At 38.1% G+C, this 214800-nt stretch overlaps 11 protein-coding genes, 2 long non-coding RNA genes and 1 pseudogene across 24 annotated transcripts; 4 read left to right on the forward strand and 10 right to left on the reverse strand.

The window, feature by feature from the left end:
* Positions 1–2848: 2848 nt before the first annotated feature.
* Positions 2849–4196, reverse strand: LOC143723604 (uncharacterized). Of its 2 annotated transcripts, none has more exons than XM_077216269.1 (4): positions 3876–4196; positions 3532–3679; positions 3274–3382; positions 2849–3078 (listed from the first exon to the last, which is right to left on the reverse strand). In XM_077216269.1, the coding sequence occupies exons 1-4, from the start codon at positions 3952–3954 to the stop codon at positions 2953–2955; spliced, it is 462 nt and encodes a 153-aa protein (XP_077072384.1). In that variant the 5' UTR covers positions 3955–4196; the 3' UTR covers positions 2849–2952. The 2 variants fall into 2 exon arrangements, with proteins under 2 accessions (XP_077072384.1, XP_077072375.1); XM_077216260.1 differs by having other exon boundaries at positions 3262–3382; positions 3876–4034.
* A 7390-nt stretch (positions 4197–11586) lies between these two features.
* LOC143723529 (uncharacterized) lies at positions 11587–13670 on the reverse strand. The gene is made up of 2 exons (XR_013197142.1): positions 12646–13670; positions 11587–12568 (listed from the first exon to the last, which is right to left on the reverse strand). It is a non-coding gene; the product is annotated as an uncharacterized LOC143723529 (long non-coding RNA).
* A 328-nt stretch (positions 13671–13998) lies between these two features.
* LOC143723522 (uncharacterized) lies at positions 13999–14777 on the forward strand. The gene is made up of 2 exons (XR_013197140.1): positions 13999–14138; positions 14257–14777. It is a non-coding gene; the product is annotated as an uncharacterized LOC143723522 (long non-coding RNA).
* A 4013-nt stretch (positions 14778–18790) lies between these two features.
* On the reverse strand, positions 18791–30632 carry LOC143723535 (gamma-aminobutyric acid type B receptor subunit 2). 2 transcript variants are annotated; one of them, XM_077216070.1, is made up of 19 exons: positions 30249–30632; positions 28991–29128; positions 28692–28862; positions 28505–28606; positions 28230–28295; positions 26376–26564; positions 26006–26248; positions 25858–25918; positions 25694–25771; positions 25390–25540; positions 25140–25272; positions 24887–24994; positions 24619–24750; positions 23973–24083; positions 23655–23879; positions 23309–23542; positions 20693–20789; positions 19512–19590; positions 18791–19364 (listed from the first exon to the last, which is right to left on the reverse strand). In XM_077216070.1, exons 1-19 carry the CDS (start codon positions 30507–30509, stop codon positions 19208–19210), a joined length of 2736 nt encoding a protein of 911 aa, XP_077072185.1. In that variant the 5' UTR covers positions 30510–30632; the 3' UTR covers positions 18791–19207. The 2 variants fall into 2 exon arrangements, with proteins under 2 accessions (XP_077072185.1, XP_077072194.1); XM_077216079.1 differs by having other exon boundaries at positions 28692–28786; positions 30249–30370.
* A 15260-nt stretch (positions 30633–45892) lies between these two features.
* On the reverse strand, positions 45893–54537 carry LOC143723558 (complement C1r-A subcomponent-like). The gene is made up of 11 exons (XM_077216174.1): positions 54424–54537; positions 54019–54220; positions 53621–53795; positions 48960–49094; positions 48057–48259; positions 47839–47983; positions 47594–47712; positions 47364–47442; positions 47149–47283; positions 46982–47056; positions 45893–46836 (listed from the first exon to the last, which is right to left on the reverse strand). Exons 1-11 carry the CDS (start codon positions 54447–54449, stop codon positions 46070–46072), a joined length of 2061 nt encoding a protein of 686 aa, XP_077072289.1. The 5' UTR covers positions 54450–54537; the 3' UTR covers positions 45893–46069.
* Positions 54538–55449: 912 nt separating this feature from the next.
* On the reverse strand, positions 55450–76207 carry LOC143723580 (complement C1s subcomponent-like; annotated as a pseudogene). Its single transcript, XR_013197146.1, has 7 exons — positions 76088–76207; positions 75696–75897; positions 75304–75465; positions 62941–63066; positions 62765–62848; positions 62349–62665; positions 55450–55970 (listed from the first exon to the last, which is right to left on the reverse strand). The product of XR_013197146.1 is annotated as a complement C1s subcomponent-like (transcript).
* Positions 76208–85234: 9027 nt separating this feature from the next.
* LOC143723540 (complement C1s subcomponent-like) lies at positions 85235–111459 on the reverse strand. Of its 3 annotated transcripts, none has more exons than XM_077216115.1 (13): positions 111327–111459; positions 109921–109952; positions 96812–96920; positions 96258–96456; positions 95881–96058; positions 95641–95763; positions 93772–93965; positions 93534–93681; positions 93224–93345; positions 92873–92948; positions 86425–86550; positions 86247–86330; positions 85235–86124 (listed from the first exon to the last, which is right to left on the reverse strand). In XM_077216115.1, the coding sequence occupies exons 3-13, from the start codon at positions 96880–96882 to the stop codon at positions 85376–85378; spliced, it is 2070 nt and encodes a 689-aa protein (XP_077072230.1). In that variant the 5' UTR covers positions 96883–96920; positions 109921–109952; positions 111327–111459; the 3' UTR covers positions 85235–85375. The 3 variants fall into 3 exon arrangements, with proteins under 3 accessions (XP_077072230.1, XP_077072210.1, XP_077072220.1); XM_077216095.1 differs by having other exon boundaries at positions 96258–96474; positions 96800–96920; XM_077216105.1 differs by lacking the exons at positions 109921–109952; positions 111327–111459 and having other exon boundaries at positions 96258–96474; positions 96800–96970.
* LOC143723565 (tumor necrosis factor receptor superfamily member 5) lies at positions 107448–123465 on the forward strand. The gene is made up of 8 exons (XM_077216186.1): positions 107448–107906; positions 110284–110409; positions 110499–110654; positions 111423–111516; positions 112655–112740; positions 112886–113002; positions 121559–121660; positions 122760–123465. The coding sequence occupies exons 1-8, from the start codon at positions 107882–107884 to the stop codon at positions 122918–122920; spliced, it is 867 nt and encodes a 288-aa protein (XP_077072301.1). The 5' UTR covers positions 107448–107881; the 3' UTR covers positions 122921–123465.
* Positions 123466–124186: 721 nt separating this feature from the next.
* Positions 124187–127546, reverse strand: rbp5 (retinol binding protein 1a, cellular). The gene is made up of 4 exons (XM_077216198.1): positions 127033–127546; positions 126057–126241; positions 125789–125890; positions 124187–124752 (listed from the first exon to the last, which is right to left on the reverse strand). Exons 1-4 carry the CDS (start codon positions 127106–127108, stop codon positions 124699–124701), a joined length of 417 nt encoding a protein of 138 aa, XP_077072313.1. The 5' UTR covers positions 127109–127546; the 3' UTR covers positions 124187–124698.
* A 1103-nt stretch (positions 127547–128649) lies between these two features.
* On the reverse strand, positions 128650–148786 carry ptpn6 (protein tyrosine phosphatase non-receptor type 6). Of its 4 annotated transcripts, XM_077216141.1 has the most exons (18): positions 148541–148728; positions 147043–147171; positions 146716–146869; positions 146457–146485; positions 145632–145754; positions 143593–143787; positions 138062–138242; positions 136334–136450; positions 135694–135825; positions 134004–134100; positions 133756–133835; positions 133488–133634; positions 133075–133209; positions 132063–132217; positions 131126–131193; positions 129896–130047; positions 129566–129639; positions 128650–128957 (listed from the first exon to the last, which is right to left on the reverse strand). In XM_077216141.1, exons 4-18 carry the CDS (start codon positions 146462–146464, stop codon positions 128855–128857), a joined length of 1767 nt encoding a protein of 588 aa, XP_077072256.1. In that variant the 5' UTR covers positions 146465–146485; positions 146716–146869; positions 147043–147171; positions 148541–148728; the 3' UTR covers positions 128650–128854. The 4 variants fall into 4 exon arrangements, with proteins under 4 accessions (XP_077072256.1, XP_077072277.1, XP_077072267.1 ...); XM_077216162.1 differs by lacking the exon at positions 146716–146869 and having other exon boundaries at positions 148541–148786; XM_077216152.1 differs by lacking the exons at positions 147043–147171; positions 148541–148728 and having other exon boundaries at positions 146716–146882.
* Positions 148787–152952: 4166 nt separating this feature from the next.
* On the reverse strand, positions 152953–177012 carry chd4b (chromodomain helicase DNA binding protein 4b). Of its 4 annotated transcripts, none has more exons than XM_077216223.1 (40): positions 176627–177012; positions 175938–176001; positions 174977–175089; positions 174241–174510; positions 173606–173721; positions 173175–173470; positions 172942–173060; positions 172121–172241; positions 171827–171996; positions 171408–171656; positions 171013–171216; positions 170315–170526; positions 170099–170230; positions 169895–169991; positions 169367–169558; positions 168708–168908; positions 168381–168518; positions 167785–167906; positions 167505–167678; positions 167075–167216; positions 166834–166965; positions 166627–166744; positions 166412–166536; positions 166206–166298; positions 165940–166081; positions 161671–161840; positions 161396–161585; positions 160582–160668; positions 160395–160486; positions 160179–160312; positions 159954–160098; positions 159693–159849; positions 157100–157194; positions 156716–156944; positions 156505–156567; positions 156259–156423; positions 156074–156182; positions 155536–155668; positions 155232–155427; positions 152953–154411 (listed from the first exon to the last, which is right to left on the reverse strand). In XM_077216223.1, the coding sequence occupies exons 2-40, from the start codon at positions 175984–175986 to the stop codon at positions 154236–154238; spliced, it is 5868 nt and encodes a 1955-aa protein (XP_077072338.1). In that variant the 5' UTR covers positions 175987–176001; positions 176627–177012; the 3' UTR covers positions 152953–154235. The 4 variants fall into 4 exon arrangements, with proteins under 4 accessions (XP_077072338.1, XP_077072345.1, XP_077072356.1 ...); XM_077216230.1 differs by having other exon boundaries at positions 161408–161585; positions 176627–176990; XM_077216241.1 differs by lacking the exon at positions 175938–176001 and having other exon boundaries at positions 176627–176827.
* Positions 177013–185009: 7997 nt separating this feature from the next.
* On the forward strand, positions 185010–192299 carry wnt4b (wingless-type MMTV integration site family, member 4b). Its single transcript, XM_077216279.1, has 8 exons — positions 185010–185098; positions 185367–185520; positions 187420–187504; positions 189562–189693; positions 189774–189916; positions 190005–190145; positions 191250–191412; positions 191552–192299. The coding sequence occupies exons 1-8, from the start codon at positions 185010–185012 to the stop codon at positions 191719–191721; spliced, it is 1077 nt and encodes a 358-aa protein (XP_077072394.1). The 3' UTR covers positions 191722–192299.
* Positions 192300–192913: 614 nt separating this feature from the next.
* On the reverse strand, positions 192914–204142 carry cdc42l (cell division cycle 42, like). Its single transcript, XM_077216301.1, has 6 exons — positions 203998–204142; positions 202993–203097; positions 202666–202738; positions 201547–201656; positions 194757–194954; positions 192914–194648 (listed from the first exon to the last, which is right to left on the reverse strand). Exons 2-6 carry the CDS (start codon positions 203095–203097, stop codon positions 194559–194561), a joined length of 576 nt encoding a protein of 191 aa, XP_077072416.1. The 5' UTR covers positions 203998–204142; the 3' UTR covers positions 192914–194558.
* A 1261-nt stretch (positions 204143–205403) lies between these two features.
* On the forward strand, positions 205404–211075 carry mlf2 (myeloid leukemia factor 2). Its single transcript, XM_077216290.1, has 8 exons — positions 205404–206195; positions 206308–206416; positions 206621–206662; positions 206888–206941; positions 207234–207362; positions 209959–210118; positions 210250–210464; positions 210560–211075. The coding sequence occupies exons 1-7, from the start codon at positions 206152–206154 to the stop codon at positions 210459–210461; spliced, it is 750 nt and encodes a 249-aa protein (XP_077072405.1). The 5' UTR covers positions 205404–206151; the 3' UTR covers positions 210462–210464; positions 210560–211075.
* Positions 211076–214800: the final 3725 nt, after the last annotated feature.

Consider the following 214800-nt stretch of genomic DNA (forward strand, 5'->3'; position numbering starts at 1 on the left):
GTGATAATAAATTATAGGGTAAGATGGGATAAGATTAACACCCATCCCCCACCTTATTTTTTTCTCTCTTGACCATGGATATTAAAGGTTGTATCAGTGATTTCTGGCCCAAAAATAAATGTCTAATCTTTCCTAACGATCCGCTAGCTGCCCGCCCCATAAGCATGCCGTCCAAAAACCGCGTCTCTGTAGGCAACGTAGGCTCTGAGATCTGGACACAAAAACAAATGTGTACAACCACCACTCAAAACCAAAATAAACAGTGTTCCAACCAATCACTGACAGGGGCGGGTGTTGCTCCTATTTCGCGTCCAGCCGTGCACGAGCGCAAAACCTCACAACACCCGCCCCTGTCAGTGATTGGTTGGAACACTTTATTTTGGTTTTGAGTGGTGGTTGTACACATTTGTTTTTGTGTGCAGATCTCAGAGCCTACGCTGCCTACAGAGACGCGGTTTTTGGACGGCATGCTTATGGGGCGGGCAGCTAGCGGATCGTTAGGAAAGATTAGACATTTATTTTTGGGCCTGAAATCACTGATACAACCTTTAATGAATGGTGCTCTTCTTAATTTTGCAATTTAATCTAAATATCAACATGAGATTTAGTCAGTCGAAACAGTTGTGAGGTTAAATTATTTTTGTGTGTCTGGAAAATAGTGACCTATGACATAGCTATTTGTAACATCAAAGGTTTTTGAGTCTATTTTCTATCTATAAACCCTATCAATAAGGGTTTTGTGGACACGTTAAGATTTTTAGATTTGTGGAGTAAAAAATATATTGTTTTTATTTTTAGTTAAAAAGAATGATTGATGTTATTTATTTTAAACCTTTAAAAGATATTACATTCATTGTGTCATTTATTATATTATAAAGTTAAAAAAGACTATAGGCTAGTGGCTACAATATTGAAACAAAATAAAACATTAAAAATGATTTAACATGACAGTATGTGTCACAATATTCAGCAACAGCTTTAATCAAATTGATAACAATAAAATGAAGCACATGCAACAGATTTACATTTTAGTTCACATTCCCTGAATGTGAACCATAAATTAAAACAATTTGAGGCTTAATTAAATTACATTTTTAATAAGAGAAGATGCAGACAATGTAGTAAGAGATTACTTGTATAAGCAAAAATGAACAAGATTTGTAAATGTGTTCTGTAAATTTGCCCCATGAGGATTCAGCCATGCTCAACTTGGCCAGGAGAAGGAGCCCCAGTGCAGTCTTTAAGGAAATACTGTTTAACAGCAAACGGAAGCTTCAGAGAATCTGATGAGATTTTGTAACAAGAGCATTTTATACATTCCTGTGGTGGATCCTTCCCTTTACCAAAAGCTTAATTCATCTAAACAAACATGACTTGCAGAGGCAGTGTTTTTTGGCCGAAAGCAGGACTGCACAATTAAATGATTGTGTTAATAGCAAATAAATTTGCCAAAGAGGTTGGCAATTTGGAAATACAAAATAGCCATTGCTTAATAATTATTCTGACTGTATCTCATTTGTTATGCCATGCCTTATCCAAGATCAGACATTGTTTAATAGAAATATCTTAAAGGGGTTGGATTTAAAAAAAAAAAACACACACACAATAGAACTAATGTAAAGGTTCTGCCATTTTTCTCTTTATCTTATTAGTATTGTAATTTATCGATGCCTTTTGATGGTCTAAAGCAAACATGTTAATGAGAGTGAGTGCAGTCTTGCAAAAAATGCAGGTGAACTATTTTCTTAAGACATAATTTGGTTAAGAAGTTTAAATTCTCTGGCAGTTTGAGAATTGTTTTATAACTTTATTTGCTCAATGTCCGAATCTCCACATTCATGTTGTTCTGCGGACAAATGGAAAATAAGAAAAGAAAAAATTGCTTGCCCTAACTAAACTAATTGAGGGGAAAGTGAACAAAACACAGTATTTTAAGTTCAGGTGACCAAGAACACATTAAATAGTTTGAGTAAAACTTTATCCAAAACAATGAACTTATTTCTGTGCTTGCATGTGCACCGCACACTGCGATTAATAATCAACCACTTTGTGTTTTGTTTGTTTGCTTGTAAAGAGAAAGAACCATTTTACTTCAACTCATAACCTCTGTTATAATGTGAAATGTCGTTCAAGTGACAATTAGTTTTTTTTTTCACATGAGGCTCTAGATTTAATTTGAATAATACTAACATTTAGTTACTGATACAAATTCCTTTACACAGAACACATGAGGTATTTTTTAAAGAAATATGATGTAATATTAATCCAAGTTTAAAATGACAACTATAGAAATTTGTATTAAATAGCCTATATACTTCACTATATTTAATACATTTAATTTAATTTTTTGCAACTATTATGGTAAATCTCCCATAATGCTCTAATTTACCAAAACTCTTCAAAATAGAGATTAAATCAATAGATAAAAAGTTTGGTGTTAATATTTTTAATTAACATATTTCAAAGTTATTAGAAAACAATGTGGTGAATATTTTATTTAAGTTTTAATGGACAACTTGCGGTGCTTTCCTCTGTTGTGTCTTCCTTCAATTTCTTTGATTTGGTTTGGCTAAATGTAACAGAAACTCAAGCACAATCGTATTATTTTTAAAAGCAAAAGGCAATCAGCACAGCAATTGACATAACCAATGAAATCTGTATATAACTTCTGGAAAACCTGAAGAACTGAAAAACCTCTGTCGCCATCTGCAGCTCTGATGAAATATTCACGATTAGCATTAGCCTCGATTTCAACCTGTTTGAGATTTGAATCGTTTTGATATTGTCTGTAAACTTTTACATTCCAAAAGATTACTAATAATCAATACATTGAAACAAAATTATAGCCTACATTTAAATTTTATTTATTTAAGAAACACAAGAATGTCAAGAATGCATTTTCAAATGAATCATAAAAAAGTAGGCTATGAAAGTGATGCCGTAGTAGTGAATTTAACCATCCATCATCCGGTCGGCTGCATCATGGCAGTTATCAAACAAAAGTTTGTAGTCTGTTCCTCCAGCCTTCACAAAAGCAGAAACTGTCTTGCTCCCACGAAAATCTTTTGTCTCAACAATCTGTCCATTAAAATAAAGAAACAAGATTAGCGCAGACCAAAATAATCTTCTACAGTTAAATTAAATTGCTAAGGTAGGCTATTAAATAAGTCTAATACTAAAAATAAGTCTAAAAATACAGACTATACAAAGATAAAATACAGTCTTTTATATACAAGTAAGTTGTACTTATATCAGAGTTACAGAATGACTTGCTTTCCAGTTATTGCTCATATGACGGGCAGCCACAACAACAGTCTGAGTTGAGATGCCATAGCCATCTCCTTTATGGACCAGCCATTTAGTGCCGTCTTCTAGAGTCACTCTAAAAGCAGAACCAGCAGAAGACATGCCTAATATTCAACACATTTTTTCCTCTCAGTTTACAAGTGTGATGTATTCCCCATGTATTCAACACAATGCATGTGCTAATACAAAATAAAATTACAAAACTGTTCATTGTATCTTGATTACCTGACTCCAGAGTGGCTGAGTTTGCCTGCTTGGAAAGACATCCCCTCCAAAGGTCTGGTCATCCTCTCTGCCTTGAAAACTTTGGAGTTGTATAGTTTCCTTAGATCAGACATTTTGGAAAGGTCGTAACTGTAAGAGTTTCCGCCCCCTGAAAATTAAATGTGACAGAAAATATATCATTCATATGAAGGCACTATTGTTAACTTTAAAAGTAAAAGGCGGAAAAACCTTAGTCCACCCTCTTGTTGGTTATTAAAATTATATCAAATTAAACTATAGAGAAGGTGCAGTGTAGTGAATGTATTGCTAAGCAAAGTAAAAATGAACAAAATTTGTAAATATACCATTGCCCCATGAGGATTCAGCCATCATGGCCACCATGGCCAGGAAAAGCAGACCCAGTGTAGTCTTGAAGGACATCATGGTTCATAGCAAACTGAAGCTTGGTAGAAAACCAGAGCAATTTTTATACTTTTTTTGACCCTGTGATCCTCCTTTTACCAAAATCTTGCTTCACTGCTGATGTCATCTGAACAAACATGGCTTGTGATTTGGGAAAGAGCAGGATTGCACAATTTTAGCTTGAAAGGTTATTGTTAGAGCTGTGCTGTTCAAGTTCTGATTTTCCTCCAGAGGTCTTGTTGTTCTTCTGGCAAATAGAAAGCGGGAAAAGCCAGAATTGCACAACTAAACTAGAAGAGAAAAAAACATGCAGCTGCTAAATTGAAAAAGAGCAAGGAAACAGTAAGTTTTGGGGGAAAATAATTTCTTATTTAGTAGACAATGATATTCAACTTTACATTGTTATCCCTCTTAATTTTTCTTTTATTGAATTTTAGTTTTATTGAATTTACTTTTGGAAAAGAAAGTCATGTCTATGAACAGCTACCAAAATTAAGATATAAATTGAGATGTAAACTATAGTAAAGTATTTTTAGTTGTTATGTAGTATAATTGTGGAATTTTTCAATACTCTACAAATGCTTACCACCAATGTTAGTCACCCTCACAAATGTCTGATTTAGTACCGGTTTGCAGAAGAAAATTTTCCATTCCCATTCCCATTCCCATTCCCAAACAGGGATAGTTCACCCAAAATGAAAATTCTGTCATCATTTACTTTCCCTCAAGTTGTTCCAAACCTGTATGAATATCTTTTTTCTGCTGAACACAAAAGAAGATCATTTTAAGAATATGGGTAACCAAACATTTGATGGACCCATTGACTTCCATAATATGGAAGGCAATGGGGTCCCAATTGAGGGTTGAGTAAATTGAGTAAATGATGACACAAAGTTTTTTGGTTGAACTATCCCTTTAAGCTTTGAACCAACCCAATGTTTCCTAGATGAATAACATTGCAACATAGCAATAGCAACAACTGGCAAATGATAACTAATGCCAGATGGTGTGGTTTGAGTTTTTCATGAAATGGCTTAACACAGATTTTAAAAATAGTGTCTAGAAGTTCAAAAACAAAAACCATTCTGTTTTTCTGTGGATGAAAATGCCTTGATTTGACAAGGTTTAGAGGAGAAGGCCCAGACCGATTTGTCCGTATATGATCCATATGCTTCCATTAGATCCACAGTCAAACCCATTCTCTAAAGATTCATGGCTTTTTATAATCCAACACTCTGTATGTTGCAGCATAACTCAGTCAGGAGTCACTTTTATATTTAAGAGCTGCACATTAAACTGCCATTAAAGTGACTAGTGTGCCACATAACCACAGAATAAATGTCAGTGTCACACAGAAAAGTTCGATGGAGGCTTGTCTCCCTATATGACACCCTGAAAGAGGTGTATATCAAAAGCATATCCATACACTCAGCATAAAAACAGTCAGTGACCAATTTACACATCAATTGTACAAATTGCTCCCCCTTTCGACGCTTAAAATGAGCAAGTTGGAATGGATAGGACGCTTGAAAAACATGGTGAAGAAGAGTCCTTTATATTCAAATTTCGTTATCGGCTTTGTGATGGTTGGACTTGAGCAACTTGTGGAGATAGACTTTGCATGCCCTTGTAATCCAAAGCTGAATCTGCTGTTCTCAATGGCGTATTTTGTAGTTCCCGCTCTCTTCTCCTTCGCACTTTTGTTTTATATTCAAAGCTCACAAATCATCAATTATTCAAGCTGTTTGCACTGCGCTTTAGTTTGTCTTACTCCGGCCATTCTCTGGATCATGCTTCTGTTCTTTGATGGACAATATTTTGCCTGTGCAAAGACTTCATGGGAAGGACTTACGGTTCACACGGATATAACTGCTTCAACAACATGGTGTCAGCCTTTAATCGAACGTGACAACACCACAGAAAAGCAAATGACATTTTTTAACTATCGAAATAACTCTCAGGTGAGCATGATGATGAAATCAAGATGCTGTTACAAATATGTTGTGTTTGATTAATTTGTATATTTTTCTATGAGTTGATTATTACCTGGTCCCAAGTTTTCATACTCATTTAAACATGAATGTACTTCTTCAGCTAGTGGGACTGTGCATACTGCTCCTGATTTCACTGCCTCTGATCTGGATGGGCATTAGGAGGTGGTACTACACACCAACAAGAACCAAAGAACTTGAAAATGAACAAATAGAAATGGTGGATTTGAGCCCATCACCCCCTCCTGACACTGTCTCTACAATTGGTGATCCCAGTAGAGATGAATTTTAACCGCTTTAAATAAAACAGTACTGGACAGAAATTACTTCTTTTTTTCACAAACCTCATGTTTAAAATTCATAGTCTTTTTGGTATGCATTAAATATAACGGAATAAATAAAGTTCGTATTTTTCAATTAACTTGTAAAAGTTTGTATTTTTTAATTAACTTGTAAAAGTTTGTATTTTTAAAATATATATACTGTAATTTGGTGTTGTTGCAATGGAAATAATTCCTTCTGAAGAAGTAAACTATATTTTGCCTTTTTCTAATGAAACTGTGTCATATTGCATCTTTTACCTTTAGCTGCCATGTAGAGTAACAAACCACTTCCTGTCATTTACAGCAAGGACATGTTTACTTTGTTTTTGAATCGCATTCACTTTGGATGACATACTCAGATATTAAATCATTAGATTTGAGAAACAATCTCTAGTCTAAGAACGTTTTTCCATTTCGAAGAAAGGGCAAAATAAAAAAAAATAAAAAAAAACATGTTTCTAAATTATATCCACTGAGATACAGGGCAAAAATAGAGCAATTCTTGAACATGTGACTTCTCGAACTTAAAGCAAAACACATCCAACACTATACTACAGTTTTACAATTAATGAATAAATAACTGCTTTAAATATGTGACGTGAAGTAGTAAAGCCCACAATGACAAAGGAGATAACACGAAAACTCTTTCGATGAAAAGAAAACGAAAACGATGCAAAATACTCAGGAAATCATAGGAACAACATTTGAGAAACGCATAAATCATAAACAAGAACGGACAAGGGATTGATAACAGGGAGTATAAATACAAGGCAAACATAATGAAAGACAGGTGCAAATCATAAGTAACCAATAACATAACTATTTTTCAGCTCCTTTATATTCAAATGCAATTATTAGCTTTTTAATGGTGGGACTTGAGAAACTCGTGGAGATGGATTTTGCATGTCCTTGTGATCCAAAGATGAACCTGCTGTTTTCTGTTGCGTATTTTGTGATTCCTGCTCTGTTTTCGAGCGCACTCATGTTTTATATTCAAAGCCCTCAATGCAACACAAAGCGTCTGCTCTCTATTGGGACCTGCATCATTCCAGCTGCTGTTTGGATCATGCTGCTGTTTTTTGATGGACAATACTTTGCCTGTGCAAAAACCTCATGGGAAGGACTTACGGTTCACACGGATATATCCGCTTCAACAACGTGGTGTCAGCCTTTCATCAATCCTAACAACATCACTGAAAAGCAAATAAAATTTTTTCGCTTTCGAAATACTTCTCAGGTGAGTGAATCATTGGGTGCTTCAATTCTGTTTGATGTGGATGAAGATGAAATTCATTAAATAAATTCAAAGATTTTGTCATATGCTTCAAATTCTATAATACAAATTTTCACTTCAGATAGTGGCACTGGTCATGCTGGGTCTGAGCTCTCTGTCTTTGTTTTTATTTGGATGTAAGAGGTGCCGCCACCAAGCTGGAACCAAAGAACCTAAAGCTGAACAAGTGGAAATGGTGGATCCTAGTCAACGTTCAACACCCCCTCCTGAACGATCTTCATTAATAGAGGATGAAGTCAGAGGTGCATCAGAACAGCTATAAATATAGACACTTTTTTTCAGATCTTGCACAAAAAATTTTTTGTTTAATGTTGACATTTCACAAACCTCACATTTAAAACGTAACAAAGACAATAACAAAATGGAAAAAACTGTTTGCAGCACATCCAACCGCACCACAAATTACATTTGTTTTTCAGAAGTCTTGACGTAATGAGAAACCACATCCTGTCATTCAGTGCACTGCCTTATGTAACATGGTACAATATGCTGCTCACATCCACTGATTGTTATTTTTCATGTTTTTGGCTTTTGGACTGTCTTGTATGTTTGGTAAATAAAAAAAATACACATTGTGACTGATTTCTGTCACTTATTGCTAAATTTGAAGGTATGTGATGTTATATGGTGAAACTTAAGCATTAAAGGACAAGTTCGGTATTTAACACTTTAAGCCCTGTTTTAAGATCGTTTCTGATGAAATAGAACGGTTAAGATTGAAATTTGGACAAATGCTGCTGTCCCGAGAATTTTCGGTTTCTGTATTAGCACCCCCCCACCTCGACAATGGTTTCATAGGGGCACTGGAAGAATCATTCATAAAACTCATTAAACTTTAGTTTACAAAGACATGAAACTCACCAAGTGGTGTGTGGTGTTCACTGATATGCTCATGCAAAAATCGCTGCAAAAGATGCTTTCCAACAGGTGTTTTACCATTCGTTGTAAAACTGTGGACCTATTTTTCCAAAAGCCTCACAACCGGACATTCTTCCATTGAGAGCTTGAATATTAGACACTCCAGCCCAGTTGGTGGCGATAATGCACCTTTGCCAATGTTTGGATAGCGTAGCCTACGATACCGCGTGTATACTGCTAATCATCATTTAAGTGTAAAATACCGAACTTGTCCTTTGAGTGCACATTGACCAACAGGGTTCTGCCCTGACAGCCTTGCCTGTGTTGTCTTTGTTTCATGTCTCTATGTTTGTTTTGTGTGTCAGCACATGGCTTTGTCTTTGTTTGTGTTTGCCATGTCCTTCTCTTGTTCCGCCTCCTTGTTTCCTGTTACCACACCCCCTTGTCTAATCCTCGTTTGCTTGATTGTTTTCACCTGACCCTCATGTGTTGTTCCCTTTATATTGTGCCTCTTTCCCTCATGTCTTTGCTGGTTTGTTATGTGCATTCTTTGTGTGTGTTATCACTCAGCTTGTTACCAAGTGCTACAGTTAGTGTTTCTGTCAGTTCTAGCTTTGTATTTATTTTCAGTACTTTGTTCCTGATTTTTAGTCTAGTCAAGTCTTAAGTCTTTTTTTTCTCTCTAGTTCTCTCAAGCTTTATTTTTGGTTCATCTTTTGTTAACTAAGATTTTATTTAGTTTCTCTCTAGCTTGCCTTCAATGTTGGAGTCTTGTTTTATTTCTTTGTTTACTAGTTCCAGTTATTCATTTATAGAATTTATTTTATTTCTCCTCTGTTCTGGCTCTAGTTATATTAAGTTTCTTATTGGTTTCCAGTTTTCTATTTTTTTCCCAGTTTTCATTTTTGCTCTTGTTTTTGTTATCTCTTGTCTTGAGTCTTGTGTTGGTTCCTGTCTAGTCCCCGAGATTTCCTGCCTGCTGGTTCTGCCTGGCCGTTGGACTGGTCCAGGGTCTTTGTGCAGCAAGTGCCAGATCTCTGCTTTATGATGGGCTTGGACTGGTTTGTGAACACTCATGTATCGCTCTATCAGAGCTGCTGTTGAAGCAATGACTATCTGTCGTGGCGCACGCTTCACAGCGGGCGCGCTGACTGCAGTGATATTGTGCGGTATCAGTGGCGCGTGCTTTGTAACGGGCTTGGTTACTGGTTTGAGAACATTCCCAGCCAGCCGTGAGCTGGGGACTGTAGGGGAAACATTTATTTCTCGCTCTGTTTGAGCTGCCGTGAGAATGGCGTTTGTCTCTAGCGGTGCGCGCTTTACAGCGGGCCCATTGACTGCAGCTATAGTTCGCTCTGTTTGTTTGGTTTAACGGTTCTCTGATAAAGCAGCGTTAGTCTGCAGGGGGTGCGTGCTTATAACAGGCCCGTGCTGCAGTTAAAGCATCACAGATACCTGACCTAAGAGGGAACTGTGAGGGATGAGCAAGCTCTCTTTGAAGGTGTTGAATAACACCGGAGAAAATACTTTCTCTGAAGAAAGTGAGTCATGCGGGAGGCGGGGCCGGCGTGGGCTCACTCATTTCTGACAATCATTGTGTGGCAGCTTGCGATCAGGAGTTTACTACAAGGCCAGTTATGGCACTAAACCGACTACGCCACCCCGGAAATTGGCCGGGGACCCACAGATAATTTGCAAAGACACACAGATTCGTAGTGGCTGAGTCAGATATCAGACAAGGATAATCGCTTCACAGATTTTATTCTTCAATACATACAATAAAATGCAACTGGTATCTTTTAATATGCAAACAGCAAAAGGAACGCATCAATCATAAAACACGTTACACAGACAGACAGACACACACACACACAAACACTACCACTTCAGAACTGGGGGATTCATCTTGCCTGTCCAATAAACACAGCAACTACTCGTGCTCTCACCACAGAACACCAAATCACCCGCTGTGAACACTGCAGACCGATAGCCGAACCACCACCACACACAGAGGACTCTGGCTAATACTGGAATCCCAATTCTGAGTAGAAGAGAAAGCAGTATGAGATACAACCAAACAAATAGACATTCCACGTAATGGTCTGTCAATTAAACACTCATCACATTTTGCCAGAAGGAATCAGTTTGTCACAATATTCACTGGCTGACACTGGTGAACTCTTGTCAGCACAACACAATACTCAAAACACATTTACAAGCAACATCCACAAGCAACATCCACAGTGGCATAATCTTCACAATGAAACACAGTAGTAGCGACAAAACTGGTAGCTTCTCGCCACTGTACTCAGGTCTGAATGTCAATTATATTAAAAACTAAATTTAGAAGCGTCACCAAAGGCTGTGAACGCACTATCGATCCGGTCGTCAAGGAGACCCTCGTTCGCTAAAAATGAGACAAAATCAAACAATTAGAAATAAATATACAGTACAGATTGGCAACAAATGCGTCGTCACGGTCGTCAAGGAGACCCTCGTGCGCTGGAATGAGATCGTCAAACAGTTAGAATAAATATACAGTACAGATCGGCAACAAATGCGTTGTTATGGTTGTCAAAGAGACCCTCGTTCGCTGGAATGAGATCGTCCAACAGTTAGAGTGAAAGGTACAGATCGACGATCGATGCCTCGTTCCAATAAAAGGCAGAGGAATGGTCGAAGACAGCTTGCAGAGGAGAATACAACTCAGTTCGGAAGCGCTCCAGTTCGAATGACTACCGGATGCAGGTAATCCTCACAGGACCATCCAATATTATCTGTCTGCAGTCCCGGAGGCTGCATTTTCAGGACCCCACTTCTAGGACCGCATTTCTAGGACCTTAGTTTTTTGTGACAGCGCCACCTACCGAGTCGGAGAACCGCAGTCCCAGGAACGCATTTCCAGGACCCTAGTTTTGGAGGACCGGAAAAAGTGCCACCAAGGCAGTATTTCCACCCAGTTTTAACTACATTAGAGTTTTTTTTCTCCAAGTTTTATTACACCCAAATACTACTTTCTTTATTGCAATTAAACCAGGTTCCTAGGAATGTTGAGAAATTATTGGGTCTAAGTAGCATACTATAATAACTCAAGTAAAATAAACAAGGAATCATGTTATAGTCTTTTCAGTCACTAGATGGACCACATTTTCAAGTACAGAGGGAAGACAAGGATGACTCTGGGGGAAGATTTAAGATTGTGTATTTCACAAAATAATATATAACACCTGAACTTGAACACACAAAATATTTTACAAAATAATATATAACAACTGAAATTGAACACACAAAATATTTTACAAAATAATATATAACAACTGAACTTGAAAACACACACAAAAACAAATTTGATCATGACGTGAACCACATAGACAAACTACAATGGATGGACAAACACATGGACAACATCATCACTGACTCCTAAGAGAGAGAAAGAGAAGTGAATTAAATAAGGAACATTTAGTTGAACATGTTCTACTCTCTAATTTTAAATTTCATATTTAAAAGATCTTAGTTACCACAGAGTAATGATAATGATAAAAATAATGATATCAATCTTCATACCAATTAATGTTCATAACACAATTATTGCATACTGTTCAAAGAATTGGGAAAAAAAATGATTTTGATGTTGTGGGAACAAAGGTTCTAGAAACACTCATGTCAATAAAGCCCCTCTGAACTGAGAAAAAAAAATAATAGAGAGAGAGAAAATGGAAAAACAATGAGTTATTAACAAGCTTTCAGAACGAACATGCTACAGTTTATTGTGCTGTAAATAAGTCAACACAGGCTTATCATGCAACAGTTCCGTTAAATAAACGTGCTAACTATTCAGCATTCAAGACTGTTTAGCAAATCACCAGCACATTAGCAACGTTAACTTTCCAATGAAATGCATCACAATTGTTTTTAAAGTTAAACAAATAAAAATGGATTCGCATTTGATACTCACACTCTGAATGTCATCCATCTTCGCTGGTCCTCTAATTCGGTAGGTGGCGTTGTCACTAAAAACCTAGGGTCCTAGAAATGCGGTCCTAGAAGTGGGGTCCTGAAAATGCAGCCTCCGTTTTTGCAGGCAGTTGCTACTCGGACCATCAAATGGGTCGCATAAAGCCTAACAGCGCCCACAAAGCCTGCTGCAACACCTCCTGGCCCCCGTGTCACTGTAAAAATATAATACACATTTCAATTTAAGAACTCACCGTCTCGTGAACCTAACGTTAAAATAAGCTTAACATACCTGCGTATGGTAACTCGCCCCGCCCAGTGCACTTGATGGCGTGCCAATTATGGCCTCACATTAATAAATACTAGTTCGACGGGTCTAAAGTACTCCTCAGCCACACACTGTAAATCACATGAGTGTCAAATTGCCCTTCCACACCAAACATTCATAATGAGACTTGCCACCAGTAGCTCTTACCTCCTGGACATAAACACGGCGCACAAGAAATGACGTCACTCCCAGGACCCAGAAAGACGCGCTTAATGATGTCAACCTCATCTCCTTTTATGTCCCTTGAACGTGCCGTATCCGCCCCTAATCACTATTTAAGGATTGATCGCATCACCACAATCGTTTGTCAGATTCATGCGGAGGACGCACGAGACGAAGGGTGTATGCAAAGGAGGGGCAATCGCAACCGGGTGCGGGGGCAGGGTAGCTCACTGAAATACAATTAATGAATAAATAACTGCTTTAAATATGTGACGTGAAGTAGTAAAGCCCACAATGACAAAGGAGATAACACACATACTCTTTCGATGAAAAGAAAACGAAAACGATGCAAAATACTCAGGAGATCATAGGAACAACATTTGAGAAACGCATAGATTATAAACAAGAACGGACAAGGGATTGATAACAGGGAGTATAAATACAAGGCAAACATAATGAAAGACAGGTGCAAATCATAAGTAACCAACATAACTATTTTTGTGCTATGTTTAGGCTATTTGATATTTTTAACAAGGCCTTTTATATGTTTACATATAATGTGCCATGTCACATTAATCATTCAAATTGTAGTATTATGGCACTAATTTATCTATTCAGTCCTTTTATTTATATTCATAATTTTTATAAGTGCCATAAAAAGTGACTAGTGCACAGTCTCTTACAGAGGTTTAAACCTCTCAATCGCAACCACAGATCTGAGTCTTATGCTGAGACACATGAAGATGTGAAAGGTGTGAATTTCAGTTGCATTAATGTTCAAAAGTCAGCCAGCATTCACTTTCAGTTTTAGTCTGTACACCTGCCGACTAACAACACGGACAATGAGCAAACAATGGGTAGCAGAGCTGAAAAAACAGCTAGAGAAGAGTCCTTTTTATTCAAATGCAATTATTAGCTTTTTAATGGTGGGACTTGAGAAACTCGTGGAGATGGATTTTGCATGTCCTTGTGATCCAAAGATGAACCTGCTGTTTTCTGTTGCGTATTTTGTGATTCCTGCTCTGTTTTCGAGTGCACTCATGTTTTATATTCAAAGCCCACAATGCAACACAAAGCGCCTGCTCTCTATTGGGACCTGCATCATTCCAGCTGCTGTTTGGATCATGCTGCTGTTTTTTGATGGACAATACTTTGCCTGTGCAAAAACCTCATGGGAAGGACTTACGGTTCACACGGATATATCCGCTTCAACAACGTGGTGTCAGCCTTTCATCAATCCTAACAACATCACTGAAAAGCAAATTAAATTTTTTCGCTTTCGAAATACTTCTCAGGTGAGTGAATCATTGGGTGCTTCAATTCTGTTTGATGTGGATGAAGATGAAATTCATTAAATAAATTCAAAGATTTTGTCATATGCTTCAAATTCTATAACACAAATTTTCACTTCAGATAGTGGCACTGGTCATGCTGGGTCTGAGCTCTCTGCCTTTGTTTTTATTTGGATGTAAGAGGTGCCGCCACCAAGCTGCAACCAAAGAACCTAAAGCTGAACAAGTGGAAATGGTGGATCCTAGTCAACGTTCAACACCCCCTCCTGAACGATCTTCATTAATAGAGGATGAAATCAGAGGTGCATCAGAACAGCTATAAATAGACACTTTTTTTCAGATCTTGCCCCCCAAAAAAAATTGTTTAATGTTCACAATTAATAATTTCATAAACCTCACATTTAAAATGTAACAAAGACAATAACAAAATGGAAAAAACTGTTTGCAGCACATCCAACCGCACCACAAATTACATTTGTTTTTCAGAAGTCTTGACGTAATGAGAAACCACATCCTGTCATTCAGTGCACTGCCTTATGTAACATGGTACAATATGCTGCTCACATCCACTGATTGTTATTTTTCATGTTTTTGGCTTTTGGACTGTCTTGTAAGTTTGGTCAATAAAAATAATACACATTGTGACTGATTTCTGTCACTTATTGCTAAATTTTAAGGCATGTGAGGTTATATGTTGAAACTTAAGCATCAAAGGACAAGTTCGGTACTTTACACTTAAAGCCCTGTTTTAAGATCGTTTCTGATGAAATAGAACGGTTAAGATTGAAATTTGGACAAATGCTGCTGTCCTGAGAATTTTCGGTTTCTGTATTAGCACCCCCCCCACCTCGACAATGGTTTCATAGGGGCACTGGAAGAATCATTCATAAAACGCTTTAAACTTTAGTTTACAAAGACGTGAAACTCACCGAGTGGTCTGGGGTGTTCACTGGTATGCTCATGCAAAAATCGCTGCAAAAGATGCTTTCCAACAGGTGTTTTACCATTCGTTGTAAAACTGTGGACCCATTTTTCCAAAAGCCTCACAACCGGACATTCTTCCATTGAGAGCTTGAATATTAGACACTCCAGCCCAGTTGGTGGCGATAATGCACCTTTGCCAATGTTTGGATAGCGTAATATTGTCCTAATACAGAAACCGAAAATTCTCGGGACAGCAGCATTTGTCAAAATTTCAATCTTAACCGTTCTATTCTTCAGAAAGAAACTATCTTAAAACAGGGCTTTAAGTGTAAAATACCGAACTTGTCCTTTGAGTGCACATTGACCAACTGGTTTTGGTTGCAGTCAATCTTAAAGGGATAGTGTCAGGGTTCTGCCCTGACAGCCTTGTCTGTGTTGTCTTTTTTTCATGTTCAAAGTTTCTTATTGTTTTCCAGTTTTTTAATTTTTTCCAGTTTTCAGTTTTGCTCTTGTTTTTGTTATCTCTTGTCTTGAGTCTTGTGTTGGTTCCTGTCTGCTCCCCGAGATTCCCTGCCTGCTGGTTCTGCCTGGCCGTTGGACTGGTCCAGGGTCTTTGTGCAGCAAGTGCCAGATTTCTGCTTTATGATGGGCCTGGACTGGTTTGTGAACACTCATGAATCGCTCTATCAGAGCTGCTGTTGAAGCAATGACTATCTGTCGTGGCGCACGCTTCACAGCGAGCGCGCTGACTGCAGTGATATTGTGCGGTATCATTGGTACGTGCTTTGTAACGGGCTTGGTAACTGGTTTGAGAACATTCCCAGCCAGCCGTGAGCAGGGAACTGTAGGGGAAACATTTATTTCTCGCTCTGTTTGAGCTGCCGTGAGAACAGCGTTTGTCTACAGCGGTGCCGGCGCTTTACAGCGGGCCCATTGACTGCAGCTATAGTTTGCTCTGTTTGTTTGGTTTAGCGGTTCTCTGATTAAAGCAGCGTTAGTCTGCAGGGGCTGCGTGCTTATAACAGGCCCGTGCTGCAGTTAAAGCATCACAGATACCTGAGCTAAGAGGGAACTGTGAGGGATGAGCAAGCTCTCTTTGAAGGTGTTGAATAACACCGGAGAAAATACTTTCTCTGAAGAAAGTGAGTCACGCGGGAGGCGGGGCCGGCGTGGGCTCACTCATTTCTGACACCCGTTGTTTGTCTGAATCATGCGGAGGACGCACGAGACGAAGGGTGTGTGCAAAGGAGGGGCAATCGCAACCGGGTGCGAGGGCAGGGTAGCTAACTGACGTACAGGAAGCTCTGCTGTGTTCACTCTGCAGCTGCACTGCGTTTTAAATTATTGCTTCAATATTTCGAGGAAAGGGAGTTTCCCCTACAGCGTATTAGCTAAGCAATACGAAGTGACCATTCTCGAAAGGGAATAACAAACTTCCCTCAACTACCTTGCTATACAAAAACAGGGAGAAAACCAGTATTAAAAGAAAAAGGCACTCACCCCCTTCAGCTTCCCTCACAAGAGTAACTACTAAACAGGTTAACAAGAAAACAACACCTTCTGCTTAATTTTTAGTTGATGTGAGATCAAGATCACTTAACACAGGTCACTGTTAAACTCAGTTAGCCACTGCTAAACTCAGTTAGCTACTGCTAACTCACAACTACTGTCTCTGAATGTCAGAAGCAAATATGTTACACAATAGAGTTCAATCTGGAGCAGGGGAGAAGTGTGACTCACTACTGCAAACACTGGACTGCCCCATTATACTCTCCGTCTCAGGCACACTCACATACAAGTTACAGGTGCTGATGATTAGGCCTGAGAATGAGTAGAGAGTGAGAGAGAGAGGGGGCAAGCAACCAAAAACACAGGGCACACAACCACACCCACCCTTTCAAAAGTAAAGTAAATCAAAGAAGTTCAGAAGAAAATAATCATAATAATAAAAAATAAATAAATGAATACGTCCTTGGACGTAACAATATATATATATATTATTTTTATTATATTGCGTCTGCTACAGTTTATTTGTGAATAACTTTATTGTGAATAACTTGTGAATTACTATACAACATCCATAGGGGTTTCAAGTGTGCACACACCAAAACTAAATGATGGGATCTGAGTGAGTATGATGTAACTTCAGAAGTTCTTAGCGCTGCCTGTCTTCTGTGATTTATGACTATGAATCACAGGCAGATGATTCGCTGCAGATACATCACTCAAATTATGTGATCATATCCACACCTCCTGATTTTGCCGAGTTAAATGCATCCCTGGAACAACACTTCTGTCCAAAAAATTTATATTAACCATATATCTACGTCTAAACCTATCTACCCATAAATTATCCCTTAAATCAGAGGGAAATGATAGCACTGTACAGTGTGTATAACACTGATTATGGGACAGCACGCCAAAAAACGCATACTCTTTACTCAATCTGATTATTTGTGAGTTTGAACTTGTGAACGCCCATATTTGTTGGCAATTGTAGTGGCTATAATGCACCTATCAAAGACTCACCAGGCTCCACCCTTACTCCAGTGTCCAACATCTCTCGAATACTAATCACATGCACCTGTCCCTCATCAGCACTGCTATCATTGTCTGGTCCCATTATGGACCAAGGACCCTCTACCTGATATACCTTAAAGAGACTGATTAATCCATTTGATATAACCATTCAACCAGACGGATTTCAGGAGATCATTCATGCACTAAGAAGAGCACTCGCCAAGCACCACCACACCGTTGCTGCTTCCACCTACGCTTCTTCACCGATGGACGTCGCCAGTCCCATGGTCAATCCTGCTTTTCGAACCTACCTCTTAACATGTCAAGTCCATTCCTTTGAATTCCACTTCCATTGAAAGCCCGGTTGAACAGCAGTATGTAGACATTCCTGAGTGTTACACCCCAGTTACCACCACAGAGACCTGGCATGGGACTGCGCCATTGACATCATACTGGGTGAGCCAGTGATCAGAAGGCCATGGAGGAGTACATTCAGGAGGCCCTCGATCAAGGATACATCTTACCATCTACTTCTGCTGCCTCAAGTTTCTTTTTTTGTGGCTAAAGGACAGGGGCTAGAGGCCTTGCATTGACTACCAGGCCCTTAACAAGATCACAGCAAAATTCTGTTATCCACTCCCCTCGTCCCAGCAGATCTGGAATAACTCTGTGGTGCCTTTATTTTCAATAATCTGGACCTCCGGAGTGCTTATAACCTCATCCTGATACGTGAAAGTACGAGTGGAAGACCGGTTTTGTGACCCCTACTAGCCACTATGAGTGCTGCGCGATGCTGTATGGCCTGGTCATCATCCCCTCCGTATTCCTGGATGTCCCACGATATGTTTCCGGGAGTACCTCCACACTGTTTGTACTCGTCTACATCCATGACCTCATGATGTTTCGGACAATAGCCGAATTTCGATCCTCCAACGCTTAAATGAATTTCACCTGTTTCTGAAGGCAGAACAGTGTCTCTTCCATCAATCTTCTGTCAAGTTACTCGGTTATGAGATTAGCAAGAACAGCATCAAGATGGACGATGGGTAGGTATCTGCTATCCTTAGCCGGCAGAGGTTGGCCAATAGTGGATGCCATCTTCATGGCATACCATGTTATATTTAAGCTATGTGAGGATACAATGTGATATTTAATCTTTGTCCATATGTCTTTTGTTGTTTTGTTTACAGAAATACACACACAAGAAGAGCTAAGGTTTCATATATTTATTCAAAACATTTGTTTGTTAATTTTTTGTGGAACATTTTTTAAACTTTAGTTGTAGAAACAATGGCAACTCCTGTAGTTGCTAATTATGATCATTGTTTTCTTTTAAATAGCATGCAATATCATATCTTCTCTGAACCAATAACTTCGTCTATTCTGTTCTTAAAATATAATAGTCATTTAGAAGCAGCTTTATTTGTAAACTTAAAAATAATCCACTGTTTAAAATATTTAACATTTAAATTTGAGTTTGAAATTTGAGTCACAGGTAGATGTACTACATATATACAATATAAATAAGTAATTTTGAAATATGCTTACATTATCAATGCATGCATTTTTGTCTCCATGTCTGTGTACAAAATATGAACCTACTGTTTGTGCAAGTGTATGTGGGTAAATCACAGTCCTGTCACCAACACTCCATATGTCCTCGGCATCAGTGTATGCTGAGGGCTGTCAGAAGGGCTATTTAGAGGACTGGAGTCCACTCCTCCAATTGAGGGCAGGTAGGCAAGGTGCAGAATGGGTAACTGCAGAGAGAGCCTGCGCTGAATGCTGTGGAAGCAACACATCCATTAAATGAAGTGATCTGGAATTTTCAGGACATTTTTTTTTCTTCAAAAAAAAACTTAAGGATATTGCAGAACATTGCATTCAAATTCCAGTTTACTTTTAAAGGATTGATAGAGACATGAAACCCACTGTTCAGGGGAGTTGATGTCTTCCAGCAGAAACCTGTTGCATTTGGAGCTTTCGGGGAGAGTCAGACATTTCTCCTTGACTAAAAAGACATAACATTGAGATTTTTCATAAAAAGTAAACTTTTATAAAAAAAAATGTAATCCCTTTACAGAACCACTGGGTATCAACTATCAGCTGGAGTTCAAAGCAATTCGAAGAATGATGCTAAATCCCTAAGAATTCACAAAATGGAAACGAAAGTACAACATTTTTTAAATTATAACCTAGGTAAATTGTTAAGTTTGATTATGTGAACACAGATAGTAGAAGATATTTTATGTGATTTAAGTCAACCTCATTTCACGCAGGTTAATTTTGTGTTAGATAATAGTTAATAACTTCTTAATACTTTTTAAAAATCATGGGACACCAAAGTGTTCTGCATTTGTGTGCCTTAAGTGCCTTTCATGTTGTCATGTGTTGTGTGAACACGTGGCTTAGGAGTGTTCTCATTGGCTGCGTGTTCATGTCTCGTTTTGTGTGACCACATGGCTTGTGATTTGTTTTCATTGTGCCATGTGCTCTTCTGTCATTGTCTAACCCCGCCCACCTTGTTACCTGATTATTGATTAATTTGCCCCACCTGTCCTCCCTCGTTACCTGCTTTGTTTGCTCTCCCTATTTATTCTCCCTGTGTTTGCAGTCCTGTGTTGGTTCGTTGTCATTTGTGCATGGTATGTTATCTTTGTGTTTTCTTCCTGTGATCTAGTCAAGTCATGTTTCCCACTCTGGGTAGTTTTTTTTTTAGTTTTTTTTATTAATAAAAACCTTATTCTTCTGCGTTTGAGTCCTCGCCTCATCTCCTCAACCCCAAACTGTGACATGCTGTATGAATTTCTTTCTTCTGCTGAACACAAACGAAGATATTTTGACGAATGTCGGTAACCAAACAAATGATGGGCCCCATTGAATTCCATAGCACTTTTTATTTCATACTATAAAAGTCAATGGGGTTATTTTGTGTTCAGCAGAATGAAGAAATTCAAACAGGTTTGGAACAGCTTGTATTTGGTTCAACTTAAATGATAAGAAAATCAGAATTGTCCTTTTTGGTTGAACTATCCCTTTAAACCATCAATCCATAAAGACTGAGTTTGCTGCATCTGCACACAGGTGCACTCGCTCAATACATTATTTTATACCTGCTTTGTGCACAAAACTTCTGATGACGACATTCTCCATAACGCAAGGACTCAGTTCATTTAGTTGCCTGGTCAAATTCTCCAGCTCAGCATCCAGCTATAAGAAATCACAAAAAATTAATACAACAACATACAAATGATTCTAAAGGCACTTCATCCATCCCAAAACAACTGACTGAACATGTTTTAACACGTCCTCTACATAGTTGTACTTGTGAACCTCCTGGGTTTGACATCCCTTCTTGATTGTGTTATTGCTTTCTGGAGAAAAACTGTAACAATGCACTGTATGCGAGTTCTTGTAAGTCGCTGTGACCACCAGAGGTAAAACTGTGAGTAATTCTAATTATTTTGATTATTATTAGTAGTAGATTATTGTCTGTTTTGTCTAATTTTACCACTTTTGGATACTTATTCAAGTTGTTTGGTTGTGTAAGACTGGAAAACTAGTTTTCTCATGAAATTAACATATTGAACTCCCCCCTGTGCACTATCGAGATGAAGGCCTCACCTCCCTCATCCTAATCTACATTTCTCCCCTTCATTCTTCAGAGATTACCCAAACTCACCCAAGAATCTAAATGGTTTAATGTGAATGATTATCATTGAGTATTATACATGTTTAGTATCATTCGAAATGTCTCAGTGCGACTGGTACAAACGTCTCATTTCCAAAGAAGTAAAACAAAAGGTAATAAGGTTTTTAAGAGTTTAGAGATAACATGCACACAAAGGAGGGTGGGATGGTTAAGCCCTCCTGTTCTCAAAAGGTGTTACCTCTAAATGCAAAAATACATTGTCTATCTATATAATGGAATGTAGCAAGGGGCTCGGGGCCTTTTCTGTATCTCAGATCAGCCCGTGAAACTGAGAGCCGAATTGATTCTAATACATGTAAATGGATTAAATCTTATCTTACGAATAGGTGTCAAATGGTTGATATAAATGGAGTGCGTTCAGACTCTTTGCTGATTTATTGTGGAGTAAAACAAGGAAGTGTATTAGGGCCCTTACTTTTTTAAATTTATATAAATTATTGAAAGATGGCCTGTTCTAGCAACGTATCATTATATACGGATGATGCCATAATAATAGTTACTGATGAAAATAAAGAAACAATAGAAAACAAGTTAAGAAGAGAAATTGTAGAAGTATCCAATTGGTGTTTTCATAATAAGTTATTTTTGCACTTAGGGAAAACTGAGGCTATTTTATTTGGTTCTGCAGCGAAATTGAAGAAATGTCCCAATTCAGAAATAAGGGTGGGAGATGAGAATTTTACTTTTAAGCAAGAAGTGAAATATTTGGGATGTATTCTAGATAACAAAATGACAAGGGATAGCATGGCAGTTGTAGCTCTATCGAAAATAAGTAATAGAATACAATTTTTAGCAAGACAGGCTGCTTATTTAGATAAACACATCTTGATAATCTTAGCTGGTGCATTAGTGCAACCACATTTTGACTATGCAGTAACTGTCTGGTATAGTGGCTCTAAGAAACAAGTTAAAAATAAATTAAAGACTGCTCAGAACAGGTTGTGTAGAATCGTTCTGGGGTTACATCCTCATACGCAACTGAATAATAATCATTTTAGGGAATTGGGTTTTTTAAAAGTGGATAAAAGGGTAATTTTTATGAAATTGAGGATGGTGTACAAAATAATACAGAGAACTGTTCCTAAATACTTGTATGACTACTATTTTTTTGTGAGAGATGTTCATGGTATTTCTACAAGGGCAAGGATAAATAATATATATATTTGTACTGGTTTTAAAGTGAAATTTGGAAGAATTCGTTTTTGTACTCTAGTGCAGTTGCTTGGAATGAATTGCCAGATTATTTAAAACAATTACAAGAGGCATGGTCCTTTAGAAGAGAAGTAAAAAAATGTCTTTCCAATTAAGATCCCATATGAATTTATTAAGGTGTGAGATGTTTGTTTTTGATTTTATTCCCACTGGAACTGTTTGTCCATTTTATGCATATAGAGGACCACAATGGAAATAAGCCTGAGGTTTTTTTTTGTATTTTATCCTTGACAATTTGTCTTGAAATGTGTATTAATTGCCTTTGGCATGATTGTATTTGTTTAAGATCATTGTTGAATAAATCAAATCAAATCAAAGCCGAGCCTCTCAGCCTCATGTATTTCTAATGTCGGGTAAACAATTTTCCTCTTTGTTCTAGTGCATTTGATGTTTTGCATTGATTATCTTTGAATTGATTATGAAATTGCAATGATACATTTACCTGACATAATAAATTGTGATTATTCTAATTGACTTTGACATTGTTTTCATTCAAGAGTTTAAAAAGAATAGTAAAACATTCACTCACACTTAATGATGCACAGATATCATTAAAACCTTTTTCATTTATGGAGTCAGATGAAATAACGAGTTAATACATATGAAAAAATTTATTGAATTTAACCAAAAATACTTTGCCGCGAGAAAAGACCTTCAGTGCTGGTTGGATGCCGGACTTTGGGCCGATCGAGCACGAACCTTACAGTTGGGTTGACATTTAATACTCACTGATTTTGCCTTCTCTTCGTAGTAATAAAGCAAGCGTCTGAAAAGTAAATAAATGTAAATACAAAAAGCTTCTCACTTCATTTATGTGCCGTCTGAGGTTTAGGTTTTCTGACAGTAGAATGTCCAGGCTTAGCGAGATGTTCTGTGTCACGTCAGTCCCAAAGTCAGATGCTCCTGTGTCGTCCTGCTCCAAAATATTTTTCACATCATTGTCCTGTCCACTCTCCTTTTGTAATTCACTATGGCACTGTGTGAGGTGGAACCGCCTTGACAAGAATGCAGGATCAGGACCCATCCTTATGATGATAATCTGTAAAATATATATGGGTATCGGCTGGAGTTCAAAACACTGTGACAAATGACAATTGATAAAATAAAAGATTTGAAAAAAATGAGAATTGCAGCTAATATGCATATCATACCTTTGGAAGAAACACCATACACAGAGTGCAGCAGCAGCATGTGATGATCACAAGGGATACAATGCAGAACTGCACATTTGGCTGATCCTGCCATAGCATGGATGCACATGTACCAATCAGAATCACTGGGACTGACACAAAGACACTGAATCGGATACCCCTGCTGTCATTTATGGCAGGGATGTTCATGTGTCGTGTGGTCCAGGCCAGGAAACAGGTACTCAGCTGTATAGGAGACAGAGACGTACTTTTGTCATCGGTTTCATTATTGCCATCTAATGAATCACTGTATGACATGTTTTTAATCTAATCTCATACCAGGAGTATCCCCTCATAAACATAGAATGCAGCCATCCAGAAGCCCATGTATGTGTTTTCACATCGCTCTGAAAAGGGCTGAATGAAAAAATCTTGCCCGTGCGGGTCAGCCTAAAACAAAAAGAGAAAAAGACTGATAAGCATGAAAATTTAAAGGTAAAAAAAAACATGATAACAGATGCAGTCTCTTCCCATTTTGTGTTCCAAAAAAAGAAAGATGTCATATGGATTTGGATTAAATGACGATAGATTTTCATTGTTGGGTGAATTATTTCTTTGAGAAAGCTTGTATTGTGACAATGAATTAATATTTTACAGAATATTGCAATATTTATTATAAATTATTCATCCGTGCACATCATTATTTTTTAGAACTTTAATCAAAACAACTTCTCCACCTCTTGGTGGGACAAACAGTCACTCAAATGAGGTCACAGCAATAGCAAACCACAACCATCCAATAAATTCCTGATGGATGAAATCAAGTCCCGCCCTACATTTTTTTCTTGTTCAAGAAGCCGTTTCACTCAGCTATAGGTCACAATAGGGAAGAAAACACTACCGCAACTTCCAAATTAATGCCAGCTTTAAGTGTGTCCAAATGTTCTTGGCAGGTTTGGAAAATTAGGTTCTGCATAGTGCTCACCTCTATACGATACTCCTTCACTGTTCTCCTCAAAGGATCCAAAATTTGTAGACAAATTAATAAACTCAGGTCAATCAACAAAAGAAACATAACCAGGAGCCCTAGCCCATAGTCCTTTGTGGTCTGGGGTAGCTAAAAAAAAAAAAAAAACAATTTAAAGACCGACAGGAATAACACTCTGTAACCCTCATTAATTTAATAAATTATTTTCAAACAATATATAGCCATTATTTTTATATAGCAAGCACAAACAGTAAATCTTTCTTACCTTTTTTTGCATGCTGTGTTTTTTGAAGAATGAATACATTTTCCACGTTTTTACAAACATGGCCCCAAACGATGCTGTACATCCAATAGATAGACATGACATTTGTACCTGTGAATAATGCCACATATCATTATTATGTAGAATATTTTGTATTTAGACAAATAAACCCACAGCAGATTTCATTATTATGCCTTCATAAAAAGTGCTAACCAAAAAACAACTGTAACAATATTCTGATGGCATAAGGACTTACAGAGCAAGCAACTTCAAATACTCTTTCAGAAAGATAAGACCCATCCAATCCTATGAAGAAGATGGAGGAATAAGACAACACAGCGCCAAGAATAATTAAAGTATTCATAAAAGGTCTTGACATGCTAATGGCCCTGTGAAATACAAAAGAATAGAATACAGACGTATAACCATAGTTTCAAAGAAATGCTTTTAGTACTGTTGAATTAATGAATACACATTCATGATCATTAACCTAGCACATGACTTACCAATGATTGTGGTGTTTCACACTGAAGACTAGGAGACTGCAAGCTGTAAAAATTCCTAAGAAAGTTAGAAACGCCACAACACCATAAAGTAATACACTGATGCGTTTTCTCTGAGGGTATACATGGGTTCGATCCTTTGTGGGTTTATCCCCTGTAGAAGACAAATGCATGTGCTTTATTTCAGGACAGTTATTTATAATATCACTGAAATTTCATCAACAAACGTTTCAGCATGTAAGTGAGATATATAAAAATATCTGTATACACAACATCAAACTCTATATTTTCTTTGTCATAGTCTTACTTTGAAATTGGATTGGACTGATGAACTCTAGTTCGTCTGTAATGGCACTATATTTTTCAATATCGACAGTTTTTCCATCTATGGAGTAAGAAAAATCTGCTGTCAAGAATAATAAAAAGACAATGTGAAGAAAGCTATGAATCCTCAAACAAATTGATCTGTACCTTGATACTGTGCAAACTTCACACTGGCCATTCTTTCACCTTTTTGGAACATAATGTGACCCTGAATAACAATAACATAAAAATGCAACTTTAGATGGATGGATGAATGGATGGATGTATAGAAAGAATTTTGAAAGGTTGTACACACGGTTACACCAAAGAAGTTGATCTTGTCCATGGCCTCCAGAATCATTTGTCCCACTTCTTGGTCAGTGACAGTAAAGTTGCGATCGATGCTGTATTTCTCTCTGTACCTCACAGTCTCCATGACTCTTGTTAAAACTTTGGCAATTACCCATGTACCATCATAAGCAAAGCCATGAAACTTGCTTGCACCCAGACCCTTCAGCCGTCGTCTTTCATCATACTCCTTCTCGTACTCCTGAGGTGTCTGATTAGAATCAGTATAGATATGGAAAACAAAAAAAACAATCCTTATAAAACAATGTCATATTGTTTACAACAACTGCTCATTGCCCTAAAACAAAAATGATGATAGCAGTTAAATGCAAACATACCCTGCCAGAGATCCCTCTGATGTGTCTGGAGCTAAGAGTCTCGATATCTGCACTGATGGATCCCTCTATTGCAGTCAGTATGTTTTTAGCTGAGCAGTTGGTGGAGTCAGTGTTAGTCAACAAGCTGCCTTGGGTCCAGTCTGGCAGAATCCATTGGTACTTTTTGCCATACATGCTGAGATTATAAACCTGTGACACAATGGTATGTTTATGTATAAATCTAATTCTGACTGGTCAATCGTGGAATTCAGCAGTGAGAGATTTCCTATTATTTGGCATCATTCATGGAAACACTGTATCTGCTCATATACAGTAACCAACTTCTACTGTTACTTTCAGTTCACAGAGAGATGTAATATTGATGACATTAGTGAATCCAGGGGATGGGTCTCTGATGACATTCGCAAATTGGCTGTTGAGTTGTAGGGGGCATAACTTGTGGTAGTGCGCGTAATGAGAAGCGTGGTTTGTAGTTCTCCAGGACACAGTCGGATACATTGCTAGTGTTGGTATTTTGCACTCGCTTCATACAAGCGCAACTTTGCATCTTGCTTCTCACTTACCTATCAAGTGTAATGAAAATTACCTCAGAGGACTGCAGTATTAATTTTACAGTTGTTTTGTTTGTCTTGTTTATGTAGGCTGATTCATTGGAAATTATGATGGACTATTTTTTCATAACAGAAACATTATTTTCTTTGCCAGTTAATTACTTGCTTTAAATTTTGACGGACTAATGTGTAGATGAGTTTCCCTTTTCGGCATGATTATGTTTAATGTCCCCATCAACCTCTGTAGTCCCATTTAGCCACTTGTCAGCAGTCGCCTTTTTACATTTTAAGATAAAATAAAAGCTTTTAAAAAAATCACAAGGGGTATAACTGATGTATTTTATGCTGTAGAATTAAATGTGAAAATATTTTGAGCTTGTGTTACCACAGTCTTTATTTATGAGTACAGGACGATGAAAATCAGGAGTCATTTCTGGGTTTGGCCTACATAAAATATGTAATCCCTGCAGCACTCTATAATTTAAAAACCTGGAGGTGCATTACAGAAAGATCCTAACTTTCGAATCCTATCTTAACTGTTTAGTAACCATGGCAATTAAAAAATGACATTTCTTAAGTGCATAATATTTTAACTACAGATAGGAAAAGGGTATTACAGAAGCATCCTAACTCCACAAAAAATCCTAAAAACTGTCTTAACTTTAGGACAACCCCAATGGTGTCCTAACTTCAAAATTATTTGAAAGCCAACTGTAAAAATCACATAATAATAGCCCTGTCTGAGAATGGCATCACATTTATTAATGATACAAGATGAAGAACAGCAATGTTTGATGGCAAATAATTACAGACTCCTATGAAATAAAAGGATTAGGCTTTGCCTTTTCTACCAAGCTTATCAAAACTTCACTTAATGAAAATCACCACTTATATAGTTTTCACCATTCTTGTGCACCATTTTCCAGTTTTTCCATTTTACTACACAGCAGCTGTTTGGGTGTCGTTGGTTGCTTGGTAACAGGCCTGAGAGTTGATTACCGAATTCGATGGAGGGGTTTAAGATTTCCCAACTACAGATAAGGTGAGATTTTGTAAGATAGGATAAGAATCCTAAATCAACTTAAGATTTGCTTCTGTAATACGAATTTGTGAAAAATCCTAAATTAACTTGTTAGATCTTAACTTAAGACTTAAGATAGAAATATTCTGTAATACGCTCCCTGGACTATAAAGAAGCTTTTTTGTGATTGAAACGTTCCATGGATGTTAAAGGTTCTTCATGGAACCATCAATGCCAATAAAGAATTCTTTTTTCAAGAATGTATGGCTGGGATATACTTACACAGCAGAAGACTTTAGCAGCTAAGTTCACATCAAAATGAGCGATCACTATTCTCACATCATTTTCCTGTAAACAAAAAGCTTTATAAATGTCTACAGATAAATATGCATTATGGAATGTGATTTTTGGATGTGTATTATAAAAAACATATACATAACCTCTTTTTAGCTTTCGTGCAACTCTGTAGTGATGTACCCAATACAGATAAGTCTTGAGTAAAGTTCATAGTTGATTTACAGAATGTGTGTGAGGAAACCAGACCCTCAAATACACACCTTTAGTTTTTTCACACAATCGCAGGGGAGTTCAGAGAAGCTCTCCGCCTCAGCTAGCTGGATGTTAGCCACTTCCAGATGCCTGCTTAAGTCTCTCTGTACCTTTTCGAGAGAATACAAGTTTTCACTTCACCTTCTATCAAGCCCAATATGTTTCAAATTTTCCCAGATTAGTAAGTAGTATTACCTCTGTGAATTTCTGCTCACGTTGGGTCAATGTACCAACTCTACTCCATCCATACTGCCTGAGAAACCTCACCAGCGCCACATTAACTGCGCTGTCTGATGGCACAGTACGGAAGAAATTTGCAAATCTTCTTTTGTTGGTCAGTGAAGGTGCAGTTACCGCAAATGACAGCTGGGAAAAAAAGAAATAAATGGACAAATTTAAATGAAACACCAACGTCTCTCAAGTATTTGAGTTTAGCATTAAAAATTCCATGGAAGTGGGGATAATCAGTCAGATAATCAGATTTGATTCAGTACCTGCACAAGGTTGAAACCCTCCAGTGATTGGGCTAGGATGGACGACACTGACGGACACACCCCTCCAAAGATCATGATAGGTTTGGGGCCATTGCATATGGTGTGAAAAAATGCTTTGAGTGCTTTGCCATTATCACACTAAAAGCAGAAATAGTGCAAGTGTAATACAGACACAGTCAAGATGATAAGCAAAATGTAGTGTATGTTTATTTTTTTTATACGTTTGAACCAGGCTGATTTACAGTACTGAGCGGTCAGGGGAAAGACTAGTGGTATCATGTGATTACCATGTACAATGGGTTTTAACAACACTACAAATTTGGATGTCTTTTACCTTGCTTATCCCATTATTAAAAAGCAACAATATTATCAGTATACATGTCATTGGAGAAAGGTTTTTTTGTTGTTGCTGGGAATGCAGCAGAAAATGGACTGATAAACATATTTGGCTTGTAATATATTTGGTTCTTTCTACGGTTTAACCAGCTAACACAGCTTGTACAAAATGCAACGGCAGTCATCTGGTAATCTATGGTAAGGATCATGGCAGATTAGTAGTGTATGTGATTTTCACTGTACCTTATCTTAGAAGCAAGGATAATTAACAAAAATAAAAAATAAAATAAAAATACGGAGAGACTTTTAATTTAAGTCAAGTAATTTCTTACATTTTCAAAGTTTATTCTTATTAACAGTGGCATTAGCTTTAGCAACTCAGGCTGTTTGAAGGATAATAAAAATAATTTAAAGACAGACTCCCAACTCTAATTGTAGCAGAAATTAATAATGTCTATATTTATTTTTAAATCAACTGATGAATGAAATGAAATGCTATCAGAGAGAATTCATGCCCAAGCATGAACATTCTGTCATCATTTACCCACCCTCATGTAATTCCAAATCTATAAGACTTCCTTTCTTCTGTGAAACACAAAAGAAGATATTGTGAAGATGATATTTTGCATGCAATAAAAGTTGGTGGGCTACTTTGGACCCCATTGAATTTAATTGTATAACAAAAACAAAAACATTTTCCAAAATATATCTGTTAGATATTTATAAATTTAAAAGATATAGACTTTATAGATAGAAATTCAGTTTTGGTTTGGAACGACAATAGGCCTAGCTAATGATTTCAGAATTGTAATTTTTGAGTCAACTATCCCTTTAACATTTGAGAGTTCATTAGTAGTTTCTGAGCTTCTTTTGGCTAACCATCAAAATCAAATGAGAAAAAGAAGCGGGTATGTTGTATTACCTCCGAGTCTGTGAGGTGAAACTGAAGCTCATAGTTGCCAAGAGGTGACGGCTGCTCACTCAAATGACTCAATGCTAGTTCAACAGCAGGAAGAACCTCTGCTGTAATGTTGCCCCTCGCTGGATCTCCACTGACTGGCATAATCCATAAAACTGGTAGCTTGTGTCGCACCAGGCAATAGCACAATGGCACCTGAGTCAGTTCCCAGAAAGTGAGAACATTCAACAAGTTCCACCAGTATTCCATCCTCTCAGTAAACATGAACTCACTCAGCTTCTTAGCATTTTCTAAAGCCTTGTCTGTTGTCTCTCTCTAGCTCTCAACCATCCACAGGGATAAAGGGATAAGGACTGACTTTGGACATCTGTTGCTACACTAAATCCTCAGAAAGAGGAGGAAACGCAACCACACAAGTCTCAGGATTCACAGGTTTCTCCTAATGCCCACTACACAGACTTTTTGGACCTTTTTATGTGAAACATAGTTTTCACTATTTTCTAAAGTTTTAGTAATTTTGTTGTGTGTTTTTATGATTTTTATTAGTTTTTCATTTTTATCATTTATCATTTCTATATAGTTTTTACTTAGACCTTATGCGCCAGAGAAACGATGGCGCCGCCATCTTTAGAATATTGTCTTTGAACTTCTGTTTTTGCGGTCGCTCTGTATATTTCTATGGGATTGCTGTCTAGGAGTAATTAGCTTTTAAAAGTGGATTTACTTGATGTAAAGTTAACAAAAGTTATCATGAGGATTGTAATGTTTAAAGCATATGTCTTAACAAATGTCAGTATGCCGGGAAGATTTTAAAATGAGCCGTTCATTTATAAATAGGCAATATCGCTGTGAAAATACAGACCGAAAGACAAAAGACAATGAGCGCAGCGCTGAAAGCAATAGAAAAATAAGTCTGCATATGCGCATAACCAGTAAGTAGCACATCTCGATGGGTAGCATGAATCGTAAGAACACCGGCCTGTCACAGTTCGAACAGAGGACCCAAAAGCAGAGGTAATGCAAATAACAGAGTTTATTTCTTTGTAACTGGAAATAAGGAGACTGCCGTCAATGGACGCAGATCTGACAAAAACAAAAACAATAATGCTGTCCTAGTAAATAGTTGGTTCAGCGCCGGCAAGGAGGCGAGCAGCAACTAAGAACTCCTCCCGTGTCCAATGAATGAAACTCACGGATGGCAGGCAAGCTGGTGATCCACAGACAGCAGATGAACTGGGTAGAGAACAATGGTTAATCTCCAAACAACTCTCACACACCTCGACAGGATAGGACAGGACAGGACAGGACGGGTAGGTATCCGAATAACGGGTTTGATGCACGACACATGAAACACTGGATGGATGTGACGGAGCTTATGAGGAAGCTTTAGCCTGACAGTAACAGGGTTAAGAACCTTATTAATGGAAAAAGGTCCAACAAACCGAGGCGAGAGCTTACGAGAGCTGGACTGTAGAGGTAGGTTAAGAGTGGACAGCCAAACTCGCTGTCCACAAACGTACCTGGGAGCTCTTACGCGACGGCGGTTAGCGGCTAAGCGGGTGCGTGTTTTAGTACGACAAAGAGCAGTTCTCACTCTCCTTCAGGTGCGACGGCACCTCTGAATAAACGCCTCAACAGACAGAACAGAAACCTCGAGTTCCTGTGAGGGAAAAAGCGGAGGTTGGTAGCCGAGGCAACAATTAAACGGGGAAAGACCAGTGCTGATGACGGAATAGAATTGTGTGCATACTCCGCCCATGGCAACTGATCGCACCAGGACGAAGGGTTTTGGAACGCAAGGCTGCGGAGCATTCTACCCAAAATCTGATTAGTCAGTCTGAGGATGGAATCCTGACGACAAACTGGCAGTGGCTCCAATCTGTCGACAGAACTCCCTCCAAAACGGAGAGGCAAACTGTGGGCCCCTATCTGAAACAACATCAGTAGGAAGGCCATGAAGCTTGAAGACATGATTAACCACCGACTGGGCCGTTTCCTTGGCCGAAGGTAATTTGGGAAGAGGAACGAAGTGAACGGCTTTAGAAAATCGATCCACTACCGTCAGGACAACGGTGTTCCCCATGGATGGAGGAAGACCCGTAACAAAGTCTAAGGCTATGTGTGACCATGGGCGCGACGGAGTCGAAAGAGGTCAGAGTAACCCGGCAGGAGGCGAGTTACCCGACTTAGTTTGGGCGCAGATAGGACACAAAGACACGAAACGGCGGATATCACGTTCTCTAAGAGGCCACCAAAACCTTTGACGAATGACGGCCAGAGTACCCCTGACACCAGGGTGAACGGCTATTCTGAAAGAATGACCCCAACGAAGAACCGCTGGACGAACGGATACAGGAACGAATAGTAAATGTTTTGGACACTGTCGAGGAGTGACAGCACGGTTCAGGGCCTGTTTAACCACCCGTTCGACCCCCCAAACAGTAACCCCAACCATACACCTAGGGGGAAGGATGTTCTCCTTGGTTGAGGCGTTCTCTGAGGAGTCGAAAAGGCGGGACAGGGCATCAGGCTTTAAGTTCTTAGAGCCGGGTCTATAAGAAATAGTGAAATCGAAACGGCAGAAAAAAAGAGCCCAACGAGCCTGACGAGCATTAAGTCTCTTAGCGGACCGAATGTACTCAAGATTTCGATGATCAGTCCAGACTATGAACGGATGCGACGCTCCCTCCAACCAATGTCGCCACTCTCCCAACGCCAACCGAATGGCCAACAACTCACGATTACCCACGTCGTAGTTGCGCTCAGTAGACGAGAGACGATGCGAAAAGAACGCGCACGGGTGAACCTTATTGTCCAGGGGCGAGCGCTGCGAAAGCACCGCGCCCACCCCCACGTCAGAAGCGTCGACCTCGACGATGAACTGTCTCTCGACCTCAGGTTTAATAAGGATGGGGGCGGTGGTAAATAGGGTCTTCAAGCGGTCAAACGCAGCCTGGGTCGCCTCGGTCCAAGCAAAACGGGACTTGACCGAGGTGAGCGCAGTAAGAGGAGCGGCAACCTGACTAAAGTTCAGAATAAACCGTCGGTAAAAATTAGCGAAGCCTAAGAAGCGTTGGAGAGCGATGCGGGAATCGGGCACGGGCCAATCAGTGACGGCTCGGACTTTAGAAGAATCCATACTTATTCCATCGGCGGAAACGACAGACCCCAGAAAAGTAACGGACCGAGAATGGAAAGTGCATTTCTCGGCCTTAACGAAGAGGCGGTTCTCTAAGAGACGCTGCAGGACACGACGAACATGCATGACGTGCACCTGGAGAGAGGGTGAGAAGATGAGTATGTCGTCAATGTAAACAAACACGAAGACGTTAAGCATATCTCTCAGAATATAATTTACCAGAGCCTGAAAAACGGCTGGGGCGTTGACCAACCCGAACGGAAGGACTCGATATTCAAAGTGCCCGAGGGGCGTGTTAAACGCGTTCTTCCATTCATCTCCCTCTTTAATACGTACTAAATGGTAAGCATTACGCAGATCTAGTTTTGTGAAAACCTTCGCCCCCTGCAAGATCTCGAAAGAAGAAGACATGAGGGGCAAGGGGTACCGGTTCTTTACTGTGATGTCATTCAACCCCCGATAATCAAAGCAGGGGCGTAAGGACCCGTCCTTTCTCTTCACACAAAAAATTCCAGCGCTAGCAGGAGAGGAGGAAGAAACGACGGTACCAGCCGCGATAGACTCGGAAAGATACTTATCTAATGCCATACGCTCGGGGGCTGATAAAGAGTACAATCGTCCACGAGGAGGAGTGGTACCAGGAAGGAGATCGATAGAGCAATCATAAGGTCGATGGGGAGGGAGAGAAGTGGCCCAGGACCGACTGAACACCGCCCGCAGATCGAGGTACTCACCCGGCACTCCAGACACATCCCCAGCCTCCTCCTGAAACACAGAAACAGAAGAAACAGGAGAAACAGCAGACACTAAGCACTCAACATGACAAGACAAGCTCCAAGAAAGAACAGAACTGTTAGTCCAATTAATATGGGGATTGTGTTTAGCTAGCCAAGGATGGCCTAAAACTATGGGTGTAAAAGGAGAATGAAAAATAAAAAAAGAAATTGTCTCTTGATGGTTTCCTGATATGGTGAGACTCACCGGCTGAGTGATACGACGAACCTTAGAAATGATGCTACCATCCAGAGCGAGCACAGGGGTAGAGTCTTTAAGGTCAGAAAAATTAATACCCTGTCTTTGGGCCCACTCCTCGTCGATAAAACTAGTCTCAGAACCAGAGTCTATAAGGGCCAAACAATATGCCGAAAAGGATGACCAGCGGAGAGTGACCGGAAAGGTTGTGCGTGTCCCGGTCTTGGATGTGGGGAAGAAAGTAGTTGCGCTCGCCAGTACTCCTCTGATTACTGACGAGCTCTGGCTTTTACTGAGCAGGACGACACAAAGTGACTACCCGAGCCACAGTAGAGGCAGAGACGATTAAGTATCCGTCGTTGACGTTCAGCTGTTGAAATGCGGATTCCTCCCAGCTGCATAGGCTCAGTATCTGACTCACCGCGAGTAGCAATGGAAAGAGTAGGCGGGGTTATAGGTCGCTCAGACCTCGAGCCCCGAGCGTGGCGACGCATCTGGAAGCGCTGGTCTAGGCGAATAGCCAACTCCACCAGCTGATCAAACTGGTCAGGAATCTCTCGGGCATAAATCTCGCCTTTAAGTCTGGGGTTAAGTCCTTCTAGAAAGTGAGCAACAAGAGCTGGTTCGTTCCAGCCAAACGAGGTGGCCAGGGTGCGAAACTCTATGGCATAATCTGCAGCGGAACGACCTCCCTGTAACAACACAGCAAGCACACGAGAAGCCTCTTGTCCATGTACAGAGCGATCGAACACCTTGATCATCTCCCGTTTGAACAGCTCAAAATCCTCAGTGAGATCCGAAGCCATCTCCCAGACGGCAGTCCCCCACTCACGTGCTCTTCCTGTGAGGAGCGAGATCACGTAGGCGATGCGCGCACGGTCCCGTGCATAGGTTGTTGATTGTAGGGAAAACACCACCTCACATTGAGTGAGAAAAGAGCGGCATGCAGTGGGCTCACCGGCATAGCATGGAGGGTTTTTGACCCTCCGCTCAACTGGGATGTCACGGGAAACAGGTGCCTCAAGATGATGGCGATGAAGACGCATAGACAATTCGGTAACCTGAGCAGCCAAACCCTCCACGGCACGACGGGTCCCGGAGATCTCCTCGTCGTGTCTCCCCAGCATAGCTCCCTGGGGCTCGATAGCCGCACGAAAAGGTGCCTCCACCGCTGGGTCCATCCTGGTCAGTTTATTCTGTCACAGTTCGAACAGAGGACCCAAAAGCAGAGGTTATGCAAATAACAGAGTTTATTTCTTCGTAACTGGAAATAAGGAGACTGCCGTCAATGGACGCAGATCTGACAAAAACAAAAACAATAATGCTGTCCTAGTAAATAGTTGGTTCAGCGCCGGCAAGGAGGCGAGCAGCAACTGAGAACTCCTCCCGTGTCCAATGTATGAAACTCACGGATGGCAGGCAAGCTGGTGATCTACAGACAGCAGATGAACTGGGTAGAGAACAATGGTGAATCTCCAAACAACTCTCACACACCTCGACAGGATAGGACAGGACAGGACAGGAAACAGAAACTCGTGAGAGAATATATTGGTAGGTATGTAAACGAAGAGACAAAGCGAAAGCTCAACGTATAACAATAAACTGACAAGGAAGCAGAGAAAACAGTGACTAGAAGTAGTCGAGTAAATTAGAGAGGAAGCGAGCACAGGTGAGACAGGATCAGTGTAAGTGTTAATTGCTATGGGAAACAGCTGCGAGAAGAGAGATAGGGGAAAACCATGAATGGGAGCAACTAAGTGTGTGCATAGCGCGAAGGCTGAGATAATGATGAACAGCTGGGCGTGTGTGCGTGTGTAACACTACGGAAATAGAGAGAAAAGAAGCTGATTCATGACACGGCCGGCTACACTATTACCTTATTCCAAACCGGCCTTTGCATTACCTCTAAAATGGTCGCCCTTACCCACAATGCACCGTTTCATAACGTCTACGCCTGAGCTATAGGCTTATGTTGAACTTTATTATTGTTCAAACGAACGCTGTATGAGCAGTACATAAAGTATTGAATGAAAATGTGACTGAAACATCTGTGTATTTGGCAAATATTGCATTTATTTCACTTCAGCTGTGGTAAAGTATGCAAACACCACGAGAGCGGTCATATGGGAACCAGAGAGTGTCCGACTTCACGTCTCCATTTGCAGCTCTTCCCCGCCTGTACGCGGCAACTCTCGACGATCGGTTACATCCAGCCGCAGCCGATGTCGAACACACCTCAGAGCTTGTGCAGCCGCTCTTGAGAAGCTGCGCTTGCGCTTTGTGAGTTCTCCGCAACTCACGAATCGCTCTCACGGTACTTTGATGGCATACGTCACAGTCACGTGGCGTCAGCGCTGTATCAAGTCGGACAAAAAATTTTAACCAGCATGCACTGCTTCAAGTCAGCCGCTGACCGGTCTGCACAGAGCTGCATGAAGTCGAACAAGCCTTAGGTCTCTGCAGGAGGAGTTACCAGATCAGTGGGCAACGCCATAAACAGTGGGACGTTTTCGACTGTTACCTGATTTGCCCAAGTCACAGTGAGGGTAGGGTTTAGGGGTGGGGTAGGGTTTAGGAGTTGAGTCGGGTCGGGTCGGGCGAAGGGCATACTTTTCATTGCATCATTTATAAACACCCACCAGTTTGAAAACACCCACAAATTTAGAAACGCCCACTTTTGTTCGCAGAGACCCCTAGGCGTATGATTAATTCAAAAACAATAACACTGATCAACTAAATAACACTGATAGAAAACAATGCTGTTCTGTTGTGGGTTCTTTTTCACATGTGGATTTTCATTTTGGCAGAACAAAATTAGACAAAGTAGAGTTATATTTTGTGTAAAAAGTAACATTTGTTTTTTTTTGGAATACTTTATTTTCAGTTTTTCAGTATACAAAAACAAAAACAGAAGAACAAGTAAAATAAGAAAAAGAAAAAGAAAAACAATCCCCCTCCCCCTCCCCAAAAGGGTGCTCCAATATTCTACAGTAGAAATGTAATGTAACAATGTCTTCGAGGTCAGTCACATTCTAATATCACATTATCCACATGATCTAGATAGGGTCGCCAGATTTTAATAAAAGTATTGTATCCCTTTCTAAGGCTATACTGTATGTTATTTTTTCTAATGGCACACATCTATTCATTTCTAAATACCACCTAGTTATAGATAGAGGGGAATCAGACTTCCATGAGACAGCAATGCATTTTCTAGCCACTGCCAGAGCTATCTCCAGAAAATGTTTCTGGAACCTGTTTAATATTTTATCAATTTTCATGAAGTTCCCCAGCAAACAAAACTCTGGGTCAACCGGTAATGAAATTTGTGTAATCTTAGTCAAGACACTACAAAAGTCAATCCAGAAATCTCTTACTTTTACACACGACCAAGTACAGTGTAGGAAGGTGCCCACCTCTATTGTACAGCGGAAGCATGCATCAGATAGCTCAGGTTTGAACTTATGAATCTTCTCCGGAGTTAAATACAACTGATGGAGGAAATTATAGTGGATAAGTCTATACCGTGCATTAATAGTGGCAGATAAACTGTCTTTACACAACTCTGACCAAACTTGGTCTTCAATTGTGGTAATTAAGTCTGATTCCCACTTCCCCTTAGACTTATACAGATCAGGTTTAGGACATTCCGATATCAGCAAAGAGTACACTTTGGAAATAAGCTTACATTGTCCACTTTCTTGCATCAATTTCTCCATTTCCGTGAGCTTGGGCAGAGTCATGCTGTCGTTCAGAGTGCTCCTCAAAAAGGATCGCAATTGAAGGTAACAAAAAAAAGTATTGCTGGGCAGGTTATATTTCCTCCTTAATTGTTCAAAGGACATGAAAAGTCCATCCTCATAACAATCCTCCAACGTATTAATTCCACTGTGATGCCATGCCTCCAGGATCTTGTTATTTACAGTCATCGGGATAAGCTCGTTTTGTTTTAAAGGTGACTTTGGCGACAGTCTTATATCCTTGCCGATGGTCTTATGTACATCATACCAAAGTTTAATAAGGTGTAACAGAATTGGGTTATCAGTTTTCCTTGATAAAATTCGGTAGTTGTATTTGTACACAAATTCGCTAAAGGAGTTATCTTTCAAGGAGTGAAATGCAATATGAACCCAGGATGGAATTGTGTCTTTCTCAGACATAGACCAAAGAAACCTCATTTGGGCAGCAAAATAATATTTCCTAAAATTGGGTAATTGTAGTCCCCCTGACTGATAGTCCCACGTTAATTTCTCCAAAGATATCCTTGGTACCTTGTTGCTCCAAATGAACTGTCTTACATTTTTATTAAGAGTTTTGAAAAAGTTTTGGGGTAATGGAATAGGCAATGATTGGAAAAGATACTGCAATCTTGGTAGAATGTTCATTTTAATGCAATTGATTCTCCCGATCAAAGTAATGGGGAGACTAGTCCATCTGCGTAAATCTTCCTCAATTTTTAGTAGTGGACAATAATTCAACCTATAAAGATTTTTTAAGTTATTATCCACAACTATACCAAGATATTTTATTCCAGTTAGGGCCCATTTGAATGCGGATGCACCTTGATACCCATGATAATTAAATGTTGTTAAGGGGATTATTTCACTTTTATCATAGTTTATTTTGTATCCTGAAACAATACTATAGGTGTCTAATAAATCTTGTAATCGAGTGAGAGAGTGAGAAGGGTCTTTTAAATATAAAAGAACATCATCAGCTAATAAATTCATTTTATGGGTTGTCTGTCCGACCTTGAAGCCCTTTATTTCAGGGTCCCTTCTAATTGCTTCCGCCAAAGGTTCAATGGCTAAGGCAAACAGACTCGGAGACAGCGGGCATCCCTGTCTACTGGATCTATGTAATGAAAATGGGGATGAAATTTGTCCATTAGTAGTAATTTTTGCTTTGGGGTTATAATATAGGGTTCTCACCCAGTTGATGAATGTATCTCCAAAACCAAATTGAGCTAATACCTTAAATAAGTAGGGCCATTCCAGCCTATCAAAGGCTTTTTCCGCGTCTAACGCCACAGCCACTGTGTGGTCCGGCCTTGATTTTGCAAAATGAATTATATTGAAGAACCTACTTAAGTTATTGGCAGATAGTCGTTTTTGGATGAAGCCGCTCTGATCTGGATTAATTATTTTTGGTAATACTAGGCTAAGCCTGTTTGCTAACACTTTAGAGATCAATTTATAATCTGAGTTCAGTAATGAAATAGGCCTGTAAGAGGCGCATTTTAGTGGATCTTTATCTTTTTTTAATATAACTGTGATTATAGCAGTCGTAGATGATTCTGGAAGCCTATGCGTCTTAGATGAAAGATTTATTACATCCATAATCAGTGGTGTGAGTAAATCTTTGAATTGCTTATAGAATTCAGGTGGGAAACCATCCTCTCCTGGGGATTTATTAGACTGAAGTGAATTGAGAGCTTTTATTATTTCTGCCTGCGTGAAGGGGAGGTCCAAATTTTTTTTATCTTCTTCACTAATTTTTTGTAATTCGATTCTAGATAGAAAATTGTCTATATGGGTCAAATCTTTAGGCAGCTCTGATTTGTACAAATTTGAATAAAAGTGTTTAAATGTATCATTAATTTCTGTTGGACTATATGAGATCGAGCCTGTTTCAGTTTGAATAGCATTAAAACCCCTTAACTGTCACTTGCCCGTATAGGGGCAACCGAAATTTACTTCAAAATATTACTATTAAATCCTAATTTAATCATGACAAACTATATATCGTTGGAATGGTCTAAGACTCCTGAATAGATATTTTAGCGCTGTTTTTTTCTTACAAATTTTGTATGAACAGTAATATATGAATTTATGACAAGAGTGCACCTCAAAAAATTGACGTCATTACAGGAGTTTCTGACCTTTGTCACAAAAAGTCGACACACACACTTTTAATAATTGAAACATTGGTTTTTAATGCTAAAAGTTCATAATAAAACATAATCTAGTATTCGTCAATAAAAAAGATAAAATTATATTTTAAAAAGTAAAGTAAAAAGTCCTCTAAAAAGTATAATATATATTATATATATATGTATATATATATATATATATATATATATATATATATAATTTTTTATTATTATTATATCACATATTTTAGTAGTTATCATAAATTAGGTATCATTTGAAAGCTTACGAACTCAGAATTCATCCTGTAAAAACCGTTTTGAAATTGAACGTTGCGTTACCATAGAAACGGTATTTTTTTATTAGGCCCCTCCCCTTTTGGGAATCATCTTTCATAATTTATCATCAAAAATGTTCTAATCTTGACAAAACACATATTGTCAGAAAGGTCTGAGTCTCAAGGTTCCATATTTAGTGACAGAAGTTATAGTTGGATAGAAATGTATTAATTTGTTATGGCAGAATGCATACAATTAAATTCAATGGAATGCAATGGCACCCGGTGGCTATTTTTGGTATAACGCCTAAACAAAATCTCATGGGAACTTCAATTTTTGTGATATCAACTTTAAATTTGGAACACAACTTGGAAGTGACAAAGTCACTTCAGTAATAATCTGCTGATTGTTTCCTTTAAAACAAGACCAAACTTAGGTCTATATTCCAAAGCATTCTTGAATTACAACCATTTAGGTTTGTATACTGCATTTTAATGTCAATTATCAAAAGGGGGATGACAGCTAAGGGGTTAATAATTCTATTGTTTTCCTCTGTCTTCAGTTGCCAGGATAATATTTTATGTGCTTTCTCTCCCAATTCATAATACCTCTGTCTAGTTCTTAAAATGGCTCTTTCAATTTTGTAAGTGTCTAATGTATTGTATTGGAGTTTTTTCTGAACTAAGGATTGATATGTGTCAGAAGAACCATTTCTTTGATAATCTTTTTCTAGGGATAATATTTCTTTTTCTAATTTGTCAATATCTTCTGTATATTGCCTTTTCAGGCCTTTTGTATAGGAGATTATTTGCCCTCTCAAATAGGCTTTCAGCGTATCCCATAAGATAAAGCTATCGGGGGAGGAAGCACAGTTTGTTTCACAAAAGAACTTAATCTGGTCTCTTATAAATTTGCAAAATTCAGTTCTTTGTAGAAGAGTGGGATTAAGGCGCCACCTATATGCTGTTTTAGGTTTATCTGGAAACAAGATGGACAAAGTCAGTGGCGAATGATCCGATAACGTTCTAGATAAATAATCAGAGTCTAATACTCTATGGAATAATTGGGTGGATAATAGGAATAAATCAATTCTAGTATGGGATGTATGAGGGCATGAATAAAAGGAATAATCCCGAGTCTGAGGGTGCATCCGCCTCCAGATATCTATTAAATTTAGATCTTTCATATATGTTTGAGTGGTCTTGGCTGCTTTTGAATTTGAAATGGTCTTTGTCGATTTGTCCATTATAGGATCTAAGCAAAAGTTAAAGTCCCCTCCTATAAGTAAATTTTGTTGAATGTTGTTAAATTGAATGAGGATGACACTACCTGCCCCACCCATTCTCTCTTTAATTTTTTGTGTTCCTGCGCAGTGAGGTGAGTTTCTTGTAGGAAAACTAAATCTACTTTTAACTTTTTAAGATATGCCAAAACCCTTTTCCTTTTAATCGGCCCATTCAATCCATTAACATTAAAACTGACAAATTTCAATACTCTATCCACTAAGTTCTTTCTTATTTATGAGCTTCATTCGACCTCTCACGATATTACCATAAACAGAGCATATGTAAACATGTAAGCAACAAATAAATGGAGCACCCAAACAAAAAAGGAAATTACCCCAAAAAACACATAAAGAACCCCCTAGCGCCATCTTCAAAAAGTGTGGCACACTTCCCTTCCTCTAGAAAGGTCTTGTATTCGTGAACAACTATTCTAACTTAAACTTAAAGATATTCTGCCCCCCAGGGGCTCTCCGCTATATAATATAGAATATTATATGAAACACTCTAAAATAGAACTGACTGTAATAAGATAACCACTCAAGTAGGTGAACAATATCGTAAAATTGTGGTGTCTTAATGTGAGAGACCGTGTGCGTCTGCGGCTGGTTATGGATTGCTCGTCAACTGAGTCTTCCTCTGTCAGAAGGAATAGGCAAATCCAATGGTGCAGTTTGATTATTTATTGAGAAGGAGTCAGGTACATGAAGGTGATGATGGTTCACAGGTATTAATATGACAAAATAGGTGTGTTTGTGAGGGTGTGTGTATATGGGTGTGGTTATCTGAAACAGAAATACAATAAAATGTATATTAATAAACATGTAGGCTATGGTTACATATTGCATAAAGAAATAACCCGCAGTACAACCAAAAATCCACTAGTGGGAGCTCTAACACCATAAATAAACTTGCATAGATACCATAAATCTCCAAACTGTGAAAAGTACCAAAATAGGCTAACTATACATTAAATATATTATTTACGGTTGTTTGCAAGGCAATAACTAAAGTATATACAGTAGATGGCTACTTTATGAGCGCATATGGAGCACCGTAGCGGCAACAGCAGTATAACAGTAGTGAATTAACACGAGTATAACAACTTCGCCATCTGGAAAACAAACGCGCCATTCATACAAAAGCCGTACTTATATTTTAAGGACGCACACAGCACTCATACACACAAGATTAGCGCAGGATTAACAAAGGATGGCAATTCTCTGCATCGTGAATACTGCTCTCATGGCACTGGACTACACCAACAGCGAAAGCGCCCAGCACAGCCACGAGCGGTCGGAACTACAAAACGAACACATGCATTATGGGTAACGTAGTCTATGTCAGGGAACGGACTTTTAACACTTAACGTTACAGTTTGCACAATGGTTGAGATTAAGAAGGTGCGTCAGGTCATTTGTTTACACTTCTCTTCCATTTTCAAGTGTTCTCTCTCACAAATGCTGCTGCTGCTTCTCTTGGCGTTTTAAATGTTTTCTTTTTCCCATCTGAGAGCGTTACCCTCAACGTAGCGGGATAAAGTAAAGCAAACTGGATACCTTTGGACTTCAGCTCTTTCTTTACCCGATCATATTCCTTTCGGCGCTTCACCAAGTTGGCACTCAGGTCAGGAAAAAACATAACCGGCGCATTCTCGTACAATATGGGACCGTTGCTTTCCCTGGACAATTTTGCTGCCGTACGAAGTATCTTCTCCCGGTCCTGATATTTCAGCAGACGTATCAACACAGCCCTCGGCCTTTCCTCCGCGGATGGTCTTGGCGCGGGCGTCCGATGTGCTCGCTCTATTATCAGCGGCTCGGGAAAGTGCTCTTGACCCAATACAGTCGGAGGCCAATCGGCGAAAAAAGTGACCGGGTCACTCCCCTCACACCCTTCACGCACGTTGAGAATGCGGATATTATTGCGTCTGCTGTAGTTCTCAAGTGACTCAACTTTCTCCATCAAATATTCATTGTCCTTAGTCAACTTGATCACCCGCGAATCCAACTCGGTGACATGATCCTCCGCCGCCCTGATGCGATCCTCCGCTTCAGTGACAGGGGATGTCAGATTGTCAAGCATGGACTTTAAACCCGATATGGATTCGTTAATCTCTGCCGTTTTGGTATCCAATTTATTGGAAAGGGCTAGGCTCCCATTTCGTATCTTTTGAAGAATAAGAGCGTTGTCCCCGGTAGGTTGTGCCTGTCCGTGCGCCATCTTGCTAATGCTTGCTTCTTGTTGCTGGTCTTCCTTTTCACTCGATGAAGTATGTACACTCGTCGAGTTAGTTTGCTTATTTCTAGATCTTAGATCCATTACGCGGCAGATGAATCAGAATAAAAGAGTAGTTTTCCTCTTTTGAAGGGATAAGAGTGTTTTTAATAATACATTTTCGGAGAGCATCCAGGAACGCGTCCCTCTAGCTCAGCTGCATCACGTGACCCGTAAAAAGTAACATTTGTAACTACAACACTGATGTTGATTTATTATAACTCACCATCATCAACAGCCTGGTATGATGCATTAAATCCCATGTGTGATTTGGGGTTTGAATCATCAGTTAGAAAAAAGAGCTGGAGACGGTTAGCAGACACCACGATGGCCTTGTTACCAGGGTGAAACCTGTCTGTGGAATTCTGGCCACAAAACTTCCACAGAACCTTATCAGACACAACCTGGATCCAAAATAATCACTTAAAATGGCATCAAACTGTATCTTACTGCTGTTCAAATGATTGTGCAATCTCAAATGAGCCTAAAGTTAAAAAAATCTTTACTGTGATTATATTTTATTATTTTGAAGTGATGTAACAGTTACTTTGAGAGAATCGTGGTAACAGTTTGGAGAGGGCTCAATGTCCTGGTATTTGAACGTTAGCTGGATCTGGTAGCCTTGAGGCACTGCTGGATACGGCTGAGGGTACTGTGGAGAAGACACTTCTCCAAACATGGCCAGCTCACATTCACACACATTCACACATGCCCACAGCAGGCTGGATCGGTGTTTGGTAGGTCAGTGATACAGACAGAGATTCAAGTAGTTTAATCTTTAAACAATTCTATAAACTTCTTCTGAGATGGTTAAAAACATGACTCTCCATTGATGATTAAAAAAATAATGGGAATGAACGATGATTTAGATGAAACGTAAAAAATAAAGAACTTACCAGATTATTAGGACTTTTCCAGACATTCAGATGGCAATAGCATAATGTTTCTCAATGATTTATTAATGAAGCGCTTGCCTTACACATTGTAACATTTTTAGATTTTCTTCAAAAAAGTGCTTGATCATGGATTGAGTTTAATGAAATTTGTGAGCATTTAATGTCATGATTCTGCCTTCTTGTCCTTGATTTTCGCTAGTCTTGAGGCTGGATCATGACAGACGCATGTTTTGTGTGCAAGCACCATGGCCTTTTGTTTGGGCCATGTGCTTGTGTTGTCTCGTTACTTAACCCCGCCCTTAATAACCTCTTGTTATCCTCGTCTTGCCAGGACAGGGCTGGGAACTACTGGTCTAGAGAGAGTACTTATTCTATATTTGCTGTTTGTTTATCATCTAGTTATTTGTCAGGTCATAGTCTAGCTCAGTCACTCCTTACCCTGTTCATGTTTTGCCCCCTCGTGGGTTTTGTTTTTCCTGTTTTTGTCCATAAACTGTGTGTCATCCTGTCTGCGCTTGGGTTCATCCTCAAGATCATAACATTTAAATTTACATTAAATAATGATCTGCTAATCATTATGTAACATTTAGTAAGTTCATTAATAAACATTAACAAGCACATTATCTCATATTTCTAGCTGTGAATATATATTAACTAATGATCTGTGTTAAGCATTAATGTTTGTTAATGATTTATTAATGAAAGTTATAGTGTAACCTACAGAAATCATTAATTAATGGTTTAGTTCTTCATGAGTCATATATTTACATTATGCATTAGTTAAGCATGAATTAATGCATATAAGTGCACCCGTATTGTAAAGTGTTACCAACGCTACTTTATTTTTACCCAGCAGAGGGAAATCAAGTTATAAAATAATCAGCTTTGTTAGTTTATTTTGAACCATTTTGACAAATTAGAACAGACAAAAATAGGCACCAATTTTTTTTATTAACTTATTGCCTGCTGAAATCAATTTTAAACTTCTTGGTTTTTTTCTCATTATTAAACCAGTTCATTCTAAATATTCTTGACTGTTATGCACATAATTGAACCTGATCTCAGGCTAATACTAAACACTGATATAGTCTCGACTTGCACAGCCGATGCTAATTATTTGCCATTGTTTCTTCTATCCAGTCCAGGTAGTTCTGCACTTTAGTGTAGAAGCCTTTAGAGCCTGCATTGCCACATCTTTCAGGACCCCATGACACAATGCCCCTCACCTCATAGGGCTGCTCTTTAGTTCCATAGCCCAACATGGGGAAGAACAGAGGACCCCCACTGTCACCTTTACAACTGTCAACACTTTTAACATCGTCTCCAGCACAGAACATGTTATCAGTGACAGGCATATCCCCTGATACACACTCATCAAGAGTATATTCCTGAACAAGCCCATAACGTAAAGTTTTACTTATTAAGCCCCGCTCAAACCCTCCAAAACCTGATATAGTACCCATCGTGCCCTCCATTACAAGTTCGTGCGTTTTGTTTGGCAGACACACTGGCCTGATGTTTGGACCGAGTGGCACCTGGGCAGACATTTTGATCAGAGCAATGTCATGGTCAAAGTTTGTTGGATAACCACCTAGACCAACCCTATGATAATTTGGGTGAATTATGATCTTCTTTGACTCCATAGTGACTGGGTTTTTGTCCTCATTATTAATTATTCCTCCAAGCCAAGTCATGTTGTCATTTTCATATCCATCCACTACATGAGCAGCTGTTAGAGCCCAGAAATCACTGATCAGAGACGCACCACCTCTGGTATATGTCTTATGGAAGAGCTGCCAGGGAATCTGCCCCATTCTGGCTGGTGTCCCACCAAAGACTCTGCCACCAGAAGAGACTTCTGAATTCATTCCACACACTAAAACATAAAAATAAAAAAATAAAAAATATATCAAAATATGCGTAATGTAAAATAAAGTTAAATAACAATAGTGCAAACGCACAAGTACAAAATAATATAAAATCTCTTTTTATCTGTCTGCCTGTCAAGCCACTATTATTACCAGGATAACAAGGAGGAATGACATCAATGTTGTTGTCTTCTGTCCATTTCCGGTCATTTGCACACTTGTATCTTACTGCACAGGAGAAGGAAAGAAAGGTCATTAGCCTTAATAGTCAAGGATTTGTCAGTCACAAAAATAAAATTGGATTTTGTAGAGTATCCGACCTTTAGGAGTATCCTTAAATCTGTAGTAAGGCTCATTGCAGCGATACTCTATGACAGAGAGATATTCATTGTGCTTTCCACTGATAAACTGAAATTCTCCATTAGGCAGCATCTTTGGTTCTCCACAGTCAATAACTGCAATGGCACATAGAAACAAAATGATGAATGGATGAAATGCTGCAAAATGTGAAATCAGGTGATGTGCATTTACTCACTCTTGCACTCTGGAAGTGTCAAGTGCCATTGTCCATTACTCTGACACATGGACTTAAAACTTGCAATCTCTTTCTCTCCCTTACAGAATGCACAGGAAGAGAAAAGCACAATATTAAGGGGGGGAAAAATAAATTAATTCAAGTCACATGTTGCTTAGGCCATCATCACCAAATTTCCTAGTTGACTCTTTTTGTTTTAGTTTTACCATCAGCATGATTTTTAATCTCACCATCATGAGCTTGTATCCTGAGTCACAGCGCACATGAATGTAGTCTCTGTACAAGTACTGGGCAAAAACTGGTGTGACTTTTCCATGGCTGATACTGCCCGGCTGCGGACACTTCACCCCTTTAAAAGAGATGTGAGCACATCAGACTAATAAACATTAGCAGAGATATTTGAAGATTTATAGTGTTCTGGCATCCACATGGAAAAACAGTAAATAAAGATCCAGCATATTTTTCCCTCTCTCACTCCGTGTGGTGTAATGTAAGCTCCATCCCTGGCTCTGTCCGTATCTGTCAGTGTGATACTCCAGCTGGACAGAGTGAGTGCCAGTGTCAAGGACGCCAGGGCTTTTTCCTCCGCAGTACTTCTGATCTTTTCCTAAGACAGACACCTGAGAAAAAATGAGAAATAAACCTAAAAATGTATCCATCTAAAGATAGACATACGTATATAGCAAAACATACTTGCAGCCAGTGGTAGAGGCAGGTTGGTCCTTGATTGTACACCTGCTCTATGTGGAAGTTCTGGCTAAAGTTGAGAGTGATAATGAAGCCTGGCTGCACAGAGATGCTGTAGACACAGTCCAGATCTTGTGGGGACATGTCTGGGTAACCAGGACTGGAGATGGTCCCCTCTAGTTCACTGTGCACCCCACCTCCACAGTCCACTAGCACAGGCGGGAAACACACACCACTTGCTATAGATCTTATGCACCAGAGAAACAAGCGCCCGGCTATCTTTAGAATATTGTCTTTGAACTTCCATTTCTGCGGTAGCTCTGTATATTTCTATGGCATTGCTATTGTAGAGTAATTAGCTGGTGAAGTGGATTTACTTACTGTAGAGTTAACAAAAGTTATCATGAGCATTGTAATGTTTGAAGTGGACGTCATAACACATGTCAGTAGACCAGGATGTTATTAAAACGAGTGATCCGTTCATAAATCAGTAAGATTTAAACACAACTGAAGCGCTGAAAAGGTTTTTTTTTTTCATTTATTTAAATTTTTAGTAATTTTATTATGTGTTTTTGTCACTTATTATTTAAAATAATGTTTTATGTCAATTTATATATTTCTAAATACCTCTCTATATATAAATATATATAAATTATCATAACTATATTTGACTATATAACTATATTGATGACTATACATTCAAATACGATGATTAAATGCAGAAAGCTATATTCAAATTGTAGATCAGAAATTGGAAATAAACCATTTAAAGTCATGACAGAAAAAATGTGTAGCATTTAAAAAAAAAAAACTTAGAAAAAAACAATCACCAACCTCCACAATCAATAAACAGCATGCTGAAAATGTAAATATCATGGCGTCTAGGCTGTTATTAATGAACACACTCACAGGCACAGGTGCGTTGATCAGACCTCAGTGTGTAACCATGGTGACATGCACACAGGTAGGACCCAAGAGTGTTGAGGCATATCTGTGAACATGGTGGATCTTTTACCACACTGGAAGACGAACACTCATCTATGTCTAAGGGAAAAAGTAAGGATATCAACCATTAAAAGATTGTACACAAAAGATTATGGTGTTAATACTGACGTTTATAAAACTGTGTACAAAACTGACGTTTGCATACAGAACCACGGGCTCTGCTCCCTTTTACCAAAACTCATTACTTCAGACTTATGTGCTATCCAGAAACTTGCGCTATGCAAGCGAACGTCATCTTGTTCTACCATCTCAAAGAGGCACAAAATCTCTTTCTATGACCTTTACCATGACTGTTCCCTGCTGGTGGAATGATCTAACTAACTGTAGCCACTTTCAAGAAATGGCTGAAGATGCATCTTTTTCGTCAGCCTCGATCCAGTAATACTAGTACTTTCTCTTCTATTCTATTTTTTATTATAAAAACAATTAAATTTACTGCGTTACATTAAAAAGGAACACTCCACCGTTTTTTTTAAATAGGGCTTGTGCATTCTGGGTTTAGGGTTAGGGTTAGGGTTAGTTTTCTAACCCTAACCCTAACCCATACTTGACCTAACCCTCGTGACATCATGACACCGTCTTTCTTGCATTTAGATAGGTGGGCAAACGCATTTTTGTCTCAGTGCATGCATTGTTTTAGTTTGGCAGCGCCGCCGCTAGCTTAGCTAAGCATAATAATGGAATCCTTTGTTGCCAGATAGCATGTTGTGAGTAAAAGTGATAAAAAAATATATAAAAAAACCTAATTACTTCTTGTGGACTGAGTATTCACAACAAGTACAAATAGCAATGCTGATTAAGACTAGGTGATTTCCTAGGCTGATATTCACTTGGGACTATATGGGTGAAGCACAGGCAAAGCACTGCTACTTGGGCGCAGAGATATCACGCAACACCTGAAATCCGTCAACATACCGGCGTGACCGGCTTCATCCTCACGTCCTCAGTTTGTTGAGTGATCGCAAACCTCCTCCTGTCGTTCTCCTGTCCAAAGCACGCAGCTCCTCTTCTGAAAACTCTGGTTCATAGAGGTATAATTCTGGATCCTGACTGTCTGAGAAGTCACCCTCTTCGTCTCTCACAAAATTCGCCATGGTCATCGCCATTCACTATGTCTACTGTAGTAAAAATAGCCAGCTCCTATTCACGCCGGTATGTTGATGGAAGTTATGGGATTTCAGGTGTTGCGAGATATCCCTGCGCCCAAGTTGCAGTGCTTCGCCTGTGCTTCCCCTCAATATAGTCACAAGTCAATATCTGCCTAGGAAATCGCCTAGTCTTAATCTGCATTGCTATTTGTACTCGTTGTGAATACGCAGGCCACAAGAAGTAATTAGTTTTTATTTATTTATTTTTTTATCACTTGTACTCATGTAGGGTATGGACCACTCAGACACACACTAATTATTCATTATATACAAAGGTTTATGAAACTCCAAAACTAACAGCCCAAATGAACGAACACAAGGGTAGAAACAGTGTCATGTTACAGGGCATGATAAGGAGATTTTACGACATCCGAGGAATGGCCACATGCACAAGAGAGAGATACAATGGGAACACAGAAACCCTCTTTAAAACAGACTTTGCTGCATTAATCATAGACTAACTGATCTATAAATGAACATGCATAAAACTGTGATGACTATTGTGACTATTATGGGACTGTGTGACTATTATGTATGGTATGTACCCTGATATACCACCAACTAACGATCAATGTAACCTCACCTGTATCATGCCTCCTACCTAATTAATCCTCATTTAATGACTCACACTTTGATCTACATCACCTTCTTCTAGAATACAGTGTGGATGTGTTATAGCTATATGTGCATTAATGAAGGTATAACCATGCTTCGGACAAAGACTCGTAAATCAACTAAGAGCCATTTTCCCTCTCAGACATGTCACCGTACTTATTGGTCGAGTTCAACCCTTGGGGGTGGATCCTTTCCAGCCTTTATTAGAGACAGTCCCTTTCATCCAGGCGCAACACTGTTCTGGTGATACTGGGGAACCCTCTCCCCCTCCACGGCGGCCCCAGGGCCCAGCAGGCCTCAATCCAACCAGACATGGGCTTAGGCAGGAGAGAGAAGACTCTCTCACAAAGAACCAAGGACAATCTCAGGAGTTTTGGAACAAAGACTCCAACCAACAACGACCCCAATCACCCACTCTTCCAACTTCCTCACTTCTCCTGGGTGCTCGGCGTGGCCTCAACAGGGCCTCAGGCCTTGAACAAACCAGCCATGCGTTCCTGAAGAAAGAGAACTCTCAACCAACTTCCAGTTGACACTGCCGGAACCATCAACGACTTAAATTTTCAACAACTTCAAGAATTGTTCCCACTACAAATGCAAGTATTCAATTCAATGAAATGTGAAAATGAAATTCTGATGGTTCTTCTCATAGTCCCTTTTTCCGGTTTCCAATTTAATCCTATCACCAACCTATTTCTGTATTTCTGTATATATGTGTGTTTAGTTTATTTATGTTTATGATTTAGTTAATAAAACGTATGTACTTTATGTATTTGGTTCTGATTCGCTTGCAATACGAAGTCCCTTTACAGTTTTTGTTCTTGCTACATGCTCAAAACGCTGTACATGCTAAGAAATTATTATTATTCTGTGGCCAGGGAAGATACCCTTTTCTTAGAATAAATTAATAATCAAAAGAGTTTGTTGGATGAACTGATTAATTGATTGTAATATTAATTTAGCCATGTCAAGTTAATCCAATTAACTGACCCAAATATTCATAATTAATCATAACAAGTTATTATTGATTATTAATATTTCATATAGCTGGGTTCCTTACACTCACGACATGCTATCTGGCAACAAAGGATGCCATTCATTATGCTAAGCTAAGCTAGCGGCGGCGCTGCCATACTAAAACAATGCATGCACTGAGATAAAAATCCGTTTGCCCACCTATCTAAATGTAGGAAAGACGGTGAATAAGCCCTATTTCAAAAAACGGTGGAGTGTTCCTTCAAACTGAGAAGGGTCATAGCACTTGCATATTGTTGTCCTACTGTTAGTTTAACTGCTTCTATTGTTCACATTTGTAAGTCGCTTTGGAAAAAAGCGTCTCCTAAATGAATAAATGTAAATGTTAATACAGCAGCGAAATTGTAGCATATTTAATTAAATAACCTCACATGACACTAGCAACAGTGCTCTTGTACCATTATTCAGCATACTGCTTTTATACAAAAATTTAATGAACAAGAAATACATATTCAGCAACTTACATTTTAGACACATAATTGCCAGCTACTGTGTCTATTTTTGTTTGCGTTAATAGTTCTAAAATGAGGCCACAGTCCCCGAGCAACACACCTTAGTAGTGTTTTGATACTGAATGAATCAGTGATTTTGAACGAATCAGTTTAGCGAATTATTCGTTGACTCTGACTTGTCATGATTCCTGTCTTGTGTTTCCCTTGACTTGTGTGGACTTTCATGTTATTTCCTGTTCTGTGCCATGTTTCGTAATCTTTTGTAGGTTTTTTTGTTGTTGATTAGTTCCTGATTGTTCCCAGGTGTGTCTTGTTTGCCAATCTCCCCTTGAGTGTATATATACCCAAGTGTTTCTCATGTTCTTTGTCTGGTGTTGTCCTTTTTAGGATGATTATTTTGTTCTCTACCTGGATTTACTTTCTGACTGTTTTGTTAATAATAAATGTCAAACTGCACCTGGATCCAATGCCCTGCCTTAACTGAAACAGCCACCGTTACAGAACACCAGTCGGCTCCAGCCCCTGACCGGAGTCCAGTCTCGGTTACAGCCCCTGACTAGAGCTCTGCACTGTGGCCATTCATTCCCCTGAGTTGACTCCAGCCCATGAGCCCGTCCCAGAGTCGGTGGTTCCCTAGCCCCCTGACCTGCCGGGTCCACCCTGCACAGCCTGATTCTCCCTGGACACCTTCAGAGTTAGTTCCTGATTGTTCCCAGGTGTGTCTTTTTTGCCAATCTCCCTTTGAGTGTATATATATATATATATATATATATATATATATATATATATATGTGTATATGTGTGTGTATATACCCAAGTATTTCTCATGTTCTTTGTCTGGTGTTGTCCTTTGTTGGATGTTTTGTGAGTCGTTTCAGATTCTGGATTTTCCTGTGTTTGAATTATTTTTTTCTCTACCTGGATTTACTTTCTGACTGTTTTGTTAATAATAAATGTCAAACTGCACCTGGATCCAATGCCCTGTCTTTACTGAAACTGCCACTGTTACAAAGACACTTGTCTGCACCTACTGGTGTATTGATGCAATTGTAGACAGTAGCTATAGGTTGCCATCAGAAGTAGTGAATTTAACTCTTGTGAATAATACAAAAAAGTTGCAGCAACTGGTTAAGCTGTGTAGTTCTTTTTTTTCCATAATTTCTGTTATCAAATTCGAGGACCGAACTGTTGAATCAATTGAAAATCTAAAAGCAGAACGTTCTACATCCTGATAGAACATGTTTAGGGGAAAACATATGTACACAAAACTAAAATGTTTGTAATATGCTTGAAATGTGTAAATAGCCTAACTCACCAACAGCCTGGTAGAATGCAGTGAATCCCAAGTGTGAATCATGATTTGAGTCGTCCGTCAGAAAAACCAGCTTGAGACGGTTACCTGGAGCCAAGATCGGCTTTTCACCTGGGTGAAACCTGTCGGTGGAATTCTGACCACAGAACTTCCCCAGAACCTTCTCATCAGACACAACCTGAATATAACAGAACCACATGTGCTGAAGTATTAGAAACTATATGTCCTTCTAGATAAATGACTTACTAAAGCCAAAGTGACAGTAGTCCCTCACATCATTACATTTTCAATCGTAATTCACAGTGCAGACTTTCTTTGGAGACATTCCCCCACAACACAGTAAGGTATGAATTGTGCAACATATCCACAATACTGAAAATCTAAGTTGAAGCATCACTAACCGAGACAGAATCGTAGTAACAGTTTGGAGACGGCTCAATGTCCAAGTGATTGAATGTTAGCTGGATCTGGTAGCCTTGAGGCACTTCCAGGTCCCACTGTTCTTGGAGATTCTCTGGATACGGCTGAGGGTACTGTGGAGAAGACACTTCTCCAAACATAGCCAGCTCACATTCACACACATTCACACATGCCCACAGCAGGCTGAATCAGCGTTTGAGTAAAAAACAGAAAAAGATCATAGTGTCATGCTGGAAGAATTCAGTAATTAGACACATGATGTTCTGAGATGGCTAAGAAATATCAATGTCCACCAATGATTATTATTAAATGAACAATACAATTGAATATACAGTATGTGTTGTTATGCATGCAAATGTTAAGAATTAAATCTAAAAACAACTTACCAAATTATTAGATGTATTTCATCCATAACAGATATGCAGATGTCAATAACTACACTGATAATGCAGTCATGAGGTTTTCTTGTGATAAAGTGTATGTGGTTAACAATCACATATGAGAGAACAAGAGTCTAAAAGTCATCAAAAAAGGTAAACTTGTTTGATTTGGCTTTGGCAGAAAAGAGAGAGAGAGAGAGATGACTACTTTTCCCGTAAACCTTGCTGCATTTTTAACCTGTTTACTCAAACATTAAGGGTTAAAGTCTACACAGATCATTTTCATGCATCTTTTCCTTACAGATTATATGTTTCTATCCAGGTCAGTTACAAAGAAGGTGTTTGTCTATTAAGCAGTTTTGAGTAAATAAATCACAATTCTGTTTAGGCACTGCAGGTGGGCAATGAGTTTAAAAGTCACAATAAAATGTTGTATTTATAAAAAGGTTTATTTGATTTGGCTGAAGAGGAAGACAAATGTAGAAAGGCAAACGTACGAGGCATGGACATGCCATTGTACAAAAGAGACTGAATGGCTTTTTATGTGAAAATGATTTTATTGGGGCATATAAAACTTGAATCATTTATATATGTGACCCTAGATGACAAAACCAGTCTTATAGGTCATTTTTTTGAAATTGAGATTTATACATCACATGAAAGCTGGATAAATAAGCTTTCCATTGATGTATGGTTTGTTTGGATAGGACAATATTTGGGTGAGATACAACTATTTGAAAATATGGAATCTGCGGGTGCAGAAAAATCGAAACATTGAGAAAATCGCCTGTAAAGTTGTCCATTTATGTTTGCGATTGTGCTGCATTCACTCACAAAAATAAATGTTTTATACATTTACGGTAGGAAATTTACAAAATATCTTCATGGAAATTGATCTTTACTTAATATCCTAATTATTTTTGAATCAAAAGAAAAATTGATAATTTTGACCCATACAATGTATTGTTGGCTATTCCCACAAATATACCCGTTCTACTTAAGACTGGTTTTGTGATCCAGGGTCACATATAGCAGATTAGATAAAGTAGACAGAAACTTTTATGATGTGCATTATAATAACAACTGGTGTAGGTGAATATAATTTTAGTACGCTGATGTTAGTTTTTTTCCATGGTTTCTTTGATCCAATCCAGGTAGTTTTGGACTTTAGTATAGTAGCCCTTGAAGCTTTTATTTCCACATCCAGGAGGACCCCATGATACAATGCCTGCAAGACGATAAGGGTTGTCTGGAGACCCATAGCCCAGAACAGGGGAAAACAAAGGACCTCCAGCGTCACCTTGACAACTGTCTATATTATCTCCTCCAGCACAGAACATGTTATGAGTGACAGGTAAACCGCTTGAAACACATTTATCAAGTGAATATATCTCAACAAGTCCATGAAGCAGATATCGACTCATTGATTTTTCTTCCATTCTACCAAAACCTGAGATTGTGCCCTCCGCCACAAGTTCATCTGTTTTGTTTGGCAGACACACTGGTCTGATGTTTGGACCAAGTGTCACCCTGGCAGACATTTTGATGAGTGCAATGTGTTACGTCCAAGGACGTATTCATTGTGTGTCTGTAACATACTAGGAGTGTTATGTGCATGTGTATTCTCTTTCTCTTTTCTTGTGCCTTTGATAGGATTAAGGGCTACCACCTGTGCTCGTTAAACTGTGAGTGTTGTCCGCGCACTGATTGGTGCGTGTCCTGAGGAGTCTAATAAAGCAGCAGAGAGAGTGCTGAGGAAAGGGAGAGACATCGCGGCGCTTGAGGTTGTTCCGCTCTCCAAGCCCAGACAAGTGAGCGCTGGTCGCGCTCTTTGATGTGTGTGGTCACAATGTGTGTCCTAACGTGACTCTTGAAATTATTTTTCAGATATGATTAGTTAAGAGTTTGTGGGTAATGTAGGGTGGAGGATACCCAGAACTTTTCTCTTGTTTAATGGTTAGTTAGGGAGTGAGGGAAGTTATCTGTTTTGTTTTGTTTTCTGTTTTGTATAGGTAAGGTAATGTTATTCCCCTTTTAGGTAGAGGTTATTTTTGTTTTCTTTTGAATTGGGCCCTCCTCCCGAGGTAACACTTTTTGTTTTGGATTTATTTGTAATGTGTTTTGTTTACTTGATGTTATTAATTTTTTTGTTTAGCTTTGTCAAAGGGTACAGAAATAAAAGGCAGACATGCCATTTCAAAGTGAACTTTGTTTGATTATTTGGTGAATCTGGGACTGGAGAGCTGGAGATCCTCAAAGTCTCTTCACTATTTGTTCGTCGTTCCCTATTATCCCCTGGACAAAGAGGGGAGACGTAACAATTGGGGGCTCGTCCGTACGGCGTAGTTGAAAGCCTTTCTAGTGAAGGAAACAACGTGGTGAGTTTACTCTCTTCTCTCTTTTTCTTGTCTGATATGTCTTCGTAGTAGGGGAGGGGAAAGAGACCTCTTGTGGTAGGAGAAATGGAATTCGATTTGACAGCTTTCACTCTTTCTCCTACCACAGAAGTTTTTGAGCGATGCAGAAAGAAAGATTTATTATTGATCGCAGATTTTTTTAATATTCGAGTGACGAGAGAGACTACTAAGCAGGTTATAAAAGAAGAATTATATGACAAGCTAGTAGAGGATGGTATTTTGGCAGAGGGTTCGGATAGGGAGAAATATCACAATGTTACACCTATGGCTTTGTCAGATACTGAGCAAGTGCGATATGATCCCAGGTTGCAGATTAGACTAAGAGAATTAGAGTTAGAAATAAAAAAACAAGAATGTGAGTCTCAAATTATTAGGCTGCGTGTTATAGAGGCGGAGAAGGAGCGTGATATTCAACTCCGTTAAAGAGATCTAGAAGCGTCAAAAAACCCGGTGCCTGTACCTCGTTCACGAACACCCTCTATGGCGTCCCAAATGTCGCCAGATAGATCTGTTGCGGCGTCTAATGTTTCTCCGTTTGACTTCAGCAGAAATGTTAAACTCGTGCCTCCTTTCAGAGAAGCCGAAGTAGATGCTTATTTTGTAGCTTTTGAGCGAATAGCTGGTAAGCTTAACTGGCCAAAAGACATGTGGGCTTTGTTACTTCAATGTAGTCTCGTGGGTAAAGCACAAGAAGTTATCTCAGCGTTAAGCCTAGATGATTCGCTTGATTATGATGTGGTAAAGTCTACAGTGCTCCGCTTATACGAGTTAGTTCCCGAAGCGTATCGCCAGAGGTTTCGATCTCATACGAAGACATCCAGGCAAACATATGTTGAGTTTGGAAGAGAGAAGAGAACGTTGTTTGAAAAATGGTGCCTGTCTAGTAAAACTGACACTTTTGAACAACTTTGTGAATTAGTTTTACTAGAGGATTTTAAAAAGAGTATTCCAGAAAAAGTCGTGCAGCATTTAAATGAGCAGAAGATAACCACGCTGGCCGAAGCCGCTGTATCCGCGGATGAATTTGTGCTTACGCATCGTAAGTTTTTTATGCAAGAGTTACCAACTTCTAGTTTTTCTTCATCCGCTGATAAATTTGTGAGAGAAGATGTCCCTTCTCATAGTTTTTCTCGTTCGTGGAAAAACGATGCTCGTCCAAAAATGACTGGTCGAAATTCGGCGCGTCAAGGAGACATGCGGGCTTGTTTTTACTGCCTGGATCCTGGACATTTAATTTCTGAGTGTAGGGAGTGGAATAAGAAGAATGTGAAAACAAAAGGTGTTGCGCTCACGCAGACGCTGCCAGGGGTGCGAGAGGTCGAAGTGTCTGGTTATGAACCATTTATTTTAGATGGTCAGGTGTCAATCTCTGATTCCCAGTTTACGCAGGTGTCGATCTTGCGAGATACGGGTTCTTTTCAGTCTTTTATATTAGAGAGTGTTTTGCCTTTCTCGGAAAAATCGTATACCGGTACTGATGTGTTAGTACAAGGTATAGAAATGGGCTGTGTACAGGTGCCTTTACATGAAGTGGACTTAAAATCGGATCTTGTCTCTGGCATTGTTAAGTTAGGTGTTCGCAAACAATTGCCTGTTGCTGGAGTACATATTATTCTGGGAAATGACCTTGCAGGGGGCAAAGTTTTTTCTAGTCCAGTCGTGATGCATAAACCCATGGTTAAGGAGCAGCCTGACCTAGGTGTTCAGTTCCCTTCTGTTTTTCCGGCATGTGCTGTGACAAGGGCTCAAGTTCAAAGGTTTCGAGATGTTGTTAATCTCTCTGATTTGTTTTTAAAAACAGAATCCAAGACGGAAGAGTCAGAGTTATGTGAGGTAAGCAAAGTGACAGATACTTCATTAATTCTTGAAGCTTCCTTTAATGTTGGAAAGGAGAAATTGTCAGCTGAGCAAAAATCAGATGTTTCCTTAGCAGAATGTGTTAAAGCAGCGGTCAACGTGGAAGACAGAGCGGATGCTAAAATAGGTTATTTTTGGGAGAATGATTTGTTAATGCGTAAAAGGAAACCGCTTTATGATGAAAAAGGTGTGCAGGAGACGTTTCAGATTGTTTTGCCTGCTAGCTATCGTGTTCCAGTTTTAAAATTGGAACATGAAAATCTCATGGCAGGTCATTTAGGAGTGACAAAAACTGTTCGCCGCATTTCTAAATATTTCTTTTGGCCTGGTCTTCGATCCTCTGTTGTTAACTTTTGTCGCTCTTGTGATGTGTGTCAACGTATTGGAAAGCCTAATCAGAAGGTACCCGTTGCCCCTCTGTATCCCTATACCGGTAATAGAAGAACCATTTGAACGACTTATTGTTGATTGTGTGGGTCCGCTGCCAAAGTCCAAATCGGGACACCAGTATGTGCTAACGATCACGTGTGCAGCCACTAGATTCCCTGAAGCCATTCCCTTGCGTTCGTTGAAAGCACAGACGGTGGTAAAGGACTTGGTTAAGTTTTTTACCATGTTTGGTCTACCGCGAGTAATACAGAGCGATCAAGGAACAAATTTCACTTCTAAAATATTCACACAAATTTTGAAGGAATTGGGAATTGAGCACAGAGTATCTAGTCCTTATCACCCCGAGTCACAAGGGGCCTTAGAAAGGTTCCATCAAACCCTAAAAACTATGATCCGCGCATATTGTTTGCAGACGGGAAAAGACTGGGTGGAGGGGTTGCCTTTTTTGTTATTCGCTGCTAGAGAAGCAGTTCAGGAGTCCTTGGGATTTAGTCCCGCCGAACTAGTGTTCGGACACACCGTGAGGGGTCCGTTAAAATTGCTGTATGAACATTTGTTGATGAAAAATCCTTCTTCGGTCTCTCTCTTGGATTATGTGAGTTCATTCAGAGAGAGACTTCATAAGGCGTGTGATGTAGCTAAGGCTCATCTATCTGTCACACAGTCGAAAATGAAGCAGCAGTTTGATAAAAAGAGTGTCAGGAGGAATTTGCAGGTTGGTGACTCTGTTCTTGTGCTTTTGCCAGTGCCTGGTGATGCTTTGCAAGCAAAGTTTTCAGGACCATATGTCATAGAGAAAAAGCTCAGTGAAACTGATTACGTTATTCAAACTCCTGATCGTCGACGAAAAACTAGAGTTTGCCATGTGAATATGCTTAAAGCGTATGTGGAGAGGGAACCGAAAAATGCTCTGTCTGTAGACGTTCCATTGGTTTCTTCCGCGGTCACCATAATTGCCTCTTGTGCTGTAGAAGATGATGGTGTTGCTCCAACTTCTACTCCTCATCTGAAGAATTCTAACATTTTGGGTGATTTAGGAGGTTACCTGGTGCATTTATCTGAAAAACAGTATGAGGATGTGTGTAATTTGATCCAGTCTTTTCCCTCACTTTTTTCAGACGTGCCTAGCAGAACATCTGTATTATGTCATGACATTGAAGTGGGAAGTGCAACCCCGGTGAAACAGCATCCGTATAGGGTGAATCCAAAAAAACGTGAAATTATGAAGGGCGAGGTAGAATATCTGTTAAAACATGGGTTAGCCGTACCAAGTCAGAGTCCATGGAGCTCCCCATGCTTGCTAGTACCCAAACCAGACTCCACATATCGCTTTTGTACGGACTATAGAAAAGTTAATAACCTTTCAAAACCTGATTCATTTCCACTGCCTCGCATTGAAGATTGTATCGATCGGGTGGGAGCAGCAAGATATGTAACAAAGTTGGATCTGTTGAAAGGTTACTGGCAGGTGCCTCTTACGCCACGGGCTTCAGAAATTTCCGCTTTTGCTACACCCGACAACTTTCTTCAATACACTGTCCTTGCGTTCGGGATGCGAAATGCTCCTGCGACATTTCAAAGGCTTATGCAGAGGGTTTTATCTAATGTACCGAAGTGTGATGCATATATAGATGATGTGGTACTGTATTCAGACAGTTGGACCGAACATATGACTAATCTTGAGTTATTGTTTACTCGATTGTCAGACTCTTCTCTGACTGTAAATCTCGCAAAGTGTGAATTTGCGAAAGCAGAGGTGACCTACTTGGGAAAGAAGGTGGATCAAGGAAGTGTGAGACCTGTAGAAGCGAAGGTTTCTGCGATAATAGCCTATCCATCTCCATCTAATAAACGTGAGCTAAGACGGTTTCTTGGAATGTGTGGGTATTATAGAAATTTCTGCAAAAATTTCTCCAGCGTTGTGACCCCACTTACGGATCTACTTAGTGATAAAAGGAAATTTGTATGGTCTAATGAGTGCGAGCATGCTTTTTTATCTGCTAAAGATCTTCTGTGTTACGCCCCTGTTCTAAAGGCTCCGGATTTCCATCGCCCTTTTAAGCTGCACGTAGATGCGAGTTCATCTGGGGCAGGAGCAGTATTATTACAAGAGGACCATATGGAAATTGATCATCCTGTGTGCTATTTTTCCAAAAAGTTTTCGAGGTGCCAAAGTAACTACAGCACAATTGAAAAGGAAGCTCTTGCTTTAGTGCTGGCACTCCAACACTTTGAGGTTTATTTGGGAGGTAGTAGTGTGCCCATTATTGTATTCACCGACCATAACCCTCTGACGTTTCTTTCCCGTATGTGTAATGCCAACCAGCGTTTGATGCGATGGGCATTAATTGTACAGGAATATAACCTAGATATTAAACATCTGAAAGGCACTGAAAATGTCGTAGCGGATGCGCTGTCCAGGGTATAGTGTCCTGAACCATAAGAAAGGTTGTTTTTGTTGTTCCTATAATTGAGGGAATATAGGAAAAATTTATTGGTGGGGGTGTTACGTCCAAGGACGTATTCATTGTGTGTCTGTAACATACTAGGAGTGTTATGTGCATGTGTATTCTCTTTCTCTTTTCTTGTGCCTTTGATAGGATTAAGGGCTACCACCTGTGCTCGTTAAACTGTGAGTGTTGTCCGCGCACTGATTGGTGCGTGTCCTGAGGAGTCTAATAAAGCAGCAGAGAGAGTGCTGAGGAAAGGGAGAGACATCGCGGCGTTTGAGGTTGTTCCGCTCTCCAAGCCCAGACAAGTGAGCGCTGGTCGCGCTCTTTGATGTGTGTGGTCACAATGTGTGTCCTAACGTGACTCTTGAAATTATTTTTCAGATATGATTAGTTAAGAGTTTGTGGGTAATGTAGGGTGGAGGATACCCAGAACTTTTCTCTTGTTTAATGGTTAGTTAGGGAGTGAGGGAAGTTATCTGTTTTGTTTTGTTTTCTGTTTTGTATAGGTAAGGTAATGTTATTCCCCTTTTAGGTAGAGGTTATTTTTGTTTTCTTTTGAATTGGGCCCTCCTCCCGAGGTAACACTTTTTGTTTTGGATTTATTTGTAATGTGTTTTGTTTACTTGATGTTATTAATTTTTTTGTTTAGCTTTGTCAAAGGGTACAGAAATAAAAGGCAGACATGCCATTTCAAAGTGAACTTTGTTTGATTATTTGGTGAATCTGGGACTGGAGAGCTGGAGATCCTCAAAGTCTCTTCACTATTTGTTCGTCGTTCCCTATTATCCCCTGGACAAAGAGGGGAGACGTAACAAATGTCATTATCAAATTTGTTTGGTTTTACATTTTTACCAACCTTTTGATAATTTGGGTGAATTATGATCTTCTCTGTCTCCATAATGACTGCGTTTTTGCCCTGACCATCAATTAGGCCTCCTAACCAATTCATGGTATTTTCTTCATATCCATCTACCACTTGAGCAGCTGTTAGAGCCCAGTAATCACTGATCAGAGACGCACCACCTCTGGGAGATGACCTATGGAAGATCTGCCAGGGAATCTGCCCCATTCTGGCTGGCTTCCCACCAAAGACTCTGCCACCAAAAGAGACATCTGAATTCATTCCACACACTAAAAGAAAGAGAGAGAAATATGAAATATATGAAAATGAGAAATGAAAGATAACCAAGAATATTTGGGGTTATAATCATATTTAGGATGACTGAGTACCTGGTTCACATTTAGGCAAATCTTCTGTTAATTTTTGACCACTCTCAGACACCCATTTACCATCAGCATTACAGGTAAAATTACCTGAGATAAGGGAAGACAGACAAAGATGTGGAACTAATTACTTTTATCAAGAATTAAGACAATGATGTTCACATAAACCATACACATCTCACCAGTTTTATCCAGTGTATAATACTGAGATTTGCACTTGAAACTGATTTGTTTCAGATAAGTTGTTGGAGGATCCTTTTCTGATAGCTCCACTAATTCAGGAAGCTCTGGATTGCCACAATCCACGGCTGAGGAGGAAAAAGAAGAAACGTTTTTTTTTTTATAACACTAACCATTTTCAACTTAATGCAAAAAAACTCTTTTGGATGTGTCTCCAAACATAATAAGCTGCCTAGATGTGCTGATATAAAGTAATCCGATAACCCCAACGCGGATAAGAAGCATGGAGGAACGAGTGAAGGAGACACATTGAATTAAAATGCACTTTTACTCCCTGACAGTAGATGGCGCTTTTGGAACAACATAAATGCAGACATTAAAGGGATTGTTCACCCAAAAATGAAAATTCTGTCAGTATTTTCTCACCCTCATGTTGTTTCCAACCCCGCAAGACCTTCGTTCATCTTCGGAACACGAATTAAGATATTTTCAATGAAATCTGAGAGCTGGCTCACTCATCCATAGGCTTCTTCAGGGATTGAAACTGGCCAGCCCCGAAAAGTTATTAAAGAAATCGTTAAAATATCCAAGTGACTACAGTGGCTCAATCTTGAGTTTATCGAACGACGAGAATACTTTTTGTGCGCAAAAACAAACAAAAATAACGACTTTATTTCAACTATTCATTTCCTTCTCTGTGGGCCTCTAGTCAGTTAACGTAGTATGATTGCGTAGAGCTACGTAACACGTAGACTCACTATTGGCCGACGTTGGTCATGTGTGTGAGGGGTGTGACATACAACAACAGAAGCGTACGCTGTTAAACTAGTGAACTGACTCGAGGCCCAGAGAGAAGGAAATGAATAGTTGAAATAAAGTTGCGCCTTCAGTGCTTTATTCTATTTTGTAATAACAAATGATGGAATATGCATGTTATGTTTATTACTATATCTTCCATTTAATTACCCATACATTTTTGTTTTGTTCTACTCTGTAGTAAAAACAAAGATGTCTTTGTGTTTTTTATTTTTGTCTTTCAGAGGAGGGGATTGATGAGGAGAGTTTTTATTCTTTGGATGAGGCTACCATCAACCAGTTGATCAAGAGCTGGCTCTAGGCTGAAGTTTATCCAACAATTTAGAGGGCTTGTAAGATCAATGTAGACATCAGACACCAGTTCTGCTATATTGTTGATATTAATTAATGTAATATAATAAAAATTTTCACAGATTCCATTATGTTGTTTTGTTTTTGTATTGTTTAAGTGTTTATTGCATAATATATGCATACATCTAGCATGTATTCTATTCTAGGTTTGAAGTTTAACAGTTTTATAGCTATGGGTAGTCTATTGCAATTTATTTTCTTAAATTGTACTATAATGTGTTAGAATTAATCTGGCATATGGGTAAATTTTACCCAGCATTTGGGTACAGTATATAACAAATGTAGTTGAATCAACCCAGAATTGTAATTAATTTGACCCAGCATTTGGGTACACTATATAACAAATATGTAGTTGAATCAACCCAGAATTGTATTTAATTTGACCCAGCATTTGGGTACACTATATAACAAATATGTAGTTGAATCAACCCAGAATTCTATTTAATTTGACCCAGCATTTGGGTACACTATATAACAAATATGTAGTTGAATCAACCCAGAATTGTATTTAATTTGACCCAGCATTTGGGTAGAATATTTAACTCATCTGTTGGGTTAAAAATTACCAACCCATCTTGCTGGGTCAAATTAACTACTGTTGGACTGGTGCAATAGTGATCCAGCGGTTGGGTTATAAAACAAACCAATTTGGGTTATTTTTAACCCATCATTTTTTAGTGTGTATAGAATTATATTCACTTTATTTAATTGTCCATGATCACGTGTATGGTGGTTTAGGAGGAACATCTGAGCTCATCTTTGAGGATGATTGCTTAACCAGTATAGACTTCACATCAAAATGCTATACGGGTCCACTAATAATATGCATTAATTCAATGCACAGATAATCATATGTATGTCTCATGAAGAACTAATTAATGATGACTGCATCAGCAAATAATAAAGAGTCTATATGAGTAAAAGATTAAGTAGTATTTGAATTGCTATTAATTAAATGTCATCATGAATTAATTCCAGCATCTGTCAAAATCATTTGTAGATTTAAAAAAAACAAATGCTTTATCATATGGATTGAGTTTAATGACATTTGTAAGAATTTCAATTTACATTAAATAATGATATCCTAATCATTATGTAACTTTTTATAAGTTCATTAGTAAACATTAACAAGCACATTATCTCATTTTTCTAGCTGTAAATATTAATTAATGATTTGTTAAGCATTAATGTTTGTTAATGATTTATTAATGAAAGTTATTATGTTACCGTTGCTGGTGCAGTAATCATTAATGGTTTAGATCTTCAATTTTATTTAATTAACTTATTGCCTGATGAAATATAAAAGTTTTTTGTTGTTTTTGCAGGTTTTTGTTGTTGTTTTTATATAAATCTTCTTGACTGTTATGCACATAATTGAACCTGATCTTGCAGGTTAACACTAAATACTGATATAGTCTCGACTTGCACAGCAGATGCTAATTATTTGCCATTGTTTCTTCTATCCAGTCCAGCTAGTTCTGCACTTGAGTGTAGAAGCCTTTAGAGACTGCATTGCCACATCTTTCAGGACCCCATGACACAATGCCCCTCACCTCATAGGGCTGCTCTTTAGTTCCATAGCGCAACATGGGGAAGAACAGAGGACCCCCACTGTCACCTTTACAACTGTCAACACTTTTAACATCGTCTCCAGCACAGAACATGTTATCAGTGACAGGCAGATCCCCCAACGCTATCTCACGACCAATTCGTACGAATTTGTACGAGTGATTCAAAAGTGGCTAAATCGTATGAATTCGTACGACCTCACTCGAACGAATTTGTACGATTTGTCTGAACGTGATGAGTAGCTTTAGGGCCGGGGTCAGGGGTAGGTCATTCGTACAAATTCACTCGAATTGGGCAACTCGTAAAATATGTACGATTTAGCAAAAATCGTACTAATTTGTACGAGTGAGGTTGTATGAATTCGTACAAATTAGCCACCTCGTAAAATTTGTACGATTGCCGTGAGATCGGGCTGGATCCCCTGATTCACACTTATCAAGAGTATATTCCTGAACAAGCCCATAATGTAAAGTTTTACTTATAAAGCCCCGCTCAAACCCTCCAAAACCCGATATAGTACCCATCGTGCCCTCCATTACAAGTTCATGCGTTTTGTTTGGCAGACACACTGGCCTGATGTTTGGACCGAGTGGCACCTGGGCAGACATTTTGATCAGAGCAATGTCATTGTCAAAGTTTGTTGGAAAACCACCCAGACCAACCCTATGATAATTTGGGTGAATTATGATCTTCTTTGACTCCATAGTAACTGGGTTTTTGTCCTTGTTGTGGCAAAAATTCTGTTAAACATCATCTCTGCGTAAGACGTGCGACACTCAGAGTCAAATTAATAAAAAAGAAAAGTATTTATTCTTGCAAGAATAGGTTCAGTCTAGTACACAGAAGTTACGCTGTGCAAGAGAGTGACACACAACAGGAAGATATGAGACAGCCTTTATACTCTTTTCAAGGTTCCGCCTCACCCGCTGTACCTTTCACCCACCCAGATAAGGTCCTTACTGCTGTTCAGTTTCTACTTAAAGACACAAACTGGTACTGAAATAAACTGGCCAAAACTGACCATCCCTAAGGTCAGGGATCCTGTCCCATATGTTCCTGAAACGTCACACACAAGCACGTACACACATATATTTTTATACATTGAATAGGTTCTCTCTCTTATGATATCTGTTTGGGATCAATGACTATTAAAATTTCTACTACAATTCCCCGCTTTTTATCATTCAGATTACTCAATCATAATAATAAAAATAATAGAACAAATTTTAAGTCATTTCATCCCACTACTCTTCATGTCTGGTTTTCGCATAACTGATCACTCTCTTAAACATTTGTGACATAACATTTGGAAAAGTAAAAAGCTTAGGCTGTTTTTGTGGGGATAGTTCCTTAATTATTAGCAAGCAAGTAAAGATTTTATCTGAAGCCGGGCTGAATGAATAATCGGTTATATCAGTACACATCTTGAAACCCACATGGCATTTCAACAGGCTAAGAAATAAAAAGAAATAAAAGTAGAATAAAATCCATCATTTCGACCCCTCTCCTTGTATGTCATATCATAGCGGATAACCATAGTTTTTAACCTTCTTTTCACATCAAAAAACATTCATAGGAAGAAAGAAAAGAATTCTATAAACTTGGAAAAAAAGAAAAGAAAAGGAAACCATACATTTCAACACGTCACAGTAGCTCTCACTACTTGTATCATCATATTTTGTTCATCCTATTGAACAGACATCCCAGCTTTAACCAGTCTCTGTACTGAGCTGGAGACACACATTATAATACATGGTAAACATAACAATATTGATAATCCTATCACTGAAATTGGTAGTACAGTTCGCAATCAGTACCCCCCAAAGATTAACCAATCTTATCCATTTACCATCAATACACGCCCATTTCCATATATCACCTCCATTTTCCTAACCATAATTTCCTAACTTTTAATTCAATCAGCCAATGGTTTTACTTAGTAATCTCTATTTAACACCGTATTTAATAAAATCTATCCAGAAAAGGTTTTTATTTATTTTTTTATCCATTCTTTTAACCAATGTGGTTGTTCAAAACTAACTCTTAGCTCTTAGTAACTTTTAGCTTATTACCATACAGATTTTTCCATGATCTGCCTTTCTTACCCTAAATGGAAAGCCTAATCATCAAGTTTCTTCAATAATAATCCCTATAATTTACCTGAAATATTTTCTAATGAATCCTTAACCAATCAAATCATTTGATCTAAGACCTATTTTGATTCAATCAAATAAAATCATCAAAATCATCACAAAAAAGGATTCCTTTGCTAAACTCAAACCATTAGTTGGTGCATCTTCCTCCAGGTGTGTTGGTCATCTCATTCGCCCGATGGACATCCCGTCTTCACCAGGGGGACTCATTGCGAGTCGTTGCCGTGGTCTTTCCCTCGTCGGCAAGGGAGGCTGTTTCTAGCACAAGCCTTTGACCCCTCACTTTGTGCTCTATATGATGGTTGAGGCCTGTCGATGTAGTCTAAGGTGAGAGGCTTGGACCCAGGTGTCCCACTCTCCAACCATTTTCTGATCATTACCAGATTTTCTTCTTAGATCACGACGCACCCCCACTAGAGTGAACCATTTCCTGCCTGCTTTGACCTGTGAATGGAGACCTTTAGGTTTTCTCGGTGACCGCTTGTCTGGCCGGTGGTCCCTTTTAGTGTGACCTGTGGAAATTTCACCATTTGTTTACCTTACTGATTATATGCATAAATAATTTCAAGTTAATTCTCAACACTTGTCCAATTCAACTCTGTTTCTTCTCATTTTACAAATCATCTTATCACTAAATCATTTCTTGCTCACTTAATAGCACTCAGGGTCCTTTTCCCTTGAAAAACATTCAACCCACTTGCTTATGTTAACAAGACAACATTTATACATTTGGAACAGAATCAGTTCTGTTTGATTCAATCCATCCTGACATCCTGCAAAAGGAAAATTTTAAGTTATACGCTGTGCAGATGTGGTCCTGTTTCTTTCTGCCACAATAATAACCCAGGCCAGGATAGTTAGTCAAATTCATCCATAGCCATTATTTTATTGGGCACAGTCTGCCCTGTATGCTCTGTATGCGTCTGCATGCTCTGTAAAGAAAAACAAATGTTGAAGTTATTTTCAGGTAGTAAGTTACACATAGTTTATTTTGTCTGCTGTGCTGCCGCAGCCTTCGCTGTCGAATCTGCCCTGGCGTTCCCTGTTGAAACAGTCCTGCAAATACACTTACAGACAGCAATTTTGTTGCGTCCTCCCAACATATATTGTCCCTTAGTAAACCATATTTTGGCCATATTTGTCAATTGTTATCAAAATTGTTACCAATTGTTACCATTCCCCCTTTTGATGCATGAATCAACTCGTGCATCAATGTAACATAATGGTGTTTGGATAAAGTTTGCCATCATCACTAACCCAAACATTGTCCTAAAGCCAAATTTCCTCCAGACATCTTTCTCTGCCTCTGAAACAAAATATTACTTAAAGCCAAAATCACATCTTCTTATCAGAGTATTTGAAGGGCAACGGCCCTCAGTCTTACAGTGTATCCTGCTTTTCAGGCCTGTTGTTTGGTCTCTTAAGCCAGTCATCTACAAACATTTGCAGACATCAATTGTTTCTGTCAGGTCATGTCGTGCTGTACAGACTTGGTCAATGTCAGTCAAAAACATTTTCCCCCTTTGTTCACAATAATCATAAATGTGAAGGACTCTCTGGATAATTTGATATTGACTTAGCCAATATGTCACTTCGTTGTTGCCGTCAAATCTATCACATTTTAGTTTATCTCAACCCATTGTGGATGGCAATCTACAACTTAACAAATCCAATTTACATAAATTCTTTTAATCCATAGATTAATTCATAATTACCAGTAGCAGACAGAGATGGATAACTAATCCATTTAAAGCTCGTCCCATGTTCTGTATTGTCTTTTCATCAGATCGACCTAACAGAATTAATTAATTTTAGAAAAGTCAGCTGGGTTTTTTTGGTTCATTATCACTATTTTGCTTCAGCTTGCTCTAGCAGGCCGATAACAGAAAGACAGACACAGTTACCATACCTTATAAACTTTCTCAATATAAAATACTATTGTATTGGAAATCTAAATTAAACATTTAAATAAAATTTGTAATCCTACATTTCCCCCTTTGAGAGTTCTAAATAACTCTCACAAAATACAAATTTAAACACTTAAACAAACATGCAATTTTAGGGTCTGTGACGTCCCTACGGGTAATAATCTTCAGTCATCTGGTGTAATTTTGCTGAAAGATCAAGAATGTCTTGTTGGACCACCATGTTTGTGCACAAGTGAGTCCTGGAATGCAGTCATCTTCGGATGTGACATGCACACTTTCTTTCCAGCAAACAAGGCATTTGTGACATATTCATCAGCTCTAAGAATATGTTGTTTCTGGAGTCCGGACTTTGTGCGATCTTCATGATGTGTAGTAGTAGGACAATCTTGATCATGTCGATGGATGACTGAAGGTTTCGTTGTCTCTGCGTTGTGTATTTTTTTTTCTTTATCCTTTTGTGATAGTTGGTTCGGCAGTGGGTCTAGTTGTTTTCTGGAGGTTGTGGCTTCATTCGCAGGTGAGGAGGTTGGTGCGTATGGGTCCCGGACTGTCATCAAGTGGTGTCTGCACAGAGTAAGAAAGAAAAATAAAAGACAGTAGAGCAGTATTTGTTCAAACACTAGGATTGTGAACTTTTTCTGAGTCTGCTAGACAGTGGAGCAGTATTTGTTCAAACACCAGGGTTGTAAACTTTTCTGAGTCTGCTATTGTTGTTCCCTCTTTCCCTATTTCTTAAACCTTTGACACCTAAGGAACAGTGAGGTAAGGATGGACTAGGATAGGGCCTATGAGGGAATCTTCACCGCAGAGTTTGACCCCGAAGCCTGTTGCATTCGGTTCTTCTCTGGGCTCCTCACTGGTTCCGTGTCCTAACCTATCCCTGTAGGTGGGGGAAACAACTCTACAGTGTGTACATTAGTCCAGGTTTCTCCTTCCCTGACACAATACTGCAGCTGCTGCAATTAACATCACTTAATGTGGTCCATGCCACATAGGAATTACTTTCAATTACTTGAGCTGAACCGTCAACAAACAACTCAAATTCTGAATTCTCTGTGGGAGTTTCTTTTACTTCCCTCGAAGGTGTGTATGTAAGCGTAACACAATCGTGAGTCATTTCTCCTTCATCCTCTAACAAATCCTAAAAATCTCATAATCTTAATGATGAGACCAGGAAATCTCTGCAAATGGTAGGGGTTCCCAGCAGGATATTCCTGACTGTCCCATCTCAGTACGAGAAGGCTAGGCTTTTCCTGTTCTCATTGTTTTACCGGGTGAAGAGTCATGCTGAGCAAGTTTGAACACCTGCTATTTTATTACTGAGACCATTTGTCTTGGAGTTCTTATCTCAGTGCGAGAAGTCCTGCACCTTTCTGTTCTTATGTTTCAGCTCATTTACATGCTTTGTTCCTCACAATGTAATCCCTCCCCCTTGAAATGTATATAAACTACAATGTAAAGTTCCCTTAGTTAGACGATGTTGGAATGACTGCAGCTACCGACAAGCAATAAAGAACTTCTGCTTGGGAAACTTCCACCGTCTCCTGGTCTGAGCTTCTAACTTTTCTACAAAGAAAAAGATCACTACAGACTTAAGTAAAAGTACTGAAGTACTTGTTTTTAAAAGTACTTGAGTATCAAGAGTACAAGAGTAGATTTTCTAAATATTACATTACTAGTCTACTGCCACAGTGCTTACATTTATACACGAAACGTCCTACATGGAGTTATGAAAAATGTTAATGTTAATACCTTGGAGAATGTAAAAGGATTTGAAAGTAAAATCAAGTCAATTCATCTTTTTACCATGTTGCTTTATTTAATTTTTTGGGGGTCCCGTCTTTAAATTCGAGGACAACACACACACACACACACACACACACCAGAATTTTATATATACAGGCCTATTCTGGTGGGTGCGGTGATGCGGTGGCGACTCATGTAACATGTAAGGGTGGCGCTGCCAATAAAGCACCTAAAAGCTGTCACAAAGAACCGGTAAAAGTAATGATTATGAATATGTAAAATATAGCAAGGAGATATTTTAATTGTTTATTAATAAACAAGTGTTTTCTTTCGTTTTGAATTGTTCTATTTAAACGTAGGCATGTCTGTGAGGCAAGTAGGCTGCCTTATACGCTGAGTTTCGGTTCATTTATGAGACAAGCTCCAGTTCATGCACCGGCGCCTCCATTTCTTATCTATCGTCTGCTACATTTACTTCTTATTTATTAAATCCAGGTAATTGGTTGATGAAACATTGATTAAAATTAAGATACAATTAATGCAAAACGAAATTCAGGTTAAAGAAAGGTTTTGTGTTTTCTGTATGATGTCTCTGTGAAAGTTTTAAAGCATATTTTATGCCGCTTTCAGAGCGCTCACGTCCGTAACGGAGAACACTTCCATAACATTGTTTATTCCTCATAAATGCAAACCCGAAAAATAAAATAAAACAAATATTTTATGTACTGTGGAGACTGAGCGCCAACCCTTCTTCACCCGCTGGGTAGTAGCCTACTTTGGTTTGCGCAGTGTAATTCACATAATCAGTGAAAAAATATTTTGCTTTATGACCCCAGAATGCATTTCAGTTTACAGCAATATGCTGTCTCATTATAAAACAGCCAGCTGCTGTAAAATAATGCTGTAATTTTTTTACAGCATTTCATTACAGTAAGATCTTACCTTCATGCGGTGGAAATACAAACCGGAAGACACAATACAACAACCGCAGCACTAAAAATGGGCGGGGCTACATAAGGTCTATAAGTTATTGGCCCAGTCCCAATTTGCATACTATCCATCCTAAATAGTATCCGAAAATAGAATTAGTAAGTCCCAAATCGTAGTATGTTGAAATGAGTGTTCCAAAGACACCCGGATGGTCTACTATATCCGGTCAGAATCTGAAGTGCAGATCGATGTGCACGCTAAGGGTTAAAATTGCCCACAACCCATCGCGCGTTGGACGAGGATTCGGTTAGAACTACAAACACGAGTGAAAAGTGTTAAAAAAACTACAGCCATGGATGACGGCGGTTATGTAGAGAGGTTTAGATAAAGGGGTTTGAGTGATTAATTATCAGTATCTAACCTGACGAAAATGTATTTATTCAATGTTGTCTACATTATATTGCATCTGCATCAACATTGTGAACTTCTGTAAAGATATGTTTAGCCATTACCTTTTAAATGCATAATATTATATTCAAATTGCAAACACATGAGATCTCCACCCCCGACTGGCAGATGAACGTGCTCTCTGAAACGGTAGGAAATCAAATTCGATTGAATGGAGGATTTTAACTGTGACAAGATGATTGACAGGGCAGTTTGCGGTGACAAGATGATTGACAGGGCAGTTTACGGTGACAAGATGATTGACAGGGCAGTTTACGGTGACAAGATGATTGACAGGGCAGTTTACGGTGACAGGATGCACGCAACAGATCTCTCATTAAAGATGACGTGATAGTATGTCCCAAAGCTTGCCTACTCTTTTGCTACACACTCAAAAGTATGTACTTTTTCTTCACAAAAAGAGTACATACTTTTAGGTCGAATAAGTAGGCGAAATGGGACTGGGCCATTATTTATTTCAGTTGGATGTAAAGTTAGACCAGTTATTTTAGTGTTATTTATATACTATGACAGTTTTTATTAATATAGATTTTTTTTTTTCAGTTTTCATTTTCATTTAAGTTTAATTTGTAGTCATTTTGTTATGTGCTTTTGTGACTTTTATTATTTTAAATCATATTAGAAAGAACAGAAATTAGAAATAAACTATTTAAAATCATGACTGAAAAAATGCGTAGCATTTAAAAAAATGTAACACCTTAGAAAACTAAAAACAATCACCAAGCTCCATAATCAACTTAAACAGCATGATAAAAATTTAAATATCATGGCACCTGCTGTTATTAAAGGATTAGTTCACTTTAAAATGAAAAATAACCCATGATTTACTCACCCTCAAGCCATTCTATGTGTATATGACTTTCTTCTTTTAGACAAATACAATCGGAGTTATAAAAAAAAAATATCCTGGCTCTTCCATAATGGCAATGAATTGCAACCAACAGTTTGAAGCTCAAAAAAAAGAATCTATCCATCATAAAATAACTCCACATGGCTCCGGGGGGTTAATAAAGGCCTTCTGAAGCGATGAGTTTGTGTAAGAAAAATATTAATATTTAACATGTTACAAAGTAAAATTCTAGCTTCCAGCCAAACGCAGTCTACTTGCGCCTAAAGCACAACTTACGCAACTTATGACGTCGGAAGTAGCGTAGTGCGTCTCATGGCGTGGCGTAAATATCAGCAGTACGTTGCATTACTCACATAAGTTGCGCTTAGACTTAAGTCGAATCCTTATGTTCGTTTGGCCGGAAGCTAGTTAGTTTACTTCACAAAGTTTAAAAATGTATGTTTTTCTTACACAAACTCATCGCTTCGCTTCAGAAGGCCTTTATTAACCCCCCGGAGCTGTGTGGAGTTCGTTTATGATGGATGGATGCACGTTTTTGATCTTCAATCTGTTGGTTGCAATTCACTGCCATTATAAAGCTTGGAAGAGCCAGGATAATTTTTTATATAACTCCGATTGTATTCGTCTGAAAGAAGAAAGTCATATACACCTAAGATGGCTTGAGGGTGTGTAAATCACGGGGTAATTTTCATTTTAAAGTGAACTACTCCTTTTATTAACACATTCACAGCCGCAGGTGTGTTGATCAGGCCTTTGCGCGTAACCATGGTGAAATGCACAAAGGTAGGACTGGAGCCAAGAGTGTTGAGGCATATCTGTGAACATGGTGGATCTTTTACCACACTGGAAGACGAACACTCATCTATGTCTAAGGGAACATGTATATAAGGATATCAACCTTTAAAGATGTAAATAAAAGGTTATGGCTGTAATACAGCACTAAAATTGTAGCATATTTAATTAAATAACATAACGCGACAGTAGCAACAGTGCTCTTGTACCATTATTCAGCATACTGCTTTTTCAGCAACTTACATTTTAGACACATTATTGCCAGTTACTGTGTCTATTTCTGTTGCGTTAATAGTTCCAAATGAGGCCACAGTCCCAGAGCAAGACACCATAGTAGTTCTGAACGAATCAGTGATTTTGAACAAATCAGTTGAGTGGATTATTCGATGACTCGCTCATAAAGACACTTATTTGCACCTACTGGTGTATTGATGCAATTGCTGGCAGTAGCGATGTTATCATCCAAAGTAGTGAATTAAACTCATACAAAGCTTGTGAATAAAACAAAAGTTTCCATCCCATGTGTTTAAACTTCCTGTGAAACTGGTACAATAATAAAAATGGAAGTTGCTGCAACTGGTAAAGCAAATGTGGTAATTTTTTCCATAATGATCAAATTCAAAGACCAAACTGTTGAATGAATTGAATTAAAAATCTAAAAGCAGAATGTTCTACATCCTGATAGAACATGTTTAGGGGAAAACATTTTATGTATACAACACTAAATTGTTTGTAATATGTTTGAAACGTGTATATACTCACCAACATAGAATGCAGTGAATCCCAAGTGTGACTCAAGATTTGAGTCGTCTGTTACAAAAAACAGCTTGAGACGGGAGCCAAGATCGGCTTTTCACCTGGGTGAAACCTGCCGGTGGAATTCTGACCACAGAACTTCCCCTGAACCTTCTCATCAGACACAACCTGAATATAACAGAACCACATGTGCTGAAGTATTAGAAACTATATGTCCTTCTAGATAAATGACTTACTAAAGCCAAAGTGACAGTAGTCACTCACATCATGACATTTTCAATCCTAAATCACAGTGCAGAGTATGACTTTCTTTGGAGACATTCCCCCAGAACACAGTAAGGTAGAATCATGTAACATATCCACATGATACTGAAAATCTAAGTTGAAGCATCACTAACCGAGACAGAATCGTAGTAACAGTTTGGAGACGGCTCCATATCCAAGTGATTGAATGTTAGCTGGATCTGGTAGCCTTGAGGCACTTCCAGGTCCCACTGTTCTTGGAGATTCTCTGGATACGGCTGAGGGTACTGTGGAGAAGACACTTCTCCAAACATAGCCAGCTCACATTCACACACATTCACACATGCCCACAGCAGGCTGAATCAGCGTTTGAGTAAAAAACTGAAAAAGATCATAGTGTCATGCTGGAAGAATTCAGTAAATAAACACATGATGTTCTGAGATGGCTAAAAAATGACTATTATTATTAAATGAACAACACAATTGAATATACGGTATATGTTGTAATACATGCAAATGTTAAGAATTAAATCTAAAAACAACTTACCAAATTATTAGATGTATTCCATCCATAACAGATATGCAGATGTAAATAACTGTTTCACTACACTGATAATGCAGTCATGAGGTTTTATTGTGATAAATTGACGTGGTTAACAATCAAATATGAGAGAACATGAGTCTAAAAGTTATCAAAAAAAGGTAAACTTTTTTGATTTGGCTATGGCAGAAAAGAGAGAGAGAGAGAGAGAAAGAGAGAGAAAGAGAGAAAGAGAGAGAAAGAGAGAGAGAGAGAGAGAGAGAGAGAGAGAGAGAGAGAGAGAGAGAGAGAGAGAGAGAGAGAGGAGAGATGACTACTGTTGTGGAAATTTTAATAGTCATTGATCCCAAACAGGTATCATAAGAGAAAGAACCTATTCAATGTATAAAAGTATATGTGTGTACGTGCTTGTGCGTGACTTTTCAGGAACATATGGGACAGGACCTCTGACCTTAGGGACGGTCAGATTTGGCCAGTTTACTTCAGTACCAGTTTGTGTCTTTAAGTAGAAACTGAACAGCAGTAAGGACCTTATCTGAGTGGGTGAAAGGTACAGCGGGTGAGGAGGAACCTTGAAAACAGTATAAAGGCTGTCTCATATCTTCCTGTTGTGTGTCAGTCTCTTGCACAGCGTAACTTCTGTGTACTAGACTGGACCTATTCTTGCAAGAATAAATACTTATCATTTTATTAATTTGACTCTGAGTGTTTCTTACGCAGTGATGATGTTTAACAGAATTTTTGCGACAACAATTTTGGTGTCAGAAGTGGGATTCCTTGGAAGTGCCTTCTGGACCTGAGAGCGGACGGTGTTTGGCCACCTGGACTCTGAGCAGTTCCAGCTCTACCTCGTAAGCTTGAGAGAGAGGGGCCGACCGCTATCGGGTCCGGGAGGGGCTCCACTGGAATCAAAAGAAAGCGAACCCGTGGCAGCCAACATATCTCTGGTAAGAGACGTCTAAAATATTTTCTTTTGGGGAAAAGTATTTTGTTTCGGGTATGAAATGTGAGTGAACCATATTAGCTGAGGGCTGTTTCTGTGGTACGTAATCTGAGATTAATTGAGATCTATATATAGATCAAGAGGTTTCAAACAGATACGAGAGGAAATTTTCTGAGATTAATTGAGGTCTGTAACAGATCAAGAGATTTTAAACAGATAGGTAACCTGAAAATGAATTGTTCCGCCACGGAGCAAATTGTTTTTAGGTACTGAGGCTAATTAGGGGGAACCAGAACAGGGCACTAATAGTACAACCCAACCGATTTGGGTTAAAAGAAAAAATCGGGTCTGTTGGGGACGCCTAACAGATCAGGAAAACGCGCATTGAAGAGAAATCCACAGAGAACAGAGAAGCAGCCAATATGGGGAAGTCCCAAGGTAAGCATGCAAATTTGATACACCGGTTTTTCTATCAAATGAGAAAATTATGGGGGAAAATTTATGTTTTAGATATTGAAAAAACTGAGAAAATATCATTATTTCCCAAGGGAGGGAACACTGAGCACAACTAGACTGAAAGTAGTGCTAGAATCAGTTGAACAGGGCAGTGAGAAACAAAAAGGTTGTTATGGCTGCATTCAACATGTGTGATTAGGCAGATAAAAAAGTCGAACTGCCAGGAGAAATAAAGTTTTTACTTCTTCATCCAGTAAATGGATGCATGACATTAGATATCTGAGAACTTAAATTTACATGATAAGGATTGAAGTAGCAAGCAGCAATAAGGCTGTCTGTGTGAAATAGAGGGAACTGTAAGTGAGAGACTTGATGGAAGAGGGAAGTGAAAAACAAAAAGGTTGGTGTGTGAGATATGTGTGTGGGGATTGTTAGCAAACAATCATGTACTGGTTAGATAATGAAGGAACTGGCACGTAGAGAAAAGAAAGAATTAGCATGTAGAACAGAGGATGCAGAAGGAACTGGCATGTAGGGAACGATGGAAGGAATATAGTAGAAAACTATATGTGATGAAAATAAAATGTCTGACAGAATTTATGGAAGTCAAATTAACTGTTTAAATGGTATGAAAAATGAGTTTCAGAATAAAAATAAGGCATTGAGTATGATTAACCGGGACTAATGTGATATAAAGATAAGGAATGTTTCATTAAGCAAAATGGGGAAAAATTCTATATTTTAATGGTAAAATAATGATTGAAATTAGGTTTAGTTTTAGTTTGATAACCATTGTGTTTTGAACCTAGGGTCCAGCTATGCTGGGGGTACAGCAACAGGGTTTGATTATTCAGCCCGGTTCCCGGATGTTAGATATGTACTTGTTCTGTAATTAGGGTTGTTGATGATAATACCAAATTAGTAAAATGTAAAGACAACTTTGACCAAAAATTCTGGAAATCAATAATGTATAATGTTGGATATTTGTTGATATTAAGTAATTGAAGCAAAAGATATTGTCTGTTTTATAAATGAAATTATGGGTCGGGGATAATTTCCCTGGACAAGTATGACTAAAGTTAAACGAAAACTTTGTGAAAACAACTTAGAATATTTTGAGCATTTCGATGCAGCTTATTAAAATTAATGTGCGGCCAATGATAATGAAGAAGATTATGATTTGGCTATTGTGATTAAATCCGCCACTGGTGGACTGTAAAAGAATACAGAGAACTGCTTAATCAGTGGCTCTGTTTACATTCCTGAATGGGACACACACTGCTTCAAGGGTGTGCAGTAAGTTGGAGCCGTTTGCAAGCTCACAGTGATCAAACTATAGTAAAGGACAGGTGTCTGATGCTGTAGTTGAGGCTGACACATGACCCACTAGATGACAGAGAGTGTCTTGATTGTGGTCAGCAGGACAATTTAACACGTAACTGTAAATGCCCACCGAGAAGGTGTAATAAACAAAGTGTAATTAAGTGATATAAATTTCTGGTGTTAATGTGGGCTTGAAAGTAGATCAGTGTTTAATATGATGATATTAACATTTTCGTCTGAGAAGGAACAAGAGATAAAAACAAGGTCAAAGGATTGAACTCTTAAAGTGAATCCTTTTGAAGAAAAGATCTATAATAGTAATTTTTATAAGTGAATTGATGAATAAAGGTTGAGGTAAAATTACAGATAATGACTCCAACAAATGTGAGTAGCAAAATATATCAAAGTAACTAACAGGATGATTGTGTTGTAATTAAACATTTAAAAAAGGATTTTAGAGTATATAGAGAGACTAATCTCACAGATGATTTACAATAACTGCAAAAGTATCACAAGCAGAGAGTGCTTGCCTCGTCAAAAAAGTAAATCCTAATTGGAGATTGAGAAATGTGAAACGTTATTGAGAACTAGAATAATTATTTTTATGTAAGAACAAATAAGCAGAAGTAGTAGGCTACTGAATTAACAGTTGCTAAATGTAAAATGTGTTGAAAGGCATCTGATTAAACAAACAGCTTGAAAAGTTGACCATGAAAGAGCTAGAAGCTGATGCTTTGCTTTTAAAAGATAAGCTTGTGATTTGGCTGAAACAGTTCGCTTATCTGAATCTGGTGTGTGCTGTGGCTGAAAGTGCCAGGGCGACAGAGACTCAATCTGAGTGAAAATTTGTAATGTCTAAATTCCCTGTATGGGCAAAAGACAACTGTAAAACTATGTTCATTTGAAAATGTTTGTAGTTTCTGGCAAAGATGCCTTAAGCTGGGCTAGAGTTAAAAGATGGTAGATAAAGTCTGATGTTAAAAGTTTTATGAAAATGCAGTGTACCAGTCCTGAATGCCTCAGAGTCTCTCTCTCATTCAATGTCAGCTAAAAGCTGTTATCTGAGCCTGTGTCATAAGTGAAAATAAGTTATTGATAGTAAAGCACAGTGTTTCAGTTGAAAATCATAGACATGGAGAGGTTAAAAGAAATCATTGCCGTTCAGAGGGCAATTTGTATTTGTAAATGGATTTAAGTAAAACTGAATGACTTTAAAGAAGTTTTTAAAATAATAATACAGACCTTAAACGATAGAGGTGACATTTTGATTAGCGTATTTTAGGACCAGTAACAACTTTGTCTCATTTAGTCTCCACCATTCAGGACCGATGGCTCCGGCTACAGATGAAGTACACTGAATGTACGGTTGTGATCTAAATTCACTGAGTATAGTCTAAGTATAGACTATAAATTCACTGAGTATAGTCTTAATGGATTTAAGTGATTAAATACTGTTGTTATTAACCTGTCTCCCTGTGAACACTATTAGGCAATCGGAATGGCTCTGGTGACTCTTGAACGTGCCTTTCCTAAGCTCCAGAAAACAGCTGAGTTCTGTTGAAGGAAACTGATTGTATTGGGAATGAGCGGTCACCAGTGTGTACGTGTGTACGAGTGGCTACTCAATGACGGGATGATCTTCCTGGCCAGGGGACAGCCCAACGCAGGGGGTCACGAAACAGGTGTTATTTGTGAGAAAGGTATGAGAGTTGAGCGCTGATTACTGGAGGCCACCGGGGTCAGCAGAGCATTGAGAGGTGAGATGGGCTGTGAGAAGTTACGGCAGTCTGACCCAGAAATGTGAGTTCCTCTATACCACTCACCAGAAACCGCATTGATTGTATGGCTTGTTTTTCTTTGTGACAAGTGTCTGCAACTATGCCAGGGGACGACACCCTGAAGAGAAGAAAATTAAAGTTAAATGATTAACGGGAGTGGACTTTCAAAAGCCAGCGGATTCCATGAGGTGATTGCCATTATTTGCTGCGGAGACAGTAACAAAACTTAATTATATGAGGGACATGATGTTGATTGCCATATGGGCAAGTAAAATGTATAGAAGATTTAATGTTGAGCTAATATGTCTATAACATAGTTTTAACTCCTGAAGGTCTTTAGGCATGGTGGTGGCTAAAGATGAAGACAGGGTTTTGTAGATTTGATAAGAGTCTGGATAACAAAGGTGAATGGTAAAAGGTTAATGTAATAAATTTAATATTACAATTTGTCTAAATTACAGTCTTAGGAGGCTGTTGAAAAAGATTATTTGTTTATAGTGAGAGAGACTGCTTGAGTGGAGGAAGGGATGGTAACTGTGTCTGTCTTTCTGTTATCGGCCTGCTAAAGAACAAAATAGTGATAATGAACCAAAACAACCCAGCTGACTTTGCTAAGATGAAATGAATAATGAACAGACATGCTTTGTAACTGGTTAAGAGACCATGTAAAATTAGGTAAAAACTACAGTAAAATGTGAAGTTTAAAATCTTACTTAAAATTTAAATCTTTTTAGAGATGATATAATGAAAAGCGAACATTGAAGATGAACAGTTAAAATATGTGTCTAATATGAGTGTGTGTGATGGTGACTGCACTCTATGTCTTGTATGTGTTAGTTTGGGGTACTAGTACTCCGCCTGGATAGTGTGTATATTGTGTCATTAACCTCTGGAATGAGGGTTTTATCATTACAGATGGGTTAAGGCAAATGACAAGTTTTAAGGAAGCTAATAGTTTTGAGTCAATCTAATGACAAGATGATGCAGAAAATGGGACGAGCTTTAAATGGATTAGTTATCCAGCTCTGTCTGCTACTGGTAATTATGAATCAATCTATGGATTAAAAGCATTTATGTAAATTGGATTTGTGAAGTTGTAGAGCTCTGTCCATCATGGGTTGAGATAAACTAAAATGTTATAGATTTGCAGGCAATAACAAAGTGACATATTGGCTAAGTCAATATCAAATTATCCAGAGAGTCCTTCACATTTATGAATATTGTGAACAAAAGGGGGAAAATGTTGTTTGACTGACATTGACCAAGTCTGTACAGCACGACCTGACCTGACAGAAACAATTGAAACAGAATTTTCAGAAACAAAGTTTGTAGATGACGGGATTAAGAGACCAAACAACAGGCCTGAAAAGCAGGATACACTGTAAGACTGAGGGCCGTTGCCCTCCAAATACTCTGATAAGAAGATGTGTTTGTGGCTTTAAGTAATATTTTTGTTTCAGAGGCAGAGAAAGATGTCTGGAGGAATTTTGGCTTTGGGACAACGTTTGGGTTAGTGTTGATGGCAAACTTTATCCAAACACCATTATGTTAGATTGATGCACGAGATGATTCATGCATCAAAAGGGGGGATGGTAACAATTTGGATAACAATTGACAAAATTTGGTTTATTAAGGGACGGTATATGTTGGGAGGACAAGGGGCTTAATAGGGTAAAAGCCTGGCAAGAAGCCATTCTTCTCCCTAACAAAATTGCTGTCTGTAAGTGTGCCGCACACGCTGATAACAAAATTGCAGGACTGTTTCAACAGGAGACGCCAGGGCAGATGCAGCAGCGAAGGCCGTGGCAGCACAGCAGACAAAAGAAACTACGTGTACTTTACTATCTGAAAATAACCTCGACATTTGTTTTTCTTTACAGAGCATGCAGACTTTGATGCAGGGCAGAATGTGCCTAATAAAATAATGGTTATGGATGAATTTGACTAACTATCCTGGCCTGGATTGTTATTGTGGCAGAAAGAAACAAGGCCACACCTGCGCAGCGCATAACTTAAGATTTTCCTTTTGCAGAATGTCAGGAAGGATTGCAGAAAACAGAACTAATTCTGTTCCAAATGTATAAATAGTGTGTTGTGGACATGAGCAAAGTGGGTTGAGTGTTTTTCAGGGTAAAAGGACCCCGAGTGCTATTAAGTGAGCAAGAAATTATCCGGAGATAATGTTTCAGGTTGTTGATTCCACAGGTCACACCAAAGGGGACGAGCGGCAAGACAAGCGGTCACTAACAAAATACTTAAGGTCTCCATTCACAGGTGAAAGCAGGCAGGAAATGGTTCACTCCAGTGGGGGTGTGGTCGTGATTTAAGGGAAAACCTTATAATGATCAGAAAATGGTTGGAGAGTGGGACACCTGGGTCGAAGCCTCTCACCTTAGACTACACCGACAGGCCTCAACAATCAAATAGGAGGACAACGTGAGGGGTCAAAGGCTCGTGCTAGTAACAGCCTCCCTCACCAGCGATGGAAGACCATTGCTACGGCACGCAAAGTGTCACCCTGGTGAAGACGGAATGTCCATGGGGCAAACGAGATGACCAACACACCTGGAGGAAGATGCACCAACTAATGGTTTGAGTTTAGCAAAAGAATGTGTTTTTGTGTTGATTTTGATGAGTTTATTTGATTGAATCAAAATAGGGCTTAGATCAAATGATTTGATTGGTTAAGGATTCATTAGAAAATATTTCAGGTAAATTATAGGGATTATTATTGAAGAAACTTGATGATTAGGCTGTCCATTAAGGGTAAGAAAGGCCGATCATGGGAGAATATGTATGGTAATAAGCTAAAAGATGGTCCGTATTTGAAATATTAGAGTTCATTTTGAACAACTACATTGGTTAAAAGAATGGATAAAAAATATAAAACCTTTTCTGGATAGATTTTATTAAATATGGTGTTAAATAGAGCTTACTAAGTAAAACCATTGGCTGAATCGAGTTAAAAGTTAAGAAAATATGGTTAGGAAAATGGAGGCGATGTATGGAAATGGGCGTGGACTGATGGTAAATGGATAAGATTGGTTAATCTTTGGGGGGTTGGGGGTACTGTACTACCAATTTCAGCGATAGGATTATCAATATTGTTATGTTTACCATGCATTATAATGTGTCTCCAGCTCAGTACAGAGACTGGTTAAAGCTGGGAGTCTGTTCAATTGGATGAACAAAATATGATGATGCAAGTAGTGGGAGCTACTGTGACATGTGTTAAATTGTATGGTTTCCTTTTCTTTTTCTTTCTTTCTATGAATGTTTTTGATATGAACAGAAGGTTAAAAGCTGTGGTTATCCGCTATGTGATGACGTACAAGGAGAGGGGTCGAAATGAGGGATTTTATTCTACTTTTATTTCTTCGTATTTCTTAGCCTGTTGAAATGCCATGTGGGTTTCAAGATGTGTAATGATAACCAGGGTGTTAAATTGATGTGTTTCCTACTTAAACTATACACTATTTCTTGTTTATACTTAGGTGACTGAGGGTCCGACCTAGGTCGGGAGTGCAATAACAGTGCTTATTCATTCAGACCGGCTGCAGATAAAGTCTTTACTTGCTTGCTAATACTTAAGGGACTATCCCCACAAAAACAGCCTAAGCTTTTTACTTTTCCAAATGTTATTTCACAAATGTTTAAGAGAGTGGTCAGTTATGTGAAAACCAGAGATGAAGAGTATAAGTGTGATGAAATGACTTAAAATTTGTTCTATTATTTTAATTATTATGATTGGGTAATCTGAATGATAAAAAGGGGGGAATTGTTGTGGAAATTTTAATAGTCATTGATCCCAAACAGGTATCATAAGAGAAAGAACCTATTCAATGTATAAAAGTATATGTGTGTACGTGCTTGTGCGTGACTTTTCAGGAACATATGGGACAGGACCTCTGACCTTAGGGACGGTCAGATTTGGCCAGTTTATTTCAGTACCAGTTTGTGTCTTTAAGTAGAAACTGAACAGCAGTAAGGACCTTATCTGAGTGGGTGAAAGGTACAGCGGGTGAGGAGGAACCTTGAAAACAATATAAAGGCTGTCTCATATCTTCCTGTTGTGTGTCACTCTCTTGCACAGCGTAACTTCTGTGTACTAGACTGGACCTATTCTTGCAAGAATAAATACTTATCATTTTATTAATTTGACTCTGAGTGTCTCTTACGCAGTGATGATGTTTAACAGAATTTTTGCCACAACACTACTTTTCCCATGAACCTTGCTGCATTTTTAACCTGTTTACTCAAACATTAAGGGTTAAAGTCTACACAGATCATTTTCGTGCATCTTTTCTTTACAGATTATTAGATGTTTCCATCCTTGTCAGTTACAAATAACGTGTTTGTCAATAAAGCAATTTTAAGGGAAATAAATAATTAATATATATATTTGCTGTTTAGGCATCGCAGATGGGCAATGAGTTTAAAAGTCACAATAAAAATCAGGTTTATTTGATTTAGCTGAAGAGGATTTAGGTGATTTGATCCTGAAGAGGATTTAGCTCTAGAAAGGCAAGAGTACAAGACATAGAAAAGCCATAGAAGAGAAAAAAAGAAATGGCGCAGACTGAGGAAACCCATAAGCACTTAACAAGCTGGATTACTCGTGGAAAAACATTTTTACAAAAGACACTGAATGTCTTTACGTGTGAAAATAATTTTATTAGGAGTATAAAACTTGAATCATTTATGATAATAACAGATTAGATATGTTAATAAGACACTATGATGTGCATTATAATAACAACTGGTGAAGGTGAATATAATTTTAGTACGCTGATGTTAGTTTTTTTCCATGGTTTCTTTGATCCAATCCAGGTAGTTTTGGACTTTAGTATAGTAGCCCTTGAAGCTTTTATTTCCACATCCAGGAGGACCCCATGATACAATGCCTGCAAGACGATAAGGCTTGTCTGGAGACCCATAGCCCAGAACAGGGGAAAACAAAGGACCTCCACTGTCACCTTGACAACTGTCTATATTATCTCCTCCAGCACAGAACATGTTATGAGTGACAGGTAAACCGTTTGAATCACATTTATCAAGTGAATATATCTGAACAAGTCCATGAAGCAGATATTGACTGAATTTTTCTGCCACTCTACCAAAACCTGAGATTGTGCCCTCCGCCACAAGTTCATCTGTTTTGTTTGGCAGACACACTGGTCTGATGTTTGGACCAAGTGTCACCCTGGCAGACATTTTGATGAGTGCAATGTCATTATCAAAGTTGTTTGGTTTTACATTTTTACCAACTTTTTGATAATTTGGGTGAATTATGATCTTCTCTGTTTCCATAATGACTGCGTTTTTGTCCTGACCATCAATTAGGCCTCCTAACCAATTCATGGTGTTTCCTTCATATCCATCTACCACATGAGCAGCTGTTAGAGCCCAGTAATCACTGATCAGAGACGCACCACCTCTGGGAGATGACCTATGGAAGATCTGCCAGGGAATCTGCCCCATTCTGGCTGGCTTCCCACCAAAGACTCTGCCACCAAAAGAGACATCTGAATTCATTCCACACACTAAAAGAAAGAGAGAGAAATATGATTTTATATATATATATATATATATATATATATATATATATAATGAAACCGAACAAGGCATATTTGGGGTTATAATCATATTCAGGATGACTGAGTACCTGGTTCACATTTAGGCAAATCTTCTGTTAATTTTTGACCACTCTCAGACACCCAATTACCATCAGCATTACAGGTAAAACTACCTGAGAAAAGGGAAGACAGACAAAAATTTGCAACTAACTATACTTTTATCAAGAAATTCGACAGTGATGTTCACATAAACCATACACATCTCACCAGTTTTATCCAGTTGATAATACTGAGATTTGCACTTGAAACTGATTTGTTTCAGATAAGTTGTTGGAGGATCTTTTTCTGATAGCTCCACTAATTCAGGAAGCTCTGGATTGCCACAATCCACGGCTGAGGAGGAAACAAGAAGAGGTTTTTTTTAAATGACACTAACAATTTTCAGTTTAATACAAAAAAGCATTTTTGAATGTGTACAGTAATACGATATAAACAACACCAACAGGGCTTCCAGTAAGAAGCATGGCGGAACCAGTAAAGGAGACATGCTGAATGAAAATGCACTTTCACTCTCTAACAGTAGATGGCACTTTAGGAACAAGAGAAATGCAACCGACAATGAACTACAATGAACAGTTTTTTTTAACTAATGTTAACAAAGAATACTAACATTTGTAACAAATGTAGTTATTGCTCATTGTTAACATTAGTTAATGCATAAACTAATGCTAACTAATGAGACCTTATTGTCAGGATACAGGCACAGAGGCGAAGGTAAGTGAAAGCAAACGTGAGTTTATTTACAGTGATATATGTGCAGAGACAAAGTTCATGTGCAGGTGCGTTGACGATCACGTCGTGCAGAGGATCCCAGGTGAGCAGACTCTTCTTCAGAGAGTTGGACGTGGGTAGACAATGTCCAGTGATACGAATACTTTTCTGTTTCAGATCCAGGGAGGAACAGGGAGATCTCGGTGGACACGTGGAGCACTTGGATTCAAATGGCAGGACTCGGGAAACAGGGAACCAGACTGGAATACTGGAGACAGCAAGACAGGGATACAAAGGTGAGTATATTCAGGGGTGAGTATAGTTACGTGATGGATCTTCGTTGGCAGACTTGGAAACTTCGGGAAATCGTGGGTAACGGTCTTCTCCTGTTGGAGGCTTGACAATGACTGGGGTGTGCGTGAGTGTTTTATAGGGCTGGGTAACGAGGTGACTGATTGTGAACAGGTGTGACTGGTTAATATTCCGGGGAGAGTGACCTTTGAGTGGTGGATGGGAATGAATCTGATTGATTCCTGACACTACCCCCTCCTCCAGCGTCCGCGCCAGCGGACCTAGGACCCCGACGTCGTGGGGGTCTACCTCGAGGTCGAGGAGCAGGTTTGTCAGGGTATTGTTCGTGGAAGGCAGTGAGTAGCATGGGATCAAGGATGTCCTTACGAGGTATCCAACACCTCTCTTCCGGTCCATAATTTTCCCAGTCAACCAGATACTCGAGTAGACCACCCCGACGTCGGGAGTCCAGGATCTCTCTTACAGCAAAGATGGATTCTGTTTCAATGGGGAGTACCGGAGGATTTTCATCTTGTGCTAGATCTGTAGAGGGGACTGGAACAGGTGAGTGATGGGGCTTCAGGAGGGAAACATGGAATGAGGGGTGGATGCGGTAGTGACTTGGCAGACGGAGCTGGTAGGTAACTGGATTGATTTGTCTTGTTATGGGAAACGGACCGATGTATCTTGGACTTAACTTGCGACAGGGTAGTCTCAACCGGATATCTTTTGTTGAGAGCCAAACCTATTTTCCAGGTTGGTATTCGGGGTTGTTGCTTCGGTGAGCGTCTGCAAAGTGACTGTGGCGGTTTATGGCTTGTTGGAGGTGATGGTGAGCTTGGTTCCATATTCTGTCACTGTCCCGGAACCAGGCGTTAACTGCTGGGACTTCTGAGGGTTCCCCGGACCACGGGAACAGTGGAGGTTGGTAACCCAGAATGCATTGGAACGGAGTCAGGTTGGTGGAGGTTTGTCTAAGGGAATTTTGGGCATACTCTGCCCACACGAGGTAACGACTCCAGAGGTGCTGATTGGCATGGCAGAAAGTTCGGAGGAAACGGCTGACGTCCTGGATTTTTCGTTCTGCCTGACCATTAGCCTGTGGGTGATACCCTGAAGTGAGACTTACGGTGACATTCATCAGTGCAAAGAAGGCTCGCCAAACTTTTGAAATGAATTGAGGCCCCCTATCTGATACAATGTCCTCTGGGAGGCCGAAATTCCGGAAGACATGTTCCATTAAAAGTTCTGCGGTTGCAAATGCTGTGGGTAAGTTTCTCTGGGGAATCAGCTTACACGCTTTCGAAAAGCGGTCGACGGCCACCAGGATGCAGGTGTTCTCTTCGGAGGGTGGAAGATCAGTCACAAAATCCACCCCAATATGCGACCAGGGTCTTTGGGGAACGGGTAGAGGCATGAGTTTTCCTGCGGGCAAATGACGAGGGTTTTTGTTCATTGCACATAGGATGCACCCCTGGATGAATGATTTGACGTCTCGGAGCATGTTGGGCCACCAGTAGCAGTTTTGGAGAGTGGAGCAGGTTTTGGTGACTCCTGGGTGACCCGTACCAACGGAGGAGTGCGCTGAGGAGATAAGTGATATACGGAATTCATCGGGTACGTAGATTTTCCCAGCTGGGCATTCCGTAGGACTGGGTTGGTTTCGAGACAATTCCATCAGTTGTTCGTTTAAGTCCCACTGAATGGGATTGACAAAGATTTTCTCTGGCAAGATGTTCTCAGGTTCTTCATGGTGAGTTTCAGGAGCATGGAGACGAGACAGAGCATCCGCTCGGACGTTCTTGGAGCCTGGACGATAGGAGATCTGGAAGTGAAATCGAGTGAAGAAAAGCGCCCATCTAGCCTGGCGTGGATTGAGTCGCTTTGCTTCTTTCAGATACTGGAGGTTCTTATGGTCAGTGAGAACCAGGAACGGGTGTTTGGCGCCCTCCAACCAGTGTCGCCATTCTTCAAGCGCAAGTTTTACCGCCAGGAGTTCCCGATTGCCGATATCATAGTTTACTTCGGCGGGTGATAACTTGTGGGAGAAGAACGCACATGGCATAGGTTTGGGTGACAAATTGGAATACTGAGACAACACTGCTCCTAATCCAGTGGTGGAGGCATCGACTTCTACGATGAACATCTCTTCGGGATTAGGATGTCGGAGTAGAGGGGCAGTGGTGAAGGCGGTTTTCAAAGACTGGAATGCGTGGTCGGCTTCCTCAGTCCAGAGCAGCGTTTTTGGCTTTCCCTTTAGGAGTGACGTTAGAGGAGCTGTTAGCAGGCTGTACTGGTGAACGAACCTCCGATAAAAGTTGGCAAAGCCAAGGAATCTTTGCAATTCTTTTACCGTCTGTGGGGTTGGCCAGGAAGTGATCGCCTTGGTCTTGCGATCGTCCATCTGTACTCCTCTTTCACTGAGTTGATAGCCTAGGAATTCGACTGAAGTTTGGTGAAATGAGCATTTTTCTGCTTTTAGGAACAAAGAGAACTCACGTAGCCGTTTGAGGACTAAGGAGACGTGTCGTTGGTGTTCCACTGGATCCTTGGAATAGATTAAAATGTCATCGATGTAGATTATTACGAATCGGTTCAGATAATCTCGGAATACCTCGTCCATAAAGCTTTGAAAGATGGAAGGAGCGTTGACCAGTCCATACGGCATAACCAAATATTCGTAGTGGCCAGCAGGGGTGATGAACGCGGTTTTCCATTCGTCGCCTTCTCGAATTCGGATGAGGTTATATGCGCTCCTCAAGTCCAGTTTAGTGAACATCTTGGCCTCACGCAGTTGCTCCAGTGAGGAAGGAACCAACGGTAGTGGATAGCTGAACTTCACAGTTATTCTGTTCAGGGTTCGATAGTCGATACAAGGACGTAGTCCGCCATCCTTCTTAGGAACAAAGAAAAAGCTGGCAGCAGCAGGTGACGTGGAGGAACGGATATACCCCTGTTTCAGAGCCTCTTCAATGTACTGTTTCATGGCTTTCTGTTCGGGAATAGACAGGGAGTAGATTCGTCCCTTAGGAATGGGTTCTCCTGGAACAAGGTCGATCGCACAATCCCAAGCTCGATGAGGGGGTAATTTAGCAGCCTCGACAGGATTGAACACATCTGCAAACGAGGAATAACAGGTAGGTATGGAAACGGACAGACTCTCAGTGGGGCTTTCGATGGAGGTTGAGTTTACTGGGACAATGTTAGGTGCATCAACGATGGATGTGGTCGCCAACTCGGCAGTTCTGGATGCACACTTACACCCCCAGTTCAGGATCTTACCAGATGACCAGTTGATATTGGGTTGATGTCGAATAAGCCATGGGCGACCCAGAATTAGATCAGTCTGACTGTTCTCTAATATGAAAGGTTCAAAAAGTTCGTGATGTGTATTTTCGACACCCAGGATGATGGGTTTAATCTGAGCTGTGACATACCCCTTATTTATGGTTTCACCCGTCACTGCATGGATGGAGTATGGTCTGGCGGTGGCTGATTTCTCGAGCTGGAGTTTTTGGCAGAGCCGTCCGGAAATGAAGTTTCCTGCCGACCCGGAGTCCACTATGGCTGTGGCAGAAACATGGAAAGTCGTGGATTTTAAGATCACTGAAATAGTTAGTGGGGCTGATACCGAATCGGCCGTAAAGACAGAACTCACAAGCATTCTGGGGGGTCGAGTCGGACATGACTGACGAAAGTGTCCTCCCATTCCACAATACAAACATAACCTGAGTTCACGGCGCCGGGCACGTTCCGCTGGGGACAGTCGGTAAGTATCCAATTGCATCTTTTCTCCATCTGCTTCGGGCGGAGCTTCCGTGGGATACTGAGAATTACTAGTGGGTCGGCGATTTTCTAGATAACAGCCCCGAGATCGTTGATGCACACGGAGAGCTTGTTGGATAAATTTTTCAACACCCAGACTGTCATCATATATCGCCATTTGCAGACGGAGAGCAGGATTCAGACCACGTCGGTAAACAGAAATGAGCGCCTTCTCGTTCCACCCACTTGCAGAGGCTAAAGTGCGAAATTCCAACGAATACTCAGAAACCGAACTTCGACCTTGGTATAGTTGCAGTAGTTTGTCACTGGTGGAAGAATCATCAACTGGTCGTCCGAAAACTTCTTTAAAATGGTCTACAAACCCTTGTACCGATGAGGTTGTAGTGGACTCCTGTAACCACATGGTTTCAGCCCATCTCAAAGCAGCCCCGGATAACTGTTGGATGATAAAAGCGATTTTCGATCTTTCTGTGGGATATAAATGAGTTTGCTGTTCCAGAGCGAGCGAACACTGAAGCAGGAACCCGTTGCAATCCTCCGCCCGTCCGGAGAATGGCGCTGGACGTGATGCTTGGTTAGCGAAGCATATCATCGAAGAAGTGGAGTCTGCGGAAGTGCTGAGCGTAGACTGACCGGAATTTTGAACAGCGGCTGTAGACTGTACAGGGTTATCACCATGGCGGGTAGCTTCCATCGCGCTGTTTCACTTTTCTGTTCTGGTCAAGCCTTCTGTCAGGATACAGGCACAGAGGCGAAGGTAAGTGAAAGCAAACGTGAGTTTATTTACAGTGATATATGTCCAGAGACAAAGTTCATGTGCAGGTGCGTTGACGATCACGTCGTGCAGAGGATCCCAGGTGAGCAGACCCTTCTTCAGAGAGTTGGACGTGGGTAGACAATGTCCAGTGATACGAATACTTTTCTGTTTCAGATCCAGGGAGGAACAGGGAGATCTCGGTGGACACGTGGAGCACTTGGATTCAAATGGCAGGACTCGGGAAACAGGGAACCAGACTGGAATACTGGAGACAGCAAGACAGGGAGACAAAGGTGAGTATATTCAGGGGTGAGTATAGTTACGTGATGGATCTTCGTTGGCAGACTTGGAAACTTCGGGAAATCGTGGGTAACGGTCTTCTCCTGTTGGAGGCTTGACAATGACTGGGGTGTGCGTGAGTGTTTTATAGGGCTGGGTAACGAGGTGACTGATTGTGAACAGGTGTGACTGGTTAATATTCCGGGGAGAGTGACCTTTGAGTGGTGGATGGGAATGAATCTGATTGATTCCTGACACTTATTATAAAAGTATTACCTATTTATTTATAATTCTTTTCCACTTAAATCTGTTTGAAACATTTGTTGTGTATTCTTTTGTGTATTTTGATTTATCGTATTTAAATGTTCAGAGGTCTTTTTGTTATAAGAAAAAAAGAAAAAGTTATTAAACCTGTTATACGTAGTATGACAACACCTTTATAACCAACTTATTTAAATATTTTGATAATACTGTATACTGTAATAAAAGCTTCAGCAATTATCGTGACATGAAAATTTTAAATCGTCACATGCCTAGAGCTGCTAAAAATGTTTTGGGCATTGTACTGTTGGTGTTCCCACCACAAAAAAAGCTGTTTCAAATGGATCCTTAGCAAGTTGTGCTAAGTAGCAGTTTTGTGAGCTCGTAACATCACATCACATCATTAACTGTAGCCTATATAGGGAAAACGGTAGTGAAGACAGCCCATTCAATTCTAAGTATCAAAGAGAGGGTGGAAAATTATCCGGTTAAAATATAAGATGTGTATATCTTAAAAACAACTTGTTCAGTAATCAAGAAAGGAGATGTTGTGAGAAGATATTTTCTCACGTTCACAGGGGATAACAGGACTCCATTTTCCATTCTTCTGGCATGTGGATTCATACTCAACCTCAGCTGATACATTCTGTGGAACAGAAAGTGACTTTTTACCATATATTGATAATATTATAAATTATAAATAACCATATAAAGTACATACTGACTGCTATCCAAATTTAAAGTAATTCAATTATATTTGTTAATTATTCAATTTATAGATTTTTTAAAAATAAATAATTTATTTACAATTTTTTTTAAATTATCTAATTCATCTTCATTTTTAACATATATTTCTTAAAATAATTCTCAACAAACCCATAACTTCAGCCTGGGCAGGAAAAACCAGCCTGAAATACTTACTGATTGTAATACATGTCCTTTGTCACACTTCACTTTAACCTTGGAGCCCGTGAGATATTCGAAATCAGAATGCTGTGAAATCATACTAGATGTTGGCGTCACAGGTCCAACACAATTCATCTCTGAGAGAAAGTAAATAAACAACAACGCAACATGTAAATAAACACAGCACTTTTCAATCGACAATCAATATTCATATTAGTGGTGGGTTTTTCAATAGCAGATTGTTACATTTGGTTCCACCAATCATGAACATATCCTATATCTTAATCAGTATATCCTTGGTTAGTTTTAAAGACAACAGCCACACCTTTCACTCTGTAAATGAGGTTAAATCCTCGGTTTGCTCCTTTATGGTCTGTCCTGAAGATAATCTCAACATGTTGAGACCTTGTGAGGAAGAACGGAGGGAGATCCCTTCCGCAAAGTGTCTTAACATCTCCAGAGAGAGGTTTTATCTAAGAGGAATGGGTATAGAAAGACAGAAAAGGTCAATGAGGAGAAATACAAACAAAAAGAGACAATGTTGTATAAAACATGTTGCATACAGTTAATGAGTCGATACACTGTCCATTCTCTTGCATTTCAACATCAAACACGCCTGTAAACGTCAGCTCAAACCGCAGACCTTCCTCCACAGCCAGAGTGTAAGAACACACAGCGTTTTCAGGGTACGGCTCGGGCCAGCCAGGTGACATCAGCACACCTTCTTGAGAGCCTGTGCGATCTTCAGTACAGCTAACTAACAGACAGAAAGAAAACAACATGTGTCTCTATAGGGATTAAGCATAATTTAGGGCTGTCAACTGAATAAGCAATTAATCAAATTAATTAAATTATATGCTGACTAATTAATCCCAACTAATCACAAAGCCTATATAAATAATTGTTGAAAAAATTATCACCATTACCACAGGCTATTATGATAGACAAGTAAATTGTTGAATAGACATTAGATAAGTGGTTTTAGAAATCAATATAATGTTTTATTTGTATATCATTGGTTGTTGTTTGGATTTTGAGATGAAAACACCTCTTTACCATCTTCACCAACACCAATTCTAAATTTGGCCTTCAAATTTTTTGTCATGACAAATCTTGGAGTGTTTGGCATGGTAATGGATATGACAATGTTGATATGTTTGGTCTTGGCGGAATAGATCTGCTACACTGCTGATGCAAATAATTAGTCATTCCTTCTGAAGGATTTGGTAATACTTGAGTCATTAGTAGTGGGTTACCATGATCTTCACTCAAGAACTAATTATACATTATGTATTATTCATGTTAATTATTTTCTTAGTAGTTCTCTTGGAAGTATAAAAAAAATAGTAGTTATTGATTAGCTAATAGTGAACTACCACATTCGTCTAAGCACTATCACTAAAATATACAAACAAAGCTCTTTTGCACAAATTACCATCTTATATTAATTCTCCTTTAGCTGTTAGAAGGTCTGGTTATCAGACTAGAGCTCATGGATGGCTTTTACTTCAGATCCCAAAGATCTCCTCTGAATTGGGTAGATCTGCTTTTAATTTTTCTGCCCCTCACACTTAGAATGAATTACAATGCACTTTTAGACTGAATGATCTGATTCCTTTATGGGATTTTAAACGTCTGCTCAAGGATCATTTTTATTACTGATTGTGTTTGTTTTTTGTGATTGTTTTTGCTTTCTTTTATTGTTTTATTTTTAATTTTTTGTTTTGCTGTATATTGTACTTTTGGCTGTATTTCTTTCTTTTTTGTGTGACCTACACAGGTCGTTGCTGTAAATGAGAACTCGTTCTCAGTCAACTTACCTGTATAAATAAATATGAAAAAAATTAATAATACTAATTCATTAATCAGAGCTTCTTTTTATTTAATAGTAGTTACTAGAGTGTGTAGTTATTCATTAATTGCAGAACAGTTTTCTAAAGTGTTACCGAACTTTGCATTAATCATTCATCAGCTGGAAAAAAAAAAAACAATTCTGAAAGGGATTCCAAAGATATTCTGTTTTGTTATAGCAGTGGTGTGTACTTCCCTATTCTATTAGAGAATTATAACAATTATTAAAACTATATACAGTACTTATATTGTATGGTGTAAACAACCCTGTATTCTTGTTGATATTCTGATTGTTTAGCACATTTTATAATTTTTTCGTAGTGGAAGCTTTAAGATAATATCTTAAATAATAACTAGGAAAGCATATACATTTTTTCAAATTAAAATCAATATTTCATGTCCTTGTATTTGTTTATGCTAAATAGCAGAGTAATCTACAGGATAATAAAAATAATTTATTTTGCAATAATTACTGGCTGACTGACATTAATCCTTCCATAATCAATTGTAAATTAAAATGTTAAATTGACAGCCCGAGTAAAAATGTCTTAAAATCTCATTCGACCACAACCATTCATTACCTTGGCAGGTGTGCTTATCGGGGTCAAGGATGTAACCTGGTCTGCAGAAACAGCGATAACCTCCAATGTAGTTATTGCAGAGTTGGGTGCACTCATTATCAGCGTCCTTACACTCATCAACATCTAAAAGTCAGCAAGATTTGATGTTAAAGCATTGGCTAAGATAACATTCTCAATGACTCACAATCTCATGTCCTTTCTGCCCTGCAGGCAGTGCATTACACATCATCTGTTACTCACCCTGAATGGTGTAAAAGCCTCGAAATCCAGTGTGCCTCTCAGGGTTTGAGTAGTCTGCGAGAAATGAAACAGAGAGACAACCTCCAGAGGAGGAGTGGAGCAAAGGGTTGATAGACGACTGCAGCTCCTTCAAGGACTTGCGTCCACACAGAGTGAAAAGCTCATTATCTACAAATACCTGGACAAAAATTGTTGTCACTTACAAAGACACAAAATATAAATAATTTATGTAAAATATTTTTTTCACACACTCCCCTTAACATAAAACTGCACTTCTAAGTGTGCACAGATACAGTATGTTTAAAAAAAAAATAATAATAATCTTTCAAACACACACATACACACACACACACACACACACACACACACACACACACCTTCAAGGAATCGTCCTCACACCCTAAGCTTTCTTCCAGGTCCAAATGTATGAGAGTGAGTGTGATTCTGTGTCCGGTTGGAGCACACTCTTTCCAAGTCAGGCTGGAATTGGGGTCATACCCTCGTGGGTGTCCAGGAGACTCCAACCATCCAGTCAACGACACTGACCCACAAACGGGAAGGAGGAGGACAACAATACTGGACAAGGAGGGGAAAGTCAGAAAAAACGAATTCATAATGGAGAAAATAGTAGGGTATAAATTAATAAAGCAGAAAAGACAACATAAACAACAAACCCGTAGATAGATAGATAGATAGATAGATAGATAGATAGATAGATAGATAGATAGATAGATAGATAGATAGATAGATAGATAGATAGATAGATAGATAGATAGATAGATAGATAGGTAGATAGATAGATAGATAGATAGATAGATAGATAGATAGATAGATAGATAGATAGATAGATAGATAGATAGATAGATAGATAGATAGATAGATGGATGTAATATTTGGTTAGCTGAAAAATTACAACAAGAAAAATACATACCAGAAAACAATCATGATGAGAAGTGTTAAAACATAACTCGCTCTCTCTTGTTTCGGGACTTTCACTTTCATGCGCTGCTTGCATCATTATGTCCCAGCCCCCTTTTCCCCTAAAAACAGTCAACATACTTGAGAGTATGAGTGTTTCTCAACATCTGCCAGTGGGCGTTCACCCTGAACTGACGTGAACTGTTGCAGAGATGTAGTGGCTGTTCCAGACATAACTGTTGGGGGCAGATACAAGCCTCATTTACATTCTTTATTCATTCATTTAAAGTTTAAAAGTTATTCAAACATATAAGATTTGTATGTAGGTTAGGTTATATGGACACTTTTGAACACTTACCAATATATCAATCCAGGTAAACAGGACGAAGAGCCTTTAAAAATATCCTTTACATCAGGTTTTAGGTTATGTTACAGCCATACATGATGATTAGTTATTTGCTAATCATCACTACCTTTTATATACTGAATAAATACTGTCAAGCAATAGGCCTATATTGAACAATGAAAAGATTTATATTAATTTTTTCAACGCAATTTTTTTGCATTCATTTTATGTAAAAAAAAAAAAAGCATTTATTTTTCTTAATGTGTATTTTTAGTGTTAATTGAGTTCACAAAAATGAATGAACTATTTTCAATGTAAATGCAACGTCTTTGCTAATATAAACAGTTTTTCAATTAACTTACAACTTGTGCTTGTGCGCAGTTATACAACTGAGATGTGCAGCCAGAAATACATGGGCTACAGTGAAATGCTGAAACCCATGATTGTTATTCGACCTGAGTGTAAGTACGCCATCTGGTGTCAGAAAGGAGCAAGAGAGGAAAGTGAGGGTGGTGACGCACAAAGAGGAAGAGGCAGGACAGATAAATGGGAAATGGAGAGAAAGAGAGGGAGAGAGGAGGGACGGTATAGAGGGGAAAGACAGATATGGGGGCATAGAGGAAGAAGAGGTTATCTGCACTCTATTGTTTGTATTTTTTTCCAACAACCATTTACTGTAACACCACACAAAAAAGGTCAAATGGTGTCATTGAACATGTTAATCGAATTCTGATATGTTGTTTAATAGAGGTGTACTACTGTACTATGTGAAATGTAACATGTAAGTTAATTTTGTTTTTAGGTTGTGTAGTTTTTAAAATTGTGAAGATGTACTTATGGGTTGCACTTGATCTTTATTCAATGTAACAGAACATTTAACAATTACCTTACATGGCCAATGCTAACTACCCAAATTATGCTAAATTACCAATTACTCTGTCTCACATAGCTTGAATGAGGTAAGCAAGCTTTATAAGATACCAACCAAAGGAAGTAAAACAGAAATTGTGACTAGCTTTATTCAACAAAATCAAGGAAGTAAAATAGTTCACTATTACAGAGAGAAGTCTCTACTGCAAGCTATGAATCCCACTTATGTTGTTGTTGTAGAGATCCTCGAGTTTGGCTTCTTCTTTATTAAAAAAAAAACTATAATAAAAAAAACAGGGGAGCACATAGTGTGCTAGGGGTCTGAGTCTGACGAAAAGATTGTATGACAAAATTATAGAAAATTTGTTTACAAAAGTAATAAAGTTTCGGAACCCTTTCATTTCTCATTTTATTCGTCTACTTTCAAAAGGTTGGTTAAAAATCACATAAAATCACAATTATTTTATTCTTTTGACAGCCATAGTTTTATGTGTGTAACAGTACTCTAAAAAAATATACAATGTTGGTATTGGCATGAAACGGAAGTTGCAATAGTCTTTTCTTCCCTATTGTGATACAGTGAAACAGCTTCTCGATTTTTTTTAAATATTTATTTATAATAAATACAGCAATATTCCAAAAAAGAAAAAAAAACAAGAATTGTCCATTTTGATTTCATTGTGACATTATTTGAATGTAAATATTGTCTAGATTCATATTTGTTTCTGAAAAAATTGGACTATGTACATTAAAACATAGCTATAAAAATCTATTGTTTTCGGAAGTGGTTGATTATATTTTGGGGACCACGGCATCAAAAAGTAAAAAAAAACTGATCTACATTATGCAATATATCTCAGATACAGTAACACCATCTTACCATTCAAATAATGTATCTTTATGACGCCAACAGTTCTTGTGAATATATGCTATAAAAATCTGATTAGATGAGTTTGTTCACATCACATGGGCCTAAACCTAAACATATACATACATATATATATATATATATGTGTGTGTGTGTGTGTGTGTGTGTGTGTGTGTGTGTGTGTGTGTGTGTGTGTGTGTGTGTGTATATATATATATATACACTCTAAAAAACGTTAGGTTATTTTGTGTACCCAATAGCTGGGTTAAAAATAGTGGGTCGTTCTGTTGGGTTATTCGGAACATTTATTGGGTTGTTTCTATAACAACGCAGCCGGTTAGTTTGAATTTCAAATTTCAACGGTTGACCACCACAGCTGACAGAAGATAACGTTACACGGGTCAGTTAATATTACACTACACAGTATGCATATTGTAGCCTATGTTATTATTTATTTTTTTCGTTATAACATGACTTTAAGCTCTTACATAGTATTATTGCCGTTTTTCGTTCTAAATGTTCGGCCAATTATTTTTATGTTTATATCTCCCCTGTATGACTGCTTTTTTGTCCGCTATCTGCGACTAACGACACCAATATGGCCATATAGCCAGCCAATTTCTTAGTAGCCTACTCGGTTGTGATACTCTTCCTAACTTTCTTTGTCCTTTCCAATACTTTTTGGGAAGTTATTAATATTTTCAGATATTAACCGGCGCGCTCGGCTTCAAGAGGCAGCGGAAGCCTGGTCCATCCATCCAGTATCGCAGTCACTTACAGGAAGAAGGTATGCTGTGTTATATAAAGGCCTACATTGTAGCGCAAATGTTTACTTGGGCTATCCCATAGATATAAACACTATGGGGCTACCCCAACTACAGTGTGAATTTAAAATACTACAAAGTGTTAAACTAGGGTGACCACACGTCCTCTTTTTCCCGGACATGTCCTTTTTTTCGGACCTAAAGAAAATGCGACCGGACGGGACGCCACTCATTGTGTGCCTTTTTTTCATTGCTTTAGATCCCTCCTTAAAAAAAAAAAAACGTTTTATCTAGACAACTCTATAAAGATTAAAAGTTAAAAAAGATAACTACTCAATAAGATAGTAAGTTATTACAATAGTCAGTTCAGTTACATAACACTTTTCAGATCGCCACATGCCCATTAAATAAAATGACGGTTGGTTGAAACTTTATTCCTTTATGATAAACTTTAACTTATTACTTTTTAAATGACACATAGTAGTAAAAGGACATTTTAAATGGAGGTCAGTTACCACAATACATGGCAATTGCAGAAGCTCTATATTATAATAATAACAGGGATTAAAGTTCTCCGTCGCTACGACGGATTTCCGTTAATTGCAGCGAGTCTATGACGGATTTCCGTCAATTGCAGGGTTCCCGTCTGTCCTTAATGTCTTAAATTCACTTTTCATAATGTTAAGGCCGTAAATAGGCTTTCATTTCTCAAATAGTGTGATAAATGTCTTAATTTTAGTTTGAATAGGTCTTAAATTAAGGAAAGACGAGGTGTATTCACCCTGCTGAGGGGGATGTGATAAAGCCTTGATCGGAGCGAAAGCACGTTCCTCTCTCCACTCTAACATTCTGTAATCACTTCGCTTATGGTCCAGTCCGGGTTTTCAATTCCCGCTCACGGAAAAACTGCTCCGTGTTCACTCAATTAATCTTAGTTTTGGAGAAGTGCATGTCAGGCTACAGCTGGTTTGCTGCGGTCCGAATCCGAGCGAGTTTGTTCCCTGCGCCCCCCGCAGCGTTGGTCTGGTTTCACGTTCAACTTAATTCTATCGAACCCTGGTGCGTTTGCGTGCATATTACGTCAACGCAAACGTGCACGGCGCATGATAGAAAACAGAACGCGGGTCAATATTGGCCGTTTCTCAATACCAATAGGCTACGCAAACCTCGGACTTGCGTCCTTGATAGTTCGGACTTGGCAAGTTCGACTCGGGAGAACGAACTCCCGAGGACGCGAGTCCGGTTATTCTGCAAACGGATCCGCGCCGATCTTGGTTTCGTCACTCATCTCGCTCTGGCTACTCCGGTTATCTCTTTATGTATATTTTAGTCAACAATAAAATGAAATATGGTATAAAATACAACTCTGCCTCTTTTCATCAACAATATAACGAAATATATACAAAACACCTCTTTTCATTTATAAATGAACATATTATCAAAAACATATTAGGCCTATATGGCCACACAAATGTGGTTCAGATAACGCACATTGATTATCTTCACTCCATATATTAATAACAACACGCAATATAAAACACAACCCTGCTTCTTTTTGTTTTCATTTTAAAAATATGAAACATTATTGATCATTAAAACTGACAAACTTAACAAACAGAGACAGGATTGTATCATTTTATTTTATTATGCATGTACACATACAAGAGAATGCATAGTAAAATATATAAAGAATATTTTATATATTTTAGAATATATAACATTACACAACCCTGTTGCTTTTTGTTAAATGTCAGTTTTAATTATCAATAATATCCATAAAAGTATAAGTAGCCTAATATGTAGGCTATAAGAAGCTATACAATGAGAAATAAAGCAAAAAATTCAGTCAAACATTAGTCAGCTCTCTAATAGGCTACACAGTTAAAGTTAAATAGCCTAAATATATAAAGTTATGAAACTTCACTTTGCCCTCAGCCAAAACGATTTGCCATTAAACAAACTATATATTAATATAATTTAGCATTGTTTGGTCTTATAAGATAAATAAAAACATGCACTGAAAAGTTATGTAGATGGTTGATTATTTGTCAAGCTAAGTAATTTTTTTTCATAGATTAAAATAGCTTTTAAAATATGCAAACTGGCAATATGAAAGCGGTTTAAAACATCTCCCCTTAAAACGATATTGGTCTCGACTATTTAAATAAAGTTAAAGGAATATGACTTGGCCTGAAAAAAATTTTCAGTCAGAAGAATTTTTTTCACTTTAATCCCTGTAATAATAATATAAATAATAAAAAATATAATAATATATATTTATATTGATAAACAGATGTCCATACTTTCATTGTTACTGCACCTTATTACATGGCTTGGTTGAATTCTAATATAGAATGTGGTGTGTTATTTCTTGATAACAGACCGCTGCTAAGTATAACACACCGTTGCCATGAAAAACAGAGCGTTGCCATGGACGCAGGATTCTAACCGTAGATACGGATCAGACTATTTTCTTTAGCGGAAGCAATACAATCGTTTTTAAATCAATAAACTCCTTTTTAAATCAATATTTTGTGTCAAATTATTGATTTATTTGGTAGGTAGCCATGTAATAAGCAGGATATTGCGAGGCGATTGTTATAGCGAATACAACCCCTTCAGGCTGATTCAAGCTCCGCTTCACGTCGGGGTCATAATCAGCCTGTCAGGGTTGTATTCACTATAACAACCGCCTCGCTCTACATTATCCCTTACATATGAGGTGTTGGTGTGATTTTAACTTTTCTTTTTCTTTATTAATTTTTAGATTGCTCAGGACATTGGTATTTTATACCCACATGCCAAAGATAAACTTTTTGAAATTTGGGGACATGCATCTCAGCGAATCCTTTCATATTGCAGGACTGATAAGAGAGCCTTGGATCTTCTTCCTGTTCAGACTAACATTTCTTCTGGTGAGAAAATCCTGCACAACAGCTCTGTACTTTCATGTCAAGTTATAATATTTTGTCTATAATATACTGTAATGCACTTGTTTAAAGATTAATCCATTGTTCTTTCTGTTTTATGTAAAGACACTCTTGGAGATGTTGCTTTAAAAACCCTGCCAGCTATCTTTCCTCCATAGAGCGCCAAAGTTATGACGTCACTTTGTAGGCCAAAACGCGTAAGTGAGTTTGCATTTTTGCACTTCCGGTTCTCTCACCCTAAAGTCTATGGGTTTTTTGAATGGGTTTTTGCTAAATCGCCTGAAATAAGGTCTGTGGTTAACAAAGCCTCTAAATATTTTCACGTTTTGATCTATGACATAAAACCAGTGGTGGTAAGTAACGAAGTAGAAATACTTCGTTACTTTACTTAAGTATTTTTTTCGGGGATCTGTACTTTACTTGAGTATGTTTTATTTGCATCTACTTTTACTCTTACTCCACTACAATATTAAAGACAAAGTTTACTTTTTACTCCGTTACATTTCCCCCATGCCTGCTCCAAGTATTTATTACACTGGCTTTCCAAACCAATGAAAAACTTGGTTTTATTTTGAAAAAAAGAATGCGCAAGCTCTTTGCCAGCATAAGCTCACATAGCAGTCGGTTCGCCATTGTGGAAGATGACCGCAGAAACAGGTGAAGGTAAAGCAATGATCCCGAGATTCCCGCTTACCTTGTATCTTTCACATCTTCTGTTTGATGCAATTAATGTTATGGAACATGTCTATTGCAGAGCTGCCAACTCTCACTCATTCACCGTGAGACTCACGCAATTGACACTTTCCACACGCTCTCACGACACATCCATTTTCTCAAAAATCACGAAGCAAAGAGGACATTGACACCGACAGACAAGACGGATTAGGTTACTTTTGATATGAAACAAATTCTCAGCTCTCAGATTCTGTCAATTTTATTACGAAATTTAAACAATAAATACCGTTTTGGAGCTTTTAAATGTGACGTGACAGATAGCTAGCGCCTGCTATGGGGTGCCGTTAATCTTTTTACTACTAGTTAATTGTAAATAAACACAAATGAACAATAATAGGTAGCCTATGTTGAAAGATACAGTACAACTTACCGAAATGTATAAACCTTATACATAATATCAATAAATCAGTGTTTTTCAACCGCGGAAAGAGGTCAATAAAACAGCTGGAGAACAATGTCACATAACGTTACATTTACCTCAGGAAAAACAACAACATTTAATGACCATAGCATGTTAGTTGGCTAGAAAAATTAGTATTTTATAATATATGTAATATTAGTATAAATTAGTATTTTGTTAAATGTGCACTATATATTTATTATATTTTTACTTATATCCTTAAAATATTATAAAGTTGTTATTATAATAAAAATCACATGTATTTTTAACATGTAATAATACCAGCTGACAGGGCTCTCTGTAGCCTATGTTTACAGAATTAGGTAAGATTTTCTTAATTTAAAAATTAACATGCATCTACTGTAACAAATATTAATCAAAATGAATCTATATTGAATCAAGATCGGAATCAAACCACAATAATTGAATTGAAATTGTAAAATTTGTATCAAAGAATGGCCTACCAGTCATTGCACCATAATATGCTGTCACCAAACTTAATGAAATTGTTTAGAATTGATGCAAGGTGCTTCATTGTCTCTTATGATTGCAAATCTAACAAATTCTTAATTGCATTATCTAATAATTTGTTCAATTAAAACATTGCATATCACTCCCAAAACAATAGATCTGTTTAATTATTGATATTTACAGTTTGAATATTTACTTTTTACTTTCGGTACTTAAGTACGTTTTAAATCGGATATTTTTGTACTTTTACTCAAGTGATGTTTGAATGGAGGACTTTCTACTTTTACTGGAGTCATTTTTTATTCAGGTATATATACTTTTACTCGAGTATAATTTTTGAGTACTTTTACCACCCCTGCATAAAACCCCCCAGTTATAGCCTGCTTGTGGTTTTTTAAACTTGATTGTGTTTGCTTGTGGTTTTTAAAACTTTATATAGGCTTCAGAATGTATAAATTTTGGATTAACTTGTAAAGATTATCTTGATAGACAAAACGTGTAAAGGTCACAACCCTTTGTTGAACACAGATCTTATTTTTTGCGATTTTCCAAAAGTCTATGGGGAAAATGCATAGCTTTTCGATCGAGGGAACCCATGCGCCGCTAACTTCCGAGTTGTCCTACAAATTGACGTCATAACTATCGGCACTCTATCGGTCAAAAGTTCAGTATGTCGTACCACAAGGCTCAGTACTAGGACCGCTGCTGTTCACTCTGTACTTTCTACCATTAGTAGATATCATTAGGAAACATGGAATTAGTTTTTACTGTTATGCTGATGATACTCAGCTCTATATTTCCTCAAAACCTAACGAAACTTACCAATTCACAAAATTAACCGAATGCATAGCTGATATAAAAAATTGGATGACTAGTAATTTCCTACTACTAAATTCTGAAAAAACACAGATTCTAATTATTGGACAAAAAACTTCCACACACCATATCCAATAATACTGTTTAAAGCTTGATGGCTGCTCTGTTAAGTCTTCGTAGTCAGTTAGGAACCTGGGTGTGCACTTTGATACCAATCTCTCATTTGAAAGTCACGTGTCTAGTATCTGTAAAAGCGCATTTTTCCATCTTAAAAATATATCTAAATTACGTCATATGCTCTCATTGACAAATGCGGAACAATTAGTTCATGCGTTCATGACATCAAGGCTAGATTATTGTAATGCTCTACTGGGTGGTCGCCCTGCACGCTTAATAAACAAACTACAGCTGGTCCAAAACGCAGCCACTAGAGTTCTTACCAGAACCAGGAAGCATGACCATATTAGCCCGGTTCTGTCAACACTGCATTGGCTCCCTATTAAACATCATATACATTTTAAAATATTGCTGATTACTTACAAAGCACTAAATGGCTTTGCTCCCCTGTATTTGAGCGAGCTCTTAACCCATTATAGGGTTAAGCATTCACATAACACATTATGGATTGCTATAATTCAATGTTAGACTGCATAGTTTAGATCAGCTGGAACCGGGAACACTTCCGATAAATCCTGATGTACTTAGTACATCATAAGAAGGATGGGGTCTAGGCTAATATTAGTCTCTCTGTTTATCCCGAGGTTTAGCGCAAACTGCCAGATCCAGGCCGTATCCAGATCTGAGGAAGGACCATCACATGGACACAACGACAACGCATCCCTGAAGTGCCAGTCTCATCAATACTGTGAAGGCCTCATGGACACCTCAACAAACTCATCTCCATACCGGCGTGATAACTCCGACCACTAATCAGATGAACTGAATAAATATTGTGAAAGTTCTGATCCAATCTGACTTCTGACCTATTATGCCGCCTAAATCATAATCATACACTGTTCGTTTGTTAGCCAAAGGAGGACTGGCCCCCCTGACTGAGTCTGGGTTCTCCCAAGGTTTTTTTCTCCACTCGTTCACCTGATGGAGTTTTGGTTCCTTGCCACTGTCGCCTTTTTTTGCCTTTATTCGCCATTGGCTTTTGGCTTGCTTTGTTGGGGACATTTAACATTTAATTTTGAATTTAACAATACTATTACAACTTTACTTTCCTGTTATCTCTGTAAAGCTGCTTTGAAACAATTTGTATTGTAAAAAGCGCTATATAAATAAAGGTGACTTGACTTGACTACAACTGTTTATTTGTGTTTTTGTGTTCCATGTTTCTTAGAACTTAAAACATAACTCTAAATTAATGTTAACATTAATATTCTGTGCCTGGAGGTGTTCCCTCAACACGTCGTCTTATGAGGCAGTTTATAATTGCATTACTTTTTTTATTTTATTTATTGAAACAATTTCTTACCTTTAGGTAAGTACTTCAAAACAATTGCAACAATTACTTTTGAATGCAATGTCTAATTGAATGTAAATAAAGCATTGTTAATATACTTAAGTTGTGAGTTATTTATTTACATGGTAATAATAGTAATTATAATTAATATTAATAATAGGTTGATTAAAGCATTTTGGCCAAATAACCCAACAGATTAGTTACTTGTAACCCAATTTATTATGTAAAACTAGTTACCTAATTTATTGGGTCAAAATAACCCAACAAAAGGTTGGTGCTATATCAACCCACCATTGGGTAGCTGTTGGGTCGTTTTTAACCCAACTTTTTAGAGTATATATATATATAAGTGTATGTATATTCCAAAGACAGCACATTTTGTCTTAACTATATGTTGGAGATTAGATAATTCATGTGAGAAAATACCTTTTTCCATTAACTACTAGAGTAAAATATTAGATATTGCTATACAGATGGTCTTCTGTGCACTGGCATAGCAGCGCTCACATTAGAGAGTACAGTAATGATATGAAACTACACTGCTAACAGTTCTGACCAAATGAGGAAAAGAGTAAGAACACACACACACACACACACACAACCTCTTGCACTGAAGTGCCTGTGGGTTTTCATGTCAGACCTCATTTTTTTCTGACATTTAGATCACACAAATGTGTGATTCAGAGCAGATAACAACAGATACATTCACATCTACTTTGCAAATAAAAAATGTCCCAGCCATCCTTTGTCCCTTCAGTTTTTTCGCCCTCTAGCTGGTGTAAATACAAATTAAGTAGAAACTTATCTCACACTTTTGACAGATTAATCATGCCTGATATTATTTAAAGCACTCATGATGTTTTAGTTTGGATGTCCTTATTCATATTGACTGCTTTACTCAATACTATTTCTGAGAAATCACACAATTAATGAAGGTCTTGTTGCAGTGTTGACATTCTCTGTCTGTCTCGGGGGTTTAATGATGTGAACAGGAAGGAAGGCGAGAGAGCGCACGCACAAATGCAGAGGGTGGATAGAGCTAGTGGGGCTTTCCAATGCATTGGACAGAAAAAAAAAAAGAGTAACAGAGGGGGTTTAGTGTTGGTGACGTAAAAAAGAGCCACAAAGGAAATTGAGAAAAAAATGATTCCCCTGCCTGCAGCCGATGAACGGAGATACCGCACAAAAAGATAGAGCAAGTGCTTGCGACAGACAAACAGAAGAGAAAAGAAAAGCGACACAATAGAGGGCCAGCATGGCCGAATAATCATCAATTTCTTGGTAACGTAAAAAGAGGAATCCAGACTTTTAGAATCACTTCAAGTTCTCATTGTTTAGTGGACAGACTTCATATGACTGCACAAAACTATTCAAACTGAAAGGACCAAACCGAGACAACAGTGAAAGTAGCCGAGATGGGAGAAGTGAAATGTCCGAAAGGTGAGATTTTCATATCCTTACTGTACAAACTACTTTGATTTAAAAAGAGCTGGGTTTTTATCTATTTCTATTAAAATCATTTTTGATATATAATGTACTGGGAATGCTGTTTTTAATACTGAAATCTATAACAGTGTGTTATAATCATTGTATCACATAGTTGGTAAAAGAAAAATATGTTTTTTCCAACTTTAAGCAACATTATGAAAGCAGTTCACCCAACAATATGTAAAAACAAGCTATCATGCCTGATCTTTTCTTTAGCCTGCTGCAACGTTTTACAGTGACAAGATTATTAAAGTAGCCTTCATTTATATTCATTTCATTTTGAGTTCTATGCTTAGTGACATATAACTTCCCATACAATTGACTAAGGCACAGGGTATTATTTTTACATAATATTGTTTATCAAGGTGAAATCAGCCCACCAGAGTACTGTAACCCTGCTAACTGTCACGGGCAGGTTGGAGCAGATCACAATAGAAGCAGACTTTAATTTTCACAATCTTAGCATAAACCGCTAAGACTAGTATTACAAGTTAGACACCAATTTTTTTTTTCTTTAAGACTGTTCATAACTTTTTTAAATCAGTTACATAAACGTAGATTAGCCTAATTTAATACCGAAAAGTAAATCTGACATCCCCAGACTAACTGCTAGTGGGTCACACTAGGACTTAAGACACTGTCTTAACATAATGGCTATGTTTATACAACCAGCCCCGGATATACAGGAACAGATAGAACGGGGAAAAAACAACCAAAAAAACAATCATTCATATAACAACAACAACAACAGACAATGAACAGACTGAAACACAGGACTTAAACACACAGGGAACAGATTAGGGAAACAAGACACAGCTGGGGCAAATTAACTGATAATGACAGGTAGACAGGTGATAGAACTAAACACTAACGATGAGCGGGAAAACTAGGACACAGGACTAAACCAATTGCACATTGACGGGGGGAAACACAGGTGTACGGTTCGGCTCGCTTCGCTTCGCTTTTCCACTGCGTGGTACGACTCGGCTCGGCGCGGCACGGCTCGGTTCGCTTTAGCTCGGTTGCTTTTCCACTGCAGTTAGTACCGCTTCAAAGTGGGTGGGATTATGACTGATCGTTATAGTTTATCCGCTCCTCGGCAACTAACAAGAGGAACGTCTGCGCTTCTCGTCCACTGACCACGATTCAGCCATTTTCTTCAAGCAAGTAGTTTTAAAACATTGGAGGCTGTTACTGGCTATTTAAATCTAGCGGGTTTGATATCTTGCAAATACAATGACGCTGGTAGTGACGATTCTGTCTGTCTGACCAATCAGTGATCTACAGCGCTTCCACGTCACATTTTAGTATCGGTACTACGCTTGGAACCTCAACAGAGGTGGTACCATTTAAAGCGAGCCTTACCGTACCGTACCATCCAGTGGAAAAGCGCCACAAGTGAGCCGAGCCGAGCCGTACCGTACCGTACCATGCAGTGGAAAAGCGCCATAACAAGAGAGCTTTTGATGGTTCCCGGAATGTATGCATTAACATAACACAGCATAGCCTAGCCCTAGTCTGTATTCATTTGAAATAATAATATATTAGATGGAATAGAAAGTATGTATGCACCACATTATATAACAAAACGGCATTTAATTTAATGAAAGCTAGCTCAAGGACAGTTCTCAAGCAAAACATTTCACAATAATATGCTTATTTTTTCCATTATAAAAGAATATATCATTCAAAACAAAGCCAAAAAATATTTGAACACTTTCTGGTTCTCAAAACATAGTGTAAGATGTGCATAATCAATGTGATAACCTCTGAACTTGAGGAGAACAGATTTCATTTGGACTTCAACATTTGGTTATAATTGCAAAAGTGATTTATTTTATTTATTGTTTTGTGAGAAAGACTCTAGCATCATTTGATTGCATATTCTGGTTAGTTTTCTTTTATTTCATCTACTGCAATGACATCTATACAATGTAAAATAAAATAATATTCTTTCATCACTTACCCTGTTTTGTCCCAAGTATGACATTCTTCCTTCTACAGAAAACAGAAGAAGATATTTAGAAGAATGTTTCATTGTGTTTTAGTCAACGAAATTCTAAGGGGTCCAATATTGTTGTTTTGGACCGCACTGACTTCAATTATATATTTTAACAAACATAGAGACAGTTTCCAAATACATTTTAGAGTCACTAATATGGTGCAGGGTTTTTTATTTATTTATTTTTTTTAGCTCTTTCCAGGTCATATGCAGGCAACTTTAACAAATTACTGCATTATTGGCTTTTAAATACGTAGTTTATAAATGACAGACTTCTCTTGTGATTGTGGAGTATTGTGCAAAAACAAAGCACTCTTTCTTTTTCAGGGAAATATTTGGATGCCACATGTAATGCCACATCAGTTCCAGAGTGTAAAACCTGCCCACGTGATACATTTACCGATGAGGAAAATAACATGAAGCAGTGTCGAGCCTGCAGGGAGTGCACCAGCAGTAATATCACATTCCCTTACTCTTTTATTTCATACAAATAATGCTACATGTCTTTTTCAGGGAGTAATGTTTTTGTATGTGTTTGACAGACAGTAACTTGGAGATGGTAAAGGAGTGTGAGGCAGACAAAAACACGGAGTGCAAGTGTAAGCGGGGATACTACTGTACACAGATAAGCGATTCCCACTGCGACCACTGCAGTCCTGTCTCCAAGTGTCCTCCGGGAAAAGGGGTCGCCAAGCATTGTAAGTATCTACCTTTGCTTATGTGATGCAGGGCTTTTCAAAAATGTTGATGCGACAGACCTCCGAATGTAACAAAATAAATAGATTTCTTTATAGTATTAAAATATAAAGACATTTATTTTTTGTAAAAAATAAAACTATTTAAAATACATGTAAAATTATTATCTGGAAAATATTTTCTGTATTGAGTTTACACTATGTTTTGTATCCGTCAATGAAGTAAAATATAATGTTACAAGGTACCGACAACAGACACATTATGAACACACACACACACTGTCCTGCCACAAATGTGACTTTTGAAATCACTCACTGTGCGCTTTTAAAAATCTGACATTTGCTACAATAAGAAATACAATTGTCCATTTCATCAAGTACCTAAACTGATCCTTATAGTAGTATGGCCCTTATTTAGTGGCTTGTTAGCCATGCACTTGCTTAAATCAATCTATATATCCTTCAATATGTCTTCCTAAGTTAATGTCCTCTTCAGTGTGATGACTCTGAAAGCTGGTTCAAAGACTCTGAGAAGGGAAACTAAACCTAAATTAAACCAATCATGAACTGTGTGAAAATGACACTACGCTTTGCCACAATATCCACAATGACTCATATTGACAGGTCAAAAAAGGAATCAGTTGAGTTTGCATTAAACGTGTTTTGTGGCTACACCTGTCGGAAGATCTGCAATGGTTCGAACCACTTCCATAGTGTTCGGACTGGAACATGTGGCAGGACGGATGTTGAATAACTGAAGTTGTGTTGCAGACACGTTCCAGAGCAACACTGTGTGCAGATCCTGTCCAGAGGGAACCTACAGTGATGTGGAGGACTACGATTCCAGCTGCAAAAATCATACAAGGTGAGAGTCAGTTATAAGGTGCAGTTTATAAACATTTGCAAACTAGTTTTTCCTCACATGAATTAATAGAGAGACTCAAATTTAGACATTTAGAGCAGACTGACAGAGAAACACAACACTTTTCATAAACTCAAAAAATCCCCCCACACACAGTGTATGACTACATGACTACGATACTTTTAAATTGAAATTATCTCTTGTGAAACTATTGCTGGAATCAGAAGCTTCTGACTCACATGATTATTCCAAGTTATACATGATGACTTGTATAACCAAAGATGACTTGTCTTCTGCTATTTTTTAGCAACACGCTACAATAAGGTCTCATTTGTTAACACTACGTAATGCATTAAGTAACATAAACTAGTTCACGGGCATTAACTAATGTTAACAGATACAACTTTAGATCTTAAAGACGTATTAGTAAATGATGAGATTAACATAAAGTAAGATTAATAAATGCTGTTGAAATGTTGTTCATTGTTAGTTCATGTTAAGTTCACTAAGTTAATTTCTACCCAATTAATGTGATTACCTGTTTCTATTTAAAGTTGACTTTACTCTACATTGGTATTGTGCCTGATGAAGACCTGATGGTCGAAACGTTGTGCTATTAATAAATTCATTTGGAGCAGTTATTTTCAGTGTGCAGACTTCACACTTTAAGTTCACTAAGTTGCTAGTGTTTCTCTATATATTTTCATTTTTCACCTTTAATGTTCCTTTCTATTCCACCTACATCTGATATAAAATAAAGTCAGAGGGGGAATATATAGCTTTTACTGTATGTAATTAGCCATGACTGGTTTTACGTAAATGTGTCTAGTGTAATTCTCCTACACAAAATAAAACTGCTTCCATTCAAAAAAAAAAAAGTATAGACGTACATGGTACGTAGGTGGGTGGGTATCGCTTCCTTTCTCAACCTCTCTTTGACATATTAATACACACAAATATTTTTTTTCCTTTTTTCTACCCGTACACAATGTAGGCCTACCCGCAATTAAAAAATATATCATTACACTCATTCATAATTATTTTCCTTAGCTCAGTCGCTAGGCTATATAAACGTTATAAGTATATAAACTTTTATAAAGTTTCCCATCTGAAATCAATTACCTCTTCTGTCATTTTACAGTTGTGAGGATTTAGGTCGAAATATAGAGGTTCCTGGGACCAGCAATTCAGATGTTGTGTGTGGACCTATTAAGACATGTACTACATGTAAGTCTCTCTATACGCTACCTTTATTGGAAATGTCACCATGTTCAATGTATTTTTTCATAATCAATCAAATAAATTAATTTATTCATTTAAAAAGAGTTGACATGTCTGTGCCTCTTAGGTCACTTTTTATTCTTTATTTCAGCTTGTTCTTGGGTGTTACCTGCTAGCCTGTGGGCAGGGATCATTGTTACTGCCTTAATTGTACTTCTGGTCCTGTTTATAATGTACTGGAGAAACAAACATCAGTCAAAAAGATCAGGTAAGTGTAACATAGCCTATTAGCTCTCTTATTGTGAACCCGAATATATGTTCATTTGTGAATAGGATCACATTTAAAGTGCAATAGGTGATTCTGTACAGAATTTTTTTTTGTTATGCTGGTTGAAAGTCTCCTCATATCCTGATAACAATTACTATGTTAAGCGGTCAAAAATATATATATAAATATAAATTATCTGTGGAAGTAGTAGGTCCATAAAATGTTCGTTCAATCATTACATTCGGTCCGAATGAAATTATCCCATCTCAGCCAACGTGTGTTTGCATTCCAATGCACAGCCTGTTCACGCAGACATCATACGTCTTCAGCACGTTTCACGTACACACTGTGGAGACAGAGCGAGAATGGCAGGCAAATTACCTAACTTTCCTTCTGAACCGACAAGTGGCAAGTATCTAGATTTCAGGTTTGACAGTACAGTTCTATGTACCGCTGACTTTGCCCTATGCAGATAATTCAGTGAGATTCGACTGTGTTGCCACCATGTCCTGAAATCACAAATAAAGCTGAAATGCAGTGCATTCTTCATACAGGTCAACTTCAGAATCTGAACTCGAATAATTTCACAATCAATACATTTTTGTGTGTCAGATTAATGTGCAATAAACCCTGACTCTATGTATCACTAACTTTACAGAATAGACTGTGCTTATGTGTAAAACTCTCTCTCTCTCTCTCTCTCTCTCTCTCTCTCTCTATATATATATATATATATATATATATATACTCACCTAAAGGATTATTAGGAACACCTGTTAAATTTCTCATTAATGCAATTATCTAATCAACCAATCACATGGCAGTTGCTTCAATGCATTTAGGGGTGTGGTCCTGGTCAAGATAATCTCCTGAACTCCAAACTGAATGTCAGAATGGGAAAGAAAGGTGATTTAAGCAATTTTGAGCGTGGCATGGTTGTTGGTGCCAGACGGGCCGGTCTGAGTATTTCACAATCTGCTCAGTTACTGGGATTTTCACACACAACCATTTCTAGGGTTTACAAAGAATGGTGTGAAAAGGGAAAAACATCCAGTATCCGGCAGTCTTGTGGGCGGAAATGCCTTGTTGATGCTAGAGGTCAGAGGAGAATGGGCCGACTGATTCAAGCTGATAGAAGAGCAACTTTGACTGAAATAACCACTCGTTACAACCGAGGTATGCAGCAAAGCATTTGTGAAGCCACAACACGCACAACCTTGAGGCTGATGGGCTACAACAGCAGAAGACCCCACCGGGGACCACTCATCTCCACTACAAATAGGAAAAAAAGGCTACAATTTGCAAGAGCTCACCAAAATTGGACAGTTGAAGACTGGAAAAATGTTGCCTGGTCTGATGAGTCTCGATTTCTGTTGAGACATTCAGATGGTAGAGTCAGAATTTGGCGTAAACAGAATGAGAACATGGATCCATCATGCCTTGTTACTACCACTGTGCAGGCTGGTGGTGGTGGTGTAATGGTGTGGGGGATGTTTTCTTGGCACACCTTTATGGCCACCATGTACCCATCCTCTGATGGCTACTTCCATCAGGATAATGCACCATGTCACAAAGCTTGAATCATTTCAAATTGGTTCTTTGAACATGACAATGAGTTCACTGTGCTAAAATGGCCCCCACAGTCACCAGATCTCAACCCAATAGAGCATCTTTGGGATGTGGTGGAACGGGAGCTTCGTGCCCTGGATGTGCATCCCACAAATCTCCATCAACTGCAAGATGCTATCCTATCAATATGGGCCAACATTTCCAAAGAATGCTTTCAGCACCTTGTTGAATCAATGCCACGTAGAATTAAGGCAGTTCTGAAGGCGAAAGGGGGTCAAACACAGTATTAGTATGGTGTCCCTAATAATCCTTTAGGTGAGTGAGTGTGTGTATATAATATATATATTTAATATATATGTATGTATGTATAATTGCATTTATTTATTTAATATATAACAATAAATAGAACCCAAAAGCATTGACAAATATTTTTTCCTTCCATCTCCTTTTTCCCCCCTTTAGCCATGCATGTCCCTTTGGGGCTCTGTTGTAGATATAAGACAGTAGCGTGTTAAGAGACAAGCATTTCTACTGAGTGACTTCGTAGAAGTCTGAGTGGTCAAAAAGTCTTGACTTCATATCAGATCTTTAGGTTGTATCTAGGTTAAATTGTCCTTGATAGGCAAGCAGAATTTTGCATTGACATACATAAAAAGGGTATTTTACAGAAGCAGTAACAGCAGATTTAATTGATTGGCAAACCCAAAACCCTGTCTGTCTCTAATGCTAGATGCATACCTAACTTACACAGCAGAGATGGGAAACTCGAGTCACATGACTTGACTCCAGTCGCAAATTTAAGGACTTGAGACTTGCTTGACTAAATTAAGAAAATGACTTGACTTGACTTTGACTTGAGATCCAATGACTCTAGACTTGACTTGAACTGTCACCGTAAACTGCCCTGTCAATCATCTTGTCACAGTTAAAATCCTCCATTCCAGGGGCGGTTCTAGAGGCGGGGCCACAGTGGCCCTGGCCCCTGCTGAAATCTGATTGGCCCCCATTTCTAGGAGTGGGGGGAAAGTCGATTCTTAGATGCATCGCGATGCGGACGTGGACGATTCTGAATCGATTCACAAATGTCAAAGATCGATTTTCTAAAAAATATATATATATTTTTCCTAATAACGTAATATTGACGGAATGCAAAAGGCGGAACTCTAAAGCGGACGTGCAGTGCGCGGACAGTCTGTGGCGTGCACATAACAGAGTCGCGCTCATAGGCATGATGACTGAGCGCCAAATTCGAACGGCACCCTCTTCGTTAAAAGATATAATGTATGGAAAATTGACAATTTCATTGTTACCTATTTAGTATTTTTTTAATGAGAGCTGCTTTCTGTATTGTTTAGTTTTCACAGCAATATGCTGTAAACCGATCTGTTAATACTGCCCTATAATATGTGCAATGCCAGTCACAAAAAGGTGCATGCGCTCTCTGCAGATGTTCATTCACTTTTTTTGTATAAGCTGTTTTTTGATTGTGGTATACAGCAAACATTTCAAGTCATAACTCTTTATTATTTAGTTGTGTATAAGAGCGACTTTGTATGTTACTAATAGCAGCTAAGTCCACAAGCATTATGTTTGTATGAGATCTGCTGGTACATAATTCTATATTTTTGAATGAAAACTGTTTGTGAATTTGCTACAGCAAAATGTTTATTTTTGTCTGAAGGATTATATTGCTCATTGGAAATAACAAGAGGATGTTGGTTAGAAGTCTATTATGCTAGAGATTCAGAATATGCTGAAGTTTGTATTAATGTAGGCGACTACAAGTACGCTGCTAGAACAGGAACACATTTATTTTCTTTTTGGTTCTTTGCAATGTTGGGCATATGCTGGCAAATGTAACCTTACAGTTGACTTGCCAAATCACTTCAATTTGTTTTATTAATAAAAATTATTATTGTTAGTATTGGAAGTAAGTTAATTATGGGTCATCATAAATACTTGCTTTCAAAGTACCAAGTAGTAAAAAAAATTTTTTTGTTAATAATCGATAATCGTTACCCTCTGAACCGTAATCGAATCGAATCGTGAGGTGCCTAGAGATTCCCACCCATCAATCGTTGACGAGAAGAGCAACCGGAGAATTCTTCACAACGATCATGCAATTCCACCCCCAAACAATTAACAATAATTTACTGTTTATACGCGACAACATGATTATGAAACTTAAAAGGTGGAATTCAGAAAGAAGTGCATTGTGTCATTTATGCACAGCATAAATAAATGAAAAAAATCATTAAGAACTTTATTGGCTCATAATTTTTTATTAGAGCGTTTGAAAAAGGAATGACTGCCGAAATGTATTTGCACCGTACTGAATAAATTATTTTGTGTGCTTGAATGTACCCTGTATTTGGCCCCTGAATGTAACATGTGGCCCTTTAATGGCCCCTGTTACACAAAAATCCTAGAACCGCCACTGCTCCATTCAATCTAATTTGGTTTCCTACTGTTTCGGAGAGCACGTTCATCTGCCAGTCGTGGGTCTTTCATGCGGAGACTCTCCTCATGTGTTTGCAGTCTGATATCATGGTGCATTTAAAAGGTAATGGCTAAAGGTAGCTTTACAAAAGTTCACATGCTGCTGCAGATGCAATATAATTTAGACAACGTTGAATAAATACATTTTCGTCAGGTTGGATACTGATAATTAATCACTCAAAACCAAGGTTATTTTCGTAAACGAAAACTAAAACTAAGACTAAAACTATTGGTCAAAAAACATTTTCGTAAACTGAAATAAAATTAAAAATTCATAATAAATGAAAGACTAAAACTAAACGAAACTAACAACAGTTACTGAAAAACGAACTGAAATAAAATAATAATTAGCAAAAATAAATAATCGTTTTCGTAATTAATAAGCTCTTTACTTTGGCGGAAATTCGACCTGTGGCTGTTTAAGGAAATGCCTGATATGGCGCTTCATACGCGTGAAGTTAGGCGATAACCGCTGTTCTGCTGTGACGCGCTCAATGAAGGACCATAACGTAGAATACATGGCTAGTGCTAAGCGGGCCGCGGCTGTTCATAAAGGATGCGTCTGTTGCACTGGAATGGGAAATAACACAAGGTAATAAGACGCAAGTTGGACTTCTTTTAACTTGAGCACAGCATTTTTAGAATGCCGTTTCATTCGACGCGGGTGCAACAGGAAAACAAGTACGTCAAGCACAAAAAAAACTTTAATGTTCTAGGCTACTACTGTATGTTTGAGATGTCATGTTTTCATGAATGCTGACAGGGTGAAAGGTGCATTTAATATTATTATCCACGTGGAGACATTTCCCCGCAATGTATGGAATACCAGGACACACACACACACACACACACACGTCTGGTTCGCTATCTTTGTGGGGACTCTCCATAGGCATAATGGTTTTTATACTGTACAAACTGTATATTCTATCCCCTTATACTAATCCTACCCCTAAACCTACCCATCACAGAAAACTTTATGCATTTTTACATGTTCAAAATTCAAAGTTTAGAACCATTAATTAAACAATTTCCCTCGTGGGGACTGCTGGCTGGTCCACACAATGTAGGTGATCTCAGGTTTTACTATCCTTCACAATGTAGGCTAATATAAACCAGGACAAGCCAGTAGTATGTTCCTGCACAACCGGAGGCTGCAGTTTCAGGACCCCAGTTTTAGGACCGCGGTTTCAGGACCCTAGTTTTTTTGTGACAGCGCCACCTAACGAACTGGATGATATAGCGGCGGCAGCGGTTTCAGGACGCAGTTCTAGGATCCAGGTGGTTTAGTTTGTACATAGTATCAAGGTCAAACTATTATCTTAAGTCTTGTTAGAAAAAAAATAATTATATATATATATATTAACAAAGAAGATTATGGAATAGAAAAGCTCCTACAGCAGGTGGATTAGAGCAAGTAGCATCAAGCTGAATGACACAATTTAAAATATTAATATTACACTTTTACTTAAAGCTCACTTTAAACCACCATCGAGTATTTGTATCATATTCCGGTCGTGGTTTAAAATGGTTTTAAGTTAAAAAAAAAAGATGTTGAAATATGTTATATAGCATTTTATATGCAGCTAATGGCTACACCTTGCATAGCAATACTGTAAACATTCTTTATTCATATGAAAATATCGAAAATCACACACAAACCACATATACTCGAAATCGTGCATTTATTAGCTTCTTGTTTCAGGTGAAGAGATGTGTCTTAGCTTTGTTATCACGGAGGTCAGAATGAGGAAGTGTACACAGCAGCGCGTCATGCAGAAGGGCAGGATTATTGTCACGTTCAACCACGTGAGATGATTGACAGCTCTATAACGAATAAGAGAGCGCAGATAATTGACGCAAATCAGGAAGAGGAGAGATAGATCCATAGGCATATTTCAATGTGTTCGCTGTTTGAGCTTCAGATCGCATAATTTAGTGGAACATGAAAATCATTATTTCTCCAAATATGTGCACCATTGGACTAAGAGCCCTGGCGGATGCTGTATGTATGTGAACACAAATAAACCGGAGAAGACGTGAATGACTGCTTTATGAGCGATGATTTCTATTCAAAATAACGAAAGTAAACTTATTTTATTTTTACTATTACGATGTCTGCACAAGAGTTAACTGTAATCTGGGCAAACATTAAACTTTGCTGAAATTAATCGTCTCGCTTTGGTCTACACTGAAGTGTTCTGTTTGCTCTGCTAAACTATAATTACTAAAACTAAAACTGAAACTAAATAAAATAAAAACTAAATAGAAATGTGTTTGCAAAATAAAAACTAAATTAAAACTAACAAAACCATTAATGAAACTAACTAAAACTAAACTAAAATTTAAAGCAAAATTGAAAACAATATTAAAATAAAAACTAATTCAAAAAGCAAAACTATAATAACCTTGCTCAAAACCCTTTATCTAAATCTCTCTACATAACCGCCGGACTCGCGCTTCCTCCATGTCTGTAGTTTGTTTTAACACTTTTCACTCGTATTTGTAGTTCTAACCATAGACATAATAAATATAGTATTTATTATGTCTATGGTTCTAACCGAATCCTCTTCTTCTTCAGTGAATTTTATTGGCAGCTTGCAATCTTTGTGCATTACCGCCATCTACTGGACTGGGGTCTGATCACATTGGGACGTGGAAAAACCCTAAAGTCTTCTTGCTATAGTTGTGTTTCTTTTAGAAACTCTATCACTGCTTTGATTGTAGACTGTGTTCCAGGTAGACTAAAAATGGTGGGGCAAAATGCCAGCAGAATTAATATGCACCCAAAATTCAAGATGTGGTGGAAAAAATGGCCCTAGACTAGTATGAGTTGTTTATATATATATATATATATATATATATATATATATATATATATATATATATATATATATATATATATATATATATATATATATATATATATATATATATATATATATATATATATATATATGTTCCGCTTCACGTCGGGGTCCTAAACGCTATAACAACCGCCTCACTCTTATCCCACTTATTACATGGCTACCTACCAAATAAATCAATAATTTGACACAAAATATTGATTTAAAAAGGAGTTTATTGATTGTATTGCTCCAGAGTGACCATAACTGTGTCCATGGCAACGCTGTTTTTCATGGCAGCGGTCTGTTATCAAGAAATAACCGACCGCATTCTACATTAGAATTCAACCAAGCCATGTAATAATAAAAAATATTTCCAAAATATTGGCGCAATTGCAAATGTGATAATGATTTTACACAACAGTTCAGTAAACAAAGAGTGTCTTAGTTCCAGAATGAATCTGCCGTTTTGAACGAATCAGTTGAATGAATGCTTCTGTGACTCGTACATTAAGACGGTGATTTGACGCCACCTATTGGCGGTTTTAATTTCATATTTTAAAAAATTTAATTGATTATTTTTTAGTATCTAATTTTTTCTATATTAAAATGGTTATATTTAAATCATTAATCACATAACATTATTTATGGTGTTGTAATTGCATTATAAATGCATGGTTACAAAACAAATGGTTAGAACATAGTTAGAAAAAAATGCCCCTGGAAATCAATTTAAGGGGTCAAATATTGGCTCTAAATGGGAAAGTTAATGTCTGCCGGTGATATTCCATTAACAAATATATAAGCAAAGTTAAACATATGACATTTACTACCAAACCAATATAATTAATGCATCACACTTGTGAATTTACCTTCAAATGTTTCATCTTCAACATTTTTCGTATAATTGTTATTATAATAATAATAATTCCAGATTTTAATAATCATAAATACATGCTATAATAAATTATATGAATATAATTAATATTACGATATAAGAAAGGTAATCATTTCTGAGGGAAAACTAAATAAGGTTGAGGCCAATATAAACTCTACTTTTTTTCTGTTCGGTATTGTAACTTGCCTTCGACTTGACCCTTAGCAGGACTTGATTTGACTTGCTTGAAGTGAACCATTGACTTGGTTGTGTGTACTGCGACTTAGGCTTGCTTGAGGCTTACTTGTGACTTGAACAAGACTTACTCCCACCTCTGCTACACAGGCAATGCATAATGCTTTGCCAGTCATTGAGGGATGGATAAACTTGCTCTGAAATCCTTTAATATGCAATATCTAAGTACATCTGCGGAAGTCACTGAGTTTCAACATCAAGGTGAATGTACAGTCAAAACATTCATGCACACTTCTGCTGTGTGCTGTCAAATGCTTTCAGCTTAGTGCACAAGATGCCTATGATTAAACTGATGCTGGTAAACCACATCCTATCAGTTCTACATGCTCACAGACTTGTGTCAGTGTGGTGTAAACTGCACAAAAATCTCTCTTAAAAATACCAGACACATCTTATGATTGTTTCTGTAAGTAAAATACAGAATACTGTAAATGAAACTACAAATCTAAACATCAACAATACATAGTAAATGTGAAGGAAATGTAATTGTATATGTTGTGCATGTGTTCTCAGAGATTTGTTTGCGCCCCATCTCGCCAGAGCTTCCTCCAGACATCCTGAAATACCCTGCAGACTTTGACATGGAGAAATGTGCAGAATGTGACAAACATAAAGGTAAAACTCTTTGTTTTCCTCGAGTTTCCCTCTGATAATTACTAACATATGCAAAAAAAGGCATAGTTCCTCCTTGCACATAGACAAAATATATTCCATTATACATACCTCTGTAAAATATTTATTTACATCAGGGGTCTTATGGACAGGAACAGGAAGATCTATTGTTTTATCTCAAACCAATTTTTGTAGAAATGTTTTACACTATGTATATTATTGTAGGAACCATTTAAAATGCAATGCAAACAGGTATGCCTATTATTATGTAAAAGGTTAAACACGGTATACATATTAACTCACAGACCGAATGCTTTAGAATGCATTTGTATATATTTAACATCATCAACTCAGTACCACTAATATTTCTAAAGCTGTTACCTGGAAATCTCAGACAGCATTCTAGAATCTTACCGAACATTCCCACAGTATGCATTAAATACAGTCAGGAGAGTTTCGAAATGAGCAATACCAAATTTGTGATGACTTCAGATATGGCTTTGCGTCACTGTATAAAACGATTTGCTGTTTCCTTTGTACTCGTCTGATCTTATCAACTCAGACAGGAGGATATAAAACCACGTAGACATCATCTTTCACTGCATGTCAAATAACCTATGCGGGTTTTGCTGTTTTGGCCTCCCACACTAACCTCCTTCATTAATTTGGTGCGGGCGATAAAGTATTTGATGTCTCTGCTAAACACGGGGTCTGAATCGCATCCTGTTCTAAAACCAGTCATATTGTGACAACAGGTACAGAGTTTCTGGTTTGTACAGTAGCAGCTTTTCTGTTCTGATCTCATAAGGCGAATTTACGAGAAACAGATTACACCATATCTGGACATTTTTCACATGTTAGTCACATTTATTGGACATTTATTGTTAGTCACGTGATCCTTCAGAAATTATCGTCATGCTGTTGAAACAGAAATGCTATAGACAGACCACTCTGGTAAAAGAATATCTGAATATATGTTAAAGAATATCTGAATAAGCATGTAAAGGGAGTTTAAAATACTTATAAGTTAAAGAAAACGAAAATGATTAGATATTGAGATGAGCCAATCACTGATCACGAATTTTCTTTTTTTCTTCCTCAGATGAAAATTACACAGATGTGGATAGCATACAGTGTGATGGAGTTATTTCAATGAAGATGTCAGAAAACTACAGCCAACCAACTGCCGCAAATAAATATACAGACAGCTCGTATCACTCCCTTTATCAGTCGCAGCCACAAGAGTCTGAATGGAACGATTAACTTTGACACATTACTCCCTTACACATTATTTGACACATTAACCTGACAAATATATAGTGAAGAATAGTGTGTATAAACAAAAATCTAAAGTCTGGTTTTATCTATCAGTGTAAGCTTTACATTCTGGTAGAATGTGTGTGTTTTTTTTTTCAGATGTTTCATTACATTTTAATAAAAAGGTTGTATTTGTGGGATTCAAATATGTACAAAGCAAAGAGATGAAGTCTGTCACGTGTCATACCAAGTCTTACCAGAATAGACTTTAAGCTTGTCCTTTTAAACTTCAGTTAGATCGAGTTATTTTCACAATTAAATCTCCCTGGCGAGCCTGTCAGTCGCCAAAACAAGCTTGTCCTTTATTGGTGATTGAAATAACCAATCTTAGCAAATTCCTTTTCCAAGTCTTTTGTCGAACCCTAGAGGCAAAATGAGGGAACTGCAATGTGGAAGCCATTTAATTTGTCACTTGCTGGTTCAAAGATAGGCTATATCGTTCAAAATGTAAGGTTTTTTTAATATTTTTGAAATAAATTAATGAATGCTCACCTAGGCTGCATTTATTTGATCAAAATAGATAACAAATAAACAGTAATATTGTGAAATAATCCTCTGTGATGGCAAAGCTGCATTTTCAGCAATCATTACATTACATAATATGCTCATTTGGTTCACCAAGAAATATTTCTTATCTTAAAAACAGTTGTGCTGCTTAATACTTTTGTGGAAACACAAAAGAAGACATTCTTTTTGTATGAAGACGTTTTGTAGAAGACATTGCGTAGGCTTCCATTGATTTTATCTCCGGTTAATTATATTTTCTATCGTGAAACCCAACCCCTACTTCTAAACCAGAAATCTGCAAAACACTAGACTGAAATAAAAACGTGTTTTGGCTGATTTAAAAGCCTTTTTAACTAGTGAAGACCAGTAAAAAATTCTCACTAATTGGTTTTCACTGTATTGGTGAACAACTATACCCAATTGTACAAATTGTACACAATTATTCAATATGAGACTATTTTGACCAACCCTATTAAAAAATAACTACCGGTAACTGAAAATAATTGCCGCAAAGAAGATACACAAGTATGCTGTTGTGTGGATTGCTATTAGTAATGCTCTGATAATAAATATATTCATACAAACAGAATTTTTTAGTAATATAAATGGTTGTATTCTAGAGAGAACAAATACAATAACATGACCTAGAATTTCAGACCATACATATTTCAGCACTTTTAGACAATGTTTAACTACAGCAATCAATCAATGTTTAAATCACACAGATTTATTAACTGCAATATTATCCAATAATTATGCCAATCCAGGCTCAGAACACCGGACATTAAACATAATTTTGGAATCAAGAATTCAAGCTGTACTTGACTAGCTAAACCACTGGCTGATTTAATCACTACTTCTGCTTAATGTAAACATCTGCATAAAATATTAATTTTAGGGTGCCATGAATCCAGCCTGATCCATATTTTCTAGTACCATCCATTAATGTTCAAAGAGGGTAATGGTTCTATAGTCGTGATCTCATTTGTCTTCGCATTTTGGTTTGATTGCAACTGTGAGGAAAAAAACTGCTTTAAAAGCTGAAACAATTTCTTCGTTTGTAGTTTTCATTTAAACTCTTTGTTGTGGATCAGGAACAAATCACTGTGGCAATACTGCCTCTTTCTGAGCCCTGAGCTCTAAGAACAATCTGAGCTCAAAACCCCCAGCAAATGGCCCCTTCATTTCTCCCTCTCACTCTCTCTCTCTCTCCATCCTCACTCAGCCTTCTTAAAGACTTGCTTGGCAGTGACACCCTGAGCCCTCATCTCCTGCAGAGAGAGAGAGGGGGGAGGGGGAGAGAAGAAAAAGGATGAAGGACATTGTAAGAGATACATAATAGTAGCCCAGTGGTTAAAGCTTCGATCAGGATTAACCCAAGAACTGGAGACATTCAGAGAAGGTCCTATCAACATTATGCTTCTGAGTAAGGCCTTGAATACCAGGTTGCTCTATGGAAACTATTCCTAAAATGAATGTACTGTTTCTTTAAATGAAAAGATCTGTGAAACCAGGCAAGATTTTCTTTCTCTTTTGTTTTATGTTTTAAGTCTCTTATGCTCACTAAGGCATTTGTTTGATCAAAAATGAACTTAAACTTAAAATAACTGTATTTTAATAGACATCCAAATGTCGTTTATTCATGTGATGGCAAAGCTGAATTTTCAACTTCATCACTCCAGTCTTCAGTGTCACATGATCCCTCAGAAATCATTCTAATATGCTGATTTGGTGCTCAAAAAACATTTCTTATTATTATCATAAATATTCAAAACAGTTGTGCTGCCTAATATTTTTGTGGAAACCATTTTTCAGGATAAACAGAAAATTCAAAAGAACAGCTTTTATTTGAAATAGACCTCTTTTGTAACATTGTAAATGTATTTACTATCACTTTTGATCAATGCAATGTGTCCTTGCTGAAAACCATTCATTTCTTTACAAAAATCCTACTGACCACACATTTTTAAACAGTGCAACTAAAGTTTAACACAAAAAGAGCAGTGTCTCTTTAAACTAGCCCACAAAAGCCCTGTCACTCGTCTCATTTAATTCCCTCTTCATCTCCTCTTTCACCTACCCTTTTCATTTTGGCCTGTGTCCAGTCGCTTTTCTCACACTTTTTATAACTGCCTTAGAAATTATAAAAAGATGTCAAATAAAAAAGCCACACACACACACACTTCTGTTATTTAAAAACCTTTCATACAGTCTTATCAAAACCTTTTAGTCCAGTAAACACTGGAAACATATCCACTGTTTATGTAAAGCAGTTTTCCAAGCCCAGCACAAACCCTACTTGCTCACCAAATGAAGGATGTTTCCTTCTAACCAGTGTGTCCAGCCTCTGCCCTCTTTCTCTCCTCTCTGCACGCAGACCAATTTATCACCGTCCCAGTCCACTGTGGTCTGAAACATATGGAGGGTATTATCCATTAGCGTCACACTCCTTTGTCTGGTGGTTGATCCTTTTAAAACGGGCCCAGGTTTCCCACTAATACATTACAAATGGGTTGACTAGAAAGACAATAATATAAAAATAAGGAGCGCAAATTAAAAAAAAGAACCCACAGACCTGGCACTTTCTCCCATCGACTGGCCCCAGGTCCTCAGTGAACTCCTGTCCCAAAGTGAAGTCCATGTCGAAGTTCTTAAAGGTGGTGACTGTCTTTATCTTCATTTCACCAGTGTTCACATTATGTTCAATATGTTTGCTGGGTTTCAGAATGCAGACGACTTTTCTTAATGCATAATTAACATCTGATGTGAAGAGAAGAATGATTATATGAATTCGGTCATTATTTCCTTAACCTCATGTTATTCCAAACTGTTGTTTTTTTTTTCTTCAATGAAACTGATTACATTTTTCTGGTTGCAGTGGTTTACCGGCAACTGGAGAAGATTATCAGTGAGAAACAAAAACAATTCAGTCTGTTTGTCACACAAACAATTGTATGATCTCAGAGGACATGTAATATGATGTATGAATAATTTTTACGATACTTTTATGCTACTTGTCAAGTTAATTTTGAAGATCAAAAGCTCCATTATTGCAAATGCATGAAAAAGTGGCAAGCAAGTTATTGAACATTTCTTACTTTGTGTTCCACAGAGAGAAAAAAAATTAATACGATTTTGCAACAATATGAGGGAATTATTAATTTTTAGGTGAATAACAGCAGGATGAGACCAGGGTTGCAAGGTCAAAAACAAAACATTTGATAAACGGTTCAGGGTCAGGCATGTTTCTTCACTTTGGAAAAAAAAGTGTGTTTTTTTACACACTAAAATGCTATGATCTCGTTTAGGCTTTCTTTCCCACGGCAAGAAGATGATTAGACTACCTTTCATCACATTAAACCAGACTAAAGGGAGGTAACGTTACATCCATCAGGTTCACAAAGGTTTGAGGTACATCACAGTCAAAAAGCATCAAGTTACAATCAAAGCGAGTCACTGTGGTTGGTTAAGTAAGAATAGACTATACTAGAGCAGTTCAATTATCATGCAGGTTGCAAAATTGAGAGAAAATTAAAAAATATATAGCTTACCCAAAGCGGCCAGATATTCTTCAAAATTATTCTGGGAAACCATGTGGTAAATGCCAGTATAATTAGGTTTGGACATTCTCAGTGTTTTTTTTTTTTTCTTTCTTTCTTTCTTTCTTTCGTTCGTTCGTTCGAATCGAATCGAATCTATAAACTTTGTGTGATATGTGGCTCTGTTGTTGGCTCACTTTTCCTACTGGTTATCTGTCTGGATCTCTATCCGTGTCTCCAGGCAGCACTATCGCATTGTACGCTAGTTAATTTGGTTAAATGATAACGCGATTGACGCTGTTTCCTACTAACAGCACGCGAAGTGTACCGAGCAGAATCCGTGGTCAGTGTTTCCGGGAATGTTTTCCGTGATGTTCCGTTGCACAATGAGCTATGACCGATCTGAGGTTCGTCCTCTGTAAGTAAACCCGAAAGCAGCTGTGACTCCTCCCTAACCATCTCATTCTGAACAGAACAAATAGCCAAATCCAGCCTCTCTAGTTTTGGGATTGATTTGCAGGCATTAAGGGGAGGTGGACTGGATTTCCAGAGCTTTTATCAACTTGTAACTTGATATACACACTAAAAGAATTCATTATGACCGTAGCCCCTTTAAAATATTCCAACTAGGCGTCAACTCATTAAATAGGCAAATATAAGCCTACATAAAGTGTCAGAAAAAGAAAACTTGTTTTATTGTGATCTGTAATCAGTGAATGGTGATTTACCATTTTTTCAAAAGGGTTTTTTCTAAGCTAATTAAATCAATTTTAGAAATAGTAATGCATGTGTGACGTGCAAAATATTTTTCAGATTATCAGTCTGAATATGGTGATAGATGTTGGCCTAAAAGAGTTTGAAACCACCATGAAGTCTCAACTCATTTATCAAGTTAAGATAAACATGACTTGAAAAAAAATAAAACAGAAAAAACCTAAAACTATAATTATTTTAGCCAGTTTCCAAAACATTTGTTGCTTTGATGTATACAAGTAAAACAAAAAACTGAAATGAAACTATTTAGACATTTGAAGAAAAAAAATCTAAAACATAAAATTGCTAAAATGTTAACTAAAATTAAAATATTTTAAATAAAATGTATTCAAAATATTAATTAAATATTGTAACAGAAATGAATATAACACTGCAATTATGTTTGTATCTGACGGTGTGGACCCCCTGCATTTGCTATGAGTAAAATGGCAGTTGAAAGATGCTAACCATGCTAACTTACTAAAGGTGAGAAGTTGATTTTATATCTTTAAAATGTAAATGTTTATCAATTATATGGAGAATGTTCTAGAAGTGTAACACTCTTTTCTCTGACATATTTTGTTATGTTGCTCATGTGGAGCTCTGTAAAGTTCATTCATCATTTCTCCTAATGTTTTTCCCTGCTGTGCCTCTATGTGAAACGGGGTCAGCCCTGTATGGGGTTCACTCTCTGATGTACAGAAGAAGAATGAGCATCAGGCCAGAGTTTATGTGTATCATCTCACCAGGACATCAACCTTTCCTTTCTGCCTTACTGTTACAATAGCATCACGGAAAATTAAACATTCTATGCAAACACAACTTCATGTTATTACAGAAGATAACCATAACGGCCAGGGATAACGCTGAACAGTCTTTGATAAGGACTTTTATTAAAACTGAAAACGAGTGGATGATTTATAATCAATTGCAACTTAGTGAATTTACTTAAACAATGTTTTTTTTACTAGATATTAAAAAATGACACAAAAAATACACCGAAAAAATAATATAGCAAGATTTGTTGGATAAGATCAAATATTTACGAAGCACAATTAAATCTTATCTTTTCATGTTATTTTTATCGTTTCCTGACAGATCCACTCTTCTTTTCCTCTGATTTCTGCTTTTTGACATCTTTCTTTCCCTTTGCTCCCAGATTCTCATAAACATCTTCATTTTTTCTGGGGAAAAAAACACAAAAAAACAGTATAACCAGTAAGTCACTAACTTGAAGCAATTATTATAACCACCTCAACTTCTACAGAAACAAACGAGAAGTCCACTGCAACGCTTGGATATGAAAATTTTAATTTAAATGCAGTTAGATTTGAATATGTAGAAAATCATACCATTATACTAAGTTGTTTTTAGTAAGGTCTCTCTTTTTTTTTTTTTTTTTTTTTTGTTTACTGCAGTTTTAATGTTTTTGTCAGCACTACATAAACCACATGAACGTGATAAATAGAGACTTGACAAACAATGTCCAGTAAGCCAATGATTGGTTGAACGCACAGTGATTTGAGCAAGGTCAAGCTGAATCAATACAAGATCTGAGATAAAATGCCCTATACTCAATCCATCTTTCTTTTTCAATGGGATACTCCACAACGGTTCTAAGGCTTACAAAAAGCTTGGATAAGCAGAATGGCCGTGTGACTGAGAGATCTTTGAACCGCTTACTTAAGTGGTCATTGGTTTAGGGAAGATATGGGGACGAGAGAGGAATGTTTCCTGACGTTTGTGGGAGTATTTGGAGATACGCTATCTGAAGTCTCAGTTGCATACTCACTTTGCAGAGGCTTTGCGACTGGCTTTCTGGTGTTTAGACTGAATTGAAAGGTTTCCATATTCAGTTTCTGTTTCCTGTAGCAGAAAGTAAAAAAATAAATAAATAGCAATACTAAATACAACAGATGGGAGAGACAGAGAACTGGATACAAATCTTATCTTCTTATTTACAGTGTCGACTTTGATTAGATATCATGGGAACCAAATATCACTAACCACAAACCAAATAATATTATTAATTTCCAGTGCAAACCTTTTGGCTTCATTTCCATTTATTCCCTTAATTTCATTAAAAAAAAACACTCACAATGATCCTCAGCCATTTTCTTACCATGACGGCCTTTCGTGTGAGAGTATTCGAATCTATATACTGTAGCACAGCCAAGTAGATGAACTTGTACTGGGCTTCAGTTTGCACCATGCCAGACCGCTGGTCTCGAACCATCTGAATACACTTCTGGATGTCGATGTCACAGTCCAAACCTGACACAGACAACATCTTTAGAAACATTTTTTCATCGCGACCATGTTTGATCCAAGATCTGTGATAAAGTACCACCCTGAGGTGTCCATGTGAAATGTGGTTGCAACAACTAAAAATAAGCCTATTTTAAGATTAAGTATATTGATTTGTGTAAAAAAAAATTCTGGAACATTTCGAAGGGAAGCATATTAGCAAAACATATCGTAGATTCCAGAAAGCCTGGGGACATTCACAGGTTATAATGCTTTAATCAATGTGATTGCACTGCCTCAACCCTAAGTTGCAATAAAAATGATGAATAATAATGAGTCTCCTGCTGAGAGAGCTGATCTGTGATCAGATTATCATTTTTCATGTCCTGATCTAAAATGAGTTTAGCCATTGCAATGTTCATTATTGTTTTGAGACAAAGATGAATATTGAAACTGTACTGACCCTGTCTCTAGAATGTTTATGTGCTTATTTAAAGTTGTAAACCTCTCATTAAGAGCTGGAATTTATTCAAAACTGCCCAGGATTTCCAGTGGCCTGTAAAAACATCTTAAATACACTAATTTCTCCACTGAGTTGAGAATTTATATATTTACGCATTTGGCTGACACTTATTCAAGGTATTCATTTAATGAGTTTATCCATTCCCTGGGAATCAAACCTATGACCTTTAATGTGATGTCACCATAGAACAGTACCATGAGTGTATTACTGGTAACCAGTCAGTTGACGATAGCCGTTGACTTCCATAGTAGGGGAAAAAATACCATAAAAGCCAATGGCTACCGTCAACTGACTGGTTACCAACATTCTTCATAATATCTTCTTTTGTGTTCAACAGAAGAAAGAAACGCATGCAGGTTTAGAACAACTTGAGGGTGAGTAAATGATGACAAAATTTTCATTTTTGGGTGAACTATCCCTTTAAGTGCTTTTCTGAAGGACACAATGGCTAATATCTTGCAATAGCTGGTGACTGAACCAGCAACCTTCCGGATTCCAGCCTGCTGACTTTAAAGCCTCACATATATCAGTTTTTACACAGTAAAAAACAGGTTCAAAAACCTCAAAAGAGGGTAAACTCACCTTTAGCATCAATCGAATCTAGAAGCATGTCGATTACCACAATGGTTCCTGTTCGTCCAATACCAGCACTGCCAAAAACACATTGAGCAACAACATATTAGTGATGTTTTTTGTGAAGCACAAAATAAGTGGCATTTAATCAATGAATGCTGTCCAAAAAAGTCAGGAATATTCAGATGTACACTCTTAAGGCCCGTTCACACCAGGTATGATAACTGTAATGATAACGATGAAGATATATTTCTAAAAGAATAGCAGAGTCCATACCACAACTATTACAATAACGGCTCAGAGAAACGATATTTTCAGAACGATTTCATCCAGCTGATAAATGATAAAAAACATTGACAGCCAATCCGAATCCACCTAACTTAAATAGCTTGAGCATTTAAAGCAGCAGACGACAACTGTAGTGCGCCCTTATAATAAACAGAACGATATCGTGTGTTGGTGTGGACACTAATATAGTTATCTTTATAATTATCATTCTTGGTGTGAACGGGACTTTAGAATAAAAGGTTCAACGGTGCTCTATATAGAACCCTAGGGTTCTTGACTCAATTTTAAAGAACCCTTTGAAAAAAGTTTCTACATAAGAAGGAATGTCTGAAATGATTAATAATACTTTCATGTTTAAGATGTTATTTTAAAAAATTATAGGGATAAAGTATATTTATAAGCTGTTTAATTGTTAAAATTGAATCAAGATAAAAAATGAATTAAAACAAAATTAGTTTATTAAAACTAAATCCATGATATGATCCCATGATGGGAACCCCAAAAAGGTTCTGTACATGAAGTGCTTGACAGAATCCTTTAAGGTTCTAAATAGAACCTTTTCTTCTAAGAGTGTATATTTTATGGACATTTGAAATGGCATGACATCTTGTGCTCATGAAGCCCCCAAGTGGAGGATGATGTTATTGTGAGGAAGTACCTGCAGTGGATGACCATGGGTGTACCTGTGGAGAGTTCATTATGTTTGATGTTGACCTGCTCCAGAAAGCTAAGCACTCCACCGGGCTCTTGTGGCACGCCGTGATCTGGCCAGCTCAAATATTGGTAGTGCCAAATAGTCCGAGCTGGCTCTTTCTGGAATCAGAATGTAAAGAGAGAGAGAGTCTACGTGAAGGAAGAGAATTATCACAATGTGCAGTGCATTCATGCATTTATGCTTCGTTGCTAATCAATCATTAATCGCTTTGTGCCACCTTTCTCATTTAAGAAACATTTTTTACTTAATTAAAATAATATTTTAAGGCACTCAAGCTTCAAGAAATAATTTCCTTCGTTTTACATCATGTGTTTTTGTTCTTGAATTTTTTAAAATGCTAAAGCTAAAGACCTTAAGTGGTCTCACTTTTTTACCTGTTTATCTAACCATAATGCAATTGTGTTTTTCATAATAGAAAAGCCACATTTTAAGACAAAATACCGTTTTCTTAACACAGTTTTTATTGGAATCAAATCTATAGCATGGAATGGAATGGAATGAACTAAAAACTGCATATGTTAACATAATCTTCACTTTTTAGAACAATTTGGAGTTACCAATTAATTATGTCTGGGGGGGCGGTGTTGCTAACACACAAACCTAAAATTCTCGGGACAGCAGCATGAGTCCAAATTTTAATCTTAACCGTTCGATTTAATCAGAAACGATATTAAAACAGGGCTTTACTTGTAAAACGCCGAACTTACCCTTTAAGTGTTCTTTTTGACCTTTTAATCTAACCATAATGCAACTCTATTTGTTAATAACAGAAAAGCTATGTTTGAAAGACACAATACTATTTACTTCATACAGTTTTTTTTTATATATATTATTGGAATCAAGGTTATGGTATGAGATGCAATGGAACAGAATGACATATAGGGACAGAATCTGGGCCACAGGTGCAGTGCACAGAAATGTGCTCACAGAGATATTGAAAAGACTCTTTTCTTACCCGATGCGGAGCTGTGAGCTCCATCACTCTGATCTTGTAATCAGTGGCATCCTTCTCATTCAGTAACGTCACTATATATCTGCCTACGTCCTTTGACTCTCCCTCAACAGTAGGCCAGTATGGCACACACTTATTCTGCAGAGGGTAACAAAAGATAATACGTGAAACGTTACATTTGAAGTCAGGAGATTATCTTTTCTATTTTCTTTTTCTTTCTTTTTTTTTTTTAAAGGGTGGCTATAAAGAGAGGCTATAAAGATGTACTGTTTCACACAGAAAACTAAGCCAGAAGACATAACTGAATTACATAAATGAGAAAGCCATTTTTCATTAATAATAGTTACGACATTTAATAATAATTGAATTAATAATAGAATTAATTATTAACCGGATGAACGTCAACAAGTACTAACCCGTCCTTTTTCAACCTCCCGTGTTGTCATGACGATTACTCGTGACTGTTCTTGCCACATCATTTGCCAAAAATCGCCTACAGTTGTTGCGAGGCAGCCTTGACAAGCAATGTAAACTTTCTGGCTACTAATATCCATTAATTTGTTCTGTGAACACAGACATATAGAAAGAGAGAGAATGATGGAAAAGAGAGGGTTTAAACAAGACATTTTAAAGATGCAATTTGAGAGATTTATGATTATCTCGTGATTTATGTTGTCGACGTACTACAACGTAGTTGGCATTGATGTAATCAGAGCCGACAACATTGGGATCACCGCTTTGCAGGATAACCCTGGTGTCATCAACTGAAAGGGGAAGAAATGGAAATTTTTATTATTTGTAAATGATAGTAAGATGGCCAAAACAAAAGCAGTAAAAAATACTCTTTTTTTTCGATTTATAACTACTAAACTTATATTTCATTTATTCATTTTTAAAAGAAATACGGCAGTGTGATCAGAATCATTGCTCACAGGGAAGGATGTTCTTGTATCTGTTTTTGCTTTTGTTTTCTGGTCTCATTCCTTCATCTCTGCTCTTCGTTACCTTAGTTTCCAACTTCTGCAGTGCCTGCATGCACAAAAAAACATATTTAGATCAAGAATAGCACAGACAGTAAGGGAAATTAAGACAGAAAGTACACGTGACCACATCCTGCCTGTTGAGAGTGGCTCTGAACAACCGTTTGGCTCCTGTGGTCTAACCTTACTACGACCAGAGATCAGTAGGAACGCACTAATTTTAGCAACAGTTAATTAGACTCATTTTGCCATCCGGTACCAAGTGTTAAAAGTACAAAAAAGGCTGTAAAAATGCACAAATTGTCTTTAATCAGACTCATAACTGTTGTAGATGCTGCTGCTAAAACTGCTTTCTACAAAACACATACCTTCGACTTTTTGTCATTTATGTAAAAAATGTAACTTTTTAAAGTAATAAATCAAAATAATCAGTTATCTCATAAGATCTGATTGCTTTGGCAGAACAAAAAGTGGGCCAAAGGCAAACACGGATTTATGTTGAGTGGGAAATAGACCCTCTGTTGTGGCCTAACAGGCTGCAGACTGCTGTTAGGTGTGAACGGAATATCTCCAGCCCACAAACCCAAAACTATCACTGTGTGGGAATAACATTATTTTATTTTTTTACCTAGGTTCTATTCTACAGAATTAAAATAATTAAATTAACTTTGATTTTTTTTTTTTAAGTAAATGTGGTTTCTCATTGGCAAGTCGAAACATTCATTGTTTCAAGACTGAAATCTTCAAAACTATTTAAGATTACACTTCAATAACATATTTCCAGACAGCAATAAAATCTGATCATCTTTAAAATCTGTGTAGCTATTATTACTATGGTCAACTCCACAGATACCCTCAGTCAATATGTGAATGAGTCAAGCCTCTACTCTTCTACCTCTAGAGAAAGTAACATATGATCTTCATCAAAGATCTGATGGTATCTGGTGCACTTGGTCTTTCTCGAAGATGCTCAGTGACTGATACATCCTTTTCATTTTTTTTTTGGTCTATAAAATGTCTCTGTTTTTTATTTTCTCAAATATGTCATGTTGTATTATAACTATAATTTCTATTTTTTTAAATCATTTTATATGCATATGTATGAATATTTTATATCCAAAGATTGTACGATAATATTCGGCTGTACGAGCTGTTATACCAGTAGCACTGTTGTGTTATTGTAATAAAAAGAAGAAAAAAAAGACAAAGAAAAAAGAAATTAATATTAACTAAGATTAATAAATGCTGAAGAAGTAAAAAAAATCACTATTGTGTGTGTGTGTGTGTGTGTGTGGGTGGGTGGGTGTGGGTGTGGGTGTGGGTGTGTGTGTGTGTGTGTGTGTGTGTGTGTGTGTGTGTGTGTGTGTGTGTGTGTGTGTGTGTGTGTGTGTGTGTGTGTGTGTGTGTGTGTGTGTGTGTGTGTTCTAGGATAAAACGAGTTCTTTTAACTGGAAAGCGGGAATTCCATATTAATTCTCCATGTATCTTTGTTTAAGTAGTATTGATGCACTATTTCCAAAATACAGTTATTTTCCAAATAAATCCACAAAGAGCACACAAAATGTAGTTGTGATTCTAATGCATGAAGAACTTGTGATTCATCTACAGCAGGTGGTGATTAACCTTTAAACACGTCACTCACATCAAACTCTTCCCAGAACCCAGCTTTTATCTTTTTATTAGTCCCATCCATGTTCTCGCTCTCTGAGGTTTGGTCGAGCTGCTTTACTCTGCTCTCAATATCAGCTGCGTTCAACCTCGTGGAGTAATAAGGCTGGGGAAAAGAGAGATGGGTAAACATCATGGGAGAAGAGCAAGACATACATCAAAACATCAGACAGACATACAACACAAAGGAGGAGATAGACAGACAGAAAGGGCAAATATTAATCACAACATTAAAGGTGCTACCCACAGTTCTATGTAATTTGCCATTTTGTCACACTATAAAGTACATTACTCAGTTTCACAGATATTTTCCAGCCGTATCTCTGTTCAGCCAAACAGATGCTCAACATTTAGCCACTAGAAAAGTAATAGTAGATCACTATAACAGCAACTTATCCATATGATCACGTATAACAAAATCTGTTTTTCTTACATTGTTTTTATTTTAAAAAGGTTTTAATTAAAATGTATAATTCAATGTGACCATACCCACAGTGCTGAAGTTAATACCAGAAGCTGATTAGTTGCTAATGTTTTGTTGCATGCTTGCTTGACATTTAAGAGATTAAACACATGTTGGTATGAACCCCCAGCCCAATATAAATGTTCTTTACCTGTTTGAGATAAACCATTGTCCCAGACAACTCCTCAATACCAGTGCGTTTGAAATGCTCCACAAGGTCTGTTAAATTGTCAAAAATCTCTTTACCACCGACTGTGTAGCGGTCATTCTGAAAATAAACATGCATAAAAAATTAAGAGTTAATCATTTGCTCAGATTCCTACACAAGGGTAACATGATGTTCAGTGGCACCTTAACTTGATGCCACGGACCCCCAAATATTACTTATTATTAAAATATAAAGAATAGACAGCTATGTATTTTTGACACATTTATACTGTGTGATTTCACTGTAATCTGGATGGATGGATGGATGGATGCTCTCATGTTCACACTGGTGTAGAAAATGTCCAAATATGTTTTGTCTTAATCTTGCAAAACATGGATTTTTATTAATTCTTTTGCTTGAAAAGTTTGCTTATGATATTCTTATTAAAAATGAACAAAGAACTTAAGATTTTACTTTTATTGTACAACCTGTGAGAATGTTCTATCATTAAACCTAAAAAAGCTTTCTGTGTCTTTAAATCAGATTAAAAACAGAAGCTGTCCATTGGCAAGGGCTTACAACTTCTTGGATAAACTAGGGTTAACATAGGCTGGTTTAAGTCGTTTTAGGCCTTAACTGCATCTCTGAGCTGATTAGAACCGTCTTCACAGAACACTGTTTGTTCTGTTAATCAGCTCACAGGGCAACAATGCAACGATGGCGTTTTGTGCTCTTTGAACCTCACTAATGCACATACACATACGCACATACCAGTGGAATAAATTAACAATCGACAGGCAGTGCGTTGACCTGATTTTCCCTCGGTCATAATCTTCTACCATTCATTTAAACAGCACAACAATACTGCTTATTTAGAGCCTCGAGTGGGGCATGACCACCCCCGCTACCATCCAACGTGCTCATGACTCAAAGTCCAGTCGCGTTTTTTCAGGTAAGTGCAAATGTGTGTATTGATGTCAAACTGCCATATGTTTAAAAATACTATACACTGTGCATATGCTTAAGTATGTCAAACCTGTATATGCATATGCATATGCATATAAGTCTGTGTGAATGTGTATATATTTCATGTTATGCACGTAAAACTTAATTTGTATTTTTGTTATTTGGTAAATTTATGAAAATAATTCCACTCAAAAAACATTTTGTTGATAAAGATGCTAATATCTATACAAAAGTACATATTCAGCTAAATATTTTAACGGTTTACCATCTAAATAAGCCATGTGTACAGTGCCCTCCGGAAGTATGTAAACAGTCTAGGTGTTTTATATCTATATTTTAACAATATCAGCATAAATCATATCTCATTTGTGATGGCTTTGCATTGATAAGGGACAACACAAAAAATAAAAATATAAAAAATCATTAAATAAAAAAAAGAATTCATGACAGAAAATACTTGATCTATTTATAAATTAGCTATTTGTATTGCAAATAGTATTTAATCATTTATTGCTAATCCTAAATAATAACGGAAAGTTAATGCATTTACACCAACAAATAAGGATTTATGTTGATATTGTCCAAAACCCCACTTTGAAACCTTTTCAAGAGGAAGTGCAACTAATTATTGGACTTGAAACAAGCTTATGAGGTAGCATATTCTATGTTCACAGTCATTATAGTTACTTGCTTGTAAAAATTAATGCAGAACACTGACTTCTTTTGACTCACAACAATCATACATGTCTGAGCACATGCACTTACGTTGCACATGATCTTGATATGGGAGACCTTCCTACCAACGCTGCTCATATCACCGGTGAGAGCAGACAGAACAAAGTCTCCTGGTTTAGAGAGCGACTCCCTAACCAGGAACGTCCCGGGCTCATCGCGCTCACGTAGTAGCTTCTCAGCGTTTGGACCCGACAGGTGACCATGGTACCACCTGAAGATACAAATGCAAAAAGGAAAAAAGTCATTGTGAAGTTTACATTCCTGTACGCTACTAGATGTTCTTATTATAGATAGTTTTAATAATAAAACATAGAGGTTAGGGATAGGAACCTGCAAACATGGTTAGAGGAAATGTAAGCCTCTGACGCAAATAAACCAGATAGTCAAGGTATTTAGGGGATGATGGTGCCTAAAAATAAAAAAAATAAAAAAACTAGGGCCAATGTAGCTGCACCACAAACCACTGCAGCCATAAACAAAAACACACAAGGCTGAATGTTTATGTCACGTATCCATTTCCAGTGTGCGTATATTTATTAGCAATTCTGGATCATGATGCAAAAAGTATGGTGGTCCTCACGCTCTAGCATACTTAAATGTGTACTAACAATTGGACTCAGTTCTCAATTTCTACATCTCAGCTTCCTGTCCTGCGGTCGGAAAATTTTCTGATGACAAGATTTCTTGACTCGAGACTTTGGTGTATTTTTAGCTTGTCCTTCCTTCTCTGTTCTCTTGAGAGAGAGAAAACGCTTGCTAAATCGCCCTTCTGGGGGTTCTTCCATGATTGCTCTGTCAACTACAACCTGTTTTAGTTTGTATGATTGTGATGCCTTTGAATAATTAAAATAATAATGAATGAATAAATGAATAATAATTTTGAATAAATAAAAATTATTCTATTTTTAAATAAAATTAATAATTATATATTTTTTTAAATATTCTATTTTTAAATAAATTAATATTTATGTTAAACAACTTGAACACTGATATATATAATTCTTCTGTGATTCTTAAGTTATCTGTCTTTGCTAAAATTATACATAATACTAAAAGTAAAGCCTAAGAGTGGCTGGACACATTTCAACTAGACATCTCTCTTATTATTAAGACACTATGTGCAAAAAGATTCCTTTTTGTTTATAATCAGCAATAATATTTTCAGTGCATCTCTTTATGAAGGGATCTAGATCTCTGCTCTTTTATGTTTTCAGTTTAAGACTGGACTTGTGATCAAAGTTCCATGCATTATCAATGCAACTAACCCTGGCATTAAATATTCACTCGTACATGCAATCAGATATGGTAATGTGTGGTAACGCATGTATATTTGGCGTCTTGTCCAAGGGGAGGGTTTGGCCCGAACCCAGAATACTCCTGCCATCCTTGACTGGGACAGGAACCAGCCAAGAGTGAGGCTTTTGGATGGAGGAGGGATGCTGCAAAACTGTCATGGGACAGAGGTGAGGGAAGGCTATTATACAGGCCTTTTCTCACAGTTGGATTACCTGAATGTGTTCTTCCCGAACTTTGTTAAATAAACTTCATTTAATAATTTATGTGAGTATCAAATGTATGTACATTACACAATCTGTCATTGCAAATTCTCTTCCAACTCTATCACAACTTACGTGATAGACTTGAGAATATCATCTCTCGCCATACAGAAACAGCGCCATGCAGCGTTAGCGTCACTAAAACTGCAAGGTTTCGAGATGTTTTTTAAAAGTTTAACTTCTTTTAACTTGAGTGTCATGTTTTAGAGCGCAAAATACACGAGATGTGAGCGCAACAGTTAAAGATGTCCATGTATGCGTTTACATAGAAAAACAATGGAAAAGTAGCGCAGTGGAATGGAAAAATGTGTTCGGTGTGGATGTGACCTCAGTATGCATACTGCATGTTTTCTGTCCGTTAAAAAACTCACCCGTCAAAGAGCTCACCATCAGCATGACCAAAAAAAGAGAAAGATAGACAGAAGGGTGGGGGATAGAGACCGAAGAGAGACAGTAGAGAGATGAAGGAAGGGCTGAATGGGTCTGGTCACTGTTTGCAAATGTGTCAAAACTAAAGTTTCCAACCGCAGTTGAGAAGAGGAAGTCAGACACATGGCAGAGGGAGGCGTAGAATGTGTCTGCAATTCAAGGTGCTTCAACATGAAATAAGGAGCTTAAATTGAATTCAGTGACCAAGATGGTGAGACTTCAGGATAAAAAAAAACACAATGAATTGTGGGATTCAAAGTCTAATTTGAACCTGGAAATAAGCACGTTTTAGTTGTGGGATTCAAAATCTAATTTGAACCTGGGAATAAACACATTTTAGCATTTGACAACATTATGAATGAATAAGAAAAAGACTTTGCACATTTCCAAGTCACTAATCAAATTTGTGACATTGATAATGTGAGGATCTTTGCACAGCTGGTCAGGTGGTCTTGCTTTTATTGAAGTACAAGATGTTCTTTGGATCAATGTGGACAGTATCATTTGTGGAGCTCATGCAAATCGAGTGCTACTGTCAAATCAAAAAAGGGACAAACTAAATACAATGATACTCTAAAATACTATTTAATATTTGACTCAAATTGGTATGCTGGTAATGATATAATATAAAATTTTATTGAATTTTATTTTAATTTGTAATTGAAAATAAGTATTTAGTTAAAAGAATGCAAAATAAACTTTTCTAGCAGTCTCATACATTTGCGCCGGCAAATATTTACTTTAATTTGTTAAATTTATAAATTATTTATAATTTAATAATAATAATTCACTTTACCTTACACTGCATTAATCATTAGATTAATGATCATTAGATTAATCAGCTGTATTTTTTGTTTAGCCAATCTTAAATTCAGTGAATAATTGTCCTTTTTTATGTCTTATACTGTATATGTATATTTAAAAAAAATAATCTGAAACCTTTCACCCCTATGTGTTACTTTTTTTTTTTGCACCATAAAAATAATTTGTGCACATACACAAAAGAAAAAGAGACAGACATAGGAAAAAATATCCAGATAAGGTGCATTTTCCAGTGCTTGTCATTCATGCACCTACAGTACACGTATATCAGACTTATGATTAGCCATGCTGATTCAGGATATTTTGTAAGCATGATAAACTGATGTACTGTTAAAGTTCTTATTCAATTGTGTGGTCAGATCAAATTAGAATCTGCAGCAGCAGACAGATTTAGAATATGTAAATTAGGTGTAATCGTAAAGCAAAAGATACCATGTTAAATGATTTATACTTGCTGATCATGGTAACGTCAGCCGTGGAAGGAATTTTGGAAATGTATATAAAGTTTTGTTCCTCAGTTTTCTGATGTTACTGAAAGTAGAATGTGGAAGACTTCCAATGTGTGATAAAATGACTGATCATGTGACGCAGCAGGGACAGACTCCTCTTAGACAACATTTTGTCTTATTGCACAATTTTACAGTGGCAATATCACAGATCTCCAGAAACTGCATACTGTTCATTCCACTCCATAACAAATTTTCCATTCATTTGCCATTAATATTTTATTATTAAATAATAAAAGACGCTATACCGGTCAAGCTTCAATTTGTTTTTGTTTTTAAATAGTTCAACTACAGACAAACTACTCTGTATCTAATTTTTGTTTACATTCTAACAAAAGTGGCTAAGGGACTGTTCGTTTTTTATTTAAGGGGCTACCGGAGGAGTTTTGAGATCTATAGTCAAAATAGACTTGACCAGCAATACATTTTTCTATGACCCTCCAAAATGATTGTGAAAAAAGGCAGGACCCCCGATAATTTATTGATTACTTCTGTAGGCTAGTGGTCTGCGCTTGGCAAAGATGTTCAGATACCTCGATGCCTAGTAGACCTACACCAAACGTTCATTAAAAAGGGTCCTGTACAGTGCGACATATATCTACAAAAAGGTCTTTGCGATGAATAATTGTACCACTGTAGCACGTGTGCCATTCAGTTTTGTAAACTCCGTTACTTGTGTTTGTTTTCAGACATGATAGGCCTATCAGTCGTTTTATACTTGTTCTTATGCGATATCACGATTTTTGATCGTGTATGATTTAATGTCTCCACAATCTGCTTTTGAAGAAATATGGTAGTATCGTGCTACAGCGCACATTCAGCTGCAATTCTGGCGCCTCAAGCTGCTTTATACTCGCCGCGTCCGCACGAGCGCGAATGTGCGCAAGGGCCCATTTCGCTTGGCGCGCGCGACGTGCTCTTTTTCTGAGCGCGTGCGCGCTCGCATTGTCATACGGCGCCAAACTGGACTATCTAAGTTGGATGACCCTCCCCTCAACAAAGAATAAAAAGACATGACCCTCCCCTATTTTCCTCCTGTGGTCCATTCCATACACAACTTCAATGTAATTGGCTTCTGTTTGTTAGTATCTTCTTGTAATGTAGCCAAATAGCAATACATGCTATTTGAAGTAGGTAGCCACACTAGTTACTAACACAAAAAGCTAATTACATTGAAGCTGTATAGTTAACCTTTTTTGTTAGCTTGTTGTAGTGTATAGCTAGTATAGTATTTATCTGCCACAAAAAATCAGTTGAAACTTTGAAAGCATGAAAGCATTTGAACAGATACATTTACATCAAATACCACTGCTAAACTACAAAACTCCCAAACACCTCTCCAAAAGTGCAAAGCAGCAAAACTTCCTTCACTAATAAAAACACTGTATATTAGTTGTAAAATAAATTCTTCGCCTAATGGGGAAAATTACTGAGTTTCCCTATCTTAGAAATTCCTTAAAAAGGCCAGTAAAGCCAGTGGATATGTTTACATGGACAGCAATAATTTGACTACTGGGTGCACTGACCATGGCATAAGTCTGAATATAAATTTGCAAACAGAAATATCCAATTACCCAAATACCTTAGCACTATGCGTATCTGCATTAAGCCTAACATCGAAAGATAAAGTTGCATAATGCGAGACATGGAAATATCACATTCTGACTTTGACCTTTAGAGTTTTTAACATCCATTTTTTATATATATATACTAAACTCTTTACCTTCTAGCTATTGGGGGAAAAATAACAGCCTAACTTTATAAACAACTGCAAATGCCATGATCGCAACCAGAATGATAAATGTTACATATTAGAATATAATCAATATCAGAAAATAATGCATCTACTGTATTTGTGGAGGGCCTTGTTAATTTGGATATGGTGTTGTAAAAGCGAACAGTAAATACCTATGTGAACATTATAATCGGAATGTTTTGTATGGTCATGACAGGAGTTAAGAAAAAATAGAACTTTGCATACACAAGTTTAGTACGTGTTTTTATCATGTTAACACAATTTTTATAAAGCAGTATGTGCATTGGCAAAATACAGATGAAACTCGTACTGTAATGGCAATGATGTAACAGAAACCTTTGAAATTAGGTATATCAGTCTCACAAATAATTCAGATCAATGATGGCATTCCCAAAATCTAATAATCAACAGCTTGTAATAGTTATTTGCTTCAGTTAGTTTTGTAAATACGCCTGACATCATCAGGATACAGGGATAAATATGATGGCTTACCTCTCAGTGGTGGGATCAGAACAGTTTAAGGGGTATTTGAGCTCAATAACGGTCCCATCTTTATCCTGTAGAGTTCCATGATCTCCAGTGTAGTACTCCACCAACTCGGCTAACGTAGCAAACTTCTCCCCGCCGTAAAGGTCATAATAATCACCCGTGTTCTGAATCCTAATATGCGTGACTATTTCCCCCACTCTGAGAGAAAGAGGAAGAGAAGGAAAGAGGATTGATGATGTATCATTCTCAGTAAAATTTAATTTCTGTTTATTGTCTTAGTATTAATAGAACATGCATGGCATCTCAATTAGGACCCTGTACATAAATTAGTCGTTTCTTTCAGTGGCAAAATCCAACAACATCAGGACGTAATGTCGCAGGAAATGGAGTAATAGTAACTTCGCAAAGTGTGTAGAAATTGTATGTGAGTGTGTAGTAATTACTTGACTTGAAGGGTTATTCACAAGGGATCGCAGTATTATTTCTTGTATTTATTACCCTAGTTCTGTTTCCTCAGGCTTGCAGTTTTAGCTTCCTGAGCTTGAATGATTCTATACCTTCTCAAAAAAATAGCTATGTTCAAGTATGCCAGCAAACCAACTTTGGTTGTGTGATTTGGAGCTGTGGTGCAGTAAATAGGACACATTCTAGTAACATATACGAGGAAGACTTACAGGAATGCAGGTTCAAATCCGACCTGATCCGAGTCATTCCCATTCCCTTTCTCTGTCTTTACACTGTACTGTCAGCTTGATAATAACCTATTAATTAAAGGCTTAAAAACCTGCATTTAAAAAAAAGGAGCTAAATCCATTTATGATTTATGATTTATGATTCTACACTAAATTACAGAATTACTAAATTAGTGACACTTAATTTCCATTTTTGTTGTTAACATTGTAATTTCATTCAAATGTGGTAAACAAATAAAGGTGCCTTCATAAAAGCAAGACATACTTTCAATTATTAAACATGGAAGATTTATTCTAGGCTACATGCAAATATGAAAACATGCACATTTAAACAAGTATTCTTGAAATTGCTCTAAATATGTTTATCTGTATAGAACAGAACAAAATATAATATAATATAAGTCAATGTAATTGTCAGAATCGTATGGCACGACATTTTGAGCTTTTAACACTTCTCTTTGCCCTTTAAAAATGAACTGACATTAGGCTGGCATTTAGTAACACCGAATCATTACGTGACAACATCGCAGACAATTCTACTAATCAGCCTATTGATGTTGTTTATTATTAAGTAGACCATTTTTATACAACGTAGAATTGACAAAAATAGACTTGTATGTGCAATTGTATGTCTAAAGCATATTTTACAGTCTATATATAAATCAAATGAATTAGGTTTATGGGAATAATAAACACACAAATAAATGCGTGAATTGTTGAATTGTTATGTAGAGTGAACTGTAGGTAGCAGGTGCATGAATAAAAGAAAAAAGAAAAAAAGAGAGAAGAAAAGAAAAACAAAAGATTAAGAAAGTACATCAAAATTTGTTGACTGTATGAAAATAATTTAAGGTCAGAAAACCACAACCCACACCAACACTTCTGAAAAGAACAAGACAAAAATGTGATGGACAAAACACAAATACAGAATCAAACTAACCCCACAAATAATTAAATGTTAATTCGCTCATTGTGTGTGATGTCTGCCTAGAGAGAAAAAAATAACTGCTTGTTTTCTATTCCCAAAAAATCTAATAATTGGTTTAAAGAGAATGAAAATGTTGTCTGACAAGCTCTAGAACTAAACACGGTCAGAATCAGAGGAACAAAGACGAGTATCAAAACAGTCTAACACAGAAACATTCAATAAAATGTTTTTTTTTAAGCCAACACAGAGAGGTTTCTTTTCATAAATAGAGCAGATAGTCCTGGAAAGTAGTGAAGGCTATCTGTCACCCAATCTGACCTCCGCTTATCCTCAGAACCAAATTTTCATCTCTAAATGACAACATAAAAAGTTGCTAAAATAGGAAATTTGTATTATATCAACAAACAAAAAAAGTTCTGTACCTAACAGACAGGGAGAAATCGCCAGCATTTTTCTTGCTGGGTCGGGCCAGGAAGCTGCCATGGACGCCCCGGGTCTTCAAAACGGTCTCTGCGTCTATTCCAGACAGATCTCTGTGGAACCACCTGTGTAACATGTAAATGAGCTGTTAATATGATGATAATAATACTACATTTTACATGACTGCCATCACATGAATAGTACAACATATTGTACGTAGACAACTGTAAGCAAGCCAAATATTTAATAATTAAAAGAAGTTCATAAAAAAAAGAATATATTTTGTTCAAAATGAAAATAAAAACAATATTTGGACAATTTGTGGCAGTCAAATGTTAGTGTAACATTTGCATAGTTGATGTGATAAACTGCACCTGTGGTTTAGAACACCTGTGTGGACTAGAGGGGAAACTGACTTCATACATCTACATCTTGGTTGGTAAACATTTAACTGCAAAAATGGCTCAGAAAAAATAAATTAGTTCTGAGAAAACCTCTACTATAATTTGATCCAGCTGATTTCCAATTTTGTTATGTATTGTACTCATCACACGAAGCACATGCAAAAACAAGCACACTCTTACCAAGGCCTACCAAACCACCAAATGCATTTGCAGAAATGCACATACACACAAAGGCCAGGCATGCATCAACACAAATACACGTTGCACTTTGCAGTTGCATTTACAAACACACACACACACACACAAAGCCTTTTTACACATATTGCAAAATGCACAGATAAGGGTCTAAGAAACCATAAGAGTAGCAAAAACTGAAAAGGGGAAGATGAGTTGAACAAGATTGGAATGAGAGTCTCAACTTACCGAACCATCTTCCTATTTCAAATGTTCCTCTTCCAGTCAAAAAGAAAAAGAATTGAATGCACATTAATATTGTAATAAATTTTATACACGCATAAACATAATCCAGAATTGTAAAGAACAGTCTTCTTCTCTTTGTGTCATACGTCTGCTCTCATCCTATGCTTTTCCATTTGCCTCCCCCTCTTTCTATATCTTGTGCACTCACATCCCTCCACATAACCAACCACAGCCCATAATCATTTGTCTACCGGCATCATACCTGCCCTCTCTGCTTCTCCTCTCTCGAAACGTAAACAGTGTTTTCGGTGCTTTGAAGAGCAGGTCGTCCTGACAGTGTATATAAGCCTGTTGTATGTCCCTCCCTCTCTCACTCTCTCATGCACTGTTACAAACTCCTTCCTTCCTTTTTGTGGCTTGTTCATAAAACAGTGAAAGCAACAACAGAGATAGAGAAAGATCCTGAGATGGCAGATTGATTTCCTGGTTCTTCAAGTTAGCTCACCATTTGAAACTAAAAGAGACAAATAGAGGAACTACAGGCTGAGCAAAATATCAAAAACAACAATGAAATGCAAATTACCCTCACCTACAGGTCCTTCCTATCATTTATGCCTTTTTTTTCTTGCAGGTTGATTTGTTGATTTCACAGGTTGGTGTCAGTCTGACAGTTAAAGTCCATTTTGTTTAGTGTACATTGCACTTCCTTGTTTCCAGACTTTAACCCCACACACACACAGAGAGAGAGAGAGAGAGAGAGAGAGAGAGAGAGAGAGAGAGAGAGAGAGAGAGAGAGAGAGAGAGAGAGAGAGAGAGAGAGAGAGAGAGAGAGAGAGAGAGAGAGAGAGAGCAAGATGTATGTTATGGTTTGTTAACTACATAGACAATTATTACATAAAAATGGCCTACGGTGTATATATATATATATAGGCCGCATGGTCATCAAAATAAATAAATAAACAAATAAAAAGTTAAAGTGCCATATTTAACGTGCTTAATTAAAAAAATGTTTACTTAATTTTGATAAATTACACACTACCATTCAAAATTGGGGTCAGTATTTTTATTCATGCTTTTAAAATAAATATCTCATGCTCAACAAGGCTGCATTTATGTTTTCACAGTACTAGTAACAGATTATGAAAAATTATTAAAATTTTAAATAACTTGTTTTCCATTTTAAAATATTTTAACAATTTATTCCTGAATAAATTGCAACGCTGAATTTTGCGCAGTTGTGCTGCGTAATATTTTTTGTGGAAACTCAAACTGATGCGTTTTTCTTCTGGATTCTTTGATGAAAAGAAAGTTCAGAAGAACTTATTTATTTGAGATCGTTTTGTAACAAAGTCTTATACTGTGACTGTTGATCAGTAATGCATTCTTGCTGAATAAAAGCATTAAATTCGTACTGACCCCAAAAATACCTTTGCCTGACAAAATTTAATAGGCCTACACGTTAAGATCGTAAGTCTATCCAGAAAGGGAGATAATTTTTGCCTTGCAAATTTTATTCGTCTAGCCACTAGGTTGCAGCTAACATTTGAATACATGCAAAGTTCAAGATCCAGTTTCACGATAACACATCAAAATGTTTTTCAAAAGTTTCTCTAAGTGGCTCTTTCTATAGTTACCACTAACTTAGAACCATTTTACAAATACACAGCCAGATAATAAGGTATTTAGCAGTTTAGTGTTCAGTAAGGGAGATCAAACATCTTTGCCATTTGACAGATGGTCAACACTGAATAATCTTACTTTTTTGTTTTTCCTAATCACAGGATCCAAAAAGCTTGACCATCTTCTAAAAAAATATTAGAATATATTTCTAAAAATAACTCAAAGTTCAACCGGTTAATCTACACTGACAAAATAACCAAACGTTTCTTAGTAAAGTTCTCCATGTTTTGGAGACTTGCAATGGTATTCTTTGAAAATCAGTCCACAAAATAGAATAGAGAAAGACAAAAAATTAAACCAATGTACAGTATGTTAGTGAAAAGGCAAGGGACACCACATAGCCCATCTTTTGAGATAAAACTAAAAAAGGTAGATGAATATAGAAAGATCAGAAAACTGTCCCTTACCTACATGACATACTTTGGTCCTCTTCAGATTAATACAAGCACGCACACACACACACTGATACAATGTCAAGTTCTGCTTTTGGATGAAACGGATCAAACATCATTAACATTTATTGATCTAATAACATGCAAAGTGAAGGCTTGACTAACTAAACTAAACTTGGCGTCTCCTCTTTTCCAGTCTTTCCTTCCCAAAGCATAGTTGCACCGATAAGCTATCTGCCTCCACCCAACCATTTTAGTTAATTGTCATAATTTCCCCATCCTGTCTTGTTGTCATTCATTAGCTCATGCTTTCTCTCTTCACCATCCCCTGCTGTTCTCCCCTCCCTCAACATGATTGCTACTTTTCCATCAGCACCCAAATAATCCATTTATAATCAGATTGAGAAGTCTTCATCTAAACACCTCAATCAATCTATTTGATATCAATTTGAATACAATTTCAATACAATTGTCAAGATCCCTGTTGTTGTTCTCCTGTCTTCTCTTTATGGATTTTACCTTTGTTCCAGGATTATTTTGTGTTTATGGTTGTCTATTAAAACTTACAAATGGATTACCTCTCTGCCTCATCCCTGCTAACATGTTACAGGACGACTGACCATAAAAATGAATCCAGCAGCACAAATTATGCGTCTCCATCAAGGAGATCGACCCATCAAGGACATTGTGATGGACTTTTTGAGGCTGGCTCACTTGACTTGTATGGACGATGTATGTCTAATGATCTTTTTCCATGGAGGACTATCCGAGCCGCTCAGCTCCCTGATGCCATTGCATGACCCTAGCTGGACTCATTATACATAACATTATATTGACTTTGCATTACAGCCGAGGGGCTCTGAATTCACTGTGGAAGTCGCAGAGGAAGTCGCCATTCCAGAGTACTCACACAAGATGGCCACCGCACCTGTCTCTTCAAAAAAGATGGCCGCCCTTCCAGAGTCTCGCCCCATCATGGCCGCCCTTCCGCCAGTGTCTTAGGACAAGATGACTTCCGCCACGCCAGAGCCCTCTAGTCTCAGGGGCTGTCCCCGACCAGAGTCCAGAGAAGGCTCCAGCCCCTGTCCCCAACCAGAGTCCCGATAAGGTTCCAGCCCCTGTCCCCAACCAGAGTCCAGAGAAGGCTCCAACCCCTGTCGCCGACCAGAGAAGGCTCCAGCCCGTGTCCCCGACCAGAGTCCAGAGAAGGCTCCAGCCCCTGTCGCCGACCAGAGTCCAGAGAAGGCTCCAGCCCCTGTCCCCTACCAGAGTCCAGAGAAGGCTCCAGCCCCTGTCCCTGACCAGAGTCCAGAGAAGGCTCCAGCCCCTGTCCCCGACCAGAGTCCAGAGAAGGCTCCAGCCCCTGTCCCCAGCCAGAGTCCAGAGAAGGCTCCAGCCCCTGTCCCCAACCAGAGTCCAGTGAAGGCTCCAACCCCTGTCACCGACCAGAGAAGGCACCAGCCCCTGTCGCCGACCAGAGTCCAGAGAAGGCTCCAGCCCCTGTCCCCTACCAGAGTCCAGAGAAGGCTCCAGCCCCTGTCCCCAGCCAGAGTCCAGAGAAAGCTCCAGCCCCTGTCCCCAGCCAGAGTCCAGAGAAGGCTCCAGCCTCTGTCCCCAACCAGAGTCCCGAGAAGGTTCCAGCCCCTGTCCCCAACCAGAGTCCAGAGAAGGCTCCAACCCCTGTCGCCGACCAGAGAAGGCTCCAGCCCCTGTCCCCGAACAGAGTCCAGAGAAGGCTCCAGCCCCTGTCGCCGACCAGAGTCCAGAGAAGGCTCCAGCCCCTGTCCCTGACCAGAGTCCAGAGAAGGCTCCAGCCCCTGTCCCCGACCAGAGTCCATAGAAGGCTCCAACCCCTGTCCCCGACCAGAGTCCAGAGAAGGCTCCAGCCCCTGTCCCCAGCCAGAGTCCAGAGAAGGCTCCAGCCCCTGTCGCCGACCAGAGAAGGCTCCAGCCCCTGTCCCCGACCAGAGTCCAGAGAAGTCTCTAGCCCCTGTCCCCGACCAGAGTCCAGAGAAGGCTCCAGCCCCTATCCCCGACCAGAGTACAGAGAAGGCTCCAGCCCCTGTCCCCGACCAGAGTCCAGAGAAGGCTCCAGCCCTTGTCCCCAAAAAGAGTCCAGAGAAGGCTCCAGCCCCTGTCCCCGACCAGAGTCCAGAGAAGGCTCTAGCCCCTGTCCCCGACCAGAGTCCAGAGAAGGCTCCAGCCCCTGTCCCCGACCAGAGTCCAGAGAAGGCTCCAGCCCGTCCCCGACCAGAGTCCAGAGAAGGCTCCAGCCCTTGTCCCCAAACAGAGTCTAGAGAAGGCTCCAGCCCCTGTCCCTGACCAGAGTCCAGAGAAGGCTCCAGCCCTTGTCCCCAAACAGAGTCCAGAGAAGGCTCCAGCCCCTGTCCCAAACCAGAGTCCAGAGAACCGCCTGCGCCACCCTGGCCATCTGTCCTGCCGCTACTCCACGGATCTGACCCTGCATCCCTCCCCCATTCCGCCTTCGCTCCACCTCCCTCCTTGACAGTTGTTGAGGGGGGCTACGTAACGATCCCTGTACAGTCTTGTGTTTTGTAGGACTTTTATGTTGACTTATATTCTTAGTTTCCCATTGTTTCATTGTTTCTGTGTTCATTTCCTGTGTTTGGTTCCTGGTTTGCCTTGTACCTTGTTTGTCACCATAGTTACCCTCATTAGTTCCCATGCCATCAATCACCAACACCTGTACCTCGTCAGCCCCTTGTTAACCAGTCTATTTAAACCTGTGCTTCAGTTGTTTGTCTGTCATTACTGTTGTTTGTGTATTCCTGTTGTTCTCCTGCCTTCTCTTTATGGATTTTACCTTTGTTCCTGGATTATTTTGCGTTTATGTTTGTCTATTAAAACTTGAGCTTGCATCTGGATATCCTCTCTGCCTCATCACTGCTTACACGTTACAACATTAGACAGGGCAATAGTGCAAAAGGAAACGTTTAGCCATGTAAACTCATGAATCATACTTTTTTCCAAAATGGATTTGGATTCAAAAGTACCTGCACACATTGGGTCTCATTCATGAAACACGAGCAGAACTAATTTTTGTGTAAATAGTGTGTAAAGTGGTTCTGGCGTAAACTTTCGGATTCATTAAAATGTTCGTATTTTCCAAATGTTAGTTGGTACGCAAGTGTCACAGTGTCTGGTTTGTGTTTCCCCGGGTGTCACTAGGGATCCTCGTTTTCACGGTGTCCTTCACATTGACTACAATTCCCAGCATTCTGTCCTTCACTTATCACTGTTCATTACACTCAGCTGTTCCCTGTAATCATTGTCCCAGCTGTTCATTGTTAGTCTTGTTAGATCTGTGTGTGTATATATTCCATGTCTGTGTCAGTATTTGTTACGGAGTCGTTGTTATGTCTGACACTTCTTAGTCTGTTCCTGATTGTTCTGTTATTTTTGTATTTGGATTGTTTACACGGTATTTGACCTTTGCCTGGACTGGATTTACGCTTTACGGATTACCCATTAAAACATATTTACTGCACTTGGATCTGCTGTCTATCTCCCGTGTGTGTCGTGACAGCAAGAAATCTACACCTGCTCCCAGCCACCTGTAAATAGTGCGCTTAACACCCGAACGTTTTGCTCATTAATAACGCTGCATTTTAATTCAACTTAATCGGGTACATATTTACACAGCATTTTGAAAACATATTATATATAGTAATTACATACGGTTTTTGAGAGCCAGTAATAGCATCTGCGATGGTGGTCCTTCTCCAGTTTGAATACAATTTTTCCGAAGTGAACTAATTCGTTTTTTGCTCTCAAGCTTAATATCGAACCATTTTCTTCTCACTTCTGGGAATGTTCGATTAACAGATGAAACTCCATTAACTGCATCTGTAATATGCTGCCAAGCTTCCTTTTTTTTTAGGACCCGATACGCCACTATGTACGCTTGAAAATAAAATGTGGCGTTTTGAATGAACTTCTGATAATAAAACTTCAATTTCTGCATCTGAGATTTTTTTTTTTCATTTGCATTCATGTCATAATATGATGCCCATATATAGTTGTCAGTCGGATTTAACGGGCGGGATTTATGGTAATTGAGAATGAACGTGCACGCGCATTCCATTTACGACTGATTGGAATTCATTAACACACACACACACATTTCACTATCACATCTGATGTTTACGAAGTATTTGTGAATCAGGAGAAGAGTTTTCGGCAAGGTCTCTTTACGCGCAAATCACTCGGATATTTATTCGTATATTTACGAATGTTTCATGAATGAGACCCATTGTCAGTTCCGTGATGCGTACGTTTCTATACGTCTTCTGAACTGGTAAGTAGAGGAGACTGAATATTTTCAACATATTTCCTAAAAAAAACATGTAGCATGTATAAATAAACTTGGCAAGCTACTCCTTAATAAAGAGACAAAACTCTGCATGCTTAGTTACCTTTTTATTGCAGGTCTGAAAAAAACAAAAAAAAACAGAAGACATAATAACAATAACAGGGTAACAACGATAATTACAAAGTGAGCTATTCAAAACTCCTGAAAGTGTAAAATTAGATGTTAAATAAACAGCTGCATTTTTTTCACCTGTGCTAGGGGGATTTTGTCTTTTCTTTTAGGAAAAAGAAACCGTGGAGTACTTTCTAATTACATTATTCAGGGGCCAATCAGGAGAGAGAATGGGGAATAAAGGTGGATTTATTTAAACAAGCACATAATTGATTAATAAACAATAGTGAACATGGAACTTGACTCTTCTTAAAGCAGCAGTTTTCATAATGGGGGAAAAAAATCTTGTTTATAATATATACTATATTTATATATTTTTCATTCTAAAGGAATGAAAGGTCATTTGATGGCCTCATAAGAGTTGTGGCCCTGTCCAAAATGCATCTGTGAAGTTCCCACGATTTCAGAAGAGTGCTTATGTGTTTGTATGTTTGCAAAGCCTGCGTCAGTGGACTATTACTTGACAGTCTATCTGGCATTAAGTCACCAAAATGTGAACTCAGAGGAGGATGTCACATGGTGGCATGTGGGACAGGGTCTGTGTTTACATCAGCATAAACCTTTCACTCAGCTTCCAACTGCTGCCTGACTGTACTTACAGAAGGACAAGATGGAAACCACATGATTTCAGGTTGTATCTGGTTGGAAACCAGATTTTTAGGGGTTTAAACAGGCATTTAAATTTTGAAGCTTGTGGAAATGCACAAAAAACAGTGATTCAACTGGTGTGAATTACAACATAATACACACCTGAGGAGGAAAGAGTCCCCACTGCAAAGATCCATTCCACACAGAGCAGAAATCCATACCAGCTATTCAACCTTGCCCTGCGTTCTACTACAGTGCAGATGAGGTGACCTGAAAAACCTGAACTGGATTTCTATTGGAGAATAATGTGAGTACTGTGTATTCTAACATACGTTCACATCGCACAGGTCAGCAGGTGTGTGTTCAGAGGATTTTTAAATGGAGGGTGTGGAATGCCTCTAAATTGAATTTAACGGGAAATGTTAGGGAACCACAGTGTGTTAGATATAGGAACCACTCCACTCTCCTTCAGTCCAAACTAGTGTGGGCAGCTTGAACTCATTTCAGATATATACAACGGATCTGATCACCTGACCCAGGTCCATGTCTGCATGTATGTGAGATGATTCCTCATCATGACTTATGAGAGGAATAGGTGAAAAATTCATCCAGGGGTCATCAGCGTGGCGCCTGCGTCTGTGTGACCTCCGGTCCTCGGCTGGCCAGCCTGCTAAGGATGCTTCTTTCTGACATCTGCAGCCGCACAGCAACGGGTGGTATTCGAGCGATGGTTGCTGGGAGCCGGGTGACATCTGCCTTCATGTCGCTGAGCAGCTCCTCCAGTTGTTTGAGAACTGACAGAAAGAATGGTGAAAGAATGGTGGAGATTTTTGAACACGTCTCCATTTATTTGAACATTTTAAGCAATTCAATTCATCTGTCTCAACATTTTTGCCTAGGTACATCACTAAAGCTACAGGATGTAATAATCAAGCCAAATGTGGTCTGTAAAGCTATATCGAGATAGTAAATAAAGTGTGAATTTGTGTGGCTTTGAGCAGTGCTGTGTTGGAGAAACAGTGCTAAGCTGTGAAAGTAGCTGTAATTAGGACTGGTAGCCTTTGAGCACCTCACAGTTTCGATTTGATTTCAAATTCAAATGTATTTTTATAACACTTCATTTGATTTAGAATCATATTTGATTAGGATTGATATTCAAACAGATTTAGATTCATATTTGATTTGGATTCAAATTTAAATAGATTTTAATTCAAATTCAATTAAACGTGGATTCAAATTTGATTTAGATTAAAATTAAATTTGATTTATATTTGATTTGATTTGATTTCAAATTCAATTAAATTTGGATTCACATTTAAATTCATTTTAAAATTCTGATTTTCATTTAATTTGCTTAATTAATACATTCATATTCAGATTTAGACTAATAATTCACTAAAAATCTGATAATAAACTTTTGTTAAAAGATCCAGAATCAAATGTGAAATAAATAGTAATAATTTTTGTAATGTAAATCCTTCTTCCCTGACTGCTTGAAATAATAATAGCCATTTTGTATTTCACTTATTTGTGTATTTCACTGCATTGCAAAAGTGTTTGCAAAGCTGAGTGGTGATTATGTTGTGCTGTACAGAGTTATGGGAGTTGTTGTACCTTTGTGTAGAACTGCATTAGCAGGCTTGTTTCCGGACATGGACTCTTTACTGAGGTGCTGGTGTGACTCCGCCAGACACTCCACCTCACTGAAGCGTGTGTTGAGTGCCATTGAGGGGTGAGAGGGGTCTTCTGTCATGTTTAGATATGCAGCACGTCTGAGCTGCTCCTCAATCACCAGAGCTTGTTCCAACAGCTAAACACAGTCATAAGTGATGCAGTTAAAGAAGAGCCAACAAATGAAGCTCTAGGAAAACAATGAAGGCAGTGTGCATACGTTTTGTAGTTTTTGTACATCTCTAACCTTAAACCTGCGAGCAAGGAACTTGTTTTTAATCTCAAGGAAGTTTCCTCGGCTCATCTCTCCCTTAAAGGGCTCGTTGAGTATGGCGAACCTCGGGTCATTCTGCACATCCTGCCAGCGAGCATAGCCGTGGCTGATGGTACAGAGATTAAGGACATAATCTATAAAATTATTAACAGGAATCTATAAAATTATAACAGCAGTTAAATGTAACATGTTTCTACTTGATTCATAGTAGAAGATAGTTTTGATTCATTTGACATTTCTTGGCCACTACATAATTCCTGGAAATTGTTTTATTTCAGTTTTAATGACTTCTGGATAGAACGACACTGTCATTTACAGATAATGGTGATAATAAATTTAACTTCTGATTGGTAGTACATTTTTAATAATACAAACAATAAAAAAGAATAATAAAATACACTAAAAGACATATTCCTTTCAGTGATGCAAGCAAATTTATTGTTGTATCCGTACTAAAAAGACACTGACTGCCAAAATGATCAATAAAAGGACGTTAATATGTCAAGGATACTGTATGATACCAGCCAGCAGCCAGTAGTCGTGGCGACGATGCCAGATCTCGTAAGTCTTCTTGGTGACCGTGGCGGCTCTCTCTTCATTCTGCCAGAGAGAGTGAAGCTCTGGAGAGAGAAACAGGGAGATCATTGATTCAAAATTCACCAGCACATACACACACACAGTGAATTCCCAGTGTACCTGTGAAACCTCCGTCAGCGATGTTAAACATGAACCTCTGCTTCACTGCTTTCTTCTTCTCCTCACTCACTCCATCCCCTCCTCCACTTGTCTCTTTGGTGTTCTCTCCGTTTTGCAGCTTAGCGGAGTCCTCTGACTTCACTCTGTCTTTGTCGTCTTTTGGCTCTGATTGAAGAGAGAAAGAGCCATTATTGATTGTAACAGTTATGTGTGATATAAAGGTGTGTTGTTTGTGTTAGTATGAACCTTTCTTCTCATCTCTTGCTGGGCTGGTGTCCATTTTTTCTGTTTTCTCTTCAGAAGATTCTTCTGCAATGGAGTAAGAAAGTATTAATGCCACTCATGGGACCTTTACAAGAGTTTTCATGGAATGAAAGTGGAAATTAAATCAGATTTTAATTATAAGACAAAAATAAATATTTAAATTGGTCATTTTAGGTAGAGCACAATACTTCACCTTTGGTTTTGGATGTGTCTACACTGCTTGTGGCATCTGAACTTTCAGCTTTGACTTCTGAAGATGAGTTTTTCTTCGATTCAGTGGACTTCTCCTCTTTCTCTCCATCTTTCTCATTTTCAACATCCTTTTCTGCTGATGGTGAGGTGGCCTCTCTCTCCCTTTCCTTTTTTTCTTCTTTCTTTGCTGGACTGGAGGATTTCTCACCTTCATCAGGAATCTCAATAATCTGAGAAAAGAAGAAGGAACATGAGAATGACAGTTGGAGACATGAAGAAAGAAAAAGTGAGACAGGCAGGTGTTTACAAAAGGAAAGTGTTTAAAAATACAGAGAATAGAAACAGGAAGATGAAGTGAAAAGGTAAGATTATAAATAACAAGTACCTCATCCTCATGTCTAAGCCCTTTCGTCTCCTTCTCTCCCTCCCCCTCCATCTTCTCCTCCAGCTCTTTTACGTCTTCGCCTTTGGAAAGGTCTTCTGTTTGGATAAAAGAGAGTCAGATTAATGTGTAACAATTAGCTGCACAGAGATACTGGACAAATCTTACTTCTCATTTCAACTTCTCATAAAAAGGTCAAATGATCTGAAAATGAGCCGTTTTGTTTTTTCTTCATGTTCACTGGACCACATGACTTTTGGTAGACAACAATTATTACTTAAAGAGCAGTTTATACCAAAGGAAAAACTACTACCCCAACAAATAAAGTTAAAATATTATTAAAGACAAATGAACAGTCAGGAATTAAATAAGTACAAGCTTAGATAAATACAAAACAAAGTTGCAAAAAAAGTAAGGTCTAACAGTAGTATTCAGGTACAGTAAAGGAATAATTGAATGTAAAAGAACACTGCAGAGTGTTCACGGTATAAACTAAAGATGCAGTGTGTGTTTTTAGCAGCATCTAGTGGTGAGGTTGCAAATTCGCAACCAACATAAGTTACGTGTCGTCTGAGACTTCAGAGAGTAGCCAGTTAAGCAATGAGGTTTCTTTACAAAGATGAAGAAATAAATTATGTTTACTTAATTATTTAATAAAATGAAATGTTATTGCAGATATTATTGTTAATTGTTCATTGTGTCAGTGTTTTATTCGCTGACTTTAGCTAGTTTCTTTGCACGAACAACAACATAGTGACGAAACGCTTTTGTCCTTTTAGGGCTACTGTAGAAACATGAAGGCGCAAAATGGCGACTTAACATGTAAGGGGACCCATCGTGTATGTAGATAGAAACTGCTCATTCTAAGGTAATAAAAACATAACGGTTCATTATGTAAGGTCTTTATACACCACTGAAAACATAGTTATGATATTGCACTTCTGTAAACAGAACCTTGAACCTTTAAATATAGATTAATCTTTATTAAAGTTTTTTTTTATTATTATTAACATTAATGACACAGACAGAAGGAGGTATTTATAGGCTGCTTACACTTAAAATAGGTGAGAAAGAAATCGTATGTGTATCACTATATTGGATCTGTGCATTCGGTCTTTATGTTCACTTGAGATGTAACTGTGACATAACCGTGTTCACTAGAAAACTTGCCGAGATGGTAATTTTGTCTGTATTTGTCCATTCAAGTATAAAGAGACGCGTAAGAGAACTCAAGAACTCAATCTGAAACGCGGGTCCCTCATGGTGTGTGCACAGAAAATAGCGCGTGGGAAGCAAATTGAGTTGTTTCCCCTATTCTTACGCTTCATTGGTGTAAAATTGTTTAAATGTTTAAACTGGCAAAACTTATAAGCACGTGCAAATTAAAAACTTTCACTCTTATGATGGTAAATTTTTTTAAAAATTAATCCACAAATCACTTGTTTCGAACCGTAGGGCCTGGTCCGTACTGGGATCAACTATGATCCGTTATACCCCTAATACAAGGACATGATATTTACTAGATGTTTTTGACTAAATAGTTTGAATTTTAAAGTGCCCCTATTATGGATTTTAGACCATTCCCTTTCATGGTGGAGTGTGTAATATAGCTGTTTGTGAATGTAAACATTCTGCAAGTTGTAAAGTCGAAAGTGCATGATAAGTAAAGTTATTGTCTCCCAAAAGAAAGAATCGACCCTGAACCGCCTTCACGAGTCATTTGTATTTCATATCCTACATAATGCCTGCCTATGTTGTATGTTGACCGCCACGAACAACTTGACCAGCCCTCAAGCGGCATTTTACAGTCTTACTGAAATACTTCTGCAAATCAGCTGTGGGCCACTATTACCTAAAACTGTGTCTATTAATGCAGATTGTCTGTAGTACTGAATACTTTGAGTAATGAAAAAGGATTGAGCAAGATTTGTTTTACGTTACATCATTCATTCACGTTAGTGCTCGGCTAATGCATGCGCTATTGTATTGATACAGTTCCTGCATGTGCAGCGCAATACATTAGAAATATAACACCGGTTTGTTGATGGAAATTCACTTGCTACTGCTGATGGTGAGGAATTAGTTGCAACATCTCATGAAGAACGTCAAACTGAGTAGTGTATCACTGAGAAACGTCCTGCTCACGTTGTATTTGTGATGGAGGTTGAATAACTAGTTCTTCCAATGTTTCAGCATCGGACTTTCACTCAGATAGATATGATAAAATCGACGTCATCATTACTGTCTTTACAGTGTGTACAATCGCTATTCTGTAGCATCATAGATGAGGTGTATTCAATGCATTGTATCTATGAATTCTATTATTGTATTTATTAATATTTTGAATTAGCTTCGATTTAAAAAAAAAGTAATATTAGTAATTTTGCTATGCCAGTGCTTTTGACGTTTTTATTAGTTTTAGTACTTTTAACTTAAATTAATTTCAGTTATTTGCCAAGGAACCAAGGTAACAACAAGGCAAACAGTTTTTCCATCAAATATTTATATTTTATTTTATTATATCTCAGCTTTATTTCAAAAATTGTTTTTAAATAGTTTAAGTTAACAATAACAATACTGATATGCATGTCTGTACCTGTTGCTGGTGTGTTGGGCTGGGTATCTGCAGGCGTCCCTGTAGAGGGTGTTTTTGGATCTTCTCCCGCTGCAATGGCCGCCGCTCTTTTGCTTTCCTCCTGTTCTTTCATCCAGGGCATTGACCACTGACCATTGACGTGCTCAAACTCCTGCACCTGTAGGAGTTTAAAACAGTCAATCACATAACGCCACTGTCATTCACAGAAACAAATAGCTCTCTATTTACCACTAAAGCACTAGCGATCATGAATTCGCACACCTTCTTGCGGATCAGTGACATTACACCTATGCGTGTGAGAACGTGTTGTCGTGACAGTCCTTCCCGTGGAACGCCATCAGCAAATGTTTCTGCCCCGTCGGCGCCTGGCTCACACAGGTGACGCATAAAGAGGGACACATATGCCCTAAAAAACAGAGAGAGTGCTCAAGTAAATGAAGTTAAAATAAATGACAAAAAATCCTCCGGAAGGAATGTCAGACTCACTTGAACTCCTTCTCCGATTTGCCTCGCAGGTCTCTAACGAGCCACTGGGTGGTGAAGGCATCCTGGGGAGGCATCCCATAACGCATCACTGCATTCAGGAAGGCCTTCCTTTGTCGAGCATTGAAGCCCAACACCTAATGAGGAGAGAGAGGTTAAGTATAACTGAGTATGTGGAGGGAATAGTTGAAACAATTTGAAAGGTAAGTGAAATTGTACCTCAATGTTTCCTCCCACTCTGGCCAGTAGGGGGGGCAGTGGTTTGTCTTTATCATTCCTCAAGCCTTTGCGACTTGGTCTTCGGGAGTTAGCTGCAAACACAAAAAAAGAGGACTATGTCAATACAAATATATATCTGTATAATAACTGCTTATTCAGAAAAAGATGGTTTAATTTCATTCTTTACCTTCAGAACGCTCATCAAAGTCCTCATCACCCTCCTCTGAAGCCACAGAGTAATCTGATTGGTTATCAGACTGATCATCCTGCCAGTCTGAGAACACAAATGAGAGGGGCAATATTTTATTGAGCACTTGAGTTCTCTTGGCAAGAAAATGTTAACTTTGAGGGGACAAAAAACAAAATCATGCTGACATCTACTCCAAAAAGGTCAAACTTTTGGACACACTAGATTAAGGTTTTTAAGGTGGCAAGAAACGAATTCAGTTCAAAGGCATATGCCTAAATGCTACAATTAAGTATTATATTTTGTTTATATACAATGTATAATTAAATTCATTAAAAAACATTAATAAAATTTATAAATTATGCATAAATTAGAAGGTTTTCATAATAAAAAAAAATTCATTACATATGTAAGTTTTGCTTTGTTAAACATTTTTAGCACATACAACATAATTCCCATATTTTAATTTTATAGTTTTGACGACTTCAATATTATTAAAAAAAAAATGCTAAAAGAAGTTGTTAATAATGGGTAAGTGTGTCCATACTTTTGACTGGTAGTGTACATCCAAACAACAACCACCCAAAATTATAAAAATTAATAAACTAAATATATTAATTTATAAAAAGTAAAGTAATTATTTTAAACATGAAACATTCTTTTCATTGTAAATGATTTACAGATATTACACAACACACAAAAATGTCTCTACCAGACATAAAACCACACAAGTTCATCTTCATCCATACAACACACACACTACTCACGAACATACAGGGAAAGAGTAGTAAAAAAGCTTAAAATGCGCCTGTACCCCGTCTACTACCTCTGTCCTCCTGTGAGCAATCGTTGTAGTTCACAGGTTTGCGTGGCCGTTTGCCTTTGCCCAAGTGACGAGCGAGATCTTCCTGCTGCTGCTCATAGTGATGACGCAACAGTTTCTCCCAGTAGTCAGGATCTACACTTTCTTCCTGCTTAATGATCTCTCTATCCACATCCTCCTCCTGATGAAGACCATAAGATATACATATAGATACATATGACAAACACACCACGCACACAGATAGTCACAATCCCACACAAACTTACCTCCTCTTCCTCATCTTTGACCACATATTGGGCAACTTTAAAGGAGCTGAGGTATTCATTCATACTTTGCAGCTCTGTGTCGTCTGTTGCATCTTGGTTTCTATCCAACAACCGATCAATGGCCTTGTCATCATAGTGGATCACACTGCCGTCTTCCTCCTTATTGTCACCTGGATGAGAGATATTTACTTGTTTTACAATTGATTTTAATCTTTACTTTGTCCCATTCTTGTATCGAGCCTTTTAATTCGTTAATTCCATTTTTGTATTTATTTATTTTCCACATTGTCTAGTACTAGAAGTGCTTTACATGCATTGGTAGTATTTTAAAGGGGTCATGTCATGGATTTATATATGTGTGTGTGTGTGTGTGTGTGTGTGTGTGTGTGTGTGTGTGTGTGTGTGTGTGTGTGTGTGTGTGTGTGTGTGTGTGTGTTCCTTGAGGTTCACTTATAATGTTAAGAGTTTTTTGCACACAAAAAATAATAAAAAAATCATATATATATGCAGAAAAACTATTATTTTCAACCTTCACTATTATGATTGGCTATAACGTTATTGCATAGGAAACAGTATCAACGCCCACGCAAGTAAATTGTTTTGAAAACATTATCCATATAAAATGTCATCATTTAGCCTACAAAGCATTATGAAATGAATTACTTACAATTTGCAGTGGAACTTCTGTCAGATCCAATACAGTTTGCTGCTTATTCTTTCAACAAAATGTTCTTTGCAAACACTCCATTAATCATACTGTGCATCGTTTGCAAAAACAAAATGCCCCGAACAAACATGTAATCCTCGGGTGCGATAAGCGAGGTATTTTAAAATAGTCTGCACAGAGTCTGCACAGAGACGCAATCGAGTTGTTTAAACTGGGCGCGTCAAGGCGGACGTATTTTCACTTGTCCTGTTGTTGACAGACTCAAGTATTTGGAGTATGTCAGAACCTGAACACGCATCTGTATACTGTATCCAGTACAGACATCGTCAGTGATTATAATGGGTTGAATTTGCTATTGATGCAACAGGAGTCACGTGATGGCATAAAGGCTGACATTTGCCTTGGATCATGTGAGCGAGTTCACACTGAACGATTTTAGTCCCTATTTTCGCTCGCCGACAGGTTTTGTGAGTTCCCCGACAAATGCCCGATATCATGAGCAGTCGAGCATCGATTTGCCTGTTCACATGAGGGACAATCACACAGTGTGAACTATCAAAGACGCAATCTGAGAGAATCGCCGACGCCCGTGAGATATTTGGCATGCTAAATATCTGGGGTGCTTCTCAATATCCCTCCTCGTGTCCTCGCTCCTCTGTCCTCCATCCTATGACCCGGAAACCAATCAAGCACAGCCATCTTGAAGGACATCTCAATTCTCTAATTGCACCGCGAGGAGTCGAGGATCGAGGAGTGAGGAGGCTTTTAGAGGAGTCATGAGCGAGGATACACAGGTGTATCATATGCGGAAGTGTTTTATTGACTTAACGTGACGCACATATAAATTCTCCTCCCCCTTCACGTCAGTCACAATAATTTGAATTTATACTTTACCCTTGCTGTTTATATAAAGCACACATCTCACATATTTCAACAGGGTATCTTGCTTTATTATTATTCATTATGCATTTCTTAAACAAACAAACGTCAACAACATAAGGGCAGATCCTTTGAGCGCTGCTGATGACGCTATGAAGTGACGCTCGAGTGATCAAGTATTCCAATGTATAAAAAAAACTTTCATTCGATTCCTCCGTCCTCACTTTCTTTCCTTGCATCCTTCCCTCACAACCTACAGGGGGAGGAGCTGAGACGCTAGGAAAGGAAGCGAGGAAAGGAAACGAGGATGCACAAATAAGAAAAATTCAAAATTCTGCTGTGTGAATATGTTCTGACCGAAAACTACATCGCGATGTCAGCCAATGAGGGAGCAAGATACAGGACAGCGGGATGTTCGGGGAGGAGTTATAGACCAGAATATTAGTATTTTAGATATATTTACAATTATATCAAACAGAAACAATTAAAGCAAAAAAAATGTGCTTGACCAGCAGCAACAGCAGCACATTGCAAAATTATTTATTTAACCCCAACTCTCTTTGCAGAACACAATCCTTGCTCCCCTCGTCTCCCCAAAAATGTCCTCCTGCATAACCTGTTTTTTTGTTTGTTTTTGTTTTTCTCCTTTTCGCAGCGCACAGACAATCTGGATCGCAAAACTTCTTGCAGGCTATAATTTTTAATAATTTCGGTCTCACCCACGTATGATCTTGCGTTATTTCCTTGTCCCTTCTCACGTGTTTGGTTGTGAAACGTAGTTTGTTTGCAGACCAGACAGAAGTTGTCTGCGATTGGGTGTGACAGTGTGAAACTTTCACACTGAAAGTGTGTGAAACCCCCTGTCGCCGATTCATCGAGCATTGTGCACACACCAGCAACTGAATGATACCCCAGATCAGGGGTCACCAACCCTGCTCCTGGAGAGCTACTGTCCTGCAGATTTTAGCTCCAACCCCGATCAAACACACCTGGACCAGGTAATCAAGCGGTTCAGGGTTACTTGATAATTACATGCATGTGTGTTGGAACACGGTTGGAATTGAAGTCTGCAGGACAGTAGCTCTCCAGGAGCAGGGTTGGTGATCCCTGCTCCAGATAGTCGTGCAGTGTGAAAAGAACAGAGACTACTTTTAAATTCGTGCAGTGTGAAAAGAACAGCAACTACTTTTAAATTTGTGAAGTGTGAAATCGACTAAATGCCGGTGGGCGGGGCCTATGGTGTGATGATGTATTCATCGATGTCTTGCTCTGGAGGCAGTCATATGCAAATGTATTTGCCTGTGTGACGTCACAGATCTCGCAATATCAAAACGAGCATGATTAAATAAATGCTTTGTTTATAATGTGGTGAACGTTTTAAGCTATGAAACTTGCTGGATGTTTTAATGGTACAAAGACATCTTATATGTCAAAAGATCAAGGCAAATTTATCATGTGATGACTCATTTAATCATGCTAATAAAGCTTTCTTGACACTCATTTTGAGGGAGAGATGGTAGATAAAAATATATTAGTGAGCGGTAACCGGGTCAGGTGATGGAATTGTAAAGCCTGCCCTCGATCAGGCCAATAGGGGGTTTATTTTATCATATGTATTAACTCGTTATTTAATCTGACTCCATAATTGAAAAGGTTTGATGACAAAATATGGTTATTGTTACACTTAAAATAGTTATAAAATAGATGTATGAGATGATAAAAACTTATATCATTAATTGTACCCAGCATATATGTAAAATGTTACCTGAGATATATATATATATATATATATATATATATATATATATATATATATAGAGAGAGAGAGAGAGAGAGAGAGAGAGAGAGAGAGAGAGAGAGAAAGAGAAAGAGAAAAGAGGAGGTAGAGAGAGAGAGAGAGAGAGAGAGAGAGAGAGAGAGAGAGAGACCCAACAAAAGAGCAGAGCATAAAAAAGCCAGAGCAACAGTTACAATTTTCTTTTATCCTTTCCCTGACCATGTGACTTTAACCCAAATGTGAGACATTCAAACTGACCAATCAGATAATTACAACCTCCCCCACTGTTCTAAAGGTGTGACAATGCATAGACCCCCAGAGTGCACACATCTTGGCCTACAGGCCTTGATCATTATCAGCCCCTATCAGCCTTTGGGAACTCCAAATGGTTCTTGTGGTAGAAAGAGGGGGTGGAAAACAGTAAAACAAATGTCTTTCAAAGCAAATGTTCATTTCAAATTTCTTGGATTATTTTCAATCCTACACATTTTATTTCAGCCCAGGGCTCAACAGTAGGATTTTATTTTATTTACCATGTCAGATGTTTACTTTTAACATTTGCCCTGGCCCATTTTAAAGAAATGTTGCCACACATTTTATTTTTAACCTATTGAGGCATCAGAGCGAAAATATACTCATCAAGATTAATGCTCAATATAACAAGGTCATGTATAGTTTAAAGCTCTAAATAATCTTCAACTGAAAGCGGAACTTCGCATCTACACCACAGCAGCTTACGTTGGGGATTTTTTTTTTATCATATCCGATACTGATTGATCCACAAAACAAGTCACAAATAAACTCTTAACTACGAGCTGAACATCTGTTACTTACTTTTCGGCAGCATTTAAATGTCATTATTGTTCTGTCAAATGTCTTTTCCACTTTATGATCTCAAATCAAGGTTTAGAAGATGAAGTATTACTTTAAACAGTGTTTTTCTCACCCTCTCCAAGCTCATATTTGAAAAGCTGTTCTGTGCCAAACTTTAAGATGTCATCCAATTCTTGTTTGGACATGGATCCGGCCTTGGAGCCCAGACCGGGCCGCACCACCAGGTGGGTCAACATCATTTTCTTCTTTGCCACCTGAGACACAAGGGTCATGCGATGACTTTTGCAAGGGGTAGTGTTTGATTGTTAAATGTTTTTCTACATAGTTTTGTATTTGCCTGGGTTTTAAACAGTTTCAAACCACTGTTTCCTATCTCACCTGTGTAATTCTCTCCTCAACAGATGCTTTAGTGACAAATCGATAGATCATGACCTTCTTATTCTGACCAATACGATGAGCCCTGCTAAATGCCTGAGAAAGACAATAGGAGAGAGACAGTATCAGAAAGAGCTTGTCCACATAGTTTCTCACAGAGATGCAGGTGTTTGATAGTGTTAGCATCAGGTATTTCACATCGTCTCTACCTGGATGTCATTGTGCGGGTTCCAGTCTGAGTCGTAGATAATGACAGTGTCAGCAGTTGCCAAATTGATGCCCAAACCCCCTGCTCTGGTGGACAGGAGGAAAACAAACTGAGGAGCGCCAGGAGCTGCAATGAGAGGAAATAGACATTTTTGATAAAAACAAAACATCCATAATGTTGATCAAACCGCTGTTATGGCTGGCATTATCCCCTCACCATTGAATCTATCGATGGCTTCCTGTCTCATCCCTCCAGTCACCCCTCCATCTATCCTTTCATACTTGTATCCCTCGTTCTCCAGGAAGTCTTCCAGCAAATCCAACATCTTTGTCATCTACAACAGTAGATTTAAGTATATTAGAGTATATAGTTTTATTCTGAGTATATTTGTAATCTGTGTGTGTTTCTGGCATGTGTGTGTACCTGTGAGAATATAAGGACTCTATGTCCACCCTCCTTCAGTTTTTTCAGCATCTTAAACAGAAGCATCAGTTTTCCAGAAGCCTTTGTGAGGGCACTGCCATCATACATGCCATTGGGCATTTTAGGGGCTTCCTGCAAAATGAGACCCATATCGATCACCCATTAAGAACTATTGTTATTCATTTAAAACCTAAAAGCTGTCAGTTCCCCCATAGTTGAGAGTGAGTGAATGGAAGCTCACATTAGCAGCTGTGGGAAAAAGGTAGGGGTGGTTACAGCATTTCTTCAGGTCCATGACCACATTGAGCAGAGAAACCTGGTTTCCTCCTCCACGAGTGTTCAGAGCTTCAAAGTTGCGTGTCAGGATGTACTTGTAATACTTCCTGTCACAGAAAAACAGAAAAATCGAATCAGAGGCTATTGTCATTTAAAATAACTCCAATAAATGTAATAAAAAGGACATTAAATGGCGCATTTAACAATATTTTATATAGACAGACTCTAAGTAAACAGAATCATCAAACTGTCAGTCATACAGTACAATGATAGATGCTGTAAATAACAGATGTTGTCCAGCAGGTGGCGCAAATCAGTCTGAGTGGAAAAATTTGAAGAAATGTGCAGAATCTTAAACAGAACATTCATTGACAATTACTGAACAAGTCTCGTACTTCTGCATGGGGCTGAGCTCCACACGCACAATGAGCTCAGTTTTTGAGGGCATGTGTTTGAAGACATCAGCTTTAAGTCTTCTGAGCATGTGTGGACCCAACATGTCGTGCAGTTTCTTAATTTGGTCTTCTTTAGCTATGTCAGCAAACTCTTCCAGGAAACCTTCCAGATTACTGAAACACACATATATTTGGTACTGAACAATGTAAAAAAAACTGAGGGCATTCAAAAATCATCATCGCACTCACTTATCAAAAACACCCAAACACACACACTTACTTGAATCTCTCAGGTGTAAGGAAGTTGAGCAGATGGAAGAGCTCCTCCAGGTTGTTCTGTAAAGGTGTGCCTGTCAACAGCAGCTTATGCTGAAGAGGATAGTTATTCAACACACGAAAGAACTGAGAGAGAGGGGGAAAGGAGAGAGAGAGAATGAGTGTGTGTGTGTGTTAGTTTTACATCCAAGACTTGTTTATCATAAAATGTACAATTTAAAGAATAGATCTCTCAGAAATCAAAGTTCTGTCATCATCTATTCACTCTCACATTGCTCCAAACTTGTATCACTTTCTTGAAAAATATATACAAAAGCACTATAAAAGTAGTCCATAAGACCATTGCACTATTTTCCAAGTCTTCTGAATTTATTCGATATCTTTATTTGAGGGAAAAAAAAGCTCAATTGTAAGTACTTATAACCTCAGTGGGCTGATATCGGCTGCAATCCAATCATTAGTGTTAGTGAACGAAACTAAGTCATAAAGGTTTGGAACTACATGAGGGTGAGTTAATGACAGAATTAGAATTTTTTGATGAACAAATCCTTTAAGTAGTAAATACTTTAGTGTGTCAGGCGTCTGACACGTGGATCTTACCTTTGACTGGTTATTTTTCAGTCTATGGGCCTCATCTACCACAAGGCAAGCCCAGTCAATGGAGCCCAGGATGGCTTGATCAATTGTGATGAGCTCATAGGATGTCAACAGCACATGAAACTTCACAGCAGCCTCTTTCTGCACAGATGAAGAGATATCAGGAACCATGCATAGTAGGCAGATAAAGACAATGGCAATATCATCAAACCACACAGCAGATGTGGCAAAGATTTACATGATTCTACATGTTTACGGTTATGGTTACTAGTTCTCTCTGATTATAAGCTATGTATCAACTCTTCCCCTCCTTTCCTCTATGATTCATACCTTCATTTTGGAGGCCTTTTTCCCACCACGAATGGCGTTGTCCTCAAAGGAGAATTCATTCTCTCTTATGACAGCTCTGCTGTCTTTATCACCCACATAAGTGACCACGTACATGTCTGGGGCCCACATCTCAAACTCTCTCTCCCAGTTAATAATAGTGGACAGAGGGGCACTGACCAAGAAGGGCCCCTTCGAGTGACCCTGAGAGAAACCATTACCAAATGTACCACATTATTTACTTTAAAGCCACAATACATTTAAACAATACATTTTATGATAAACATCCATGTCTTCCTAGAGACCATTTATATCTGTAAAACCAATGAATCAAAGGGATTTAATAATACAAGAAAAGAAAATGTCACTACTGTTTAAAACTTTGAAGTCTGAAAGAAATTAATTATTTTATTTAGCAAAGCAGCATTCAATTGATCAAACATCACAGTACAGACTTTTACACTTAGAAAAGATTTCAACTTAAAATAAATTCTGTTCTTTAGAACTTTCAGTTCACCAAAAAATCTTGGTTAAAAAATGTATCAAGCTTTCCAGAAATATATTATGCAGCTAATATTATGAGGCTTCTTTTGAAAAACATTTTCATACCGACCCAAAACTTTTGAGCGATAGTGTACTTATATTTTTTTAAGAAAACACACCTCTTTGTAGAGCGAGTAGAGGAAGACAGCAGTCTGAACAGTCTTTCCAAGACCCATCTCGTCAGCCAGGATGGTATCTGTGCCCTGAGCCCAAGAAAAACGCAACCAGTTCAGTCCCTCCAGCTGGTATGGGTGAAGTGTGCCGCCTGTAGAGTCCAGATAATCCGGTTGCCTATCAAACTTTATAGTGGGCTGAAAGTAAGAGACAGGAAGAATATTACTTCATTGACAGTCAAAACCTATTAATATATTTTCTTTGGCTTTTAAAAAATGTTTGCAAACAATCTATATATGCAATTTTTGGCCTTACTGATAATTATATTAATGGTTACACTTGAGAGAACAGAAAATTATGGGAAAAAAGTGGGGAACAGGACAGAGAAAAGAAGCGGCCAATGGTATGAACTTGCATTAAATAACTTGCAGTGCTAAACCATGGCTCTGACCTAAATGTGTAAAGTATTAGAAATTCCATCTTAGTTAATAAAGTAGACAAAAGTTGATTTGAGTCGTTCCAAGATTCCTTACATCCACAACAGGATTAGCAGGAGGCCTCTCTGTCTTCCTCACTTTGACCTTCTTTATCTTTTTACCTGGTCTGCCCTCCTCTCCAAGCATCAACTCCCTGACAAACAGAAAGAAAGAAGATATGTAGATTAAATTATAACTGCAACATTGTTTCATAGTAGGGTGTATTTGTGTAAAATGCTGCAGAATCCTGTGTGCATGTACCTGTGGTTCCAGTAATGCTGTTTGAAGGTCTCAAAGTCTGGGATGTCCATGTCTTCACACTCCCAGGTTGACTGATCATACTGTAAATCTCTCCATTTGATCAGATAGTGAACATTATTCTTCTTATCCACACTACCAGAGAGAACGGAAATTAATGTCCAAACTGTTGAGCAGATGTTGTTTTTCAAGAGATTTCGAACATCTGAACACCCTCACCTGTGATTTAATATGCGGTGGATGAGGAGCCACTCCATCTTTACTCCAAAGCGTCCATACTGATCCTCCATACGGGCATAGAAGGGATCTTTATTCTTCCTCTTACAGCTCTTATCCTCATCTCCCTCAGCACCCATCTCTAGATTGGGGGGCTCTTCCATATCTGTCTTCCGCTGATAGTTACGGAACATTACCTGACAGTTCAGCTCCAACTGTGACGAGAGAGAGAAAAAGACATACCTGATTGGACGATTTTACTAGTAAACACGCCCATGTAAACAAATGCACGATTTAATGTGCAATTGGGCATATAAGAGACTGTAACTACTTTTATGTTCTTGATTTACAAAGATGGACAATGTAACGGTAGCTATACCGGCTATTAGCGGTATTTTAAATAATTTGTTAAATGTGCATGTTCATTTTCTCAATTTTTACATTTAGATTACTCTTGCCGTGATCTAACATTCACTTAAAGTTAATATGCAAAAACAGTAATAATTTACATGTAATTTAGAATTTAAAACCGTTGATTAATTTTTTATCGAGGGTTTCATTTTTCATTTATTTAGACAAAAACAAATAGATTTAATAACAGCCAAAAAAAGAAAATAATTAGTTAATCGTATCTGCTGGAATATTAATATTGGTGCATCCCTACTTACAATAAGTTGTGTGTGTTTTTCTTTGTGCATTACCTGTAGTTCCTGGACCCAAGAACAGTGCCAGTAAGACATGTTGCACCACTTCACAAAGAACTCTCTCTCCTTCCGACCAATCATAGGAGGAGGATCTGGAGCATCGGCTGGCAGGTCTACAGGCCGAGGCACGGGCATAGGAGGAGGGGCTTCACCCCAGCGCCAGGTCAGAACTTTCTGGACTTTCCCTTTCAGTGGGGCACTCTGAGAAAACAAGATATTATATTATATTTGATCTGTAGAATTAAACAAACAAGCAAAAATAAATAAATGTCCATTGGGATTCAGTAATGTTGATCCTTCAGCAATGACATCTACGAAGATAAAATCTCAAGAAAATCCCAAATCCAAAGGATAGACTTGGACTAACACACTATATATTACTCCTCTCTCACCAGGCAGCGTGGGCAGATCCACTCTCCGTTGGGGATGTCTGGCAGGGGAGGGTTAAGACAGTGTAAGTGGTAAGACGAGGGGCATGTGTCACAGCATAGCAGCTCTCCTCCATCCTTGCAAACCCGACAAAACTCCATATGGTGATCGTCTTCCTCTTCTACCTCTCCTTCATCCCTCCTTCCATCATCATTCTCCTCCTCACCCTCAGAACTCTCCTCACGAGCCTCCCATTGAATACCCTCCTTCTCCTGAGAGAGAGACATAAATAATGCATAATCAACAGAAACTTTAGTCATTAAATATCAATGGAATGTAGAGAACTAGTGCACACACACAGAATATAATTTTTACTCAATTAGCCCAGAGCAGCTTGAGGAAAGGACATACATTCATTCTGAACATGTTTGCATATACTTACGCAGTGGGGGCAGCTCCAGGTGCCCTCTGGGGCTCTCTCCATGTCAGGATCTAGACACACCATGTGATAGGCTCTCGGACAGGTGTCACACAAAATGATCTCACCACCCTGCTGACACACCTCACAATAGTCCTGATGATCGGTCTCATAGCCATCAGCATCCTCATCCACTATGAAAGAAGGAGGGCTTAGATCAAATTTAAATGGCTGGAAAGTGTCCAAACTAGTAAAGTGTGTTCAATAAAGCATATGTGTTTAACAGAGTAATTTGAGTTTTCGCTCTCTTTGACTCACCCTTCTTCTTCTTCTTGGAGCTCTTGGACTTCTTACTCTTGGAACGGCTGCCCCGACTGTTGGATCCATCACTTACTGAGAAACTGTCAAAATCACTCTCACCATCATCATCCTCACCGCTCTGAGAGAAGAAACCATAGGTGAAGGGGTGCAAAACAAGTTAGTGATGCCATAAAAATCAGGAATATATGTATAATTTAATATATATGCAGTATCGTTCAACAGTTTGGGATTTGTACGATTTTTTCGATGTTTAAAAAAAAAAAGTATCTTATTCTCACCAAGGCTGCATTTATTTGATCAAAAACACAGTAAAAACTATAATATTGTGAAAAATAATTACAATTTAAAACAAATGTTTTCTATTTTAATATATTTGTAATTTATTACTGTAATTGAGTTACTGCTCAAGTAACATTTGTAATTATTATCAATGTTGAAAACAGTTGTGCTATTAATACTTCCCCAGGATATGTTTATGTTATATATTTTTCAGGATTCCTTGATGTATAGAAAGTCAAAAGAAATTTATTTGAAATGGAAATTTTTTTGTAACATTATAAATGTCTATACTTTTGATCCGTTTAATTTATCCTTGCAGAACAAAAGTATGAGTTTCTTTCCAAAACAAATCTACTGATCCCAAACTTTTGAACAGTAGTACATGCATTTATTTAACATAATTATATTACAATATTTAATTATATATAATTATTAACTATGATATTAATATATTAACTAATAATATTAAATAAATATGAATAATAATGTACTGTATAAATTAGCTAATATATGTAAGCATTTAAGTAATAGATGCATACAGAGGAACGCTTTCTCTTGAAATTTCCCAGTTTAATCTTGAGTGGAGCCACTTTCTTCGCTTTAGACTTTTTGTCCTGGGGCTTTGGAGTGGACTTGGTCTTTCTACGCGCATTTGGACCTAGAATAGATACATACACGACACAAAAAGTTGAGTAATTAAAAAAATACATATAATCAATACACTTTTGGGTCCCCAAATACCCTTCGAAATAAACTCCCTCTCTCATCTGACCTTTGCCCTCTTTGGTCTTGGCTTTCCGCAGGGGGACCGCTGGGGGCTGCTGGGGTGGGGGTAGTGCAGCAGGAGCTGCTGTTGATGTGGGCGTGGCCGTGGGTGCCGCCCCTCCTCCATCCACCCTGGTCACCATACTCTCCACTGCAGCAGCTACGTTGGCAGCTGCCAGGGCTGCGTTAGCACTCGCTGAGCCTCGCATGGGATTATTAGTGCTGAACTCTCGCCATTTAGCTCCTAAAACCATCATCATCTTTGACACAGCGATCTTAGGGTTCTTAGCAGCTATTAGAGGTCTAAACAAGAGAAGAAATGAAAAAGACATTTCAGATCAGTCACCTGACAACTATAGAATATTATATGGATGTTTACATGAGGTGATAATAGATATGGGACAAAAACAGAAAGTCAAAGAAGCAGAACTGCTCTACCTGACAAACTGACTGAAAGCTTTGTAATTGGTGAGAGAGGTGTAGTCCTCCTGGGTGAAGGTGTAGTCGATGTCTTTCATTCCCCAGTCTGCTAATAGCTGAGAGGAAGATTTGGGCTGTAGAAAAGAGGATAACAGATGACAAACACTGGAGAATGAATAAAAAGGTAGCCATATATATATAATATCATCTGCATTAAATGCATTAAATTGATCAAAAGTGACAGTAAAGACACTTACAATGTTACTAAATATTGTGTTTTCCACAAAGATGGTAAGAACAGCATTTAATAATCTTAACTATCCAACATTTTGAACGGTAGTGTACCAAGGAAATGTACAAAATATAACATTAGCTGATGAAAACTCCAATAAAACTGAAAAACAGTATTAATTGTGGCAACAATGTAGAAAGGACAGGGCAGGGCATGACATTGGATTTTTCTAGAAATGTCCTTTGGACAAGCAACACTGATTGTTAAAGCATATGTAATCTAATAAAAAAATACAATACTGTATGTGAACAAAAATATATTTTTATAAAGCATGACAAATAGTTTTTTTTAATCCTGTGGGTTTTTTTTTGTTGTTGTAGTTGTACCTTGTCCCATAGACTACCCATCGGCTACCCCTTACCTGTCCTTCATTATCATCGTCATCATCATCTTCCTCCTCGGGTTCTGGGTCTTTACGTTTGCTTTTCCCTCCAGATGAGCCGCCAGCCTTTTCTGCCACTGAACCTCCCTTCTTCCTCTCCTTTGAGGAGCTGGATCTCTTTTTCTTCTTCTTACTCGGAGCATAGTCACTCCCTTCACTCTCAGATCGCATCACTCTGTCCTCGTCCTCTTCCTCGCCTTCTACCATTCGGATTGCTTCCATGACTTCAGGAGAGCTGACAGGAATCTCCTAGATCATGAAACCACCCAAGGAGAGGTGACAGTATCAGATTTATTCAGGAAAGAACCCTTCAGTTCAATGCTTGATTCTAAAACATGTTTATGTTAACATGTTAAACAGTTACGGTAATGCCAAATTATGATTGATGTGACACTGTAGTGGTGACATCAGACATACACTACCTTTCAAATGTTTGAGGTCAGTATGATTTTGTATTTTTTTTTAAGAAGAAGTCTCTTATGCACACCAAGTCTGCATTTATTTGATCAAAAATACAGTAAAAACAGTCATGTTTTTCATTTCAAATTCAATTATTCCTGTGATAGCAAATCTTACTTCAGTCTTCAGTGTCCTTAAGAAATTATTCAATAACAATGTAAATGTATGTACTTTGATTTTTGATTTAATTTAATGCATCCTGATTAAATAAAAGTATATATATATATTTGGACTGAAGAAGAGGTGCTCTGCTAACCTCTCTGATGACTTTTTGTCGTTTGCTGCTCCTGCTTTCACGGCTTTTCTTTGCTTTTTTCTTCTTTTTGGATTTGGGAGTCTCTGCCTCTGACAATTGTTCATCCACATCATCTGTCCAAAAGCAGACACACAGGATACACCAAACATAAAATAAGTATAGCTGAACAATCATCTTAATTTTGATTATCTGTCCTTCCTATCCTTTCAGAACTGATATAATACTTTTATTCTAACTTTATGACCCATACTGAATAAAATGACTAGAGGAAATATGGCACATCAATTTAGATCGATTAACACAGTTTAAAGCATTTAGAATACATTTGTGTTGTGCATTCCTACCTCGAGATGTGAGCCCACTTTACAAATATGTAAGCAGCAATGAAACTAGGGCAAAAGGCTCTTGCTTTGGAAATCATTCATTTATTATAAGCTCTCTGTTGATATGATGCGCTATCAACGCCATTTCCGAGGGCGGCCAGAATAGGAAAGCAAAACAAATAGGTTTGACACACTATGCTAAACAATATTCCGCCGGTACGAACGCTAAAGTACAAAAACACGCCACGTTCACTCCTATGATACTAAGGTAAAGGAGTCTCTAACAAAAATGGTTTATGTTTTATTTAAACAGCGGATGCTTTCACTACAGATCAGTAAATCAGGAAGTAATGTGACTTTTGCACGCAGCTAACTGGCTACTACTACTGCATCATAACCTAAAGATTTGGCTTTATATAGGTGGATGATGCAGTTACACGTGGCTCGCCAGCTCAAGCAAAATAGATAAACATTAAATCTAGCAGCGTTCTTCTTACAGAAATGGCCATCTGTCCAGACGCACTTTGATATGTCTGCAGTTAATTTAACGGTACATGTTTGAGCTCATTTAGGGAGGTTATATAACATGATGTGGTTAATGAGGGTCCAGACTCTGCTCGGGACAGCTAAAGCCTTACCATCTCGCATGGGTCCAAAATGGTCCCGGTCGTCTTCACTTCCTGACATATTCCCGTCAGGACGCTTCATAAAAGAGAAATAACAACAATATTTTGGTCAGGTTTTTAGCAGCACCCCATGTTGACAGAGAAAGAGATAGAGAGAGAGAGAAACAAGTGACAGGGGAGGCTAAGTTAGCTGTGTTGACGTAAAATAAAATCAATTAATAATGGCGGCATTTCAAAAACTACAACATCACACAACGTGTAGGGTTAAAAAGTGTTTGACGTAGTCGTGTAATTTCGGCCTTTTTCGTAAACTTTCTCGTTCGGTCCGAGCGAAAGACGCCTCTACTTAGCTGTCAATCAAGTTAGCAAAGCTAGCAAACAGAGTCAAGTGATCCAGGGAAAATGGCAGCCGACTAGATGAGTTGAGTTAAAGCGCTTATCTGCCTTCGTTTCTGATTATATTCGATTCTTAAAAACTTTCCTCCTTGAAAATAACACGCGGAGGTCGCGAAGCCCCCGACAAACACCATTTGGCCCTTTATGAGGCGGTGTCTAACAGTTGTAAGTTACCCGTAATTTTAGATTTGTTTATTTGTTTTGTGTTTTCTGATATGACAAAAAGCTAATCGAGGGACACGAATTTATATGTATGTATATTTTTAATGCAGGCGGTTGGAAGTGGGTGGGAGCAATTGACTTACAGGTCAGTCCAAGGTGTAGATACTCGGCGGTATGATCAGCTTTAGTCTGACGCGAAAGCTGGAGGTTAGCTACTACCTATCACTGAAAAATAAAAAGAAGCTCCGAAAAGCTGTAATTCTTTGGGAGACGTCGTCCACTCTTCTCCCCTTTCCCCAGCGTCAGTGACCAGTAGCGAATATCCTCATACACACAAAGAAATCAAGGGAGGGGGGGTAGAGACATCCCATAATAATCCTAGGCACGCTCCCCCCTCCCTACAACACTCACTCAACTCTGCATAGTTACCTCGCAACCTACAGACCATAATAATCATCTCCCCCTCGCACACAGTACCAGCAAGTACACTCTGCCTTCCCCTTTCTTAGTCCCTGCCCCCTTAGCAACCACGTTGCTATGGAGACACTGCCCCCTCCCGCCCTCTCTGACATCCCATAATAGTCATAAGCAGGCCGCTCTGACATCCCATAATAAACACAACTCTTAAAAGACAGGGAAGAAAAAAAACAACACCAGTCACATGGTCTCCAGGGAAACCCCAGGCTGCTGGCGACATACCATAATAATCTGCGGCTGTCTGTCCACCTGGCTGGGTTTTTGGTGCACGAGTGACAAAAAACACATATGAACACCTATTTGGAAGACGGGCTAACAAGTGTGCTTCGGCTATCTGTCAAACACCACACACTACAGGAGTGACGCTTCACAGCAGCTTCAGAGGTGATGAGATGTCAAGGTGCTGCAGTCTTTTTTGTTAATCAGATATCAGACCGAAGTCTCACTGTAATGAGTCTGTGGGAAGCATTGTCAAATGAACATTAACTCTTCTGAATTGGATGTGCCGTGACAATCCCAAAATGACACGTTTGGACTGTCTGAACTCCAGTGACTTGCTGACTTCAGCTACCTGCACATTACAACAGGCCAAAAAGACTTCCCGTAAGAGGGAATGAAATGCAGAAGTAATATTTTCATCCATTCATCACTGGTTTTGTTTTGGCCAAGTAGATCTATTTAAAGTCACCATGAAATCAGAATGGACTATTCTTATTTTGTCTGTAATATTGCATGTATCCGTTCACATTATTATTATTTAATTCATGTGCCCTCATCCTTTTTAATCAAAATATCATCCTCTCCTACTTGCAACGACACTTCTCTTCTCTGATGACGTGTTTACTGGTGCAAGGGCGGGACAAACTGTCACTCACATGAGATCAGAGCAATAGCAAACCATAATGATTCTATCATCTAATGAATTGGACAAAATCAAGTCCCAATAGGGAAGAAAAGACATGTGCATTCTCACTACAAGCGACTTTGTCACTGCATGTCGCCAGCTGCTGGCGGTGCGGTTGGCGGTGGCTGGTGGTGAGGTCACTAGTGGGCGTTCCCATTTCTGGTTAGTAATGTTTGTGAGTGACATTCACGGATGTTACCCCATGTTGTAGATAACAAATCAGTTTTATTGCCGCTACAAACAAACATTTTGGAAGGAAAGTCTAAATATAAAATCAAATCAGTACATAAAATATATAATATTAGAGATGAACGGGAAACAACGAGTGCTCTTTGCCATCGCGGCTATTGCAGCAAAAGGGCAAATGCCGGTCTGGGTTCACGAAACCATTCAGGCTCGGAGTCAGCATGGCAAATACCTCCAAATGTACACGGAGACATATCATAAATTATAGGACAGTTTCTGACTGCTGAAATTAGGTTCTCATTCATCTAGCCTCGGTTGGACTCGGCACTGAAGAGTGACGTATCACGTGCGCTCCACTGAATTCTCTCCTATTGGCTGTCGCTCCTGAAAGTCGCTCTTCATTTGCATAAAGTTGAACATATCTCAACATTGTTGCGTCGCTGGACACGTCCCATCCGGTCGCCAATTGTCACTGTCGCTCGTGTCGCCGGAATTCAACCGCTCTCCATTGAAATAAATGGGATCCTGTCGCTTTATTGCTGGTAGTGTGAATGCACATCATCGGAGATTCTGTTTCATGCTGACTTTAAACCTGCAACAAGGATATACATATCTAGTAGTCATCGCTATAAATATTTATACACCATTTCTCATTTGAGGAACTGGAACTTGCCATTCACAAATACAAACAAATGAAGATTTCATTGCCTCTCCCACTTTTGCACAAATGCAATAGAACTGAACCTAATCCTGAAACACATGGGTCTGATATTGATATAGCAGAGGAAATACAACATGTGATCAGATTAAGGGCAGTGTTGTTGGCTTAGATCCTCGTGAATTTATGAACTATGGAGTATCAACAATGAAAAAAATGCATTTTGTCAAGATGAAAAACCTGCAAAGTGAACTGCACAGACAAGAAGCTCAAACTATGAGCTCAATTTGAGTTCTCCAAGGGTTTTTTAAATGGTAGCAGATAGATCGATTAAATTTATATAAACAAAATAGATAGATAAATAGATACATTAAATACACACACGATACACACACGCTTATACACACCCTGCTGCTTGAAGTAGATCAGTCACCATGGAGATTCAGGGAACGGGGGACGGGGTGGGGCGGGGGGGGGGGGGGTTGTCCACAGTCACCAATCATGGCAAACCATGCTGGGGTTGGGGGGTGGGGGTCACCATGAAGCCCCCCCAGCCCCCACCACACTTCGCCCCATCCAATAATATTCTCTTGAAGGTCAGGGGAATGTTGACACTGCGGACCCAGTTAAAACAAAGTGTCTGTGTCTGTGTACATTTGCTACAATGCATGCTTGTTTCAGTTGATAACCAATACCAATCCTGCAACATGCACATATACTCTAACATCACCTTCCTCTAATCAAAGGAGCAGGGAGGACATCCAGTGGTGAGATGGATGGATGAGACTGGTGAACAGCAAGCACAAAGAACATGAACATTTCACTTTTAGTCCTGTAGACCTGAACAGATAATTTACTGCCACCTTAATTTTAAATCATGTGATGCTTAATAGAATGTAATTTTTTCATTCATTCACTGACTGAATGTGTCCAGTCTATGGAATAATGTGTTGAATGGGAGGGATTGCCTGATTGGAGGGCTGTCATTTCTATCCTATAATATTCACTGAGTGGTCTGCAGTAACCCACTGCAAGCATTCCAGAATGAGGTCAACAATCCATCCAATAATAATCACTGTGCGCTGTCATGTTGTGAATGTTCTACTAGCATGTATCTTATCTACTAGCGTGTTCTACTAGTATCTATGTGTACAGTATATATACAATATATATATTCATTCATACAATTGCAATCAAAATTTTTCAACCCCACAGAGACTGTAATAATTTGCAAATGTATGCTTTTCTAAAGATACAGTTTTTTTTTTAAATTGCATGTGTAAGAGTCTAGTTGCAAATTAAAAGGAATAATGTCAGTATATAATGTAATAGTTTTGAGTTATATGATTTTTTTGTCATGATTATTCAACCCCTTTTTAATGATGCTGTATTTAAGTCATGCATGGTACAAAATTGTGTTAAAACGCAATTAAAGGGTTAGTTCGCCCATTTAAGACATGAAGTTGTATGCAATCCTTACCAGCACTATAGTGTATACACACTGACCCACTCTGTTGTCACCCCCCTGGTCCGAGTTCTGACCGCTGGAAGTTTTTGAATGAAGTAATCCCGGCTACTTTCCGGGGCCACAAAACTGTGCGTTTTTACGTGAAAAAAAGATTTGCGTTTCAAAGCTTGATTAATTTAACACACAAAAAACACGCCGGGCAAAATTCATACCTCAGTTTTAATGCGGCACTATTTTCCTTCCGTTTCTATCAATCCGCGCTGCTGTCAATGTGTGGGTCAGTGTGTATACACTATAGTGCTGGTAAGGATTGCATACAACTTCATGTCTTAAATGGGCGAACTAACCCTTTAAGACCATGGGAACTCTAGAACAAAACTGAGCTTTACACATACATTTGGCCCATGCATGTGCTAAAATTGAGTGATATGGCCAAGTCAAAAGAGACTAGCTCTCACAAAAGCTAAAGATTGTTTTATTACATTAGAAAGTCTATGGCAACAAGAAGATTTCTAAAACACTAAAAGTTCCTAGAGACACAGCTGGCAGCCTTATCAGACGTTTAAAATTTGTTGTACCAGAAAATGTTTGAGGGAGTTTAAGAAAAACACAATATCATTAAGGGGGGAAAAATGTTTGATAAGAGCAACTGAGAAAAACCCTCAATTTACTGCCAAAGACTTGTAAGATGACCTGATGAATGGAGGAAAAAACATTTCAATATAGAGTTAAGAACGATAGACATGATGCATGGCCTTCATGTTCGGATATCTTGCCGAAAGCACTCTTGACTAAGAACAAAAAGGCCGACTTGAATGTGCTAAAATTCATTTGGATACACCTGTGGAGTCCCGGAGGAATGTTTAATAGAGTGATGGATCAGCATCTGGTGCAAAAAAAGGCAAAGCTTCTGAGCAGAAGAACACATCTTCATGGTCAAACATGGAGGTGGTCCAGTCTTGTTATGGGGGTGCTTTGCTGTTGTAGGAAGTGGAGATCTTGAGTGGATGAAAGACAACATGAATCCAATGAAGTATCAAGCCATTTAGGCAAAGATGGTGATGCCTTCTGGTGCAGAGACTGAAGCCGGATGTTTGATGGACTTTCCTGCAGGACAGCCATCCCAAAGTATTCATCCAAATCTACTCAAGCTTAGTTCAGGGATCAGAATGTTCTTGCATGGCCTTTAAATTCTTCAGATTTAAATCTCATTGAAAATATTTGGTGAACTTGAAGAAAGCAGTGGTAATGTAAAAACCAAAGATTATCAGTATCTGGAAGCTTTTTTAAGCCATGAATGGGCCAAGATTGCAGTAGAGATGTGACAGGTTATAAAGAATAAAAATAATTCTGTACAAATTGTACTTTTGGGGGTATAATAATTTGTATATGAATGTTTAGTCAATTCGATTTTAAAAAATTTTCATCAACTTCACGTTCTCAGAATCACTCAAATATGTATTAATAAACTTTCTATAGTGTAGTATAGTATATATATTTACATTTTACATTTTAAATAATTTAAAAACACATACAGTATAATTCAATTTATATATTGATTCATATGTATGTTTTTAAAGGATTTCATATTAAAAATGAATGAGTGCAATTGTTTAAAAATAATTGATATATAATATATATACTGTATATATATATAAATCACAAAATAAGTAAAATAAAAATTATATATATAATTTGTATTTTACATATTTTGTGATTTATATATATAAATAAATTGTGTAAATATATATATATATATATATATATATATATATATATATATATATAATATTTTCAAATAATCAGTAACAGTGTAGAATTGTTAAACTGTAATTCACAGTCCAGCACAGGTGTTCACCTGAACCCCATGTTAAATCACACAAAACAGCCACAATTAGCACTGTGACATCTCAAATGAGCGTGTAAAACAGATTCCGACAGACGGGACACTTGATTTAAAAAGAAGAGATTTTATTTATGAGCAAGCGGTAAGCGGATGGAGAGATGAGGAGAAGAGAGGCGCCGGACATGACATGGGGGTGCAAGTCACCATGGTGTTGCTGGGGGAGACAGTGCAAGACGTCACTACGAAGGACGGCAGGACACAAAGAGAGAATACAACGAGAAGAGGGGTGAAAAAGTGCAAGGGAGGGGAGAGATATAGGGGGCAATGCTCAAATTGAGAGAAAGGCAGTGAATCTGTAAGAGGGCACAGTTATTTATTTGCTTGCTGGGGTGCAGGAGAGTTCAGCAGTGAAAACAGACTTAGAGTATTTAAGTAAATAAATGTAAAAAAAAAAAAAGTCTACTACAACTGTAGAGATATATATTGACTGAGAAATTAAATTAACTCTTACATTTTTTGTACATGAACATATATATGCAATGTAATATATAAAACATTAATGGAGATATACTTTTTTTAAGCAAAATAATGCTCCATTTTACAATATACTAAATGTTTATCAAAAGTACTATGAATGTTTTTGCAAAATATAACAAAATGTATGCTATAAATATATTTAATAAAATGCTAAACCAATTGGCATTTATTTTAAAGAAATGTGTAAATGACATTTGTTAGGTAAATTATTTGATTTATTTCTTTAAAAAGACAAAAAAATAATTGGACACTTTCTGGTTATCAAATGTTAGTGGACATGTCCAGGTTTATCTGAGGGAAACTGACTATATACAACCACTAAACGTCATCTCAAAACCAAGCAAATTAAAGCACTTGCAAAAATGTTTTTAGTTTTTAGGTTTAGGTTTAGGTTAGATGCCACTTGGTTTAATCCTTTGTTTCTACTGCATTTTAAACTGTGACTTAAGTGTCCAAGTACTTTTGGGGGCCACAGTAGATCCTTGAAATCCAAGATCTTGTCCTAATGCTCTCTCTCTCTCTCTCTCTCTCTCTCTCTCTCTCTCTCTCTCTCTCTCTCTCTCTCTCTCTCTCTCTCTCTCTCTCTCTCTCTCTCTCTCTCTCTCTCTCTCTCTCTCTCTCTCTCTCTCTCTCTCTCTCTCTCTCTCTCGTGATTTATTTGCCTCAGTTCTAATATTTGTCAGCACTGTGTTTTCTTCTCCTTGTCTAAATGTCATCCCTTCTTCGAAGACAATATGGAGAGAGAGAAAAAGAGGGAGCAGGGCAGAGGGAGGAAAGAAAGGGGGAGGGGGAACACTCGTAAAAAGAGCAACAAAAGTTTGGGAAAATTAAACATTAGGTAAGACACGTTCACACAGACTCATTTCGGGACAGGTCTGAGCACTTCTGCTGTTCTATCTATCAGGTTATTTATTGTTACGACACATATTTCTCTGTCAATTTCCGCTGGCTTTCACGCACAGCTCTTTTGTGAGAGTCTCAGGATTTAAGGGCAACATTTTCTGATGCACCCTTCACTGATACTAGGTAACAGATGCTCAAGTCACATGCATTGACAAAAGGAATTCCCTCTCTCTCTCTCTCTCTCTCTCTCTCTCTCTCTCTCTCTCTCTCTCTCACACACACAGACACACACACTCTTACACACACAGACCTGCAGATGTATGCATTTTGACAGTGATTTGGCACTAGACTTTTGGTCAGGTGCCCTCTTTTGACGCACAACACAAATACAAACACACAGTCGAGTGTGTTAGCATTTGTATTATCCCACGAGTTGAAGGCACCATCCTGCGGGACTCATTAAGCAGAGGTCACATATTACGTCCTGAGTAAATTGGACAATGAGTGCAAGCTCATCCCTCAATGTTAATGTACTATGGCCGAAACCTTCACCCCTCCCTTCTCTGAGGTCTCCAACCCTCCCACCCTTTATTCATCCTTCCTTTATAACCCCACAACCATCACTTCATCCACACTTATCTGTTTTGTTTTACCTTTGGAATTGCTCATTTTGGTGGACAAATTGGATTACTGAAATGGAAACTTTTTTCCCCCACATATACTAATAAAGGTCTGAAGGGAATGGAAGTGCTTTCTTAGGATAAAAATAGAAATTGTATTTTTTTTTCTTTATAGCTTTTTTAGTTCATCAAAGAAAATGGGATTTCATGAAAGGATTCTAATCATTTATCTATACAACTAATACATTTATTTTTCCTGTCCTGATTATTTTACTCAACCAAAGAGATATTGAGATATAGATATAGATTTTTTTTGTCATGGATGAAAATGCCATAAGATGAATATCTCTCTCAGTGTGACAATAAGATTACAACTTAGAGGCATTTTATCTTCAAAACATAAGTGGAAATAATTACAATCATCAAGCTTGTGATAAATTTGGATAATTGACAGATCTGGAACTCGATTTAAACGGTTCGTCGACAGGAATATTTTTTATCCTTTTGGACCTCAAAGTGGTAAAAGTTTATCCTTTGTCTTTTGAAGTGATTGACTGAGATTTATTTATTATTCATTTTTATTTTATAAGAAATGTCACATTTGAAACTTCTCTTTAATACATTGTGAAGGCTGTCTATTTGTTTTGTTTGAATTATTTGAATTGCCTACTATAGATTGTATTATTCTCAGTGAGCAGTAAAAATATCTAAATATATTCTGATGCCAGACATAATCTGTAAATTAATATACAAGTCATGCATATGCATAAAAGCAGTGATTATGTATGAGCAGTTCATGTTCAAATCATTTCAAATTCTATTTATTATATAGCTAATGTAATAATGTAACAATTCAGTAATGTAATTTCCTTTCTATTGATTTTGACAGATGAGGGGAACAACCCCAACGTAACAGGCACAACTGAAAGAATCACAGTTGAACACTAATTCAGAGACAGACAGGTAGACAGACAGACAGGCAATCTGATGCCAACGGTCTCCTCAGTGACTCTCACGGGACGACTCCTCCTGCTGTTGCTATGGGCACCCCACCTTACCATGGCAACCAACTGGCTGTATGTTGGCTTGTGTGAAAGCATTTGTTTTTTTGTTATGCCATAACTTGTAAAAGATGGTAACATATTTCTTTCTCACACACTTTCTTTGTTTCTTTTCTGTTCGTTTCCTCTCCCTGTTTTTTTGGGTTTTTTTAACTGTCCCAAAGTTCATTGACAAACTGTCATACTTTTATTAATATGCCAACTTTTTCTCTGACACTATTTTTCTGTTTTGTGTTCGATTGATTCTCCATGTTCTTCTACTACGCTATACCTCTCTCTGTAGTTCTCTGATACGTCTGCCACGCTCGCGTCCTGTGTCTGGTGCCGAACCATGTGGCCGTCTGAGAGGATTGTCACCAGGCCAAGTTGGGGTGTGCCGGGCACGGGGGGAGGTCATGGAGTCCGTGCGAAAGGCTGCAGAGATGGTCATTGAAGAGGTGAGAGAGCCTGAAACACTATGACAATTTTGTGAACATTCTAACATTCAAAAATCATGTCAAAAATATACATACAGAAGGTCCTTTATCACACTTTTTACTCTGTAGAATATTTCTTATTTTGGAACGTCAGTTTTGGTTTAGACCTGGCTACCAAAAAGTATTGTAAATTTCTACTGTTATTGTCCCAGAAAAAAAATACAGGTCATTAAACTCACATAGACCATTTTGTTCAGTCTATTCCTTGTAACCAGAGGTGTAAAGAGTGGAAATGACTCTATTACAAGTCACCAATTACAATACTTGAGTAAAAATATTGGGCCTGATTTTCACAGACAGGGCTTAGATTAATCCAGGATTAGTTTTTAGTTCAATTAGGACATTTAAGTAGTTTTTATAAATGTGCCTTTATAAATGTGACAAAAACATTGCTCGTGTGCATCTTGAGACAATCTTGTCAGTGCAAATTGCTTTCAGTTAAAACAGCTCAAACCTGCCTTTTAGTCTGGGACTAGGCTCTGTGAAACACCAGGGACTAGACTTGATTTAATCATTTCTAAGATCAAAATAAAACTGCTACTGAACACCTTGATATTGCAATAAATCAAGGTCGACACAGCAGCCTCTTTAACATCTACAAACATGGTATATCCTTCAATATCCAATATCCATCAAACGTGTCTTCAATATAACAAATTATTATAATAATGTTAAGTAAGATTGAATAGTCAAAGCCTACTTGCACTGTACGTGGTGGGTTTCGGCCTCATCACCAGGTACATCCATGTCCTCATCTCGTATTTGCTGCCATTCACGAAAAGTAGCCTTGTTGACAAGTTTGAATGAATAAGGGCAAAAAGCACAAGTTCAAGTATCTTCAATGCCCTGTAGTAGATGGTGATATCGCTTCTTATGTAGCAGAAATAAACTGTTGCAGAAAAAGTTGGATGCCATGCTAAATGTAACGAGTAATTGCAATTTCTGACAAATGTATTCGAGTGAAGAGTAGGCTACGTATAGCCTCATTTAAAAAAATATTGTCCAGAGAGTAAAAGTTGCTAACATTAAAAAGCTTTATTAACATTCCATTTAATCTTGTGCTACTATATTTCATGTGGAACTCACATGTGAAAATGTCAAAAACATGCAACTTCCCTGCCTGGAAAGTGAAATCATGTGTTTCAAAAAGCATTCAAAACTTTGTTTCTTTCTTGAATTTCCAAATCAATGATTGTAGCGCAAGTGAAAATCACCTTCTTTTTTTAACTCTTTGAGACCAATAGGCAGTGGCATCTGACATCTGATACTTTATGGAAATGGTAAAGCTTTTCCTCTCTGTCTTCTATAAATTTTACTAACATCAACCTGTAACATCAAAAAGACTATTATACTGCCTGCCAGACCAGTACTGAACAATAGTGCCAGCTACACAGAAAATGTATCCTTTAAAAGGATTTTGTCATTTATGCAAGACACACAGTATTTGTATTATGCTATTATGCACAGTATATGCTGCTGCCCTAAGAATTTTCGGTTTCTGTGGTAGCACCAAACCCCTCACACCTTGTGTGAACTTATCAGTGAACACCCCAGAACACTCGGTAAGTTTCATGTCTTTGTAAACTAAAGTTTATGCGTTTTATGAATGATTGTTCCAGTGCCCCTATGAAACCATTGTGGAGGTGGGGGGGGGGTGCTAATACAGAAACCGAAAATTCTCGGGACAGCAGCATTTGTCCAAATTTCAATCTTAACCGTTCTATTTCATCAGAAACTATCTTAAAACAGCTTTAAGTGTAAAATACCGAACTTGTCCTTTAATCTTTAAACTTTATGTAACTTTAACAGTTTCATATCTGCACATATTAACTCTGACTTGTTCCATTTTAACCACTGCAGTGCCAACATCAGTTCCGAAACCGGCGTTGGAACTGTTCCACCACTCCTCGTGGGATCAATGTGTTTGGACGAGTCATGAACCAAGGTTACAACAATTATGTCACAACATATCAGAATATAACATATTGGATTATTTTATGCTACAACTTTCAAAAACCTTGCTGTCATCATGGCTCAAGCTATGGTTTATTGGTAAAAAAAAAATTTTTTTTAATTATTATTATTTTATAAATAGCCTACCAGTGTATATACAGGTCCTTCTCAAAAATTTAGCATCTTGTGATAAAGTTCATTATTTTCCATAATGTAATGATAAAAATTAAACTTTCATATATTTTAGATTCATTGCACACCAACTGAAATATTTCAGGTCTTTTATTGTTTTAATACTGATGATTTTGGCATACAGCTCATGAAAACCCCAAATTCCTATCTCAAATAATTAGCATATCATGAAAAGGGTCTCTAAACGAGCTATTAACCTAATCATCTGAATCAACTAATTAACTCTAAACACCTGCAAAAGATTCCTGAGGCTTTTAAAAACTCCCAGCCTGTTTCATTACTCAAAACCGCAATCATGGGTAAGACTGCCGACCTGACTGCTGTCCAGAAGTCCATCATTGACACCCTCAAGCAAGAGGGTAAGACACAGAAAGAAATTTCTGAACAAATAGGCTGTTCCCAGAGTGCTGTATCAAGACACCTCAGTGGGAAGTCTGTGGGAAGGAAAAAGTGTGGCAAAAAACGCTGCACAACGAAAAGAGGTGACCGGACCCTGAGGAAGATTGTGGAGAAGGACCGATTCCAGATCTTGGGGGACCTGCGGAAGCAGTGGACTGAGTCTGGAGTAGAAACATCCAGATGGGCTACAGGTGCCATATTCCCCAGGTCCAGCCACTTTCGAACCAGAAACAGCGGCAGAAGCGCCTGACCTGGGCTACAGAGAAGCAGCACTGGACTGTTGCTCAGTGGTCCAAAGTACTTTTTTCGGATGAAAGCAAATTTTGCATGTCATTTGGAAATCAAGGTGCCAGAGTTTGGAGGTAGACTGGGGAGAAGGAAATGCCAAAATGCCTGAAGTCCAGTTTCAAGTACCCACAGTCAGCTGCTGGTGTTGGTCCGCTGTGTTTTATCAAGGGCAGGGTCAATGCAGCTAGCTATCAGGAGATTTTGGAGCACTTCATGCTTCCATCTGCTGAAAAGCTTTATGGAGATGAAGATTTCATTTTTCAGCACGACCTGGCACCTGCTCACAGTGCCAAAACCACTGGTAAATGGTTTACTGACCATGTTATTACTGTGCTCAATTGGCCTGCCAACTCTCCTGACCTGAACCCCATAGAGAATCTGTGGGATATTGTGAAGAGAAAGTTGAGAGACGCAAGACCCAACACTCTGGATGAGCTTAAGCCCGCTATCGAAGCATCCTGGGCCTCCATAACACCTCAGCAGTGCCACAGGCTGATTGCCTCCATGCCACGCCGCATTGAAGCAGTCATTTCTGCAAAAGGATTCCCGACCAAGTATTGAGTGCATAACTGAACATAATTATTTGAAGGTTGACTTTTTTTGTATTTAAAACACTTCTTTTATTGGTCGGATGAAATATGCTAATTTTTTGAGATAGGAATTTGGGGTTTTCATGAGCTGTATGCCAAAATCATAAGTATTAAAACAATAAAAGACCTGAAATATTTCAGTTGGTGTGCAATGAATCTAAAATATATGAAAGTTTAATTTTTATCATTACATTATGGAAAATAATGAACTTTATCACAATATGCTAATTTTTTGAGAAGGACCTGTATATATATATATATATATATATATATATATATATATATTGGTATTTATAAAATACTAATAATACTAATTAAATATATATATTATATATATATATATATATATATATATACATACAGTACATTTATATATACAGTATGGTGTTAGTTTATGATTAGTGTTGGATAGAGGGTGGCCTTCAAGTAAAGAAAGTTGAGAACCACTGTAAATTCTTTTATTAAATTATTCACTATTTATCCACATTCTTATTATATTAATTTCACAAGATGCAATCAATACACTCAGCTTTAAAGGACAACCCCATTTAGTCGTGCTCAGTTTATGTGCTGTCTTCAGGCACCCGTGAGGCGGCTTTTGTCCACGCTCTTTCATCGGCAGCAGTTGCTGTGGCTGTGACTCGGGGCTGTAGCAGGGGAGAACTGGAAAGGTGCGGCTGTGACCGAAAGGTCAGGGGGGTCAGTCCTGAAGGTGAGTTGTAAAACATGTCAATAACAATTTCACACTGACAAAAAATAAATGCCAAACATGTGCCTCTTGCTCATCCTTAGGTTTCCAGTGGTCAGGTTGCTCTGATAATCTGTCCTATGGCGTTGCATTCTCTCAAAACTTTGTGGACGAGCCAGAGAGAGCTAAAGGCATGTCATCAGGGCGACCGCTGATGAACATTCACAATAACGAAGCAGGACGGAAGGCAAGCAAGATGTTTCACTTACTGATTGATATCACAACTTATCACCAACTGCGTATTGGTTTTTATGGTTTTCTCTGTCCTTGTTCAGGCTATCCTCCACAACATGCAGGTGGAGTGTAAGTGTCATGGTGTTTCGGGGTCCTGTGAGCTCAGAACTTGCTGGAAGGTGATGCCTCCGTTCCGCCGGGTCGGTGCTGTGCTAAAAGAACGCTTTGATGGGGCCACAGAGGTATGTGTTACAATGGCTCTGTTCCAGTTGCCTCACTGACTGTTGCCTACATAGATAGCTGTCTTCTTAGGCAGAATCCTAACTGAGACGGAAACTCATAAGTGATTGCTTTTTTGGAATGCTTTGCTAAGGTAGAAACTGCATACAAATAGCACTATACACTTAAGTTTTACAGTTTCAATAGGGTGCAATAGTGATCAGTCGCTTTTTTAGCGGCCTTGGTTTCAGGCTCTAATCAACCAGGTGAATCACAACACTACAAACTTCGATTTGAAGCAAATAATTATTTTGAAAATCAGACACTAAGACAAAGGAAAAACTGTGTACTTAACGCTTTAATGAGGGAAATAGCACTGCACTGTAAATTACATAATCAAATAAAATGGAGAAATATAAAACTATTGATTTAATGCTGATTATAAATAGATGTAAAAAGTTTGTTTATTGCAAAACATGCATATGCGTACAAATATTTATGCATAAGGAGACTAACTCGTTTACTTCATTTGCAGTGCTTCATTGGTGTGGGTTGCGCTGAAGAATTCTTTTGGCATGATTTACGTGTAATTTTCTGATTGGTGGAGATTTCCCTGCAGAATCATAAGTGTCATCAGCATTTCACAGTTAAACATGCTTATTTAATATTTAGTTGAAATAATGTGGGGCTGATGGCTTCATCAAAACCATATAACGGCAATTAACAACCTCGTAGCTCGCAGTAGGTCTGTTTTAAAGGTTTCTTAGTTATTGTCAAAAATTCACGTCCAAAATCCAACTGTTGCACTCTGTAGAGTTTGGTGTTAGGATGTTGCTAAGCTAACGACACAAAATTCTAAGAAGCATAATAATACGTTTCACAGGGGTGAAATAGTTCATTTTACCAGTTTGAATAATTTATCATCAATATTTCTAAGCACTGAATGAAATCCACCATCTTGGATGATTTTTTGGAGTATGTCGCAATGCATTCTGGGATCACATTCTCTGTGAAGGATACATACAATGCGGCATTACAATTTTGCTATTGTAGTACTGTAGAAGGCAGCATAAATATGTGTATGTAAATTGACAAGTTTAAGGGTCACGACCACACTTTCTGCTTAGGTACGGCTGACACGCGTGGGCTCTCGCACAGCTCTCCTTCCACGGGACCCCCAAGTGAAGCCACCAGCCACACGGGACCTTGTCTACTTGGCTTCTTCACCAGATTTCTGCCGCTTAGACCCAGACAATGGCATTCCTGGCACTGCAGGACGACGTTGTAATGGTAAAAGTGTAAAAATCCAAATAACCGACTAAAATAATCAGTATAAAATTTCTTATTATTAATTCTCTAATCAATTCCCTGGTTTTACATGTCATTTCATCACTCTTTACTCATCCTTTCCTATTGTTCCACGTCCTAGGAACGTCACGGTTGGCACCAGATGGATGTGAACTGTTATGTTGTGGCCCAGGTTTCCGAGCAGGCCGGGCTGAGGTGGTGCAGCGCTGCTCCTGTAAGTTCTCCTGGTGCTGCTCAGTTCGCTGCCAGCAGTGTAAGAACACAGTGCTCATACACACCTGCCGAGAATGAGACATACCTAGAAAAAGCGCACAACCACACAAGAAGCACCTCATCTCATGCCAGCCTGCATTAATGCCCACATGATGAACAACAAACCTGCTCCATCCAGAGCATCATGCCCCGAGTTTGGTGAATTTAAAGTTCTTTTAAATGTGACATTACATTACAATTATTTTAATCTTCGATAGCACTTTTGTTGAAGGGCAATGTGTTGAACCGGAACACACAGACACCATTACATTTCTTAAATGCTAAAACACACATAAAATAAAATAAACATTAACTAACTTGTTCAGACAACGCTCTTAAAGCCGAGATTAACCCTTGAATAACAGCAGGAGAAAAGTGTTAGTTTAGTCTGAGGCCTTAGCATTAAATTCTAGTCCAGAGTTGCTCGCTCCCTGTTTACTGTATTTATAATTTCTTTTCAATTTTGCTGATTGTTTATTTATTTAAGTTCAGTGGCATTATCTCTGGATGGAAAGTTCCATCTGCAAACTCTTCAGCTTCAGCTGTTTTGTTTCGTCTTGTCCTATTGCATAGACTAGAGGCTCGTTTATTACCAGGGTCTCATTTTTATAATCTATATGGCGTGAAATAAAGTTGTTTGAAATCTTAAATGTGTAAAGTGGTTGTATTTGTTAATTATGGACTGATACATTTTAAATGAATATTTAAACTTATGTTTGGGATTGGAAGGATTTTTTGAAAGTCGTCTCTTATGCTCACCGAGGCTGCATTTATTGGACCAAAAACAGTAAAACATAACTTTTCCATTAGATTTTTACTTTAAAATCCAATTCCTTCCTGTGATGCAAAGCTGAATTTTCAGCATCATTACTCCAGTCTTCACGGTCACATGATCCTTCAGAGATAATTCTATGCTGATTTAGTGATCAAGCAGCAACATTTCTTATCAATGATTTTCTGGTTATATTTTTGTGGAATTTTTTTTCAGGATTCTTTGATGAATAGAAAGTTCAAAAGAACAGCATTAATTTAACATAGAAATCTTTTGTAACATTATAAATGTCTTTGCTGCCACTTTGATCAATTTATGCATCCTTGCTGAATAAAAGTATAAATTTCTTTAAAAAAACAAAAACTTGATGACCTCAAACTTTTGAAGTGTACATGTTTTTACATTTGTCTGCTGACTCAATACCATAATCATCTAATAAGCAGGATACAAATACAGCTGTGTCAGTCGCACCACTTTTATTACAAATATAGTGAGATTCCAAACACCGCAGAACTTGACTAAGAAAAGGCCACATTTTAAACCGTCATTATCATCAGTTATCCTCCTTTTTACTCACACGACTGTTAAGATCGGTTATTCAAAATATTACATTTCAATTTGTTATTTTATTAATAAATCACAATCAAATGGTACTCTAGCAAAAAAAAAAAATCATTAAAAAAAACCTCAAGTTTCAAAATGTGTCACCACTAAATTCATTCACCCAAGAGAAAAACAGTAATACATTTAATACATCATACTCCAAGTCAAAACAAAAAGAGAATAAGGCAAAAAAAATAAAAATTAAATTCAGTTTTCTAAACGGCCAGCAGAAGGCACTGCATGGCTCGAGAGTAAATGCACTTAAGAGATTCTAGGAGCATGAACCACAGAAGAAGAGAACAGTCTGGCTCATACAGGAAGAAACAAATGCTTGTGAACTAAGAATCCATTGGCTCCCACAAAAAGTCCCAAACTCTCTTATAAACCATATAACTTGTTACTTCGGAGGGGATGTGGCCATAGTGTGAGAAGGTTCCTATAGCCATAACACTCTTATCCAACATTAAAACTGTTTTTAATAATTAAAATATCTAAAATTGTTACGGTTTATTTTTGTATATGTTCTATTTCATTGCCATTGTCAGTGATTAGAGCTAATTATACGCCCGAACCAATAACGTTAGCTTGCTTTTGTGCCAGATCCAGTCCAGTACGTATTAACAACAGTAAGTGACCACATATAGGACAGAACCTGCCTAGAGGTGTCGTGTGAGTCCAACGTCTAGAACTGGCAAAAACGCAACATTAAAAACTGAAAACAGACCCTAAAGCAACACAAAGGCAAATTTGTCAGGATTCGCCTTCGTGCCCATGGCAATTTTGCAATGTAGCGAAAATGCTCAACTGAAGAGATTCAAGAAAGCTGAAGTCAGCTTACTGCACGCACACTATCCACAGATTACAGAGCAAATAGCCGAGCCCTGCAGAAGCGCTCATCGGAGCAGTCAGCATGTTCGGCTTTACACTTCATGAAATATGTTGTTTTTAGACATTGTGTGCCAACTAACCACCCTTGTGCAGCTTAGAGCAAAGCATGTGTCAGGAACAAACCCGACGTTTGACCAGCAAAAGCATTTCAAATCATTCATTTTTGATGGCGATCAGAAACGTGAAGCATTTAATCTCATGTATTTGTGCCACTGCCGCACATTTTTTTGGATCGATTACATGTAACTGACACTTAAAGCATTAAAGTGGATCAATATATTGTTCTGTAGGCATCACATGCATAAAGTGTGCCTGTATTTTTTTTAATCTTTGTTTGTAGGGGTGTTATTGGTTACAGGGTTCTCTAATTTCTTCCGTTCTTCTAGAAACATTTAGAAAGGCACAGTGTGCATTTATTTGTTTGCAATACCATTTTTGTTGCCAAATTCCTCAAGTATCACGTTTTATTTTTTTGCTGTTTTGTTCCCATGATTTTTCCCAATAATAACTCTACTCCAAATCCAAGCCCTACCAAACTTAAAAACCCCACCAGAATGTTTCCTTTTCTCTGCCTCTCTAGTTGGAGTGAGTGCAAAACCCACTGCTTGTGTTCCTACAAAAGGATGCAGCGCTTCTTGGGTTTGGTCTCTGGAGGTTCAAGGGCAGCGAGTATCGCCTCGTCGAAAACATTCTTAAGGCCTCTCTGTAAGAAAGAGATCATAAAATGAAACATCATTTGCAGTAGGTCACATGGGTGATAAGAGAGGAAAGCTGTTATGTCATCATAGGTGTGTGCAGCTGCTCTTTTAACCTGTGTGAGGGCGGAGCACTCCACGTATTTGACAGCTCTGAGGTCTCTGGCCAGCTTCTCCCCGCTCTCAGGTGATATGGGGCGCTGCTTGTTTTTGGCAAGTTTTTCCACAGTGTTACTGTCGTCCCTCAGGTCAACCTGAGTGCCCACCAGAAGGAATGGAGTGCGTGGACAGTGGTGAGAGATCTCCGGTACCCACTTAGAGAAAGAGAGAGGGGGGAAAATGAATGGTGAGAGAGTATAGAGAGCTATTTATTATAGCACACTGAGAAACAAACATCCCAACTAACTCATAATTACAAAGTGTGCAAAACTGGATAAGATAATCTGAGCATCGACAGAGAATCACGGTGCTGACAAAACATTTTCCTGATAACCAAATTTAGTCCAATTGATCACTTTATATTAGGCATGCACCAATACCGCTTTCATTTTTGGTAATTGATACTGATACCTGTATTTTCACAGGTATGTGCAGGCTCAGTGCTAAGGATTGTCTCACATGAGTGAATTCTTAAAGCAACACCAAGGAACTTTTCCTCTGCGGTCGCCCTACTACAGGTTGGAAGCGGACTTGTCCATTACCGCTGTCGTAAATAATTTAGCCTACCGCAACCTACTGTCGCACGCACACGCTCGCTGTTTATCCAGCACCGGCTTTGGAATCAACAATGGCCACAGACAAGGTAGAGTATGATGCATGATTTTATGAAAGACATCACAAACGAAGAAAAACTGTGTATGCCGTAAAGCAGTCGAATTTTGTAGTTTTTTTGTGCTCCGGTTACTACCCGAAACCCGAAGTTACATAGTGCCAGTAAAAGCGATGCAGACTGTTAGGCTATGGCAGACGTGTCATTTAACCTATTGTAAGTCGATGTACCATCACAAGGGTCTTCGAAATATATTTTGAAGGTTGAAAAACTACATAGTGTTACTTTAATTCCAATTTTGATATTACAGCAAAAACTACTAGCCTAATTATTGTAAATTTAAAACATTATTAAAAGACAAGCAAGCAATAAAATGAATAAACAAATAAAATAAATAAATGAAGAACAAATAATGAATACAATAGAACAGAAAAAAAACAGTACAAATGAAATAAACAGCTGTTTTGTTGGGTTTTCATGTAGATCTGAGGCATTCATTCAGCTTTCAAACATCCTGTAATAATGCAGGGAAGGGAACCACTTGTTATACATAAATCACGTAACAGTTCATGTTTTACTTATATATACGACTTAGTTTTAATCCAAATGATGCATGTGTGCGGAGTGAACGATCAGCAATCAAGAGCATTCAACAGAAGTGCACTCTCTTTCTCTGTCGTCAGTTAACATTAATACATGCCTCGTTTTACTTTCTTTTCCATTTACATATCTGACCGAACTACAAACTTTCCACTGATGTCTTTGAAAAAGGGATGAGCTCTAAAGCTTGCACGTCTGTGCCGCTATGTACTCAATCCACTGCGCGTACACCACAGTTTTATAGGAGAGGCGTTACACAAGTACACAACCGCAGTATCGGGCCCAATACTGGTATCGGTACATCCCTACTTTATATGATGAAAAGATGGAATTTAGGCTTTTATTCACACAAATTTTGACCATATAAAACATAAATCTCAACCTTGCTTGCTTGACGAGCGTCAACAAACATCATTGGTACTTGCGGAAGCTGAAGCATAATGTGTAACAAGAATGAACCTCATTGGTTCTCGCACATCAAGAAAGCATGGTTGAGCTTCCATTTACCATAACTGATGTGTGTGTTGAATGTTCATTTGTGAATAAAAGCCTAAATTCAATCAGTTCCTCATATAAAGTGACCGTATCTCTTCAGAAACATTCAGACTAAATTCATATGGATTAGTTTAACGATCTCTTTATGAACTTTTTGAAGCGCGAGTTGTGTGGACTGTCAATGGAGGGACAGAAATATTGTACAAAATATTTTCATTTGTGTTCTGAAGATGAACGAAAGTTTTTACGGGTTTGGAACGACATGAGGCTGAGGAAATGACAATTTTCATTTTCGTGTGAATTAACCCTTCAAACTCATTTCCTGAGATGATACATAAATGATTAAAAAAAAAAGTTCAATAACTTTTTTTTATTATAAAAGAAATATATACACGCTACCATTCAAAAGTTTGGGGTCAGTACTTTAACTTTCTATTCAAAGAATAAGCATAAGCATAGCATATGTTTTCAAAAACATAAAAAAGACCTTAGGATCAGGTCTTATGTTTTTTAAAAGAAACCAGGCAAAAATACTAATAAATGGCCCCTTCAATTTTCCTCTTCAGCTCCATAAGCAAATAAAGAACAACAGATAAAACAATAAGAAATGGTACAAAAAAAGTTATTCATTCTCCAAGACAATATAATACAGCTTGTTAAGCATTAAAATACTTAAATACAGCTTCTTAAATAAAATCTAGGAGCAATGTAACATGAATGTTTAAAGTGAAAAGCTCTTTTTTTCATTGCGCCGCTACATAAATAGATCTGAAATATTGAGGCTTTAGTCATTCTATAAAATCCCGAAATACTGCAATGGATCAATCAATCACATATTCAAGATTATATATATTAAAAACATTGCATCTTAAAAGAATGAAAAATGAAAGTTACCCCATAATTTACCATTAATAAGTGCCTTCTGCAGCGTAGCGATGGGTTTTTGTAAAAAAAAATATCCATATTTAAAACATTATAAAAAACAATCAATGGCTTTCGAATGGCAGTCGAATTATAGTGGAAGGGTGACCTTTGACTATAGGTCGACCGATAGTGGATTTTACAGATAACGATAGCTAGGTTGGACAATGCTGGCCGATAACCGATTGATCAAAAGATAGTTTTTAAAATGGATACTGAATGAAAACAAAAATAATGCTCAAAGTAAAATAGTGCTGAATTTTTTTACAGAAAAAAAAACAAACAGTACTGAACCATGAAAATGTACTGTACTTTTTAAATATAAATAAATATGAGTATATTAAATATACCTTGATCATTCATGCTAGTTCATAGAGCATTAACTAATGTGTAACATTTAAAAATTTATTAGTAAATGTTATAATCGAATGCATTTCTGATTTGTTTGTTTCTGTCGGCTGCATGAACATATCAGCGTCTCGCATCACTAGCTTTAACCTGGGAATGCTCGGGAGTCAAATCGGTTCATGTGCGATGCGTTGATTTTGCAGTGTGGCTGCGCACCACACACTGTACGACCAAAACTGTTAGATCCGTGATTTTTTAATCGCCGTTTGTGGTGTCTCTCAGGTTTGCACAGCAAAATCCCCAGAGTGAAATTAACTCTGCTCAGAGAACATTTGGACCCTTTCTACAGAGAGTTAAAACAACTCTGAATCAGAGTTAAAGTTAATGAGATACTGAAGTGATTAATTAAGTGATGATTGGGCATTCATGATGAACACCTGCTGTCAACAAGCAGAATCACTGAAGGAAAGAGAAACAACAAGAACAGAAAAAAGAGAAACACAAGAACTACAACTGACTTCCAGCCACAGCCTTAGATGAAATCAACAGAAGATAAAAGACATTAAATCTGAAGATCTCAGCAGAGGAGGATTCAACCATTCCACAAACAGCATTACCAGCTTCACTTATTACTAAACAGACTGACTTTATTTCTGTCAGACGTCTACAGAAGTTCTTATTGAGAATTAACAGAGGTTTAGATGTTGACAATTCTTTGAAAATAGTTGGTCACCATTATGGTGACTAGTGTTTCATTTAGTTAGGCAAAATGACTTATCATTTTTTTGAGAGTATGTGGTTTTTGTAACAGCTTTTAACAAAACATGATTTTTTGCAAAGAAAGCCAGAAGCAAAGATGATCAGGTGATATAGTTTTCAACAACAAAAAGTAGAATGATGCATTTATCTCATCACAGTCCAAAAGTGGTCAATTGGTGTTAATAGATTATATTCACTAACAATACTCTCTTGCCACATATTGGACATTTTGATTTTTTTAAATAGATAATGGGGAATTTTTTTATTTTTTATATAAGAAACAGACATCAAGAATCAGCATATGAATCTCAACAATGGTGACCTGTTTCATGCCGCAATGCATCCTCGGAGCCATGAGTTTTATACTATTGTGGCTCCCAGCATGCATTGCGGCATGAAGCATGTTACCATTGTTGAGATTCATATGCTGATTATTGATGTCGGAGTCTCCAGAAAAAAAAAATCCCCATAATGTATTTTAAAACTCAAAATTCAGAATGTCCGATCTGTGGCAAGAGAGTACTGTTAGTGAATATAATCTATTAACATCAAATAACCACTTTTGGAAAGTGATGATAAGTGCATTATTCTATTTTTTGTTGTTGAAAACTATCACCTGATCATCTTTGTTTCTGGCTTTCTTTGTAACAGATTATGTGTTTTGGTTAAAATTATTACAAAAACCACAAACTTGCAAAAAAAAGCCAAGAGTCAAACTGCCCAACTAAAGGTACCACACATCACCATAATGGTAATCAAACATTTCAGTAAATCGTCAACATCTAAACCTCAGTTAATTCTCAATAAAACATTCTGTATACGTCTGACAGAAATAAAGTCAGTCTGGTTAGTAATAAGTGAAACTGGTAATGCTGTTTGTGGAGTTGTTTAATCCTCCTCTGCTGAGATCTTCAGAGATTTAACGTATTTTGTCTTAGGGGGCTTTCACACTGGCAGTTTAGTTCGGAACGGGGCACGGTTCGCATGAAAAATCGCTAATGTGAACGCTGTCATGTGAACCCGGGTGCGCACTGGGTCCCGAACCCGAGACAACCTGGAGGAGGTGGTCTCAGTTCGGTTGCTCCCGAACCGTGCTGCGGTTCGCGTGCATGTGAAAGCAACACAGACTCGGGTGCGCACTTGTTCAGGAAGTAAAGTGTCCTGCGCATGCGTTTTAGCCGATTATGATGTATCTTGTTAAATAAAACACACGTAAGAGATGAAGATTTACCCTGGATACGAGCAAGAGTGAGTCTGCAGTGTATTCGCGCCGGGGGGGCGCCGGGAACAATCGCGCCTGGGCTCGGACCGCAGCAAACGGGCCCAGTGTAAAAGCCCCCTAAATTTGATTTCATCTAAGGCTGTGGCTAGAAGGCAGTTGTAGTTCTTGTGTTTCTCTTTCCTTCAGTAATTCTGCTTGTTGACAGCAGGTGTTCATCATTAATGCCCAATCATCACTTAATTAATCACTTAAGTATCTCATTAACTTTAACTCTGATTCAGAGTTATTTTAACTCTCTGTAGAGAGGGACCAAATGTTCTCTGAGCAGAGTAAATTTCACTCTGGGGATTTTGCTGTGTGGAAAATCGGCCGACAATTTTAAAATCGTCCCGTGTGAACAAGTCTTAAGGAATGCATAAAAGTGACTAGCTGGATTGATATAAACTAATGCAAACAGATGGTAATATTTGTGACATTAACCATTTGGGTCTGGCTCGCGTGTGTTTTTGTCACATTGTTTAAAGTGCTTGAGGTACTACTAATATTAGCGTCCTCTCAGCCTCGACAGCAAACATACTGCTGTTCTCCACTAATGCAGCATCTAGTCAACAAACGAATTACTTTATAATGATATGATAAAACATAGGGTAGTGTATTGTATAACATACCGTTTGATTGTCTATTTTAAATATGCATCTGAAGTCTCCCGCTCTGTGCAGCGTGCAGTCTCGCGTGTCAAAACAAACTCCACGAGGCGTCAGTGATAGGTTTTATTTTGCCTCTAGAGGCCGCTCTCTTACTGTATAATGACAGCGGACCCTTCTCAGCCGCTCCAGCAACTGACGCAACCCAAAACTAGCAGTATGGATTTTTGTCGATAACCGACTGTTCCAGTGTTGATCCAGCGATCAATCGTCAAAACTGTTCAATCGGTTGACCTCTACCTGTGACCCGACATAGCCCTCTTCTCTTATATCGAAATCTTCAGACTATTTCCCTTTAAAACTTTGCATAGACTTCTAATTTGTGACTAGCGTTTTGTTCAGCTCGGTGCTCTGCACTTCCACGTTCGTTGTCGTCATATGTCAGGTCATAGGACAACCTTCCACCGGAACTCGACTTTCTTGTGAACGCACGAAAGTTTTCTTACAAAAACCCATTGCTTCACTTCGGAAGGCATTTATTAACGCACTGGAGTCATGTGGATTACTTTTATGATGGATGGATGTGATTTTTGGAGCTTCAAAACTCAGACACTATTCAATGCCATTAAGGAGGGAAGAGCAAGGATATCATTTAATATAACTTTGATAGTGTTCAACTGAAAGGACGTCACACTATAAATCTGAAGAGAAAACGACTAACAAATACAACATTTCTACATAAATCTGAAGCACCTTGGTAATGAGTGTGCTTTTCACGTACGCACCGATCAGTTTAAAAAGATCTATTCACATTGAGTTCCATTCTCCAAGTCCAGCAGGAAAATCAGGTACTGCTAAGTGTGTGTTTTAATGACACTAAACATGTGACGTCAGTGTCATCAAAGTAAAACCTGACAGCATGAAACATACTATGCTTTTAAAGAATGTATCAACACTGTAATGTATCTGTACATGATACCATGCCATAAATATGGGGCAATAGTAAACTGAAAATATAAACAGTAAATCATGACAGTTTAGTATACCACCAGTAATGACGTCAATAAGCCTATCAGAGAAAGGTAGCTCTACCATGTTCTGATGCCCAAACAGGGAGACAAGAAAGAAAGCACTTAATAAACACCCACCTTCTCTTTCACATTCTCAAAGGAGGAAGGAGAAACAACAGAGAAGCAAACAAGGAATACGTCTGTCTGCGGATAGCTGAGAGGTCGAAGTCTGTCGTAGTCTTCCTGACCTGAGAGAACAGAAATAGATGCAGTTCATTACCACCTCTCTTCTGATCTGAGAGTCATTTGAGACGCAGCTTTTGAACACAACAGCTAAGATTGAGAAATTCAACCTTCAACCATCTTTAAAAACAGCAAGAGGAAATTATAAATTAATGTACACTACCATTTACAAGTTTGGTAAGATTTTTTAAATGAGTCTTTTACTCACCAAAGCTGCATTTTTTAATACAAAATACAGTAATAACAGTTGCATTGTGAAATATTACTATCAATTAAAATAAATGTTTCTATTTTAATATATATATTTTTAAAAATCCTTATAATCAATGTTGAAAATGGTTGTGCTGCTTAATATTTTCGTGGAAACCATGGTAAATTTTTTAGGATTCTTTGATGAATAGAAATCTTATCTCTCATTATAAATGTATTTACCGACACTTTTAATCTATTGAATGTGTCCTTAGTGAATAAAAGTTTTAATTTGCAAACTTTTGAATGGTAGTCACAGTGTATATTTTATATCGGACCATTTTTCCTTATTGTTTCTCCACTTAATAAATAAATCCTTATCCTATATTCAAAATAAAATAGTTTTCAAATGAAAAAAAAACATCATCAAATGTGTATTAATGTCTAAAGCCGTATCTGAATACACATTTTTGCTCCTCATATACTGAACAGTGCGACATTCACTAGATAGTGAATAAGCAAACTAGTCAGTGGGTCTAAACGGTATTAATTATTGCATAAAATGTCTGAAACTTATGTTTTCTCATGAATTCAGCACCGTGGCAAGATAAAAATGTCTATCTTCTTTTTCAACAGAGACAGCTATTCTCTCATATCTCTTGGTATCATGTTGACGCTTAAGTCAATATTATGGTAACCAAAGTTGATGCACTAGATACTGACTATACTGACTGAACAAATCAGTCATCATAACATAAAAAAATTACAGTGTGGGCAATCAAATCGTATTAATGTCTAGAGTAAACAAGCCCCAGACCGCATTACCTGCTGTGTCGAAAAGCCCCAGCGTATATGGTTCCCCTCCGATCATCACTGTGACAGCATAGTTGTCAAAAACCTGCAAAACAAACAAAAATACCTAATTTATATACATTGTATTTCAGACAACACTACACACCTACTACTAAAAAGATTTCAACAATAATCTAATCAAATATGCTTTGACATACACATACATGAGAGCTCCTAATTTGAAACAGCACAAGGCACACAATAGATATAATAGCTGCCATTATTAATCATAATCATTCATTCACTGTGCCCCCTTCCCCAAATCTCTGATCCAGAGCCCACCACCCTTTACTCCGTTACCGTGGGAACATATTCAGAGGGGAATTTGTTGGTTGTGTACGAGATGAGGAGGCAGGTCTTTCCGACAGCTCCATCTCCAACCACCACACACTTTATGGTCTGCATCTATATGGTAAAAGAGAAAGGGTGAAAACCATGTTATCACTTACATTGGCCATCGTGGGATTCAGAAATATCTAATTTAGGAATCATTAGTTTAATTTAGTTCCACCGTCGCCAATGTCAGGGTGAATGCATTTACCAGAATTGTCAATAAGCCCTAAGTGATGTGATTAGATTTCAGAGACAAAGGCAGGCATACAGAGAGACATCTACAAGAATGTGTCCAATTTTATTTGCTTCCGCATATTAACGCTGCTTAGAGGAAGGCTTTATTTGTCATACTCGCACTAACAATATCGCCTGCTTTTCAGCTTCATTGCAGTTTCTGAATTTTATTTTTTATATTAAACCTTATTTAAACTGATCGTCTTTATTAATTACAACATCTGAAGACCAATTGAGGACAATAAAACAAACGAAAATCTGATAGCTTAAAATTAAAACACTAATGCTCCTGTCTATCGTTAATTCAAGGCTGTATTTTTTTTCTTCTAAACACGACACGAGACGCAATTTATTAATAATAAAAGTCGGATTTTACATTATAATAATTTAATTCTACTTTCTTCCCCCACCAATAAAGTTATACACTTCACCTGATAAATCTACTTACTTGAATACTACAGTGAATGGCGAAGAAATTGATAGTTTGGGGTGATTATAGAAAACGAAAATAATCCTGAAGAGATTTGTCAGCAGTGAAGTAAATCAAAGTTTTGTGTAAAGAAGGCGACAGGATGCTGCGAGGCTAAGCTAACGCGCTAGCACTGCCGAGAGGCCACAAATCATCCTAAATCAAAATTACACAACGGTAAAGCCTGACACCGAACATGTGCTGTTTAACTACAAGTTGATCGGATAAAAGCCATATAAAATAATGCTACAGATTGAGAATTTGCTTACCGTTCCTCTCCGGCGACTAGGCGTTGGTTACGTCCGGGTTTGAGAGTATCAATCTGACGTGAATGGAAGCGAAAAACGTCCAGTTGTAGATTATGCGATATTCAGCATACCCACTCTGCACACGCCCAACACAGGCTGCAGTTCCGTTCAAGTGGCCGCCAGGGGCGCAAGAGGGCTTTTGGGGATTATCTGTATTGTAAACATATTTCATTTATACTTTCAAGTAGAACATATTAAAAACTACATTCCAAAAAGAAAAATACCCCCTCTAGAATCACAAAGAATGAAAAGCGTGTGGTCCAAAGGTTTGAGAATGCTAGTAAAATTATTATGTCTATGATTAAAATGTTTTTTTTTTTATTTCCATTTCTATTAGCCAATATATTCTATTAATAAATAAAATGTATAATTAAAAAGTACTTATCATGAACACACTAGGGGGTTGCTAAACCCATACAGTGATTAGTCAATTTTTTGTAGGCTTTTATCCAAAAGGTTGCAAGTCATGGAGCAGTCAAAAAGTTTTAACCAAACCACTATGACAAAAAATTTGAAGAGAAATAGAAAGCAAAAAATAATAATATCTGAAATAAGATCTAAAACAACGAAACAAGCTTGTCAGTAGGATATAGACAATCACGTGACCGAATTTGGAAACGAGTGAAAAGGTGGCTTTCCTTCTGTCGATGAGAGGCTCTCTGTTGGCGTCCTGTATACTGCCATCTAGCGACAGGCAAGCAATAAGCTCTATTACCGGTATTTATATTTAATCTTGAAAAAAAAAATTTAATGTGAAATGTATTAAGGAATTTCGGAACACGAGAACAGAGAACAAAGGCTAGGCAATTTAAGGATTGTATCAGGATAAAAGCCCCCTTCAATCATATGCATATATATTGTACACACACATATATATATATATATATATATACACATACATACACACACATATATATTGTAATGTATATAGTACAATTTTACTATTTCAAATTACCTAATATTTTGCACACATTAATCAACAAATGCACACACAATCACAAAAGAAAAAATATATAGGCTATATAATAAAATTACAAATCCTAAAAATATCAATAAAATAAAAATGTATATACAAAATAAAACTAAATTAAAATGTATAGTGTAGTTAGTGTATTTAATGCAATTCTCTTCTCATTTTCCTCACATTTTCAAAACATATAACTTTATTGCACAAGCTTATGCCCAAGCATCAAATTAATAATGCTCTAAAAACAATAAGACAACCTTCGAATGACCCATGGCAGACCAAAATATATAAGCACCTAAACCAAAATAATAATAAATAAAATAATAAATATTATTATTTTGAGAGCAGAGCTTAAACTTTTATCTTGATTCACCGGAATGTGAACAGGGCTGTTCCCCTCCTCTTCCTCCCCCTCCCATCTCTCTTTTCTGTTGACGTTTGGCTTTTGTGCCTGCTTTACTAAGTGCACGTAATCTTCCTATCAAAGCCATCTCTTCCTCAATGGAGTTTATTTTTTTGTGTCAGCGCGTGACACAGCATCGGTTCTGATGTAATACACCCCGAAAAAAGCGCGTGAATCTCTTAGAAGAGCAAGATATTCGCCCAAGATCTTCAAGGTTTTGTTTCCTTTGTCATACTGTCTTCCTGTGCTCATCTGCGGCGGTTATTTCCGTCGGTCCGTCTGCTCTGCGTACTGCTGTTTTTCTCGTCGGCTTGTCATAATTCACCTTGACTTGTACCTCTCTGAATCTTGTTGTGGTTTTAAACAAATCATTTCAGTGCGCTTGTTATTATGCTAGGCTAACGATCTGAAATAGCTTGCAGGCTGTTTTGGATTAACACCTGTCTGGAATATTCGAGAGTATTCGCCTAGGTTTAAATGTTCTGCAGAGCTGCTTTATTATATCAGGGTGTTTTATCTATCTCGCTCGGTAAATTGATGGTTTGCATTGTGGTTTGGTAATATAACGTGCAGGCCGAATTGTGTAATTCTCCAATTGAGCGTTTTTTTGCGTATCTGCCAAAGGGAGCTTGATGATTGGTTGACCAATTAAGAGCCTCTGAGCTGTTGTTGTGTTGGCTTTTGATTAAAAAGACTGAAGTTATTTATTGGTGCAAGTTCAACCAACCAAGAAAGACCAACAAAAATGTTTCACTACTTGAATGATGTGGATGACAACCCATACATGATGTGAGTATTAGTTCTTTTACAATGACAAATGTTTGAGGATTACAAAATAATCGATTTGTGCTTTCAAATAAAATGTATGATTATAAATGATATGCATGTTATGTTGTGACAGGGATCCGTTCGCGGCACACAGGCACCAAATGAGGAGTCTCTTTGGGTCATTCGGGATGGATCCGTTTCCTCTCACCCCTCAGATCCAGCATCCACGTACACGCATACAGGTACCCATCAGAGCCACAAACACAGGGCCTGGTTTGAACATTTTAATTGAAAATGACCATGTTAATATGTTGACTATCAGTTTGATACTGATTTTGCCTCTCTGTGGGCAGTTTGTACTCAATTGTACTTTTAGGTGTTATGGGTGATTTTAGATTTGTTTTAAAAATGAAAGTGTCCATTGTTTTGTCCTCCACCCTCTATAGCCACAAGCTGGAGCCTTGACCCCCTTCGGCATGATGGGAATGGTATGATACTGTTCCTTGTTCACCCTTTTGCAGCAACATTTTGTGTAAAACTTGATGATCATGTTCTCGAACAGGATTAAAAAATGATCCAAAGAGCATCTTGGGTTTTAATGGCAACAAAACACCTTGTCTGTCTGTTCAATTAAGTTCACTAATTTGATGAGTGGCAGAAATGGTGCGGTATCATAAATAATTTTAATGTGAGTGCATTTTGTTTTTTCTCAGGGTGGAGGTTTCATGGACATGTTCAGTATGATGAGTGGGATGATGGAGAACATGGTGAGTTTCATGGTGGCCTCGCCTAGCAGCCACAATTCTGAAATATTGGAACACTGTGGTTTTCAATAACAAGAACAAGGCTTCCGTTTGTTGATTGCAATGGTGCATTATTGTTTGCAGCTTTTGAACTGGAATAAGTGCAGACTGTGACTTTCAAGTAGCTACCTTGTTGATTTCACATTAAAATAATTGAAATCTACATGAATTCTTTGTTTTGAGAGAATACGATTGCACAAATGATTGAGGTAAACTGATCTTAGATTACACTTTCATAACTTCTCTTTGTCTTCAGGAACGAATGTCTGGTTCTCCAAACTGCCAGACCTTCTCCTCCTCCACAGTCATCTCATACTCCTCCACAGATCCAGGAGCACCGAAAGTCTATCAGCAGACCAGTGAATTTCGCACTGCTCCTGGGGGTGTAAGAGACACATAGACACAGCAGTGTGTTACCATGTTTTACATACACCATATATTATGGTATAGACATTGAGGCAGGCATGTCCACGACTGATTCTTAAACGCCAATCTTGAATATCTAACTCAACTTATACAGAAGTTCCATTAAAAAAAACACAACCAAATGATTTTCATATCATTTGGTTCTGTTAACGTAATTCGCATTTGCCTCTGAAAGGGTTCCACTCATTACGCCATGTTCACAAATACTCTGTTTGCGATGCGTATTTTTTTCTGTGTCCATGTTAACAGGATAGAGCATTCACACTGCACACGGATGCGGTCCGGGAATGTGTTCCAGGAGCAGTGCGTCTGCAGCAGTGTAGCGATCGTTTCCTGCACAGAATCTATTTTTGCTGTGCTCCACGCGTCGAATTAAAGTGACAACACATTGTTCGCATAAAAACACGACACTCGTCTCTTCGTGTAGGTGGGAAAATGTAAAGTTCTTAATGACCCACAGGATTTCTTGTATAAGGATTTAAATGCAGGAGAAATGGCATGTGAATCGGCTTTTTTGTCAATTGTAAGTTTTCATTTTAAATGTTTGCATTTTTAAAATAAGAAAAGTTTGTTTTACCACTTGCTTGAGCAAGAGATGGTTCACCCAAAAATGAAAATTCTGTCATTAATTACTCACCCTCATGTTGTTCCAAACCCGCAAGACTTTCGTTCATCTTCAGAACACATAATTTTGATAAAATATGAGAGTTTTCTGTCCCTCCATTTGCAGCTACGCAACTACCACTTTGACGGTTCAAAAACTTCATTAAAAGATCTTAAACTAATCCTTATGAATTGAGCGGTTTAGTCCAAAATTTCTGAAGATTGCTTTATATGACGAACAAATTTATTTTGGCTTTTATTCACATTTAAACATTGATCAGCGAATAAAAACGTAAGCTCAACTGAACCTGTTTAACGTGGAGAACAAACCTCATTGGTTCTTGCGGAAGCTCAAACGTGCTGCGTAATACATTCTCACACATTTAGTAAGCATGCTTGAGCTTCCGTTTACCATAACTGATGTGTGAGTTGATGAATGTTTATGTGAATAAAAGCCTAAATTCAATCATATAAAGTGATCACGTCTCTTCAGAAAATTTGGACTAAACTGCTCAATTCTCATGGATTAGTTTTACGATCTCTTTATGAAATTTTTGAGGCTTCAAAGTGGTAGTTGTGTAGCTATTAACAGAGGGACAAAAAGCTCTGATTTAATAAAAAAAAATCTTAATTTGTGTTCCGAAGATGAATTGAAAGTCTTACTGGTTTGGAACGACATGAGGGTAATGAATTAATGACAGGATTTTCATTTTTGGGTGAACTATCCCTTTAATATATAAATCTGTATAGACGTAATAAATTTATAAATGCGTTTAAATTTGAACGTGAATACATCTATAAGAGTTTGTATAATTGCACTGTGTACAAAGAGAATCACAATGCTGAAAAAACATTTTCAGAAACAACTTTTGGATTTAAAATAAATCTAATGAATGCATGTATTAGTGGTATACAGCCGCAGATCAGTTGCGCACTGCAAACGCATCATATGTAAAAGCACAATGAGCCTGTGCTGCTTCTGCATCGCATACGTTCTACAATTCATACTACATACGCTCTGCAAACAAAGTATGTGCGAACCTGGCGTTGCTAAATAGCATGAAACATACAGAGACCAAAAGTCTGATTCTCGAGTGAATGACTCTTATGAGGTTATCAAATTATGTGAATTTCAAACATAAAAAGCAACCATTTAAGTCCGACCCTGAAGTGAGTGACGTTTATGAGCTGGTGTTAGTGAGTTAAAAAAACAGCACGACTAGTGAAGTCAGGTTCGTGAGCGAATGACTCTCATTAGCTGGTTGTTTTTTTTAAACGGGACCAGTCAAGTCCAGTTCTGAAGCAAGTGACTCTTATGAGGCGGTTATTTTTAGTTGATTAAAATCATACTGCATGACCAGAGAAGTCCGATTCTCAAGCAAATTACTCTTATTAGCCAGTTCTTTTTTACACACACTGGCAAGTAAAGTCTTAAATATCTGTCTCTTGTAATTTAAATGAATCCCAATTTTTCTTTTCAATTAATATAGCTCTTCAAACCACAAGTCATTAATTTAATCATGTCTAACTCTATGACCCAAGAACTGATACTGTTATGTTGTACTTGTAGCTCTTGAGACCTAAATCAGTATAGTTTGCAAATGGTTGTTCATAAGACAATGTGTGTTAAAAAGACACACATTATGGTTTTTGTCGATGGGTGTTTTATTAAAAAATAAGAAATGTTATATTTTTGTTTTGCATTTGGCAACAGAAAAGCACGTTTTCCAATGCAAATGCAATTGGTAATGGAACCATTAAGCAATTAAGCAATTAAATTATTCTGATTACCCTTATGATTCCCATCTCTAAAAGACTGAAAATGAGAGCCTGGTTAAACTAGATTGCAGATGGCTCGCAAATAAGATGTTTTTGCACTGAAGCACCACCCACAGAAGTGGCACGACTGTTAAATCACCCCTAATTGTTTCTGTGCGTCCATGTTTGTTTAGATCAGAGAGACACGTCAAACGATGCGGGACAGTGAGAGTGGACTGGAGCGAATGGCTATAGGGCATCACATTGGTGAGAGAGGTCATGTGATGGAACGGTCAAGGAACCGTCTCACGGGTGACCGTGAAGAGAGACAGGACTACTTCAACCTGGAAGAGAGTGGGTTAAATCCCTTGTTCTTTATTCTTTTCTTTTTTTTCTTCTCTGTAACTGCCAGCAACTGCTTAAATTTTGTCTTGAACCTTTGTGAAATTGTCTCCTATTCACTATTGCAAAACTTTCTCTTTCAGGTGAGGCAGCTGCCTTTGATGAAGAGTGGAGGAGGGAGTTGGGGCGGTACCGCCCCTCTAATGCCCGTAGTTTAGATTACGGGCGTGACCGGAGTGCAGGGGTTGGACAGCAGCTGGCCCTGACAGCGCCTCCGAGCTCCTCCTCTCCCTCGCCCCGCCACGAGTCACCACGCCACCATCCTCCTCACTCCCGCCCTCGCTACGACTGGTGAGAGGTATGAATCTTACACAGCCCCAATGAAACTTGTCTATTTGGATCGACTATGTAGATTCGGGCTTCATTTTTTACATGTTGTGCATATGTTTACAGGTGGAGTTGTCTAGCTGATGCTGTGAAAAGTGAGAAGGGAGGAATAGAGAAGAAAATTATAACCGATGGGTCAAATGTTTGATAGATCTGAACTGTCTCAATATGTGTAGTCAGCTCCTTACAGGGACGTGTGCTGGCATGAGGTATCATAACACAGGTTGAAGTTTTTAGACTGCATCTTTGTTGTGTGGAATTTGGCCTAGCCTGTGTACTTCATACCATGTTACTAGTCCCAAAGCATACACACCAGCATTCATCATAATTCAAACAGCTCTTCAACCTTGTGATATATACATACACACAGACATCTTTGTATTTAAATGAATTCTCATGCTTCCAATATTTCAATATCCAAATATTTAATGATACACTACACATACATACACTCACTCACACACGCACACATCCAGTGTAAAGTCCGTATATGTTTGTGTTGACACTAGGGTATCTGTGGGTTTAACTGTACAATGCTGACTAATTAAACTTATTAACTAATAAAAAGACCTTGTTACATCATTGACTGTTCCGCCAATGCCTCAATCGACAGCAAAAAATATTTTTTTTTGGGGGGGATAAAAACATGTATATTAGGGTTTCCGTTCCACAAAAATATTAATCCGCATTGATAAAAACAAGGAATATGTCTTGAGCACCAAATCGGCATATTATAATGATTTCTGATCAACCATGTGAACCTAAAGACTGGAGTAACCAAAATTTAGAATAGTTGTAAATAAAAGAAAAAATCATATTTGCAGTAATGCACTTAAAATGTGGGGTTCATGGAGAACTGCTTTATAACCATACTGATTTGTGCATGTTGTGTGTTCTCTTATATTCTGGCTTTACAGGGTCATGACATGAGGCTTTAACTTATGTCCAGTCACCTTCATTTATATAGCGCTTTTAACAATATGGACTGTTTCAAACCAGCTTTACAGTAATAATAGGAAATTAAAGTAACTGAGATTGTTTGGCTTTACAGCAGCTCTAGAATAAAGTTATTGTCCAGCTAAAGTTAGTTTTGATTGTTTCACTTCCGTCGCAACGATCATTAGTTATTAACTTAGGGGCCGCTAACACAACACCATTCTAACAGAAAACCTTTAATGCGATCCGGCCACTCATTTGCATAAAACAGTGCCTGGTGGCTCTGAGAATTTTTTATCGCTTCCGCGTAGCCACGTGAATCGGAATTATCCCGACAACGATTTATCAGTACAGAGGTAAAGGGAAGGAGGCCTTCACAAGGGAGAGACTAGTTGACACTTCAGGATTGCGTTGTTGTCATGTCCAGGCGCAGGTCCTTCATCAGATCTGGATACGGCCTGGATCCGGCGGACTGCGGTAAACCTCGGGATAAACAGAGACGAATATTAGCGTAGACGCCATCCTTCTTATGATGTACCAAGTATATCAGAATTTATGGGAGGTGTTCCCAGTTCCGGCTGATCTAAACGATGCAGCCTAGCATTGAATTATAGAAGTCTATAATGTGTTGTGTATGCTAGGCAAAAGAGATGTGTTTTTAGTCTAGATTTGAACTGACAGACTGTGTCTGCTTCCCAGACAATGTTAGGAAGATTGTTCCAAAGTTTTGGTGCTAAATAGAAGGATCTACTGCCAACAGTTAATTTTGATATTCTAGGTATTATCAACTGGCCAGAATTTTGAGATCGCAATAGACGTGAAGGACTATAATGCGTTAAGAGCTCGCTCAAGTACTGGGGAGCTAAACCATTTAGTGCTTTGTAAGTAATCAGCAATATTTTAAAATGTATACAATGTTTAATAGGGAGCCAATGCAGTGTTATTATAAGATGTCTCGTGTGTATTTTCCTATAATGTGTATTTTAACGTTTATCCTAGTGTAGTGCCTTGCCCCATAGACTTATTTGGTTAGTACATCATGGGAAACAAAGTCTGATGTTCTATGCTAGTATTGTTTTTAAGCCCATAACATTTCTTTGTTTTGTCTGGAATCAGACATTTTATCAGAGGACTTCCTTACCAAATTTTAGCAAGAAGACCCCTTAACCATGGCAAAATCACTGTAATACATGGCCGCTCAGTTTTCTTCTCTTAGTAGGTAAGAAAATCTTTAATATTTACTTTCTACCTTTTTCCTATAGGCCTATAACTTCACTCCTCTCTTTCTAAAACATCATAATGTGTACTGATCTTCCATTTCAATCTCTCGTCAGTGCCAGCTTTTTCCCCTTTTTCCTTTACTATTTTGCTTCATAATTTTTTTTCCACATTTTTTGCTTAGCAACAAGCTCAGGTAATTTTAGCTTCATTTGCACCAGATTTTACATAAAAATTTAGCTATATACAGGGTCCAAAAGTCTGAGATAACTTTTGAAAAAGGTTTTATTTTGCATTAATGTAATACTTTTTTGTTACAAATTATATTATCAGCTCAATAATTTGAGGGGGAAAACTATATTATGAAATACTGTATTTGTGTGTGTATTATATTTTACAAATACACATTTAAAGATACTTTTTAATAAAATATGTGTGTGTTGTTATGGTGTAAAGGCTATGCTGTAAACACAAACACACACACACACACACACAGCAGTTTGCCTTTATGACCCAGAACTTAAGCATTATGTGCTGATGATACAAGACAATGTTTACTTCTCCAGATCTATTTAAGCAGGTTGTGTCTGTGCTCTTTTCATTCCCAAATTTTCTACTTTTGTGAACTCTATTTTTTGATACCTCTTTTGCAGAAGGCTCTGCTGCTGATCATACTGCTAAAGGTCAGTATGATCAGCTCTGGGACAGATACAAAAGGGAGACTATAAAAAGATTATTGAAACACTGCTGTCCAGGACATAAAGTAATTGAGGAGAACATTAAAAGTTACACTTTTATTTGTAACATTTTCTTTTTTTTCCCTTCTTTTTAAAAAAAATTAAAAACATGTACGATGTGGGAGTGGCATAGGTTAATTGTCACAACTTGCGAGAAATGTTGACATGGAGCAGCTAAATCTCAAACCTCTGGAGAATCACCTGTCGAACAGAGCAGGGTCTGCTGCCAAAAAAAAGAATACAACGGAGCTTGTAATAAATGGCCTAATGGTTAGAGAGTCGGACGCACTGTCACGAGCCGAAGCACAACTGTTCTAATGCAAAATGCATCCAAAGTTACACAGTGTGCCTTTAACTAGTTTGTGTGTGGTCTTGGTAAACCTTTTGTTTCTGTGATGGGTAGGTTCAGGATTAGGGGTTAGAATATAGTTTGTACAGTATAAAAGTCATTAGGTCTATTCAAAGTCCGCATACAACATGGAAACCCAACGTGTGCTTTTTCTGATTCTGAAACCATAAGACACACATGCTGCATCAGGGCCAAAATGGGTCCCATTTTAACTGGTACGAAGAGCTGTGCATGCACAATTCTCCCAATGGCCACTCCGGGCCTGTGCTGCATCTCTCCTAATGAGAGAAATTGTGTAAATTACACCTTTAAATGGCAACAAGTGACTGTCTTTATAAATTAATCATTGAATCATTCACTGAACCGATTCATTCATATCACTTTACTGTAGCCTACAGAACAGAAAAAATTAATAGCCATTTTTATTTGGTTATTTACAATGTAACACTTATAGACCAATTACTAAATTATAGACTAATTATGAATAGGGTAAATAGATGTATACAATTGATCAGTTGCTACAGATTTATGAACATGCCTATGATTTTAAAAAAAAATTATGTTGACTATATGTGTTCCTTTCTGTCACAGGTTTGCCGGTTGTTTATTGAATGGTAATCGTGTGATGATGAGTTGTAACAAACTCCAACCAGTAGGCCTAAGTGAACACCGCTCCATGTTACACACCTGCAACAGTAAATCAATGCAAAGTACCTCTGCAGCCTGACTCTAAGCCTCTCGTGCTTCAAACAGTAGATGGAGCGCTCATAGTCTGACGGCAGACATAACGCATGCGCACTTCTGCAAGGTTGGTTACTATGGTTACAACACAATGGGAGCCGGGACAGAGGTCTATTCGAAAGGGAAGAAAAAACTGCAGGAGAGAGAGACTGAGGGAGATTAATTGTGTATGTGTGTGTCAGAGAGAGAGAGAGACCGAGACCAAGATAGAGAGACCGCTTGACTGGTCACTCCATTGCAGTCTTACAAGAAAGTACAGATTTGGGAAATCTCTTTTAATCTAATGCCATTTTACAATGCAAAGGCAATAGAGAAGCTGCATCTAA

The sequence above is a fragment of the Siphateles boraxobius genome, unplaced genomic scaffold (assembly GCF_051911475.1).
Source record: "Siphateles boraxobius isolate OS27281-9 unplaced genomic scaffold, OSU_SipBor_1 12, whole genome shotgun sequence".
Taxonomy (NCBI): Eukaryota; Metazoa; Chordata; class Actinopteri; order Cypriniformes; family Leuciscidae; genus Siphateles; species Siphateles boraxobius.

Bases quoted from the DNA above. Each gene is read 5' to 3' on its own strand.
- rbp5 (XM_077216198.1), bottom strand. From the start codon at position 127,108: ATGTCCAAACCTAATTATACTGGCATTTACCACATGGTTTCCCAGAAT. The intron at 126,242-127,032 runs GTAAGCTATATA...TCTTCACATCAG, and splicing joins AGAATATCTGGCCGCTTTGG to ATGTTAATTATGCATTAAGA. The intron at 124,753-125,788 runs GTGAGCAAGTAG...CTCTCTCTGCAG, and splicing joins AAGGAAACATCCTTCATTTG to GAGATGAGGGCTCAGGGTGT.
- LOC143723558 (XM_077216174.1), bottom strand. From the start codon at position 54,449: ATGGATGAAATACATCTAATAATTTG. The intron at 53,796-54,018 runs GTTAGTGATGCT...TGTTATATTCAG, and splicing joins GTTACTACGATTCTGTCTCG to GTTGTGTCTGATGAGAAGGT. The intron at 49,095-53,620 runs GTGAGTTAGGCT...TTTTTCCCTTAG, and splicing joins TGCATTCTACCAGGCTGTTG to ACATAGATGAGTGTTCGTCT.
- LOC143723565 (XM_077216186.1), top strand. From the start codon at position 107,882: ATGGGAGAAGTGAAATGTCCGAAAG. The intron at 110,410-110,498 runs GTAATATCACAT...TGTGTTTGACAG, and splicing joins CTGCAGGGAGTGCACCAGCA to ACAGTAACTTGGAGATGGTA. The intron at 111,517-112,654 runs GTGAGAGTCAGT...GTCATTTTACAG, and splicing joins AGCTGCAAAAATCATACAAG to TTGTGAGGATTTAGGTCGAA.
- LOC143723604 (XM_077216260.1), bottom strand. From the start codon at position 3,954: ATGATGTCCTTCAAGACTACACTGGGTCTGCTTTTCCTGGCCATGGTG. The intron at 3,383-3,531 runs GTAATCAAGATA...TTCTGCTTTTAG, and splicing joins CTCAGCCACTCTGGAGTCAG to AGTGACTCTAGAAGACGGCA. The intron at 3,079-3,261 runs GTAACTCTGATA...TTTAATGGACAG, and splicing joins ACTGGAAAGCAAGTCATTCT to ATTGTTGAGACAAAAGATTT.
- chd4b (XM_077216223.1), bottom strand. From the start codon at position 175,986: ATGTCAGGAAGTGAAGACGACCGGGACCATTTTGGACCCATGCGAGAT. The intron at 166,537-166,626 runs GTGAGGGGATAA...CTCTCATTGCAG, and splicing joins AGCCATCGATAGATTCAATG to CTCCTGGCGCTCCTCAGTTT. The intron at 160,313-160,394 runs GTACAATTTCAC...TCTCCTCATTAG, and splicing joins GAGTGGGAGGAAACATTGAG to GTGTTGGGCTTCAATGCTCG.
- wnt4b (XM_077216279.1), top strand. From the start codon at position 185,010: ATGCCAACGGTCTCCTCAGTGACTCTCACGGGACGACTCCTCCTGCTG. The intron at 189,917-190,004 runs GCAAGCAAGATG...GTCCTTGTTCAG, and splicing joins ATAACGAAGCAGGACGGAAG to GCTATCCTCCACAACATGCA. The intron at 190,146-191,249 runs GTATGTGTTACA...CTTTCTGCTTAG, and splicing joins GCTTTGATGGGGCCACAGAG to GTACGGCTGACACGCGTGGG.
- LOC143723535 (XM_077216070.1), bottom strand. From the start codon at position 30,509: ATGTTTACTGAGAGGATGGAATACTGGTGGAACTTGTTGAATGTTCTC. The intron at 28,607-28,691 runs GTAATACTACTT...TCTCTCGAAAAG, and splicing joins GTGAGCAGAAATTCACAGAG to GTACAGAGAGACTTAAGCAG. The intron at 28,296-28,504 runs GTGTGTATTTGA...TTTTGTTTACAG, and splicing joins ATTGTGTGAAAAAACTAAAG to GAAAATGATGTGAGAATAGT.
- cdc42l (XM_077216301.1), bottom strand. From the start codon at position 203,097: ATGCAGACCATAAAGTGTGTGGTGGTTGGAGATGGAGCTGTCGGAAAG. The intron at 201,657-202,665 runs GTAATGCGGTCT...CTGTTCTCTCAG, and splicing joins GGGGCTTTTCGACACAGCAG to GTCAGGAAGACTACGACAGA. The intron at 194,649-194,756 runs GTTAAAAGAGCA...TCTTTCTTACAG, and splicing joins AGTGCTCCGCCCTCACACAG to AGAGGCCTTAAGAATGTTTT.
- ptpn6 (XM_077216130.1), bottom strand. From the start codon at position 145,765: ATGTTACACAGGTGGTTCCACAGAGATCTGTCTGGAATAGACGCAGAG. The intron at 138,243-143,592 runs GTAAGCCATCAT...TTGTATCTTCAG, and splicing joins TCTGATCCCACCACTGAGAG to GTGGTACCATGGTCACCTGT. The intron at 134,101-135,693 runs GTGAGTGACGTG...TTGTGCATGCAG, and splicing joins GGTTCTGGGAAGAGTTTGAT to GCACTGCAGAAGTTGGAAAC.
- mlf2 (XM_077216290.1), top strand. From the start codon at position 206,152: ATGTTTCACTACTTGAATGATGTGGATGACAACCCATACATGAT. The intron at 206,196-206,307 runs GTGAGTATTAGT...ATGTTGTGACAG, and splicing joins GATGACAACCCATACATGAT to GGATCCGTTCGCGGCACACA. The intron at 206,417-206,620 runs GTACCCATCAGA...CACCCTCTATAG, and splicing joins ATCCACGTACACGCATACAG to CCACAAGCTGGAGCCTTGAC.
- LOC143723540 (XM_077216095.1), bottom strand. From the start codon at position 96,882: ATGAAAGTGAAAGTCCCGAAACAAGAGAGAGCGAGTTATGTTTTAACA. The intron at 96,059-96,257 runs GTGTGTGTGTGT...ATTTTTGTCCAG, and splicing joins GTGAGGACGATTCCTTGAAG to GTATTTGTAGATAATGAGCT. The intron at 86,551-92,872 runs GTGAGAAAATAT...TTTCCTCCTCAG, and splicing joins TCCTGTTATCCCCTGTGAAC to CCGTGGATTGTGGCAATCCA.